The following is a 288,358-nucleotide window of genomic DNA, read 5'->3' on the forward strand; positions in this document are numbered from 1 at the left end:
GGACTATCGATAATGATATTTCTTCTGGCGTATCCTGTAGGGCCAGGTGCTTCTCGAAGAATATTTTGGCTGTCACGCCTACCAGGCAAGTGTTCTCCAATTTCAACAGGTTTCCATTGAATACCATCCGCTGAAACTAGTATTCCTTCAGATTCGCCTTCTCTGGTGTTTGTTGTTGCATTACCTTCGCCGCCATCGTTATCTGTTGTTCTTTCATTTCTGGGACGTTTTGCTGATTTTTTCTGTCCACGACCAGGAGGATGGTCACGAGGCAACATAACTGCATGAGCCCGATCCCCAGTTGATGTGCTTGGAATATCTGTAAAAAAGTTGATGAATATTTAGAATTTTTGTTTTGTAAGGGTCCGTGCACACTGGCTGGATTAGAGGCGGAATATCCGACCGGATATTCTCACCACAATCCGGCCCATACCTGCCCGCTCAGGTACAGAGCGGAGTTTCATACCTGAAGCTGCGCTCCGAACCCCGGGCTGGAGCCGCTGTCTGGGACGGAGCCGTGCTCGCGCGTAAGCAAGCGCTGCTCTGTCCCTGACAGCGGCTCCAGCCCGGGGTTCGGAGCGGAGCTTCAGGCATGAGCGGGCAGGTACGGCCTGTATTGCGGCAAGAATATCCAGATGGCTATTCAACCAGAATTCTGCAAGTGTGCACAGGCCCTAACTCAGTGTGTGGAAGAACAAATAAATACACATAACTACTTACCTTCTGGATTTGTTCCTTCTGAGTCTTCAGATTCACTTGATATGTTCTGAGGAATGAAATCTTCATCACTGTCAGAATCAAATACATGTTCCTGCAATTCGGATTCCGATTCATCCTCCGGTATGGATTGCAAAGTAGCCAGAATATCCTGAGGCTTTATCAAACGTCTTCTCTCCATATTCCTCACAAATTCCATAATTCTATATAGTTCCCTGCTGAAAAATAGAAATGAAATGAAAACTAAAAGAAATAATAACTGTTCTGCCACCTTCAAAAGTAGGTGGGCTGAATCAGTTGACAGACAGCTAAACTATTTCATAACAATTCATACCTGTATGAGTCTTCAGAGCTCGAATGTCTGCGTCTGTTCTCTTTGTCTCTTCAGCTGAACTGAAAGTAAAGTTACTATCCAGAATACTGTCTCCTGCTAGGACCTTAGAAAAACACCACCCTTCATTAGCATAAGATAAGAGCCTAGAGTAAACAAGCTATTTTGTTCAGCATTACACAGTAATACAAGAAGGTAAAACACAAGGAAAATGTGAAAAGTTGACATGTAAATTGAACTACATCTATATGAACATCAGGGTAAATAAGACAGAGTGAAAAAATTATGCACAAAACTTTATAGCAACATTTAGTGACAAAAGGACCTCAAAATATAGTAGGGAGTCAAAATGACTCCCTTCAGTAGTTCTTGGTAAATTTTGAAAAAAACGCGCAAATTTTTCACCAAAATTATTTATTCTCACAAAATCTTTTTTCACATCATATTTGAGCAAAAGTCACCGAGTTTCAAGCCGGAATTCTGAAAAATGTAGTCACAGAAGAGAAATAAAAAACGAAAGGAGTCAAAATGACTCCATCAGTAGTTCTAGTGTTAAGACAGTAATGTGGTGTATAACCTCATCATTGTAAGCCAAAATTAGTAGTGGAACAATCAGAGGAAAAAGTATAATAGAAACACGTCACCACTTCTGTATTTATCACCCACTCCTGGTTTTGGCTTACAAATGCTGATATAAAATATTGGCCAAATACTGAACGTGCAAACGTGATCTAATAAGAGATTCAGTTGATAGTGGGAGAGTGAGATAATGGAGGTGTCAGCAGCAGTGCCAGATTCAGTGTCATTGATCACTGATATGATGTATCTTGCATCGGTCCGGCTGGATTTGAATTACAATTATACATTTTTTTTCTTATTTTTTATGCCATTAAAAGCAAAAGCAAGACAGCACAATAGAATTTGCAGAAAAATATCTGAATGAAGGAAAAGGAAAAAATTGTTATTAAAAAAAAAAAAATTCACTGTAATCCAGAAATGTAAATGTGACTGTCTGGGGCTGCTTCCCCAGTAGTTGTTGTTCATCAGCCAGGCCAGCATTGCACCCATGCAGGATGGGGGCCCGCTGATGCCAGCACCTATTTCAGCTTGATGGGCATCTGAGGTCTGTCTATGTGTGAATGTCTGCATACTGTACGTGTGCATATCTGTATATGTATGCATATCTGCGTACTGTATATGTGCAGGGCTGCGTATATGTGCAGGCCTGCATACTGTATGTGTTCAAGTCTGTATATATGTGTATATCTGCGTATTGTATGTGTGCATATCAACATCTGTGTGCATACGTTTGCATGTGTGACGCTGAGTCACTTTTCACTGCCAGGCCGTGAGACGGGATAGTCAAGGAGTCTGAAGTCAAAGCAAGGAGGGTACGTCATAAACAGAGGGAAGAGGCAAAGGTGTAGTCAGGTAACTTTCCGTAGATCAGAATACCAGGAGGAAAGCAGATCAGAGCAGAAGGGGTTAAACAGACAGATGGTCAGAACAAGGTCCAAGGTCAGGCAACAGAAGATCAATAAACAGAACTCAAGGCACAGAGAACAAACCTCACACTAGCTGAATGTACGTCTGGCAGAGATCTAGGGGAAACAGCTCAGTTAAGTAGCCAGGCATTCAATTGGAATAATGAACACCTGAAGATAGCCAGTGCCTCCCAGTCTCAGATTGGACAGCCGAGCTGTCAATCACCACACTGACAGCTATTGCACACCCCTGTACCAGATTAGATGGTCGAGCTGTCAGTCACAGTACTGACAGCTCCAGCACACCCCTGTACAAGATTGGATGGCTGAGCTGTCAGTAACTGCATCCCAGACACAGTGAGGGGTGGATACGTGACAGCATGTCCCTGTATCTGGAATTAGATTAGCTTGATGTCCTATGCATGCAATTACCAGGTTCCATCTGCACCCCCAATGACGAAGTTGTGGGTTGCTGAAGGGTTTCCTTTTGTTTGTAGGATTTCACTCTGACTCTGACATTGTGTAGGTACTATTAGGATTTGGCTGTTTTCACACTCTCTACTCTCATCACACTCTCCTTATGCAAATTGTATAGAGACAATCACATGCCAATTGCTTTCTATTCTGTTTTTCTCATTGTTTCAATTGAGAAAAGCAGAATAGAAAGAGGTTGGCCGGCGATTTTAAGTAGTCAAATAGCATGTCACTGCTCAGCTGATGTAACAAGTGCAGAGAGTATGAAAACAGCCAAATCCTAACTAGTATCCTAAAAGAAAATCAGAATATATTTTTTGAGGGTGAAAATAAGGTTTTGAAAAGTTTTAATTTTTTTAAAGGTGGCTTGCAAGAGGGTCTCACTATATAACTTTTGTATAGGGCACATTTTGGTCAATACAACATGCTGCTAGATGAAGTAGATACAACTGTGAACATAACATGCAATTTCTATGTATAATAATAATAATCTTTATTCATATAGAGACAACATATTCCACAGCGCTTTACAATTCAGAGAGTCGTATACAACAGTCACAAGTAACATACTGAAAGATAATACAATAATTAATGCAAAAATACTGAGGACCCTGCTCGTAAGAGATTACAATTTACAATGAGGTAGGGGTGACACATCTTACAGGTGCTTATTTACAATGATGGTCCAGACATCTTGAGGAAATGGGGGATAGAAAAAGGCGGCATGAGCTAGTCACCGGCTAATATTTCTAGTGTTTTTTTGGGTGCAGTGGATTTTGATGGAGAATTATATTCAGAGAAAGCGTGAATGGGCTATAGATAAAAAGGACTTCAATTAGGCAACATGATAAGCCGCCCTAAACAAATGTGTTTTTAGGGAGTGCCTAAAACTGTGTAAGTTGTGGTTAGTCCTAATTTCTTGGAGTAGAGCATTCCAGAGAATTGATGCAACTTGGGAGAAGTTTTGGAGCTGGGAGTGGGAGGTTCGGATTAATGCGGATGTTAGTCGAAAGGTGCTCACGGAGCATAGGAAGTGGTAGGCTGATAAACAGAAATGAGGGAGGAGATGTAGGGGGTTGCCGCACTGTGGAGAGCTTTGTGGGTGAGAACAAGCTATTTAAATTGGATCCTATAATGTATGGGCAGCCAGTGAAATGACTGGCACAGAGCGGAGGCGTATGTTATGTAACAATGCATTAAGCTTGTTTATGTTCCCGTATCTATGTAGTAAGCTCAGTTCTCGCATTGTATATTTGTAATAAGCTTGGTTCTGGTACTATATCTATACAGTAAGCTTGGCTTTTACTCTATCTATGTAGTAAACTTGGTTCTGGAACCATATGTATGCAGAAAACTTAGTTCAATTCTGGAATTTACAGTACAGACCAAAAGTTTGGACACACCTTCTCATTTAAAGATTTTTCTGTATTTTCATGACTATAAAAATTGTACATTCACACTGAAGGCATCAAAACTATGAATTAACACTTGTGGAATTATATACTTAACAAACAAGTATGAAACAACTGAAAATATGTCTTATATTCTAGATTCTTCAAAGTAGCCACCTTTTGCTTTGATGACTGCTTTGCACACTCTTGGCATTCTCTAGATGAGCTTCATGAGGTAGTCACCAGAAATGGTTTTCACTTCACAGGTGTGCCCTGTCAGGTTTAATAAGTGGGATTTCTTGCCTTATAAATGGGGTTGGGACCATCAGTTGTGTTGTGCAGAAGTCTGGTGGATACACAGCTGATAGTCCTACTGAATAGACTGTTAGAATTTGTATTATGGCAAGAAAAAAGCAGCTAAGTAAAGAAAAACGAGTGGCCATCATTACTTTAAGAAATGAAGGTCAGTCAGTCTGAAAAATTGGGAAAACTTTGAAAGTGTCCCCAAGTGCAGTTGCAAAAAACATCAAGCGCTACAAAGAAACTGGCTCACATGAGGACCGCCCCAGGAAAGGAAGACCAAGAGTCACCTCTGCTTCTGAGGATAAGTTTATCCGAGTCACCAGCCTCAGAAATTGCAGGTCAACAGCAGCTCAGATTAGAGAACAGGTCAATGTCACACAGAGTTCTAGCAGCAGACACATCTCTACAACAACTGTTAAGAGGAGACTTTGTGCAGCAGGCCTTCATGGTAAAATAGCTGCTAGGAAACGACTGCTAAGGACAGGCAACAAGCAGAAGAGACTTGTTTGGGCTAAAGAACACAAGGAATGGACATTAGACCAGTGGAAATCCGTGCTTTGGTCTGATGAGTCCAAATTTGAGATCTTTGGTTCCAACCACCGTGTCTTTGTGTGACGCAGAAAAGGTGAACGGATGGACTCTACATGCCTGGTTCCCACCGTGAAGCATGGAGGAGGAGGTGTGATGGTGTGGGGGTGCTTTGCTGGTGACACTGTTGGGGATTTATTCCAAATTGAAGGCATACTGAACCAGTATTGCTACCACAGCATCTTGCAGCGGCATGCTATTCCATCCGGTTTGCGTTTAGTTGGACCATCATTTAATTTTCAACAGGACAATGACCCCAAACACACCTCCAGGCTGTGTAAGGGCTATTTGACCAAGAAGGAGAGTGATGGGGTGCTACGCCAGATGACCTGGCCTCCACAGTCACCAGACCTGAACCCAATCGAGATGGTTTGGGTTGAGCTGGACCGCAGAGTGAAGGCAAAAGGGCCAACAAGTGCTAAGCATCTCTGGGAACTCCTTCAAGATTGTTGGAATACCATTTCCGGTGACTACCTCTTGAAGCTCATCAAGAGAATGCCAAGAGTGTGCAAAGCAGTCATCAAAGCAAAAGGTGGCTACTTTGAAGAACCTAGAATATAAGACATATTTTCAGTTATTTCACACTTTTTTGTTACTGTAAGTATATAATTCCACATGTGTTAATTCATAGTTTTGATGCCTTCAGTGTGAATGTACAATTTTCATAGTCATGAAAATACAGAAAAATCTTTAAATGAGAAGGTGTGTCCAAACTTTTGGTCTGTACTGTATGTAGTAGAATCATAGAATGTTAGCGATGGAAGGGACCTCCAGGGTCATCGTGTCCAACTTCCTGCTCAATACAGGATTGAGTAAACCATCTCAGACAGATGTCTGTCCAGCTTCTGTTTAAAGACTTCCATTGAAGGAGAACTCACCGCCTCTCGTGGCAGCCTGTTCCACTCATTCATCACCCTTACTGTAAAAAAGTTTTTTCTAATATCTATCTGTGTCTTCTCCCTTTCAGTTTCATCTTATTGCTTCTAGTCTTTCTTTGTGCAAATAACAATAAAGCTGATCCCTCTACAATGTGACATCCCTTCAGATATTTATTTGACAGCTATTAAGTCTCCTCCCAGTCTTCTCTTTTGCAAGCTAAACAATCCCAAATACTTTAACTGTTCCTCATAGTACATTGTTTGTAGACAGGTCACCATCCTGGTAGCTCTTCTCTGAACTTGCTCCAGTTTTTCTATGTCTTTTTTAAAATGTGGTGCCCAGAACTGGACACATTATTTCAAATGAGGTCTGACCAAAGAGGAGTAGAGGGGGATAATTACTTCACATGATCTAAACTCTATGCTTCTGTTAATGCAACCCAGAATTGTGTTTGCCTTTTTTGCTGCTGCATCACACTGTTGACTCATGTTCAGTCTGTGATCTATTAGTATACCTGAGTCTTTTTCACATGTGCTGTTGTTTAGCCCTATTTCTCCCATTCTGTATATGATTTTTTCATTTTTTTTGCCCAGATGTAGAACTTTGCATTTCTCCCAGTTAAAAAACATTCTGTTAGTTGCTGCCCACAGTTCAAGTTTGTTTAGATCTTTTTGAATCTCTCTCTCTCTTCTCTAGTATTAGGTATCCCTCCTAGCAAATGTAATCAGTCTACCCTCAATTCCTTCATCTAAATCATTGATAAAGATGTTGATTAACACAGGGCCAGAGGAAGGCAAAAAAAAAACCCATGTGGCAAACACTAAGCTCCACATTGGGGAAAAAAAATCCTTCCTGACTCCATACGACAATCAGACTAGTTCCCTGGATCAATGCCCTATCAAGGAATCTTGTATATATAACCTGTGATGCTATACTTTTTACGAAAGGCATCCATGCCCTTCTTAAATTTTAATAGTGAATCACTCATTACAACATCATGCGGCAGAGAGTTCCATAGTCTCACTGCTCTTACAGTAAAGAATCCGCGTCTGTGATTATTATTAAACCTTCTTTCCTCCAGACGTAGAAGATGCCCCCTTGTCCCCATCTCAGGCCTCAGAGTAAAAAGATCAGTAGAAAGGTCTTTGTACTGTCGTCTTAAATACTTGTGCATAGTAATAAGATCACCCCTAAGCCTTCGTTTTTCCAAACTAAATAACCCCAAGTGTAATAACCTGTCTTAGTATTGCAGACCCCCCAGTACTCTAATAACCTAGGTCGTTCTTCTCTGTACCCGCTCTAGTTCAGCTATGTCTTTCTTATACACCGGAGACCAGAACTGTACACAGTATTCTAAGTGTGGTCGCACTAGTGACTTGTATAGAGGTAAAATTATGTTCTCCTCATGAGCATCTATGCCTCTTTTAATGCAACCCATTATTTTATTTGCCTTTGCAGTAGCTGCCTGACACTAGCCACCAAACGTGACCTTGTCGTCCACCAATACACCCAGGTCTTTTTCTTTGACCAGTGATTTACAATTAAGCATATAATTATACATTTTATTTCCTCTGCCCAAGTGCATTACCTTACATTTATCCCCATTAAAGCTCATTTGCCATTTATCAGCCCAAGCTTCTTGTTTACATAGATCCTCCTGTAATATAAAATTGTCCTCCGCTGTATTGATTACCCTGCTGAGTTTAGTGTCATCTGCAAATATTGAAATACTACTCTGTATGTCCCCTACAAGGTCATTAATAAATATGTTAAAAAGAAGCGGGCCCAATACTGACCCTTGTGGTACCCCACTGTTAACTGAGACCCAGTCTGAGTGTGTTCCATTAATAACCACCCTTTGTTTCCTATCACTGAGCCAGTTCTTAACCCACTTACATATATTTTCCCATATCTCCATTATTCTCATTTTATCTATCAACCTTTTGTGTGGAACCGCATCAAAATCTTTTGAAAAGTCCATATACACAACATCCACTGCTTTTCCTTGGTCCAGTCCGGAAGTTACCTCTTCATAAAAGCTGATCAGATTAGTTTGACAGGAACGGTCCCTCGTAAACCCATGTTGATATTGGGTCATGAGGTTATTCTTCTTCAGATACTCTAGGACAGCATCTCTTAGGAAACCCTCCAGGATTTTATACACAGTAGAGGTTAAGCTTACTGGCCTATAATTTCCAACTTCGGTTTTTGACCCCTTTTTGAATATTGGCACCACATTTGCTATACGCCAGTCCTGAGATACAGACCCTATTATTATGAACTTTTTAAAGATTAAAAATAATGGTCTATCAATGACGTTACTTAATTCCTGCAGTACTCGCGGGTGTATCCTATCCGGGCCTGGGGATTTGTCAACTTTAGGGATTTTTAGACGCCGCCATCACTAAACATGTTTTCTGTCATGCGATTTTGTTGTGTAAATACTGTTGAAAGAAAATCATTTAGCATATTGGCTTTTTCCTCATCCTCATCCACCATTTCACCCAGACTATTTTTAAGGGGGCCAACACTATCATTTTTTAGTTTTTTACTTTTTATGTAGTTAAAGAATATTTTGGGATTATTTTTACTTTCTCTGGCAATGAGTCTCTCTGTCTCAATCTTTGCTGCCTTGATTTGGTTTTTACAGAATTTATTACATTTTCTGTATTTATTTAATGCCTCATCACTACCTACTTGCTTTAGTTCTCTAAATGATTTCTTTTTGTCACTTATTGCGCCCTTTACAGCTCTAGTTACCCATAGTGGTTTCCTCCTGTTTCTAGCATGTTTATTCCCATAGGGTATATATTGTGCACATGTCTTATTCAGGATGCTAATAAATGTCTCCCATTTGCTTTGTGTAGTTTTATGTCTCAGGATATCTTCCCAGTTTATTGCACTAAGATCATCTCTCAACCAATGGAAATTTGCCTTCCTGAAGTTTAGCGTCCTTGTAACCCCTCTACTATACATCTTATTAAAGAATCCATGAAAACATATTATTTTGTGATCACTATTACCCAAGTGACCCTCAACTCGTATATTTGATATGCGGTCTGGCCTGTTGGTTAATATTAGGGCTAGCAGTACCCGCCTTCTTGTTGGGTCCTGAGCCAGTTGTGAAAGGTAATTGTCTCTCTTAGTTGTCAAAAACCTATTACCTTTGCTTGAACTACAGGTTTCTGTTCCCCAATGTGTTTCAGTGTAGTTAAAGTCCCCCATAATAATAACTTCTCCTTGAGTCGCTGCTTCATCTATTTTCTTTATGAGGATATTCTCCGCTGCTTCCATTATTTTTGGAGACTTATAACAAACCTCTATCAGTAATTTATTATTTTTTCCCCCTCCCCTTATCTCCACCCACAGGGACTCTACATTTTCATTAGATTCACATATATTCTCACACAAGATGGGTTTTAAGGATGATTTTACATATAAACACACACACCCCCCTCGCTTGTTTGTGCAGTCATTTCTGAACAGACTATAGCCCTGCAAATTAACTGCCCAGTCATGACTCTCATCCAGCCATGTCTCAGATATCCCCACCATGTCATAATTATTTTCCAACAAAATTAATTTTAATTTCTCAATTTTGCTGGTGAGGCTTCTGGCATTAGTGTACATGCATTTTATGTATTTCTCTGTACCTCTATTCCTTCTTACTATATTGACTGTTCTAACCCCACCCCCAATTTCTTTATTTGTGCCCAGGTCACTATCTGCACTATCTTTCCCACCTATAAAATGAATACCCTCCCCCCAATCCCTAGTTTAAACACTCCCCCAACCTTTTAGCCATTTTCTCCCCCAGCACAGCTGCACCCTCCCCATTGAGGTTCAGCCCGTCCCTAGCGTAGAACCTGTAGCCAACTGAGAAGCCGGCCCAGTTCTTCAGGAACCCAAACCCCTCTTTCTTACATCAATTCCTGAACCTCTTATTTATCTCCCTAATCTCCCATTGCCTCTCTCTTGCATGGCACGTGGTACAGGCATTATTTCAGAGAATACCACCTTCATGTTCTCCAAGAATTTTCAAAGATTATGGAGAGTGGTTCAGTAATTTCCTCTGCTATTTCCTTCAGTGGCCCTTGAGCAGGATTGGTTCTATTACTGTATCTATGTAGTGAGCACAGTTTTGTTTCCATAATGATGTAGTAAGCTTGGTTCCTGGTTCTGTTTCTGTATCTGTGTAGTAAGTTTATTTTTTGTTCCCATGTCTATGTAGTAAACTCAATTCTGCTTCCTTATATATGCAACAATCTCATTTCTGTTCCTGAATGTATGCAGTAATCTTAGTTCCAGTGTCGTATTTGTGTAGTCACTTGGTTTAGTTCCTATATCTATGTAGTACGCTGAGTTCTGTTTTTATATCTTTGTAGTTTGCTTGGCTTTATTCCTGTGTCTATGTAGCTAGTGAGCTTGGTTCTACTCCCATATCGTTGTAGTTCTGTACCTTAGCTATGTAAAAGCCACTGTGCTCTTTAAATCTATTATATTACCTCTGCTGCTTTAATGCTGCCGCCAGAGATAAGCAGGCTAAAGATGGGCTGTCGTAACTCAAGGGCCACTGCTTTGTGACTGCCCCACAAGCTAAAAATTGCAAGTCAGCCCTTGACAATGCCCTTTTGCTGGTGCACGCTTTTTGTTTGTGTACCTACTTAGCATTTCTTATTTTATCATTTTTTGAAAGGAGGTTGAATTTTAATGTAAAAAATGTAAAAAAAAATGTAGACATTGATTTGTGCATGTCTATTTTTGCACACCTGTTTTAATAATCCAAATTGACGACTGTACACATCGCACCTAAACTGACGCCTGCTACCACATTTTTATACTGTATGAGGTCATACCTATATAACATTTCTTTATAATGTTCTTTTCGGCAAGGTTTGAATAATTGGGATTGAAAAGATCATAAAACTTAAATTTTAATGTTGTACAAAATGTAATTTAAAAGAAAAAGTGGCAATCGATGTAATATAAAAGAAAAAAACATAACTGGACAATAGCACCAGTAAATGAAAGCCATAATTGTCTTCTATTGCTTGCAGGAAGAGTATTGATGGGGGGGGGATGTTATGAAATATATCTGGCACATCAGTCCTCTGTATTACAAGACAATGATGTTACCTCTGTAAGTGACATTGATAGTTTGAGTCAGCGTTCTGCACAGAACTGTTTATCTGATCAGAAATGACTAGGAGGGATAATTTGGGACTGTTTCTATAATTTAAAATAAATATGAAGAAGTTTTTTATTGTGTTATTGAATGGGCTGTTGGTTACTACTGAGTTACCATCCATTTCTATGGTGAGATCACTTAGACATTACTAAAGCTAGGTTTGTATTAAAAAATTAAAAGGGGTTAGATACTGTCCTAGAAAACCTCAGAGTGTTAATTATGTCTTTTCAGGGCTACTTGAGTGCTTGGGATTTGCAGCACATTTATTAGCAGCAATGTGATTTTTTGTTTTTGCTAAACCTTGCAAAATATTTGATCATCTGTAGGCAAAGGTACAGCCAAGCTTTCACTCTCTTTGGTCAAAACTTTAGTTCTGCTCACTGAGTGAAATAAGTGTTCGGGAAATTTTCCAAAGACATTCAGCCTCAATAGACAGTTCTTCACAGGACACTCCAGTAGAGTCAAAGATCCTTTCTGTAGCCAGTTCTACTATGACGTTACACATTTACTGCTTGCACTCTGTACCACATACAGTATGTGTCTCCCTGTCGCCACTGAACACTGCTCTATGCACAGCACCTATGTCTGTTTTAAAGAATACATATTATTACAAAATTAGTTGCTATCATTCCTAAGACATATGTCATATATTCCAACGTAGTGAAGCATCTGTCGTATATTAAGATATAGTGAAGAATTTTTCTTCCCCTTGCTCAGTTCAGTAAATGATAATTTTCTGTCTGGAACTGTGCCACCCTCTTGTAGTGGTGCTGGAGAACTGTGTTACGTAGTGTTATCAATCAGATATTCCACATACACATTAGTCAAAATGGCCCAATGAGTGACTGACTATTTGTTGGTTGGACGAAAGGTTGTTCATCTGCAAAAAAATAAAACATAGCATACTATATCTTCTGTGTTGGACTTTGTATCCAATGGTGCAATGAGTGCTTATCATTGGCCAAAATATTCCAACATGCCCAATCTGTGTTTTGAGCGATAATGAAATTCAGACACTCAAGTATCGTTAAAATGAACTGTAGTTGATTTCACCAATATAGTCGACAATCACTCATTATGACTAAGTTTTATCTGATGTGTATGGGGGCCATAACCCATGGCTGAACTGTATCTTGATCTGTTTCTTCCTATTTTCTTCCTTTAGTTAATTCTTAATCCTGTTTAAAATTAGAACAATATGGCTGCTTTTGACCAGAAACATGGTCACACCTGCCCATGGATTGTTTCTGGTATTGGAGCTCATTTCCATTTAAAGGGCTTTTTTTGTCTCCTCTCTTCAGGAACACACTACAGCCCAGCCTGCCAACTTCTAGGTTGGTGGGTAGGCAGATGCTCTTGCTTGAGTGACAAATCAGGCCAACAGCATTGACACACCACTGGCTTGGACATTCACGCTCCCAATTCTTCTATATAAGGCCGCCTCTCCTGCAGCATGGGAAGCCTTGTGATTATGACCACTGGATATATTAAGCTTGGTTACTACAATCCCCCTTGCAAAGCCTCCAAACGAATGATTAACTGGAAAGAGGTGACCAGGATAAGGAGCTAAAATGCATTCTGCAGAATAAGTGCTCTTGAGATTTAAGCCAGCCAGATTTGGAAAGAGTTTCTACCTTCTGCGCATGTCAAGCCATAAAAATGAGATTTCATCTGTGTTCTGTCACCTAGGCATCAAGCTGTAAACAATGAAGAATAAAAGGAGAAATATCGGGAGAGTGGGAGAAAATTTATACAGCAAGCCAATCAAGAACCTGCATTATTTTTAGTATGCCTAACTAGACAGACCATTCAAAGAAGATTGGAATAACCCTTTACATGAAAGGAGCTGAGCTGCAATACCATAAACAACCCCTAGACAGTCATGGTGCTGTAAATCATGTAATTGTATATGAAGACCACCATATGTATAGGTGGATGCCTCCAAATACCGACCTGCCTTGCCTTATGGAGCAGGAACAAGGTAGGATGAAATGATGCCCATGTGGGTGAAAATAAAGCTTTTATCTCATCTTCACCATACATATTGCTTTTTTTCCCTTTTTTAGCTTGTAAAAAGTGATGAGCGAATCTTTTGAAATTCGAAATCTCTATCTTTGCCAAAATTGTGCCAAAAAATTTGATTCAATAAATTCAAGACAATCTCAATACTGGAAAGCTTGTAATTGCTCTGAAAAATACAAGTGTGGAGTGGAGCAAGAGATAACCCCGCTGACCATAAGAGCTTCCACTCTATAGGAGAGTGAGAGCGAAAGGATCTTGCTGATCACAAGAGCTTACACTCAACAGGGAAGAGAAACTGAGGACCCCGCTGGCCATAAATGCTCACAGTCTACAGAAGAGAGAGACCAGTTATTCTATAGATGGAAAACAACTCTGCAATGCAAACTGCTCCACTGGGAACCCATTGATCTGTGATGGTCCAGGTAATGACCATACCTGTACAAGTGTAAAGGACATATTAATATTCATGCTATACTCTGTGCATAACATACATTCTTTCCTTCTTTTCTCATGCAACTTTCCCACACTAACCTTTTCTCACAAGAACATTCTGTGAGACACTCTGCTCCTGTTATGTAACTGGTCTGAGCCGGGATGTGTATAACCTTGTAAATTTCCACCATGAACCGAACTAACGATAATATGACCATATGTGTATTTCCGTAATAATTGTACTAACTTTGGCTCAAGCCTATAGTATATCTGTAGGTGATTGGCTATTGATATACTCAAAACAATATAAAATGCTAAGTAGAAATAAACGAGATTAGAGATTCTCTGAATCCTCCCATACAGAGCATTGCCTCCGTCTGGTTTTCTGTTGGATTGCACAATCAACATAATAATTTGACACTCACTTGGTCAACCATGAAGGGACATTGGTGCCCTCCCTCAACACAAGGTGTGATAATCTGGTGTGATAATCTGTAAACTGTTTTAGCTGCAGAACATTATGGGGAATGCTGTGTAACAATGCAAAATTATGTTAGCCTGCTGCAGCGATATATTTTTGCAAACTGCAAATCGAATTTCAAAATGTAAAATTCAGTGAAACTGCAATATTTCAGCAAATTCAACTCGAACGTGATCATAGCGGATCGATCCGTTCATCTCTCGTTGTTAATGATTCACACTTTCTCAAATTTTTTATTGCCATATTTCATACAGTGGCACCTTACCAGTATTTTCCTAACTTGAGAAAGTGTCTCTAAAATGCCCCATTAGAATAAAGAAGTTAAACAGCTAATAGAACTCCTTTATAATAAAATAATATAATAATGCCTATGACAGAATGCGCAATACATCTAGTAGAAAATAAGTTTTCTTCATACAAAGAATCATTGCATTTGAGACATTTTCCTGATGTTACATAACTTAGTTTAGCTGTTTTTTTTTGTATTTCTAGCTTTTGCTGTCATTGAAATCTGATCTACACCTTCTTATGTTACTTTGCTAAGTGTGTTAATGTATTTCAAAGTTTTTACATCAATCTTCGCTTCAAAAATAGAATTATTAAGTCTTGAAATCAAATCCTATAATAATCCTGCTTGTCTTACTGAGTGATTTCTTAACTAATTCAATGCTAGTATTACAGACCAGTATTTTATTTCTGAGTAATTCAAGGTTATAGATTCATTAATTATCCTTATAATTAAGCACAGAGCTGGAAATCTGGCAAGAATTCTGACATTTTGCCTCCACTTCAGTTTTTATTTCCCAAATTCATGTTCACAATTTGTCACCTTATCCCGGCTTGATGCAAATGAATGACAATTAATTTTTTCATTATGCACCTACAGCAGACTTCCAATCTTTTACTTTGCTGACAGTCGTTCCATTGACGATCTCAACTTTTAATCACAATGTCATCGGTTATGTTGGGAGAGGTGAGTGATAATTGTCACTTGCCAAGACGCCTAGCCAATAACCTAATTGGGAAGGACGTTTGTGTCTCCTCTCTGCAGACAATAGTGATAAATGAACTTTATAAGATTTTGTCTACTGTATCATTTCCGAGTATCGTGTAATATTGTATGCAAGATATCACTCAGGACTGAGGATAATATTTCTTCTTGGACAAAAAGTCTGTTTTCATATGCCATGAAACCAGACTGAAACTCAATAGCAAGATAAAAAATAGTGGCATATATTCTTCTTGAATATCCCTGTGGGGACGGCAGTATATAAAATGTGCTGCTATTATAACAGAAACTTCCAACCTTATTAAATATTTTGGGCAAAATGAACAGAAATAATAAATATCTTTCCCACCTACATGTCAGCTGGCGGTTTCTGATACTGAAACAGTTTCTGCTTAGTTATACTAAAATGTACACTATAAGATAAAAAATATATATATGACTCCAAAGCCATGGAGCACCAGCTCTGCAATCCAAAGGGCTCCAGGAAAAGTTACATCTAACCAGAGTAATATAATACCTGCTATTATACGTGATTGTTCTGCAAGGAACAGAAGATCCAGATAAGGACAGCAATTATATGAATATATTTCTACCGTTACCCTATCTTACAAAGAACTTTAGTACAAATATTTTAGAAAATGAGTCTCTTGTCAAGATATTGGAGATATATTTAATGAGTAGAAATATTGGTTTCCTTTACATTCAGGCTCATAGAGGAGGTTCTGATGTAATTCAGCTGCTAACTGCTGCTTGAGATGGTGCTGGGTCTTTCTTCTATGACAGGAAGAGAAAAAGCTGCTTCATTCACTGTCTGGACACTGAGCTCCTCATATGTTTGCTTCACACATGGTAAAATACTGTGTGGAAAAAAAAGATAACCCCCAAAAATAGTGATATTGTATATTGCTTTCCAAGGTTAATATAGATGGTCAGAGAGACTATATATACTATGTATGGAGGAGACAGAATGTGGATTGCTATGCATGTCATTGTCAGTATTTAAAGGGGTTGTCCAGGAATATTTTATTTTTTTTACTATGGGCTTTAAAACTAACAGACAGGTAGATGCCAAGAGAGGCAACTACTGGGCTGCTTTACCCGGCGCCGGCACAGAACAATCAACGACCATTGCTGCCGGAGATTTATCTACACCACGTCAACAGAGCAGCTCTCCTTTTAACCAGGCTGCTCTGTTGATGGGGCATGACTGCTGATGTCATGCTGATTGACAGCTGGCTCCTTGCAATAGGGCACCAGCTGTCAATTGTAGTCATCAAATAGGTATTCTATAAGATGAGTACAATCCCACAGGAGAGCATCCCACACCTGCTGGAAGGTATAATTACCTTAGCCTTGCTCTTCTAGGGTTGTGCCTATGTATCTCTGCACAAACCACCAAGGTTACTAGTATATACTTCTATATACCTGTCTGATCGGTATAATACTACACAAGGGAGCACCACCAACCCTCTCTTATCTTATTTGCCCTTCAGAGGTTATTTACAAGCATTTTTGTTTATTGAGTGATATAAGTCTCTTACTAAAATCAGGTGATTGCTACATATACACTGATGTAATTACATAGTTACATAGTTTATAAGGCCGAAAAAAGACAAGCGTCCATCCAGTTCAGCCTATTTCTTGTGCACTGCAGCTATTCCGCAGCGTTGATCCAGGGGAAAGCAACAAAAAACCATGCGGTATAGGCCAATTTACATCATTGAGGAAAAATTCACTTCCCGACACCAATCTGGCAGTCAGATTAAATCCCTGGATTAATTAACTAAGCATAAGATGTAATTTTATTGTTCTCAAGAAAGGCGTCCAGGCCTCTCTTGAACTCTTTAAGTGAGTTGGACATCACCACTTCCTCTCCCAGAGAGTTCCAGAGTCTCACGGCTCTGACCGTAAAGAATCCCCTTCTATGCTGGTGCAGGAACCTCCTTTCCTCCAGACGCATAGTGTGCCCCCTCGTCTTTGTCACCATCCTTGGTATAAACAGGTCATGGGAGAGATCTCTGTACTGCCCCCTGATGTATTTATACATGTTTATGAGGTCTCCCCTAAGCCTTCTCTTTTCCAACGTAAATAGGCCTAATTTTGACAACCTCTCTGGGTATTCTAGTCCCTCCATTCCCTTTATTACCTTAGTCGCCCTCCTTTGTACCCTCTCTAGCTCCAATATGTCTTTCCTGAGCACCGGAGCCCAGAACTGTGCACAATATTCTAAGTGCGGCCTTACCAGCGCTTTATACAGAGGAAGAACAATGTTCTAATCATATGCCCCTATTCCTCTTCTGATGCATGCCATGACTCTATTTGCCTTCGCAGCTGCTGCCTGACACTGGGCACTACAATTTAATTTGCTATTAACCAAGACGCCCAGGTCCTTCTCCATGTCAGATTTCCCCAACGATTTCCCATTTAATATGTATGGGTGACTGCTGTTTTTCTTTCCCATGTGCATGACCTTACATTTATCGGCATTGAACCCCATTTGCCATTTTTTGGCCCAACTCCCCAATTTATCTAAATCCTCCTGTAGCTGTGCCCTATCCTCATCTGTATTAACTACTTTCCAAAGATTAGTATCATCTGCAAATATTTCTATTTTACTATGCAACCCTTCCACTAGATCATTAATAAATATATTAAATAATATAGGGCCCAAGACAGACCCTTGAGGCACCCCGCTAATAACCCTGACACACCCTGAGCTTACTCCATTGATAACCACCCTCTGCTTTCTATCACTCAGCCAGCTATTTACCCACTTGCACACATTATTCCCCAGACCAAGCATTCTCATTTTATATACCAACCTTTTGTGTGGCACGGTATCAAACGCTTTGGAGAAGTCAAGGTATACAACATCCACCCACTCTCCCCGGTCCAGCTGTGAGCTCACCTCCTCGAAGAATGCGATCAGGTTTGTTTGGCAGGAGCGATCCCTCATGAATCCATGTTGATATGGAGTTAGACAGTTATTATCATTAAGATATTCTACAATAGCATCTCTAAGAAATCCTTCAAACAATTTACCCACAACAGACGTTAAGCTGACTGGTCTATAGTTCCCAGGGTCACTTTTAGACCCCGTTTTGAATATTCGTACCACATTTGCTTGGCGCCAGTCTAGTGGGACAGTCCCTGTCCATAAAGAGTGCTTGAATATAAGATACAGCGGCCTGTCTGTCACATTACTTAATTCTTTTAGTACCAGGGGGTGTATGTCATCTGGGCCTGGTGACTTGTCTATTTTGATATTATTTAGGCGTTTCTGAACTTCCTCCTGGGTTAGGTGGGTGATATTTAGCGGAGGGTTTACTTTATCACTCTGCATTTCCTCCGATAAATTGTTTTCCTTTGTGAAAACAGTGGAGAAGAAGCTATTGAGTAGGTTTGCTTTACCCTCATCGCCCTCTATGATTTTACCCAGGTTATTTTTCAATGGGCCAACTCCATCAGTTTTAATCCTTTTACTGTTTATATAGTTAAAAAACAGTTTGGGATTCGTTTTACTTTCCTTGGCAATTAGTTTCTCTGTCTCCTCTTTTGCTATTCTTATTTGTTTCTTACAGATTTTGTTTTTTTCCCTATAAGATATTAGCGCTTCCTCGCTGCCTTCTTGTTTAAGTTTACCGAAAGCCCTTTTTTTGTTTTTCATTGCCCTCTTGACTTCCTTATTTAGCCACATTGGCTTCCTCCTATTCCTAGCCCTTTTATTCCCATAAGGTATGTACCTTCTACAGTGACTATGTAGGACTGTTTTGAAAATTTCCCATTTTCTATCCGTGCTCCTATTACTAAAGATACTATCCCAGTCTATAAGGTGAAGGGCATCTCTTAGCTGATCAAACTTTGCCCTCCTGAAGTTCAGTGTTTTTGTGACTCCCTTGCTGGGCACCCTACTGAAGCACATGTGGAATTGTATAATGTTGTGGTCACTATTTCCCAGGAGCCCCCCGACCTGCACCTCAGTTATTCTGTCTGGCCTGTTAGTTAATATTAAGTCTAAAAGGGCCATCCCTCTAGTTGGTTCCTGCACAAGTTGTGACAAATAATTGTCTTTGATAATTGACAGAAACCTGTTTCCTTTCTGAGATCTACAGCTTTCGGTTTCCCAGTCTATATCGAGGTAGTTGAAGTCCCCCATAATAATCACCTCGTTATTTTTTGCTACTTCGTCTATTTGTCTCATTAATAGACTTTCCGTGGCTTCTGCTATATTTGGTGGTTTATAACAGACTCCTATGATAATTTTATTATTGTTTTTTGCCCCATGTATCTCCACCCATAAGGACTCGACCTCCTCATTTCCCTCCCATACATCCTCCCGTATTTTAGGCTTTAGACACGTCTTTACATATAGACAGACTCCACCCCCTTTCCGACTTCTTCGATCCCTTCTAAACAGACTGTAATCCTGTAAGTTAACTGCCCAGTCATAGCTTTCATCTAACCATGTCTCGGTTATTCCCACTATGTCATAGTTACCTGTAGATATTTCTGCTTCCAGTTCATCCATCTTGTTTGTCAGGCTCCTGGCATTTGCTAGCATGCAGTTTACACGATTTTGTTTTGTTCCAATCTTCTCCCTGTGGATTGTATTAGAAATTTTCTTACCTCCCTTCCAAGTATCTTGTCTTGGACCTTCTTTGTCGCACTTCATATCTTTCATTAGTATGTTCTCTGGTTGCATGAAAAAGTGCACAAAGGGGTGGGCTACTACTTTGACAAAGGTTAATAATGTCAAACAAAACAAAATAAAAAACTTGTCTACTGCACACTCAGGGTAATAGTAGCAACATAGCCACCAGAAAACCAAATTTATTAAAAAAGAAAGACTGAAATATCACACGGTCATAAGTATTCAGACCCTTTGCTCAGACACTCATAGTTAAGTCCTTGAGATGGTTCTACTCCTTCATTGGAGTCAAGCTGTGTTTAATTAAACTGATAGGACTTGATTTGGAAAGGCACACACCTGTCTATATAAGACCTCACAGTGCATGTCAGACCAAATGAGAATCATGAGCTCAATGGAACTGCCCAAGGAGCTCAGAGACAGAATTGTGGCAAGGCACAGATCTGGCCAAGGTTATAAAAGAATTTCTGCATTACTCAAGGTTCCTAAGAGCACAGTGGCCTCCATAATTCTTAAATGGAAGAAGTTTGGGACCCCCAGAAGTCTTCCTATATCTGGCCGTCCAGACAAACTGAGCAATCAAGAGAGAAGAGCCTTGGTGAGAGAGGTAAAGAAGAACCGTAAGATCACTGTGGCTGAGCTACAGAAATGCAGTAGGAAGATGGGAGAAAGTTCCACAAAGTCAACTATCACTGCAGCCCTCCACCAATCGGGCCTTTATGGCAGAGTGGCCCAACGGAAGCCTCTCCTCAGTGCAAGACATATGAAAGCCCACATTGAGTTTGCTCAAAAACACATGAAGGACTCCCAGACTATGAGAAATAAGATTCTCTGGTCTGATGAGACAAAGATAGAACTTTTTGGTGATAATTCTAAGCAGTATGTGTGGAGAAAACCAGGCATTGATCATCACCTGCCCAATACAATTCCAACAGTGAAACATGGTGGTGGCAGCATCATGCTGTGGGGGTGTTTTTTAGCTGCAGGGACAGGGCGACTGGTTGCATTTGAAGGAAACCTGAATGCTGCCAAGTACAGAGATATCCAGGATGAAAACCTCTTCCAGAGTCCTCTGGACCTCAGACTTGGCCGAAGGTTCACCTTCTAACAAGACAATGACCCTAAGCACACAGCTAAATTAACAATGGAGTGGCTTCAGAACAACTCTGTGACCATTCTTGACTGGCCCAGCCAGACCCCTGACCTAAACCCAACTGAGCATCTCTGGAGAGACCTGAAAATGGCTGTCCACCAACGTTCACCATCCAACCTGACGGAACTGGAGAGGATCTGCAAGGAAGAATGGCAGATAATCCTCAAATCCAGGTGTGAAAAACTTGTTGCATCATTCTCAAGAAGACTCATGGCTGTACTAGCTCAAAAGGGTGCTTCTACTCAATACTGAGCAAAGGGTCTGAATACTTATGACCATGTGATATTTCAGTTTTTCTTTTTTAATAAATTTGCAAATATTTCTACAATTCTGTTTTTTTCAGTCAAGATGGGGTGCAGAGTGTACATTAATGAGAAAAAAATGAACTTTTTAGAATTTACCAAATGGCTGCAATGAAACAAAGAGTGAAAAATTTAAAGGGGTCAGAATACTTTCCATACTCACTGTATATAGACCATAGAGAGACCATATGTGACCATATATAGATCATATATAGAGACCATATGTTGACTATATAAAGATCATATATAGAGATCATATGTAGACCAGATATAGATCATATATAAATACCATATGTAGACCATATAGAGACCATATGTGACGCCCAGCTGTGCTTGGTATCACAGATCCTAGAAGAGTGCAGTGATGGATTCCTCCACAAGAGGCCCCCATAAACATTCACACATCTCCACCTTCCTTCTCAGACCACCAGAGGGAGCCCGTTAGGGATATAACTAGGGAAGGTGGGGCCAGACAGTTCAGTCTGGAGTCGACAGAGAGCCAAGTCTGTTGAGAGAGTTCCCACAGTAGAGAAGCCTGAGAGAGGTCAGTCTGCAGTGGAGCACGGTCCAGACTCAGTTGTAGCTCAGAATAGTGAGCTTTAGGTGTGCCGGCGCCGTAAGATCGGTGAAGCGCGGCAAGCTGCCTTTAGTGTGTATAGCCTAGTGAGGGCCCGAGTAGGCCGAAGGCGAGTGGAGAGTTAGTACATAGGGGGCAGAGGAGCTTAACAGGCTCGCCCCAAAGCAGTTACCGGACACCGGGTACGAGCTTACCAGGATCTCTATGACTCAGTAAGGCATAACCGGAATTCCCTGGAGAACTACAAATCCCAGGATCGCTAAAGTGCTGATACGTAACAGAGCCAGGAGACACATAGGCCCCGCAAGCTGAGGTGCGTGTATTCCAAGAAAAGGCCCTACCACAAGGTCAGCCAGCACAGGACAGAGACAAAGTTAGGCCTAGCTCCAGGCAGGTCAGAGACTTACTACGCAGAGGCAAGAAACAGGAGGCCCTACATCCGCTCATTGGGGAGGATCCTGATATGCACCCTTCACCCTACAGTGCTCCGGGATGTGCCTGAATTTCCATCAGTAAAAGGTACTGAAGTGACTATCGTGTCTGTCCCTGTTCTTGCTCTGACCCGGCTGGGTCTCACCTGTCCTGCATCCCCCTCTCCGTACGCTGCCCTTTGGCCCAGCTCCACCTGTGTGGAGCTATACCATCGAGCTGCCTTATCATCGGCCTCAGTGTACTGCGCAGCGCTGGTGATTTTCACCAGAAGCCACAGGTGGCGTCATGAACTTTCATAAACTTAACAAACAATCCCCTTTTTAAAGAGTGACCTCAGGGTACGGGCCCGGGAGCCGACCACCGCAACATCCCCAAGGCCAGGCAAAGGCCCGGGTACCGAGTCATCCCCATCCCCTGGGCTGGTCATCCTTTCCTGGCGTCACGAACAGGATCGCGTGCCCGCTGCAACGACGGAGTGTTATGCCCGTTGCCACCGGGTACTGTGCGCCTTTATTGAAGTGAACTGTATATTTGACTGTGGTGAAGATTGCCGCCATTGTTGGGACGCCGAGCGAGAAGAAGGACGTAACCGCGGGAAACTGTGGGGCGTACCTGTAAAAGCACGCGAAGCCCCGGACAGGCCCCATGCCTCGACGTCAAACAAGTAAGCGCCAGGTCCTGGAAGGAGCGTCGCTGAACGCTCTGACGTAGGACGCAAGCGACGCAATGTCCTGAAGACGACCGTCACCTGCGGAGCTGCGGCCTACAGGAAGAAAAATCAGAAGGTAGGCCACGGTTAGCTAGGGGGGCGCCAGAATGTCCGACGAACAGCACAACGACGGAATACCGGTTAACGGCCCCGATGTTCAACCCGCGCCCGACGCCGAGCAGGCCGAGGCGGCCGCTCCACCAGCAGCACCTGTAACTCCTGTCATTCCCATAACTTTACCGTACATTCCAGGAGTGTGGCTCCCCCAGTACAACGGCAAACCAGATACCCTGTCTGGATTCAAATGGAAGATAAGCGGTATCTTGGACATGTACTCTATGACAGGCAAGCAGAGGGCCGCTGTTGTATTAGGACAACTGACTGGTGCTGCGGAACGGGAAGTGGAAACATGGTCGGCCGCAGACCAGGAGTCAGTGTCCGCAATCTTTCAAAAGCTACAGACTGTCTTTGAGGATCCTACCGAGGCGGACCTCCGGATGAGGTCCTAAAACTGTTCTCAACAGCCGGAGGACAATGTTCGGAACTATGCCTGGCGTCTACAAGGGGCCCTGCGGGCTCTGAAACAAGTTGGTCTGACCAGCTTCTAAAATGAGAACAAAATGCTGAAGGAACAGTTTGTCCGGACTGTACGTTGGTGGTCCTTGGATCATCCAGATGCCACCTTTGATAATCTTAAGGACATGGCTATAAAAGGACTGCAGCCCCTGGAAACAAATGCCATCCAATATTACCAGGGTGGGGCTACCCCAGTACCTGCTACACCCCCCTTTTCCCCAGTGGCTGCTGAAGCTAAGGTTCCAGCAACGTCCCCTAGAGAACTGAACAGTCTGCGCTCTGAGGTGCGTCAGTTGAGCAAAACCCTGACCACTGTGCTGAGTGCTGTGCAGCTGCGGACGGAGCCCGAGGAAGGAGGGAAAATCCTGTTAGCCGATAGCCCTGAGGATGTCCCCTGGATGCGAAGGAGGAGGCCAACACCACCCTCTACGAGGATCTGTGACCAGCGCCATCCACAGAAGGACCCTACCTGCTACCGCTGCTGCAAGACTAGACACACCGCCCAGAATTGTCCTTTAAATGAGAAAACCCTGGGTCCGAGTGCCGACACCCAGGAGTAAACTCCCCAGGCCCATCAGACTGGTACAACAGGTTCAACGGAGGAAGACCTTTCCTGTCCATTGTGTTGGACGGGATCCCGACGCATGCTCTGCTGGACACAGGATCTCAGGTAACCATCATGCCTGACGTCCTCTACAAAAGGTTCTGGTTCATGGACGACCTACGCCCTCCAGCTCCAAATCTTTCTGTTTATGCCTCAAACGGACTCCCCCTTAACCTAATCGGGGTAAAGAATGTGACTGTAAAGGTGGGGAGACTGGAGCTGAAGGACCAGGGGCTAATTGTAGTAGAGACTAATCCTGATGACACCAATTCGTATTTGGTACTTGGCACTAATATTGTTGGTAACTGTTTGGGAGAAGTTGTGTTCTTGCTCCAACAGATAGCTGACACTGCCAGACTAAGACAGAGGAGGGCGCAGCAGAAGGAGATCCGAGTCCTGATGTACCAACAGCAAGTAAGTTCAACTGAAGGTGAAATCGGTAATGTGCGGGTGACGGACCCCATACCCATTGTCATCCCCCCAATGAGTGAAATGCTTATCTGGTGTAGAGCTGCTTTAGGTCTTAGAGGACAGAGCTACCAGTCGGTAGTAGAACCCCTTTGCTCTGAGCACAGACCCACGCTCTTAACCGCCAGAGGAGTGGTAGATGTATGCAATGGGAGGGTGCCCGTCCGTCTTCTCAATTGTGGGGAAGATGAGGTCAGATTGCCACGTTATGCCACTGTTGCCAAATTACATGCTGTAAATAACAACTGCATTCACAAGGCGGAGTCCTTAACCTCACCAGATGAAGTGGAGGATAATGACCCTGCAACCCAGGTGGAGGATTGGTGTCAACAGCTCCATGTTGGGACAGACACCACTCCTGCCCATCAGAAACAGGGTGTACACCAGGTGGTTCAAGAATACGCGCAGGTGTTCAGTAAACATCCACTTGACTTCGGGAGGATTAAGGGGGTTCAACACCATATCCCCACAGGCGACCATCCCCAAATCAAAGAACCTCACAGGCCTATACCACCAGCACACTACCAGAAGGCTAAGGAAATGCTCCATGACATGAGAAAGGCGGGGGTAATAAGGGATAGTTGTAGTCCCTGGGCAGCTCCCCTAGTGCTAGTTAGGAAAAAGGACGGGAGCATGAGAATGTGTGTAGATTACCGACAAGTAAATTGCATTACACATAAAGATGCATACCCTTTACCACACATAGAGGAGTCCCTAGCTGCCTTAAAGTCTGCAAATTACTTTCCCACCCTTGACCTCACTAGTGGGTACTGGCAAGTAGCTGTGGCTGAGGAGGATCGGGAGTAGATGGCCTTCACTACCCCGATGGGACTCTGCGAGTTCAACAGTATGCCGTTTGGACTCTGCAATGCCCCTGGAACGTTCCAGAGATTGATGGAGTGCTGTCTGGGACACCGCAACTTCGAGACTGTGTTACTTTACCTGGACGACGTGATAGTGTACTCCAAAACGTATGAGGACCACTTGAAACACCTGGCAGAGGTATTTGAGTTACTGTCCCGGTATGGGATGAAGTTGAAACCCTCAAAGTGCCACCTGCTCAAGAGAAAGGTACAGTACCTGGGGCACATTGTCACTCCGGAAGGGGTAGCACCAGACCCGGAGAAGGTTACTGACATCCAGAAGTGGCCAGAGCCGAAGAACCTCAAGGAGGTGCGTCAGTTCCTGGGACTAGTAGGATACTACCGAAGGTTTGTAAAAGACTACACCAAGAAAGCAGCTCCTCTGCAAGACCTCCTGGTAGGGCAGTCCCCCAAAGGCAGAAATCCCCCATTCCACTGGGGTAAGGAGCAAGCCGAGTTGTTTCAGGAGATGAAGGAGATCCTGATAGGCGATGAGATCTTAGCCTACCCTGACTACAGCCAACCGTTCCTGCTGTATACAGATGCCAGCAACGAAGGACTGGGAGCTGTCTTAAGTCAGAAGCAGAATGGCCAAGAGAAAGTGATTGCATACGCAAGCAGGAAGCTCCGCCCGACCGAGAGGAACCCAGAGAACTATAGCAGCTTTAAGTTAGAGTTCTTGGCCTTGGTCTGGGCCATCACTGAAAGGTTTAAGTGCTACCTAGCCTCCAGCAAGTTCACTGCCTTCACTGATAACAAACCCTTGACCAATCTTGAAACAGCTAAGCTAGGGGCACTGGAACAACGATGGATGGCTCGACTGTCAAACTACCAATTTACAATTAAATACCTGGCGGGCCGCAAGAACGCCAACGCCGATGCCCTGTCCAGGATGCCTCACCAGTCAGACACAGAAGAAGAAGTGGATGATCTGGAAGAGATTGAGCTATCTGCCTTTCACCGGAATGGGATGATCCACGAGCAACGAGCCTCCAGGAGGCAGCGTGGAATGACGTTATACCCCCTGCCTCACCACAGCTGGAAAGAGACCCAGGACAGTGACCCGATTGTCAGCCGCATCAAGGAGCTGATAACCCAAGAGGGTGCCTCACTGAAGAAGGAAGCATATCTCCAAGCAAAGCAGCTGTGGAACGAGAGAACCTGGCTGTTTATCTACCGTGAGAAGCTGTGCCGGAGGTACGTCAATCCAAAAACCCATGAGATGGTATGGCAGATAGTGGTCCCGAAGACAGACATCCAAATGTTGTTGGAGGCCTACCACGATCAGGTGGGGCACTTTGGCTGGAAAAAGCTAGAGACCCTGCTGAAGTGTCGATTCTACTGGGTAGGAATGCGCAGCTCCATTGAGAGGTGGTGCCGGGACTGTGGACCCTGTGGCCTTAGAAGAAAAGACTACAGCAGCCAGAAAGCACCCCTGCAACCCATCAAGACGACTCGACCCCTGGAGATCGTGGCCCTGGACCATGTCGAGCTGTCCCCCAGCAGGTCAAGGTACTCTTATGCTCTGACCATGGTAGATCACTACTCACGTTTCCTGGTGGTCGCCCCCATCATAGACCTGACGGCAGAGACAGCAGCAAAGACGTTCCAGGCGTGTTTCTGCAGACCTCATGGATACCCTGAGCTGGTGCTGACGGACCAAGGCCCGGCCTTTGAGGCTGAGTTGTTCAAGGAGTTCTGCCATCTATACGGGTGTAAGAAGATAAGAACTACACCGTACCACCCACAAACCAATGGTCTCTGTGAGAAGATGAATAACATCATCATCGACCTGCTAAAGACCATACCACTTGAGGAGAGAAACCAGGGGCCAGACCTACTGCCTGATTTAGTAGATCTGTATAATCATATACCAGTAAGTTCCACCAATTGCACTCCGGCATATCTCATGCGGGCAAGGCCAGGAAAGCTGCCCATGGATCTGGAGCTTGGTGTTGTTGAGCCTGAAGCTGATATGACCACTGAGGACTGGGACACGACCAGACAAGAGCAGTACAGGAGGGTACAAGCCTGTGTCGAGGACTGTCTCACTCGGGTGAGAGAAAAGCAGGAGGCGCACTACAACAAAAACGCGCCCGCAGAACCCTTCACACCTGGTGAAGTGGTATTGAAAAGGAAAAGACGAAATCACAAACTTGATGACCAGTGGGAAAAAGAACCCCACACTGTGTTAAAGTCAAGATTTGATAACAAAAAGACCTGCATAATCAGTCGAGATGGAGGAAGAATGTCTGCAACAGTGTTCAGGGACCACCTAAAGTTGTGTCCAAACTTACTGAAACCCCAAGAAGAAGTGCCTCTCACTGTACCGGAGGAGCCTAAAGAAACAGTGATCCACACTGACTTAGGAGATTTCCCGGCAGATTGGCCTCAAATAGGAGGAGCAGTAGTTATCCCTGTAATTACCTTCTACCCACAGCAAGAAGAACCTATAAGTGCTGCAGAAGCGCCTGCTCAAGCAGAATCCCCGGAAGAAGGGTCCCTGGTAGGAACTGAGCAAGAAGGCCCAGCCAATGGTATGCTTGCTAGTCCAGTAGAGAGGTCAATACAGTCATGTAGCTCCTCCACACCTAGTACTGACACATTGGGAGGTAGTGTACCTACTAGTACTTCACGCATACCGGTACTACACAGATCAACACGTAGCACGCTAGGTAAAACCCCTGTCAGGTACACTCAGTAAAATAGTCAAATTTCTGAAAATGTAGATAGTTGCCCTTCGAGTATTAAATTGTAATATATTGTATTATATTGTGTACTTTCTTACATGTATGTCTTTATTATTTTGTGTTTTGCTTTATTATTGAACAGTTCAAGTGATACGGACACTTTACCTTATTAATTCCTTTATTGCTTACATAAAGAACTTTGTGGCTGAGGACTATGTGCAGCCCAAAAACTGCTTTTTGTATATAATTGCACTCCCTGGAGTGCCCCTTTTAGGTGACCTCAGAAGAAAAACCTGTCTGGAGTGGCTCTCTTGGAGGTCCAACTCGGGATCTTCATGCCCTGCAGCCACCCCAGGGCCTACGTTGAGGGTTTGGGACAGGTCCCTCAAACCACCAAGTACTCTACCCTGTGAGATGGACATCCTGTCTGGGAACCTCACCACAAGAGACTTGAATTCTGAGGACGCTTTGTATTTGGTTATATTGTTATGCAATGTTTAAGCTTGGTGTCTCCCATAAAGGGAAGATTGTTCATGTTTCCTATTGTTGATTTAAAATGTACTTTAGCCCGGGAGTGCTGAGCTTTGCTAGGGGGGAATGTGACGCCCAGCTGCGCTTGGTATCACAGATCCTAGAAGAGTGCAGTGATGGATTCCTCCACAAGAGGCCCCCATAAATATTCACACATCTCCACCTTCCACCTCAGACCACCAGAGGGAGCCCGTTAGGGATATAAGTAGGGAAGGTGGGGCCAGGCAGTACAGTCTGGAGTCGACAAAGAGCCAAGTCTGTTGAGAGAGTTCCTGCAGTAGAGAAGCCTGAGAGAGGTCAGTCTGCAGTGGAGCACGGTCCAGACTCAGTTGTAGCTCAGAATAGTGAGCTTTAGGTGTGCCGGCGCCATAAGATCGGTGAAGCACGGCAAGCTGCCTTTAGAGTGTATAGCCTAGTGAGGGCCCGAGTAGGCCGAAGGCGAGTGGAGAGTTAGTACATAGGGGGCAGAGGAGCTTAACCGACTCACCCCAAAGCAGTTACCGGACACCGGGTCCGAGCATACCGGGATCTCTATGACCCAGTAAGCCATAACCGGAATCCTTGGAGAACTACAAGTCCCAGGATCGCTAAAGTGCTGATAAGTAACAGAGCCAGGAGACACATAGGCCCCGCAAGCTGAGGTGCGTGTATTACAAGAAAAGGCCCTACCACAAGTTCAGCCAGAGCAGGACAGAGACAAAGTTAGGCCTAGCTCCAGGCAGGTCAGAAACTTACTACGCAGAGGCAAGAAACAGGAGGCCCTACACCCGCTCATTGGGGAGGATCCTGATATGCACCCTTCACCCTACAGTGCTCCGGGATGTGCCTGAATTTCCATCAGTAAAAGGTACTGAAGTGACTATCGTGTCTGTCCCTGTTCTTGCTCTGACCCGGCTGGGTCTCACCTGTCCTGCATCCCCCTCTCCGTACGCTGCTCTTTGGCCCAGCTCCACCTGTGGGGAGCTATACCATCGAGCTGCCTTATCATCGGCCTCAGTGTACTGCGCAGCGCTGGTGATTCTCACCAGAAGCCACAGATGGCGTCACGAACTTTCATAAACTTAACAAACAATCCCCTTTTTAAAGAGTGACCTCAGGGTACGGGCCCGGGAGCCGACCACCGCAACATCCCCAGGGCCAGGCAATGGCCCGGGTACCGAGTCATCCCCATCCCCTGGGCTGGTCACATATATAGAGGCCATATGTAGACCATATATAAAGGCCATATGTAGACCATAGATAGACCATATATAGTGCCCATATGTAGACCATATATAGAAGCTATATGTAGACCATATGTAGGTTGAAATGTTGATGTCTTGTATGTGCATGAAGGAATATAGTTTACATATAGTTTACTGCGCTATCTTTATATTGCTTGGACAAGTTAATAATGTGTCTAGAGATGTAAAAAATATAAAAACCAAAAAACAATATTCACCTTCTGCTGCTCCTCTACTCTACTACCAATGTCCACCCAAGGGTCTCCTGGCCTCCCCTTCCACTTTTTGGCTACAGTGGTCATGTTCAATCTGACCTTGAAGAAACTGTCAGCTGTTCCTTCCAGCTAATACTCCCCACCAGAAGAGTGGAGACAAACTGGTGACGTCGGCAGCAATGCAGAAGGGCTGCGGCGGTCTGATAAGTATTGTTTTATTTTACTTTTACAAATCCTGGGCTTACTGTTTAAAGGTAGTGATCAACCTATGTAATCCTAATTCTAAACTCACCAGTGGTACTTCTAAAGAAAATGACTTGATTTATGCAACTTTGTTACTGTACCAGTATGTAAAGCATGATCCATTGTGGGAAGGGATAACAACATGTGATTTTGGATTAGGATATTTATGTACAGAACTGTGCATTCCCGAGCTTGTTGCATCTTGGAGACAGGCCTTGGCTTTGACACCTCGTCATTATGAATCTATGCAGAACTTAAGCATAAACACATAATAATTCTCATGCATATTTCAACCTTTGAACACACTCCAGCAAGAAGCAATTCTTCATTGTCAAAGAACCCAGATCTTTTTAGAAAGTCCAGACAATCCTTCCAAGTGAAATAATAGTTAGCAAAATATCTTCACTTTTTTTAGTCAATGTTTTATTTTATGGGAAAAAAGAGAAATAGAGAAAAGCCAAGATGGAGAGAATTCCAATTATATCACTTCTTCATTTCTGAATTAATTACACATTTTATTCTCAGAAAAGATGTTTTCTGTCGGAATTCTTTGCTATTTAATTTGGAATGTGAGGATTGGCAAAAGTTCTGAAAATGCTGTGTTTTTTTTCCGTTCCTCTTCTTGTTTCTGTGTCGGGACTCAGATAATTAATATTCAATTTGCTGGATCTAATGTGTCAGGAAGCGTCCGTTTCCTCTTCAGCAAAAAGAGAAGCCCGGCCTATGACTAATTGCATCTTTTGTTATCAGACCTGATTAGCAGGTTCATTGTCATGTACAAAGGATGTTTGTTTTTGGAGGAGGTTTTTATGTTAAAGTGCTCCGAAACTTTCGTCATAAGTATCAGGATGGGAGTATTGTAAAATATTCTGTAAATAGTTACTGTCTGTTATAAAAAAAAAAAAAAAGAAACATTGTAAAAAGTCAAGGTAAAATCAATTAATGCCTGATGAAGTAGGGCTAGAGAGCCATTTTATCAAGGATATGAAACTGGCTACAGTGATATTTTTAGAGTGGCCATATGGAATTTCAGAGCCACAATGGAGCCAAATCACATGGGATCCTCACCACACACCCTGACCATTGTTGCTCCAGACTTTTACTATAAGGGTTCGTGCAGATGACCATATTTTCGGTCTGTGTACAATCCTACATAACATCGGATCACAATCGGACCAATGTTATTCTGTGCGGTCGTGCACATGTCAGATTTTTTACTACGAACGAGTCTGTTGGAGGAAAAAAATCACAGCATGCCTGATTTGCATCCGAAAATCGGATCGCACTCGGACATGCAAGTCAATGAGTCCGTGCAAACCATCGGACTGCACTCGGATGACATGGAGAATATTGAAAGCATTTTTTTTTCCATTTGCTCCTCATTCAAGAATATCAGATGACAGGCTGAACATACTCTGATCAAAGTTTGATCAGAGTGTGTCGAGCATAATCTCTTGAACGAGAGAAAATACGGTCTTGTGACCCTACCATAAGGATGCAATTAGGCATCCAATAGCAGACATTAAAAAACTGTTGATTGCCTACATGTAAGCCAATCAGCGGTTGCTTAATAGCCTGTTTAGACATGCCGACTCTTCCCCCATGAGCACAAAATGATCGTTAATACGATTGTGCTCTTCTCACAGAATTTCATGTTAACACAGTGTAAGGTGCGTAGGGTGGTAGTCATGGGCGAAGGGCTGTTGTGTTCCCAATCCCTGGCACCCTACAAATAAAAGATAATGTACCATCTGCATATCACTGTATTCCGTTTTTGCTTGGGTTGACATGCCACACAAAATTGCAGCTCATATGCTCCAGTTTTCAACAATTTTGGAAAGTTATGTAAAAAAAACAAATTGGAGCCTGCAACATATGAACCCAGTATAAGCAATGCTCTATAAGCTCAACAGCTTGGATTTCCGACTAGCAAATTATTAGGGAGATTTGTGCTGCTGATTATGTATTTTGCTGGCAGAAGATTACCTAGGCTGGATATAATATTATCCGCTTCTCATCTAAGATGTGAGACTGACCAGTTGTAAGTCAATTCATAATCATACCAAATTATAATTGATCCATCAAATGGATAATAATGGATCATCACATATACAGCATCTCCATGATGAATCCTGAAAAAACAAAAATCACGGAGACAGTGTGAACAGAGCTCATCACAGTGTTGACTGTAAAAATGTTATGCAAAGGAATGGAATATTCTGACTTTATACTGTATGATATATTTTGGAAAAATGAAATGCATAATGATCTAAGAAAGCTTTACATTTGCCCACCCGCTTGAATTCACGTATTCATACATCAAATCCAGGAAGTACGTTGAAGCCATTAAACATTTCTATGTTCAATACAGCTTTGGGGCTATTCACATATTTACAGTATATGACAATATCATGGCCCCCTTCTCTTCTCTCAAGTTAATACATTTGGTCTATAAAACAGACCAGAACAACTAAGATTTTCTCTATTCCTTATAAACTTGATTTATTTTACTATTGTCTTTTCATACAAGAAAGTACAGTATCTTGTCAGATACTACATAGTTTTTAAGGTTGAAGGAAGACTAAGTCCATCTAGTTCAACCCATAGCCTAACATGTTGATCCAGAGGAAGGCAAAAAATCCCTGTGTGGCAAACACTAAGATCCACATTTGGGAAAAAATTCCTTCCTGACTCCATACGACAATCAGACTAGTTCCCTGGATCAATGCCCTGTCAAGGAATCTAGTATATATAACCTGTAATATTATACTTTTCAAGAAAGGCATCCATGCCCTTCTTAAATTTTAGTAGTGAATCACTCATTACAACATCATGCGGCAGAGAGTTCCATAGTCTCACTGCTCTTACAGTAAAGAATCCCCATCTGTGATTATGATAAAACCTTCTTTCCTCCAGACGTAGAAGATGCCCCCTTGTCCCCGTCTCAGGCCTCAGAGTAAAAAGATCAGTAGACAGGTCTTTGTACTGTCCCCTCATATACTTGTACATAGTAATAAGATCACCCCTAAGCCTTCTTTTTTCCACAGTAAATAACCCCAAGTGTAATAACCTGTCTTGGTATTGCAGACCCCCCAGTCCTCTAATAACCTTGGTCGCTCTTCTCTGCACCCGCTCTAGTTCAGCTCTGTCTTTCTTATACACCGGAGACCAGAACTGTACACAGTATTCTAAGTGTGGTCGCACTAATGACTTGTATAGAGGTAAAATTATGTTCTACTCATGAGCATCTATGCCTCTTTTAATGCATCCCATTATTTTATTTGCCTTTGCAGCAGCTACCTGACACTGGCCACTAAACGTGAGCTTGTCATCCACCAATACACCCAGGTCTTTTTCAGTTACAGTTTTGCCCAGTGTTTTACAATTAAGCATCTAATTATACTACAGAGCAAAAGACTGGTATTGAGGGTTATTATTAGGTTTATTATCAATAATTACACCTAAATCTTTTTCCACTGTAGAGATGAACATTTGTGATCCATTCAAAATAGAAATTATATACCTACTCCTGTCCACCCAGACTGCCATGTCTGCTCGTCCCTTTGTCTGTATTCAGACAGTACATCCTGTGCTGTCTATCTTTACTACTCATCTCCATTTTTTTGGCACATCCAAACATGTCCATACGCTTAAATGTAACTGACAAATAAAGTTACACTCTGTAATGCTTTAGCATGTAAACATGAAATATATGAAAGTTGAAAAGCATTATTTTTCTAGAAAATAGGAATAAACAAAGATACTTAGCACATAATTTGGCCAAATCATACGTGCCCAACATCCAACAAGGTGACCTTTTTTGCTCAGAACCTATCTAATGTGATTCCTCTCCTGGGCTGATTACCTAAATTTATATGGGCAAGTAGGATCCTGCTGTAAATAAACCCGCCACGGACTGATGGGTAGAATGCTTGGTCAGTCTTTTGATATTGTATACATAGGCTCTCTGACCAAGCACTCCACCCATCAGCCCATGATGATTTTATTTACAGTAAGGCCCTACCTACCCATATTAATGTAAACTACCAGCCCAGGAGAGGAATCACATTAGGATAGGTTCCCAGCAAAAGAAGATCGCCTTGTCATTGGCTCCAGGGTATGCATGAATTGGCTAAATTATATGCAAAGTTTCTTTTTCTTTTTCCTATTTTCTAGAGCAGTAATGCAATTCAAATCTCATATATTTCATGTTTACATGCTATACTGTTACAGAGTGCAACTTTATTTGTTAGTTATATATGCAGATGGCTACTCTTAGTATGCACTTCTGTTTGAAAGTGACGGTCAATCTTTTGATATTTGCATATGCTTGAATGTGTCGCCAAAGAATATCTTCACTTTAAAAGTATACTATATGGTACTGGTGCTTTATAACCTATTTCTATATCCTCTGGATGCTGAAACAGTTTGGTAATTTCCAAAGTTTTTATTTGAACTCTTCTAATACCATGATGTATTTTATAAGTCAATTTCTCACTATATGTGTTTGTTTTTCCTCTACCTTCAGTCTCTCACTATCTTACAGGCATGACCTGCACACCCCAGAGCAAAATTAAAGCCAATGAAAACATTATGGACATGAGAATTTATGGCGGGACCATTGAATGCTCCGTGCCTGAAAGGAAGCCAGCCAAGATTTATTCTACATTATTAAGTGTTTGTGCCTTGTGCAAGATAAGCAACAAAGAGGGATTTATCAAAGGCTGACACCAGCTCTTCAGAGAGGAAAAACAGACTGCAGGATTTATCATATCACAGCACATGCACATGCGTGGAATGGAACACAAGTACATTGTAAAAGATACAGGTTCTGGACTGTCTACAGATTGCAGCATGTAAAGGGATTAGGCACCTGTTTAGAAATAAACTGGAAGCTTTTCTATGAAGATTGTATTGGAAGATGACAATAAAATGCTTGCCAGGTGGACCAGCTTACTGAGGAGGAAGGACATTTGATGTTCTTCAAACTCAGTTTTTTTCACTTCCACGAATATAAATATACAGCTAAAGAAAAAAATCTTGCTAGCATCGAAGACAAGCCAAACTAAGCTCTATAAAACTTTTGAGTCACATCTAACGCTATGTCTATTCAACATTAGCATTGATTCATTTTTTTATATATTTACAGTTCGGTCCCAAAAAATATGGACATTGACACAAGTTTTCACAATTTAGCTGTTTACCAAAACACATTCAGAATACAGTTATATAGTCAATATGGACTTAAAGTGCAGACTCTCAGCTTTAATTTGAAGGTATTCACATCCTAATTGGAGTAAAGCTTTAGGAATAACAGCTCTAATATGTAGCTGCTTCTTTTTAAAGGGATCAAAAGTAGTTGGACAATTATATCTAAAGCTCTTTAATTGACTGCATTGGCTTTTACCTTGTTAATCCATCATCAATTAGACAGGTAAAGGGTCTGGAGCTGTTCTAGGTGTGGAATTTGCATTTGGAAGCTGTTGCTGTGAACCCACAATATGCGGTTAAATGAGCTCTCAATGGAAAAGAATTAGACCATCATTAGGCTGAAGAAAAGAAAAAATTTATCATAGCGATAGTTGCAATGTTAGGAGTGGCCAAATCAACAGTTTGGTACATTCTGCAAAAAAAGAGCGCACTTGTGAGCTTAGGAACGCAAAAAGACCTGGATGTCCACAGAAGACAATAGTGGTGGATGATCATGGAATCCTTTCCACGGTAATGAAAAATCCCTTCACAACATCTACCCAAGTGAAGAACACTCCCTAGGAAGTAGGTGTTTCAGCATTTAAGTCTACCATAAAGAGAAGTCTTCATGAGAGCAAATACAGATGGTTCACCACAAGGTGCAAAGCATTAATCAGCCTTGAAAGGCCAGATTAGACTTTGACAAAAAAACATCTAATGAAGCCACCCAGTTCTGGAAAAATATTTTTTGGACAAAACTAAGATCAATTTGTACCAGAATGATGGGAGGAAGAAAGTATGGAAAAGTCTTGGAATGACTCATGATCAAAAGCAGACCACATCCTCTATAAAACATGGTGGGGGCAGTGTGATGGCATGGTCATGCATGGCTTCCAATGGCACCAGGTCACTAGTGTTTATTGATGATGTGACTCACGATAGAAGCAGCCGGATGAATTCTGAAGTGTAATGTGCTATACTTTCTGTTATGGCAAAAATGGAATCTGGCACGTTTAGGCAGGCTGCGCTGTGGGAATGAAGAGCCTTGGGATTCCAAAATGTTTTTTTTGTAATACCAACGCATTTCTGCACCAGACCTGTGGCTTTCTCAAAGTATGAAAACTGTTTTGGAATCCCAAGGCTCTTCATTCCTGCAGCGCAGCCCGCCTAAATGTGCCAGCTTCCATTTTTGCCATATACCTCTGGAAGAACCCTTTCCTCCAGCCACGGGGCAGCAGCAGCAGAATTTCATGCATTTATAGGTGTTGTGCCTGTACACAACACCTTTAGGTGAGTGCTACCATCGATTATACCTATCCCTTGCCAGACGGTATTGCCCTATTTTGTGTGCGCTTCTGTCCCTCTCCAGAGCTTCTCATACTTTCTGTTTAGATGCAGCAAGGTTGATTGGACAGTGTTTCACAGTACAAATGGACAATGATATACTTCAAAAGCAGCCCAGGAGTTTTTTTAAGACAGAGAAGTGGAATATTCTGCAATGGCCCAGTCAATCACCAGATATCAACACCTTCGAGCAGCATTTCACATACTTAAGATAAAACTTAAAGGAAAGGTGCCATCAATTTTTTTTTTCTTTTTGTGAAAATAACATTATAATATTAATTTAAGCTTTGTAATGCAGTGTTTGCATAGATTGCAAACACTGCAACATGCAAAATATCTATAAAAAAAAAGATTACCTATACTTGCAGCTAGGGGGAGAATCTTCCTGTATAGACCTCAAGCAGCTACAGTAATGCTTACTTGCATTACGTTAGCTGCAAAATTGGGGCAGTGTCCTTGTGACATCAATGTTTCCCTCCCCTTTTAGGTGTTATACTACACCGAAAAGTGGGGGAGGCAGAATAAAGACTAGAGACAATGCACCGCCATTTTCTTGGTGACTGCACTGTGATCTAATCTCAACCAGCTGCTAAACAGGAAGTGGATCTCAGTATATTTACAGAAGAGCAAGCAGAAGGAAGACAACGGACTGTGGAGCAACGTGGACCTGAGGAGCAGAGCTGCACGCAGTGGAGAAGAGAGCAGCTGCGAGGCCAGGACCGAGGAGACTAAGGCTATGTGCCCATGATGCAGAAATGAAGCAGAATTTTTCCTGACCATTTCTGCATCTCCTTGCCAGAAAAACACATGCGGATTCTATGTGCGGTTTTGGTGCGTTTTTGTTGCGTTTTTGATGCGTTTTTCATGCATTTTTTCATGCGTTTTGTAAGCATTTTTGAAGCATTTTTGAAGCCAAATAAAGTTAGTAAAAAAAGAGCTAATTTGATATCATTTCCTAGTCAAACCCCTTTTCATCATTTTGGAAGTATTCTTCAGGATGCCACGTCTCTTTGCTTTTGCTTGTCTTTGTATACTTCACTTGCCCGGTCCCATATCTCTGGGTACTTTTTCACCTAAAATGTAAGGAAGGATAGATAGATACACACACATATATATATATATAAATATATATATATATATATATATATATACACATACACACACAAGGCCAACCCCTCCCCCCAATATCCAATTGAGGCTCTTTCACACATCAGAATCTCCGGTACAAGTGGTGATGACTTTTTCCACACATACCAGAGACACACACAGACCCATTTCAATGTATGCTTGGTCACGCATACGCTGTATAATAATCTCACATTTCAATGTATTTAAAAATAAAAAAAATTGGGTGGGCTCACGCGTATTTTTAATAGCCAGCAGAGGGAAAACAGACGGATGAGGGCTGATGTTATAGTCTGGGAAGTAGCCAAGGATCATGGCCCCTCTCTAGGCTATTAATATCAGGCCACAGCAGTTAGCTTAGCCTTTACTGCCCATTCTGCAGGGGGACCCCCAAAGAAAAAAAATATAGGGTCCCCCTATAAATTGGTGCCAGCAAAGGCTAGGCGGACAGCTGCGACCTGATATTAATAGCCTAGAAAGGGGCCATGGTTATAGGCCCCCTCCCAGGCTATAATATCAGCCCTCAGCCGCCCCAGATTTGGCGCATCATATTTGTGTGCCAAATATGGCACTTAGCCTCGCTCTTCCACGCTGCCCTGGTGCGGTGGCAGGGGGTAATAGTGCTGGGGTTCATGTCAGCGCCAGCTGCCATGAAGCCCAGGTTAGTAATGAGGGGCGTCTATAAGACACCCCCATTACTAACCTACAAAGAGTTAAAAAACACACTAGACCCAGAAAAAAAAATTGTTTATTTGAAATAAACGACACAATTTTATTTAATTATTAATTTAAAAAAAAAAAAAATTACCTGTCCACGTTCCTGCGCTGATCCCCCATGAACAGCTGTCACATCTGGAGATGTGACAGCTGTCATGGCTGCTGTATGCTCACACTGCCGGGAACACATCCGTGAGTCCCTGACTGAGGTCACTGGAGTGCATTCAGTCAGCGCAGCTCCGGTGACCTCCTTTACGGCCCTGCTGTACCGTGGGAATTTCTCACGGTCAGCGGGGCCGTAAAGGAGCTCACTGGAGCAGCGCTAGCTGAACTCCGGTGAACTCGCTTATGCAATGACGGGGCTGCTTTACGGCCCCCTCATTGTAGCGGTGGCGGTTTAGAGCGGTCACATTTTATGTGGCTGCTCTAAACTGGAGATCTTTGTGGGACACTCGTGGACTACTATGGAGGGGTAAGGATAGGTTGTGGTTTATTATTTTATATTTTATTACAGGAGATCGATGGCTTCGGGGAATTAGGTGTCTAGGTGAGTATAGGTGTATTTTTTTATTTTTTACTTTATTTTAGGTGGCGATCGGCGGGCACAGGTAATGTATAAACTAAATTTATTTTAGGCAACCACTGGCCACCAATGAAATGTATTTTTAAAATTTGTGGACCAAAATAAAAAAATGGGGACTGTAAATTTAAAAAAAATAAAAAATAAATAAGTAAAATCAAAAAATATGGCGGCATAAAAAAAAATGTAAAAAAAGATATAGGGGCAAAATATAAACCTATGAGGGCCAAAAACTAACATATGGGGGCAGTTTAGAGGACACATTAGGGCAATTTTAACAGTAGGATCAGGCTGATGGGAACTACTGCTCCCATCGAGCTGATCCTGCTGCCACTAGTGGACGGGGGACAGACATAGGCCGATGGGAGTAGCAGTGTCACATCGGCCTATGTCTGCCTGCACGGAGACACTGTACAGAGCACCCGCAGACACCGGCAGACACCCGCAGACACCCGCAGACACCCGCAGACACACGCAGACACCGGCAGACACACGCAGACACACACAGACACACGCAGACAGGATGGGAGAATATGAGAGCAGAGCTGGGGGAGCTTGTGTGTGTGTGTAAAAAGCTTCCAATTACATGTCCTCAGTGTGGAAGCTCTGGGCCACAATGAAATGGCACCTAGACACACATACATCTGTGAATTGAGCAGCCCACAGAGGCGTGCCCTGTTCACAGCTAATGTGGCTACAATGTTACAGATAGGGTCGGCATCCAACCGCTGAAGCCTATGTCCAGGGCTGCCGTATTTGAAGGAGTGTGAGTGTAGTGTAGTAACTCTTACACTCCTGAAAAGCAAGATGGCAGCCCCCAGTAGCTGCAAAACAAATTAATAAAAAATAAACTATAAATACTGGGCACTTGAAAATATGTTATAACATTAAGGAATTTAACATTTTAATTTATTTTACATAATGTAAAAATGCGGCACCTTCCCTTTAAGGCAGAAAGACCCACAAACAAGCAACAACTGATGTCAGTTGCACTAACAGCCTGGCAAAGCATCACAAAGAAGGAAGCCCAACGTTTGGTGACATCCATGGCTTACAGACTTAAGACCGTCATTGCCTGCAAAGGATTCTCTACAATGTACACTGTGTGCAGAATTATTAGGCAAGTTGTATTTTAGAGGATTATTTTTATTATTGATGAACAACTATGTTCTCAATCAACCCAAAAGACTCATAACTATCCAAGCTTAATTTTTTTGGAAGTTGGAGTATGTTTTTTTTTAGATTTGGCTATCTTAGGAGGATATCTGTTTGTGCAGGTAACTATTTCTGTGCCGAATTATTAGGCAACTTAATAAAAACCAAATATAATCCCATCTCACTTATTTATTTTCACCAGGTAATCCAAAATCAGTGCACAAAATTTAGAAATAAACATTTCTGACATGCAAAAACCAAAACCAAAAAAATTACTGATCAATATAGCCACCTTTCTTTATGATGACACTCAACTGCCTTCCATCCATAGAGTCTGTCAGTTGCTTGATCTGTTTTCGATCAACATTGCGTGCAGCAGCCACCACAGCCTCCCAGACACTGTTCCGAGAGGTGTACTGTTTTCCCTCCCTGTAGATCTCACATTTTATGATGGACCACAAGTTCTCTATGGGGTTCAGATCAGGTGAACAAGGGGGCCATGTCATTATTTTTTCTTCTTTTAGACCTTTACTGGCCAGCCATGAGGTGGAGTAGTTGGATGCATGTGATGGAGCATTGTCCTGCATGAAAATCATGTTTTTCTTGAACTATACTGACTTTTTCCTGTACCACTGCTTGAAGAAGTTGTCTTCCAGAAACTGGCAGTAGGTCTGGGAGTTGAGCTTCACTCCATCCTCAACCCGAAAAGGTCCCACAAGTTCATCTTTGATGATACCAGCCCATACCAGTACCCCACCTCCACCTTGCTGGCGTCTGAGTCGGAGTGGAGCTCTCTGGCCTTTACTGATCCAGCCTCTGGCCCATCCATCTGGCCCATCAAGAGTCACTCTCATTTCATCAGTCCATAAAACCTTTGAAAAATCAGTCTTAAGATATTTCTTGGCCCATTCTTGACGTTTTATCTTATGTTTCTTGTTCAAAGGTGGTCGTTTTTCAGCCTTCCTTACCTTGGCCATGTCCCTGAGTAGCGCACACCTTGTGCTTTTTGATACTCCAGTAACGTTGCAGCTATGAAATATGGTAAAACTGGTGGCGAATGGCATCTTGGCAGCTTCACGCTTGATTTTCCTCAATCCATTGGCAGTTATTTTGGGCCTTTTTTGGCCAACACTCTTCTTGCGACCCTGTTGGCTATTTGCCATGAAACACTTGATTGTTTGGTGATCACGCTTCAAAAGTTTGGAAATTTCAAGACTGCTGCATCCCTCTGCAAGACATCTCAGAATTTTGGACTTTTCAGAGCCAGTTAAATCTCTCTTCTGACCCATTTTGCCAAAGGAAAGGAATTGGCCTAATAATTAAGCGCACCTTATATAGGGTGTTGATGTCATTAGACAACACGCCTCCTCATTACAGAGATGCACATCACCAGATTTACTTAATTGGGAGTTGGCTCTCAAGCCTATGCAGCTTGGAGTAGGACAACATGTATAAAAAGTATCATGTGATCAAAATACTCATTTGCCTAATAATTCTGCACACAGTGTATTAAAAATGAACATTTTTTAATGGTAAAGTTAATTTGTCAAATTACTTTTGAGCCCCTGAAATTAATATTTTTGTACAACCCCATTAATTAAACCTGAAAGTCTACACTTGAATTGCATCTCAGTTGTTTCATTTTAAGAAAAAATTGTGGTATGCAGAGCCCAAATCACCAAGATTTGGTCACTGTCCAGATATTTCTGGACCAAACTGTAGCTATTGGACATTCTCATCTTGATGAGAACCTGTCACTTGCCATATATATGTTACTTTTTACCTGGTCTATATGCCACTATTCCTAAGTTATGATCCCTTTTTTATTTTTTGTGCTCCTGATATAAATGTGGTCATCATAGTCAAGGAGGAATGAGCCACAGAAAAGAGTTGAAAAGGACCTATCACTTGCTCAAATAATTGAGTTTAATACCTTTTTAAAATCTCTGCGCTCCCTTGATTCGAATGCTCTTTTCATTTTTGCACTGCATCACTTTATTGTGGAGGTATTCACATTTGTTGTTTTTGCATTCAGTATTAGATTTTGGTTTTCAGACTAAGTGGGTGTTTTTCCTAAATTTAAGTTTAATAGAGGTCTCAAGGTCATTTAAATTAGTAGATCATATGTGTTCTGTTATATGTTCTGTTATGTGTTCTGTATATCATATGTGTTCTGCTGAAATAGCTCAGTTGGGAGAGTGTTAGACTGAAGATCTAAAGGTCCCTGGTTCAATCCTGGGTTTCGGTTAAAGTTTTCGGTAAACCGCGCGCCGGTAGGCGCGCGCATTTTGAAGCTTTTTTTTAAGCTTTTTTCACTGTTTTCAGAACATTAACAATAAGAACATGAAAGAGTCCAGGAGCCATTTGGTGAGCTGCATATCCTGCTACATGTTCACAGACTTGCCAGTGGAAAAGCCAAACTTCACATGCCAGAAATGCAAGCTTGTGTCCCTGTTGGAGGAAAAGTTGCGAAATCTAGAAGAGAGGTTAACTACCTTGGAAATCATTAAGGAAGGTGAAGAGTTCTTAGACAGAGCAGAATTATCTCTTCATGATTCAGAAAGAGAAGAAATTCGAACTGCACCTGACGAAACAGAGGAATGGAAGCATGTGACCCACAGAAGCAGGAGGATCGAGAGGCAGTCAGCACCCATACTGCTCAGGAACCAGTGCCAGGCTCTCACGCAGGAGAACCATGAAGAAATACAGCAAAATAAGACTTTGCCACCAATGAATAACCTTGTAAGCCCTCAGAATCCTCCTGGATGGAGAAAGAAGAATGTTGTGAAGAAAAAACGGAGAGTGGTGGTCATGGGGGATTCCCTGTTAAGAGGAACAGAGGCCGCTATCTGCAGACCAGACATAACCTCAAGAGAAATGTGCTGTCTTCCAGGAGCAAAAATTAAAGACGTGTCTGACAGGATATCAAGACTCTTCAGACCTACAGATCACTACCCATTCCTGCTAATACATGTGGGGACAAATGACACCGCAAGAAAGGACCTGGAAACCATCTGCAGTGACTTTGAAGACTTAGGCAAGAAAGTGAAAGAATTGGAAGCGCAGGTGGTCTTCTCATCCATCCTCCCAGTGGATGACCATGGAACAATGAGGTGGAATAAGATTCTACAGGTGAACAACTGGCTACGTCGATGGTGCCGTCAACAAGGATTTGGATTTCTGGATCACGGAATGAATTACCTATATGATGGACTACTTGCTAGAGATGGGGTGCACCTTACGAAGACTGGAAAACATGTATTTGGAAGTCGCCTTGCTACACTCATCAGAAGAGCTTTAAACTAGAACAATGTGGGAAGGGAAGCAAAAGGCCAGAAAAAGCCATACAGCTGACAAATACTATTGAGATCTCTGCTACTGGAAGTGGAAAGGAAGAACAAAGACAAAACAATTTAAATAATAAAAATATGGGAGGAAGAGAAACCAATCACAAACTAAAATGTTTTTATACAAATGCACAAAGCATGGGCAACAAACAAGGAGAATTGGAACTACTAATGCAGGAAAAGGAATATGATGTCATTGGAATCACTGAAACTTGGTGGGACGATACACATGATTGGAATAAAAGGCTAAAAGGATACAACTTATTTGCAAGAAACAGACTTGATAAACGAGGAGGAGGTGTTGCATTGTATGTTAGAAAAGCGTATATCTGCACAGAGGTTGAAGCTTCAGAGACTGGGAGTTCTGTGGAAACTGTTTGGGTAAGAATACAAGGAGAGAACAACGGAAAGGACACCATTGTAGGCATTTACTACAGGCCACCTGGGCAAGCTGAAGATATGGATGAACTCTTTATGTATCAAATGACCAAGTTCTCCAAAAAATATGACGTAGTGGTCATGGGAGATTTCAACTATCCAGACATTTGTTGGGAATCTCTCTCAAGTAAAACTGACAGGTCAAGCAAATTCTTATCCTCTCTTGCTGACAACTTTATCTTCCAAAAGGTAGGGGAGAAAACAAGGGGATCTGCTACTTTGGATCTAATCCTTATAAACAGGGAGGAAATGGTTGAGGAGGTAAAGGTAGCTGGGACCCTAGGAAGCAGCGATCATGCTATTATAGAATTTTGGATAACTAGAGGAGGAAGACATGTGAAGACTCAGACTTCAAGGTTAGATTTTAGAAAGGCTGATTTTAAGAGACTCAGAAAGAGAATAGGAGGGATCCAATGGCTGGATGGCCTTAAGGACAAAAATGTCCAGGAAAGATGGGAAATTTTTAAAAATGAGATTCTCAAAGCACAATCGTTAACAATCCCGAAAAGTAGGAAGAATGGGAAGCATTTAAGGAAACCAGGATGGATGAACACAGAACTTAAACACATGCTAAAAAGAAAGAAAGAAATGTTTATTAAATGGAAAGAGGGAGGCATATCTAAAGAAGATTATAATGCAGTCTGCAGATCCTGCAGGGCACGTATCAGGTTAGCTAAAGCTGACAATGAATTAAGGCTTGCAAGAGATGTCAAAAGCAATAAAAAAGGATTTTGGGGGTATGTCAAAAGTAAAAGAAAAGTCAAAGATGCTATAGGATTTTTACAGGATGAAAATGGAGAAATGGTAAGAGAGGATGTTGAGAAGGCCGAACTTTTTATTTCCTATTTTGCATCTGTTTTCTCTCAGAAAGAAAATGTAACATCAACTGATCTTCACTGTCCTTTTAAAGGAATAGAGGAATCCAAGTTATCTGTAAACAGAAAGATTGTGAGGGAATATTTAGCTAACATAAATGAGTTCAAGTCTCCAGGTCCAGATGAATTACACCCCAGAGTACTGAAGGAGATCGTAGAAGAAATTTTAGAACCACTCTCCATAATCTTTGAAAATTCTTGGAGAACAGGAGAAGTCCCAGAAGACTGGAGAAGAGCAAATGTTGTTCCTATCTTCAAAAAGGGGAAGGTGGACCCAGGGAACTATAGGCCGGTGAGTCTGACTTCTATACCAGGAAAGATCTTTGAACAAATTATTAAACAACATGTATGTAAGTACATGGATAAGAATGAAGTGATTAACCAGAGTCAGCATGGGTTTGTAACTAACAAGTCATGTCAGACTAACTTAATTTCCTTCTATGACAGAATCACTGACTGGGTGGATCAGGGAAATGCTGTAGATATAGTATATCTTGACTTCAGCAAAGCATTTGACAAAGTATCTCACACCATCCTTATTGAAAAAATGACCAAGTATGCAATGGACCAGGCAACTGTTAGGTGGATTCATAACTGGCTTAGTGATCGGACTCAAAGGGTGGTTGTAAATGGCTTCACATCCAGCTGGATGAATGTCTCAAGTGGGGTACCACAGGGCTCCGTCCTGGGACCTGTATTGTTCAACATCTTTATCAATGATTTAGATGAAGGAATTGAGGGTAAACTGATTAAATTTGCTGATGACACAAAGTTAGGAGGGATAGCTAATACTAGAGAAGAGAGAGAGAGGATTCAAAAAGACCTAAATAAACTGGAGCAGTGGGCAGCAACCAACAGAATGGTTTTTAACAGGGAAAAATGCAAAGTACTACATCTGGGCAATAAAAATGAAAAAAGCATATACAGAATGGGAGGAATAGAGCTAAGCAACAGTACATGTGAAAAAGACTTAGGTATACTAATAGATCATAGACTGAACATGAGTCAACAGTGTGATGCAGCAGCAAAAAAGGCAAATACAATTCTGGGATGTATTAACAGAAGCATACAGTCTAGATCACGTGAAGTCATTATCGGTCTTTACTCCTCTTTGGTCAGACCTCATCTGGAATACTGTGTACAGTTTTGGGCACCACATTTTAAAAAAGACATAGACAAACTGGAGCAAGTTCAGAGAAGAGTGACCAGAATGGTGACTGGTCTGCAAACCATGTCCTATGAGGAACGGTTGCAGGATTTGGGAATGTTTAGCTTGCAAAAAAGAAGACTGAGAGGAGACTTAATAGCTGTCTACAAATATGTCAAGGGCTGTCACATTGTAGAAGGATCATCTTTATTCTCATTTGCACAAGGAAAGACTAGAAGCAATGGGATGAAACTAAATGGGAGGAGACACAGATTAGATATTAGAAAAAACTTTTTGACAGTTAGGGTGATTAATGAGTGGAACAGGCTGCCACGAGAGGTGGTGAGTTCCCCTTCAATGGACGTCTTCAAACAGAGGCTGGACAGACATCTGTCTGAGATGATCTAGTGAATCCTGCTTTGAGCAGGGGGTTGGACCAGATGACCCAGGAGGTCCCTTCCAACTCTACCATTCTATGATTCTATGATATAAACCTTAAAATTACCAATTTTATTAGATATGTATTAAAATAAAAATGGACACAACACACAAAAAAAAATGTATCTCTCTAATGGAATGGATACATTTCTTTACACAAGGCATCACCAAATATATCCTGTTATACCCTACAGTGTTATCCTATTAAAATAAACTTCCTAGCCGCGGAGGTTGGCACCCTACAATAAAGCGATAAATGGCGCCCCCACTCACCGGTGGCTGTACCAAGGTGACCCTATTTCACCCCACACTATTAATTACCCTATTGAGTAAGGCATTATTAAAGGTCATATACGAGGGATATACAGGGTAGATACCCAAGGGATACAAAGGATAAAGGAAGGTGAATCTATAGTGATAGATACTGGTAGTATATAACCACCTGACAATCATACCTCTATGCATTGTAGAGGATCAGATACACTATTTCTCAGCTCCTATAATTGATTAACAATATGTTGTCAGCATTTATAATTAATAACTCTTGTTGCTGATCACCGGTTACTTATGTTTTGCCTTTCATGCCTCAACGTGTTTCCCTGTATCACGGTTCATCAGGAGTTCCGGATAGTAGGTGGAAAATTCATAAGACTTCCTGCAGTGGGCGTTTCTCCAGAGCATACTTTGGGATGTGCACTTTCACCCCTTCCTCCCAGATGCTGCCAATCACAACTGAGGCTGCTAAACTGCTAACACATCATGATTAGCACCATCAAGGAGGGAGGGTTAAAAGTGCACACCTACGAAGAAAGCTCTGGAGAAACGTCCACTTGGCCTACAAATAGAAATCCAATATACTGTGTGCCAAAAGCAACAAAAATGAATATCTCTGCAGTGGAGTGCTGCAGCACAAAACGGAAAAGACCGGCAGAATCTCGGGAGCTCAGGGAATTTTTCCAAGGTTTTGATCTCATATTTTTGAAGCAAGTAACAGGTCATCTTTATCGATCACACTGTCATGGCCTATATACAGAGCAGAAAACAGGGGACCATATCTTAGAAAAATAGAGTTAGCAAAAGAAGCTAGACTCTAGAAAACTGTGGTATTTAGACCAGGTTAAAAAATATACATGTTTATGGCAATTAACAGGTCTACTTAATTGATAAATGTACAAAGGATATTCCATAAATGACTGACACATACAAGGCCCACTTCTCACCAAGCAGTGCTCAAGGTTTTCTATAGACATCAAAGAAGAAGGGTGCATACTGCATGTTAATTTCCCCATATTGGGGAAAAATTCTGTCCCGACTCAAGAATGGCAATCAGAGTAAAGATGTGGGTGAGTCTGCAGAAATCTATACTCATAGCCAGGAATGAGCAGACCCATGGAAGTTTGGTGTCTGTTACATGATCAGAACTTTATTACAAAGTTCGGTTTGGAAACAGAACTGTACCTGAACTTGAACCAGAACCCGAAACCCATTGAAAACAATGGGGAACTGAACTTTTCAGTTGCAAAATTCTCTCTCTCTCTGCAACGAACTTCCCCCGGAACTCCAAACATTGCAACGGACTCCGGGTAGAAGTCCATGTTCGGCGTTTAGCACCAAACACTAACTGTCCAGTACGAACACCAAACTTTTAAGTTCGGGTTCACTCATCTTTACTCATAACCTGTGATATATTTTTCAAGAACTTGTTTTGTGAATTGAAAATTACATTATGTGGCAGAGAGTTCCATAATCTCACTGCTCTTACCGAAAAGAATCACTGTCTGTGATGATGGTGAAATATTCTTTCCTCACTTTTACTTTCTTAAATATTTAAGTTCCAAGTTTCTTAAGCGTTTGGATTGACTGACAGCGCTGTAGTTGTTCAATGCTAAAATTATGTATCAAAAATTGTCCAATAATTGTGCACTCAATGTAGTTGTAGCATTTTAATGGTAGATTTTAGAATCCTCTTGGTACATCAGCTGTAACCACATTACAATAAATCATTCACCCATATCTTTTATTCATAGTGCATATGTATTTGCCTTAAGATGATGAAACTGTTCACGAGATGTTTTCTACAAACCAACATTCGAGCTCTCTGCTTGACTATAAGGCAGGTACAGTTTTACCAAGTAAGATGTAAATAATAAGTGTCAAAATTTGGAGGAAACCGCGCATATTATTTATTGTACAAGTCGCCTTATCTCTCTCCTTCTTTATCTTGTCGAGACTTCTGGCACAAAGTCCTGGCTGCTCGGCACTCCAAGCTCAGCACAGATCCAGCTTTCCACAGCATGTGTTACAGATATAATTGCATTGGGCTGGACTCTGGCCCAGACTCTCCACACACTCATCCCCTGTTCTGCAGAGAGGCGAAGGTGAAAGAACCAGCCTTGAAAGCCTGCAAATTGCCGAGATGTAAATTAGCCGCTATGCAAATGCGAATAATATGCAAATAAGCCATGCATAAAAATGATTGCTCTAACGAGAAGTACACCCCGTTTATTCATTAGGATAATTTCTGTTATACATTGTTTCACAGTATTTTTCATTGTCTTCAGTAATATGAATATTTAACTTCATTATGCGAAGCTTGATTTCCATTTTTTGGGCTGCTGTGTGATGATACAAACAATTAGTGTTAAATGATAATGTTAAAAGGTGTGTGGAGTTTATAAAAGCTCCATTTCTCTCCTCTCACCCGTTTTTACCAGCTGCCATATTTCTCTCCGACTTCTCCAGTTGCTGTAATTACTACAATAATTTATAAGGTGCTGAGCTACTGTGCAGGATAGGGTGCAAGACGGCCTTAAATATTCATACAGTAATGGATTGATCAGTCTGCTCATAAACTTCCATTGGAGGATTAAAGTACTTAACTATTCACTGTGCTTGAAGTAGATGACCCCACTTGAAATCCTGGCGTCGGCTTCTTGCCATGTTGATAAATATTTAGGGGATTAGTGACATAGTGAAACAGTGGTTCTGGTTTACATTTTTTATGGCGGAAATGCATTTTTTGTGTTACAGTAACCGTGAAATTTGTCTTTGTGCAAGAACAATTCTGTTTTATTAGAGCGCACGGATTCATGAAGAGGAATGTGTCATCTGTATTTTGTTCTTTTTCCATATTTGTATTGATTTCACATGAAACTCACAACTGATGGCCCTAGAAGATGAGGCTAGATTTCATGAGTTGCCAACAAAGAGAATTGTACTTACAGAATTTCCAGTTTTCCTTGGACATCAACCTTCAACTTTTTGTATTTCACAATTATTTTTTTAAGGCTTTCGAGCTGGATGCTATCTGGCTAGTTTGAACATATATACTGTACATTGACTGATGATGGTTGAGGGGTCTACAAGGAAAAATGAGGCCTGCAGTTTGAACCAAGATCATGCCTCCCTTGCAGTGCTCCGGAGTGCTCAGACATTGTCTGCATTAATCCCTTAAACCAATAAATAATAATAATAATAATAATAAACCACTACTAGCAAGTAAAAGGAATTATATGATCTTTCCTCAAAGTTGTGATGCTTATTGAGAGAGTCCTCTATAATTTGACACCACTTATGGAGAATAAGGTTGACACCAAACTAAGCTGGTTATAGGAACACTCTTTGACAGGTAAATCCCTATAAATAAAGCACGGACCTAGTCAGACCTTATAATATCACTAAGAATATCTTAAATGTATGACTGCAGATTTATGAATCCCCCAGCGCATGCACTGTGCCAGACAATTCTTTAAGTCAAATTTCAAAGCCTATAAATGGTTTGCATGTTGACCTTTATGGTAGTTACTTACCTCCAGTAAAAAACTGATTTTATTATTATGGAGAAGGAATAAGTTGTATACACTTTTCCCAGAGAGCATTGTAGGGAATATATAGCCCCTCTCCCCCCCCCATATATTCTAGATCGCTGCCCATCGTTCGGCTGACCGATATCTTGAGTCTCCCACACATGAGTGCTTGCTCTATTGCTCTTTTGAGCTCTCCTGCGTTCTCTATGAAAGAGCCATTGCCAGACTCCTCTGGTGGTGGCTTATTTCCTGGAGAACAAAAGAATCGGCAGTCCTAAATCGGACATGCCAGATCATTATCCTCCCAAACAATCATCTGTCAAAGGGCTCCAATACAGAGACTACCAGCCGAACACGTTGAGATTGACAGGTTTGGTCATCTTTAGTTTTATGTACTGGGGGCATTAAAACTCTTTACACCAACTGGCAGTCTCTACAAGAAGAAATATTGAGCCTGTAGACTAACAAATACTAATAAGTATGGTCAATGTGGTATCGCAATTCAAAAAAACACACCAACAATGTTTTTATTAGGTGATAATAAAATGACAATATATAATTTACTTGTACAACCAGTCTGCTTCAAAAAATTACTATTTTATCTAGTTCATGGATAGACCCAATACTGAGTAAATCATGGAGCCCTAATTTATAGTTAGTTGCAGTTTTTACTAAATATTTTACTAAATTATATAAGTTGGTCTGAAGGACAATATCTGTTTTTTTACAAACTTTTTTACGATGTTTTGTTCTTATGTGAGGACACCATGGCATAGATATCCGATATCAGTTATTTTCTATGGACATCCATCTATGTATTTTTTTCAAGAGGTTCCCAACAACAAGTATGATCGGCTTCTCAGGAGTGGGTCCAATATATGAAAAAGAGGCTGTCAAAATAAACACAAACCCTTTAAGGATCACATGATTTTTATAGATTTTTACCTTAAATTATGACAAACAAATTTTAATGTTGTAACTTTTTATTTTAAAGTTTTAAAGTTATTTTTATAATTCATCTTAAGTCAGAATTTTTTCTCAAAAGAAAAAGTGAAATGATAAATTCATCCTGTCTTATCTTTTTTAAGTTTCCCATGATGATGAATTAAACTAATATCAGATTTGTAGTACGTGCCATCTTTTATCTTGCTGGTGACACTGTGTTCTCAGTGATGCGACTTTTGGTAAGTTGTGTATTTCTGTTGTCTGAGATACAGCACAAATCTGATTCTTCTTTGAATAAAGTTCAGATAAAACTGCATCGTATCTCGGGGTAGCAGAATGATGAAATCTATCTAAACAGATATCCTTCAACACACAGGACAAATAGTAAATCCGTCAAGAAGTTATATACAAAGAAAGAACCTGAAAACTACAAAGAAAATGGGAAACCATGTCGTAATAAAAATATTTCTGTTTATTCCTATGCATACAAAACGGCAGAATTAAAAATGAGCCACATGATCACTAACAAACTTTCCTTCCTCGGCATCACTGAAACCTGGCTCACCCCCTCTTACATGGCCTGTCCTGCTGCACTTTCGTACGGCGTATTCCACCTCTCCCATACCCCCCACCCCACCAGCAAGCACGGTGGAGGAATAGGTTTCCTTCTCTCAGATAATTGCTCCTTCACCCATATCCCACTGCCGCCCTCAATTACTCTCCCCTCTTTTGAAGTGCACTCCATGCGCATCTACTCCCCCTCCAACCTCCAACTGGCTGTCATTTACCACCCCCCAGGATCAACCACCACTTTCTTTGACCACTTCACCACTTGGCTACTTCATTTCCTCTCCGTTGACATCCCCACTATCCTCATGGGTGACTTTAACATCCCCATTGACACTTCCCTCTCAGCTGCCTCTAAGCTTCTATCCCTCACTTCCTCCTTCGGTCTTACTCAGTGGTCTTCCACACCCACCCACAAAGACGACCACACGCTGGACCTCATCTTCACCAGCCTCTGTTCCCTATCTATCCTCTCTAACTCACCTCTCCCTCTCTATGACCACAACCTACTTACATTCTCTTCCCTCTCCTCTCCAGGTCAACAATCCCCACTCCACAAACTTGCACACCCTCGCAGAAATCTCAGACACCTTGACCTACACTCACTTTCTGAATCCCTTCTCCCTCTTACAGACATTAGTTCCTTACATGATACAGATGTTGCTGCCACTTTATACAACACCACAACAGCTGCAGCTCTAGATTCGGTCGCCCCCCTCACACATACCAAAGCTCGCACAATCAACAGACAACCCTGGCACACCAGCCTAACTAAAGAACTGCGACGGGCCTCCAGGGTTGCGAAGTGTAGATGGAAAAAGTCCCACTCCAATGAATACTTCATTGCATTCAAGCAATCCCTCACTACCTTCAAGTCCACACTCACAGCAGCAAAACAAACATACTTTGCATCCCTCATATCCTCCCTGTCTCACAACCCCAAACAACTATTCAACACCTTCAATTCTCTCCTCCGTCCCCCAGTGCCTCCTCCCTCTCCTCTTATTTCAGCCGAAGACTTTGCCTCATTCTTCAAGCAGAAGATTGACACCATCAGACAAAGCTTTTGCCTAAAGCCCCCACAGCCCCTCCCCACACCTACTCAACCCTCTTCCTCCAACACCACTTTCTCCACCATTTCTGAAGATCAACTTTCCTCTTTACTCTCCAAATCACACCTCACCACCTGTAAACTTGACCCAATTCCGTCCCACCTCATCCCAAACCTTACCACTATCTTCATCCCAGCCCTAGCCCACCTCTTCAACCTGTCACTAACAACTGGTGTCTTCCCCTTATGCTTCAAACATGCCTCAATCACACCCATCCTCAAAAAGCCCTCCCTTGACACATCCTCTCTGACTAGCTATCGCCCCATATCACTTCTCCCCTATGCCTCAAAACTACTGGAACAACACGTCCATTCTGAACTGTCCTTCCACCTCTCCTCCTGCTCCCTCTTCGACCGCCTACAATCTTGTTTCCGACCGCACCATTCTACTGAAACTGCCCTGACTAAAGTCACCAAAGACCTACTAAGCGCCAAATCCAAGCGACACTACTCTGTCCTCCTCCTCCTAGACCTCTCATCTGCCTTCGACACAGTGGACCATTCCCTCTTACTACAAACTCTCTCATCTCTCGGCATCACAGACTTGGCCCTATCCTGGATCTCCTCATACCTAACAGACAGGACATTCAGTGTCTCCTACTCACGCACCACCTCCTCATCTTGCCCCCTATCTGTTGGTGTCCCCCAAGGTTCAGTCCTAGGACCTCTCCTCTTCTCCATCTACACCTTAGGCCTGGGGCAGCTCATAGAGTCCCATGGCTTTCATTATCACCTCTATGCTGATGACACACAGATCTACCTCTCTGGACCCGATATCTCCTCCCTACTAACCAAAATCCCACAATATCTGTCCGCCATTTCATCCTTCTTCTCTGATAGATTTCTAAAACTTAACATGGACTAAACAGAATTCATCATCTTTCCGCCATCCCATTCACCCCCCCCAGCTGACCTATCTATCAAAGTCAATGGCTGTCCATTCTCCCCAGTCCCCCAAGCTCGCTGCCTTGGAGTAACCCTGGACTCTGATCTCTCCTTCAAACCACATATCCAAGCCCTTTCCACTTCCTGCCGACTCCAACTCTAAAATATCTCCCGGATCCGCACATTCCTCAACCATGAATCTTCAAAAACACTAGTGCATGCCCTCATCATCTCCCGCCTCGACTACTGCAACCTCCTGCTCTGTGGCCTCCCTTCTACCACTCTTGCACCCCTCCAATCTGTCCTAAACTCTGCTGCACGACTAATCCACCTGTCCCCCCACTATTCCTCGGCCTCTCCTCTCTGTAAATCTCTTCACTGGCTCCCCATTGCTCAGAGACTCCAGTTCAAAACCCTAACCATGGCATACAGAGCCATTCACAACCTGTCTCCTCCATATATCTCTGACCTAGTCTCCTGTTACATACCCGCACGCAACCTCCGATCCTCACAAGATCTCCTTCTCTACTCCCCTCTTATCTCCTCCTCCCATAATCACATACAAGAGTTCTCCTGTGCTTCCCCCCTACTCTGGAACTCTCTACCCCAACACATCAGATTCTCGTCGACCGTGGAAATCTTCAAAAGGAGCCTGAAGACCCACCTCTTCCGACAAGCCTACAACCTGAAGTAACCACCGCTGCATGACCAGCTCTACCCTCACCTAATGTATCCTCACCCATCCCTAATAGATTGTGAGCCCTCGCGGGCAGGGTCCTCGCTCCTCCTGTACCAGTCGCTGTCACATTGTGTTCAAGATTATTGTACTTGTTTTTGCTATGTATACCCCTTTTCACATGTAAAGCGCCATGGAATAAATGGCGCTATAACAATAAATAATAATAATAATGATAGACAAAAACATCATTGGAGGGGACAACATGATAATGACAGCAAAGGGGAATACGTGATGGTTTTGTATAAAACTGAATCCATGCAGGACAATGTACAATGAGTAAAAGATACAAAATATTAGATAAAAAAATATAAAATAATCAATAAAGTGCAATTATAACAACAAACGGCCATATTTGACGAATATAATGAAGTAATAAGGGTAATCAAGTATACGACCTGAACAGGAGTCAAATTACTATGGTAAAAATACCCCAAATTATACCATAGATAGATGTCTAAAATGTATCAGATAAAAGTGCACATGCAAATATTTAGAAAAATCATAACAAAAGAGAACATCATGTGTATAAATAAAAGTCTATCATAAAAAAATTATAAATATGCTAGTGCTAAAAATAAAAGTAATCCTATTTGGTAATAGAGTTTGGATACCCATCTCAGATCTCCCCTCCAGAATGGCATCAACCCTGATGCGTGAAGAAACAGCACCACACTTATCCATAGGCAATGTCTCGTGTTATAGTTGAAAATGAGTAAACACCTTTGGCATTCCTGACAGCCTGCAAACATTTCTTGTAGCCATCTATAAGCTTCTTGCACTTCTCAGCTGGAATTTTCTCCCACTCTTCCTTTGCAGTTTGTTCAAGCTCTTGAACGTTTGCAGAGTTCTTTTTCTCAATGGCCGATTTCAGCTCACCCTAAAGATTTTCAATGGGATTGAGGTCAGGACTCATTGCTGGCCATTTTAAAACAGTCCATTTTTTCTTTTTCAACCATTCCCGTGTACTTTTGGATATGTGCTTTAGATCATTGTCTTCTGGAGGATCCATGATCTTTGACTCAAACCAAGTTTTCTTACACTGGGTAGGACATTTTGCTCTAAAATCTCTTGATAATTCTCTAATTTCATGATTTCTGTGATATGGTCAAGGCCTCCAGTACCAGATGCAGCAAAGCAACCCCACAGCATTATGAATCCTCCACCATGCTTAACTGTTAGTAAGGTGTTCTTTTTCTTATAAGCTTCATTGCGCCGTCTGTAAACAAACTGTTGCTTTGCATTGCCAAAAAGTTTTATTTTTGTTTTACCTGTCCACAGAACATTTTCCCAGAAGGATTGTGGTTTGTCAAGGTACTCTTTGTCAAAGATCAGTTGTTCCTTTTTATGTGTTTTCTTCAGCAATGGGTTCTTCCTTGGCCTTTGCCGATAAAGCTCTGCTTGGTTTAGTGTGCGGCGTATGGTACTTGTTGAAATCCTGACACCAGACTGTTCCAGGTTAGCCTTCAGGTCTTTGGATGTTTGACGTGTTGTTTTTTCCACCATTCACACCAACCTTTGAAGTCCTCTTTTTTCCTCTTTCCCCACGTCCAGGGAGATTCTTGACGGTTCAATGCTTGGCAAACTTCTTAATAACATTGCACACTGTTGAAACTGGGATACCAAGGTCTTTGGAGACGGCCTTATACACTTTGGAAGTCTTGAGTTTGCTAATAATAGTAGTTCTGATGTCCTCAGACAGCTCCTGCGTCTTTATCATGTGACAAAGGAACAGAGCCTACCATGTGGCTTTTTAAAACACTGAATTCATCATTCATTTGCTAATTCATGTCACATGGGCACCAACAATTAATCACAGGTGAATCTCTTTTGGTGTTTCCACACTAAATTAATGTTATTTTCCCTCCCATTGTTTTTTTTTTTAAATTATTGCTCATCATTTGATCTTTTGTATTTAACACTAGTGCTCTATACAAAAAAAACTGTTTCACTTGATTACTTTTTTTTCAGGAGATATTCCACATTCTGTACTTAAACTTCATGGGTGCCAATAACAATGAGCAGGTCTGTACCATAGACCATGGAGAGTGGTGCTTTATCCAGGATGGTTCTTACACAAATTTGGGGTGTCGTGTGTCTACAAAGCACTTATCATCCAGATCCTTCATTATTCTTTTTTTTTTCAGAATTAAAAAGGACATTGGCAAACACAATGGAATTATGTTCAATAGTAAATAACTTAAGGGCCAGATGACAGAGAGCAGAAGAAACATTTTCAGGGCAATGACTATTTCAGTAGATATAGAAGTAAGGGTTTGAATCCTATATCTTTGATACCCTTTTCCACTTATCCCTATTGGAAACCTAGATCCAGCCTTCTACCCTGTACTAATTATATCATGATGGCCAATAGCTGATAGCAAGGATACTCCAGTCACCTCCCACCTCCAAATACTTACTGATAGGGAATTTAGATTGTGAGCCCCAATGTGGACTGTATGGTTTTGGGTCTCATAGCGCACCTTGATGAAACCTTTATTATTTTTTTTATATTTGTTTATGTGGTTGATAAGAAAATATTTTATTACAAATCATATCAAATAAAAAAGCTATAGTAACTACTTAAAGTGGTTGTCCATGCTGGACAGCCCCTACCTAATCAATTCAGAACCACAAAATAAAAAAAAAATGTACGCTCATCTCCTACAGCCTCTCCTTTGTCTCATGGGTCTGCTGCAGCTAATCAGAGCGTGAATATTCCATGAAACGATCATCCACTCTGAAGAAATAGGGAAGGCTGCAGCTAATCACCGGACTCTGGTTAGCTGCAGTAGACACGTATGTGACACAACAGTGTCACACACCTGGAATAGTGGTGCCAACATTGCAAGAATGGTGCCATTATAGGAGATGACTATCTATTGTTTCTATTTTAATTTGGATCCTGAGTTAATTAATCAGAGAATGTGCAGTACTAGACAGCCCCTATAAGTAATTGATCAATAATTTGAACAAAATAGAGCGGTGGCATCACGAGTTATCCCCCAAAAAAGACCAAATATAACAGTAGAGGAATAAGAAATATATTTGGATATCTGGAAAAAATTCTACAATTTTCCCGGGGCTAGAACAATATTTTTGGAGGTCTTTGGGCAAAATATTATACAGTAGTTAAAAATGAGCAAATTAATTCTAAGCAAACAAAGTTAGTTTAGAAATTCCCAAAACTCTAACAGAAGTTTTGTTGGGATCTAGAAGGCCAGAAAGGCATTAAAAAATGACACGATGTTCTCCGCTCCAGTTCAGTCTTCAGGGGTCTGTTCCAGTGCGGTCTGCCATGTCCTGGCATCTTGGAACCTTATTATTACTATTATTTATTATTATAGCGCCATTTATTCCATGGCGCTTTACATGTGAAAAAGGGGTATACATTGCAAAAACAATTACAATAATCTTGAACAAAATGTGACAGCGACTGGTACAGGAGAGGAGAGGACCCTGCCCGCGAGGGCCCACAAGCTACAAGGGATGGGTGAGGATACAGTAGGTGAGGGTAGGGCTGGTCGTGCAGCGGTATGGTGGAGCGGTGGTTACTGCAGGTTGTAGGCATGTCGGAAGAGGTGGTTCTTCAGGCTCCTTTTGAAGGTTTCCACGGTCGACGAGAGTTCCAGAGTAGGGGGGAAGCTCAGGAGAAATCTTGTATGCGATTGTGGGAGGAGGAGATAAGAGGTGAGTAGAGAAGGAGATCTTGTGAGGATCGGAGGTTGCGTGCGGGTATGTAACGGGAGACTAGGTCAGAGATATATGGAGGAGAAAGGTTGTGAATGGCTTTGTATGCCATGGTTAGGGTTTTGAACTGGAGTCTCTGAGCAATGGGGAGCCAGTGAAGAGATTGACAGAGAGGAGAGGCCGGGGAATAGCGGGGGGACAGGTGAATTAGTCAGGCAGCAGAGTTTAGGATGGATTGGAGGGGTGCGAGAGTGTTGGAAGGGAGGCCACAGAGCAGGAGGTTGCAGTAGTCAAGGCAGGCACTAGTGTTTTTTCAGATTCATGGTTGAGGAATGTGCGGATCCGGGAGATATTTTTGAGTTGGAGTCGGCAGGAAGTGGAAAGGGCTTGGTTATGTGGTTTGAAGGAGAGTTCAGCCTTATGTTCTTGTCTATGCTTCAAAACATTATGTCACCAGAAGGGCCGTGGAAGACAGGACAAAAGCCTCAAGCGACATCAGGACATCGATGGACGACATCATATTTTGAGGCCCAGTCAATCACAAAGAGTGCACGACTGGACAGGTTGCCAGGGTGAGTTGAGTATAAGGCACATTCAATTCACGGTGAATAAATTTGATACAAGTCAAATTTCCTGACAAAATTCAAGAAGATCGGCCAAATCAAAATTCAACAGCTTCGCTCATCACTAGCCATGGACCCTTCTTTTTTAGAAAACCAGGAAAGAAGACTAACATGGAAGGTCCATCTTGCCGCCAAATATTAAGTTTAGATACAGTGACACATTTTCAACATGATAGCACTACCATACATTGTGAAAATAATTCTATCATAATGTACAAAATAACGACCATAGTAGATAAGAAGAAATACGGTACTCTCTAATCTGTATAAAAAGATGCGTGTTTCAAAGTGAAGCAGCTGTCGCCCAGTTTTTATCTCTGGAAACGCACCCACCCTCTCCCTTGAATATACACTTTTTATAATAAAGGAAGAATTTTTTGGCCTTGTGCACACTATCAGTATTTGGTCAGTATTTTCCATCAGCATTTGTAAGCCAAAACTGGGAGTAGAACAGAGTAAAAGTATAATAGAAACATGTCACCACTTCTGCATCACTCAATTACTCAATCTAGCACTCAACCTCTTGTATAGGCTACAAAGTAAGCATAATTCACACCCCAACAAAGTCCACACAACCCAGATACACAACCACTGCCACCACTCATCAATCACATGGGGTGACGAGTCCCCAAACCATACACTACTATCCGACAGTTGAAAGGCCACACACTCTCTGAAAGGCTTTGGATTCTTTAGAGCAGACAAGGATCAAACTAATAAAGTTTGAAGCTTCAATATAAAAATACAAGAAAAAATATAAAAAGAGAAAAAAAAAAAGGACACACAAATAAGCAAAACAGTTCTAAAATAATAATGGAGAAACAACAGATATACCTAAACATTTTCATGTAAAGTTAGTCTTCTGTTTCTTCTGTAGAAGAAAGGTATTATGGATCACATAGATATGAAGCTGATCCCCCACATTCAAACAGTTTTCCATTGTTTAATCTTTTATATGCCAGGATGGCCTAGATTGTAATATTGAAATCACAAGTCTGTAACTGGACCATGGGCTAGTTACAGACTTGTGAAACGGGAAACGGAACATACGTTTGCCCGCCAAGGCCCGAGGCAGCTGGACAGCAACGTGGTCAATTGTGGGGTATGACGGGCCAGAGAAAGGACACACGAAGGGGGTCCTGAAAAGCATTCCAAAGGTACCTGGGAGTTGGCCGAGCCTCTCACCTGGTGAGCACAGTATGACGTGGGCAGCCATTACCTGCAGAAGTGGCTTGGAGTGTAAAACTGTGAGTAAAGACCCTGGACTGCATCACTGGACTCTGAGTCATTACTGTTGCTCCCGCGCACTATCACCCCCACCATCTGCACTCACTGCCCTGAGGTTATACTCCTCCCGTGGGGAGTTATACTACCCTCTGCTGCGCACACAACATCAGCCTCAGCGGTCTGCCCTGCAGCGGCGGTTCTCAGTGACCGCAATCCACAGGTGGCGTAGACGGACATTTAAACATTAAAAACCAAGTAAACAGATCCGCCACTGGTTTGACCACCCTGAGCCACGGGACCGGGTCACCGCCACGGAGACTACAACCCCTAGCATTACACAGAGACCCGGCTCCCGGTATTCCCCCCACACACACGGCACAGGGGGCGGGTCAACTTTGGCGTAGTCGGCAGGATTCGAAACCAACCTGTTATCATCGGGTATTGTGTGCCTAGAGACTGTTTCACTGTATTGAATGTGGCGCCCGCCCCAGCAGAACGGACGCCATTATGTGCGCGCCAAAAGACGACAAGTAGCCACCTCCCATCGTGGGCCAGGTCCCAGAATGGCGCCAAAGACGGAGCCCACCCCCAACAGTCATGAGTGCGGCTGAAGAGATGTCCATCAACGTGGGGGGCTGCCCCTGAGAGTGATTGCCAGCAGGTTGCCCCGGGACCACCCCCATCAGGGGCGGAAGGGAAAGAAAACCGAAGGGCAGGGTGTGGTTTGGATCAGTCTTGGCAGACCACACCCGGAGATGGCGAGGAGCGCCAGCCCCAGTACCCTTACCAGTGGCCTGCTGCAGGCCGAAGCAGCTCCATGCAGCCTCGCAGAGCTGATGGCCCAGCTCCCTGGAGAGGACCCTGAATTCCTCCGGGCTGGGCTGGAGGATTTGGACCGGAGGATGGTCCAGGCACGGTGGGAGGCCATCGCGGGGTGGAAAGAAGAAAGGGACCGGCGGGTCGCGACCCGGCAGCAAGTGGCGCTGCCAGCACCCAACAGAGTGCCTGCCCCTGAGGACAGAGAAAGACCACCGGAGGCTGAGAGCAGCGCTGCAATGCGAGCAGGTAAGGGGGATGCCCCTCCTACAAGCCCTGACGCCACTAGCCTGCCCCTGGACCCCGTCGCGGAGCCGATCACCCCGGGAGTCACTGCACCTCCTCCGCTCCCGCCGCCTACACCTTGGCAACAAGCCCCGACCGCAGCCACCGGACCACGCCCCACGCTGTGCCCCTTGATCCTGGGTGCGGCTGGAAACGGCCCGCTCTAAGCCTGGTCACAAGGCCTGATGCCCCCAGGCGCCTTCCACCAACTAGCGCCCCCGGTCCCAACATTACCACCCCTGGGCACGGACTTGTACAGCCAAATTGCCGGTCCTGATGGAGAGCCGGTCCCCCTACTACGCGGATGGGTTCGCCCTTGCCACCGGAGGGACCCGTCCGCGGAGGCCAAAGCCCATCTTCCTCCACTCCTGCCCGCTCCGCAGCCAATCACCATCCTCCAGCTCCCGGATGAAGAGGTCCAAATTGAGTGGGATCAGACCGGGGAGGATCTGATTGGGTTCATTCGGGACCCGACGACAAACACAGACATCTTCGTCGAGCGGAGGGATGTGTAGAGTCGCCTGCCCGAGGGTCACCTGAAACGGGATCTGTTCCCGGGGGATCAGGTGTCGTACACCCGACACCGAGGCCTGCGGGGGTGGTATGCCCTCAACGTTCAGCGGATAGAAGAACAGCGCTGCCCTGAACCCTGCTACATGGAGGACCCGGACGGGTCTGAAGAATTTGATAGGCAGGAATGTCCACAAGGGGGACACCTCTACTAGAGAGAAGCAGCACGAACTGTATATAGTTACCCGTCAGGGCAGAAGAAAAATAATTTCAAGTTATGCCCGTTTGGGGATTATAAAAAGTTCACCCGGTTCGGGATTGTTGTCCATTTATTTGTTAAAGTTACCCGAAAAGGGTCCGTGAACTATCCGGCTGAGGACTGTGAGCAGCCAATCCTTTCTATCCGGCTGAGGACTGGGAGCAGCCAACCCTTGTAAATAGTTGCACTTCTTAAAGTGCCCACTATTGGTTTTATAAACTCCTACCTCAATAGATACCTGAAGGTGTTTGAAAGTTTGCACTTAGTAAAATTGCACCTTGTTGGGTGACATGGACACCTGGTCGGTGCAAGGACTGTGGCCTGTTAAAGAGACTTCGCCGATGAAATGTTGCCAATAATGTTTCATATTTTCTACTTAAAAGAATGTTTTATATGTGTATATTGAAAGTTATATCAAGGAAAGAGTAACCGTAAATGAAAGGAATGTTGTATACTGTATGTTGGTAAAAAGAGAAAAGTTTTATGACAAGTAACGTTAAAAAAAAAACAAAAAAAACTTTAATTCTGCATGTCTTGAAATCAATTGTCTTTTGCTCTGTTCCAGCCCGCGGACGTGCTGTGATTTACCAGGGGGGAATGTAGCGCCCCGAGGGTTCGGTCGCTACAGAGGTATTGCATCTCACCCAGAGGTGTGATATCTCACTTCCAGGTAAGGATGGAGTGTGGCTCAGGACCCTAACACCCACATGCACTACACCACATTTCCGGGGGGCAGGGGGAAAATGCTCCCAAGAGTGAGCACAACTGCCCCTGTCCCTGGCTGGAGTCGGGGGAGTGAACACCTAGAAAGGGGGAACCCGGTAGTGTGTGGGTGGGCAGAGTAGATCCAGGGTGCACTGGAAGGAGGAGTATATAAGGTGGGCACCATTTTGAAGTCAGAGAAAAAAAGAGGAAGAAGACTGGGAGCAGGGGCTCTGTACGAGCTCTGCTCCGCGGGCAGGCCAAGTCACAAGGCCTGGGCCTGGAGGAGAAGAAAGGAGAGGAGAGGAACGGAGGAGGCTCCAGGAGTGGAGTGAAGGGACCCCAGGGGTGCGGACCGGCCAGTCGCCACCGTACGCCCGCCGCTACCAGAGTAGGGGGGGCCAGGCCAAGAAAGGGAACCGGATCCCTCATCTGGTGGAGGAGAGCAACTACCCTCAGCTAGTAACCGGAGGCCGTGGCATTGCACGTGTTACGGCCCCTCACTACACCTGTAAGGAAGGCACCATATAGGGCCCAGGGAAACGGAACATACGTTTGCCCGCCAAGGCCCGAGGCAGCTGGACAGAAACGTGGTCAATTGTGGGGTACGACGGGCCAGAGAAAGGACACACGAAGGGGGTCCTGAAAATCATTCCAAACGTACCTGGGAGTTGACCGAGCCTCTCAACTGGTGAGCACAGTACGACGTGGGCAGCCATTACCTGCAGAAGTGGCTTGGAGTGTAAAACTGAGTAAAGACCCTGGACTGCATCACTGGACTCTGAGTCATTACTGTTGCTCCCGCGCACCATAACCCCCACCATCTGCACTCACTGCCCTGAGGTTATACTCCTCCCGTGGGGATTTATACTACCCTCTGCTGCGCACACAACATCAGCCTCAGCGGTCTGCCCCGCAGCGGCGGTTCTCAGTGACCGCAATCCACAGGTGGCGTAGTCGGACATTTAAACATTAAAAACCAAGTAAACAGATCCGCCACTGGTTTGACCACCCTGAGCCACGGGACCGGGTCGCCGCCACGGAGACTACAACCCCTAGCATTACACAGAGACCCGGCTCCGGGTATTCCCCCCACACACATGGCCCAGGGGGCGCGTCACTTATACTAGTCAAATTGCTTAAAACTGGTGTGAAAATGCCAAAAGTCTCAACATTTTTGAACATCTTCATGTTACATAAAAAAAAGAAAATTTTTCAAAGTATATTATGTCCATATTCTGGCGTAAAACCTTGGGAGAATTGTCCCCAATGTATATTCTTTCTATACAGAAGGAGAAAGCGCTTCTTACATTTACCAGATATGGAAAGAAGTCGATGTACATGTACTGTATACAGTGTATGCCTGATAGGGAAGTAATGTATTCTGATGCCATAAATATATAGGTAATGTAGATTCTGTACTTGACCAACATGATATGAGTAGGATACACTTGCAGATTGATTGCAGATAATTACACTTTATGTATAATTAGATGTGGAATGAACTTTATGTATTTCAATAATGCGTTTTACATATTAATAGATGTGGAATGAACTCTCTCTATCACACATGGAGGAGACACCATATGTAAGGAAATAAACAGGTATGACAGTTGCCATTAAACTATTTCATATGGAATGCTTATATGTGGCCGATATATTGTAGAATATTCCATGGCTGTTCCATTTATCTTAAAGAGTGTTAAATAAATCGATTCACATGCTACAGAAATAGCCACATTCACATGTATCGATCAGATTTTCTGTACAAAATATCCATAGCACAAAGAGACGTAGCTTGGGTCTGAGAACAGGTGGGGGCATCATTTTTTTTTTCTTCATAAATAAATAATAAACATGAAAATAAGAAACGTAAAATATACACTGCTCAAAAAAATAAAGGGAACACATAAACAACAGAATATAACTCCAAGTAAATCAAACTTCTGTGAAATCAAACTGTCCACTTAGGAATCAACACTGATTGACAATCAATTTCACATGCTGTTGTGCAAATGGAATAGACAATAGATGGAAATTATTGGCAATTATCAAAACACCCTCAATAAAGGAGAGGTTCTGCAGGTGGGGACCACAGACCACATCTCAGTACCAATGCTTTCTGGCTGATGTTTTGATCACTTTTGAATGTTGGTTGTGCTTTCACACTCGTGGTAGCATGAGACGGACTCTACAACCCACAGAAGTTGCTCAGGTAGTGCAGCTCATCCAGGATGGCACATCAATGCGAGATGTGGCAAGAAGGTTTGCTGTGTCTGTCAGCGTAGTGTCCAGAGGATGGAGGCACTGCCAGGAGACAGGCCAGTACACCAGGAGACGTGGAGGGGGCCATAGGAGGGCAACAACCCAGCAGCAGGACCGCTACCTCCGCCTTTGTGCAAGGAGGAACAGGAGGAGCATTGCCAGAGCCCTGCAAAATGACCTCCAGCAGGCCACAAATGTGCATGTGTCTGCACAAGCGGTTAGAAACCGACTCCATGAGGGTGGTATGAGGGCCCGATGTCCACAGATGGGGGTTGTGTTTACAGCCCAACACCGTGCAGGACGCTTGGCATTTGCCACAGAACACCAGGATTGGCAAAGTCGCCACTGGTGCCCTGTGCTCTTCACAGATGAAAGCAGGTTCACACTGAGCACATGTGACAGACGTGACAGAGTCTGAAGACGCCATGGAGAGCGAACTGCTGCCTGCAACATCCTTTAGCATGACCGGTTTGGCAGTGGTCAGTAATGGTGTGGGGTGGAATTTCTTTGGAGGGCCGCACAGCCCTCCATGTGTTCGCCAGAGGTAGCCTGACTGCCATTAGGTACCGAGATGAGATCCTCAGACCCTTTGTGAGACCATATGCTGGTGCGGTTGGCCCTGGGTTTTTCCTAATGCAGGACAATGCCAAACCTCATGTGGCTGGAGTGTGTCAGCAGTTCCTGCAAGATGAAGGCATTGAAGCTATGGACTGGCCCGCCCGTTCCCCAGACCTGAATCTGATTGAGCACATCTAGGACATCATGTCTCGCTCCATACTCCACCGACTGTCCAGGAGTTGACGGATGCTTCAGTCCAGGTCTGGGAGGAGATCCCACTAGAGACCATCTGCAACCTCATCAGGAGCATGCCCAGGCATTGTAGGGAGGTCATACAGGCACATGGACGCCACACACAATACTGAGCCTCATTTTCACTTGTTTTAAGGACATTACATCAAAGTTGGATCAGCCTGTAGTGTGTTTTTCCACTTTAATTTTGGGGGTGACTCCAAATCCAGGCCTCCATTGATTAATAAATTTGATTTCCATTGATGATTTTTGTGTGATTTTGTTGTCAGCACATTCAACTTTGTACAGAACTAAGTATTCAATGAGAATATTTCATTCATTCAGATCTAGGATGCGTTATTTGAGTGTTGCCTTTATTTTTTTGAGCAATGTATTTTAGTAGAGAGATCTTCTCCTTGTTCCTCCTGGACTGATCTTTCAGTCTCATTTCATGGATAAAATATATGTTCAGTGAATACAGAATTCCCATTACAGATAGGAGATGGCAGTTAGTGCTTATAAAGTTCTATGAAGAATTGTAACTGACGTTTCAAGAGAGCTTGCAGCAGAATGTCTGTGTCTGTATGTGCCTCTAGCTCCTCCTACCCCCTTCATAATTTTAAAAGCACCAACTGTCATCTCCTATCTCAGTAATGGGAAGATCTGTATTCACTTAAAATGCACCTGTCAGCAGGATTGTGCTCAGTAAACTACATACACTGTCAGGTGGGTGACATTACACTGAATAATATGATACCTTGGTTGATGAAATCCGTCCTGTGGTTCTTGTGTAATCTTTACTTTCAGTTTGGAGATAATGAAATACTCGTGCTCCGAGGCGACCTGTGGGGGGCTCTCTATCTGGTGCTCTACTGACATATTCATCTTTATGCTCTTATGACAGCTCACTGATCATTCACTGACCTGCCTCCTATTTTACATAATGCATTTAGTAGTGCAGGGCTAGGTAAAATCGGAGGCAGGTCAGTGAAGGCACAGCGAGCTGCCATAAGAGCATACAGATGAATATGTAATTAGAGCACCAGATAGAGCGCCCCCCACAGGCCACTCCGGAGCATGAGCATATCATTATCTCCAAACTGAAAGTAAAGGTTACACAAGAACCATAGGATGTATTTTATCAACCAAGGTATCATATTAATCAGTGTAATGTCACCCAGCTGACAGTGTATGTAGTTTACTGAGCAGAATCCCGCTGACAGGTGCGCTTTAAGACAGATTTTACCCATGAATTGAGAGTGAAAGATCAATCTAGGAGGAGAAAGAAGCCAATTTTTCTGATAAAATATCTAAAAAAATTATTCTGATGTGTACTATCGATCCATGAAACAAAAATTACAACAATGGTTACTTTTTAAGATAAGTGATTCTACTGCCCAGATAATGCATGTTTACAACGGCAGAATTGCTGTAAGTACTACTTCATCTGGATGTACTACCCTAACTTGTGGTCTACCATTATTCATTACATTGATGCCAGCACCTCTACCAGTTTGTATGGGACTTAGCCGATAAACAAATGTATTTGCACAGACCATATATTGTAGATGCAGTAAAAATGTCCTATTGGTGCCCTACACAAGAATACTACCTCCTCAGTAATGACCTACCATAAACAGTCTTTGCAATGGCCTACACTTCCCTTAGTGGGATCAAAAATAGGGGTTCTTAGATTTCACTTTTTCACTCCTCTACAGGGATTTTGCCTTCCCTACTGGAGCCTGTGGGTTTCATCTATTTAGTAGCTGCTGACCCGTAAAGTGAGTTGAGGGAAAAACATAAGCATGCTGGTCAGAACCAGAGAGATGGTAATAAGGACAAAATCTTAGCCATAATCTTAGACTATGGATGCCTAGTTAAAGGCAGTGAGAGCAGGAAATTACAACAGATAAAGAGAGAAGTCAGAGAGTCCAAGGGTCAATCCAAGAGGTCATCCAAGTTTTAGCAAGAATACTGACTAAAAAAACAGCTGAATGAGAAACACTTTTTATATATCCAAATAAAGCACAGAAAGGAAGTATATATAACAAACTTACTAACTGCTAAAGACAAGAGGGAAGTGAGGATAGAAAATAGGGCACTATGAGCACCTAACTGGCCACCGATCCCACCTCCTGATTGGTTCCTTGACTGGCTCCTGTGATTTTACAGTCATTAGAGCTGCCCCCTCTGTGCCTCCACGCAGTAAAAGTGCCCTACATGTCTCCACATAGTAATAGTGTCTCCATTGAACCTCCACACAATAATATTGCCATTTTGATTCTCCAGACTGTAATAATGCCCTCCTGTGTCTTCACACAGTAATAATGACCTATCTCCCCACACATAATAGTAATGTCTCACTTTGTGCTCCCATGTGATAGTAACATCCACTGTTGTGTCCCCATAGTCCTCTTGGGGTCTAAGGGGTAATGTTTCACTTCATGTAGAGTGACATGCCTGACATGCCAGGGTAAGGAGGCTTATTGGCTATGCAATGCTCCTCTGGGACAATTTCCATAGTCCTCTCCCACCTTTCTCTGCTAGCTACACAACAAGCACCATATGCCAAAACTATATGTGTGAATATTCGCTTTTTATTACATCTGAATTATTCATTTATATTGAATGAAAAACAGGAATTAGACAAATCTGGGCTGGGCCACACAAGGGGCTACATGACAGTCACAAGGTCTGCCTTCATAGAATCTACACATTTGAGAGAACCTGTGAGACAAATAAGTCTCTAAGGCCACGTTCACACTATCAGTATTTGGTCAGTATTTTCCATCAGTATTTGTAAGCCAAAACCAGGAGGGGAACAATCAGAGGAAAAGTATAATAGAAATACGTCACCACTTCAGTATTTGTCACCCACTCCTGATTTTGGCTTACAAATACTGATGTAAAATACTGACCAAATACTGAATGTGTGAAAGTGGCCTAACTCTTACTATTAGGGGGCAGACAGACAGCCGTATTTCCTGTGTGAGGACCGCATCACAATCCTCGGACTGTCAGCTCTCCTGACCTGGGTGTGACAGCTGCATAGAAATACATCACGCTGTCATGTGTCATGTTCAGGTCAGGAGAGGTGCCGGGCCAGTCTGTGCATTGCGATCCTCGCACCAGAAATACGGCCGTTTGTCTGCGCCGTTACCTTAAATATGCTCTGTATAGAGGTGGGAAATTTGTTTTGCATGATCTTATGACAAGAATTTTTAAATTGGTGAGTCTTCCATTACTAATGTAAAAGTCATTACTGCTGCGTCCTTCTGTGGATCGAAAGAACAATGAAGACTGATCAAAACATATCAGCAAAGCTATTATAGGCCGAGATACAACACTTTGCTACCGAGCTCCAGTGTGTTGAGTGGTTGACCATGGCACCCAAACATACGGCAAACATTTGGCACCTTCTCTTAACGTTGGCAATGCACCACTGTTCCTTTACTAAGTGACAGCCTGTTTTATCAACATTTGTTGTCATAGCCAGATTTACCGCTGGTGTCAAGCCAGAATTCTGCAAAAGTTGCGCCAAAATTTTATGCCAAAAAGAACAGATGTTTGCACCCTGCTAGACATTATATAGACGTGTCGAGAAAAGAGGGCACCACTTTGTTGAGCTAAAATGTGCTAAATGTGTTACTGGCATGCACCAGTTTTTAGTTGTAAAATCCTGTTTTAATCTAAAGTACGTCACCAATAGGTACTGTGAACCAAATCTATTAAGCAGCTTGCACCATGGTGGAAGAAAACTTAATGCATCTACTGACAGCCTTATGTGTGCTTATGTCTAAGGCTGGGGTCACACGAGAGTATTTTCTCTCCTCCGAGAGAATCGGATCAATTATGGTAATGACACTCTAATCAAGCTCTGATCCGAGTTTGAGCCGAGTGTCGACTTAATGTGATCCGATTCTCTCGGAGGAAAGAATCATAGCACATCTTCTCCATTCTGTGAGGCCGCGGAAATCGAACTTCACTCGGATGTCATCCATAGACTTGAATGGGTGCATGCCATCTGATTTATGCTGCAAATCACAGAATGCCATTTTTTTCTCATGCTGAATCGGTGTGAAAAAAAATGATGATCAGCAATATCCTATAAAATAACATTGGTCCTAGTGCTATTCGAAAAACATCAGCTAACACTCGTTCAATGTATACGATTGTATGAGCAAGCCCTAAATGGTGGACATCAATGCTAAACCTCATAGGTTGGGTAAGCTAAAAATAATCTTGTAGCTCTTACGGCTCATTCAAATGAGTGTGTTATCGGTCCATGCGTTGTCAGACTGCATATAGAGAGCACGCGGACCCATTCTAGCCGGCGTACCAGTGCATATGGTCAATTTTCCGCCAGACTGATGGTTTACATGGAAAAAAAAATTCAGCATGCACAACTGTGGTCCGTTTTGTGCACCAGAATAATGAATGCAATGTGAAGGCAACTGCGGTCCCCGTCTGCAGAGTGGACAAGCACACAGAGCTGAACATGGAGTCAGTCACATCCCCAATTTGCAGACATGAATGACTTGTTTTCCGATATGGTTGTCTGAACTTGGCCATATTACTAGTGATGAGCGAACATCCTCGCCACTGCTCGGTACTCGCGCAAGCATCTCAATGCTCGGGATGCTCGGCGCTCTGTGAGTATTTTCTGGTTGCTCGGGCGGGAGCTTGGGTCCCCTCCCTGCATGTTTGACGTTCTTTAGAGAGCCAATGAACATGCAGGGATTGTCTGCCACACACTGTAATGCCGTAGCCATGTTGGCTATGGCATTACAGTGATTAGCTCGCCGCACAGCATCATCAGGTGTATATAAGACCAGGCGCCACCATGCTCGTCACAGTCTACCTGGAATCAGGCAGAGTAGGAAGAGGTGCTGCTGAGTCAGGGAGAGATTTGCTTGTTTAGAGTAAGTATAGGTATTCCACAACATATATCTATAATATCCATCTGAACTAACAGTCCTTCTGAGGACTAATCAAGCTGCATATAATCAGTGGTGATAGCAGGAATTAGGCAGGCAGGCAGTGTATGTGGCAGACTGCAGTGTATAACACAGCACAAGAAACTCCATTCCAGTTCTGTCTGCTGCTGCTGCTGCTGTTACAGATATTTCTACAAATAGCTTCAGGTATCAAGGGCCAGGGATAATTATTTTTTTTATCTTAATCCTGATTATTTGGTTAAAAAGCAATCCAGAGAACACCGTTTTTCTGCTCCATTTGCTTGTTGCCACAGCAGAAAACAGCCAGATTCTTTCCATATTACAGCCATAAAAATCCAGAAATTTGTAGTGGAAAATATTGGCCTCCATTTAAATGTTGTTGCAGTTTGTCAGTGAAGTTATTGACACCAGGTCGCTGTGAAAAATAGTAACCTACAGGCCAGCTATTTAAAACTGTGGTTTTCCATCACACGCATCACATACAAGTTCGCTCCATATTCAGCCATTTCTGGCCTCCATGTAAATTTTGCTGCAATGTGTTAGTGAAGTTATTGAAACCAGGTCGCTGTAAAAAATAGTAACCTACAGGCCAGCTATTTAAAATTGTGGTTTTCCATCACACGTATCACAAATCACTGCAGTTCAAATCTAGCCATTTGTACTGAACGTGGAAAATATTGTCCTCCATTTAAAATGGGCAAGGCATGTGGCAAGGCACGGGGAAGTGGACGTGATGGTGATGATGGTGCATGCAGAGGACGAGGCCGAGGCCGTGGGCAAGCTGAAATTGTGCTAAAACAAACATCCACATCTTCTCACTCGACCTTCCTGTCCAAATTAATAGGGGACCGCAGAACACCACTATTGAACACAGAGCAGTGTGAAAAGGTTATCAGTTGGATAGCAGATAAAGCTTCCAGTCACTTAGCTACCACCACGACCACCCTGTCTTCCACAGGGTCAAGTCTCAGTAGCTGTGAGTCTGGACTGCATATTCCTCGCCCTGATCCTCCTTCCTCCCACTATGCCAAGTGCCCGGAGACAACTGATCCCATACTTGGACACTCCGAAGAGCTGTTCACTTTTCCATTTATAGATTCGGGCCTCTCGTCCGGTCCACCTGAAGCTGGGCAAGAGGAGATCGCATGTAGCGATGCCCAAATATTTGAGCAGCCACGGTCACACGAAGGCTATGGTGGGAAACTGTCACAAGAGGGTCCAGCAACAGTGTCTTCAGGTAACACTAATGCTTGTCCTGCTGTTGTGCATGCACGCCAATTCCCTGTTCATGGTGCATGCCAAGATGCCTCCCGCCCTGCACCTGTCATTGAACACTCTCAGCTAGCACCATGAGCAAGCACGTCCATGTCCTTGTCCCAGTGGAGTGTTCAGTTGTCCCTACCCCAGTCCTTGGAACGCAAGTGCAAATAAGCAGCTAACACCCCACAGGCCACACTACTAAATTCACACATTTTGCGAATGCGTGAGCTAGAAATGTTGCCTTTTAGGCTTGTGGAGACAGAAGCTTTCCGCAACCTGATGGCGGCAGCCGTCCCTCAGTATTCGGTCCCCAGCCGCCACTATTTCTCCCGGTGTGCCGTCCCCGCATTACATAAGCACGTGTCCCACAACATTAGCCGTGCTCTCAACAATGCAGTTACTGGGAAAGTCCACCTAACCACGGACACGTGGACAAGTGCTTGTGGGCAGGGACGGTACATCTCGCTCACGGCACACTTGGTTAACATAGTGGAAACCAGGATCCAGTCAGACCTTGGGACGGAACACGTCCTCCCGACGCCAAGGATTGCGGGCCCTAGGTCAATCAGGATTGCCCCCTACTCTTCCTCTTCAGCATCCATCATCGAAATTGCCACATCAGTCGCAAGCTGGAAGCACTGTAGCACTGCCTCAGCCAAGCGGCAACAGGCTGTGCTGAAGTTAATATGCTTAGGTGACAAACCACACAACGCTGAAGAGTTATGGACAGCTCTGAAAGAGCAGGCAGATCAGTTGCTGAACCCCCAACCAGGCATGGTCGTGTGTGACAATGGCCGGAACCTGGTGGCGGCTCTGAGGTGAGGCGAGCTCACACACGTACCATGCCTGGCCCATGTGCTTAACTTTGTGGTTGAGTGGTTTCTTAAAACCTAACCGGATCTGTCAGATCTGCTTGTCAAATTATGCCGCCTGTGTGTCCATTTTAGAAAGTCAGCTACAGCTTCCGGCTCACCGACAGGTATGTGATGTCCCCACACATTGGAACTCTACATTGCAGATGTTTGGAAGGATTTGTGAGCAGAAGAAGGCAGTTGTTGACTACCTGCAACAAGGCCATCGGTATTCAGGTCAGACTCCACACATAAATCCTCAGGAGTGGACATGGATGTCAGACATCTGTACCATCCTCCAAAACTTTGAGGACTCCACCAAGATGGTGAGCGGTGCCATAATTAGTATCACCATCCCACTTCTCTGTCTTCTGAAACGCTCTCTGCTCTAAATTAAAGAGGATGTATTGTAGGCGGAGCACAATGAGATGGTGCAAGGAACCATACAGGGTGATTACACACAGCCCAGCCTAATCTCATCCCAACGTGGATTGGGTGACAATGAGGAAGAGGAGGAGGAGGAGGAAAAACAGGAGCTAGTTTCCTGCGCTATAGATGGTACTACCTGCACAACTGCCATACAGCCTGTTCAGCGTGGATGGCCTGAGGACAGGGAGGAGGAGGAAGAGGAGAGGGATGAGAAGGAGAGCATGGTCAGTTGTCCTCTTGGTGAGAACACAGAAGTAGTGTTGAGCCACCCCCGTAGTGTTCGGGTTCGGTTCGGTTCGTCGAACACCGGGATGTTCAAGGAACTGTTCGTCGAACTGTTCGTCAAACACCTTAGAACACCGTCGAACACCGTTAAAACCAATGGCAGGCAAACAAAAACACATAGAAACACATAGAGAACACCTTCAAAGGTGTCCAAAAGCTGACAAACTGCTCAGAAGACGCATTCTTTAAAAAAGCCGGCCGGCAATTCAGCAGCGGCATACACCGGTAACCGAAAATTTAGACAAGAAGGAATAGAGCATCACACATAGATTAGATAGATAGAAACATGTCAGTCACATTTATAAGAAGTACAGTGACAGTGTTGGTTACTGTACTTGTCATTTAGTGTAAAGGATTTGTTAAAAAAAATATTAGTGTTTTCATGCACCGTCTCTTTAAAAATGCCGGCCGGCAATTCAGCAGCGGTACCCGACAATTTAGAACAGAAAGAATAGAGCTTCACACATAGATTAGATAGATAGAAACATGTCAGTCAAATATATAATAAGCACAGTGACAGTGTTGGTTACTGTACTTGTCATTTAGTGTAAAGGATTTATTTAAAAAAATAATAGTGTTTTCATGCACCGTCTCTTTACAGAAGCCTGGTAAAAATAACCTTGGCACTCAAGAATATGTTCCAGTAAATGAAAATTTATTGCAGTCCATCACAAATAATGACAAAACGTTTCGGTCACTTAGGACCTTCTTCAGTTGACTGCAGAGAACGCAAAACATTGTAAGTAAATAATATCAAAAAAACTTTTTAACAAAATCATATAAATCCAACATAATGTCAATAAACATCTATGTATCAATAATTGATGGGGATTCAGGAGCAAGGGAAGAGGAAAAGGACCTGAGGGATTCTTACATGTGAATAAAGCTATCTCTATCCATCCGTGGTTGTAAGGGGAAAAAAAAGTATGGAGACAGTTACCTACCAGTAAATAGACTGTGGTAGGATTAATGGACAAAAGCAAATATCTTAAGAGGGTCCATAAAGGACTGCCTGGGAGTGAAAAAAAATAGTGGAGTGAATTTATAGGTGAAGCCAAAACAGTTAACTCGTAAAGGTAGAAGGCACAAATACCTGGTTCAAGTGGGATAGACACTGATCTGATGGCACCGCGGTATCCACCGCTGGTTATGCTGACCATCTGACTATGGGGGAATCTCTTAAATAGGGGAGGGAATAGCAGGACACACCAATCACTGTTGTGGTTTAAAGGACGCGGTTTTCGCGAAACCGGAAGTGACGTCCTTACTCTACCGGAAGTGACGTTTCAAGATCACGTGTGCGGTCCACGGGAGGTGCGCTTGCGTTCCAAAGTGCAGGAAATGTCTGCGCTGGATCAATAACTGTGAGTAACGGTACAAGAAGGTGCTTAATGGTTCGGGGATCCCAGTGGAGGACAAGGGAAAAGACTCTAGGGATAGACAACATCTGTAAATAAAAAAGAAACAGTCAGGAGGAGGTACAGCATATAGGAGCATCACAATTAATATTATCCATATTTTTATTATTCGATATGATGCTATTTAAATTCTATATATAATATATAAAAAATATATATAAAAAGGTTGGTGTAACATGAGTTTCCCTATATAGGATAGGAAAATATTAAACAAAAGACAGAAGGTCATAATCCCTATTAAGTCCTTTGGGTGCAAGAGCATCCATCTCGTGGATCCAAAAGGCCTCCCTCTGTTTTAGGAGGCGAATACGGTCACCCCCGCGTCGTGGTGGTGGGACTTGTTCCAACACCTGGTACCTTAATTGAGAGATATTGTGTCCCATGGTGACAAAGTGGTGGGGAATGGGCAGAAGCAGATTCTTGCACCTTATCGTGGATTTATGTTTTGATATTCTATCCCGTATGGAAAGGTACCCCTCTTGGGATTCTGGAGAAAACGTTGTGTGGGTCTCAATTTACTGGTGCCAATCGAGACCCACACAACATTTTCTCCAGAATCCCAAGAGGGGTACCTTTCCATGCCTACAATGTAGACAATGTAACAATGTCCTTAAAGGCAATATAATATACCATCCACAGACAGGCAAGAAATACAATATCAAAGGCTATTATACCTGTGAAAGCACTTTTGTAATATACCTTATCAAATGCCCCTGTGGTCTGGTATATATAGGAGAGACTACACAGCCCATACGGGATAGAATATCAAAACATAAATTATATATAGAATTTAAATATCATCATATCGAATAATAAAAATATGGATAATATTAATTGTGATGCTCCTATATGCTGTACCTCCTCCTGACTGTTTCTTTTTTATTTACAGATGTTGTCTATCCCTTGTCCTCCACTGGGATCCCCGAACCATTAAGCACCTTCTTGTACCGTTAGTCACAGTTATTGATCCAGCGCAGACATTTCCTGCACTTTGGAACGCAAGCGCACCTCCCGTGGACCACACACGTGATCTTGAAACGTCACTTCCGGTAGAGTAAGGACGTCACTTCCGGTTTCGCGAAAACCGCGTCCTTTAAACCACAACAGTGATTGGTGTGTCCTGCTATTCCCTCCCCTATTTAAGAGATTCCCCCATAGTCAGATGGTCAGCATAACCAGCGGTGGATACCGCGGTGCCATCAGATCAGTGTCTATCCCACTTGAACCAGGTATTTGTGCCTTCTACCTTTACGAGTTAACTGTTTTGGCTTCACCTATAAATTCACTCCACTATTTTTTTTCACTCCCAGGCAGTCCTTTATGGACCCTCTTAAGATATTTGCTTTTGTCCATTAATCCTACCACAGTCTATTTACTGGTAGGTAACTGTCTCCATACTTTTTTTTCCCCTTACAACCACGGATGGATAGAGATAGCTTTATTCACATGTAAGAATCCCTCAGGTCCTTTTCCTCTTCCCTTGCTCCTGAATCCCCATCAATTATTGATACATAGATGTTTATTGACATTATGTTGGATTTATATGATTTTGTGAAAAAGTTTTTTTGATATTATTTACTTACAATGTTTTGCGTTCTCTGCAGTCAACTGAAGAAGGTCCTAAGTGACCGAAACGTTTTGTCATTATTTGTGATGGACTGCAATAAATTTTCATTTACTGGAACATATTCTTGAGTGCCAAGGTTATTTTTACCAGATTGAGGGCACGGTCCCTTCTTGAGCACCACATAACGGGAGTGCAGCGATTATATTATATCTTTAGAGAAGCCGGCCGGCAATTCAGCAGCGGTACCCGACAATTTAGAACAGAAAGATAGAGAATCACACATAGATTAGATAGATAGAAACATGTCAGTCACATATATAAGAAGTACAGTGACAGTGTTGGTTACTGTATTTGTCATTTAGTGTTAAAATAAAGGATTTATTTAAAAAAAAATTGGCGTGGGGTTCCCCATAATTTTAGTCTCTAGCGGAGGTTAAGCAGACGGCTGGGGCAGATGTTTGAAGCCTGGGAAGGGGGTAATACCCATGGAGCTTCCCAGGCTACTAATATCAGCCCCCAGCTGAATATCTAGCCTTTACTAGCTGTTAAAATGGGGGACCCCCCCAAAAATGACGTGGGGTCCCCTCTATTTTAATAGCTAGCAAAGGCTAGGCAGACAGCTGGGGGCTGATATTAATAGCCCAGGAAGGTGCCATGAATATTGTTCCCCTCCCAGGCTAGAAACACCAGCCGTCAGCCGTCCCAGAAATGGCGCATCCGTAGAATGCGCCAATTCTGGCACTTAGCCTCGCTCTTCCCACTGCCCTGTAGCGGTGGCAGTCGGGTAATAGGGCTGGGGTTGATGTCAGCTTATAATGCCAGCTGACATCAAGCCCAGGTTAGTAATGGAGAGGCGTCTATAAGACACCCCCTTTACTAACCCCATAGTCAAGCTTAAAAAAACAAACACCCACCCAGAATAAAGTCCTTTAATTGAAGTAAAGACACAATTCTTTATTGTTCTAAATTAAACCATACTTACCATCACACCCATTCCAGCTGAAGCCAACGATCTCCTGCAATAAAAGAAAAATAATAAAGCAACATCATCCTTACCTTTCGATGGTTCCCAGGACAGCTCCAGCTCTGCTACAATCGAGATGACAGGCTGGACCGCAGCAGAAAGCTGCCATCCAGCCTGTCATCCCGCACACACTGAGAAGCGCAGGCATGCTTGCGCTCCTCATTGTCAGGCTGTGATGGCATAAAGATGAGCCGAGGTCATGTCTAATGAACTCAGCTCACCTCATGCACGTCACTGACAGCGTGGGAAAATTCTCCTGCACTCAGCGCTTCAGCGTGAGAATTTTCCCACGCTGTCAGTGACGTGCATGAGGTGAGCTCATGTCCAATGAACTCAGCTCACCTCATGTACGTCACTGACAGCGTGGGAGAATTCTCACGCTGAAGCGCTGAGTGCAGGAGAATTTTCCCACGCTGTCAGTGACGTGCATGAGGTGAGCCGAGTTCATTGGACATGAACTCGGCTCATCTGGATGCCGTCACAGCGAGACACTGAGGAGCGCAAGCATGCCTGCACTTCTCAGTGTCTGCGGCATGGCAAGCGGGATGGCAGCGTTCTGCTGCGATCCAGCCTGTCATGTCAATTAGCAGAGCTGAAGCTGTCGTGGGAACCATGGAAAGGTAAGGATGCTTTATGTTGCTTTATTATTTTATTTTTATTTTGCAGGAGATTGTTGGCTTCAGCTGGAATGGGCGTGATGGTAAGTATGGTTTAATTTAGAACAATAAAGAATTGTGTCTTTATTTCAATTAAAGGACTTTATTCTGGGTGTTTGTGGGGTTTTTTTAACTTTGACTATGGGGTTAGTAATGGGGGTGTCTTATAGACGCCTCTCCATTACTAACCTGTGCTTGATGTCAGCTGGCATTATAAGCTGACATCAACCCCAGCCCTATTACCCCACTGCCACCGCTACAGGGCAGTGGGAAGAGCGAGGCTAAGTGCCAGAATTGGCGCATCCTATGGATGTGCCATTTCTGGGACGGCTGACGGCTGGTGTTTCTAGCCTGGGAGGGGGCCAATATTCATGGCACCCTTCCTGGGCTATTAATATCAGCCCCCAGCTGTCTGCCTAGCCTTTGCTAGCTATTAAAATAGGGGGGACCCCACGTCATTTTTTGGGGGGGTCCCCCATTTTAATAGCTAGTAAAGGCTAGGTATTCAGCTGGGGGCTGATATTAGTAGCCTGGGAAGCTCCGTGGGTATTACCCCCTTCCCAGGCTTCAAACATCTGCCCCAGCCGTCTGCTTAACCTCCGCTAGAGCCTAAAATTATGGGGAACCCCATGCCAATTTTTTTTTAAATAAATCCTTTATTTTAACACTAAATGACAAGTACAGTAATCGACACTGTCATTGTACTTCATATATATGTGACTGACATGTTTCTATCTATCTAATCTATGTGTGATTCTCTATTCCTTCTCTTCTAAATTGTCGGGTACCACTGCTGAAATGCCGGCAGGCTTTTTTAAAGAGACCGTGCATGAAAACACTATTATTTTTTCTAATAAATCCTTTACACTAAATGACAAGTACAGTAAGCAACACTGTCACTGTACTTCATATATATGTGACTGACATGTTTCTATCTATCTAATCTATGTGTGATGCTCTATTCTTTCTGTTCTAAATTGTCGTGTCCCAGTGAATGCTGCTGCTGAATTGCCGGCTTTTCATGTTTCACTGTGAGCACTGTTCCCATCGATTTGGGCAATCACTGTAATGCCACAACCACCATGGTTGTGTCATTACAGTGAGTGGCAGACAGTCCCTGCATGATTGGAGCTCTAAATAGCGCCAGACATGCAGGACATGCTTTTGGTGCACGAACAGTTATCGAACATAACCTCGAACATCCAAATTTTTTGCAAATCGTTCGGGTTCGTCGAACAACTCGAACACCACCCAAAACAGCTCGAATTTGATATTGGCGAACAGTTCTAGTCGAACACCGCTCATCTCTACACTGAATTCTAGCCTCTTTGCAGTCTGGCATACAAGGCTGAGTTTATGTTACACTGCCTTTCCTGTGACCCTCGCGTTGTCCAAATTTTGGGTGACAGTCATTACTGGTTGCTGACACTTCTAGACCCACGTTACAGGGAGAACTTTATGTCTCTTATTCCTTTGTAGAACATGCCTAATAAAATGGGGCAGTATGAGAAGGCCCTTGTTGAGGAATTATTGAAAAAAATCGCATGTGAAAACGCTGGCGGCAGAGGTCACAGTTCGTTGAACAACCAAGGACTACAGGTGAGAGAGCCACAAATGCAATCCAGCAGAGGCAGGGGAACACTGTCCAAGTTCTGGGACAGTTTTCTCAGACTCTCCCATCGCACAGGCCCTGAGGCGCGGGGTACTCTCACAAGGAGTGCAAAATTTCGGAAGATGGTGAGGGATTACCTTTCCGACCATACCAACGTCCTCCGTGATTCCTCTGTGCCTTATAATTATTGGGTATCCAAGCTGGACACGTGGCATGAACTGGCTCTCTACGCCTTGGAGGTCCTGGCCTGCCCTGCCGCTAGTGTTTTGTCAGAGTGGGTTTTTAGTGCTGCCAGTTGAATTATAACCGATAGGCGCATTCGCCTGTCAACTGAAAATGCTGACAGGCTGAATCTTATAAAAATGAACAAGGGCTGGATTGGGCCAGACTTCTCAACACCACCGAATGATAGCAGCATAACATAAACTCAAATACAGTGTCTTTTTTTGGGGAGGTCTAACTCTATTCCCATGCACCTCTGTCCTCACACCCAGACATGAGTATAAGCTTCCTAATTTTGTCTATTTGCTCTTGTCCTCCTCCTTCTCCGCATCTTCATCCTCCCCCACCATATCACCACCATATGTACCATAACAACATATCTACATCTTTTGCAAGGGGCATTGGAGTTCCTCCAAATTTTTGGCAGCCGTTGCTTCACTCTATACGCAAAGACTATTGGAGACCCACTTCCTAATAATGGGAACATTGTTTTTAGGAGGCTCTCTGACCTCTACATCTCTTGCAAGAGGCATTGGAGTGCCTCCAAATTTTTGGCAGCCATTGCAGTCACTGCATACGCATAAACAGTATAGGAGACCCACTCGTTAATAATGGAAACAACAAAGCATAGCCGACTGCTGGACCTTTAAGAATAGTAAGGGCCGCCTGATGGCCCTATAAAAATAGGCTTTGTGACTTTCAGAGTCCCTCCATCATAAATTAAACAGGATGTGTCTGATTATGTGTCATACACCACAAGGCCAAATAAGGTTGTAAAATTCTAAAATTACATTTCCTGGTTGAAAGCAATGCAAAAGTACAAAAACGCATCAAAAACGCTACGTGTGAACATAGCCCAAGATGTGGAGGAGCATTTTTGTTTTTGGTTATTTATTTTGCCTTATATACAAGTCATTACCCTGGAAAGGATGTTCTTAAACATATTTCCCAGGAAAATCCATTTTGGTTTTGTTTTTGTATGTTTTATTGTGAGTCAGTAAATGTAACGTAATACCTCTGACAACGTTGTTCACAGCAGTGACCGGGGAGTCAGAAATGCTTCATGTGGTCTTCCCCATACTGATCCCATGTCATTTGAGCACTGTTCCCGTGGATTTGGGCAATTTTTAGGCCCTCTGCAGACCGCTGGTGGGAGCCACCGGAGCATTCCAATTTGCTAGACCCGAGCAACGAGTACCTGAGCATTTTAGTGCTCGCTCATCACTACATATTACACATCTGCAATTAAAAGGACATATGTATTTTTTGTGTGGAAGAGAGATGAGACACTGGAGTAATTTTCTCCTGTGGTCCCAATGAACCCTAGTCTGATACAGCAAGTGTGTGCATTTGCAGAGAGTGGACTAGCTCTGAAAGTACTGTACGCTTTATGCATTGCTCACACATCTCTGCTCCTTTCTCCGCTGCCTGTGGACTGCTAAAGATGAGGGATATCTCTAGTGAACAGACACATTAGCAATTCATTTTATCAGCTGTCGGAGGTAGAAGCACTTTCCATACACCCTCCCACATGTTTCAAGTTTCCTCTTAGATCCACATATATCCAGATATTAAATTATAGATAAAAGAACTTGTGTGGGTGCGGAGAGATGGAAGAAGTGATACGACAGCCATACAGGCACATACTGACGCCATAATGAGCTTTCTCTAGCAGCCAGGCTCACCTCGTGCTCCATGTTCACATAAACATCACTAAAATCTCATTTCTTAGTTGGTCGGGAGTTGAATCCAGCCTTCCATTCTCCTTGTTCTGTTATTAACATGTAAAAGACTTTAAGCTTTGTCTGTCTTATTATATCTGGTGTAAGGATGTTCCTGTCGCAATTACTTTAACTCCTTTAGCGCTAGGAAAATCCCACCTCAATTCATCTCGTACTTAAAGTAATTATGTTATATTGCTGTAAGCACAGGTGGGAATAATTAGATTCCTAAGCTTACATATTGTGATGCGTATAGTGTTTCCTGAATGTGTCACCGTTCTTTTGGGTATTGTAAGAATTCTATAAAATCAAGAGTATTTGCCTCCAAAATCCAAAAACACAATTAATAGAAAAAGAAACAAAGAGAATAAAAGAAAGAGAACTCACAATATGCGAGAATGATCTGATGGTGATTTTCACATAGAGGAAGAAGGTTCAGGCAGGGTAGTAGGTGGATATTCCCTGGTAAAATGTTTATAAAAATTAGTGGAGTTCACAATATGGGAATAAAGAACCCACAACAAAGCTTTTACAGTGGATTTCATCTAAGAAGTACCATATAGCTTATAACATATGTGGCACCCCAGGGGTCTGGTTGCCACAGTAATAGAAATATTATGTCTGAGAGCAAGTGGGAGGTTTCTCTGGTCAGGAGCCCTAAGCATGCAACACGGCCCACGCAGACCTGGGAGGGGAGGAATCTGCCCTTATAAACTGGGTCTGGGGTGGGATTAGTGAGTGAAGTCCCAGACAGAGACGCAGTCAGGTCTGGAGGACAGCAGACACAGGGAAAGTGACAACAGGAGCTCTGCAGGAGCAGGAGCGAGTGCCAGAGGCTGGAAGCTAGAAAGCTCGCCTTGGCTGAAGACACTAAACCCAGACACGGAGTCCGAGGCTGTGGTGACATCCAGGTCCAGCAGCAGAATCCAACCAGCAGGGGATTCCATGTCCTCTGGCCTTAGAAGCCCGGAGGCACGGTCACAAGCAAGGGACCAGCACCGCCATCGTGAAGCGGAGGCTAACGGAAGGCCCCATGTCACCGGCCATACGGGTGAGCACCACACGGTATACTCAGGGACGTGGGCTACTTCTACTCGCATAGAGCAAGGTAGCCAGGAAAGAGTGCAGATAGTCGGGGAGGCTTACAACTCCACCTGGCCAGGGGAGATCCTACTTGCTTACAGACTGACCAGGCCCCTACTGCTAACCAGTACTCCCGGGAGGGTCTGCGTTATACCATCAGTAAAGACCCTGAACTGCACCACACGTCTCTGTGTTTCATCGCCGCACCAGCACCATTACTACTGGGACGCTCACACCATCACTCCCATCTTCCACACTAGCTGCCCTGAGGCAATACTTCTCTCGTGGGGAGTTATCCCGTACTCGGGTGCGCAAACAACATCAGCCTCAGCGGTCTGCAGCGCAGCGGCGGTCCCCACTGACCGTAATCCACGGGTGGCGTAGTCGGACATTGTTATTACCTAAGACTGCCACTGGTTTGACCGCCCTGGGCACGGACCGGGTCACCGCCACACTGAGACTACAACCCCCAGCGATCCAGCTCCGGGTATCCCCTGCACAACACAGGCCCAGGGGGCGCGTCACATACATAGTGGCTCACATTTATCAAACAAATGGCATCATTTTCAGCAAGTATTTAGTGTACTAATCACTCCAACTCTGCTACTCCATATTTATCACGTCTCACACTAGTGATAAATGTGGTGCACATAATGCCAACGCAACTTTTTAAGCACAGTAGTACACTTGACAATATGAGATAAGAGCCTAAAACCAAAGTGTCAAATGTCGCACATCAATGCTAACCTTTTTTGGCTCAAATTGCAACTTTTTAAATATGTTAATTATTGCACTTTTTAATAATAGAAAAGTGCTGGAGGCAAATGTGTGAAATATCACATATTATTGAGAATGTAGAATTTTGCAAAAGTTTTGACTTTTATGTATGTTAATAATGGATGCAGCATTAATGTGTTTGTTCCATGGCGGTTTTTTAAATCCTTCCCAACATTGTACATATTGGTACATCCAATGTCACATTATACAATGTGGGCTGAGGAGCTGAGCCCGCATCATACCAGGCAGACATTATCTACCTCTAACAGCAGAGAGCAGAGCTGAACTCCGCTCACTGCTGTTAACGCTTTAAATTCTGTTGTCAATCTCTAACTGTAGCATTTAAAGCATGCAGTCCAGGGACATACTGTTCCACGTGCCCATCACCCCCCCCATGTGATTGCGAGTTGCCTATGTGTTGTCATAACCGCCGAGGCCTGCTGACAGGAATCATGTGGCTGGGATTTGTGGGAGACCATGATTTTATTTATGAACTGCGATACCCAATAGAGTACTATCAATCAGACAATCACAAGTTCAAGGCCCTTAAGAATACTAAAAAAATAACATAAAGAAAATGTTTAATTTTTTTTAAATATAGAAAAAAAATACACAGTAAAATTTCAAATCACCCTGTTTTTCCTCATTAAAAATAAAAAAGTAAAAATAATAAATAAAAAAAAATATTTAGATTCACTGCATTCATAAAAGTCTGATCTAAAAAAAATGTAAATTTAATTAACCCATCTAATAAAAGCTGGAAAAAAAAAGCAAATTACAGAATTGCATTTTTTTCTTACCCCAGTTCTGCAAATGTGATAAGAAGCGAAAATGTAGAATTTGCTGCAGAACAGTATCAATAAAAATGTCAACTCACTATGCAAAAAAGAAAGCTGTCACATGGCTCAATAGTAATAAAAATGAAAACGTTACAGTTCTTGGAAAATGGACACAGTAACTTTTTTTATTTACAAATTTACGCTTTTTTTTTTCACAATTTAAATTTAAAATAAAACGATAGATGTTTGGTATCATACTGATAGTTCAATTCTACCACACTATGAACACCATAAAGCAAAACTCGAGTAACAATGCAAAATTGCATTTGTTTAGCAGCTTCACAGTACATGGAATTTTCCTTTTTTCAAATACATTATATGGTAAAAGGAATGGCGTCATTCAAAACTACAACTCTTCCCATAAAAAATCAAACTTTTACTCGGCTATGTCAATGGAAATATAAAAACGTTATGGCTCTTGGAAGAAAGGTAGGAAAATATGAAAGTGCTTAAGATATCTATGACCTGTCTAAAATATATTTTTTGCAACTTTTATGTAGAAATGTAATCTAATATTTCCTACTTCTGACAAAAGTTTAACCACACCCCCTCACTCATAATTTTGAAGTTTTGATATACGAATTAAAATGTGGTGTATTAAGAGGCATAAATCATGGTTAAATTTGGAATTGGCAATCACGCCAAGTAAGTGTTGCAACATTTATCCTTTCTAATATATTTTAATACAATACATTTTCAGCTGCTTTTGAAGACAAACTATATCTTTAGATATGAAAAGTATGTAAAGTGTGCTGTTGTCCAATGATTAGTTATGACAACAGATGATTAAATTGATTTGATGGAAATAGGAATTCTAGTTGAATTGTATGAAATTCGCAGGTCATGGCATATTTAAATAATTTGCCTATTAATTAGCGCAAATTACCAAAACACTATTTGCCACCTTTTTACAGGAGATCGCACTGGTCACAGAAGGCTGACGTGATGTCAGGCGTGACATTGCATGTTTCTAAATGATGCTTTGCAGCTCTCCCATCACATAGTATAGCACAGCTAATCAGAAAGGGCTGTATAAAAGCCTGGGCAGGGAATTCAGCAGCCATTTTATGGTCATTTTAAGAAATGTCCTTTCTTTTTTTTTACTTTCATCTAGCCATATGTTATTCAATAAAATATATGTTTTTTTTCTTTAGGTTCATTGGCTTTTTTTGCAGGAAGTGTTCTGATTCTCTTTTGGTCCGATGGGCTTTTCTGTGAATATATCTGATGATTTAAGTATTTTCCTCTTAGTATAGGTGTTTATGTTCTGCACCATTACAGCCTTTAAGAGCTGTGGCATAATGTCAAATGAACCCCTTTAGCTGGACATCTAGCTTGTAGCCTAATGTCATGGAAATGCCTTTTAATTGTTTGTATAGACACTGTGCTTTAGGATTGGTATATGGGGTCCAATTTCATTTAGAACACAGAATGGATCAATCTTGGAACCCTTGATATGGCTATTTTTCTAGCGTCCCAAGAGCCATTTTCTACATGACAACTCCAGGCCACTTGTTTCTTGTATTACTGTGGGCAGCCTGCATGGCCTAAACAGTCTACCATGGCCTTCAGCATCTCCAGACTTGTCTCCTGTAGAGCACATCTGGGTCATCATTGGTCGGCAATCACAAAGGCAGCTAACAGCAGCAGATTCTTGATAATTTTTGTGCACAAGTGAACTCAGCATGGCAGAACATTCCTCAGATGACCATTTATAGTTTCATTGATAGCATTCCAAGTGGTGTGTGTGTGTATTCCTATGCGTGGTGCTCATACTCAAATAAATGAATAAATCCAGATAAAGATGTTTTGAAAAGTTTTTTTCCTGTTTTCATCATCCTTTTCATCAATGCTTTTGTTTTCAGAAAAAGTGCACTTTCAAATATATGCTAGATTTGGTACCGCAATTCAAGTTTGCCACTATTTCTTTAAACAAGTTAACTTGTTTTTCTAGTCTCAGACCTTTGGAAAATGCACTATGTGATAGTATATCTTACTGTTGGTGGTCCTATGTAAATTCCTAAGTGTCATATTATGGTATATTTGCTCTATAATAATTTGTATTATAGATTATTGATATGATATTTTCCCATTCCTACTAGGCTTTATCTCTTTCTGGTCAATATTAAAAGTTTACTAACCCAGAGCGGCTCCAAACAGCCCCTACCAGCGTACAATGACGTAAAATTAGATGTAGCAAGTGTCTGTTGTCAGGAGACTTGACAAGAGGGATGATAAGTTGTTCCAAGAATGCTCCGAATGAAACATCTTTTTATGTGACTACTGTAATTGTCTGCAATTCTTGGCTGTCCTATTTCATCACTTTATACAACAGCAATGTATCGCTACCTACAGGAATCCAGATCTTCTGTATAAAAATTGCCAACAATGGATTAAATATAATTGGTAACCACACAAATCACATCCCAATTTTTAACTACATGTCTCCAAATCAATACCTTGTTCTTAGCTTTGTCCTCTTATTTTCTCTAATAGTAGGGTATATACAGACAAGTGGAATTTTAGTATTAGTTTAGCAAACTCATAGTATCAAAGGATAATTCCATATCTTCTTGTTACCAAAATAACATTGAGAAATATTGTGGTTGAAAGGGATCAGGTTGAAGATTCCTGAAAGTGAATTGCTACAGGCCATGATCCCCATTGATTTCAGCAGACACTAAAGTGAAAATATCTAGGTACTGTCCCAAAAGGACCTTTCTCCTCTGTGATATCACTATGGAACCTGAAGAACCATCACGCTTGCGTATTTCTGCACAGTATGTACATGCCTTGTTGCACTCAAGAGCATGCAATGGATTGACATTTACCCTTACTCTAAGGATAAAGAGCTGAGAGGATAGCTAAACGAACATGCTTATTTAATCACACAGCCTTGTACTTTGAGAGAGGAGACCAAGAAGCAGATCGTAGAGTCTTGATATGCTAAGTATGACTCTCTTCCCTTTTGCTTTTTAAATGTAATCTGTCAGTAGGATCTATGTGGCACCCCAGAGGGTCTGGTGGCCACAGTGGTAGTAATACCATGTCTGGGAGCAAAACAGGAGTTTCCTGGTCAGGGAACACACTACATGCAACACCTCCTGCCCCAGACCAGAAAAGGGGAGGATCTTGCCCTATATAACTGGATCTGGAGGTGGGGTTAGCCAGTCTAGTTAGAGACAGGTCTAGTGTCAGGAGTCTGATAGGACTAAGGAGCAAGGAGCTGAGGACTGGAGCTGGCAGAGCTCGTCCTGGCCGCAGTACTTTCAGAGAACCAGACACCGGAGTCCGAGGCTGTGGGACCCTTCAAGCCCAGCAGCAGAAACCGCACAGCAGGAGATTGTAGGTCTCCTGGCCAACAGAAGCCTGGAGGCTCAGCCACATGAAAGGACCAATACCGCCACAGAGGAGCGAGGAATACACGGGATCCGAGTCGCCAGCCATACGGGTGAGCAGCACGTCACACTCAGGGACGTGGGCTACAACACGACTATAAGCGGGATAGCCAAAAGAGTACAGTCAGAACGGCAGGCCTACAACTCCACCTGGCCAGGGGAATTCTAGAATTGCTCCCAGACTGACCAGGCCCTCATCCCTAGCAAGTACTCCCGTTGGGTCCTATATAATTACCACCAGTAAAGACCCCTGCACCGCACTGCAAAGACTCCGTGTCATTATTACTGATCCAGGCACTATCACCACCATCATCCATACACGCTGCCCTGAAGCTTCACTCTTCCTGTGGGGAGTTACACTACCTTGCTGCGCATATCACCAGCTTCAGTGGACTGCTCTGCAGCGGCGGTTCCCCATAACCGCATTCCACAGGTGGCGTAGTTGGACTATACAAACAAATACACATAGACTACCCTGGTTTGACTGCACTGGGTCACAGACCGGGTCGCCGCCACAGTGACTACAACCCCCAGCATTTACAAGGCCCGGCTCCGGGTATCCCCACGGCCCAGGGGGCGCGTCAACTTTGGCGTAGTCGGCAGTATTGCGTGCCCGCTACCACCGGGTACTGCGCGCCTTCACAGACTGTGTGGCATACCGTGGTGAAGATTTCCCGCCATTGTCCGCCATTTTCGGGTCGCCGAGCGGGAAGAAGAGGAGCGGAATCACTGGAAACACGCGAAGTCCAAAACCCCGCCCCGCGCGGGAAGGAGCCCCAGCGAGAGCTGACGTCAGACGCGTGCGATGCCAGGTCCTCGACGGAGATCATCGCCTGCGGAACTGCGGCCTGCAGAGGAAAAGAGAAAGAAGGTAGGCCACGGTTCACTAGGAGGGAGGAAGATGCCAGATATGGAGGGAACTTCCACCGCCAGCGCGGCCGCTGCCGCAGTGATGCCATTCACAATGCCCTATATCCCGGGAGCGGCGTGGCTGCCCCAGTACTCAGGAGAGTCGCACACCCTGAGTGACTTCAAGGAGAGACTCAGCAGTTTATTTAAGGTATATCCCCTGTCCGAGGAGCAGAAAGTGAGCATTCTTATAGGCCAGTTAATCGATGTCTTCCTCCCCAAATCCATAAAGGATTCCATCCAGTCCAACTTTCCCTTTGCCTGGCCCTCACAGGGTATCAAATACTTAGGAATTCGTATTCATAGAGACTAGTGTTGAGCCACCCCCGTAGTGTTCGAGTTCGGTTCGGTTCGTCGAAGACCCGTATGTTTTCCGAACTGTTCGTCGAACTGTTCGTCGAATACCTTCGAACACCATTAAAACCAATGGCAGGCAAACAAAAACACATAGAAGCACATAGAAAACACCTTCAAAGGTGTCCAAAAGCTGAGAAACTGCTCAGAAGACACAACTAACACATGGAAAAGTGACAAGTACATATAGTCATGCGAAAAGAAAAGAGGTGGAGGAGTAAAAGGAGGGGGAGACACAGATATAGGCATGTCATGCCCTTCTAAAATCAAGAAAGGCTGGAGTAAAAATCTAAAATCAGCCTACCAACACCCAGACGTCGTGACAAGAAAATTAAAAAAAGAAATATCTTTAGGTAGAATGGCGGTTCCATTCAGAACACTTTCCTTACAAGACGTAGTGGTATCCCCGTTGTGAGTTGTGCCAAAAACGGAACCCAATACATTCGGACTAATCTACCATTTGTCATATCCAAGGGGCAGGTGAGTAAACGACAACATCGACGCGGAACCAAGTACAGTAGTATATACTGTACATCCTTTGACAAGGCAATCAGGCGGATCAAGAACTTGGGAAGGGTCACCTTAATGGCCAAAACAGACATTGATGCGGCGTTCCGGTTACTTACTACCTGTGCCTCCGAATATTGTCCACCTATTGGGCTGCTTCTGGGAAGGAGCATACTATATAGATCGCTGTTTGCCCATGGGGTGCTCCAGATCCTGCTCACTATTTGAGGCGTTTAGTTGCTTCCTCGAATGGGATGTAATGGACTTTTCTAAGGGGGCACAAATTATCCATTACCTCGACAACTTCTTATGCCTGGACCCAAAAGATTTGCCACAGTGTGAATACACGCGGTAGTCCACCTGTGAGAAGGAGAGAGCCGGAGGGAGAGCGGACACCACAGAGCCGAGTGGTTAGATGGAGAACGGAAGAAGGAAAGAGGGCGAGGGAGGTAAGGGAGTACAGTGGAAGGCCGACCTGAGCTCCCCCACATTCCTGCTGGGTGGGGAACAGCCCTGGGAAGAAAAGCTGCTTGCGCATCCCTTTGAGGTTACGGGCGCGAGCGGGCAGAGGGACTACGCTGGAGTGCGAAGCCGACACGGCCAGTCCGTTCCTGCCCATGCGACCTCCGGGTCGCCGGGGTTGTGCCAGAGCCGCGGTGGACCCTGACGGCCAGCCCCCTCTCCCAATACTGGTGCCTGTCCGCTGGTAGGTCGAGCCCCCCCGCGGTGGGGGGGGGGAGTAACATCTGCAGAAGAAAGATCATCTTCCAGCCAAACTAAGATGTCTGCTTCTTTTCGTGGACAATGTTATACGATCCCTCTCTTACTGACACGTCCATCGCTACAAATTCCAGATGAGGCACAAAAACAGCAGGTGCTTCAATGGATATCAAGTGCTCCTTCAAGTTGGCTCTCCTCCACCTCAACTTCAACATCACAAATACTCCAGTCCTCAGAGGTGTCACCCCAATCGCACTTGCTTCCTCACAGCTCCCAAGTCTCCAGCTGCCCGTCTGAGTATGGGGTAACACAGATGGTTGAGTCTGCAGAGCTGTTTACTCATACTATAGCCTGGGAATCAGAGGTCTGCTCCAGAGCTTCTGTGAATCCAGACGAGGAAATGCCCAGAATGTTTATGAGTGGGATCCAGGCCCAGATGAAAAAGGTTCTGAGCATAATGTAGACACTCATTCCCAAACTGTAACTCCTGTTGGTGGAGACAATCAGGAAGACGATGATGAGACTCAGATACCTGATTGGAGCGACAACTTGACTTTTCGGTCAGGGCAGGAAGAGGTTGGCTCTGAGGACAACGGGTGTGAGAACACACAAGGTGATGATGACGAGGTTGGAGATTCCACTTACTGTGAACCCACAGTCAGCCAGTCGATGAGGTAAGCAGAGGAGGTGGAGGAGGATGCTATTGACGACGAGGTTTGGTTGCGCCTTCCTGGATAGAGACGGAGTACTGGAAGCACGTCAACAACTGCATCCTCAACCACAACTCTGCCTCTGACCACAAGTCGTGGTGGCTCTTCAGGTCGCATGAGCTCTAAGCCTTGCATAGCCTGGGCATTTTTTGAGATCGATAAGGATGACCCAACTCATGTTATCTGTAACATTTGTCACCAAAAGTTAAGTAGAGGCCAAAAAATCCATAGTTTGAGTACTTCATGCATGAAGCGTCACATGGATATGAAGCATAAGTTACAGTGGGAAGCTCACTGTGCTACAATGCGGCCTAGCGGGCCGGGCCAACCACCGTCTGCCCCATCTTGTGCATCCGCAGCCTCTTCATCCTCTGTGACTGGGGGGACAGCAGTCACACAAGTTTTTGGATGCAGACCTGCCACCTCTTTACCCGCAACAGCCAGTGTGATTGGCAGGTTGTCAGTTCATTTGGAAGTGGAAACACCTGCTGGTGTTGAGCGCTCTCCGACATCGAGAGCACCACCTTTTGATCAAAGCAACATAACATGTCCGCCTGCATCTTCCTCACAGACCCGCAGTTTGCCGGGGATACCCTACTCAACCCTGTCTAAACACAACAGCCAGCCCTCGGTCCCTCAGATGTGGACAAGTAAAAGACCATTTCCTCCTAGCCATGATGATGTACAATACAAAGTTATATTGTGGTACCGTGTTAGCCAGAAAAATCAATGTAAATACTTTTATGCCAAAAATGACAGAAGTATTCTTGTGGTGATACCTTTATTGGCTAACAAGAAAAAAATATATATATATATGCAAGCTTTCAGAGCACAGAGGCTCCTTCTTCAGGCAAGATTACAAATGAATTCATAAGACAAAAGGCACAGCATTTGAGAGATGTTACAAGACATTTGTTCATGAGGTGTAAGTTGTGATGCCTCCTACTGATAAGTTAGGGAGAGCTAATTAGTTTTTTTTTTGTTGCAAAATGAGAGGCCTTGGTAATGTTGAATTATCTGGAGGTGTGAATTGTGTCCATGTAGTGACTCATAAAGCCAGGTGTTATATTTAGTCCTGTTGTCAGTGAATTGAACATCCTTATAAATTTGAATTCCCAAATTTTTCTTTCTCTGTTGCCCTTGAAGTGACCTTTTAGTATTAAAACTTTTAGATCTTTCATACAGTGTCCCCGGCCAGAGAAATCATTTCCCACAGGTGTATCCAGTTCATTCTTAATTGTGTGTCTGTGGAAATTCATTCTGGTTTGCAGCCTTTGCATAGTTTCTCCAATATAAACTCCTTCTGGGCACTTTGTACATTGTATCATGTACACCACATTGGAGGATGTACATGAAAAGACATCCATGATTTTGTAGTCCTGATATGTGTTAGGTATGCAGACTGTATTTGATGGTAATATGTGGGTACAAGTTTTGCATTTTTTGTTTTTACATGGGAATGTCCCCGTCACTGATGGTGATGAGAGGACACTTCTGACAAGGAGATTCCTTAAGTTAGGGGGCAATTTGTAGGAGAGAAGAGGTAGTTCTGGGAATATTTCTTTCAGTTTGTGGTCTCTGTGGAATATGGGTTCGAGATCAGCACCAATTTTCCTTAGGATGTTCATGTGGGGGTTGTATGTGACCACAAGAGGTACCCTGTTGTTGTCCTCCCTTTGTCTGTAATTCAGATCCTAGCCATGAGAAAGCTAAGAGGTTGAATTTCACCATCTGCAAGCTCTTGGCTACAGAAATGCTGCCTTTCCGCCTGGTGGACACAGAGGATTTTCGAGACCTTATGTTCGTCGCAGTGCCCCAGTACCTGATGCCCAGTCAGCACTCCTTCTCAAAGAAAGCTGTGCCTGCACTACACCAGCATGTCACACACAACATAACCGCTTCTTTGAGAAATTCTGTGCGTGACAGGGTGCATTTCACCACAGACACTTGGAAGAGTAGGCATGGACAGGGGCGTTACATGTCGCTGACTGGGCACTGGGTAACTATGGTGACAGCAGGACAAGGGGCTGCTGTCCAAGTCTTGCCGTCCCCACGAGTTGTGCGTCAATCCTCTTTATCTCGAAGTTCCTCCACTGCTTCTACCTCCTCAACCTCCTCTCGGTCCTCCACCTGCACCCAAAGCCTGGGGGAGAGGGATTACCCAGGGCTCATGGTAGCAGCCAAACTGTTGAGGAAGGTGCAGGAGCCGAGGAAGAAGCGGAGGACGAACTGGCGAAGGGCATGTAAGACTCATCAGATGAGGGAGACCTTGATCACATTTCTGTTGTGCGAGGTTGGGGGGAGAGGGCAGAAGAAGGAAGCATGATTCCTACCTCGCTACCAACACAACAAGGACTTGATGTACACAACATCCTCCTGGATGCGCAAGACACATGAGTTCCTTCTTGCTGCACTACCTGCAACATGACCCTCGGATTGTCAGAATTCGAAGTAATCCCGACTACTGGGTTGCCACACTCTTAGATCCCCGGTACAAAAGTAAATTTGTCGAAATAATTCCTGCCATAGAAAGGGATTCACGCATTCAGGAGTATCTTCAGAGGCTGTTGCAGAATCTTACATGTGCTTTTCCACAAAACACCAGTGGTGCACGTAGTGAATCTCACAGTTCTAGCTTGCAAACCGTGGGACTGTCGAGTCTTCATCACTCAAACCGTAACAGTAACACAGTATCTGCTGGTAACAGCAATTTTGTGGAATCGTTTCACCACTTTTTTAGGCCATCCTTTGCAAGGCCACAGGAGACAAGAAGTCTGACACATAGTCAACGCCTAGAGACGATGGTACAGGAGTATCTCCAAGTGAACATCGAAGCTATGACTGTGTCACTGGACCCTTGCTCATTTTGGGCTTCCAAACTTGAAAAATGGCCAGAGCTCACCACTCACACCTTGGAGATCTTGTCATGCCCCGCAGCCAGCGTACTCTCTGAACGTGTGTTCAGCGCTGCTGGTGGTGTGCTGACAGATAAGCGCACGCGGCTGTCCACTGACAATGTTGATAGACTCACGTTCATAAAGATGAACAAATCATGGATCCGCAAGGACTTTTCTACCCCTGTGTCATCCTGGGGAGAGTAAAAGCTTGAGGATTTGTTAAAATCACCTCACCAACCGTTTTAAGCAACTCTGGGGCAATTGATGCCACTTAAGTGGTGTCTGTGCCACAATTTTTGGAAAAAATGGAGACTCTTTTTGGAGTCCCCTTGCTGTGTTTTACGTGACGTTGGCATCGTCAATTCCAGGTGGGTTGGGTCGCTCCCCCCCCCTTTTAACTGTAAGAAACTACATACACTATGGCTTGGGGTAACACAGATGGTTGAGTCTGAAGAGCTGTTTACTCAGAGGTCTGCTCCAAAGCTTCAGTGTCTGCTAGTCAGCGTAGAATTTTTAACTGCATCTAGCCTAGGCAATACTTTGGGTGTAATAGCCCAGCTGCGAAGCAAGCTGCACTGCCTGTGTATCTAATAAGAATTTTTAAATGCATCTAGCCTAAGCAGACTGTGGGGACCCCCAACCAAACCCAGACGCTCAGCCCCCCTACCGCCCCCCTTTCCTTGACAGTACAATAATGTAACTCTTACAACTGGATGGGTGAGGATCGGTCACAGCTTTATTAACTCTTTATACTCATTCAATTAGAAAGGCATTTTATTTCTAAAATAATTCAGCTTGTTGCAGCATGCCCTGGGTCTCCACACCAGCAAGTTGGCCAACAAGTGTAACTCTCCAACATGTCCTTTCTATTTCCAGGCCACGGAGGATCCAGCGTACTCGTATGCAGGACTCTGACCCCCATCCATCACTCTTAACGCTTGTTCCACTCCGTCCTGGAGTCCTGACAGGAATATGTCCAGTCCAATATCCATTAAGTGAACACCGTCGTGCCGTATGAGGCCTGCTTTATATCCCTCCAGTTGTCGGTGTTGTATCACTACACCGCCTCTGTCTCTTCTAAATTTTGCCATCCGAATATTTATTACCCGCCTTGTCAGTTCGATGGCCGTGATGCCTCGTGCACCTTACCATACCGCTATCGGCACAATCTCTGACCTTACTATAGTTAGTTTTGTGAAAAATTCTCTGAAGCGCTCAGTGTCTAGTTTCATTATTGCCATTAGTTATGCGCTCTTGTGATGACCTAGGTCGTTTCCCTGGGCCTGTATAACTAAGATGACTGGACCTCTTGCCTCTCTCCCTACCTTGATTACCTCCATTAGTACCTGTGGCCATTGCAGGCCTCTAATACCTCTCCAGTTGAAATATGTGTTATGAAACTCTAAATTCCTCCCACCTGGGCGGACTTTCGCCCTTTTTTCTGCCCAATATATATGCGAGTGGCCTATCACCCACACTGTTGGCTTAGCGTCACCTGTAAAAGAAACAAACCACATTAGGATAACAAGTCCGGTCTTATGTATCTCGCCAAACACGTGGATCGCCATCTCCCTATCCTCTGAACTTCCGTTTTTGACAGACCTACTCTTGCTGCTTCCGTGGCCGTGCCTATGCGGAATGAGTGTGTCCCGTAATCTTTGGGGTGGTAATTTTGGATTGAGAGACTAATTCGCTAATGCATAGCGCCCCGAAGAAGGCGATCGCAAATGCAGTAGACAGTAGTGTTGCTTCAAATTGTGAGTGTCATGTTAATGGTGTTAGGGATATGATATGAGAAATCAGTTTTAGTGACACGGGATGGGACGTCTACACTCCTGACTTGGCTGACCCCTTTTCCACCCTTTTATGGATTGTCTGATGATGAATCTCTTTGTCACATCTCCCCAATTCAGTAATTGGAAGTGAAATGCTACTCCGGTCAGACACTGCTGCGCTGACGCCCCTGATATGCCCCTCATCATTAGCTGGTGGAGAAATTCTATGGTGACTTGTAATCTGACTTGTTCACATTGGTCAACCCGTCTGCCTGCTACTAGTCGTGTCCACTTTTCCCATGCCTTACCGTATGCTTGCCACGACGACCGGGCAACTGACGCTCTGATTAATGGCATCAACTATTCGCCACTAGATCCCATAGGGAGGGTGGGAACTGTTGCCCAATGGGTGGGCGTTGGGGAGGAGCTCTGTGAAAATCTGCCAATTGAATTGTGATAAAGCGTTAGCAGCAGCTTTAGACCCCACAGCATCGTGGCTAGCGTTGACCCATGCATTGTGTTTTAGGCACAGGAATGCTAGCCGGCGTAGATGGGAGAGACGATGATGCCATCTTATTAATGCAGTGCGCTAGGCTGGTGTTTTTTGTTATGAAGCGTATATTTTTGTTAGCCAGGAGCACGCCCCATATTTCTATTGCTACCACTATTGGGAAGAAAAAAAATTTTCCTGGCTAGATGCAACTAAAAATTATTATTAATTTCAAAGCTGGTGGAGCTTGGTATAGATGGCCTAATACAATGAGTACCACACACTGTTACAATGCCCAAAATTTTTTTCCAGGCAAAATGCAGCTAAAAATTATTAGTTATTTGAAAGCTGGTGGAGCTTAGTATAGATGGCCTAATAGAATGAGTACCACACACAGTTAATATGCCCAAAATTAGTTTACAGGCAAGATGCAGCTAAAAATTATTTTGAATTTGCAACCTGGTGGAGGTTAGTATAGATGGACTAATAGAACAAGTCCCACACACTGCTACAAGCCCAAGCCCAAATATTTTTTCAGAGCTATATGCAGATAAAAATTATTTTGAATTTGCAACCTGGTGGAGGTTAGTATAGATGGACTAATAGAACAAGTCCCACACACTGCTAGAAGCCGAAATAGTTTTTCAGAGCTAGATGCAGAAAAAAATTATATTGAATTTGCAAAATGATGGAGGTTAGTATAGATGGACTAATATAACAAGTCCCACACACTGCTAGAAGCCGAAATAGTTTTTCAGAGCTAGATGCAGAAAAAAATTAGATTGAATTTTCAACCTGCTGGAGGTTAGTAAAGATGGACTAATAGAACAAGTCCCACACTCTGCTACAAGCCTAAATATTTTTTCAGAGCTAGATGCAGAAAAAAATTAGATTGAATTTGCAACCTGGTTCAGGTTAGTATAGATGGACTAATAGAACAAGTCCCACACACTGCTACAAGCCGAAGCCAAAATATTTTTTCAGAGCTAGATGCAGATAAAAATTATTTTGAATTTGCAACCTGCTGGAGGTTAGTATAGATGGACTAATAGAACAAGTCCCAAACACTGCTAGAAGCCGAAATAGTTTTTCAGAGCTAGATGCAGAAAAAAATTATATTGAATTTGCAACCTGATGGAGGTTAGTATAGATGGACTAATAGAACAAGTCCCACACACTGCTAGAAGCCGAAATACTTTTTCAGAGCTAGATGCAGAAAAAAATTATATTGAATTTGCAACCTGATGGAGGTTAGTATAGATGGACTAATAGAACAAGTCCCACACACTGCTAGAAGCCGAAATACTTTTTCAGAGCTAGATGCAGAAAAAAATTATATTGAATTTGCAACCTGATGGAGGTTAGTATAGATGGACTAATAGAATGATACTATGCCCAAAAGGTTTTTCTTCACTAGGTGCAGGTGGTGTAGCTTGCAACACAGATAGGCTTCTCCACTGACTAACACACACTGCAAGAGGACAAAAAGATTTAGCTTTGCTAGATTTAGCCAAATGCTGTGAAAAAAACTTGAACAGCACTGGCACAGACCTGCCTTGCAAAAAGTGATAGGAACTGATGTAACCTAGCCCTGAAAAGGACTGCAATTACAATTAGTCTTTACTAATCTATTTGCAAAAAGTGATAGGAACTGATGTAACCTAGCCCTGAAAAGGACTGCAATTACAATTAGTCTTTACCTATCTATTTAAGAGCACAGACCTGCCTGATAAAAGTCATTGGAAATGATGTAACCTAGTCCTTAAAAGGACTGCAATCACCACTATTCCCTACTCCCAAGCTATCTGTATATTTGTGCGAAAATTGGTTTGAAATTAACAAAGTATAGCGCACACAGCAACAGCGGTGCCGTCTAACACGCAGCTGCAGCAGTGAGAAAATGGTGGCGACGGGGAAAATGGCTGGGTCTTATAGGGAAAGGACATGCGACATATAATGCCAATGACACATGCACTTGCTTGTGTGAAAAAAAGCAGTTCGCTCAGTGTGTGCGCTGCTGATAGGCTGACAGATTACACCTCCCCACTGTAAATGCGGGAAAGAGAAAAAAAAATGGAGATCTTCATTATTTCTGCAGAGATCCATCCCTTGCCCCTCCCCCCGACCCGCTGTACACTCAAACTGCGTATTAACATTAATTTTCAGCATTACTGAGAAAAAATCCAGTTATGATTTTGGTGCACGAACAGTTATCGAACATAACCTCGAACAGCCGAATTTTTTTCAAATCGTTCGTGTTCGCCGAACGGCTCAAACAGCGCCCAAAACAGCTCGAATTTGAAATTGGCGAACAGTTCGAGTCGAACACCGCTCATCTCTAATAGAGACCTCTCCCGTCTATGTTATCTTAATTTTGGGCCCTTTATTGAACAACTCCATACAGACCACGGTTGGCAAGTTAGAACTGTAAGATTTACTACGTGAACCACTGGTGTTTTGTGGAAAAGCACATGTACATTGTGTTCCAAATTATTATGCAAAAAGTGTTTAGGAGTGATAAGGGAAGAATTTGTTTGTTTGTCAGTTAAACTCATTGATGGTGATGTGTGTCAGGGCTCTTTATATCACTGTAAGCAATTGCAGACACCAGTGCTAATTAGTTTGGCAGGTGTGTCCAATGAAAGGCAAGACTACTTAAGAAGGCTGTCCCACATTATTAAGCAGCCTACATTTTCTGCCAAAATGGGAAAGAAAAAGGATGTGTCGTCTGCTGAGAAGCAACAAATTGTGGAGTGTTTAGGTCAAGGCATGACTACAATCAACATTGCCAAGACACTTCATCCTGTTCATCGCACAATCAAGAAGTACGTAGCTGATTCACAGTACACACGTGTGCGTGCTGACACTGGAAAATTGAGGACTCTTTCCTACAGGCAATTATGTCAGGTTAAAAGAGTAGCGGCAAAAAAGCTTTGTCATAGCAGCAGACAAGTTTTTGAAGCTGCTGGTGCCTCCAACGTCCCCCGAACAACAAGATGTAGGGTCCTTCAGAGGTTTGCAGCTGTGTGTAAGCCATCCTGTCGACCTCCTCTATCCACTGTACACAAGCAGAAATGGCTCCAGTGTGCCAAACAATACATGAAGATTTACTTCAAAACTGTTTTGTTCACAGATGAGTGCCGTGCAACGCTCGATGGTCTTGATGGATGGAGTGGAGGATGGCTGGTTGATGGACACCCCATGCAAACATGGCTAAGGCGCCAACAAGGAGGAGGTGAAGTAATGTTTTGGGCTGGAATCATGGGGAGAGAGATTGTCGGCCCCTTTAGGATCCCTGAAGGGGTAAAGATGAACTCCATAATGTATGTGGAGTTTCTCAAACAGCACTTCCTGCCATGGTTCAAGAAGAAGAACCGTGTATTCCGCAGCAAGATCATTTTCATGCATGATAATGCACCGTCTCATGCTGCACATAACACATCTGCATCACTGGCTGATATGAGCATAAAAGGGGACAAACTTATGGTGTGACACCCATGCTTCCCTGACCTCAACCCCATTGAGAACCTCTGGAGCATCATCAAAAGGAGTGTCTATGATGGCAGGAGGCAGTTCACATCTAAGCAACAGCTCTGGGAGGGTATTCTGTCCTCATGCAAAACAATTGAAGCAGAAACCATGCAAAACCTGACAAATTTAATGGACGAGAGAGCTCAGAAGCTCCTTTCGAACAAGGGTCCTATGTGCAAATGTAACATCACCTAAAATAAAGTTTTGAGTTGAAAACTGTTTGATTTCAGTTTGTAATAACCTGCTAATCCTTATAATTTCAAAAATGACCATTTTTTTGTTCTTTATTAAAATGAAAAGGTTGATCGAAGAGTGTGGGGGATCTAAGAGTGTGGCAACCCAGTAGTCAGGATTATTTCGAATTCTGACAATCTGAGGGTCATGTTGCAGGTAGTGCAGCAAGAAGGCACTCATGTGTCTTGCACATCTAGGAGCCCCAAAATTATTTTCCGGGCTAGATGCAGCTAAAAATTATTATTAATTTGAAAGCTGGTGGAGCTTAGTATAGATGGCCTAATAGAATCAGTACTGCAAACTGCTACAAGGCCCAAATTATTTTCCAGCCAAGATACAGATAAACATGATTAGTCATTTTAAATCTGGTGGAGTTTAGTATAGATGGCCTAATAGAATCAGTACTGCACACTGCTACAAGGCCCAAATTATTTTCCAGCCAAGATACAGATAAACATGATTAGTCATTTTAAATCTGGTGGAGTTTAGTATAGATGGCCTAATAGAATCAGTACTGCACACTGCTGCAAGGCCCAAATTATTTTCCAGCCAAGATACAGATAAACATGATTAGTAATTTGAAAGCTTAAAACGGTTGGTGAGGTGATTTTAACAAATCATCAAGCTTTTACTCTCCCCTGGATGACACAGGGGTAGAAAAGTCGTTTCGGATCCATGATTTGTTCATCTTTATGAACGTGAGTCTGTCTACATTATCAGTGGAGAGCCGCGTGCGCTTATCTGTCAGCACACCACCTGCTGTGCTGAACACACGTTCAGACAGAATGCTGGCTGCGGGGCATGACAAGATCTCCAAGGCGTAAGTGGCGAGCTCCGGCCATTTATCCAGATTGGAAGCCCAAAAAGAGCAAGGGTCCAGTGACACAGTCATGGCTTCAATGTTTACTTGGAGATACTCCTGTACCATCGTCTCTAGGCGTTGACTATGTGTCAGACTTCTTGTCTCCTGTGGCCTTGCAAAGGATGGGCTAAAAAAGTGGTGAAATGATTCCGCAAAATTGATGTTACAAGCTGATACTGTGTTTCTGTTACGTTTTGAGTGCTGAACACTCGACGGTCCTACGGTTGGCAAGTTGGAACTGTGAGATTCACTACGTGCACCACTAGTGTTTTGGGGAAAAGCATATGTAAGATTCTGCAACAGTCTCTGCTGATACTCCTGCATGCGTGCATCTCTTTCTATGGCAGGAATAATTTCTGCAAATTTACTTTTGTACCGGGGATCTAAGAGTGTGGCAACCCAGTAGTCAGGATTATTTCTAATTCTCATAATTCGAGAGTCATGTTGCAGGTAGTGCAGCAAGAAGTCACTCATTTGTCTTGCGCATCCAGGAGCACCAAGTCCCTGTTGTGTTGGTGGCGAGGTAAGAATCATGCTTCCTTTCTCTGTCCTCTCCCCCCAACCTCGCACAACAGAAATGTGATCAAGGTCTCCCTCATCTGATAAGTCTTCCATCAGTTCGTCCTCCACTTCTTCCTGGGCTCCTGCACCTACCTCACTAGTTTGGCTGCTACCATGCGCCCTGGTAAAACCATCTCCCCCACCCTCACATGCCTGCCACCTTGTTGATGCCGACCGTCTGGACCTTGCAGATGTTAGCCCTTCCGCATACAACTCCTCTTCCTCTACTTCCTCCACCTCCTCTTGTGCCACCACCTGACTCCGAATTCTGTTTAACATGTGCTCCAGCATGTAAATCACCGGAATAGTCATGCTGATAATGGCATTGTCAGCACTAAACATCTTCATCGCCATTTCAAAACTGTGCAGAAGGGTGCATAGGTCCCTGATCTGAGACCACTCCTCCAGCGTGATTTGCCCCACCTCTGGATCTCGTTGGCCCAGGCTATACGTCACAACGTATTGCACCAGGGCTTGTCGGTGCTGCCACAGTCGCTGCAACATGTGCAGAGTTGAATTCTACCGGGTAGGCACATCGCATTTTAGCCGGTGAAGTGGCAGGCCACACGACTTCTGTAGAGATGTAAGTCGCTGAGCTGCGGGATGCGAACGGCGGAAGTGAGCACACAGCGACCGTGCCCTCTGCAGAAGGCCATCTAGTCCGGGATAGTGGGCTAAAAATTGCTGGACAACCAGGTTCAACACGTGAGCCATACAAGGCACGTGTGTGACATTGCCCCGGCGAAGGGCCGCACCCAGGTTTGCAGCATTGTCGCACACTGCCTTCCCTGGTTTCAGGTCCAGTGGAGACAACCATTCATGAAACTGGTTCTCCAGAGCTGACCACAACTCCTCAGCTGTGTGACTCATATTTCCCAGATATTTCAAAGTAAAAACCGCCTGATGACGTTGAGCCCTGCTGCCAGCATAGTAAGGAGGTGTGCAGGATCCCTTCTGCGCAGTTAGAAAGCTTGTGTCATGACCAGACAGGCTTTGGGTGCAGGTGGAGGACCGAGAGGAGGTTGAGGAGGCAGAAGCAGTGGAGGAACTTCGAGATAAAGAGGATTGACGCACAACTCGTGGGGACGGCAAGACTTGGACAGCAGCCCCTTGTCCTGCTGTCACCATAGTTACCCAGTGCCCAGTCAGCGACATGTAACGCCCCTGTCCATGCCTACTCGTCCAAATGTCTGTGGTGAAATACACCCAGTCACACACAGAGTTTCTCAAAGAAGCAGTGATGTTGTTTGTGACATGTTGGTGGAGCGCAGGCACACCTTTCATTGTGAAGTAGCGCCGACTGGGCATCTGGTACTGGGGCACTGCGACGGACATAAGGTCTCGAAAATCCTCTGTGTCCACCAGGCGGAAAGGCAGCATTTCTGTAGCCAAGAGCTTGCAGATGGTGAAATTCAACCTCTTAGCTTTCTCATGGCTAGGAGGAAATCGTCTTTTACTTGTCCACATCTGAGGGACCGAGGGCTGGCTGTTGTGCTTAGACGGGGTTGAGAAGGGTGTCCCCGGCAAACTGCCGGTCTGTGAGGAAGATGCAGGCGGACATGTTATGTTGCCTTGATCCAAAGGTGGTGCTATCGATGTCGGACAGCGCTGAACACCAGCTGGTGTTTCCACCTCCAAAGAAAATGATGACCTGCCAATCACGCTGGCTGTTGCAGGTAAAGAGGTGGCAGGTCTGCATCGCAAAACAGGTGTGACTGCTGTCCCCCCAGTCACAGAGGATGAAGAGGCCACGGATGCACAAGATGTGGCAGACGGTGGTTGGCCTGGCCAGCTAGGCCGCATTGTAGCGCAGTGAGCATCCCACTGCAACTTATGCTTCATATTCATGTGCCGGATCATGCATGAAGTACTCAAACTATGTATTTTATGGCCTCTACTTAGCTTTTGCTGACAAATGTTGCAGATAACACGAGTTGGGTCATCTTTATTGATCTGAAAAAATGCCCAGGCTGTGCAAGGCTTAGCACCCATGCGACCTGAAGAGCCACCATGACTTGTGGTCAGAGGCAGAGTTGTGGTTGAGGATGCAGTTGTTGACGTGCTTCCAGTACTACGTCTCTGTCCAGGAAGGCGCAACCTGACCTCGTCGTCACTACCATCCTTTTCCACCTCCTCTGCTGACCTCATTGACTGGCTGACTGTGGGTTGACAGTAAGTGGGATCTCCAACCTCGTCATCATCACCCTGTGTGTTATCACACCCGTTATCCTCAGAGCCAACCTCTTCCTGCCCTGACAAAAAACTAAAGTTGTCGCTTCAATCAGGTATTTGAGTCTCATCATCGTCTTCCTCATTGTCTCCACCAACAGGAGTTACAGTTTGGGAACGAGGGTCTACATTATGCTCAGAACCTTCTGCGTCTGGTCCTGGATCCGACTCATAAAGATTCTGGGCATCAGTGCAGATCATTTCCTCGTCTGGATTCACAGAAGCTCTGGAGCCGACCTCTGATTCCCAGGCTATAGTATGAGTAAACAGCTCTGCAGACTCAACCATCTGTTCTACCCCATACTCAGACGGGCAGCTGGAGACTTTGGAACTCTGAGGAAGCAAGTGCGATTGGGGTGACACCTCTGAGGACTGGAGTATTTGTGATGTTGAAGTTGAGGTGGAGGAAAGCCCACTTAAAGGAGCACTTGATATCGGTTGAAGCACCTGCTGTTTTTGTGCCTCATCTGGAATTTGTAGCGATTGACGTGGCCATAAGAAAGGGATCTTATCACATTGTCCGCTAAAAGAAGTAGACGTCTTAGTTTGGCTGGAAGATGGTCTTTCTTCTGCAGATGTTACTGTTGCTTTAACACCTACCCCACGGACACAACCTTTTTTTCCCTTCCCAACACGCCTATTCCCCTTTCCACCAGCAGCAGGCCTTTTTCCACTCATTTTGGTGGTTAACTAATTCACAACTATGGAGTTGTTTGCACAAAAAACAATGGATGGGAACCGAGCAGAGCTGAGTAGCCAAACTGTGGTATTAGCCCAAAAGTATTGGCTGGGTTAGATGCAGATAAAAATTATATTGAATTTGCAACCTGGTGGAGGTTAGCATAGATGGACTAATAGAACAAGTCCCACACACTGCTACAAGCCCAAATATTTTTTCAGAGCTATATGCAGAAAAAAATTATATTGAATTTGCAACCTGGTGGAGGTTAGTATAGATGGACTAATAGAGCAAGTCCCACACACTGCTACAAGCCGAAATATTTTTTCAGAGCTAGATGCAGAAAAAAATTATATTGAATTTGCAACCTGGTGGAGGTTAGTATAGATGGACTAATAGAACAAGTCCCACACACTGCTACAAGCCGAAATATTTTTTCAGAGCTAGATGCAGAAAAAAATATATTGAATTTGCAACCTGGTGGAGGTTAGTATAGATGGACGAATAGAACAAGTCCCACACACTGCTACAAGCCAAAATATTTTTCAGAGCTAGATGCAGAAAAAAATTATATTGAATTTGCAACCTGGTGGAGGTTAGTATAGATGGACTAATATAAAAAGTCCCACACACTGCTACAAGCCAAAATATTTTTTCCGAGCTAGATGCAGAAAAAAATTATATTGAATTTGCAACCTGGTGGAGGTTAGTATAGATGGACTAATAGAACAAGTCCCACACACTGCTACAAGCCGAAATATTTTTTCAGAGCTAGATGCAGAAATAAATTATATTGAATTTGCAACCTGGTTCAGGTTAGTATAGATGGGCTAATAGAACAAGTTCCACACACTGCTACAAGCCAAAATATTTTTTCAGAGCTAGATGCAGAAAAAAATTATATTGAATTTGCAACCTGGTGGAGGTTAGTATAGATGGACTAATAGAATGATGCTATGCCCAAAAGGTTTTACTTCACTAGGTGCAGTATAAAAATGTGTATTCTATACACAGGTGGCGTAGCTTGCAACACAGATAGGCTACTCCACTGACTAGCACACACTGCAAGAGGCCAAAAAGGATTTGCTTTGCTATATTTAGACAAATGCTGTGAAAAAAACTTGCACAGCACTGGCACAGACCTGCCTGGCAAAAAGTGATAGGAACTGATGTAACCTAGCCCTCAAAAATTACTGCAATTACAATTAGTCTTTACTGCCAACCTATCTATTTAAGAGCACAGACCTGCCTGATAAAAGTCATAGGAAATGATGTAACCTAGTCCTTAAAAGGACTGCAATCACAACTATTCCCTACTCCCAAGCTGTCTGTAGATTTGTGCGAAAATTGGCTTGAAATTAACAAAGTATAGCGCACACTGCAACAGCAGTGCCATCTAACACGCAGCTGCAGCAGTGAGAAAATGGTGGCGATGGGGAAAATGGCTGGGTCTTATAGGGCAAGGACATGTGACATACACTGCCAATGACACATGCCCTTGCTTGTGTGAAAAAAAGCAGTTCGCTCCGTGTGTGCGCTGCTGATCGGCTGACAGATTGCACCACCCCACTGTAAATGTGGGAAAGAGAAAAAAAAATGGAGTTATTCATTATTTCTGCAGAGATCCATCCCCTGCCCCTCCCCCTCCCCCCGCCCCGCTGTACACTCAAACTGCGTATTAACATTAATTTTCAGCATTACTGAGAAAAAATCCAGTTATGATTTTGGTGCACGAACAGTTATCGAACATAACCTCGAACAGCCAAATTTTTTTCAAATTGTTCGTGTTCGCCGAACGGCTCGAACACTGCCCAAAACAGCTCGAATTTGAGATTTGCGAACAGTTCGAGTCGAACACCGCTCATCTCTACTGTTGACTGAGCAATTTATTGAGGGTCTACTGTCCAGTGCCCACCGAACCCAGCTGCGCATAATGGCTCTGCAAAACCCTGACTTGGACTTTGCTCGGTTTAAGGACAGGGCCATCCTGGTGCTACGAGAACCAGCACCAGGTGGCGCTACAGATCACTGGCACCCAGCTATCACCTACCACCAGGAGGTGGCACCCTTTACCCCAGAGTCTGTAGGAGCTGATGCACAGACTCTGGACAATGCCCCGTCAACAGACCTGCACCATCAGGTCCAAGAGCTAACTATAAGTGTAGCAGCACTAACCAAAACTGTGCAGTCCTTGCAGGCGTCCCCCAAAGGAAAGATCCAGCTGGCTTCCAGTACAGAGGACGTCCCGTGGCACCGACAGAAGAGGATTCCACCATCCAGAGGGAGGAACAGCGACCGCTACGACCAGGACGGACAACCCATCTGCCGCCGCTGTTGCCAGCCAAGACATTATGCAAGGTACTGTCATTTAAACGGCCAAAACCTGGGGCAGAGGGCCAACCCCCAGGCATAAGACCACCAGGCCCACCAAGCTGGCGAGACAAATATGTGGGAGAACGACCGGTCCTACCTGTCGTGCTGGACGGCTTTCCAATGAGCTTCGTTGCTGGACACTGCATCCCAGGTGACCACCATCCCCTACATTCTTTTCAAATGGTACTGGACTGACTCTGAAATTACCCGCCGTCCAGATGAATATTTGAGCATTTTTGCCAGCAATGGTCAACCCGTGCCTCAGGTGGAGTTCAAAGAAGTGACCATAAGGGTTGGCAAAGTCGAACTGCCAGCACAAGGACTGATTATTGTTGAGATTGATCACCAAGAAAGTCATCCTATGATAGCTTTAGGCACTAATGTCATTGAAAATTGTCTTGCAGAGATAATTGTCTTATTGCAGCAGGTTGCGGAAACCGCCAGTTCCAGCCAGCAGCGGGTTCTACAGAGGGAGATATGAGCCCTGATGAAAAGACAGCAGTTAGAACTGTCTGGTGGTGAAATTGGTAGTGTTAGGAAGAGTGACCCATTTCCAATCGCCATGCCCCCAAAAAGTGAAATGATGATATGGTGCCGGGCAGCTATTGGTCTAAGGGGTAGAGTTTACCAGGCCTTGGTAGAGCCCGTCTACTCTGACAGTAGGCCCACCATTTTGACAGCCCGGGGGATGGTTGATGTCCGCCATGGGAGGGTACCCGTCCGCATCCTAAACATTGGGGAGAGAGAAGTCCATTTGCCCCGGTATGCCACCCTAGCCAAACTGTTCACTGTCAACCAGAATTCTATAAAGAAAGTGAAACCCTTGACTCCATCCCAACAAGCGGAGGATAACGGCTCCAAAGGGACAAATGGAGGACTGGTGTCAGAAACTGCATGTGGGCACTGACTCCACCCCTCAATACCAAAAACAAGGAGTGTACCGGGTGGTACAGGAATACGAAAGGGTCTTCAGTAAACATCCACTTGACTTCGGGCAGGTAAAAGGGGTTCAACACCATATCCCCATGGGAGACCATCCACCCATTAAAGAAAGGTACCGGCCTGTACCCTCTGCACACTACCAAAATGCCAAAGGGATGCTGCGAGAAATGAAGGAGGCTGGAGTAATAAGAGACAGTGGTAGCCCCTGGGCAGCTCCATTAGTTCTTGTGAAGAAAAAGGATGGCACTATGAGAATGTGTGTAGACTACAGGAAAATCAACCGCATAACACACAAAGATCCATACCTGCTACCCAGGATAGAGGAGTCACTAGCTGCGTTAAAATCTGCTAACTATTTCTCTACTTTGGATCTTACTAGTGGGTATTGGCAGGTTCCTGTAGCAGAGGCGGATAAGGAGAAGACTGCATTCACCACCCCGATGGGCCTCAGCGAGTTCAACTGCATGCCGTTCGGGCTCTGCAACGCCCCAGGAACCTTCCAGCGGGGGATGGAGTGCTGTCTGGGACATAAAAATTTCGAGACGGTCCAGCTGTACCTGGATGACGTCATTGTTTACTCCCAGACGTATGAGGACCATCTGAAGCACCTGGCGGAAGTGTTTGACACCCTGGCTGGCTTTGGCCTAAAGGTGAAGCCCTCAAAATGTCATCTGCTGAAGCCCAAGGTACAGTACCTGGGGCATGTGGTGAGCGCTGACGCTGTAGCTCCAGACCCCGATAAAATCACAGTAATCAAGGACTGGCCAAGACTCGACCGTAAAGGAAGTGCGGCAGTTCCTCGGGTTGGTAGGCTACTATCGAAGATTTATTCCAGGCTTCACCAAGATGGCGGCACCCATGCAGGACCTCCTGATAGGCCAGTCCAGGAAGGCCAAAAACCAGAAGCCGCCATTCAAATGGGACAAGCTGGAAGATGAGTCCTTCCACCCGCTGAAAATGGCCCTCATGGGGGACGAGATCCTGGCTTACCCTGATTATGGCCAGCCCTTCATCCTCCACACGGACGCGAGCAACGTGGGACTGGGAGCGGTGCTGTCCCAGATCCAGCAGGGCAGAGAACGGGTAATTGCTTATGCCAGCAGGAAGCTCCGGCCCACAGAAAGGAACGCTGAAAATTACAGCTCCTTCAAGCTAGAGTTCCTCGCAGTGGTATGGGCAGTGACAGAGCGCTTTAAACATTACCTCGTCTCTTCCAAGTTCACCGTATTCACAGACAACAACCCGCTGACACACCTGGACACTGCGAAACTTGGTTCCCTGGAGCAGAGATGGATGGCCCGACTCTCCAATTATGAGTTCACCATCAAGTACCAGGCTGGGCGCAAGAATGCCAATGCAGATGCACTATCCAGGATACCTAACTTGCCAGATGGGGGAGCAGACCTAGAAGAACTGGAAGAGATAGAAATCCCCGCTCTCCACCGTCATGGGATAACTCAGTGCTCCCACTGTGTGAAAGACAGGTACTCTGCCACCAAAGAGGCCACGTTCAATCCCTTGCCCCACCACGGCTGGGCAGAAACACAAGACAGTGACCCGCCGTTCACCTAGTCAAAGAGTTGCTGACACGAGCCATCTCATACCCTGACCCAGATGTTCCAGAGGAGACCAAACAACTGTGGAAAGAGAAGAGTAAGCTGTTCATCTATGAAGGGAAGCTGTGTCGAAGAACTGTCAACTCCCGGACGCACGAGCTGGTCTGGCAGGTGGTAGTCCCGAGGCGGGACGTGTCTATAGTCTTGGAAGCGTACCACGATGGAGCAGGACACTTCGGATGGAAAAAGCTGGAAGTCCTGCTGCGTGAACGGTTCTATTGGGTTGGCATGAGAGAAGCAATCGAGAGGTGGTGTCGAGACTGCGGACCGTGCAACCTGAGAAGGAAAGACTGTGCCAGCCAGAAGGCTCCCCTGCAGCCCATCATCACCAAGCAGCCACTCGAACTGGTAGCCCTGGACCATGTGAAGCTGTCCCCAAGCAGGTCAGGCTACGTCTATGCTCTCACCATCGTAGACCACTACTCCCGGTTCCTGGTAGTAGTGTTGAGCCACCCCCGTAGTGTTCGAGTTCGGTTCGGTTCGTCGAACACCCGTATTTTCGCCGAACTGTTCGTCGAACACTTTCGAACACCGTTAAAACCAATGGCAGGCAAACAAAAACACATAGAAACACATAGAAAACACTTCACAGGTGTCCAAAAGCTGACAAACTGCTCAGAAGACACAACTAACACATGGAAAAGTGACAAGTACATATAGTCATGCGAAAAGAAAAGAGGTGGAGGAGTAAAAGGAGGGGGAGACACAGATATAGGCATGTCATGCCTTTCTAAAACCAAAAAAGTGCGAAGCCAACACGGCCAGTCCGTTCCTGCCCGTGCGATCTCCGTGTCGCCGGGTTTGTGCCAGAGCCGCGGTGGACCCTGATGGCCAGCCCCCCTCTCCCAATACTGGTGCCTGTCCGCTGGTGGGTCGAGCGATCCCCCCTGCGGTGGAGGCAGGTCTAATCTTTTTAATTTAAATTGTCTCTATAATTTGAATGAGCACACTTTAAATCCTTTTACAAGGATCTATTGGAGGGCAAGTCTCATGCAAGCAGCCGCGGTAACAGGAAGTGGAAGAGGAGGAGCCTACCTGCTGTGTGCTGCTGTGTGTGAGCTCCTGGGATGGGAGGATTTTCACCTGGGACTTTCTGCCTGCCCCCTTCCCAGGAAAGGAGACTTGCGTGGGGACTGGCCTCTGGGGCTGGGCCCCCGGCTCCCACCTCCTGGTCCAAGCTGGCGGGAAGTGGGAGGATTTCCAGCTCGGCAAGGTCCGGAAGAGCTGGCCAGGCATCTGGCAAAGGACCTGGGATGAGGACTCAGCTGAGGAGGACCCCTGGGGCCATGACCGTGGCAGCTCCTTCCCCTGGAGGTGGGTCAAGTACGAGCGGAGGTGCTGCGGAGGGGCCCCCTGGTTGGGGCACCAAGATACCTAAGGAGGCAACCAACAGCTATGTCTCCCGCATACACACACACCTCTGCGAGTATGAGGACGCCTCTAAAAAGCTAAAATCCCTCTGGGGGCAGTTGAGGGTAGCCCAGGAGAGGTCCAAAAGGGCCTCTAGCAGCAAGAAGCCTGGGCTATCTGCCACGGTCCGGAAGATCAAGCGGTCCATTCAAGACCTGGAGGACCGGTTCAGAGCCATGACCAGTGGGGCTCTGGAGGGGTCATGGAGCCCTGGCCAGGCGGTGGAGGAGGATGACATGGAAGAAGAAGAGATCGCACCTTACCCACCGTCTGGTGGCCTGGTAAGTGATCTCCAGGCATCGCATAGCGGGATTGCCCCCGAGCAGATGGCTCTCCCATCTGATTCTAGCCCTTCAGAGGGCAGCGGGAGCGAGGGGGAGGATGAGGAGGAAGGGAGTAGTAGTAGTGAGGGGGGCTGCCTCATCATGCAGCAGATCCAGCAGATCGAGTCCCCGGTTCGCTTTGGTCAACTTGCTTTCGGGGATGAGATCTGCTAGGATGAGGCACCCGGGAGGGGGAAGAAGAGAAAGGCAAAGAAGAAGCAGAAAAAAACATCGGTCACGCACAAGTTTGTGTATGTCCCCCTTCCTGGGGCCCCCCTGTCCCGTTGTGTGGCACCCGCTACCCACCCCGGCTCGGGCCCTGTTGTGCGTCTGCAGCAAGGAAGCGGGGAGAGCATAGGCCATGGCACGCAGAGCGCTGCCTCTGTTGGTAGTAATGGAGGTGGTGTGGCGGATGTGTCTGATATGGTGCATGGCACGGAGGGCGGCCTGACGGTGGTTAACACCAGTGGTGGTGCTCGGGCTGAATCCCCTGTGAAAGGGAGGACTGGCATGGCGCCTGGTGCGCCTGCTGGTGTACAGGGGACGGCGTGTACATCTGCCACTGCCCCCTGTGCTACTGGTGGTGCACCTGCAGCCGGGGCCGCATCTTCGGCGGCGTGTGCTGGGGTGTCTGGGTCCCTCACGCACGGATCCGAAAAAAAGTCTGGATCGCATTTGGGGACCCAGGCACCTGCTAGGAGTAAGGGTGCGGGGCCTGCGGCTCTGGTGCGGCCGGCTCATAAGATAAAGGTGGCGGGGCCTGCTCTCCTGGCGGGATCCGCAGCGAGGTCGGAGTCCCCAGCGCAGGGGCCCAGTAATGGGTCGGTGCGGGGGGTTCCACCGCCGGTGGATGCTGAGGGGGAGTGGCCTAGCCTGGTGCCGGCCGTAGGAGCTGCTGGGTCCAGGCTCTTTGTGGCCAAGGGTGTGACGCTGGGGGGTGCTGTGCCCCAGGAAACTGGTGCCACTGGTCCAGGGGCCCCTGTGAGTAGACCCGGTTCCGGGTCGGCTTCAGGGGCTCCGGCACGGCCGGTTTTGGGGGGTGTAGCCACCCCGGAGTCCCCAGGGGCGTGGCTCCACCCGAAAAGGGGCGGAGCTTAGCGCAAACAACGCTGGTTGCTGGGAGCAGTGGTGCCACAGTTGCTGCAGAGGTAAATGGTGTGGGTGCCTGCCTATCAGGGTCCCCTGTGTCTGGGAGCTTACCTGGGGCAGGGGCTCCATCTGTGCGGGCATCCAAGGGTGATTCGGCGGTGGCTGGGGGTGGTGCTGCTCCTGGCCTCCTTCCTGTGAAAGGAGGCACAGTGCATGCTGGGAGTCTGGAGGCAGCACATCTTAAACCGTGCAGTGTGGTCCTTAAAGGGCCCGTGGCGCTTGGCTCCCAGAACCCCCCAGCAGGGAAGTTGCCACCAGTAGGTGGCGGTGGGGGGAAAAATAAAGAATCCCATGGAAAGAATAATAGTGACCCCAGTGTGCATGTGAGTGGGGCGCATGTTGGTGTGGATGAGGATGGCATGGGTGTATCTACGGTTGTGGATAAGAATGTTGGTAAGTCTGTGCCGGGGGGGAGAGTGGAGTGGCTGGTGGTAGTGGGGGGCATGGGGAGGGGGCTGGTCCATCTGCCCCCCCGGCTGCGAGTCCCCGGTCCTATGCGGGGGTAACAGCCGGGGCCTCGGGGGTTTCTCGGGGGGCTTCCTCACCTCTGGACCTCGGGGATGGTGACTTGCGACGCCGTTTCCTGGAGGCCCTCAAAAAGGGAGAACGGATGATCGAGGTAGAGGGAAGAGAGGTGGACCTGGCCTTTTGGCTAGATAGGCATGGCCTGGCCGCCTTCCAAGATAAAAGGGAGGGGGAGACAGTATGGTCCCTTCCGACAGCCGGGCAGGGGGTGGCCAGGAGGAATGTAGTCCGTCTTTGGTGGAGGGGCAGTGAAGCATGCCCGCCAAGAGCGAAGGTCGTGGAGCTCCTCCTGAAGATGGATTTCAGGGCGATTGACATTTTTGCCCTGATCCATCCTTTTGGTACCCCCATCTTCGACATCAGTTTTGTTCGGCCAGAGGGCCTAGAGCTTTTCTGGTCGAATTTTGAGCTGGTGAAGGGGGAACCCAGCTGGCGAGACTTTGCCATACAGGCGGTGTCTCGCCAAAATGGTGTTAAGAGATGACCGTTCTGACCAACAACGAGTCACTGTCTGGAGTGGATATAATGACATGGCTGTCCCTTTATGGGGAGGTCACGGACGTCCCAAAAAAGAACAGGGACGAGTTTGGCATTTGGTCAGGGGGCTGGACCTTCATGGTGAAGTTGAAGGTCTCAGGCGGTACTGTCACCCACATCCCCTCCTCAGCATTCCTGGGGAGGGACAGAATCCTGGTCTTCTACCAGGGGCAACCGAAGGTCTGCCTCAGGTGCGGTGATCCCCGCCACTTCAGTGCGGGCTGCAAGGTGCAGAAATGTGCCTTGTGTGGTGGGATAGGTCATCTGGCCGCGGCCTGTGGTGACATTAGGTGCCACCTGTGTGGTGATCTAGGTCACCCGTATAGCCGCTGCCCCCGCTCCTTTTCCAACACCATCTCTGGTCAGGTGGGGGAGAGCGGTGGGGGGGTCCCCAGTGGTGCATCCTCTGCTGGAACTGAAAGTGGGGGCGGGAGAGGAGCTGAGGGGCCAGTGAGGGAAGGTGAGGACAGGACATCTGCCCACCAGTGCCAACAGGTGAGGCGCCGTGGGGGTAGGGGGCAGGATAAGCCTCAGGCAACAGGGGAGATGACTGTCACCTCCCCGGAAGCGACAGCCGGAGCCCCTGAGACCCTGGGGGAGGAAGCGGTGAGAGAGGAGATCAGGAGGATGGAGAGGGAGGAGGTGGCTGCTCCCGATGACTCCTCCCAGTATGAAAGTCTGGATGAGGAGGTGGTGGAGCAGCCTAAAAACTCGGGTGACAGTAAGAGTCGGAGGAGGAAGAAAAAAAAGGGGCAAAAAAATCTAAAGCCCCCCCCGGCTGCTAAGGAGCCCACGGAAGGGCTCACCGGCTCCTCTCTGATCCCCTTCTCCAAGCGGTTCCAAACCCTTGACGACTCTGCTGTGTCGGAGGTCGGGGGTGAGGGACTGGTTGTAACATCTGGGACGCCTTCAGGGAGTGGCGGGGTCCGTCCTCCGTAGGACTCGCATTCCTCTGGGGGGGGGACTGTCCCGGGGTCCAGAGGTGAGGAATCCGTTACTGGGAAGGGGGTGTCATCGGGTGATATGGACACCTCCGTGTCGCTGAAGCGGAGGGGAGGCTCGGGCTCCTCTTCGGACGACGAGGTTAATAAGAAAACTGGGGGTGCAGTTAAAAAGAAGGCCATCTAACTCAATCACCCATGATGGCAGAACCTACCCCGTTGACTCTGGCGTCGATTAATGTCGCCAGCATTAAGTCAGATGCGGCCAGATTTACGGCCTTTGATTTTTTCACCCGAGTTGAAGCTGACATTTTATTCTTGCAGGAGACCAGACTAACGGACATGGGGGCCATTTATAAAGCAAAAAGAGAGTGGAGGAGTGGGCCCTCATACTGGTCTCTTGGGGCCGAGCCGTATAGCGGGGTAGCGGTCCTTTTTAAGGCCGCTTCGGTGGAATGCAGACGGGTGATTGAGGTAGAAATGGGGAGGTGCTTGGTTCTTGACGTCTTCATGAGGGGACAAGAGCTTCGGCTCATTAATATCTATGGCCCGCAGTCCAAGTGGGACCGTAAATGTCTCTTCCTGAAGGTCAAGCCCTATCTTTTTACAAGCCGGCGGGTGGTCTTCGGTGGGGATTTTAACACTATAACTAGATCCCGTGATAGGGGAGGCCCTGGAGACCGGCTGGCTTATGATAGCATAGCCTTGAATAGTATAGTGAGTGAAGCTCGCCTGGTGGATGTCCACATTCGGCACACCCCAGGTCACGGGGGTTTCATCTTTCATAGGGGTAGCAGTAGGTCTAGGATAGATAGGTTTTTTTTAAAGGAGGAAGCCGTCTCTTCTGCAGTGTCCGCTGTTGAGGTGGAATTCTCCGACCACTGTTTTATTTTATTTTCTTTGAATGTTACAGAGACCCCCCCGGATGGGGAGAGGCCTATGGAAGCTGAATTCGTCCCTGTTGGAAGAAGCTGAGGTGAGACAATCCTTTGAGGAGTTTCTTCAGAGCCAGGCACCTCTCTTGGGTCTCTGTAGCAGTAAGTCTGAGTGGTGGGATATCTTCAAAAAAAGGGTCGCAAGGTTCTTCCGTCAGCTCTCGAGCCTCAGAGGCCTGAACAAGTACAGCCTGTATCGGGATCTGGGGAGGAAACTCGAGCAGCTCGTCTCGACTGGAGGGGACCGTGAGGAAATCTCCAGGGTGAAGGCCTTGCTCAAGAGAGGTGTCAGTATGATAGGCACACGTCCTTGGTTTTTAAGAGGGATTTCGGGAAATACCACTCGCCTGACCCCTACAGGAAGTGCAGGATGTCAGTGAATTGCAAAGTGGTAATGGGACTGACCGACAGTACAGGATCCCTGAACAGATCCAAATCAGGGATCCTGGAGGTGGTCAGATCCTTCTACTCACACCTCTTGGGGAGGGGGGATCCTGATCGGGATGAGATGTCGGCTTTCCTGGCTGAAGCCATCCCTGAGCCAGGGGATGACCCCTCTCTTCATGTTCTGACAGAGGTGATCAGGGAAGAGGAAGTGAGACGGGCCGTTGATGGGCTCCGGCCCAAGAAATCGCCTAGTCCGGATGGCTTAACATCCGAGTTTTTCAGGACTTTTAGGGACTCTTTGGTGCCCCTCATGACTGAGGTCTTTAATGAATGTCTCTCCTCGGACATTCTGCCTGGTTCAATGAGGAAGTCTGCCCTGATTATTCTGTCAAAGGGTAAAGACTCGTCCCGTATTGAGAATTGGCGTCCCATAGCGCTTCTCAATACGGACTGAAAGGTTTTGGCAAAGGTGCTTTTTAACCGGTTGGTGAAGTTTGCGCCTCGGCTCCTTTCGGGGGCCCAGCACTGCTCTGTTCCAGGCCGCAGTACTTTTAGTGCTGTGCTCGGTGTCCGAGACGCAGTGGAGCAGGGTAGGGCAGGTCACTGGAAGGGGTACTTGCTGTCTTTAGATCAGGCGAAGGCCTTTGACTGGGTTAACCATGAGTACCTCTGGTCAGTCCTTCTGAGGTACGGTCTGCCAGGGAGGTTTGTTGATTGGTTAAGAGTGTTATACAATGGGGCAGAGACTTTTCCGCTTGTGAACGGATGGGTTGGACACCCTTTTGAGGTGAAGTCTGGTGTCCGCCGGGGCTGTCCTCTGAGCCCACTGTTATACGTGTTCGCGATCGACCCCCTTCTAAGGAGGGTGGAGCGTGGACCGTTGGTGGGAGTCGGGATGGGCCGGGCGGAGTCAGAGGCCACCTTGAGGGTAGTGGCGTACGCCGACGATGTTTCCCTTTTTGTATCCTCGAGAGAGGAGGCGGATTGGGTCATGTCTGAGGTTGAGCGCTACTCGGTGGCATCCGGGTCCATGATCAACCGGGATAAGTGTGAGAGTCTCTGGCTGGGAGGGGGAGATCCAAGTTTTGATCTCCCGGACACCCTTCCAGGGCCTCAGGCCACAGCAAAATTCTAGGCATCAGTTTAGGCCCGGGGGATTATCCCCAGCAAAATTGGGAGGGCAGACTGAAGATTGCCGCCCAGAAGGTGGATCAGTGGAAGGGTTGGTCCTTGACCCTGAGGGAAAGGGTTAGCCTGGCCAAGGGGTATTTGCTCCCTTTACTAATATACCTGGGCAGCGTTTGCATCTTGCCAGAGTGTCTTTGGGCACTGGTCTACAGCCTGTTCTTCCAGCTATTGTGGGGGAATAGGCTGAACCTAATCAAGAGGGAGGTCACGTACCGCACGAGGAGACTAGGAGGGTTGGGTATGGTCAACCCGGTGGTGTTTTTAGTAAACACCTTTCTTAAGGCTAACATCGCCAACCTCTGGTTAGGGAGGGCTCCTCCATGGGTATTCTCCTGTAGGGAGTGGTTTCGGCCTTTCTTCCAGGAATGGGAGACGGGAGGGCAGGTGAAGGACCTGCGAACGCCTCATGGGCATCTTCCGGCTTACGCTACCTCGGTTCTGAAGGTGATCCGCAGGTGGGATCTGGGAGTGTGGGAGATCAGGACCTTGTCGAGAAAACTACTTGACAATAGGGTTCTGTTGACCCGCTTCCAGAAGCCCCTGGCGCTCAAGGATTGCCCAAGCTGGGATCTGGAGATGGGGCTCGGGCTTTTGAACTCAAAACGGATCCAAGTGAAGTTTTGGGACTTGGCTTGGCGCTGCTTCCATGGGAGACTGTATGTGAGGGACAACCTGAAGTACAGGAACTCTGATGACCGGGATTGTCCCCGCGAGGAGTGTGGCGGCATGCTTGAAAGCATGGAGCACTTCCTGCTTCAGTGTCCCTTTAATGCAGAGGTCTACAGCAGGGTGGGTGTTTCCATTGGCAGGCCTCGGCTGGCAAGCCTTTCCTATGCGGAGTGGGCCTATGGGGCATTCAGGTCCCTTGGTGGCCGAGATCGGGACACGGTTTTCTTAGTTAGCTTAGTGACTAGGTTTTACACGTGGAGTGCACGGTGTTTGGTGTCCACACAGCAGAAAGCCCTCCCCCGGGAAGAGGTGATTAGGAACATCCTGGGTGACCTGGCAAAAGTGCGCTCGCTGGAGTTTGAGAGACTGGGTGCAGGGAGGGCTTCCCTTCTATGGAGGGGGTTCTCTTTTAATGTGCCCTAGGGAGAGTTAGGGTACGTGTGTCTGTGATAGGGTTAGTCTAGTCCCTTTCTATATTTTATATTTATTTGTAGGGTCAGATAGTTGTGTAGGGTCTGGAAGGGACAGACAGGGACAGTCTTCAGGGATAGGTAGTTAGCTTTAGGTTTGTAGTGAGGGTCAGAGAGGGACAGGTAGGGAAAGATTGGTAGGGCGGTAGGGAGAGGTTTTCTTCTTCTTTATTAGGGAGGGACAGGGTGTTGTGTGTTAGATTAGGGTGAGAGCCTCGGTAGTCTCCAGTTTCCTGGTGGTGGGCTGCTCCCCTCACATTGTAGCTTTTGTTTTACGGTACTGGAAACCCGAATATAGGGCTTGCAAGCACTGAACTTGGGTCTGACTTTTGGTTTCATGAATATGGTCAGGTTTTTTTTTTTTTTTTGTGCTATTGTTATGTTGTGTTATTGCTATGGTTATGATGTGTAGTGTATGTATATGTATAGTTATGTTGTGTATTTTATGTATGTGTAATTTGCGCGGGGGGGTTTAGTGTAGGTTGGGTGGGGGGTTTCACGGGGGAGGGGTTTGGGGAAAATGGACGTCCTATGGGATGCGGGAAAAAGAACCAGTTATGTGTGTATCTAATGGCCACAAACTTTCGTGGGACCTTGCTGTGATAAGGCCACAGACTTTCGTGGGACCTTGGGTGTTTAAAAAATGGTGGTGGGAAAAAAAAAAGGGGGGGGTTTTCTGTGTTGTAGTGTTATAGAGTACGTTTTTGGCCAGGTGGCCTATCTATTATTTTTGGCGATGGGCCAGTTTTTTAGTTTTTCCTTTTTGTAAGGGGGTTAGGCATGAATGTGCAGGTATGAATGTTGTGTATGTTAGGGGTCAGGTGCGCTTTAGGGCGCTCCCTGGAGGTATGGAGGGTCTTCCCTTGCTGGAGGGTCTCCTAGGGAGTCTCCTGGTGGACGTGGACTTCTTGTGTCGTATGTTTCTGTTGGACTCTATATAATTTCAGATTTTAGGTTATGTCTTGTTGGGTTTTTGTTTGTTGTATAATGTTTGTATTTGTGGTTTGGTTTTTGTGTTTTGTATATGTGTTTTTGTATTTTTATAATAAAAAAGAGTTCCAGCTCCAGTAGCGTCCACTAAAGCTGCTGCAGTTAAAAAGCTTTTATAAGGATCGAGCTTGGCGGTCCACTGCAAGGCGTCCTACCGCCAGTCCCAGCCCCTGTGCCTTGGGGTGCCTCCCCGATGCTCTTCACTGAGTGTCCCGGGAGCCTGAACCATTTCCTTTGAAAAAATTAAGTGTCCAAACTACAGGTGGTGTAGCTTGCTTAACAGCTGGGTTAATCCGCTGACTAGCAGACACTGCTACTAGGCCCAAAGTATTGCTTGGGCTAGATGCAGTTAAAAATTTGTAATTAGATACTCTCATTGGATGCTGAGAAAGCATTCCATAGAGTTTCCTGGCACGTCATATATTATTCTCTTAAAAAGCTTGGGGTAGGGGACCCTTTTATAGCCAAAATCATGGCCCTGTATCGCAATCCATCAGCTAGGCTGAAGATAAATGGAACATTATCATCACCTTTCATAATCACTAATGGGACAAGGCAGGGATGTCCTCTGTCCCCTCTCTCATACATCCTAGTGATGGAGCACCTGCTCTCATCAATTCACGATAACCCCAATATTAGGGGGATTGAGGTGGGAGGCACCGAGTACAAGTGCTCTGCATTTGCTGATGATGTCCTAGTATATATCACTCAACCACATATATCCATCACTGCTGTTATGGCTGAAATAGATCACTTTGGTACATGGTCAAATTTTAAAATCAATACAGCGAAGTCTGAGGCCCTCGATGTCTCCCTCCCCAAATCCATACAGGATTCCATCCAGTCCAACTTTCCCTTTGCCTGGCCCTCACAGGGTATCAAATACTTAGGAATTCGCATTCATAGAGACCTCTCCCGTCTATTTTATCTTAATTTTGGGCCCTTTATTGAACAACTCCATAGAGATCTTACTTCTTGGACAGTGAAGGATTTTTCCTCGTTCTGCAGAATAAATATACTAAAAATGAACGTCCTACCTAAACTCTTATACCTCTTCCAAACCATTCCCGTGGTAATTCCCTCAAATTTTAGGAAAAGACTACGCAGTAGCTTTTGCAGATTTATCTGGGCAAGTGAGTGCCCACGCATTCGGGGGGACGTTCTGATCAGACACAAACAAAAGGGGGGCCTTAGCCTTCCGGATTGTAGAAGGTATTACATGGCAGCAGTACACGCTAGAATCCTGGACTTCTTCCATCATTCGGAGGGGAAATTGTGGGTCAAAATAGCTCAATCCATTTGTCCTAAAGCTCTTACCACTCTCCCATGGTGCGCCCATTTAATTGTCCCCTCTCTTGGCCTAATGTCATATAGTACTTATGCCACTGTTTGGCTTTGAGATCCCAAAAAAAAAGCTTATCCTCAATCGACCCCCAGGGCCCCTTGCTCCCGAATTCAGATAATACAGATTTCCCACCAGGACTATCTGCAAATAGATTTCTCGGTTCAAATAAATCCCATCCGATATTATTTTCTCATGTCATCGCCAATACTTCGCTGCTCCCCCTCAATGACTTGTTACAGGGAAGAGCCACTTCCCCGAAGGCTAATTTTGAATATAGCCAGTTACAACACTTCTATTCAACTGTGAAGAAGCACACACATCTTCATGGGGATCTCACAAACTTTGAAAAATTGAGCCTATCATTGTCACCCCCTACACACTCCATCTCCCTACTGTATAATCTCCTCATTGCCCAGGTAACTGACAATAGGCCAGGATTCTGTGGTGCATGGGAAAGGGAACTGGGGAAGTCCTTCTCTGACTCACAATGGGATAAATGTTTCTTCCTAACACATAAAACCTCAATAGGGTCCAAAGCTCAGGAAACCTCCTTCAAAATTATCTCTAGATGGTACCGGGTACAAGCAGTCCTTCATAGATGGTATCCAGTGGTCTCAGATAGATGTTGGAGATGTGGGGAGGGGGAAGGGACAATGTCACACATATGGTGGGCATGCCCTATAATAAATGCATTTTGGGCAAAGGTGGTTCCCATGATTGAGAAAATAACTGCTTTGACTATCCCTAATACACCAGAAGCCCTCCTTTTATCAATGTTACCAATAAGTAAACGTAGTTATAAAAGGTCATCAATAGGCTACCTAATACAGGGGACTAAGAATGTCATTCCACGACACTGGAAAAGCAGAGACCCACCCACTGTGGAGGAATGGTTTGCGGAGATCTCCCTCCTTAATAGGATGGAGCATCTGATTGCCATCTCACCGGCTGATGTTGATAGATACTGTGTGATTTGGAGGGATGGGATTGATTTGCAAAACTCTGACGCCTACCATCTAGCCCCCAACTAAAGTTATCCGTGATGTCGGCACAACAATGATCATAATTGCACTCTATTGATTGTTGGTCTGCCGTGGTCCGCTCCCTCTCTCTCTATCTTTCATAAGGAAAAATATATGCTTGATCTGGATATTGATGGAAAACCCTCCCTGTACCCCCCAATGTACTGTCGTTATGCATACATTTATAGTTATACTACCCCTTTTACTATGTATATTGCATTTTCTTGTACTTTTTCAACACAAAAATTAAAAAAAACTTGAATTTGAAAAAAAAAATTGTAATTAGATCTACAGGCGGTGACTACTCCGCTGACTAGCAGACACTGAAGCTTTGGAGCAGACCTCTGATTCCCAGGCTATAGTATGAGTAAACAGCTCTTCAGACTCAACATCTGTGTTACCCCAAGCCATAGTGTATGTAGTTTCTTACAGTTAAAAGGTGGGGGGGAGACCCAACCCACCTGTAATTGACGATGCCAACGTCACGTAAAACACAGCAACGGGACTCCAAAAAGAGTCTCCATTTTTTTCCAAAAATTTGGGGCACAGACACCACTTAAGTGGCATCAATTGCCCCAGAGTTGCTTAAAACGGTTGGTGAGGTGATTTTAACAAATCCTCAAGCTTTTACTCTCCCCAGGATGACACAGGGGTAGAAAAGTCCTTGCGGATCCATGATTTGTTCATCTTTATGAACGTGAGTCTATCTACATTGTCAGTGGACAGCCGCGTGCGCTTTTCTGTCAGCACACCACCAGCAGCGCTGAACACACGTTCAGAGAGAGCAAAAATTATTATTAATTTGAAAGCTGATGGAGCTTAGTATAGATGGCCTCATAGAATGAGTACCACACACTGCTACTATGCCCAAAATTATTCTCCAGACAAGATGCAGCTAAAAATTATTAGTAATTTGAAAGCTGGTGGAGCTTAGTATAGATGGCCTAATACAATGATGACCACACACTGCTACAGGCCCAAAATTATTTTCCAGGCAAGATGCAGCTAAAAATTATTAGTAATTTTAAATCTGGTGGAGCTTAGTATAGATGGCCTAATAGAATGAGTACCACACACTGCTAGAGGCCCAAAATTATTTTCTGGGCTAGATGCAGTTAAAAATTATTATTAATTTGAAAGCTTAAAACGGTTGGTGAGGTGATTTTAACAAATCCTCAAGCTTTTACTCTCCCCAGGATGACACAGGGGTAGAAAAGTCCTTGCGGATCCATGATTTGTTCATCTTTATGAACGTGAGTCTGTCTACATTGTCAGTGGACAGCCGCATGCGCTTATCTGTCAGCACACCACCAGCAGCGCTGAACACACGTTTAGAGAGAACGCTGGCTGCGGGGCATGACAAGATCTCCAAGGCGTGAGTGGCGAGCTCCGGCCATTTATCCAGATTGGAAGCCCAAAAAGAGCAAGGGTCCAGTGACACTGTCATGGCTTCGATGTTCACTTGGAGATACTCCTGTACCATCCTCTCTAGGTGTTGACTATGTGTCTGACTTCTTGTCTCATGTGGCCTTGCAAAGGATGGTCAAAAAAGTGGTGAAAGGATTCCGCAAAATAGCTGTTACCAGCAGATACTTTGTTTCTGTTACGGTTTGAGTGCTGAAGACTCGACAGTCCCACGGTTGGCAAGTTAGAACTGTGAGATTCACTACGTGCACCACTGGTGTTTTGTGAAAAAGCACATGTAAGATTCTGCAACAGTCTCTGCTGATACTCCTGCATGAGTGAATCCCTTTCTATGACAGGAATTATTTCGGCAAATTTACTTTTGTACCGGGGATCTAAGAGTGTGGCTACCCAGTAGTCAGGATTATTTCGAATTCTGACAATTCGAGGGTCATGTTGCAGGTAGTGCAGCAAGAAGGCACTCATGTGTCTTGCGCATTTAGGAGCACCAAGTCCCTGTTGTGTTGGTGGCGAGGTAAGAATCATGCTTCCTTGCTCTGCTCTCTCCCCCCAACCTTGCACAACAGAAATGTGATCAAGGTCTCCCTCATCTGATGAGACTTCCATGCCCATCGCCAGTTCGTCCTCCACTTCTTCCTGGGCTCCTGCACCTTCCTCACTAGTTTGGCTGCTACCATGCGCCCTGGTTAATCCCTCTCCCCCACCCTCCCATGCCTGCCGCCTTGGTGCTGCCGACCGTCTGGACCTTGCAGATGTTAGCCCTTCCGCATACAACTCCTCCTCCTCTACTTCCTCCACCTCCTCTTGTCCCACCACCTGACTCCGAATTCTGTTTAACATGTGCTCCAGCATATAAATCACTGGAATAGTCATGCTGATAATGGCATCGTCAGCACTAAACATCTTCATCGCCATTTCAAAACTGTGCAGAAGGGTGCATAGGTCCCTGATCTGAGACCACTCCTCCAGCATGATTTGCCCCACCTCTGGATCTCGTTGGCCCAGGCTATACGTCACAATGTATTGCACCAGGGCTTGTCGGTGCTGCCACAGTCGCTGCAACATGTGTATAGTTGAATTCCACCGTGTTGGTGTGGCACCCCAGGGGTCTGGTTTCCACAGTAATAGCAGTATTACGTCTGTGAGCAGGTGGGAGGTCTCCTGGGCAGGAATCCTAAGCATGCCACACCTCCTGCCCAGTCCTGGGAGGGGAAGAACTTCCCCTATATAAACTGGGGCTGAAGCAGGGTTAGAGAGAGGAGTTCCAGACAGAGACGGAGTCTGGTCTGGACACGCAGAAACAGGGACAGATAGACCTCAGGAGCTCTGTAGGAGCCAAGGAGAAGCGCCAGGGGCTGGAGCTGTGCAGAGCTCGCCCTGGGAGAAGGTACTAAAACCGGACACAGGAGTCCGAGGCTGTGGGGACTAAGATATACCCAGCAGCAGAATCCATCCGGCAGGGGATTCCAGGTCCTCTGGCCATAAAAGCCCGGAGGCTCAGTCACAACGAAGGGACCAGCACCGCCATCCCAGAGCGGAGGCTAACAGGAGGCCCCAGGTCACCAGCCATACGGGTGAGCACCACACGGTATACCCAGGGACGTGGGCTACTTGTAACCGCCGAAAGCAGGGTAGCCAGGAAGGGTACAGACTAACGGGAAGGCCTACAACTCCACCTGGCCAGGGGAACTTCGGCTTACTCGCAGACTAACCAGGCCCCAACTACTAGCCAGTACTCTCGGGGGAATTTGCCTTGTACCATCAGTAAAGGCCCTGAACTGTACCCTCGCGTTTCCGTGCTTCCTTGTCGCACCGTTAGTGCTGGGACATCCACACCATCACTCCCAACATCATCCACATCCGCTGCCCTGAGGCCATACCTCTCCCGTTGGGGGTTATATCAACATTGCTGCACACCTATACCACCGGCCTCAGCGGTCTGCCCTGCAGCGGCGGTTTCATAACCGCATTCAACGGGTGGCGTAGTCGGACACTAATACCATCATACCAATAACCGCCACTAAGTTTGACCACCCTGGGCGCGGACCGGGTCACCGCCACACGAAGACTACTACCCCCATCGGATCCGGCTCCGGGTATCCCCCGCGCACACGCGCGCCGCACTACAGCACTGGCCCAGGGGGTGAGTCATTGGCACATCGCATTTTAGCCGGTGAAGTGGCAGGCCCAACGACTTCTGTAGAGATGTAAGTCGCTGAGCTGCGGGATGCGAACGGCGGAAGTGAGCACACAGCGACCGTGCCCTCTGCAGAAGGCCATCTAGTCCGGGATAGTGGGCTAAAAATTGCTGGACAACCAGGTTCAACACGTGAGCCATACAAGGCACGTGTGTGACATTGCCCCAGGGAAGGGCCACACCCAGGTTTGCAGCATTATCGCACATGGCCTTCCCTGGTTGCAGGTCCAGTGGAGACAACCATTCATGAAACTGGTTCTCCAGAGCTGACCACAACTCCTCAACTGTGTGACTCACATTTCCCAGACATTTCAAAGTAAAAACCGCCTGATGATGTTGAGCCCTGCTGCCAGCATAGTAAGGAGGTGTGCAGGATCCCTTCTGCGCAGTTACAAAGTGGGTGGCATGACCAGACAGGCTTTGGGTGCAGGTGGAGGACTGAGAGGTGGTTGAGGAGGCAGAAGCAGTGGAGGAACTTTGAGATAAAGAGGATTGACACACAACTCGTGGGGACGGCACGACTTGGACAGCAGCCCCTTGTCCTGCTGTCACCATAGTTACCCAGTGCCCAGTCAACGACATGTAACACCCCTGTCCATGCCTACTCGTGCAAGTGTCTGTGGTGAAATGCACCCTGTCACACACAGAGTTTCTCAAAGAAGCGGTGATGTTGTGTGCGACATGCTGGTGAAGCGCAGGCACACCTTTCTTTGAGTAGTAGTGCCGACTGGGCATCTGGTACTGGGGCACTGCGATGGACATAAGCTCTCGAAAATCCTCTGTGTCCACCAGGCGGAAAGGCAGCATTTCTGTAGCCAAGAGCTTGCAGATGGTGAAATTCAACCTCTTAGCTTTCTCATGGCTAGTAGGAAATGGTCTTTTACTTGTCCACATCGGAGGGACCGAGGGCTGGCTGTTGTGCTTAGACGGGGTTGAGTAGGGTGTCCCCGGCAAACTGACGGTCTGTGAGGAAGATGCAGGCGGAAAAGTTAAGTTGCCTTGATCCAAAGGTGGTGCTCTCGATGTCAGAGAGCGCTCAACACCAGCTGGTGTTTCCACTTCCAAATGAAATGATGACCTGCCAATCACACTGGCTGTTGCGGGTAAAGAGGTGGCAGGTCTGCGTCTAAAAACAGGTGTGACTGCTGTCCCCCCAGTCACAGAGGATGAAGAGGCCGCGGATGCACAAGATGGGGCAGACTGTGGTTGGCCTGGCCCACTAGGCCGCATTGTAGCACAGTGAGATTCCCACTGCAACTTATGCTTCATATCCATGTGACGGTTCATGCATGAAGTACTCAAACTATGGATCTTTTGGCCTCTACTTAGCTTTTGGTGACAAATGCTACAGATAACATGAGTTGGGTCATCCTTATCGATCTAAAAAAATGCCCAGGCTATGCAAGGCTTAGAACCCATGCGACCTGAAGAGCCACCACGAGTTGTGGTCAGAGGCAGAGTTGTGGTTGAGGATGCAGTTGTTGACGTGCTTCCAGTACTACGTCTCTGTCCAGGAAGGCGCAACCTAACCTCGTCGTCACTAGCATCCTCCTCCACCTCCTCCGCTGACCTCATCGACTGGCTGACTGTGGGTTCACAGTAAGTGGGATCTGCAACCTTGTCATCATCACCCTGTGTGTTCTCACACCCGACGTCCTCAGATTCAACCTCTTCCTGCCCTGACAAAAAACTAAAGTTGTCGCTCCAATCAGGTATTTGAGTCTCATCATCGTCTTCCTCATTGTCTCCACCAACAGAAGTTACAGTTTGGGAACGAGGGTCTACATTATGCTCAGAACCTTCTTCATCTGGTCCTGGATCCGACTCATAAAGATTCTGGGCATCAGTGCAGATCATTTCCTCGTCTGGATTCACAGAAGCTCTGGAGCCGACCTCTGATTCCCAGGCTATAGTATGAGTAAACAGCTCTGCAGACTCAACCATCTGTTCTACCCCATACTCAGACGGGCAGCTGGAGACTCGGGAGCTTTGAGGAAGCAAGTGCGATTGGGGTGACACCTCTGAGGACTGGAGTATTTGTGATGTTGAAGTTGAGGTGGAGGAGAGCCCACTTAAAGGAGCACTTGGTATCCATTGAAGCACCTGCTGTTTTTGTGCCTCATCTGGAATTTGTAGCAATGGGCGTGGCCATAAGAAAGGGATCGTATCACATTGTCCACTAAAAGAAGTAGACATCTTAGTTTGGCTGTAAGATGGTCTTTCTTCTGCAGATGTTACTGTTGCTTTAACACCTACCCCACGGACACAACCTTTTTTTCCCTTCCTAACACGCCTATTCCCCTTTCCACCAGCAGCAGGCCTTTTGCCACTCATTTTGGTGGTTAACTAATTGACAGCTCTGGAGTTGTTTGCACAAAAAACGATGGATGGAAACCGAGCAGAGCTGAGTGGCCAAATTGTGGTACTAGCCCAAAAGGATTGGCTGGGTTAGAAGCAGTAAAACAATTTTATTAGATACACAGGTGGTGGAGCTTGGTATAGATGGCCTAATAGAATGAGTACCACACACTGCTAATATGTCCAAAATTATTTTACAGGCAAGATGCAGCTAAAAATTATTAGTAATTTGAAAGCTGGTGGAGCTTAGTATAGATGGCCTAATAGAATGAGTACCACACACTGCTAATATGCCCAAAATTATTTTACAGGCAAGATGCAGCTAAAAATTATTAGTAATTTGAAAGCTGGTGGAGCTTAGTATAGATGGCCTAATAGAATGAGTACCACACACTGCTAATATTCCCAAAATTATTTTACAGGCAAGATGCAGCTAAAAATTATTAGTAATTTGAAAGCTGGTGAAGCTTAGTATAGATGGCCTAATAGAATGAGTACCACACACTGCTAATATGCCCAAAATTATTTTACAGGCAAGATGCAGCTAAAAAATATTAGTAATTTGAAAGCTGGAGGAGCTTAGTATAGATGGCCTAATAGAATGAGTACCACACACTGCTATTATGCCCAAAATTATTTTACAGGCAAAATGCAGCTAAAAATTATTAGTAATTTGAAAGCTGGTGGAGCTTAGTATAGATGGCCTAATAGAATGAGTACCACACACTGCTAATATGCCCAAAATTATTTTACAGGCAAGATGCAGCTAAAAATTATTAGTAATTTGAAAGCTGGTGGAGCTTAGTATAGATGGCCTAATACAATGAGTACCACACACTGCTAATATGCCCAAAATTATTTTACAGGCAAGATGCAGCTAAAAATTATTAGTAATTTCAAAACTGGTGGAGCTTGGTATAGATGGCCTAATACAATGAGTACCAAATAAAATAGTACGTTGATACAGGGATTTATTCTGACTGCTGGTTTCAGAGTCGGGAGGGAATTTTTCCTCAGGTGAAGATTGGCTAAATCATTTGGGGTTTTTGTCCTCCTCTGGATCAACTTTAGCAATTACAGAACTAACAGGTCGAATTTGATGGAAGCAAGTCTTTATTCGGCCTTACAAACTATGTTACTATGTTATGTTACCACACCCTGCTAATATGCCCAAAATTATTTTCCGGGCTAGATGCAGCTAAAAATTATTATTAATTTCAAAGCTGGTGGAGCTTGGTATAGATGGCCTAATACAATGAGTACCACACACTGCTACTATGCCCAAATGGTTTTACTTGGCTAGGTGCAGAAAAAATTTGTATTACATACACAGGTGGTGTAGCTTGCAACACAGATACGCTACTCCACTGACTAACACACACTGCAAGAGGCACAAAAGGATTTGATTAGCTAGATTTAGCCAAATGCTGTGAAAAACACTTGCACAGCACTAAAACAGACCTGCCTGGAAAAAAGTGACAGGAACTGATGTAACCTAGCCCTCAAAAGGGCTGGAATTACAATTAGTCACTACTCCCAACCTATCTGTCTATTTAAGAGCACAGACCTGCCTGCTAAAAGTGCTAGGAACTGCTGTAACCAAGCCCTCAAAAGGGCTGCAATTACAAACTAGTCCCTACTCCCTAAACCTTTCTGTCTATTTAAGACAAAATTTGCTTGCAATTCAGTTACACAATATAGCGCTAACAGCAGCAGCAGTGCCGTCTAACACTCAGCTGCAGCAGTGAGAAAATGGTGGCGACCGGGAAAATGGCTGGGTCTTATAGGGCAAGGACATGTGACATACACAGCCAATGACACATGCCCTTGCTTGTGTGAAAAAAAGCACTTCGCTCCGTGTGTGTGCTGCTGATAGGCTGACAGACTGCACCTCCCCACTGTAAATGTGGTAAAGAGAAAAAAAAATGGAGATCTTCATTATTTCTGCAGAGATCCATCCCATGCCCCTCCCCCCACCCCGCTGTACACTCAAACTGTGTATTAACATTGATTATCAGCATTACTGTGAAAAAATCCAGTTATGATTTTGGTGCACGAACAGTTATCGAACATAACCTCGAACAGCCAAATTTTTTTCAAATCGTTTGGGTTCGTCGAACGTCTCGAACACCGCCCAACACAGCTCGAATTTGAAATTGGCAAACAGTTCGATTCGAACACCACTCATCTCTACCTGGTAGTAGTGCCAGTCAAGGACCAAATGGCTCAGACAGCGGCCAGAGCTTTCCAACAGCACTTCAGCCGCCCGCATGGTTACCCAGAAAGCGTGCTAACTGACCAAGGTCCGGCCTTCGAAGCGGAGGTATTCCAGGAATTCTGCAACCTGTACGGCTGCAAGAAGATCTGGACAACGCCTTATCACCCCCAGACCAACAGGATGTGTGAAAAGATGAACCAGGTGGTGATAGACCTACTGAAGACGTTGCCCCTGGAGGAACGCAGCCTGTGGCCAGAAAAGTTGCCAGACCTGGTGGACCTCTACAATCATATCCCAGTGAATTCCACCAACTGCTCACCAGCTTACCTAATGCGAGCAAGACCTGGTAAGCTGCCAATCGATCTGGATATGGGAGTCCTGACACCAGAGGACGAATCACCGGATGCAGATTGGGACCCTGAGTGGCAACAGCAATACCGTAAGGTACAGGAAAGTGTTGAAAGAAGTCTGTCCCAAGCAAGAGAAAGAGAGGAGAAGACTTACAATCAACATGCACCTGCTGTTCCCCTGTCACCTGGAGAGCAAGTCCTAAAAAGGAAGAGGCGACTCCACAAGTTGGATGACCAGTGGGAAAAAGAGCCGTACACCATTCTACCATCAAACCATGATAACACCAAAGTGTGCCTCATAAGTAAGGACGGAGGTGAGACAACAGCAACAGTTTCCAGAGACCACCTGAAGAAATGTTCCGAGCAGCTACAGCATGCTGAAGAAGGCCAGGATATCCCTCAACCCACAGAGGAAGGGGAAGAAATGGTCAGCATGGTACTCTGAGAATTTCCCCGGCCATGGACAAAAGTGAATAACGCCATTGTTGTGCCTGTACTTACATTTCTCCAACCAGCCCCTCAAGCACCTACAGAAGTCTCAGTAGAGTTGGAAGAACCATTGGCCCCGGAGACAGAAGATTCCTCATCAACAGACCAGGAGAATCTACCCTCTGCTAGTAGCGAGCCTGTCGTACCCACGGTAAGCCAAAGGATCCGTATGAAGCTGCGCAACCTACCAGTGACACCTCAAAATACCAGTATTGCAGATCACACAGTGCCCACCACACCAGAGGTAGGAAAAGGGGACCAGAGTGGAACACAGACAGACAATGTGTTACGCAGGTCCACCAGAATCACCAGAGGTCAAATGCCTGCTCGTTGGAAAATTTAAATGTAACTATAACTGTAATGCTGAATTGTTTTATGTGTGTATTAACCATGTTTTCCCAGTTACCCGACAGGGTTAAAAAGACTTTCAGGTTATGGACAATGGATAACCAAAAACTTTGCCTGTAAATAGTTGCACCTGTAAAGTGCCCCCTTTGTGTCAGACCACAGAACAAAAACCCGTGGAGGTGGCTGAAGACATGGTCCAACATCCGGATCATCAATGCCCTGTAGCCACCCCAGGGCCTACGTTGAGGGTTTGGGACGGGTCCGTCAGATTGCACCTTGTTTCAGTGAAATGGACACCTGGTTGCGGATGATACCGTGACCTTTAAAGACTCTAATGGTTGTAAATATGTTAATGCATTGTTACCTGTTGTATTTTTGTAAAATATGTTCAGTCCCACAGTACTGAATTTACTAGTGGGGAATGTGGCACCCCAGAAGGTCTGGTTGCCACAGTGGTAGTAATACCATGTCTGGGAGCAAAACAGGAGTTTCCTGGTCAGGGAACACACTACATGCAAAACCTCCTGCCCCAGACCAGAAAAGGGGAGGATCTTGCCCTATATAACTGGATCTGGAGGCGGGGTTAGCGAGTCTAGTTAGAGACAGGTCTAGTGTCAGGAGTCTGATAGGACGAAGGAGCAAGGAGCTGAGGACTGGAGCTGGCAGAGCTCGTCCTGGCCGCAGTACTTTCAGAGAACAGGACACCGGAGTCCGAGGCTGTGGGACCCTTCAAGCCCAGCAGCAGAAACCGCACGGCAGGAGATTGTAGGTCTCCTGGCCAACAGAAGCCTGGAGGCTCATCCACATGAAAGGACCAGTACCGCCACAGAGGAGCGAGGAATACACGGGATCCGAGTCGCCAGCCATACGGGTGAGCAGCACGTCACACTCAGGGACGTGAGCTACAACACGACTATAAGCGGGATAGCCAAAAGAGTACAGTCAGAACGGCAGGCCTACAACTCCACCTGGCCAGGGGAATTCTAGGATTGCTCCCAGACTGACCAGGCCCTCATCCCTAGCAAGTACTCCTGTTGGGTCCTATATAATTACCACCAGTAAAGACCCCAGGACCGCACTGCAAAGACTCCGTGTCATTATTACTGATCCAGGCACTATCACCACCATCATCCATACACACTGCCCTGAAGCTTCACTCTTCCTGTGGGGAGTTACACTACCTTGCTGCGCATATCACCAGCTTCAGTGGACTGCTCCGCAGTGGCGGTTCCCAATAACCGCATTCCACAGGTGGCGTAGTCGGACTATACAAACAAATACACATAGACTACCCTGGTTTGACTGCCCTGGGTCACAGACCGGGTCGCCGCCACGGTGACTACAACCCCCAGCATTTACAAGGCCCGGCTCCGGGTATCCCCGTGGCCCAGGGGGCACATCATCTACCTTCCTAAGCCATCTTTATGGGCATATAGGTCACAGGAAGCTGAACAAAATGATACCTTGATATCTGCAATCCAATGTTTTAATCCCAAGAAATGCAAGTTTTTCTTAATATGTACAGTGGGTACGGAAAGTAATCAGACACCTTTAAATTTTTCACTCTTTTTTTCATTGCAGCCATTTGGTATATTCTTAAAAGTTCTTTTTTTTCTCATTAAAGTACACTCTGCATCCCATCTTGACTGGAAAAAAACAGAAATGTAGAAATTTTTGCAAATTTATTTTAAAAGAAAAACTGAAATATCACATGGTCATAAGTATTCAGACCCTTTGCTCAGTATTGAGTAGAAGGACCTTTTTGAGCTAGTACAGCCATGACACTTCTTGGGAATGATGCAACAAGTTTTTCACACCTGGATTTGGGCATCCTCTGCCATTCTTCCTTGCAGATCCTTTTCAGTTCCGTCAGGTTCGATGGTGAACATTAGTGGACGGCCATTTTCAGGTCTCTCCAGAGATGCTCAATTGGGTTTACGTCAGGGCTCTGGCTGGGCCAGTCAAGAATGGTCACAGAGTTGTTCTGAAGACACTCATTTGTTATTTTAGCTGTGTGCTTAAGGTCATTGTCTTTTTGGAAGGTGAACCTTTGGTCAAGTCTGAGGTCCAGAGCACTCTGGAAGAAGCTTTCATCCAGGATATCTCTGTACTTCGCCGCATTCATGTTTCCTTCAATTGCAACCTGTCGTCCTGTCCCTGCAGCTGAAAAACACGCCCATAGCATGATGCTGCCACCACCATGTTTCACTGTTGAGATTGTATTGGGCAGGTGATGAGCAGTGCCTGGTTTTCTCCACATATACCGTTTGGAATTATCACCAAAAAGTCCTATCTTCGTCTCATCAGACCAAAGAATCTTATTTCTCATAGTCTGGGAGTCCTTCATGTATTTTTGAGCAAACTCTGCAGTCTTTCATATGTCTTGCACTGAGGAGAGGCTTCCGCTGGGCCACTCTGCCATAAAGGCCCGACTGGTGGAGGTCTGCAATGATAGTTGACTTTGTGGAACTTTCTCCCATCTCCCTACTGCATCTCTGGAGCTCAGCCACAGTGATCTTGGGGTTCTTCTTTACCTCTCTCCCCAAGGCTCTTCTCCCACGATTGCTCAGTTTGGCTGGATGGCCAGGTCTAGGAAGACTTCTGGTGGTCCCAAACTTCTTCCATTTAAGGATTATGGAGGCCACTGTGCTCTTAGGAACCTAGAGTAATGCAGACATTTTTTTGTAACCTTGGCCGGCCAGATCTGTGCCTTGCCACAATTCTGTCTCTGAGCTCCTTGGGTAGTTCCTTTGAGCTCATGATTCTCATTTGGTCTGACATGCACTGTTAGCTGTGAGATCTTATATAGACAGTTGTGTGCCTTTCCAAATCAAGTCCTATCAGTTTAATTAAACAAAGCTGGACTCCAATGAAGGAGTAGAACCATCACAAGGAGGATCACAAGGAAATGGACAGCATGTGACTTAAATATGAGTGTCTGAGCAAAGGATCTTAATACTTATGACAATGTGATATTTCAGTTTTTCTTTTTTAATAAATTTGCAAAAATTTCTACATTTCTGTTTTTTTCAGTCAAGATGGGGTGCAGAGTGTACTTTAATGAGGAAAAAAATTAACTTTTTAGAAATTACCAAATGGCTGCAATGAAACAAAGAGTGAAAAATTTAAAGGGGTCTGAATACTTTCCGTACCCACTGTAAATCAGCTGTTAAGATCTATGGGCCCGGACATAGATCTCCTGTAGAATCTGCCTTCAGAGCTTTAGAGCAGACTGTCAGTCATTACTTGTCTCACAATAGTAACACCCTCTTTCATTTGCAAGAAGCTCAGGAGATATCAAGGTATCTTTTGATTCAGCTACCTATGACCTGCTTGCCCATATAGATGGTTTAGGAGAGTTAATCCTACTGATTCCCTTTAAAGCAGCAATATCAGTATAAAAATATAAAATGTCACACATTTTCAAACAAAAGTGATATCGACCAAAATTTGCAATTTCATAGTGCCTGAATTCTAGCACACATTGCATAATAAATTCACCTCATTATATTCTAATATATTTCTTTTGTAATATATCTTTGAATCTCATAATATGAAGGGCAAATGTTTCCATATGACCTTGGTTGGCTTTGGCATTGGTTGCTACCTATACTTTACCATCCTATCACGGACTGTGAATGGGCCAGAGACATACAGGCGAGCTTTCGTGAGCTATGAGCTGTTTACTCAATTTCCCAACAAGCGATGAATCAAGTGTGAGCCTGCAGTCAGCAAGAGGCAGATACAATGTGTTCCCCACTCTGGAAGGCAGCTTCATGCCATGAATATTTTATTAAGGCTCTGACTTGGCTCCTGTGAGCTGTAACATCGCTGCTTTTTTCTGCTCAACACAAAAAATCAATAAACCATTACAACGGAGTGGTGTGGGCAGAAAGATACAGAGGTGACTCACGATCAACATGGCCAGGTGGACAATGCAGGAATGCAGCTCACAATCAGTCCATGTGCAGTGGCCGAGCTCAAAGCCTGGAGGAAGTAATGAGGATGGAGTAGTACTGAAGATTGCCTGTGCTATTCGTTGTCCTAAACATTCCAGAGATTTAAGCCCATTATTTTATTGCCAGATCTATGTAAAATTAGGAAATTTATACTAGAAGACCGTTCTTAAATCTACTACATAAAGTACAATAAGATGTAGCAAACTGGTAGTAATAAGCATGTACTTTTACAGGGAAATCGAGAAAGATAGCTGTTGGCCAAAAAAGCGTTAGCGTGACCACTATCTAAAGTGTGTGGGCTGCTTAAGGGGCCACACGAGTGTCTCCATTCATCTCCCAGTCTCCTTTCTTAAATTACATGTCTGCGTGATTAGTAGAGGTGACCAAATTGATTTTCAGGACCCTGGTCCAGTGACCAGATCAGTATTATTTGGCCGCCGGATGGGAGCCCTGTGAACTGCCTCCTTCCTATTGGCATCCGCAGCTCCTCTTTTGGTTAGCCATCCTGGCACAACAACATTATTGCATTGTGACACATACTCGACATCACACCAAGCTAGCTAATGAAAAAACAAGCTGCGAATGCTGGCAGGTATGAGGCAGTTTACAGAGCTTGTCCAGCAGCCATAGCATACTGACCTAACTGGATCAGGGTTCTGCAAATTTATTCACTCATCTCTAGTGATTTCAACATGCACTATGGAAGAAGATATTCATAGGCATTATTGTGTGTATATGTATATATATATATATATATATATATGTATATATATATATATATATATATATATATGTATATGTATAAATATATATATATATATATATATGTTATGCATTTCAAAAGCCTTCTTGCATAGGGGTTGATGTAATCACACTCCTCCAATAATATGTTTTTCCTCTTAATATATTGCAGTCATCATATTATATAGCACTGTATAATTGTGTACTCACAATTACTCATTTTGCCATTCTACCCAGTTAATTCCTCTCTTTTCCATTAGGTCTATGATATCACGTGAATAAAAACTGACTAGCTGAATCCTTCTAAGCTCTATGAAGAAACAGGAGGTCAATTGTCCCTGTATGAGTCATGAGTCACTGCAAAAGTTCCTAGCAGAGGGAGGAGGTGGCAGCTGGGTCAGAAGTTGAAGAGGGGGATAACACATGCAGGGAAAAGAGACTTCCTGATTCTATATAGAGCAGAGAAAAGAGAAGAATTAGCTGGGTAGAAGGGCAAAATGAGCAATAGTAAGTGCACAGTGCTATATAATATGATGATGGCTGGCAGTATATTAAGAGGATGTAAACTTTGATGTGAGTGCTTATTTAAGAATGGAGAACAAGTAACAAATATAGACCTTGATGAAAGCTTTGCATGCCATTACAGAATGTCTCTTGGCCTGTCCCAGGGAAACACAACCCCAAACTTTGAACTCTTGACTTTTAGCAAGTCCTTTCTTCATCATATACCTGAAAAATACCCAAACATTGCTTTCACTGACTGTACAACACTCATAAGTAGTGTGAATTGTGCATTAAAATTAGCACTAAAAAATAGAGTGTTTGAAACATAGTGACAAGTGGAGGAATGTGCAAAGCGCTAAAGGATTGCAAACCAGATGAGATAAGTGGTTGTCTCACAGGGAATGTGCAGAAGAGGTTAACCACTTCGCGCCAGAGCCTGTTTTTGCCTTCGTGACCAGGCCAATTTTTTCAATTCTGACTAGAGATGAGCGGTGTTCGACTAGAACTGTTCGCCAATCTCAAATTCGAGCTGTTTTGGGCGGTGTTCGAGTTGTTTGACGAACCCGAACGATTTGCAAAAAATTCGGCTGTTCGAGGTTATGTTCGATAACTGTTCGTGCACCAAAAGCGTGTCCTGCATGTCTGGCGCTATTTAGAGCACCAATCATGCAGGGATTGTCTGCCACTCACTGTAATGCCACAGCCATGGTGGTTGTGGCATTACAGTGATTGCCCAAATCGATGGGAACAGTGCCAACAGTGAAAGATGAAAAGCCGGCAATTCATCAGCGGCATACACCGGTACCCGACAATTTAGAACCGAAAGAATAGAGCTTCACACATAGATTACATAGATAGAAACATGTCAGTCACACATATAAGAAGCACAGTGACAGTGTTGCTTACTGTACTTGTCATGTAGTGTAAAGGATTTATCAAAACAAATAATAGTGTTTTCATGCACCGTCTCTTTAAAAAACCCAGCCGGCAATTCAGCATCTGTACCCGACAATTTAGAATAGAAGGAATAGAGCATCACACATAGATTAGATAGATAGAAACATGTCAGTCACATATATATGAAGTACAGTGATAGTGTTGCTTACTGTACTTGTCATTTAGTGTAAAGGATTTATTAAAAAAAATAATAGTGTTTTCATGCACCGTCTCTTTAAAAAAGCCGGCCGGCAATTCAGCATCTGTACCCAACAATTTAGAATAGAAGGAATAGAGAATCACACATAGATTAGGTAGATAGAAACATGTCAGTCACATATATATGAAGTACAGTGACAGTGTTGCTTACTGTACTTGTCATTTAGTATAAAGGATTTATTAAAAAAAATAATAGTGTTTTCATGCACTGTCTCTTTAAAAAAGCCGGCCGGCAATTCAGCATCTGTACCCGACAATTTAGAATAGAAGTAATAGAGAATCATACATAGATTAGATAGATAGAAACATGTCAGTCACATATATATGAAGTACAGTGACAGTGTTGATTACTGTACTTGTCATTTAGTGTTAAAATAAAGGATTTATTTAAAAAAAAATTGGCGTGGGGATCCCCATAATTTTAGGCTCTAGCGGAGGTTAACCAGACGGCTGGGGCAGATGTTTGAAGCCTGGGAAGGGGGTAATACCCACGGAGTTTCCCAGGCTACTAATATCAGCCCCCAGCGGAATACCTAGCCTTTACTAGCTATTAAAATGGGGGACCCCCCAAAAAAATGATGTGGGGTCCCCCCTATTTTAATAGCTAGCAAAGGCTAGGCAGACAGCTGGGGGCTGATATTAATAGCCCAGGAAGGGTTCCATGAATATTGGCCCCCTCCCAGGCTAGAAACACCAGCCGTCAGCCGCCCCAGAAATGGCGCATCCTTAGGATGCGCCAATTCTGGCACTTAGCCTCGCTCTTCCACGCTGCCCTGTAGCGGTGGCAGTGGGGTAATAGGGTTGGGGTTGATGTCAGCTTATAATGCCAGCTGACATCAAGCCCAGGTTAGTAATGGAGAGGCGTCTATAAGACACCCCCATTACTAACCCCATAGTCAAAGTTAAAAGAAAACACAAACACCCAGAATAAAGTCCTTTAATTGAAATAAAGACACATTCCTTTATTGTTCTAAATTAAACCATACTTACCATCATGCCCATTCCAGCTGAAGCCAACGATCTCCTGCAATAAAAGAAAAATAATAAAGCAACCTCATCCTTACCTTTCCATGGTTCCCACGACAGTTTCAGCTCTGCTACATCGAGATAACAGGCTGGACCGCAGCAGAACGCTGCCATCCAGCCTGTCATCCCGCAGACACTGAGAAGCGCAGGCATGCTTGCGCTACTCAGTGTCTGGCTGTGACGGCATCCAGATGAGCCGAGTTCATGTCCAATGAACTCGGCTCACCTCATGCACGTCACTGACAGCGTGGGAAAATTCTCACGCTGAAGCGCTGAGTGCAGGAGAATTTTCCCACGCTGTCAGTGACGTACATGAGGTGAGCCGAGTTCATTGTCGGCTCATCTGGATGCCGTCACAGTCAGACACTGAGGAGCGCAAGCATGCCTGCGCTTCTCAGTGTCTGCGGCATGGCAAGCTGGATGGCAGCGTTCTGCTGCGGTCCAGCCTGTCATCTCGATGTAGCAGAGCTGAAGCTGTCGTGGGAGCCATGGAAAGGTAAGGATGAGGTTGCTTTATTATTTTTCTTTTATTGCAGGAGATCGTTGGCTTCAGCTGGAATGGGCGTGATGGTAAGTATGGTTTAATTTAGAACAATAAAGAATTGTGTCTTTATTTCAATTAAAGGACTTTATTCTGGGTGTTTGTGTTTTTTTTTTAACTTTGACTATGGGGTTAGTAATGGGGGTGTCTTATAGACGCCTCTCCATTACTAACCTGGGCTTGATGTCAGCTGGCATTATAAGCTGACATCAACCCCAACCCTATTACCCTCTGCCACCGCACCAGGGCAGCGTGGAAGAGCGAGGCTAAGTGCCAGAATTGGCGCATCCTATGGATGCGCCATTTCTGGGGAGGCTGACGGCTGGTGTTTCTAGCCTGGGAGGGGGCCAATATTCATGGCTCCCTTCCTGGGCTATTAATATCAGCCCCCAGCTGTCTGCCTAGCCTTTGCTAGCTATTAAATTAGGGGGGACCCCACGTCATTTTTTTGGGGGGGGTCCTCCATTTTAATAGCTAGTAAAGGCTAGGTATTCAGCTGGGGGCTGATATTAGTAGCCTGGGAAGCTCCGTGGGTATTACCCCCTTCCCAGGCTTCAAACATCTGCCCCAGCTGTCTGCTTAACCTCCGCTAGAGACTAAAATTACGGGGAACCCCACGCCAATTTTTTTTAATAATAAATCCTTTATTTTAATACTAAATGACAAGTACAGTAACCAACACTATCACTGTACTTATTATATATGTGACTGACATGTTTCTATCTATCTAATCTATGTGTGAAGCTCTATTCTGTCTGTTATAAATTGTCGGGTACAGATGCTGAATTGCCGGCCGGCTTTTTTAAAGAGACGGTGCATGAAAACACTATTATTTTTTTTGATAAATCCTTTACACTAAATGACAATTACAGTAAGCAACACTGTCACTGTACTTCGTATATATGTGGCTGACATGTTTCTATCTATCTAATCTATGTGTGATTCTCTATTCCTTCTATTCTAAATTGTCGGGTACAGATGCTGAATTGCCAGCCGGCTTTTTTAAAGAGACGTTGCATGAAAACACTATTATTTTTTTTAATAAATCCTTTGCAGTAAATGACAAGTACAGTAAGCAACACTGTCACAGTACTTCATATATATGTGACTGACATGTTTCTATCTATCTAATCTATGTGTGAAGCTCAATTCTGTCTGTTATAAATTGTCGGGTACCGCTGCTGAATTGCCGGCCGGCTGTTTTAAAGAGACGGTGCACGAAAACACTATTATATTTTTTAATAAATCCTTTACACTAAATGACAAGTACAGTAAGCAACACTGTCACTGTACTTCATATATATGTGACTGACATGTTTCTATCTATCTAATCTATGTGTGATGCTCTATTCCTTCATGTCTAAATTGTCGGGTACCGGTGTATGCCGCTGCTGAATTGCCGGCCGGCTTTTTTAAAGAAAGCGTCTTCTGAGCAGTTTGTCAGCTTTTGGACACCTTTGAAGGTGTTTTCTATGTGTTCCTATGTGTTTTTGTTTGCCTGCCATTGGTTTTAACGGTGTTCGACGGTGTTCTAAGGTGTTCGACGAACAGTTCGACGAACAGTTCCTCGAACATCCCGGTGTTCGACGAACCGAACCGAACCCGAACACTACGGGGGTGGCTCAACACTAATTCTGACCACTGTCATTTTATGAGGTAATTACTCTGGAACGCTTCAACGGATCCCCCTGATTCTGAGATTGTTTTTTTGTGACATATAGTACTTCATGATAGTGGTAAAATTTCTTCGATATCACTTGCGTTTATTTGTGAAAAAATCGGAAATTTGGCGAAAATTTTTAAAATTTCGCAATTTTCAAACTTTGAATTTTCATGTCCTTTAATCAGAGAGATATGTCACACAAAATAGTTAATAAATAACATTTCCCACATGTCTTCCTCACAAAAGCACAATTTTGGAACCAACATTTTTTTTTGTTAGGAAGCTATAAGGGTTAAAAGTTGACCAGCGATTTCTCATTTTTACAACAAAATTTACAAAAACATTTTTTTAGGGACCACATCTTATTTGAAGTGACTTTGAGGAGCCTTTATAACAGAAAATACCCAAAAGTGATACCATTCTAAAAACTGCACCCCTCAAGGTGCTCAAAACCACATTCAAGAAGTTTATTAACCCTTCAGGTGCTTCACAGGAATTTTTGGAATGTGGAAGAAAACAATGAACATTTAACTTTTTTTCACAAAACTGCTACTTTAACCTCAAATTTTTAATTTTCACAAGGGCAGCCAGAAAAAATGGACCCCAAAATGTGTTGTGCAATTTCTCCTGAGCACGATGATACCCCATACGTGGTGCAAAACCACTGTTTGGGCGCACGGCATGGCTAGGAATGTAAGGAGCGCCATTTAACTTTTGGAATGGAAATTTGACTGGAATCGATAGCGGACGCCATGTTGCATTTGGAGAGCCCCTGAGGTGCCTAAACAGAGGAAACCCCCAACAAGTTACCCCATTTTGGAAACTAGACCCCTCAAGGAACATATCTAGATGTGTGGTGAGCACCTTGAACCCCCAGGGGCTTCACAGAATTTTATAATGTTGAAGTGTGAAAATAAAAAAACACATTTTTAACACAAAGCTGCTAATTTAGCCTCAAATTTTTAATTTTCACAAGGGCAGCCAGAAAAAATGGACCCCAAAATGTGTTGTGCAATTTCTCCGGAGCACGCTGATACCCCATATGTGGTGCAAAACCACTGTTTGGGCGCACGGCATGGCTCGGAAGGTAAGGAGCGCCATTTGACTTTTGGAATGGAAATTTGACTGGAATCGATAGCGGACGCCATGTTGCATTTGGAGAGCCCCTGAGGTGCCTAAACAGAGGAAATCCCCAACAAGTGACCCCATTTTGGAAACTAGACCCCTCAAGGAACTTATCTAGATGTGTGGTGAGCACCTTGAACCCCAGGGGCTTCACAGAATTTTATAATGTTGAAGTGTGAAAATAAAAAAACACATTTTTAACACAAAACTGCTACTTTAGCCTCAAATTTTTAATTTTCACAAGGGCAGCCAGAAAAAAAGGACCCCAAAATGTGTTGTGCAATTTCTCCTGAGCATGCTGATACCCCATATGTGGTGCAAAACCACTGTTTGGGCGCACGGCATGGCTTGGAAGGTAAGGAGCGCCATTTGACTTTTGGAATGGAAATTTGACTGGAATCGATAGCGGACGCCATGTTGCATTTGGAGAGCCCCTGAGGTGCCTAAACAGAGGAAACCCCCAACAAGTGACCCCATTTTGGAAACTAGACCCCTCAAGGAACTTATCTAGATGTGTGGTGAGCACCTTGAACCCCCAGGGGCTTCACAGAATTTTATAATGTTGAAGTGTGAAAATAAAAAAACACATTTTTAACACAAAACTGCTATTTTAGCCTCAAATTTTTAATTTTCACAAGGGCAGCCAGAAAAAATAGACCCCAAAATGTGTTGTGCCATTTCTCCTGAGCATGCTGATACTCCATATGTGGTGCAAAACCACTGTTTGGGCGCACGGCATGGCTCGGAAGGTAAGGAGCGCCATTTGACTTTTGGAATGGAAATTTGACTGGAATCGATAGCGGACGCCATGTTGCATTTGGAGAGCCCCTGAGGTGCCTAAACAGAGTAAACCCCCAACAAGTGACTCCATTTTGGAAACTAGACCCCTCAAGGAACGTATCTAGATGTGTGGTGAGCACCTTGAACCCCCAGGGGCTTCACAGAATTTTATAATGTTGAAGTGTGAAAATAAAAAAACACATTTTTAACACAAAACTGCTAATTTAGCCTCAAATTTTTAATTTTCACAAGGGCAGCCAGAAAAAATGGACCCCAAAATGTGTTGTGCAATTTCTCCTGAGCACGCTGATACCCCATATGTGGTGCAAAACCACTGTTTGGGCGCACGGCATGGCTCGGAAGGTAAGGAGTGCCATTTGATTTTTGGAATGGAAATTTGACTGGAATGGATAGCGGACGCCATGTTGCATTTGGAGAGCCCCTGAAGTGCCTAAACAGAGGAAACCCCCAACAAGTGACCGAATTTTACAATCTACTCCTCTGTATAAATTAATCTAGTGGTGGGAAAATAAGTAGATAGGTAAATGGTCACTAAACCCATAGATGAATTCCCGCAGAGGTGTCATTTCCATAATGGGGTCACTTCAGGGGGGATTATGCTGTTCTGGCACTTTCCAGAGTACTAGAGCTAAAGAATCCCCCTGAAGTGACCCCATTTTGGAAATGACACCCCTCTGGGAATTCATCTATGGGTTTAGTGACCATTTTAACTCAATGGATGATTTCCAGAAACAAGCACGCAATGGAAGGTTTAGATTCTGGAGAACCCCCCCTGGAAATTAAGTGAGCTCTACTCGAATGTGTCATTCACTAAATGAACCAAATATTTGAATGACAAATTGGGATACATTTTTACAGTTTAAAAACGTGGTTCTGTGTGGAAGATTTTAAAGCAGTCAGTGACGCATAAGGCTGGCAATGATGGGCATTGTGGGCAATAGTAGCGGGTATCACGCCTCATTCCTCTCTTAGTACATACACAACATCTTTTCTGGGGGTTCCTTCTTGTTTCCGTTGCTGGAATAAGTGCAATAAAATGTCGCTCAGTGAGTCTTTTCACATCCTCAGATTCTAATGGATGAGCGGGGCTAACACTTTGAAAGACAAGATTTTCAATTACCTTTTCTTGATAATCAAGAAAAGGATCTGAATTTCCTGCTTTTTTGTACAACACAAAAGAATTGTATGTGGCCACCTGAAACAAATAAATAACCAACTTTTTATACCAGGTATAGGACTTTCTTGATACCTGGTATGCAAGGTCCACACCCCCCATGTGTTTGTTGTAGTCAATGACTGACACAGGTTTTTGCTTCGGAGTGGTGGATCCTAGTTCTACAGTGGCCCTTGTGGCATCTGTGTGGATCGAGCTGAGGACAAAAATATCCCTCTTATCCCTATATTTCAGGGCAAGCAGCTCTCCGTTGCGTACAGCCCCTGACTGCCCCTTTTGAAACTTTTGGTTGACCAATGGTTGTGGAAACCCCTGATGGTTTTTACGGATGGTCCCACAAGCCCCGATGTTGTGTTCAACCAGACTTTTAAATAGGGGTATGCTGGTGTAATAATTGTCCACATATAGATTGTAGCCTTTTTGAAAAATTGGACTTATCAGCTCCCAAACAATTTTTCCAGATGTCCGCAGATAAGTAGGGCATCCTGGTGGGTTTAGTTGGCTATCTTTCCCCTCATATATGCGAAAAGCGGATGTGTATCCGGTTGAACTTTTGCACATTTTATAGACCTTTATTCCAAACCTTGCCCTTTTAGATGGGATAAATTGCTTGAGGTGCAGTCTTCCTTTGAATTTTACAAGGGACTCATCTATAGAAATATTTTGTGTTGGGGTGTAGAGGCTTAAGAATTTTTCTGACAAATTTTCAATGATGGGTCTAATTTTATATAACATGTCATGTTCTGGGGCATTTCTGGGCAGGCATTGACTATTGTCATTAAAATGCCAAAACCGCATGAGCATTTCATAACGGGTCCTAGGCAGAATGACTGAAAACATAGGGGTGGCTTGAACAGGGTGGTTGGACCAGTAGGATCGAATGCTCGGTTTTTTAACAAGCCCCATGGCAAATGTAAGTCCTAAAATTTTTTTTATTTCCGGGACATTAGTTGGTGTCCATAAATTTGCCCTAGCATAGTAAGATCGGGGATTCTGGCTTATGAATTGGGATGCATATAAATTTGTTTGCACGACAATATGCTCTAGCAAGCTGTCTGTAAAAAACAAATTAAAAAAATGAATTGGTCCAAAATCTTCCACCTCCACATTTATACCAGGAATGGCGTTGAAATCAGGACTGAATGGAGCAGCCGAATCCAAAGCCTCCCATCTGGGAAATGCTAGATCATGTGGCAACGCCCCTTGTACACTGGCGTGCGCCAATTCACTAGTAGCAGGGACAGCACTTGTACTGGGCAGTGTTCCCTGATTTGGAGACGTTTCTCCAGTAGCGCTATTTGCCCCTATTGCTGTACTGGTCCTGGGGCTTGAGGATGGAACAGAATCACTGCTCATTTCTGAGCTCTCAGTGTCGCCGCTACTAAAGCCCTCAAAATCCATATCTCCATCTGTGATTGCACTGTCATCAGTGTCAGAAATAGCAGGGCATACACCTCTTCTGCGGTATAAGTCTGACGGGCCATTTTATTTTTATATTTTTTGACTGGACTGAACGGACCGGACTGAACGGACCGGACTGAAAGGACGGGACCGGACTGGACTGACCGGACTGGACTGACCGGACTGGACTGACCGGACTGGACTGACCGATCTGACAGGACTGACTGATCTGACAGGACTGACTGACTGACTGACTGATCTGACAGGACTGACTGACTGATCTGACAGGACTGACTGGACTGATCTGACATGACTGACTGACTGACAGGACTGACTGATCTGACAGGCCTGACAGATCTGACAGGACTGACTGAATGGACTGATCTGACAGGACTGACTGACTGGACTGATCTGACAGGACTGACTGACTGACAGGACTGACTGATCTGACAGGACTGACTGACTGATCTGACAGGACTGACTGATTGACAGATCTCACAGGACTGACTGACTGACAGATCTGACAGGACTGACTGATCTGACAGGACTGATTGACTGACAGATCTGACAGGACTGACTGACTGACAGATCTGACAGGACTGACTGATCTGACAGGACTGACTGACTGACTGATCTGACAGGACTGACTGACTGACAGATCTGACAGGACTGACTGACTGACTGATCTGACAGGACTGACTGATCTGACAGGACTGACTGACTGACTGATCTGACAGGACTGACTGACTGACAGATCTGACAGGACTGACTGATCTGACAGGACTGACTGACTGACTGATCTGACAGGACTGACTGACTGATCTGACAGGACTGACTGGACTGATCTGACATGACTGACTGACTGACAGGACTGACTGATCTGACAGGCCTGACAGATCTGACAGGACTGACTGACTGGACTGATCTGACAGGACTGACTGACTGGACTGATCTGACAGGACTGACTGACTGACAGGACTGACTGATCTGACAGGACTGACTGACTGACTGATCTGACAGGACTGACTGATTGACAGATCTCACAGGACTGACTGACTGACAGATCTGACAGGACTGACTGATCTGACAGGACTGACTGACTGATCTGACAGGACTGACTGACTGACAGATCTGACAGGACTGACTGACTGACAGATCTGACAGGACTGACTGATCTGACAGGACTGACTGACTGACTGATCTGACAGGACTGACTGACTGACAGATCTGACAGGACTGACTGACTGATCTGACAGGACTGACTGACTGACTGATCTGACAGGACAGACTGACTGACAGATCTGACAGGACTGACTGATCTGACAGGACTGACTGACTGACTGACTGATCTGACAGGACTGACTGATCTGACAGGACTGACAGATCTGACAGGACTGACTAACCCTAACTCTTACTTTCTTTTTTATTTTTTTCACTTTTACTGTGGCAAAGCTGACAGCTCTTGTCACAGTGTTTCTCCTCTGCTCTCTCACTGAGATCGGAGGAAAAACAGTGTATTTATCAGCCAGATCACTATGGATCGCGGCATCTAGAAGATAGGAACAGGTTAACATCATGGGGACCTGATCCAATCAGGTCCCCATGATGCCATATGTCAGAGCTATCGCTCTGAACCGGTACAGCAGGGTCCTGAGCGCTGCGGGACCACCCACCATTTTTAAACGTCGGTGCTGCACAGAGCCCAGGCAGCGCCGACGTTTATGTACAGTGGACGGTCGGGAACCGGTTAATACGAAATCCATTGTACCGTACTGTATAATCCCTGGTTTTGTGATGTAATCACACAAATTTATGAGTTAAGAAAGGAGATGGATAAAGACTGTGATTTAGCCTCTTAAGACTATGTTTATTTGGTGAGTTTCTGATGTTGCAGATTAGGTAAATTAGGTTACTTGTGTTTTTTTCATTGCGTTTTTGAGTACTGTTTTTACATGCTTTTTTATTAAGTTTTTGACTCTTTTTTTGTCTCTTTTTGGTGTGTCATGCATTAAATAAGGCTGCTTTATTTTTGATACTTCTTGGTATTTGGCTTTGACAAAATTGTATCGATCATCTGCGTTTCTGCAGTGGAAAGGCACTACTGTATGTGCATTTCTTTAACCCCTTTACCCCCGAGGGTGGTTTGCACGTTAATGACCAGGCCAATTTTTACAATTCTTTCCACTGTCAATTTATGAGGTAATTACTTTGGAACGCTTCAACGGATCCCCCTGATTCTGAGAATGTTTTTTCATGACATATTGTACTTCATGATTGGGGTAAAATTTCTTCGATATCACTTGCGTTTATTTGTGAAAAAAATGGAAATTTGGTGAAAATTTTGAAAATTTTGCAATTTTCAAAATTTGAATTTTTATGCCCTTAAATCAGAGAGATATGTCACAAAAAAGGGTTAATAAATAACATTTCCCACATGTCTACTTTACATCAGCACAATTTTGGAACCAAAATTTTTTTTGTTAGGGAGCTATAAGGGTTAAAAGTTGACCATCGATTTCTCATTTTTCCAACAAAATTTACAAAACCATTTTTTTAGGGACCACATCACATTTGAAGTCACTTTGAGAGGTCTTTATGACAGAAAATACCCAAAAGTGACACCATTCTAAAAACTGCACCCCTCAAGGTGCTCAAAACCACATTCAAGAACTTTATTAACCCTTCAGGTGCTTCACAGGAATTTTTGGAATGTGGAAGAAAAAAATGAACATTTAACTTTTTTCACAAAAATGTTACTTTAGACCCAATTTTTTTTATTTTCACAGGGGTAACAAGAAAAAATGGACCCCAAAATTTGTTGTGCATTTTCCCCTGGGCACGCAGATACCCCATATGTGAGGAAAAAACACTGTTTGGGTGCACGGCAGGGCTCGGAAGGGAAGGAGTGCCATTTGACTTTTTGATTGTAAAATTTGCTTGAATAATTAGCGGACGCCATGTTGCGTTTGGAGAGCCCCTGATGTGCCTAAACAGTGGAAACCCCCCACAAGTGACCCCATTTTGGAAACTAGACCCCCCAAGGCACCTATCTAGATGCATAGTGTGAACTTGAAACCCCTAGGTGCTTCACAAATTGATTCGTAAAAATGAAAAAGTATTGTTTTTCCACTTTTTCATTTTTACGAATCAATTTGTGAAGCACCTGAGGGTTCCAAGTGCTCACTATGCATCTAGATTGGTGCCTTGGGGGGTCTAGTTTCCAAAATGGGGTCACTTGTGGGGGAGCTCCATTGTTTAGGCACATCAGGGGCTCTCCAAACGCGACATGGTGTCCGCTAACAAATTGAATGGAAAATCGGCTCAAATTGTTAGCGGACACCATGTTGCGTTTGGAGAGCCCCTGATGTGCCTAAACAGTGGAAACCCCCCACAAGTGACCCCATTTTGGAAACTAGACCCCCCAAGGCACCTATCTAGATGCATAGTGAGAACTTGGATCCCCTGATGTGCCTAAACAGTGGAGCTCCCCCACAAGTGACCCCATTTTGGAAACTATACCCCTCAAGGATTTTATTAAGGGGTATAGTGAACATTTTGAACCCAGAGGTACGACACAGAATTTGATAACATTAGGTCATCATATTGAATAAGTTGTCATTAGTCTTGAGCGCAAGTGCTCGCTATTTGAGTTTGCATCGGGTACTCAGGTATGCACCATGTATCACGGGTGCTCAAGTGAAATGCTCGAGTCCCCACCCGCATGTTTAACGGTTATTAGACACCCCCAAAAAAACATGTGGGGATCGCTCGTGCATGGCAGGAAATCCCCGCGAGTTTTTTTTGGCCGCGAAGAATATGGGGCGGAGACTCGAGCACCCGCGATACTCAGTGCATACCAGAGCACCCGATGCAAACTCAAGTAGCGAGCACTTGCGCTCAAAACTAGTCGCCATATAGTCGTCATTTTTTTTTTTTTTTTACTTTTGAAAAAAAAACACGACCCTAACATTAGCACAACCCCAACCCCAGCCCTAGCGTTTATTTTTTACGCCGTTCCTCGTGCGGTATAAGTGATGAGATTACTTTATTCTTCGGGTCGGTGCGATTACAGCGATACCAGAATCATATCGGGTTTTTATGATTGACAGCTGTCACACACTAAAAGACACATATTTTGTAAAATCTAGTTTTTGCATCGCCATATTTTGGCCGACAGAGTCATGTGATGGCTTGTTTTTTGCGGGATGAGTTGACGTTTTTATTGGTGCCATTTTCAGGCACGTGACATTTTTTGATCGCTTTCTATTCCTATTTTTGGTAGGCAGAATAAACAAAAACCAACAATTCAGGAATTGTGTTTTTTTCCATTTTTTTATTCTACTCCGGGTGTGGTAAAATTGATAAGGTAGCTTTATTCTTCGGGTCAGTACGTTTACAGCGGTACCACATTTATATAGTTTTTTATGTTTTGGCGCTTTTACACAATAAAAGCTATTTTATAGAAAAAATTATTCTTTTTCATCGCTTTATTCTGAGAGCTGTAACTTTTTGATTTTTCGGATGATGGAGCTGTGTGGCAGCTTGTTTTTTGTGGGACAAGATGACGCTTTCAGCGGTACCATTTTTGTTTATATTCGTTTTTTTGATCGCGTGTTATTCAATTTTTTGTTTGGCGGTATGATGATAAAGCATTGTTTTTTGCTTTTTTTTTATTTTATTTTATTTTTTTTACCGTATTCACTGAAGGGGTTAACTAGTGGAACAGTTTTATAGGCCAGGTCGTTACGGACGCGGCGATACCAAATATGTGTACTTTTATTGTTTGTTTGTTTTTTTTTCATAATAATATTTATTGATGAGTACATTATATTTTTATTTTTAGTGGATTATTTTTATTTTTTTTTAATAGTTTTACAATTATTTTTTTTTCACTTTTTGGGAGTTTTTTTTACTTTTTTACTTTGTCCCACTATGGGACTTTCATTTTTTTTATTCTGATCGCCTGCACTGCATAGGGATGGAGCACCATCCCTGTGCCATGCAGGCAGTCAGCGCTGGACAGGGAGAAGATAGTTTGGAGATGCACTGCGCATGTCCAAACAATCTTCCTGCTGTCTGGTGACCCGGATATTGTCATGACGACATCGGGTCGTCATGGCAACACCCGGGAAGCCGCGGCACACAGCGCTGGAGGCCGGAAGAGGAGGTGAGTATCTGCGATCACCTCCCCTTGCCTCCGCAATGCTGCGATCGACTTTGATCGTAGCATTGCGGGGGTTAATGTGCTGGGAGCGGTGAGGGACCACTCCCTGCACATAGTACCGGGTGTCAGCTGTGACAATCAGCTGACACCCGGCGGCGATCGTGCCCGCACAGCCTGTGTGCGCGCGCGATCGCGATGACGTACTAATACGGGTCAGGCTCTTAAAGCCCAGGGCACTGACGCGTATTAGTACGTCATGGGCTTTAAAGGGGTTAACTGGGGGATTTTCCTCATCAAATACAAATTTATGGGGAAAATCTGCGCTTAAATCTCAGCAAGAGAAATTGACACGCACCGCAGGTCTGTTTATGCTGCATAAAAAAAGCATAGTGGTAATGAGATGTCTATAATTCCCATTTAATTTCCGGGAACTGTAAGATGCTGTATTTTTGATTCGGCAAAAATACGCATCGTCAAAAGCTCATCATAGGAAAACAGCCTAAGGGGCTCAAACACTGTAGATCGTGGCCACCGTATTATTCATTCCACCAGAAGCTACAATATCTATATCAACTCACCCATAAATATACAGTGCATTGTGAAAGTATTTGGCCCCTTTGAACTTTTCTACCTTTTGCCACATTTCTGGCTTCAAACATAAAGATATAAAATTCTAATTTTTTTGGGAAGAATCAACAACAAGTGGGACACAATCGTGAAGTGGAACGAAATTTATTGCATATTTTAATCTTTTTAAAAAAAAATAAAAAATGAAAAATGGGTGTGCAATATTATTCAGCCCCTTTACTTTCAGTGCAGCAAACTCACTCCAGAAGTTCAGTGAGGATCTCTGAATGATCCAATGTTGTCCTAAATGACTGGTAATGATAAATAGAATCCACCTGTGTGTAATCAAGTCTCCGTATAAATGCACCTGCTCTGTGATAGTCTCAGCGTTCTGTTTCAAGTGCAGAGAGCATCATGAAGACCAAGGAACACACCAGGCAGGTCTGAGATACTGTTGTGGCGAAGTTTAAAGCCAGATTTGGATACAAAAAGATTTCCCAAGTTTTAAACATCTCAAGGAGCACTGTGCAAGTGATCATATTGAAATGGAAGGAGTATCAGACCACTGCAAATCTACCAAGACCCGGCAATCCCTCTAAACTTTCATCTCGAACAAGGAGAAGACTGATCAGAGATGCAGCCAAAAGACCCATGATCACTCTGGATGAACTGTAGAGATCTACAGCTGAGGTGGGAGAGTCTGTCCATAGGACAACAATCAGTCGTACACAGCACAAATCTGGCCTTTATGAAAGAGTGGCAAGATGAAAGCCATTTCTCAAAGATATTCATAAAAAGCCTTGTTTGAAGTTTGCCACAAGCCACCTGGTAGACACACAAAACATGTGGAATAAGGTGCTCTGGTCAGATGAAACTAAAATCGGACATTTTGGCCACAATGCAAAGCGATATGTTTGGCGTAAAAGCAACACAGCTCATCACCCTCAAAACACCATCCCCACTGTCAAACATGGTGATGGTAGCATCATGGTTTTGGCCTGTTTTTCTTCAGCAGGGACAGGGAAGATGGTTAAAATTGATGGGAAGATGGACGGAGCCAAATATAGGACCATTGTGGAAGAAAGCCTGTTGGAGTCTGCAAAAGACCTGAGACTGGGATGGAGATTTATATTCCAACAAGACAATGATCCCAAACATAAAGCAAAATCTACAATGGAATGGTTCAAAAATAAATGTATCCAGGTGTTAGAATGGCTAAGTCAAAGTCCAGACCTAAATCCAATCGAGAATCTGTGGAAAGAGCTAAAAACTGCTGTTCACAAACGCTCTCCATCCAACCTCAATGAGCTCGAGCTGTTTTGCAAGGAAGAATGGGCAAGAATTTCAGCCTCTCGATGTGTAAAACTGATAGAGACATACCCCAAGCGACTTACAGCTGCAATCGCAGGAAAAGGTGGCGCTACAAAGCATTAACTCAAGGGGGCCGAATAATATTGCACGCCCCACTTTTCAGTTTTTAATTTGTTAAAAAAGTTTAAAATATCCAATAAATTTCGTTCCACTTCACGATTGTGTCCCACTTGTTGTTGATTCTTCCCCAAAAAATTAGAATTTTATATCTTTATGTTTGAAGCCAGAAATGTGGCAAAAGGTAGAAAAGTTCAAGGGCGCCTAATACTTTCACAATGCACTGTATATGTATATCATTAATATAACTAATTGTAAAAACAACAATGATCTGGCATTGATCACCATTCACATCCTGCACAATCAAGCAGTAATCCTATTCAGGTAGAATAGACTTAATTGCAGCAAAGAAATGCTCTGCTGGTACTCACCATGAAAAAAGTCCATTTGTATATACAGTATAAGGAAGATTGTGGCACTAACCACTCTACGTTAAAATATCACTTCGTTGCGGTTTCAATAAAACAGAGTATGTGGAGACAATTGTGGCTAACAGTCGTTTCACATGACAGTCATGCTTCTTCTGAGCTCAGAGGCTCAGAAGAAGAGTGACTCTCACACTAAACGGCTGTTAGCCACATTATCCCCCATCCTCTGGAATTCTGTGCCCTAACATGTCTGATTATCCACCACATTCGGAACTTTCAAATGGAACTTAAAAACCCATCTCTCCAAGAAAACTTACGGCTTGCAATGACCCCGCTACCACCTCACCACCACCGAAGCTGCTGTACCCCCCCCAACCTACTGTCTCCTTCCCCATTACCAAGTAGACTCTAAGCCTGCAAGGGCAGTGCCCTCTCCTTTCTGTACATGTCTGTCATTGTTAGTTTGTTCTCTGTAATTTATATACTGTATGTATTTTGTACGTTACCCCTCGTCATGTACTGCACCATGGGATTGATGGTGCATTAAAAAATGAAATAATAATAATAATTCTCTGATTATAGAAACCGCAATAAAGTGATATTTTAGCACAGAGTGGCGAGTGCCGCAATTTTCCTTATACTGTATCATTAAATAGAAATATGTAACTTTTTTCCACAGTGTTTCTTCCATATTTGTTTCCAATTAAATGAATAAAACCTTTCCTAATTATTTTTTGCTCTGCAATATCAGGAACATTTCTTGAGTTAAACAGTCCCCAAGTAGATAAGGCAGTAGAGCTGCTCCAAGATCAATTTTTATCAGAAGTCCACAGCGATAGACCTCTGTGACTCATCCAAGGTATGAAGTTTTGTGGTTTGGAAATTGAAATGGATACTGTGCATAAGATAACTGAGCGCATGCAGTCTGGCTGGTTAATTCAGAGGCTGAACGTCTGATCTCTAAACCAGAAAGCTAGAGAGGCTGATTAAAACGACTCATTAACATGCATTCATTACACTGTTCACAATTCTGTTGCTAATGAGGCTTTTTTTGTGCGTGGAGCAGTACAGCCCTTGGCCCTTCTCTGCATGCGTGTTTTGTGCCGTCAGGAAAGTTTTCCTTTACAGTTCAGGCGTAGAGGCAGTTTCACCATCTGCCGCTTGCACATCATTAAGCAATAGTATCCTTGCAGGCAGCTGCTGGCCAACAGGGAAGTAGAAGGAAAATGTCTTCTTAAACCAAAAAGGGACGTAAAGGTGAAATGTCAGATCCCAAAAGCCATTTCTTTAAGATTTCAGGTAGAATAGCTTAACAGGTGTTGAGAGGTGACAGCAATTATACTGCTGTGAAATACTACAGGGGATGGAAACAACACAGCATGTGATTAGTGAAGAGTTTTCTTGCTAGTTTAGAGCAGAGGTCCCCAACCGCCGGTCCGCGGACCAGGACCGGGCCGTTGGGGTTTTTCAGCCGGTCCGCGGGGAGAGGGGGCCCCTCCAGCCTCCAGCAGGGCCGCCATCAGGGCATGACTGCCCTGACTCCAGTATGGGGCCCGGCCGGTAGGAGCCCCCTCGGAGCCCCCCTCTTGTGCGTCTCTCTCCTTATGGGGCCCCCGGCCGCATGCTAAGCTCCGGGTCCGGGACATCTTAGCGCTGCGCTGCTGCGGCAGAACCTTCATGATTCCCCTGACTTCCGGTCATGTGACGGCGCCGTCACATGGCCGGAAGTCAGGAGAACCTGGTGTCAGCGATTTGGACGAGCGCCAGGATTCTGCAGGGATCGCATGGGGGTAAGTATAACAAGTTTTATTTTTTTTTAAATACAATTAACTAGGAGTGGGGGGAATGGGAGATGCACATGGGGGGAGGGGAGAGATGAGAGATGCACATGGGGGAGGGGAGAGATGAGAGATCCACATGGGGGGGAGGGGAGAGATGAGAGATGCACATGGGGGAGGGGAGAGATGAGAGATCCACATGGGGGGGAGGGGAGAGATGAGAGATGCACATGGGGGAGGGGAGAGATGAGAGATCCACATGGGGGGGAGGGGAGAGATGAGAGATGAACATGGGAGGGAGGGGAGAGATGAGAGATGCACATGGGGGGAGGGGAGAGATGAGAGATGCACATGGGAGGGAGGGGAGAGATGAGAGATGCACGGGGGGGTGAGAGATGCACGGGGGGGTGAGAGATGCACGGGGGGGATGAGAGATGCACGGGGGGTGGATGAGAGATGCACGGGGGGGTGAGAGATGCACGGGGGGGATGAGAGATGCACGGGGGGTGGATGAGAGATGCACGGGGGGGTGAGAGATGCACGGGGGGGTGAGAGATGCACGGGGGGATGAGAGATGCACGGAGGGGATGAGAGATGCACGGAGGGGATGAGAGATGCACGGGGGGTGGATGAGAGATGCACGGAGGGGGATGAGAGATGCACGGAGGGGGATGAGAGATGCACGGAGCGGGATGAGAGATGCACGGGGGTGAGCTGCACATGGGGGGGTTATGTTTACATAACTTTGTTGCCTTATGAAGGGCGGGGGGGGGCCCCAAAAATTTCTTGCACAGGGGCCCACTACAGTCTGTGTCCGCCCCTGGGATGAAGTAAATGCAGCTGAACTGCAGCTGTCAGGACAGCTGCCCTGTCCTGCTGCAGGGCGTGATGGGGCCTCAGTGATGCGGCTCCTGGCACAGCACATTATGTGGGGCTCCTGGCATAGCTCCTGGCGGGGACCTGGTCTACACTATATGATAAGTATGCACTAAACTCCAAATCCCTCCATTACCCCGCCCCCATATGACCAAAGCCCCGCCCACCCCACCCCCTCCTTGCTGGGCCATGGAAAAATGATCTTGCTTCAAGCCGGTCCCTGGTGCAAAAAAGGTTGGGGACCACTGGTTTAGAGGATGTGAATGAATGAGGGTAGGCAGAGGGCATCAGCCTCTCATCTATTTTTATAATAAAGTTGGTATGATTAATATGAAGCCAGTGTGAGGGCTTCAAGAATTCCATACATTTATTGTAAAGAGGGCACTGAAGTAACTATAACATAGCCATAGCCATTTAATCTAAAATTCAGCCGCTTTTGAATTCGCTTGGGTTGTGATCTTGGCAATACCTTAATCAGTGCCCACTTAGAGCCATTTACTGAGTGCCAGGTTTCCTTAGTTTAGAGCAGTGTTCCCCAACTCCATTCCTCAAAATCCACCAACAGATCGTGTTTTCAAGATATCCTTAGTATTGCACACATGATGGAATTACCAATACAAATCCTGAAAACATGATCTGTTGGCGGCTCTTGAGGACTGGAGTTGGGGAACACTGGTTTAGAACATCAGTGGATTTTGAAACTCTCAGATTGTTCTCGCCAATGTCATTTTCTGCCTTGGATAAATGAGATGTTATATAAATTAGCTCTCCTCCTGAGGGCCATCTATTGAGGGTAGTTATACTATAGATAGGGTTTTCCGCTTCTTTAGAATTTTTCACGGAGAGTAATGAATGGGATTCTTATAGGAGAAAGAAATAAGCAATACTACCATTAGGTTCCCTCCATCACTCTAGGACTTCTTCTCAGATGGTGTCCATCAGGACTAGAAGTGATAACATCTCAATCTGATGCTGCAGGCATTCACTGGCTTCAGTGGTCAGGTACCTGAAGATTGGCATATCATGGTTTTTTAATCTAGTGAAGACCAGGGGTGCCATCTGCACTGGATTCACAAGGTTGGTGGGTAAGTCTCATTTTATTAGTTTGAAGATTGTCACTGGACACTGGTACATTTTGCTTAAAGGCTGTATAACCTCCTTAATGCCAATAACTCAATCAGCTAAGTGGTAGTTGGAAAAGCATTACCTCTGGTGTAATGTTCATAAGTCAGTTGATCAGTAGTACCAATCAGCAGTCTCAGTGGACATGGCAGCAGGTTTAGGGGTTCCATCACTTCTTCAATGTGGCATGAGTTGTAGGGTATTCTTAAGTAAGAACTGATTATTTCTTTCTTTTATAAGGACCCCTACACTCTGTTAACTTTTCAAAAAAAATGTGAAACCCCATAAGGCCTGCCATAAGACTGTAGGATTACAAAATACCTGTATTTGGCTTCATAAGATATCATAAAACATGATGATACATTTAACAAATTATAGAATAGAGTATGAAAATATTTTTTAAGTAGAAATACATGGCGTCATTTGCCTGGGAGAAGAAAAAAAATTATATGTTGATTACAAACTTAAGAATAAGCACAGACACCAAGAACACAGGCAACTATCACCAGGGTCTTGGAGTTTTCTCTGCTTATTTCAACTTGATTTTCCAACTAAAGATTGAGGAGCATTTGGATATGACTTTTACATATTGCATGGTCAAGTCCCATTAGCACGTCTTGATCTTCGAAAACTCTGTTTTGCCATTTACTAAAGAACAGTTTTAAAAATGAATGCCAAGAATCAGAAACATGTTCCTAGAGAAAGAAAACCAAAAAACTGTCATATGTCATTTGCATTTTATTAATTATTGTAGTAATTCAAGTGATTTATTGTCTACAAATTTAGGACTTCATCGGCTGCAAAAGTCAGAGTGTTGGCAGGAAAAAGCCGAGGAAAATGTGCAAGGAAAAATAAGCAGCGTGTGTATGAGATTTCAGAAATTTCATTCACTTTGCTGGTACTGTATAACACTGTTTTTTTCAAGCAGCCAAAACTAGAGGAAAAAAACATGGTAAAAATGCAATGTGGTTTTAATTACAACTTTTTACTGTTATTCTTCTGCAGCTTGCATGTATTATGATACATTGCAAGCTGCTCTACTTCAATCTCAATTGTTGGCTCTCTGTTGGCTTAGTTTTTGTGCCCTTTCTTTCCTTTCATGAATGCACATCTAAGCTCAGATCAAATTAGATGTGCTTTAAAAATAAAAGGCCTAGTAACACAGCTAACAGCACTAGTGAGAACAGACTAAAATGTTTATCCCTTCCCAACATAGGACATAATAGTTTATTATGCATCATGTTCTATTGTATGAACCAGTCTCAGGGGCTGACCATGCACTATACCCGGCAAATCCTGGCTGTGTTACATATCCAGTATGAGTCTGCAACACCTTGATCAAATTGTTGCTATTAAATCACTTAAATGCTACTGTCAATCACTGCTAAGTCTTCAAGTGAGCATCATTTTCTATATATATTAGAACATGGTAGGTCTGAAATAGTGCTAAAAAATAAAGTATAAAAAAGAAGAAAATTTGTTTTTAAAAAAATCTAAAAATTTGAATCACCTCTATTTTTCCCCATTATCTTGTATCACTGCATCCGTAAAAGTCTAACCCAAATATGAACTTAAAGAAGTTCTCCACTACTTTAGTACTGATGATGACCTCTCCTTAGGATAGGTTATCAATATCTTGGGGCAAAAATGAAAAATCTTTTGCCAGAAAGGATTAAATTGCAACTAATTGCAAAAATGTTATATTTCCCTCGATCCACTGAAAAACATTCAGTTGTCTATGGCCTTTAAGAATCCATTATTGCTGGTTTACTTTCAGTTGCCTCCTCTCTCTTATCTCGTGACCAAGCGGAGTCAGTGTGTATAGTAATTGTATACCAGACTATCTCTACTACCTCTGCTGCCTCTATGTGAAGCAGATTATCTAACTCTTTTTGTGTTAACTTGATTGATTTGTGACCTTTTCTATCACATTATCAGAAAAATATTAAGAAAAATAAACTTTATTTCATGGCAAAGAATCTGTTTATCTGAGCATCTCAGAGTTTTAATGTATCTAATCCAGCAACCAGGTCAAGCCTCTGTGCAAAAATAAAGGAAAAAATCTGGAATTAAGGCTGGAATTTTATCTCCATGACAATCATTGGTTGTAGAAAGACCCAGCTCACTCATTCTCTGATATAAAGAATGCTTTCTTGTAGGCAGTGAGAAGTGAAATAATAACCTTGCAGGTTTAGTTAGCCGCTATAATAAGGTCAATGTTTTGAGTATTACAAGAATATTTTTGTTCTCGCTTATTACCATCGAGGATAATTTCACTAGTATCTTCAAACCAAAGTAATTTGGTTATTACACCTTCCAAGGACCTTTCAAAGAGTCTTTTCTTTTATCGCACAAAATACAATATATAACAGGAATCTTGAAAAAAATTAACTGAAGGTTCATATAAAGTTCTATGGCTTTAAACTTAAAACATGTTTCATGTATTTAAGCTTGTGGGAAAAAGTAAGGATTAACCCCAAAAGTAATAAGGGTCATTGGTTTCCAATATCTAAAGAAATACTAAGGCCCCGATTCATCAAAGCAATTTCACTAGAATTCTTTACATTGCTTTGAAAAGTCACAAAATTTTTGGGCAGCACTGAATAGCGCAAAAATCTTTTGACATTTTCGCATTTTCACACAAGTTTCACCAGTAGTACCAAAATGGGTGGAACTGGGCCATGACAGGGGTGTGGCGGAGGCATGGCACTGCAACTCATCTAATTTAAGATAAGTTGAGTCGTTCCCTACATCAGAAATCTTACTCCAGTCATAGACTGGAGTAAGATTTATGGCATGGTGCTATAAAGGAGTGGAAAAGCTATTGGCATCCCTTCTGGAAAGCATTGGAATTCAATAATGCACTTACATTTGTATTGACCTGTTTTACATGAACTTTTACACACTGTGCTCGGCAGCAGTCTAGATAGTACAGGACAGGGTTAACAGTTAGTGCCAGCCCAGGTGGGGAGGAGTTACATGGACACATAGGAATCTAGCTTCTACAGTGGTAGCCAAAAGTATTGGCACCCCTGCAATTCTGTCAGATAATACTCAGTTTCTTCCTGAAAATGATTGCAATCACAAATTCTTTGGCATTATTATCTTCATTTAATTTGTCTTCAATGAAAAAAGGATTGTCCTAAAAGCCAAATAGGATATAACTCCACACCAAACCTAAAAAAGGGGGTGGACAAAAGTATTGGCACTGTTTGAAAAATCATGTGATGCTTCTCTAATTCGTGTAATTAACAGCACCTGTAACTTACCTGTGGCACCTAACAGGTGTTGGCAATAACTAAATCACACTAGCCGCCAGTTAACATGGATTAAAGTTGACTCAACCTCTGTCCTGTGTCCTTGTGTGTACCACATTGAGCATGGAGAAAAGAAAGAAGACCAAAGAACTGTCTGAGGACTTGAGAAACCAAATTGTGTGGAAGCATGAGCAATCTCAAGGCTACAAGTCCATCTCCAAAGACCTGAATGTTCCTGTGTCTTCCGTGCGCACTGTCATCAAGAAGTTTAAAGCCCATGGCACTGTGGCTAACCTCCCTAGATGTGGACGGAAAAGAAAAATTGACGAGAGATTTCAATGCAAGATTGTGCGGATGGAGGATAAAGAACCTCGAATAACATCCAAACAAGTTAAAGCTGCCCTGCAGTCCGAGGGTACAACAGTGTCAACCCGTACTATCCGTCGGCGTCTGAATGAAAAGGGACTGTATGGTAGGATACCCAGGAAGACCCCACTTCTTACCCCGAGACATAAAAAAGCCAGGCTGGAGTTTGCCAAAACTTACCTGAGAAAGCCTAAAACGTTTTGGAAGAATGTTCTCTGGTCAGATGAGACAAAAGTAGAGCTTTTAGGGAAAAAGCATCAACATAAAGTGTGCAGGAAAAAAAAAAGAAGCATTCAAAGAAAAGACCACGGTCCCTACAGTCAAACATGTTCCCTGATTTTTTGGGGTTGCTTTGCTGCCTCTGGCACTGGACTGCTTGACCGTGTGCATGGCATTATGAAGTCTGAAGACTACCAACAAATTTTGCAGCATAATGTATGAGAAAGCTGGGTCTCCCTCAGAGGTCATGGGTCTTCCAGCAGGACAATGACCCAAAACACACTTCCAAAAGCACTATAAAATGGTTTGAGAGAAAGCACTGGAGACTTCTAAGGTGGCCAGCAATGAGTCCAGACCTAAATCCCATAGAACACCTGTGGAGAGATCTCAAAATGGCAGTTTGGAGAAGGCACCCTTCAAATATCAGGGACCTGGAGCAGTTTGCCAAAGAAGAATGTCTACAATTCCAGCAGAGCATTGTAAGAAACTCATTGATGGTTACCGGAAGCGGTTGTTCGCAGTTATTTTGGCTAAAGGTTGTGCAACCAAGTATTAGGCTGAGGGTGCCAATACTTTTGTCTGGCCCATTTTTGGAGTTTTGTGTGAAATGATCAATGATTTGATTTTTGCTTCATTCTCTTTTGTGTTTTTTCCTTGCAAGCAAATTAAATGAAGATAATAATACCAAAGAAATTGTTATTGCAATCATTTTCAGGAAGAAACTGAGTATTATCTGACAGAGTTGCAGGGGTGCCAATACTTTTGGCCACCACTGTAGTTGTTAGGAAGTTGATGAATAGCTATTGAAGAGATAAGAAACATTATTGTTTAGGAGGAGAAGGCTACAGGAGAGAAATTGTGTTAAGAGATAGAAGTTTTTAAAAGTATAGCAATTTTCCAGATCAAAGTGTTCTACAACAACTGATTTCTTATATGGCCAGAGTGCAGAAATTGGAGGAGTATCCAGAAAGTTAATTTCACAATCAATGAGTACCAGCCATAGCAATAAACCAAGTGGAGAGAATCAGAATTACCCTAAGCAGCTAGAGGGATTGGGCTACAGAAAGGCAGCGAGTAAACCAGTTCTGTTTTTTTGAGAAATCCTATTCTGACCATTCTGACTATTCCTACCATTCTGACTGGTAGGAATGCCGACATGCTCACCTGCAATGGCCACTCTATTGTTCCTTCGGTTCCTGTCCCTGTGGTGGCTTCATGCTCCCAGGGCCTTAGCATATTGCAAAGGTATCCTGGCACTGCGTTTAGGGTGTGCTCGGGCTCCCAGCTTCTTAGATGGGAAGCGCATGCACTCCAGAAATGTCCCCAGCCTATAGCTGTGTAGGCATAAGGTATTTAAGGCACACTCCCCTGAAGGGAGGTACCTAAGCAACTTTAGTTTCTAGTTAGTGTTTGTACCCACTAGTCTGTTGTCAGGTCCCTGTTCCTGAACCCATCCTGTCTGAACCAGAACCTGTTCCTGAACCTGTACTGTCTGAACCTGTTTCTGAACCCGTCCAGTCTGAACTGTGGCACCCTGCTACTACAGGTACCACAGGACCCAAAAGGGTGCATGGACAGACTCCTCCACAAGAGGCCCTCATTACATTACAAACACCTCCACCCTTCCACCTCATACCACCAGAAGGAGCCCTGTTAGGGATATATATAATGGAGGGTGGAGTCAGTCAGTGAGAGAATCTCAGTCTGAGAGAGAGTGTGCTGGCACTTAGACCGGTAAAGAAGCAGCACGTGAGCTGCTGTGTGTGTTGAGGGCCCCGAGTGTGGCCGAGGCAAGAAGAGAGGAGAGAGGAGTTGAGGGGGCAGAGGAGCATCACAGGCTCACCCAAAGACACAAGCCAGACACCGGATGCGCGCCTACAGGGTTCTCTACACCCAGTAGGGACAACCGGCATACCAGGAGGCTTCCAGACCCCTGGTCATCCTGAAGCTACCAGCAATAACAGGACTAGGAACCACGAAGGCCCCAGTGTCCAGGGATAGTGGTTGCCAAGGAAAAGTCCTACTACCAAGCGGCCAGGTGAGAAAGCAACACAACATAGAAGCTAGGCCAAGTTCCAGGCTGGCTAGAAGCTTAGAGAGAGGAAGACACGGATCAGGAGGCCTTATACCCGCTCACTGGGGAAAGTCCTGAAGTCCACCCTTCCTAGCAAGTACCCTGGATCATACCTGCCATTACACCAGTAAAGGTACTGAAGCGAATCCCCCTGTGTGCGTGTCTGTCATTCCCCCTGACCCAACCGGGCCATCTCTCACCTGCATCCCTTCTATCAACCCTGCCCCGGGGACCCGCTCCACCTGTGAGGAGCAGAAACATCCCAGCTGCCATCCCATCACCCTCCGGAGGTCTGAGGCAGCGCTGGTAACCATTACTAGTAACCACAGGTGGCGTCACGAGACAAACTGTTAACAAAACCCCTTTTAAATAGTGACCCAGAGGATGGGCCCAGGAGCCGACTGTTGTGATATCCTACAAAGAAGGTAAAGGCCAGGGTACCGAGTCTCCCCCATATATCCCCCTTGGCGAGTCACACTCTTTCCTGGCGTCACGAACAGGATTTCGTGCTGGTTGCCACCGGGTACTATGTGCCGTAATTGAACTATGTTTAGACTGTGGTGAGCATCGCCACCATTACCGCATCGTCGCGCGGGAATAAGAGGGACGTAACCGCGGGAACCAGAGAGGCGTGACTGCTGGTAGCGCGCAAAGCCCAGGCCCCGCCTCGCGCCTCGACGCCGAACCAGGAAGTGTCAGGTCCTGGAAGGAGACCGTAGTCAAGCGCACGCTCTGACGTCAGCCGCGAGGGAAACGCAAGGTCCTGGAAAGAGACCGTCGTCTGCGGAGCTGCGGCCTACCCGATCAAAAGTTTGGCCGACGACCAGCAAAACGCCGGAGCACCGGTTGACGCTCCTGATGCTCGACTCGTGCCCGGCGCTGCTCAGGCCGGAGTAGCCTCCCCACCAGCAGGGGTCGCGATTCCAGTCATGCCCATGGCCCTGCCGTACATCCCCGGAGCAAAATGGCTTCCCCAGTATGATGGCAAACCAGACTCCCTGTCTGGATTCAAGAGAAAGATATGCGGTGTATTGGACATGTATTCAATGACTGGTAAACAGAGAGCCGCTGTTGTGCTGGGACAATTGACTGGTGCCGCCGAGCGGGAAGTTGAAACCTGGCAAGCCGCATACCAGGAATCAGTATCTATCATATTTAAGAGACTTCAAACTGTCTTTGAAAACCGCACTGAGACAGATCTCCGGATGAGGCTCTACCACTGTACCCAGAAACCTGAGGACAGTATTCGGGGCTATGCCTGGTGTCTACAAGAGGTCCTGCGGGCCCTGAAACAGGTTAGTCCAGCCAGCATACATGATGAGGACAAAATTCTGACAGAACAATTCATCCGGGGGTTGAGGTCCCAGGAGGAGAGCAGAACCGTACGGTGGTGGGCCTTAGATCATCCAAATGCCACCTTTGACGCCCTGAAGGACATGGCTATTAAGGGTCTGCAGCCCCTGGAAGCATCAGATACTGCTATCCAGCATTACCAGGGTGGGGCCACCCCAGTGCCCGCAGCACCCACTGCTCCTTCATTAACGGCTGAGACAAAGGTGCAAACAGTGCCCCCTAGCGAGCTGGACAGCCTGCACTCTGAAGTGCGTCAGCTAAGTAAAACCCTAACCACTGTTCTGAGCGCCCTGCAGCTACAGGCGGAGCCCAAGCCAGAGGGAAGGATCCTACTCGCCGACAGTCCTGAGGATGTCCCCTGCATGAGGAGAAGAAGGTGGAGAACGCCACCCCGTGGGAGGACCAACGACCAACGTCGCCCATCAAGAGAATTCGTCTGCTACCGCTGCCACAAGGCAGGCCATACCACCCGGACCTGTCCTTTACAGGGGCAAACCCTGGGGCCGAGGGCCGACACCCAGGAGTAGACCAACCAGGCCCATCAAGCTGGTACCACCGGTTTGTAGGAGGAAGGCCTTTCCTGTCCATCGTGCTGGACAGAATAGCAACACCTGCACTACTGGACACCGGGTCACAGGTAACTACCTGATGTCCTCTACAAAAGGTACTGGTCCATAGATGAACTCCATCCGCCAGCCCCAAATCTCTCTGTGTATGCATCCAATGGCCTTCCTCTTAACCTAGTAGGGGTTAAGGACGTGACAGTGAAGGTGGGGAGAGCGGAACTAAAGGACCAAGGGCTGATTGTAGTGGAGTCTAACCCTGGTGATACAGACTTGTATATGATACTTGGTACAAATGTAGTTGGTAACTGTTTGGGAGAAGTGTTGTTCTTACTCCAAAAGATGGCTGACACTGCCAAACCGGAACAGAGGAAGGTGCTCCAGAAGGAAATTCGAGCCCTCCTGTACCAGCAGCAGGTAAAACTAACAGGTGGTGAGATTGGTAATGTACGGGTGACAGACCCGATACCCATTGTGATTCCCCCAATGAGTGAAATGCTGATTTGGTGTAGGGCAGCAATAGGTCTCAAGGGACAGAACTGCCAGGCGGTAGTGGAGCCCACTAGCTCAGAACACAGACCTACACTCCTAACTGCTAGAGGGGTAGTTGATGTACGCAATGGAAGGGTACCTGTATGTCTCCTAAATTGTGGGGAGGAGGAAGTTAAATTGCCACGATACGCCACTGTTGCCAGACTGTATACTGTGAATAATGATGCCATACACACAGTGGAATCCTTGACCCCACCGGATACAGTGGAGGACAATGACTCCGAAGCTCAGCTGGAGGAATGGTGTCAACAGCTCCATGTTGGGACTGACGCCACTCCTGTCCATCAAAAACATGGTGTCTACAGAGTGGTTCAGGAATATGAACAAGTGTTTAGTAAACACCCACTTGATTTTGGAAGGGTTAAAGGGGTACAGCACCACAAACCCACCGGTAACCATCCACCCATTAAGGAGCGTTACAGACCCATGCCACCAGCACATTACCAAAAAGCCAAGGAAATGTTGCATGACATGAAAAAGGCAGGGGTAGTAAGGGATAGCTGTAGCCCCTGGGCAGCTCCCCTGGTCCTGGTCAGAAAGAAGGACGGTAGCATGAGGATGTGTGTAGATTATAGACAAATTAATCGAATAACACATAAAGATACATACCCTTTGCCCGCATAGAGGAATCCCTGGCTGCACTAAAATCTGCCAATTACTGCTCCACATTGGATCTCACTAGTGGGTACTGGCAAGTCTCTGTTGCTGAGGAAGACCGGGAGAAGACAGCCTTCACCACACCGATGGGATTATGCGAGTTCAACAGTATGCCGTTTGGGCTCTGCAACGCCCCCGGGACGTTCCAGAGACTGCTTAGGACACCGGAACTTTGAGACAGTGCTGCTGTACCTGGATGACGTTATCGTGTACTCGAGGACGTATGAAGACCATCTGAAGCACCTGGAGGAGGTATTTTAAGCATTGTCCCAGTATGGGATGAAGCTAAAACCTTCCAAGTGCCACCTGCTCAAACAGAAGGTACAGTACCTGGGACACGTAGTCAGCTCAGAGGGAGTAGCACCAGACCCGGAGAAGGTCACTGCCATCTAGAAATGGCCTGAACCGAGAAACATCAAGGAAGTACGTCAGTTTCTGGGACTGGTCGGGTACTACAGGAGATTCATAAAGGATTACACCAAAAAGGCAGCACCTTTATGAGATCTCCTGGTAGGACAGTCCAAGAGAGGTAAAAATCCCCCATTCCAGTGGGGTAAGGAACAGGCTGAATCCTTTGCAGTAATGAAGGAAGTCCTAACTGGTGAAGAAATCCTGGCTTACCCTGACTACAACCAGCCTTTCCTGTTGTACACCGACGCCAGCAACGAAGGACTGGGAGCTGTGTTGTCCCAGAAGCAAAACGGCAGAGAAAAGGTAATTGCGTATGCCAGTAGGAAGCTTCGCCCTACTGAGAGGAACCCGGAGAATTACAGTTCCTTCAAGCTGGAGTTCCTGGCCTTGGTCTGGGCTATCACTGAAATATTCAAGCATTACCTAGCCTCAACTAAATTCACAGCCTTTACCGACAATAATCCCTTGACACACCTGGAGACAGCCAGGTTGGGAGCCATGGAACAGTGTTGGGTAGCCAGACTGTCGAATTATCAGTTCACAATCAAGTACCGGGCAGGTCACAAGAATACCAATGCTGATGCCTTGTCAAGAATGCCCCACCAGTCGGACACCGAGGATGAAGTGGATGATCTCGAAGAAATTGAACTACCTGCTGTCCACAGAAATGGAATGGTCCACGAGCAACGCACCTCCAGAAGACGTCATGGAAAGACGCTAAACCCTTTACCTCATCACAGTTGGAAGGAGACCCAGGACAGTGACCCGGTTGTCAGCCTCATCAAAGGACTGATAACCCAAGAAGGTTCTCACCTGGGGAAGGATGCTCCTCCACAAGCCAAACACCTGTGGAATGAGAGAAGCCGGCTGTTCATCTACAGAGAAAAGCTGTGCAGAAGGTATGTCAACCCCAGAACCCATGAAATGGTGTGGCAGATTGTTGTACCCAGGACGGATATCCAGATGGTGCTAGAGGCCTACCACGACCAAGCAGGTCACTTTGGCTGGAAGAAGCTGGAAACTGTAACATACCTGGCGGCGTCCTTGCATAGTGGTCCATCTCCCATTGTGCAAGAGCGCGCACTTGATTTCCAGTCCAGACTGCCACTCTGGCTTCTTTCCATACTGTTTGCTTTGCTCTGCTCTGGCTGCTTAGGGCGACGCCCACCGAACTTCCTGTTTCTTATAGCTGCTGCAGACACACCCCTAATGCGTCCTCAGCCTATTGCTGTCTGTCACCTGGTATTTAAACCAGCTCCTCCTTGGAATCCATGCCTGAGCATCTTGTTCTGTCAGTTGGCTTCTAGTCACTGATGTGCCAGGTCCTGTCTATGTTTCCTGCCTTGCGGTATCAGTTCCCATGTCTGAACTGTGTCCTGTCTGTGCACTGTAGCCAGCTGTCTCTCTGCCTTTCCTGGAGGCTGTAATTCCAGGCATGTGTGAACACGCTCCTTGCCTGTTCCTTCTGCCCTCTAGGGGCCGCATACCTAGATCTGTTGTCTGTGTCTTTTCCCAGTGTCTGTTCCTGCCCTAACTATCTTCCAGCCTGTTTCCTGTTTCTCTCTACGCCCATATCGTCTCTTTTTCTGCAGAGTCTGAACTCGCACCTACTCCTGCTCGTTGTCACTGTACTTCCGTTTGTGAGTTTGTGGTCCACTCGCTACTTCACTGCAAGTATCTTGTGTGTATCTGGTTCTGCCTTTCCCTTCCAGTCAGTTCCGTGTGAACAGAGCCCTGTCCCCTCTGCTCTGCCTTGCTCGCTGCTCCGGCGGTTTCTGCCCGCTCTGCCTTGTTCACCGCTCCGGCGGTTCTTGCCTGCTCTGCCTTGCTCACCGCTCCGGCGGTTCTTGCCTGCTCTGCCTTGGTCACCGCTCCGGCGGTTCTTGCCTGCTCTGCCCCTTTGCTCACTGCTCCGACGGTTCTTGCCTGCTCTGCCCCTTTGCTCACTGCTCTGGCAGTCTCGCTCTACTCTGACCCTTTGCTCACTGCTCTGGCAGTCTCGCTCTGCTCTGACCCTTTGCTCACTGCTTCGGCAGTCTCGCTCTGCTCTGACCCTTTGCTCACTGCTCCGGCAGTCTCGCTCTGCTCTGACCCTTTGCTCACTGCTCCGGCAGTCTTGTCCTGCTACACTCTTGCTCACCGCTCCAGGCGGCCTCGTCCTGCTCTACTCTCACTCACTGCTCCAGGCGGTCTCGTCTTGCTCTGCTCTTGCTCGCCGCTCCGGACGGCCTATCCACTCTGTGCTCCAACCTGTCGTACCTGCCAGTACCTCCCTGCCTGCATACCAGTCGTGCTAGCCTGCATCCACCCGTCTGCATACCAGCCGTGTCTGCCTATACCCACCAGTCTGTGTGCCAGCCTAACCTGCCTGTTCCTGTATTCCCCGGTGTGGGTCAACAGCCGTGTCCGGGGTCTGACCTGGAGTAGCACCTGGTCCCTCTGCTCGGTTCCTCCTTGGTGCACTGGCGTCGTATGCCGTCGTGCGACCTTGGTCGGATCGGGTGGACTCTTAGTTATTCCCCTCCAGGCATTCACTCTCCGGTATGGTCCAGTGGAATCACTACATATACAAGCACACGCCAGTCAGTCCGGGCGTGTGCACTACAGCATGCTCAGGCCATGGTTCCCGTTGAGCCCCATGGCCTTCACTCTCTGAGACGTTTTCCAGCGAATACGTGCATCTAGAAGAATTTTTTTTTTTTTTTTTGACTACAAACTGAGTTCCAGGCGAATTATGCACCCGTCCAGATGGAGCTTTCTGCACCCGTTCCTGCGGATCCGCCACGGTACTATGGGGATCCAAGACAGAGTCATGCATTGTGGAGCAATGCATGCTACACTTCAAGTTCTACCCTCTTTATTTTCCCACCGATCGGGTTAAGGTGGGATTCATGATGTCTTACCTAGCGGGTGATGCCTTGAAATGGATCACCCCCCTATGGGAAGCACAGGATCCTATCGTCCTGGACCTGCAGGCCTTCCTGGTGGCCTTTCTAATGGTCTTCGATGACCCTAACTCGGAAGCCCCTGCTGATGCTTCACTTCCCAATATCCCGGAGCAGCCCTGATGGGTAATGTGTGTGGATAGCGCACTAGTCCTCCTGCCCGAAGAGACTACTGCCCACCCTGAATCCACACAGGATGAATACGCTCTCCAGAATACTTCTCCCAACCTCAAGAGGCAGTCCAGACGTGCTAGGCGTAGAGGCAAGCCATCACGCCAGGGTCTGTCCTCCCTAAGACCTCCTGACCCCAACCTTGAAGTCCCTGCTGAAGCTTCACTTCTCAGTATCCCGGAGCAGCCCCGACGGGTAATGTGCGTGGGTAGCGCACCAGTTCTCCTGCCCGAAGAGACTGCTGCCCACCCAGAATCCACACAGGAGGACTACCTGCACCCGGTATCTGATACTTCACCCACTTTACATGGTGAGCCTGTCCAAGGGTACTCCAAAGCAGTGATTACCTCCGAGTCTGTGCACCTCTACAACCTGGCAGAGGACCCCCTGTTGCCTCCTGAATCCTCCGGGATACCACTTGATAACAAATGGAGAGAGACTTCCCTTCACCCGGTACCCGATACTTCATCCGCTCCGTCCTGTGAGCTTGACAAAGGGTATCTGAAAGCGGTAGTTACCCCTGAGTCTCTACACCCCTCCGACCAGGCGGAGGACCTCCAGTTGTCTCCTGAACCCTTCGGGGTGCTACCTGGTAGCGAATGGACAGAGACTTTCCTATACTCTGCACCTGATACCTCGCCCGCTTCGTCCAGTGAGTCCGACCTAATGTACTCCGAAGCAGAGGTTACCCCCGTGTCTCTACACCCCTCCGACCAGGCGGAGGACCTCCAGTTGTTTCCTGAATCCTCTGGGGTACCACCAGATAACAAAGGGACAGTGACTTTTCTACAACTTGTACCTGATACCTCGCCCATTTCATCCTGTGAGCTTGACAAGATGTACCCCGAAGCAGAGGTTACCCCCGAGTCTCTGCACCCCTCCAACCCGGCGGAGGACTTCCAGTTGTCTCCTGAACCCTCTGGGGTGCTACCTGATAATAAGTGGAGAGAGACTTCCTTGTGTGCTGTTCCTGGTACTCCACCCGTTTCGTCTGTTGCTGAGGATGGCTGGATAGGAGGTAGCATCCTAGCTACCCAGATGAGACCAGTTTTGTCTCTTCCTGTGGACAGTAGAAGTAATCTCCTTGAAGAGAAGGATTGGCCCTCAAATTCCCTGCGGAAGATTCTGGCAGGCCTGAAGAAGAGGGGGCGCAAGGGGGGGTACTGTAACATACCTGGCGGCATCCTTGCATAGTGGTCCATCTCCCACTGTGCAAGAGCGCGCACTTGATTTCCCTTCCAGTCTGTTCCGTGTGAACAGAGCCCTGTCCCCTCTGCTCTGCCTTGCTCGCCGCTCCGGCGGTTTCTGCCCGCTCTGCCTTGTTCACCTCTCCGGCGGTTCTTGCCTGCTCTGCCTTGCTCACCACTCCGGCGGTTCTTGCCTGCTCTGCCATGGTCACCGCTCCGGCGGTTCTTGCCTGCTCTGCCCCTTTGCTCACTGCTTCGGCGGTTCTTGCCTGCTCTGCCCCTTTGCTCACTGCTCCGGCAGTCTCGCTGTGCTCTAACCCTTTGCTCACTGCTCCGGCAGTCTCGCTCTGCTCTGACCCTTTGCTCACTGCTCCGGCAGTCTCGCTCTGCTCTGACCCTTTGCTCACTGCTCCGGCAGTCTCGCTCTGCTCTGACCCTTTGCTCACTGCTCCGGCAGTCTTGTCCTGCTCCACTCTTGCTCACCGCTCCAGGCGGCCTCATCCTGCTCTACTCTCACTCACTGCTCCAGGCGGTCTCGTCTTGCTCTGCTCTTGCTCGCCGCTCCGGGCGGCCTCACTCTGCTGTGTTTGTCCACCGCATCTGCGGTTCTGTTCCTGAGTCCCAGTCTGTACTGGGTCCTATCCACTCTGTGCTCCAACCTGTCGTACCTGCCAGTACCTCCCTGCCTGCATACCAGTCATGCTAGCCTGCATCCACCCGTCTGCATACCAGCTGTGTCTGCCTATACCCACCAGTCTGTGTGCCAGCCTAACCTGCCTGTTCCTGTATTCCCCGGTGTGGGTCAACAGCCGTGTCCGGGGTCTGACCTGGAGTAGCACCTGGTCCCTCTGCTCGGTTCCTCCTTGGTGCACTGGCGTCGTATGCCGTCGTGCGACCTTGGTCGGATCGGGTGGATACTTAGTTACGCCCCTCCAGGCATTCACTCTCCGGTACGGTCCAGTGGAATCACTACATATACACGCTCACGCCAGTCAGTCCGGGTGTGTGCATTACAGAAACCCTGCTGAAGGACCGATTCTATTGGGTTGGAATGCGGAGTTCCATAGAAAGGTGGTGCCGGAATTGTGGGCCCTGTAGCCTCAGAAGGAAAGACTACGGGAGTCAAAAAGCACCCTTGCAGTCCATCAAAACAACCCAACCCCTGGAGATTGTCGCTCTGGATCACGTCAAACTGTCGCCCCTCAGGTCAGGCTATTCCTATGCCCTGACTATGGTGGATCACTATTCCCGGTTCCTGGTGGTGGCCCCTGTCAAGGATCTGACAGCAGAAACTGCAGCAAGATCATTCCAAACCTACTTCTGCAGGCCCCATGGATACCTGGACGAGTTTCTAACAGATCAAGGCCCTGCCTTTGAAGCTGAGCTGTTTAAAGAATTCTGTCACCTGTACGGATGCAAGAAGATCCAGACTACGCCGTATCATCCTCAAACCAATGGTATGTGCGAGAAAATGAATAACATCGTCATTGACCTGTTAAAAACCCTACCTTTGGAGGAGAGGAACCAGTGGGCAGAAAATCTACCTGACCTAGTGGACCTGTATAACCACATACCCGTGAGTTCTACTAATTGTACCCCAGCATACCTCATGAGAGCAAGACCTGTAAAATTGCCCATGGACCTGGAGCTCGGAGTGGTAGAACCTGCTGCAGATACGTCCACTGAGGATTGGGACACAAGTCGGCAAGAGCAGTACAGGAAAGTACAGGCCTGTGTCGAAGACAGTCTAAACAAGGTGAGGGAAAGACAAGAAGAGCAGTATAACAAACATGCACCAGCAGAACCCTTGGCACCCTGAGAAATAGTGCTAAAGCGGAAAAGAAGAGGTCACAAGCTCGATAACCAGTGGGAAAGAGAGCCCTACACAGTGCTGAATTCTAAATTTGACAACACCAAAACCTGCCTGATCAGCAAAGATGGAGGTAAGACAACCGCAACAGTCTCAAGAGATCACTTGAAATTGTGCCCAGGTCTACTGAAGACACCGGAGGAAGAAGCACCTCTTGTAATACCGGAGAAACCAAAGGAAGATGTACTTCATACAGTTCTAGGAGACTTCCCTGCGGACTGGCCTCAACTTGATGGAGCAGTTATTATACCAGTAATACACTTCTGTCAACCACCAGAAGAGCCTCCACCACAAGAAGAACCTGTGAGCGCCCTAGAAGACCCTGCTCAGGAACAGGAAGGGTCCCCAGTAAGAGGAGGATCACCCGTTGAAGCAGAGCCTGAAGGCTCAGTAATCAGTGCACTTGCCAGTCCGATAGAGAGATTGAGGCAGTTTTATAATTTACCCGCACGTACACCTGATAGGTTAACAGAGAGTGCATGCACAGACACCAGTGTCGCTCCACTGCTACGAAGGTCCACACGCAGCACATAAGGCCAAATCCCTGCCAGGTTTAGGGATTAAAATACAAAATGCCTAAAGTATAAATAGTTACCCAGTTGGGTATTGCCTATGTTATTTATTTGTATGAACTGCAAATAATATGTGTTCATTTAGTTACCCGTAAGGGTATAGAGATTTGTAGGCTGAGGACTGTGAACAGCCAAAAACTTTCCCTTGTAAATAGTTGCACTTATCAGAGTGCCCCCTTATTTGTTTCATAAAAAAACAACAGAACAAAAACCCGTTTGGCGTGGCCGAAGACGTGGTCCAACACCTGGATCACTCATGCCCTGTAGCCATGCCCAGGACCTACGTTGAGGGTTTTCAGGCGGGTCCCTCATGCTTCCTCTTGTTACACCTTCATCAGTGATATGGACACCTGGTGACGGGACTTACTGTAACATTGTTATTGTTATTACTCTTGTTACTTTTTGTTACCTGTTTGAAATGCTTCAGTCCAGGAGTATTGAGTTGTACTAGGGGGGAATGTGGCACCCTGCTACTACAGGTACCACATGACCCAAAAGGGTGCATGGACGGACTCCTCCACAAGAGGCCCTCATTACATTACAAACACCTCCACCCTTCCACCTCATACCACCAGAAGGAGCCCTGTTAGGGATATATATAATGGAGGGTGGAGTCAGTCAGTGAGAGAGTCTCAGTCTGAGAGAGAGTGTGCTGGCACTTAGACCAGTGAAGAAGCAGCACGTGAGCTGCTGTGTGTGTTGAGGGCCCCGAGTGTGGCCGAGGCAAGAAGAGAGGAGAGAGGAGTTGAGGGGGTAGAGGAGCATCACAGGCTCACCCCAAGACACAAGCCGGACACTGGGTCCGCGCCTACAGGGTTCTCTACACCCAGTAGGGACAACCGGCATACCAGGAGGCTTCCAGACCCCTGGTCATCCTGAAGCTACCAGCAATAACAGGACTAGGAACCACGAAGGCCCCAGCGTCCAGGGATAGTGGTTGCCAAGGAAAAGTCCTACTACCAAGTGGTCAGGTGAGAAAGCAACACAACATAGAAGCTAGGCCAAGTTCCATACTGGCTAGAAGCTTAGAGAGAGGAAGACATGGATCAGGAGGCCTTATACCCGCTCACTGGGGAGAGTCCTGAAGTGCACCCTTCCTAGCAAGTACCCTGGACCATAAATGCCGTTACACCAGTAAAGGTACTGAAGCGAATCCCCCTGTGTGCGTGTCCGTCATTCCCCCTGACCCGACCGGGCCATCTCTCACCTGCATCCCTTCTATCAACCCTGCCCCGGGGGCCCACTCCGCCTGTGGGGAGTAGAAACATCCCAGCTGCCATCTCATCACCCCCCGGAGGTCTGCAGCAGCGCTGGTAACCATTACCAGAAACCACAGGTGGCGTCACGAGACAAACTGTTAACAAAACCCCTTTAAAAGAGTGACCCAGAGGACGGGCCCGGGAGCCGACTGCCGTGATATCCTACAAAGAAGGTAAAGGCCCGGGTACCGAGTCTCCCCCATATATCCCCCTGGGCGAGTCAGAACCTGCACCTGCATCCTCTGCCAGTGTTCCAGAACCTGTCTCGTCTAAACCTTGAGTCCACCCCCTCTGAACATCCTGTTCTGTCCGAACGTAATCCTGTTCTGTCTGAACCGGCTCTAATATCCATTCTACCTTTTATCCTGAATCCTACCACGCAGTGACTCAGAGTCCGTGTCTGCGATTCTGACCCTTGGGTCAGCTTCTGCAATATCGGTGACTGCCCTGCAGTGGTACCTGGTGACTACCTGCAGCTCAAGCCTAACTCCACCATCAGGGGCTCTAGTGAAAACCAGGCAGCTGCTAAGCCCGTCCCCGAGGCGCAGTGGGTCGACAATCCACCAGAATGACAATAGTAACAGTTTGTCATTTTGTGTTCTGCAACAACTTCTGTTTAGGAGGTGTCCCATTTTTGTCCCAGTCCTTAGTTCTTTTAGGGACCCCTCCCTTAATTCTATAGGCCTTCGTTTAGACTAGCCGAGGACTAAGGCGGGTCTGTTCACTATGAACAGGCAGCCCGCTACATCGTAGGGATTCAGCTTAGTCTTACTGTAGGGACAGCTTTCCCCTATCTTTCCTTAGTTCATGTTGCAGATCATAACAGTAAGTCCAGCCCAAAAAACTAAAAGGAAAGAAATTCGGGGATCAGTATGGTTTCCGTCCAGGATTTGGCTCAACGCCTGCAGGTATGGTCTCTGGAGGTGGCCGAGCTTCAGCAACACGTGAGTAGCTGTTCTGGAGCGCATTTTGTGGAACCCAAGGTAGGACTGCCTGATGTTTTTTATGGCAAACAGCAAGATTTTTTTTCTTTTAAAAATGCTTGTTTGTTATATTTTCGTTTGAGACCAAGATCCTCTGGGAATGAATCACAGCGCATTGGTTTTATTATGTCACTTTTGCGCAATGAACCACAGGGGTGAGCCTAATGATTTTTTTCTGCTATGGGGCTATTATATGACTATCCTGATCGAATCTCATCTGCTGAATCAGAACTTAGACGTTTGAATCAGGGGTCAGATGATGTTGAAAATTATTGCACACACTTCAGGAGATGGGCTTCAGAAGTTAAGTGGAATGATCCGGCGCTGAGATGTTTATTTCTTGCTGGTCTGAGTGAAAGGGTTAAAGATTTGCTAATTGCATTCCCTGCACCTGAGACTCTGCAGGAAGCTATGCTGTTAGCTGTTCGTATAGACAGGAGACTGAGGTGCAGGCTCAATGAGGTAAAGACTCCTGTAATGTCAGGTCCTAGTCCCCAGAAAATCTGCTCTGACAGCGGGGAACCGATGGAGGTTGGAGGGATGTCACTCCGCTCTCAGGAAAGAGACCGGAGATTCGCCGAGGGATTGTGTCTTTATTGTGGTAAAGCTGACCATTTGATTAAGTATTGTGAGCGTCGATTAAGTAAAGAAAAAGAAAAGGTCAGTTACGCCCGTATAGCTTGTTTACGCTCTGCAGGAGTGTTTCTTTCTGGGAGTACTACTCTGCAGGGAGATTTGATTGAATTTCAGGTATTTGTGGATTGTGATTCAACACTTAATGTGATTGATAAAGGGCTTTTGGAAAACCTTAAATTGAAATCTAAACCTTTGTCATCACCTATTTCTGTGGTTGCAATTGATAACACTCCCTTGAAATGTATTACTCACAAGACTGCTGCATTTCCCCTCACTATCAATGGAGTTCACCCAGAAATTTTGGACTTGGTTGTTTTGGATAATTTGCCCTCTCCAGTTGTTCTAGGATTGCCTTGGTTAAGACTGCACAATCCTTTATTGGACTGGTCTACTAATGTGATTAAGTCTTGGAGTCCAAAGTGCTATGATAAATGTTGTAATGGTCGCATTGCGGCTGTGGAAAAAGGGGAATTACCGGTACCTATTCAAGATTTTTGGAGGGTTTTTTCGGAGGAGGAGTCGCAAGTGTTACCTCCTCATAGGGATTTGATTGCGCCATTGAGTTTGTTCCGGGTGCTACTCTTCCCAAAAGTCGCTTGTTTAATCTGACTTTCCCTGAAAGAAAGGCCTTGGAGGAGTACATAGAGACTAGCCTGGCTGCTGGTCACATTAGACCTTCTAAGTCGCCTGTGGCAGTTGGATTCTTCATTGTTAAAAAAAAAGAACGGAAGTTTACGTCCATGTCTGGATTTTCGTGAAATTAATAAGATTACCATATGCAATTCCTACCCATTGCCGTTAATTCCTGACTTGTTTAACCAGTTAGTGGGGGCCAAGTGGTTCTCCAAAATTGATCTCCCGGGGGGCATACAATTTGTTACGTGTGAAGGAGGGTGATGAATGGAAAACTGCTTTTAACTCTCCGGTAGGTCATTTTGAGAATCTGGTGATGCCTTTTGGTCTTACCAATGCACCTGCATTTTTTCAGAACCTTATTAATGACATCCTGAGACCATTGATTGTAAAAATGTGGTTGTGTATTTGGATGACATTTTGATTTATTCACCAGATCTAGAGTCCCATTGGCAGAGTGTATGTGAAGTTTTACAGTTATTGAGTGATAATTCACTCTTTGCTAAGTTGGAGAAATGTGAGTTCGCTGTACAGAAAATTAGTTTTTTGGGCTACATTGTCTCCAGCAAGGGCTTTGAGATGGACCCTGTGAAGGTTCAAGCTGTGTAGGAATGGCCTAGGCCTATTGGTTTGAAATCTATACAGAGATTTTTGGGTTTTGCCAATTATTACAGGAAATTCATTAAGAATTTTTCTGTAATTGTTAAACCTCTAACCGATCTCACCAGGAAAGGTGCGAATACGGCCCAGTGGACTACTGAGGCCATTGAAGCGTTTGAGTATCTCAAAGAGAGGTTCAGTTCTGCCCCTATCCTTATGTAGCCTAATGAGACCAAGCCTTTATTGGTTGAGGTCGATGCTTCATCGGTGGGGGTCGGAGCAGTTTTGTCTCAGGAGAACAAGGGTGGAGTACATCCTTGTGCCTTCTTTTCTAAAAAATTTTCGGAAACCGAATTGAATTATGATGTTGGAAATCGGGAGTTGCTGGCTATTAAACTTGCGTTTGAACATTGACGTCATTTTTTGGAAGGCGCTAGATTTCCTATTCAGGTTTTCACAGATCATAAGAATTTGATCTATCTAGATGCTGCCAAGCGCTTGAATGCCCGTCAAGCTAGGGGGGCACTTTTTTTTTCTCGGTTTCATTTTTCTATTACCTATATCCCTGGTACTAAGAATGTTAAAGCCGATGCTTTATCTCACAGCTTCTCTCCTATGGTCGGTGCCGAGGAGGAGGAGAGCATTTTACCGAAAGGAGTTGTGGTGGCGGCTTTGGACTCCGTTTTGGAGAATGGGATTCTGAAAGCTCAAGATGATGCTCCATCTAACACTCCCCATGGGAGGTTGTTCATGCCTAGAGCCTTTAGGAGATATTTGTTTGTGGAGTGTCATGAGTCTCGGTTGGCAGGTCATCCAGGAATTTCGGAGACTAAGAGACTTATCAGTCGCAGTTTTGGTGGCCTGGATAGCAGAAGGAAGTCATCAAGTAGGTGTACTGTGTGTGCTAGGTCAAAAGCTTCACATACTCCTGCTGCGGGGTTGCTTTGCCCTCTGGAGGTTCCTAGTGCGCTTTGGACGCATCTCACTATGGATTTTATTACTGATCTTCCTGTGTCCGAGGGTTTTACAGTCATCTGGGTGGTTGTGGACCGTTTTAGTAAGATGTGTCATTTGGTTGCATTCATTAAGTTGCCCTGAGCCAAGACACTCGCTAAGGCGTTTGTTAAGGAGATTGTCAAGCTCCATGGCGTTCCCACGGATATTGTTTCTGATTGAGGACCTCAGTTTGTGTCTCGCTTTTGGTGTGCTTTTTGAAACAGGTTGGGAGTCCATTTGTCATTTTCATCTGGTTATCATCCTGAGTCTAATGGACAGACTGAAAGAAAGAACCAGGATGTTGAAAAGTTTTTGCGTTGTTTTGTGGCGGACAATAAAGAGGTGTGGTCTGAGTTTCTGCCTCTCGCAGAATTTGCTCTTAACAATCATACATCCTCCTCTGCTGGGTGTTCTCCTTTTTTTTGTTGCACTGGGAGACATCCGTCTTTTGGTTCATTCTCCGGAGGAGGAGAATTTTTCCGGTAATTTGGAGAGAGTTTGGACTAATGTACGTTGTAACCTTCAAGAGGCTAACAAGAAGTCCAAGAAGTATTTTCACAGGAAACGTAAAGAGGTTTTGTTTACTGTGGGTGACATGGTTTGGTTGTCCTCGAAGAACCTGCGGTTGAGGATTCCCTCTAAAAAACTGGGTCCTAAGTTTGTGGGTCCATTTAAAGTGCTTCAGGTTGTTAACCCATCTGCTGTTAGGTTGGATGTCCCTACTTCCTGGAAGATTAATCATTTGTTTCATGTTTCCTTGTTGAAAAACGCTGACGTATCTGATAGGGACGCCACTGTCACAGTTTCTCCTGTGGTGGAAGACGGTGAATATGAAATTTCTTGTATCTTTAATTCTAGATGGCATAGAGGGAAATTACAGTATCTTGTGTCCTGGAAGGGTTTCAGTCCCGAAGACAACTCCTGGGTAAGGACGGATAATGTCTCTGCTCGTAGGCTTGTTAAAGCTTTCCACAGGAGGTTTCCAGATAGGCCTGGGCCTGGAGGATCCGGAGGATCCTCTTAAAAGAGGGGGTACTGTTAGAACTCTCCTGTTTGTTTTTTCTATCTTGTGGTTTGTGGTCACGTGACCATCTGCCTTTATATTCCACTCCGCCCTTCTGGCTGTGCTGAACTTCAGTGTTTTACTGTTTCTCTAGCCTGGTGCTTCTGTGCCTTTGTCAAGTTCGCTTGGTCCTCTGGGACCTTTAGTATATTTTTGTCAGTTTGTCTTTTTGTGTTCTGCAACAACTTCTGTTTAGGAGGTGTCCCATTTTTGTCCCAGTCCTTAGATCTTTTTGGGACCCCTCCCTTAATTCTATAGGTCTTCGTTCAGACTAGCCGAGGACTAAGGCAGGTCTGTTCACTAGGAACAGGCAGCCCGCTACATCGTAGTGATTCAGCTTAGTCTTACTGTAGGGACAGCTTTCCCCTATCTTTCCTTAGTTCATGTTGCAGATCATAACAGTATTGTGCCTGCTGCTAAATGTTGAAATCCTGTTTGGAGAATACTAGTAAAGAAGTTTGAAACTTTTTAAAATAGATTCTGGTCTCACTGATTCGTTGTGTATTTGTAAGCTCCCTGTACTATCAAATCATTTGTGGCCTGAAAAGGGATAAGCGTCAAACCACCAAAACAAATAAACACACTTGGGGGTACTGTAAATGGGTGTTTTGGGACCGTGAAACCAATCTCACCACGAATTGTCCCTTACACTGCATGGAGGCGCACACCACTTCTGATTCATGAAGAAGCATGCATATCTTCATGAATCAGGATTGTCTGACTTCACCTTGCAGTCATATGAAGAAAATCACCAGTCTTGATGAATCGGAGAGTAGGTCTCGTAAAGACTAAGAAAAAAATGATAGTATTAATAAAATGATAAAAAAATGACTGTAATCCTCTTACTATGTGCATTGATATTGTGCTATGTTGTCGGCTCATTACTTCTGATCAGAGCCAGGGAGAGAGCTCACTGTCATTGTGCATTTTGGACAGTGACAAGAATCTACTGGCATCCGTTGAAATTGACAACCGGCGCATGTTCAGTACAGCAGGGACTAGCCCAGCCCCTGAAACAAAGGTCACTGAAGGCGCTTTGTTTTAGGCAGGGGCTGAGGCGGCACTAGAGACCGCAGTCTCTGCCCCTGATGGCGCTTCACTTGAGTATCATAATAACATAGTAACATAGTTTTTAAGGTTGAAGGAAGACTAAGTCCATCTAGTTCAACCCATAGCCTAATATGTTGATCCAGAGGAAGGCAAAAAAAAAACATGTGGCAAACACTAAGCTCCACATTGAAGAAAAAAATTCCTTCCTGACTCCATACGACAATCAGACTAGTTCCCTGGATCAACGCCCTATCAAGGAATCTAGTATATATAACCTGTAATATTATACTTTTCAAGAAAGGCATCCATGCCCTTCTTAAATTTTAGTAGTGAATCACTCATTACAATATCATGCGGCAGAGAGTTCCATAGTCTCACTGCTCTTACAGTAAAGAATCCGCGTCTGTGATTATGATTAAACCTTCTTTCCTCCAGGCGTAGAAAATGCCCCCTTGTCCCCGTCTCAGGCCTCAGAGTAAAAAGATCAGTAGAAAAGTCTTTGTACTGTCCCTTTATATACAGTTATATGAAAAAGTTTGGGCACCCCTATTAATCTTTAGCTTAATGTTTTATAAAAATTGGTGTTTTTGCAACAGCTATTTCAGTTTGATATATGTAATAACTGTTGGACACAGTAATGTTTCTGCCTTGAAATGAGGTTTATTGTACTAACAGAAAATGTGCAATCTGCATTCAAACAAAATTTGACAGGTGCATAAGTATAGGCACCTCACCAAAAAAGTGACATTAATATTTAGTAGATCCTCCTTTTGCAAAAATAACAGCCTCTAGTCGCTTCCTGTAGCTTTTAATGAGTTCCTGGATCCTGGATGAAGGTATTTTTGACCATTCCTCTTTACAAAACAATTCCAGTTCAGTTAAGTTTGATGGTCGCCGAGCATGGACAGCCCTCTTCAAATGATCCCACAGATGTTCAATGATATTCAGGTCAGGGGACTGGGATGGCCATTCCAGAACATTGTAATTGTTCCTCTGCATGAATGCCTGAGTAGATTTGGAGTGGTGTTTTGGATCATTGTCTTGCTGAAAGATCCATCCCCTGCGTGACTTCAACTTTATCACTGATTCTTGAACATTATTGTCAAGAATCTGCTGATACTGAGTGGAATCCATGCGTCCCTCAACTTTAACAAGATTCCCGGTGCCGGCATTGGCCACACAGCCCCAAAGCATGATGGAACCTCCACCAAATTTTACTGTGGGTAGCAAGTGTTTTTCTTGGAATGCTGTGTTTTTTTGCCGCCATGCATAACGCCTTTTCGTATGACCAAACAACTCAATCTTGGTTTCATCAGTCCACAGAACCTTCTTCCAAAAAGAAATTGGCTTCTCCAAATGTGCTTTTGCATACCTCAGCCGACTCTGTTTGTGGCGTGCTTGCAGAAATGGCTTCTTTCGCATCACTCTCCCATACATCTTCTTCTTGTGCAAAGTGCGTTGTATAGTTGACCGATGCACAGTGACACCATCTGCAGCAAGTTGATGCTGCAGCTCTCTGGAGGTGGTCTGAGGATTGTCCTTGACTGATCTCACCATTCTTCTTCTCTGACTTTCTGATGTTTTTCTTGGCCTGCCACTTCTGGCCTTAACAAGAACTGTCCCTGTGTTCTTCCATTTCCTTACTATGTTCCTCACAGTGGAAACTGACAGGTTACATCTCTGAGACAGCTTTTTGTTTCCTTCCCCTGAACAACTATGTTGAATAATCTTTGTTTTCAGATCATTTGACAGTTGTTTGGAGGAGCCCATGATGCCACTCTTCAGAGGAGATTCAAACAGGATAACAACTTGCAAGTGGCCACTTTAAGTAGCTTTTCTCATGATTGCATACACCTGGCTATGAAGTTCAAAGCTCAATGAGGTTACAAAACCAAAAAAGTGCTTTAGTAAGTCAGTAAAAAGTAGGTAGGAGTATTTAAAACAAGAAAATGATAAGGATGCCCATACTTATGCACCTGTCAAATTTTGTTTGAATGCAGATTGCACATTTTCTGTTAGTACAATAAACCTCATTTCAAGGCAGAAACATTACTGTGTCCAACAGTTATTACATATATCAAAATGAAATAACTGTTGCAAAAACACCAATTTTAAGAAAACATTAAGCTTAAGATTAATAGGGGTGCCCAAACTTTTTCATATAACTGTACTTGTACATAGTAATAAGATCACCCCTAAGCCTTCGTTTTTCCAAACTAAATAACCCCAAGTGTAATAACCAGTCTTGGTATTGCAAACCCCCCAGTCCTCTAATAACCTTGGTCGCTCTTCTCTGCACCTGCTCTAGTTCAGCTATGTCTTTCTTGTACACCGGAGACCAGAACTGTACACAGTATTCTAAGTGTGGTCGTACTAATGACTTGTATAGAGGTAAAATTATGTTCTCCTCGTGAGCATCTATGCCTCTTTTAATGCATCCCATTATTTTATTTGCCTTTGCAGCAGCTGCCTGACACTGGCCACCAAACGTGAGCTTGCCGTCTTTTTCATTTGCAGTTTTGCCCAGGGTTTTACAATTAAGCTTATAATTATACGTTTTATTTCCTCTGTCCAAGTGCATTACCTTACATTTATCCCCATTTAAGCTCATTTGCCATTTATCAGCCCAAGCTTCTAGTTTACATAGATTCTCTTGTAATATAAAATTGTCCTCCTCTGTATTGATTACCCTGCAGAGTTTAGTGTCATCTGCAAATATTGAAATACTACTCTGTATGCCCCCTACAAGGTCATTAATAAATATGTTAAAAAGAAGCGGGCCCAATACTGACTCCTGTGGTACCCCACTGTTAACTGAGATGCAGTCTGAGTGTGTTCCATTAATAACCACCCTTTGTTTCCTATCACTGAGCCAGTTCTTAACCCACTTACATATATTTTCCCCTATCCCCATTGTTCTCATTTTATGTATCAACCTTTTGTGTGGAACCGTATCAAAAGCTTTTGAAAAGTCCATATACACAACATCCACTGCATTTCCTTGGTTCAGACCGGAACTTACCTCTTCATAAAAGCCCAGACTATTTTTAAGTTGGCCAACACTATCATTTTTTAGTTTTTTACTATTTATGTAGTTAAAGAATATTTTGGGATTATTTTTACTATCTCTGGCAATGATTCTCTCTGTCTCAATCTTTGCTGCCTTGATTTGTTTTTTACAGAATTTATTTAATCTTCTGTAATTATTTAATGCCTCATCAATACCTACTTGCTTTAGTTCTCTAAATGCTTTCTTTTTGTCACTTATTGCGCCACTTTCAGCTCTATTTAGCTATAGTGGTTATCTCCTTTTTCTAGCATGCTTATTCCCATAGGGTATACCTTGTGCACAGGTCCTATTCAGGATGCTAATAAATGTCTCCCATTTGCTTTGTGTAGTTTTGTCACGGGTGTGTCACCACGAAGATCGTCACGATTACACAGCCTGACTTCTCGCAGCTGAGTTTTTGGTGCTTGGTGTTTTTTGGCAGGGAGGGAGTTAATTCTCTCTCTCTGTGCTAGACGAGGCCCAGCCTCGCCCAGCTGCAGTTAATTCTGCAGTATTGGGACTCCTTCAAATACCTGCCGTTCTGATAGGGTAGTTGTCGGTGAAAGCTTTTCATGCAGACTATCAGAGTGATATGTGGTATTGTGGAGTTAGGAGTGAAGTGTACTCGGTGAGGTTTTTTCCCTTCCTCGCTTTATTCTTTATCCCCTTACCCATTGGTGTTCCCTCCGTTATAGTGGTGTAAGTTTTTTGCATGCGAGGTGGTTTTTGGTTTGCCCCTTGTACTGTCTCGTTCGTCTTGTACTGTGTTTGGCATATACGGTCCTGTCCCCAATTGTTGTGATCGGGGTCCTTCTAAGGACTAGATTACTGAGGTTCAGGGATTCTCAGGAGGTAGGTTTACGCTGGCGGCCTGGACTTCTGTACCATCAACAGTACCTCCAGGTAGAGGGATTAGGCAGGGCCTCAGTGTAGGGTCAGCATAGGCTCCTGACCTCCTGAACGCCGAGACAGCGTGACATTTTCACTGACCAACTAAAAGATTCTCTCCAGCCACCATGGATCCAGTAGCCAATATAGCTCGGCAGTTGCAGATTTTGTCCTTGGAGCTGGCGGACGTTAAGTCCAAGGTTTTGTATCCCCTGGAGCAAGCCGAATCAGAACCCAAAGTAGCTCTCCCAGACAGGTTCACGGGGGGGCGGGACAAGTTTTTTGTTTTCCGGGAGGCATGTAAGTTGTACTTTTGGCTGCGGCCTCGGTCATCGGGGAGTGAAGAACAAAGGGTGGGAATAGTCATCTCGCTCCTTCAAGGGGACCCCCAATCTTGGGCGTTCTCTCTTCCCCCGGGCTCTCCGGCTCTCCGGACAGTGGATGGGTTTTTCTCTGCTCTGGGTCTTGTTTATGATGACCCGGATCGGATCTCCCTTGCTGAATCTAAGTTACGTAGGATCCAGCAGGGAGATCGTCCTGCGGAGGAATTCTGTTCAGAGTTCCGTAGGTGGGCCACGGACACCCAGTGGAATGACCCGGCTCTTCGGAGCCAGTTTTGTCAAGGTTTATCTGACAAATTAAAGGATATGTTGGCACAGTATGACTCGCCCGCGTCGCTGGAAGCCGCTATGGCCCTTGCTATTCGCATTGACAGACGGCTTCGGGAGAGGTGCGGGATAACTCCACCCCCTGTCATGACTCCACCTTCTACAAGGGTCCCTTATATGGAGGTTCCCCTGGTCAGTCCAGAGGAGCCTATGCAGTTAGGAGGGACATCCTTTCGGGGGAGGGGACCGGCGGTGCGCCACAAGACAGGAAGGTGTTTCTTCGGCGGGCGGGTGTCCTTCCCGTCCTTCGCAGAGCAAAGAGTCGTCGGAAAACTATTGATCCCAGGTTGTGTGGTGGACGGCAATCTGGGAGTAGGTATTTCGTCCCTAGGTTCGTCTCAGTTTCTTGTACCGGCGGAGGTGGTGGTGGGTACGAGAACTGAGAGGTTATCTGTTCTTCTGGATAGTGGGGCCGGGGCTAATCTGGTGGACGCTTGGTTTGCTCGGGTTCAAGGTATGCGATTGAGTGTGTTGGCTAAACCCATCCCCATATTCTCGATCGACGCCAGGCCTCTCGGTCAGGGAAGTTTTTCGCAAGCGGTGCATAACATAAATCTTCAGGTGGGGGCGATACATAAAGAACTGTTGTCTTGTTACGTGTTGGAGGGTCTTCCCACTCCTATTGTGTTGGGCCTTCCTTGGTTAACTAAGCATAACCCGATTATTAATTGGCAATCTAGAGAGATAAGCCAATGGAGTGAATTCTGTAAAAAAAACTGCTTGAATACGGTCATCGGTACGGTCGCTCCTAGGGTCTTACCCCCATTTCTGGCTGACTTTGAGGATGTGTTCTCGGAAAGAGGGTGTCAGGAGCTACCTCCTCATCGCGTGTATGACTGTTCGGTAAAACTGCTTCCTGGGGTCAAGTTACCTAAATCTAGGTTGTATAATTTGTCTGGTCTGGAGAGGCAGGCCATGAAGGATTATATTTCAGAGAGTCTGGCTAAGGGGCATATTAGACCTTCATCTTCCCCGGTGGCCGCGGGGTTCTTCTTTGTGAAGAAGAAAGATGGTGGCCTACGCCCTTGCCTGAATTTCCGTGAACTTAATCGGATTACGGTCCGAGATCCGTATCCGCTCCCACTTATCCCCGATCTCTTCAATCAGATCGTGGGCGCCAAATGGTTCTCTAAATTGGATCTCAGGGGGGCGTACAATCTGATTAGGATGAAGGAGGGGGATGAGTGGAAGACGGCTTTTAACACTCCAGAGGGACATTATGAGAACCTTGTCATGCCATTTGGTCTGACTAATGCCCCGGCGGTGTTCCAACACTTTGTTAATGACATTTTTCGCTGCCTGGTGGGTCAGTTTGTTGTTATTTATCTGGATGACATCTTAATTTACTCGCCTGATCTTGTGTCTCATCAGGAGCATGTTAGGCAGGTGTTACAGATCTTGCGGGATAATAAACTATACGCCAAGTGGGAAAAGTGTGTGTTCGCCGTTCAGGAACTCCAGTTTCTAGGCTTCCTGGTGTCAGCGTCTGGTTTTTGTATGGACCCTGGGAAAGTGCGGGCAGTTCTTGAGTGGGATGTGCCAGAGAATCTTAAGGCACTACAAAGTTTTCTGGGGTTTGCTAATTATTACCGGAAATTCATTCGTAATTTCTCGTCCATGGTTAAACCTCTCACAGACATGACAAAAAAAGGGACGGATTTTTCTAGGTGGTCTGACAAGGCTTGTCAAGCTTTCTCCTCCTTGAAAAAATGTTTTGCCTCGGCACCCATACTCATTCAACCTGATGCGTCACAAGCATTCATTGTAGAGGTAGACGCTTCTGAGGTAGCGGTAGGGGCAGTATTATCACAAGGTTCGTCTCCTGGTAAATGGCGTCCGTGCGCTTTTTTCTCTAAAAAATTGTCGTCCGCTGAGAGGAATTATGATGTCGGCAATAGGGAACTCTTGGCCATTAAGTTAGCTTTTGAGGAGTGGCGCCATTTTTTGGAGGGGGCTATCCATCCTGTCACCGTCATCACCGATCACAAGAACCTTCTATATCTGGAGTCCGCAAAATGTCTGAATCCCAGACAAGCTAGGTTGTCATTGTTTTTTACCAGGTTTAATTTTGTCGTCACATATCGTCCTGGATCAAAAAATGTAAAGGCGGATGCCTTATCTCGTAGTTTCCCTGGGGCTGGGAATACGGATGACCCGGTTCCTATCCTTCAGGAGGGGGTGGTGGTGTCGGCAGTATTCTCTGAGCTTGAGGAGGAAGTATTGGAGGCTCAGGGGGACGCCCCTGTTGGACCTCCTGGGAGACTGTTTGTTCCAGATCAGTTGCGACAAAAGGTGATCGAGGCACACCATAACTCAGCTTTGGCAGGACACCCAGGGAGTAAAGCAACTGTGGATCTCCTTTTGCGTCAGTTTTGGTGGCCTAATTTACATAGGGAGGTGGGAACTTTTGTTGCGTCCTGTGGGGTTTGTGCGCGCTCTAAGACCCCACGCACCCGTCCGTCTGGGGCTCTCTTACCTTTGAAGATCCCGGAGCGTCCTTGGACTCATCTGTCTATGGACTTTATTACGGATCTCCCGCCATCTTCGGGTAAAACGGTCATACTCGTTGTAGTGGACAGGTTCAGCAAGATGGCACATTTTATCGCTCTTCCTGCTCTTCCTAATGCTAAAACTCTTGCGCAGGTGTTCATTGGGGAGATTGTAAGGCTTCACGGTTAACCCTCTGATGTGGTGTCTGATCGGGGGTCTCAGTTTGTGTCCAAATTCTGGAGGGCATTTTGTACTGGGCGGGTGATGCATTTATCGTTTTCTTCGGCTTTTCATCCTCAGACCAATGGTCAGACGGAATGTCTGAACCAGAGTTTGGAAACATATCTCCAGTGTTTTGTGTCAGAGAACCAGGAGGACTGGGCTTCTTTCTTACCTCTGGCGGAGTTTTCTCTTAATAATAGGCGGAGTGAGTCCACTGATAAGTCCCCGTTTTTTGGGGCATATGGTTTTCACCCCCAGTTTTGTACTTTCAGTAGGGGGGGCTCTTCGGGGGTTCCTGAGGAGGAACGATTTTCGTCATCACTCGCTTCGATATGGAAAGGGTTGCTGTATAATCTAAGTTCTATGGGGAACCGATACAAACGTATGGCTCATAGGAAGAGAGTGTCTGGTCCGGACCTAAGTGTGAACGATCGTGTATGGTTGTCTACCAAGAATATAAAACTTAAGGTTCCCTCCTGGAAACTGGGTCCCAGGTTCATCGGGCCGTATAGGATCTGCTCTATAATTAATCCGGTGGCATTTCGTCTTGACCTCCCCTCTACTTCTAAAATTCACAACGTGTTCCACAGATCTTTGCTTAAAAGGTATGTGGCGCCGGTGATACCGTCACCTTTACCTCCTCCTCCTGTGGTGGTCAATGGTAACTTGGAGTTTCAGGTATCGAAAGTCATCAATTCACGTTTTAATCGCCGGTCCCTTCAGTACCTGGTTCATTGGAAGGGGTATGGTCCTGAGGAGAGGATGTGGGTTCCTGCGTCGGATATTAACGCAGACCGATTAATTCGGGCCTTCCACACGACTCACCTGGTTAAACCTGGCCCTGAGGGTCCGGAGGCCCCTCGTAGAAGGGGGGGTACTGTCACGGGTGTGTCGCCACGAAGATTGTCGCGATTACACAGCCTGACTTCTCGCAGCTGAGTTTTTGGTGCTTGGTGTTTTTCGGCAGGGAGGGAGTTAATTCTCTCTCTCTGTGCTAGACGAGGCCCAGCCTCGCCCAGCTGCAGTTAATTCTGCAGTATTGGGACTCCTTCAAATACCTGCCGTTCTGATAGGGTAGTTGTCGGTGAAAGCTTTTCATGCAGACTATCAGAGTGATACGTGGTATTGTGGAGTTAGGAGCGAAGTGTACTCGGTGAGGTTTTTTCCCTTCCTCGCTTTATTCTTTATCCCCTTACCCGTTGGTGTTCCCTCCGTTGTAGTGGTGTAAGTTTTTTGTATGCGAGGTGGTTTTTGGTTTGCCCCTTGTACTGTCTCGTTCGTCTTGTACTGTGTTTGGCATATACGGTCCTGTCCCCAATTGTTGTGATCGGGGTCCTTCTAAGAACTAGATTACTGAGGTTCAGGGATTCTCAGGAGGTAGGTTTACGCTGGCGGCCTGGACCTCTGTACCATCAACAGTACCTCCAGGTAGAGGGATTAGGCAGGGCCTCAGTGTAGGGTCAGCATAGGCTCCTGACCTCCTGAATGCCGAGACAGCGTGACAAGTTTTATGTCTCAGGATATATTCCCAGTTTATTGTACTAAGATCATCTCTCAACCGTTGGAAATTTGCCTTCCTGAAGTTTAGTGTCGTTGTAGCCCCTCTACTACACATCTTATTAAAGGATACATGAAAACTTATTATTTTGTGATCACTATTACCCAAGTGACCCCCAACTCGTATATTTGATATGCAGTCTGGCCTGTTGGTTAATATTAGGTCTAGCAGTGCCCCCCTTCTTGTTGGGTCCTGAATCAGTTGTGAAAGGTAATTGTCTCTCATAGTTGTCAAAAACCTATTACCTTTGCTTGAACTACAGGTTTCTGTTCCCCATTGTATTTCAGGGTAGTTGAAGTCCCCCATAAAAATGACTTCTCCTTGAGTCGCAGCTTCATCTATTTGCTTTATGAGGATATTCTCAGCTGCTTCCATTATTTTTGGAGACTTATAACAAACCCCTATCAGTAATTTATTATTTTTTCCCCCTCCCCTTATCTCCACCCACAGGGACTCTACATTTTCATTAGATTCACATATATTCTCATGCAAGATGGGTTTTAAGGATGATTTTACATATAAGCTCACACTCCCCCCTCGCTTGTTTGTACGGTCATTTCTGAACAAACTATAGCCCTGTAAATTAACTGCCCAGTCATGGCTCTCGTCCAGCCATGTCTCAGATATCCCCACCATGTCATAATTATTTTCCAGCAAAATTAATTCTAATTCCTCCATTTTGTTGGTGAGGCTTCTGGCATTAGTGTACATTCATTTTATATATCTCTCTGTACCTCTATTGCTTCTTACTATATTGACCGTTCTAACCCCACCCCCAATTTTTTTTTTTGTGCTCAGGTCACTATCTGCACTATCTTCCCCACCTATAAAATGAATACCCTCCCCCCAATCCCTAGTTTAAACACCCCTCCAACCTTCTAGCCATTTTCTCCCCCAGCACAGCTGCACCCTCCCCATTGAGGTGCAGCCCATCCCTAGCATAGAACCTGTAGCCAACTGAGAAGTCGGCCCAGTTCTCCAGGAACCCAAACCCCTCCTTTCTACACCAATTCCTGAGCCACTTATTTATCTCCCTAATCTCCCGTTGCTTCTCTGGTGTGGCACTTGGTACAGGCAGTATTTCAGAGAATACCTCCTTGGAGATCCTTGCTTTAAGATTGCAGCCTAATTCCCTGAAATCATTTTTAAGGACCTTCCACCTACCTCTAACTTTGTCATTTGTGCCAATGTTTACCATGACCGCTGGGTCCTCACCAGCCCCTCCCAGTAATCTGTCAACCCGATCAGCGATGTGCCGGACTCGAGCACCAGGTAGGCAGCACACTGTTCAACGATCCCTGTCTTTGTGACAGATTGCCCTATTTGTTCCACTAATAATTGAGTCCTCCACTACCAGCACCTGCCTGGCCTGCCCTGCTCTCCTATTTCCCCCCCTACTGGAGCTGACACTCCTCCAACTTTCAGAGGATATGCCTTGCTGCAGCAGTGCTACCCCTGTACCGACACCCCCCTCATCTGCCAACTTTGCAAACTTATTGGGGTGTGCCAGATCAGGACTAGCCTCCCTGGCACTCTTTCCTCTACCCCCCCTTCTAACTGTCACCAAGCTAGCTGCCTCACTGTCCTGCAGCTCCCTACTACCACCCTCCCCCACATCTACCCCAGTGAGCAGCTGCTCTGTGAGAAGCAAGACTCCTTTCCATATTGTCAATGGATCTCAGTGTTGCCAGCTGCTCATTTAGATCCAGTACCTGGGCTTCCAAACGCACAATGTGCACACATCTCGCACAGCAGTATGCACCCACGACCAGCTGTTCAAGGATTGCATACATGTGACAAGATGTACACTGGATAGCATTGTCAATAATGGAGCTCATTTTCTAATTGGGATTGCACTAGACAGAAATGTTAAGTAAAAAGAAATGTAAAGAATTAATAAAATACTGACAGCAATTCAGTCCAAATTCCTCCCTTCCAAACTCCCTGAATACAAAGTCACACACTTCCGTTTGCACTTACGCTCCAGTCACACTCAGCTCGTTCGCCCTCTCTAAGGAAGAAGATTTAAAGAGTTTTTTTTTTCCCCTTTAGCAGCAATCCAACCTATGGCTCAATGCACTTTCAAAGGACTAGATGCCCCAACCAGCTGCCCCTTATAAACCCTTAATTATGACCCCTCGCCCTTAATTAACCCCTTGTGAGTATAGCTACACCTCAGGATTTAAGTGCAATGTAGTTAACCCTTAAATACACAGGTAGTAAAATAAGAGACTGTAAAACTGTAGAGAGAAAATAGGTTTTAAAAAGCCCAATAAAACTAAACAGGTAGAAAAGCACTCAACAGTTCACAATTCAGCAACTCACAGCAATTCACACAGATATTTTCTGCAGGATTCACAATTACCTATTCACTGAAAAACAAGTCACACACTTACTTCCGTTTGCACTTACACTCCGGTCACACTCAGCCCGTTTACACTCGCTAAGGAAGAAGATTTAAAGAGTTTTTTTTCCCTCCTTTAGCAGCAATCCAACCTACAGCTCAATGCACTTCCAAAGGACATGCTATGAGATTCTCAAAGGAAGCGTCATCAAAAAGGAAGTAGTAAAAGAAATAAAGCAATTAGATAGTGTATTAAGGGAACTATAGGGAATTTATAATTAAAGTGTATTAGAAAATAGGTTCAATTAAATAGATAGGGGTTTGAAATGAAAATGAAGACGTCCATGATTTTTTTGACCGGAAGAAACTTATACAGATTAAGTAAAAAAAGGGGGAAATCCGGTACTACTGGGAAACCTCCTAATGAGACACAAGACATACACTGCAGCCACTGGAAATCGTGGTGCTTAGCGTAAAAAAGTAGTAAGACTTCAAATGTAGAAAACACAAGTGGCACTCACCATCCACAAAATCTTCCTTTATTGCAACAGCATTAAATCGTGAACAGGAGGAAGCAGGGTGTGTCTTGGATGACGGCCGTTTTGCGTGACACTACGCTGGGACCCGTAGAATCATAGTGTCATGCTCCCCACTTCCTGCCATTCATGTTTTAATGCTGTTACAATTAAGGAAGATTGTGTGGATGGAGAGTGCCACTTGTGTTTTCTACATTTGAAAACATACACAGATTACTTTCACTATACTTATCATCATTTTACAGTTTATATTGAATGCACTTAATATCTTCATATCAGAATTATGGGCTGTAGACATGTATAATTTATTATCACAATGATTTATTATGGCTTTACAATGGGTCCGTAAAAAATATTGTCTGTCCGTGATTTTTTGATAAGCTATCCAGAAGAAAAAAAAGTCAAGTTGGCAGCACTGCTTTACAGCAGTGAAACCTATTGCAGTTTCGAATGATCTATCGGCTCAGTTGTAATGTTCACCACTATTTGTTATCGACAGTCATATAGATCAATATAACAGCATGTTGTCAATCTGTATGAAAATCTAGGAATAACCTGCCAAAACTAACTTTAAACCCCACTGTGAGCTGAAATGTCAGCAATACCTGCTGCTGGATATTACAAAGACATCCATCGGCGAACACCATAGTGTGACCCAAACACCAATGGTTACTCATGGTGGCCATTTTTATTATCCATACCTCTAATTTGACCATATCTCACCTTTAATATCAAACTTTTTCCAAGAGATTTAATATTTCTACATGACTGAATATTCTCTTTGCCTTCTTTCCTTTCTATGGACCACTCTGTATATCACAAAAATGAAGTATTCAAATCAATAGTAAATATATATTTTATTAGAGAAGGTTTAGCGGGGTCAGGAAAGTAGATTCATTTTCATCTTATCAGAACCAAAGTCAATACAACCCATGTAACAAACTGAATACATTAATAGTGTTGACAATTTGGTGTGAAAATCAATAGACACTTTACCAGTGTATGCCGCTTCTAACACTTTCCATTTTCTTATGTATTTACTTCTATCATGTCGGACTGGTATTGATGTATGTCAGTAATTCATGCCGCACACATTTATTGTTCATAACTAAGTGCACGGGGGTATACTGCTAGATGGGATTACTGGGCTAACAATGCAAATATACATATTTAGCATAGGTTCAATCTGAACAGATCAAGCCAAGCCAAATAAATAATATAATGGCGACCAGGAATGAAGCAAGCTGCTGCATATCGTACATCACAGGATTCAGAAATATTTTGTCTCCGCTTTATGTCATAATAACAACACAGAACTTAATATTATAATATGTAAATTATCACAGCTATTTTTTGTTTTTTTCTTTTCTCTTTTTTTCTAATCTTCGCCTTCCGAGAGCCATAAGTGTATTCCATTGACCTAATCATATTAGGGATTGTTTTTTTTTTCCAGGATGAGTTATGTTTTTAATACTGTAAATTGTGTTAAAACTAGAAAAAAAAAACTTATGTCATGGATAGTGTTGAGCGATACCTTCCGATATCAGGAAATATCGTATCGGATTGGATCGGGCCGATACCCAAAAAGTATCGGATATCGCCGATTCCGATACCGGAAACCAATGCAAGTCAATGGGACACAAATATCGGAATGAAAATAAACCCTTTCTTTCCTTGTAGGTTAATTCTACATGAAGTAAAACAACTAAGAATAATGTAGAATGACATGAAAAGCCGGCAATTCATCAGCGGCATACACCGGTACCCGACAATTTACAACAGAAAGAATAGAGCATCACACATAGATTAGATAGATAGAAACATGTCAGTCACATATATATGAAGTACAGTGACAGTGCTGCTTACTGTACTTGTCATTTAGTGTAAAGGATTTATTAAAAAAAATATTAGTGTTTTCGTGCACCGTCTCTTTAAAAAAGCCGGCCGGCAATTCAGCAGCGGTACCCGACAATTTATAACAGACAGAATATAGCTTCACACATAGATTAGATAGATAGAAACATGTCAGCCACATATATAAGAAGTACAGTGACAGTGTTGCTTACTGTACTTGTCATTTAGTGTAAAGGATTTATTTAAAAAAATAATAGTGTTTTCATGCACCGTCTCTTTAAGAAAGCCGGCCGGCAATTCAGCATCTGTACCCGACAATTTAGAATAGAAAGAATAGAGAATCACACATAGATTAGATAGATAGAAACATGTCAGTCACATATATATGAAGTACAGTGATAGTGTTGATTACTGTACTTGTCATTTAGTGTTAAAATAAAGGATTTATTTAAAAAAAAATTGGCGTGGGGTTCCCCTTAATTTTAGGCTCTAGCGGAGGTTAAGCAGACAGCTGGGGCAAATGTTTGAAGCCTGGGAAGGGGGTAATACCCACGGAGCTTCCCAGGCTACTAATATCAGCCCCCAGCTGAATACCTAGCCTTTACTAGCTATTAAAATGGGGGAACCCCCCAAAAAAAATAACGTGGGGTCCCCCCTAATTTAATAGCTAGCACAGGCTAGGCAGACAGCTGGGGGCTGATATTAATAGCCCAGGAAGGGTGCCATGAATATTGGCCCCCTCCCAGGCTAGAAACACCAGCCGTCAGCCGCCCCAGAAATGGCGCATCCATAGGATGCGCCAATTCTGGCACTTAGCCTCGCTCTTCCACGCTGCCCTGGTGCGGTGGCAGGGGGTAATAGGGCTGGGGTTGATGTCAGCTTATAATGCCAGCTGACATCAAGCCCAGGTTACTAATGGAGAGGCGTCTATAAGACACCCCCATTACTAACCCCATAGTCAAAGTTAAAAGAAAACACAACACCCAGAATAAAGTCCTTTAATTGAAATAAAGACACAATCCTTTATTGTTCTAAATTAAACCATACTTACCATCACGCCCATTCCAGCTGAAGCCAACGATCTCCTGCAATAAAAGTAAAATAATAAAGCAACCTCATCCTTACCTTTCCATGGTTCCCACGACAGCTTCAGCTCTGCTACATCGAGATGACAGGCTGGACCGCAGCAGAACGCCGCCATCCAGCCTGTCATCCCGCAGACACTGAGAAGAGCAGGCTTGCTTGCGCTCTGCAGTGTCTGGCTGTGACGGCATAAAGATGAGACGAGTTCATGTCCAATGAACTCAGCTCACCTCATGCACGTCACTGACAGCGTGGGAAAATTCTCATGCTGAAGTGCTGAGTGCAGGAGAATTTTCCCACGCTGTCAGTGACGTACATGAGGTGAGCTGAGTTCATTGGACATGACCTCGGCTCATCTGGATGCCGTCACAGCCAGACACTGAGGAGTGGAAGTATGCCTGCGCTTCTCAGTGTCTGCGGGATGACAGGATGGATGGCAGCGTTCTGCTGCGGTCCAGCCTGTCATCTCAATGTAGCAGAGCTGAAGCTGTCGTGGGAGCCATGGAAAGGTAAGGATGATGTTGCTTTATTATTTTAATTTTATTGCAGGAGATCGTTGGCTTCAGCTGGAATGGGCGTGATGGTAAGTATGGTTTAATTTAGAACAATAAAGAATTGTGTCTTTATTTCAATTAAAGGACTTTTTTCTGGGTGTTGTGTTTTTTTAAATACTTTACTAGAAATTCATGGTGGTCATGTCTAATATTGGCGTGACCCCATGAATTTCGGGCTTAGGGCCAGCTGATAATGCCAAGCTGGCCTTAACCCCTTTATTACCCAGTGAGCCACCGCACCAGGGCCCTGGATGAGTTGGGTACAGCGCCAGAAGATGGCGCTTCTATGAACGCGCCATTTTCTGGGGCGGCTGCGGACTGTAATTTGCAGCGGGGGTGGCCCAGAAAGCTTGGGTCTCCCTGCGCTGCGGATTCCAGCCCCCAGCTGCCTAGTTGTATCTGGCTGGGCACAAAAATAGGGCGAAGCCCCACGCATTTTTTTTTTAAATTATTTCATGAAATTCATGGAATAATTAAGAAAAAAAGGGCTTCCCTATATTGTTGTGTCCAACCAGGTACAAATAGGCAGCTGGTGGTTGGGGGCAGCCCGTTCCTGCCTGCTGTACCTGGCTGGACACAAATATAGTGCGAAGCCCCACGTCAATTTTTTTTAAATCATTTCAGGAAATTCATGAAATAATTAAAAAAAATTGATGTGGGGCTTCGCCCTATATTTGTGTCCAGTCAGGTACAGCAGGCAGGAACGGGCTGCCCCCAACCACCAGCTGCCTATTTGTACCTAGCCGGACACAACAATATAGGGAAGCCCTTTTTTTCTTAATTATTCCATGAATTTCATGAATTTAAAAAAAAAAACGTGGAGCTTCGCCCTATTTTTGTGTCCAGCCAGGTACAACTAGGCAGCTGGGGGCTGGAATCTGCAGCGCAGGGAGGCCCAAGCTTTCTGGGCCCCACCCGCTGCAAATTGCAGTCCGCAGCCGCCCCGGAAAATGGCGCGTTCATAGAAGCGCCATCTTCTGGCGCTGTACCCAACTCATCCAGGGCCCTGGTGCGGTGGCTCACTGGGTAATAAAGGGGTTAAGGCCAGCTTGGCATTATCAGCTGGCCCTAAGCCCGAAATTCATGGGGTCACGCCAATATTAGACATGACCACCATGAATTTCTAGTAAAGTATTTAAAAAAAACACAAACACCCAGAAAAAAGTCCTTTAATTGAAATAAACACACAATTCTTTATTGTTCTAAATTAAACCATACTTACCATCACGCCCATTCCAGCTGAAGCCAACGATCTCCTGCAATAAAAGAAAAATAATAAACCAACCTCATCCTTACCTTTCCATGGCTCCCACGACGGCTCCAGCTCTGCTACATCGAGATGACAGGCTGGACCGCAGCAGAACGCTGCCATCCATCCTGTCATCCCGCAGACACTGAGAAGCGCAGGCATACTTCCACTCCTCAGTGTCTGGCTGTGACGGCATCCAAATGAGCCGACAATGAACTCGGCTCACCTCATGTACGTCACTGACAGCGTGGGAGAATTCTCCTGCACTCAGCGCTTCAGCGTGAGAATTTTCCCACGCTGTCAGTGACGTGCATGAGGTGAGGTCATGTCCAATGAACTCGGCGCACCTCATGCACGTCACTGACAGCGTGGGAAAATTCTCACGCTGAAGCGCTGAGTGCAGGAGAATTTTCCCACGCTGTCAGTGACGTGCATGAGGTGAGCTGAGTTCATTGGACATGACCTCCGCTCATCTGGATGCCGTCACAGCGAGACACTGAGGAGCGCAAGCATGCCTGCGCTTCTCAGTGTCTGCGGGATGACAGGCTGGATGGCAGCGTTCTGCTGCGGTCCAGCCTGTCATCTCGATGTAGCAGAGCTGAAGCTGTCCTGGGAACCATGGAAAGGTAAGGATGAGGTTGCTTTATTATTTTACTTTTATTGCAGGAGATCGTTGGCTTCAGCTGGAATGGGCGTGACTGTAAGTATGGTTTAATTTAGAACAATAAAGAATTGTGTCTTTATTTCAATTAAAGGACTTTTTTCTGGGTGTTTGTGTTTTTTTTAAATACTTTACTAGAAATTCATGGTGGTCATGTCTAATATTGGCGTGACCCCATGAATTTCGGGCTTAGGGCCAGCTGATAATGCCAAGCTGGCCTTAACCCCTTTATTACCCAGTGAGCCACCGCACCAGGGCCCTGGATGAGTTGGGTACAGCGCCAGAAGATGGCGCTTCTATGAACGCGCCATTTTCCGGGGCGGCTGCGGACTGCAATTTGCAGCGGGTGGGGCCCGGAAAGCTTGGGCCTCCCTGCGCTGCGGATTCCAGCCCCCAGCTGCCTTGTTGTACCCGGCTGGACACAAAAATAGGGCGAAGCCCCACGTATTTTTTTTTTTTAATTATTTCATGAAATTCATGGAATAATTAAGAAAAAAAGGGCTTCCCTATATTGTTGTGTCCGGCTAGGTACAAATAGGCAGCTGGTGGTTGGGGGCAGCCCGTTCCTGCCTGCTGTACCTGACTGGACACAAATATAGGGCGAAGCCCCACATAATTTTTTTTTAATTATTTCATGAATTTCCTGAAATAATTTAAAAAAAATTGACGTGGGGCTTTGCACTATATTTGGGTCCAGCCAGGTACAGCAGGCAGGAACGGGCTGCCCCCAACCACCAGCTGCCTATTTATACCTGGTTGGACACAACAATATAGGGAAGCCCTTTTTTTCTTAATTATTCCATGAATTTCATGAAATAATTAAAAAAAAAAAAAACGTGGAGCTTCTCCCTATTTTTGTGTCCAGCCAGGTACAACTAGGCAGCTGGGGGATGGAATCTGCAGCGCAGGGAGGCCCAAGCTTTCTGCCCCCCGCTGAAAATTGCAGTCCGCAGCCGCCCCGGAAAATGGCGCGTTCATAGAAGCTGGATGCTGTACCTGGCTGGCATACAAAAATATGGCGAAGCCCACGTCAAAAGTTTTGGGAAAAATTAATTAAAAAATAAATAATAATTTAGGGACTGCATCTTTATTAACTCCTCAAATGTCATTTAGTGTTAAAATAATGGATTTATTTAAAAAAATAATGGCGTGGGATCCCCCATAATATTAGTCTCTAGCGGAGGTTAAGCAGACGGCTGGGGCAGATGTTTGAAGCCTGGGAAGGGGGTAAAACCCACGGAGCTTCCCAGGCTACTAATATCAGCCCCCAGCTGAATACCTAGCCTTTACTAGCTATTAAAATGGGGGACCCCCCCCAAAAAAATGACGTGGGGTCCCCCCTATTTTAATAGCTAGCAAAGGCTAGGCAGACAGCTGGGGGCTGATATTAATAGCCCAGGAAGGGTGCCATGAATATTGGCCCCCTCCCAGGCTAGAAACACCAGTCGTCAGCCGCCCCAGAAATGGCGCATCCATAGGATGCGCCAACTCTGGCACTTAGCCTCGCTCTTCCACGCTGCCCTGGTGCGGTGGCAGGGGGTAATAGTGGTGGGGTTCATGTCAGCGCCAGCTGCCATGAAGCCCAGGTTAGTAATGATGGGCGTCTATAAGACACCCCCATTACTAACCTACAAAGTGTTAAAAAGAAAAAACACACACTACACCCAGAAAAAAATAATTTATTTGAAATAAAACACACAATTTTATTTAATTCTTAGTTTACTAAAAATAATAGTTACCTGTCCACGTTCCTGCGCTGATCTCCCATGCACAGCTGTCACATCTGGAGATGGTGACAGCTGTGCATGGCTGCTGTAAGCTCACGCTGCCGGGAACACGTCCGCTCCCGGCAGCGGGAGCCACTGACTGAGGTCACCGGAGTGCATTCAGTCAGCGCAGCTCCGGAGACCTCCTTTACGGCACTGCTGTACCGTGGGAATTTCTCACTATACAGCAGGGCCGTAAAGCAGCTAACCGGAGCAGCGCTGCCTGAACTCCGGTGAACCCGCTTATGCTGTCATTCTAGCGGCGGCAGCGGTTCAGAGCGGTCACATTCTATGTGGCTGCTCTGAACTGGAGATCTTCGTGGGACACTCGTGGACTACTACGGAGGGGTAAGGATAAGGTTGTGGTTTATTATTTTATATTTTATTACAGGAGATCGATGGCTTCGGGGAATTAGGTGTCTTGGTGAGTATAGGTGTAGTTTTTTATTTTTTACTTTATTTTAGGTGGCGATCGGCGGGGACAGGTAATGTATGAACTAATTTCTTTTAGGTAACCACTGGCCACCAATGACGTGTATTTAACATTTATTGGGGACACAGTAGGGCAATTTAAATAGCAGGATCAGTCTGATGGGAACTACTGCTCCCATTGAGCTGATCCTGCTGGCAGGAGTGGACGGGGGACAGACATAGGCCGATGGGAGTAGTAGTGTCACATCGGCCTATGTCTGCCTGCACGCACACACCCGCACACATCGCACAGACACCCCGCACACACACCCCGCACACATCGCACAGACACCGCGCACACCCGCACAAACATCGCGCACACACCCCGCACACACACTAATCATGACGGGTCTGGGAGGTGAGGCTGACCTGTGCGGCCGTGGGAAAGTTCATGTGAGTTCATGCAGTCAAGCATGAACTCACATGAACCCTCTGAGGGCACCGCGGCGACTTCAAATGAACAGCTGATCGGCATCACCTGATACCTCAGCTGTTCATTTGAAATAACCGGCGGGAAAGCACAGAACGGGAAAGCCGGCGGTGAAGTCTTTTCACTGCCGGCTTCCCCGCCCGGGTCCTTCACTCCCCGCTCCTTGGAGCTGCGCTCCCCGCCCGGTCCTAACTTACGATCGGGATGGGAGGTGGCGAGGGGAGCGGAGGATCGGGGTGGGAGGCTGCGGGGAAGCAGTATGGGGCTGTGTGATTGTTTAAAAGCCGGCGGCTTTATACCGCCCGCCGGCTTTTAAACAATCAGGAGAATTCTCCCCCGCTGGGATGGCATTCTGATGACAGGCTGGATCGCGCTGCCATCCAACTTGTCATCCTTCACAGACACTACAGAGCGCAGGCATTATGGGAACTTCCGATTCCGGTATCCGATATTGTAAAAGTATCGGAATTAAGTATCGGAATTCCGATACCGCGAATATCGGCCGATACCCGATATTACAGTATCGGAATGCTCAACACTAGTCATGGAGTTGTTTTTTTGTGTTTTGTTTTTAGGACATTTTCTATGTAGTTAAAATGACGTAGTAACTTTATTCCGCAGGTCAGTACAATTACAGCAATGCAAAATTGATATCTGTTTTTACGTTTTGCTACTCTTGCAAATCAGAGAACTACAAAAAATTCCTGCTTGTGTCGCTTTATTCTGAGACACAATTTTTTGATTTAACCATCGATTGAACTGTGCAAAGACTTGATTTGTTGACAAACATGCTGTAGTTTTTGATTATTTTTTTACATTTTTGTGGGTATGCATTGTGATTGAAAAACAGCAATTCTGGCATTCTTTACAGGGCAAGCCAGTATAGTATTATTGCTTTTCATACCTTTTTATTCTAATTTTTATTGGGAAACATGGTGACCAAGAACAGCAATTCTGGCATTTTTTGCAGGGTAATAATAGTGATTATTGCTTTTTTCATTACTTTTTATTCTCATTTTTATTGGTATAAAAAGGTGACCAAAAACAGCAATTCTTGCATTCTTTGCAGGGTGAGCAAGTATACTAATTAATGTTTTTTCGTTTCTTTTTATTCTCATTTTTTTTCTGAAACAAGGTAACCAAACACATCAATTCTAGCATTTTATATGATGTTTTCACTTTGCATAACATGATATTTTAATATAGTTTGGACTTACACACTTGGGTTAACCAAATATGCTCAAGTTTTTTAATCATTTACATTTTTTACGCATTCTAACAATTTTTTTGTTTCTTATATAGTGCGCTTTAGGATATAAAGAATAGCCTATTGATTTGTACCAAAGTGAAATAAAAGAGGAATTACATAAAATTCTAAGAAAATATTTTCCAGAATTGTTAAAAGGTGTTTTCTAGGCTAAAGAAATTTATGTCCTACCATTAGGATAGGTTATCATTCTCAGATTGGTTGGGGTCTGACACCTTGTACCCTCACCAATCAGCTGTGTTGAGCTGAATAGAGATGAGGGAACCCGAACTTAAAAGTTTGCGGTGCATACCAGACACTTAGTGTCCGGTGCTAAATGCTGAACACAGACTTCTCCTGGGAGTCTGTTGCAATGTTCAGAGTTCCGGGGGAAGTCCGTTGAAGAGAGAGAGAGAGAATTTTCCAGCTCAAACATTCGGGCCACCATTGTTTTAATGGGGATCGGGTTCTTGTTCAAATTCAGGTACAGTTAAGGTAGCCGATATCAACTTTGGAATAAAGTTTGGGTCGGACACCAGAACCCAAACTTCCATGGGTTCACTGATCCCTAGAGCTGAACAGTACCTCTAGTTTCTCTGTGTAGTGGCCGTTCCTGGGTACTGCAGCTCAGGTCTTATCAACGTTGCGAGATGCCTCTGTATGGAATAACTAAGCAGAAACAACTGAGGCCATGAGGCCAAAAGAACAATTTTTGCATCTCCCTCAGAGGAATATGTGCCTATATCTGATGTATGCCACGAACATTCTTTGTGCATATGGCTAATTTATACTGCTAATACAGTGTGAATGCAGCCTTACCCAAACTGACATGTAGGAGAGCTGACAGGATTTCTATCACATCAGATATATTCTTTACAAAGTATAGTCATTAATGTATGGACTGATAAGATAACTGTTTTGGTTGGTTGCCATAGGGAACAGTACTGTTCTCATGTACACAGATCCTACATTATATTGTCAAGTAATACAATTAAAGGGTCAACCCGCCCATATGATAAAGGAAAACAGGGCTCACAATTAATAGAAAGCTAACGAAACATATGAGAGACCAACTGATGACTCTTTAATTGATAATCTTCAGGTTTGACTATGGAAATGGCCAACCATTAGGTGGGAAATTAAGCACTTGCGCAAGAATGTATATCAATTTGAAAACCAAGACACTACTAGCAAGAAGAAATCTTTTGCCCACAAGTATCTTATTTTTCTTCCAGCATCTTCTATTAACTTGGGCCCAGTAAATTCTACTATACTGTATGTAGATATGAAGAGATGTGGCTGCCATCATCTTGATGGTTGTAGCGTGCTTCGCTGTCAGGGAGTTTCCTACAGTACCAGTAGCTGGTTTTGTTATTTTACATAAGTGCTTTTAGAAGTAGAAAACCTCTTTGAAGACTCCTCAAGGTTAAAGTTACACATCTGGGGCTGCCGATTTACAATAGCAGGTGCCATGAACAAATAACTATTGTGTTGAAACTAATATTTGAAGCATTGTGATGTGCTGATGTAAAGGAACGGAAATCATTGGCTTCATGGCGCCCAATGAGAAGATCAGAATTAACATTCATGTTGAGTAATAATAGGAAAGCCAGGAAGCCATAGATAAAGAAATGGTCGAATATACAGATTAACAGAAAATCTGTCATTCCAATTATGTAAAATTAACATAAAAATAGTTACAGGTCATGTGGCACATGCAATCTAATTGGGGTGCATGAGGCACAAAGATATAATGACTTACTTCTAGAGGTCACCGAGAACATTACTTGGACAAAGGCCAAGCTAAATAAAATTGGTGCAGATGAGCTACTTTGAACATAATGGTTTAATGGGGAAAGGCACCCAAAAGATACATTAGACTTAATTGCCTTGACTAATAGTGGCAGTTTTCCTGCCACCTTTAATGTTAATATACTTGAATGCAGTCTAAACTATGGCTGCAGGGAGAGCCTCCATGCTTCAGTGCAAACCTCAGTTGATGCGGTTAATTAACATGTAAAGTGTTGCACAAACTTAGCAGATTTAATCGCTTCTACTCCTTGGCGGGGAATAAGTTACCTGAGATATTTTAACATTTTAGGCCTCGGCAAAAAACTGGACTACAACTATTCTGGTATTTTTTATGGAAAGAAAGAAAAAAAGAAAGAAAGATAATATATAGACAGAAACAAGAATAAGTAGCCATCTATGTGCCTGAGGATACATGCAAACATTGATTATATAAATTATATAGAATATTTTTTTCCTTTTTTGCAATTTTTAAAATGTAAAAGATGAAAATATTTTTGCCTAAAATACAAAGGAAATGTGTCATCTTTTACTTTAGGCCTTTTAGAAATCATTTCATCTTTAACTTGCTTAACTGTTCACAATAACAGTAATTTTGACCAGGGGTGCCCAAACTTTTTCATGCCACTGTACCTTACAAATCCAACTCTGCTGTATTGCTGATCTTTGCTTCATCTGCTCCAAGTGAGATCCCTGAAAAACCCATCTCTATTGTACTGTTGGGCGCTGCGTCATCTGTTTCAAGTGACTTTCCTGTCAATCCCAACTCTGCTGTACCACAGACATATGCTTCATCTGCTCTTAGTAAGTCTTCTGACAAACCCAACTCTGCTCTTCCACTGGCCTCTGCTTCATGTGTTACAAGTGAGTTTCCTGACAATCCAACTCTGCTGTACTTTGATTTGTCTGTTATAAGCAAGTTTCCTGGAAAGCCCGGCTCTGCTGTTCAACTGGACTCTTTTGCTTCAAGTTTTCAAGTTTTGTCTTTTAACCTTTTAACAACCCAAGCTCTGCGGTTTCACATGTTATCCAGCATATAGTACTCCATCGTTCTATGGAATATAGAAAGATAGATATGAGAGGGAAGAAGAGATATGACATTGAGAGTTAGATGCAAACCAAAGAGCGCAGCAGCACACAGTGTGCACCAAGATATTATAAAAAATGAAATATATGAATTTTAAACAGCATTACTGCCATATGGACTGTGAGGGGGTGGTTGAGGATTCCCACTCCCCAATAAAGCTGTTTTATTATATGTGTATTATAGTGATCATAAAATGTGTTGTTTATCATATGGCCATTAGATGGCAGTAATAGGTTAGATGGCAGCTAATATGTTTGTGTTTGTGATGTCCAGTTAGTGCAGGACAGAGTTAACCAGTTTGGGCCAGCCTCAGGAGTTGTGAGTTAGAGAATGAGGGATCTCTGGAAGTTGGGATGGCCATCTTAGAGTTCAGTTAGTAAGTGAGTCTGAGGGAAGACAGACATGTGAGGAGCACGGGGTGATGAAACAGGGACCCTCAGACATGACTACCATCCTGCCCCTCGTTACAATGCTATACTCATGAAACGGAGGAAGTAAAATCAAATTGGACACTTCGTGTGTGCCCTTCGTGTGTACCCTACAGCCACGACAAGATGTTCCTTTCTTTAATGGAATCTTAACTTTTATTATCAAACATACCTTTACCGGGCAAAAAGCATACAAATTTAAAGGGCAGGTAGGATCCAATGATCCTCCCATCAGTCTGAGGCCAAATGCAGACATCTATGTATGGATTGTGATTTATGAACCGGCCATTGGTCTCCTCCTCACCTGAATTCAACAGTCTCATAGGCATGTAAAAGGCTGTTGAGTTTGGATCGGGAGACCTGCAGCCATTACTATCCCTCTACAGCCCAATCAAAAATGTAAAGAAATAAGAATTAATTATTCAGATTTTTCAAGAAAAAAAACATTACTATGATTTGTAATAGAACAAACATTTAGTATTGGACTTATTAAGTGGCCCTCTTTAATATAATCGCGGGCCAAATTTAGTTTAAACATATGATCTTTACTTTACTTCATATTCAGTGGCATAAAAACATTTACTGAAGTGATCATTTAGAGAGGCACAGTACACTTGATGGTTACAATTCCTTTGAAACTGATGACTGACCATTTTTGTCAGGTGATTGTCGACCTGTTTCGATGGCCTCATTCCCTGATTGTTGGCACGTCTAAATAGGCCTGTAATATTAATGGGGGTACTTTGTATTTTGGCAGCAATTTAACTTTGAACTCTGGAAAAAAACAAACACAACACCCTGTAGCAATAGTGTTGGAGCTAATCACTATACTGCTGAGCTATTAGTTCATTTAGGCATATCAGCACACTGGGATATACATGTATTACTTTGTGGAAGATGAGTGAATTGTTGGAAAACCTCTGGTAATATGGTCCTTTATAACAGTATTACAAAGACATTCATTTTCTGCTCAGGTTTTAACCCCTTTATGACCTTGTGATTTTCCATTTTTGCGCTTTCGCTTTTTTCCTACCCTTATTCCAAAAACTGTAACTTTTTTATTTTTCCTTCCTCACAGCCATATGAGGACTTCTTTATGCTGGACAGGTTTTACTTTTGAATGACAGCATCCATTTGATCATGTGATGCATTGGAAAGCAGGGAAAAAATGCAATTCAAAAATTGTTTGGGTTTTTTTTATTTACCACTCCACCCGTAGCTATTAAAGGCACATGATGACTGATTAAATCAATCATAATGTGTGGGGAAAGACGTGGGCTCAGTGTGCGAGCCCAGATCAAAGGCAAGGACATAACCTTTGACATAAACATACGTCAAAAGCCATGAAGGGTTTAATGATGTTTTCTACAGAATTTTAAAATGAACAACTGAATTTTATTTTTGGGGGCGCAACGGGACTCATCTTCCTTCTCTGTTCTTATACTTCTGTTATTCAAAAAATTATTGAAAGCACAGAGGCAACCTATTCATTTTTTCTAGCCTATTAACATATTTGCTCAAGAAACAATACAAATATTATGCTTGAAGGAAGGCACAGTACACTTGTTGTTTACAATACTCATATGAGGTACAAATATTTATGGTTTCAATGCACAAAAAGTAGTGATGTTGTGAAATGTTACAGAATTTAAATCTAACAGATTTGAGCATCACTCTCATCCAGCCCAGTCCATTGCCCCTTAGGTACAATATCTAAGCCTCCAATACAGCATCTCACTTGTCCCAGGTCTTGTCTGGACCTAGCTGCAACCTTTGCCATGGTTTGGGCTCTGTACAACTTACTTTTTACTGGCTCCTTTTAGGCTGATATGTTCTCCATATTTCGAGCAGACTCCTCAAGAGCTAATCCTCCCAAGGCTAATAACTCTCTCAACTTATCAATCAATGTTGCCCTGCATGGGGCACAGCAAGCCACCCTTTTCTATGGCCAGACTCTGGTACCCATAAACAATTAAGCAGTCACCGTTTGTTCATCTCTTGCTTCTTGGAAACACTTTAATTCCTTGACTAGCTTAATATACAATACAAAATTATATTGTGGTATCATGTTAGCCAGAAAAATAGATGTAAATACTTTTATGCCCAAAAATGACAAAAGTATTCTCGGAGTGATACCTATATTGGCTAACCAGAAAAATTATATTTGCAAGCTTTAAGAGCGCAGGGGCTCCTTCTTCAGTCAGGATTACAAAAGATTTGATACCTACATATTACCAACAAATACAGTCCACATACCAAACACAAATCAGGACTATAAGATCATGGATTTCTTTTCATGTACATCCTCCAATGTGGTGTACATTATATATTGTACAGGTTGCCCTGCAGATGTCTATATTGGGGAAACCATGCAAAAACTACAAACAAGGATGAATTTACACAGACACAGAATCAGGAATGGACTGGACACGCCTATGGGAAAACATTTCTCTGGACTTGGACACTGTATGACAGATCAAAAAGTCTTAACACTAAAAGGTCATTTTAAGGACGACAGAGACAGAAAAAATTGGGAATTCAAACTGATATGAATGTTCAATTCTTTGACAATAGGACTCAATTTAACACCTGGATTGATGACTCACTACATGGATACAATTCACACCTCCACCAGATGGTCTCCGGATAATTAAATATTCCCACAGCCTCTCCATTTGTAAGGGTATGTGCACACGATCAGTAATCGCTGCGGATTGGACGCAGTGCACTTGGGCTGCATGCAAACCGCAGCGGGCAGATGTTATAGCATAGTAGATGGGATTTGTAGAAATCTGTGCAATCCAAAGCCAAGAACTGTCAGAACTTCCACACCGCAACCGCTATTAAAGATTATATATATTTTTCCTCTACCTTCTTTTAACTCTTCCACTCTACCCAATTTCCTGCATGTTACGTTTTAAAATAAAAAAAAATAAAAAACAAAGAACTGTGGAAACATTTTATAAATTACTCCTTAGTTTCGTAGTTCTCAGGTTGAAAGAAGACATAACTCCATCAAGTCCAACCTATAACCTGACACTTTTGTACTGTAAAGGATGACAAAGGGTTCATCCACTCTAGAAATACATGAAAAGATGAGAAAATAAATAGATTGAAATAATGAATCTGTTTTCATTGCAGATATAAAACAACCAATGACAATTAACTGACTAATATGTTGTCCATACAGAATTTAATCATATATACCCTTCCATTATACTCTCATTGGCAACCAGTTTAATATTTAAATTGTCTAAATTAATATGGATCAAAGCAATAGAGCTTCACTTACTATGAGTGTCACCTATGCTAAAATGTACTTCAGGGTTGTTATTTGAAAAGTTATTTTGGGCTACACATAAGGCCTGGCTCACATATTGCAGACAATGTTATGTTTGGTTTTTCAATACATCAGGAGACAGAGTGAAAAAAATATATAGGGCCCCACATATGCCTCAATTGGTAACTACATTTATTTATTATTAAGAAACCAGTAGTACAAGTGAGTATGGGAAACTGTAATATATCTTATTTGAGAAATATTCTTCTTCTCCATTTATCAATCACTTTTTTTCTGCACTGATAATTGCATCCAAAAACTACTCAAATCTGTCTACAAATCTGTCTACAGTGAGAAATCAAGTTGCACATGCTGCTTCTACAATTCTTTGTACAGAAGAGGAGGAAGTGGAAGGACAAAAAATGCAGAAAGGCACAGTAGAAACTGCTAAAGCTCATATTGCAGAGGGAAAAACAGTTAAAAACACCCAATACAATACATTTTATGGTCAGAAATAATGTTATTCCTTATGTATACATGTATACATACATAACAATTTATTCTGAAGTCACATGAAAGTGCAGTTATGCTTTAATTACTTACACAACCAATTTTTTTTATTTTTGCGCTTTTATTTTTTCTTTCTCTTTTTTTCAATAACCATAACTTTTTTTTATTTTTCCGTTGAGGGCCTATTTTTTGTGGATTGATTTGTAGTTTTTAATATGACCAGTCACTTTACCATATAATTTACTGAAAAACAAACATAAAAAAAATCCAATAATGTGATATGGTAAAAAAATGCAATTCCTCTATTGGCTTTTGCTTTTTTGCTTTTATCCTGTTCATTGTGTAAAAATGACTTGACAATCTGACTTTCCAGGTCAGTACAATTCCAAATGTGAATAGTAATTTACTTTCAATGGAGCTATATGGGGGCTTGTTTTTTGCACTCAGAGCTGTCGTTTTTTACCTCCATTTTGTGGTATCTCCATTTTGTGGTACCTCCATTTTATGTATATATTTTTTTGCAATTTTGACGGAGTGGGGGGGTGGCTGTGACCTTAAAATGTCAGGTTTAGCGCCATGAAGTTATAGTATATTATGGTGGGGGAAGAGGTTAAAGGGAATCTATTAGCAAGTTTTTGTTACCCCATCTGAAAGCAGCATAATGTAGGCAAAGAAACCCTGAACCCAACGATGTATCACTTAGATTACTAGGTGCACTCATTCTGACACAATCAGACCTTTTAGATTTAGCAATGCAGCAGAGCTGAGAAAGCTGCCCCAGCCCACACCACAGCCAACACTGGCCACACCACAGCTAACCCCGCCCACACCAGGCTCTGTCTGTACATTTCTATAGTCAGTGATCTGCTTATCACAGATGGGGGTGGAGTTGGACGATTTGCCCACATGCCTCATAGTCACAGCAATGTTAATCGCCAGGTGATTAATCCTTCAGTCTAAGTAAAGAACACCACACAGCCTGACATGTGATACATCGTTGAGTTCAGTGTTTTAATCCCTATCTCATGCTGTCCTCAGATTACATAGCAAAAATCTTCTTACAGATTCCCTTTAAGGACACTCTTTTAAAATATGGCAATTCAATGGAGCCCTAGGGATACTTTCAGCATACTATATACCATGGGTGTACCCAGGATCAAAAGTAGGGGGGGACAAGCCATGGTCACAGATACCGAAGAGAAATATATATATAGTACGATGCAAAGATTTCACTTCTTACATTACATGAGTGATATCTATTGTAAATTCCACAATAGCTCAGAAACCGGCGAATCGCTCCACACAGTATACTGGCCACCATAAAATGCCCCATACAGGATACCGGTCCCCATATAACGCTCCATACAGAGTACTGGCCCCCATATAACGCTCCATACAGAATACTGGCTCCCATATAACACTCCATACAGGATACTGGCCCCCATATAACGCTCCATACAGAATACTGGCCCCCCATATAACGCTCCATGCAGGATACTGGCCCCCATATAACGCTCCATACAGAATACTGGCCCCCATATAACGCTCCATACAGAATACTGGCTCCCATATAACGCGCCATACAGGATACTGGCCCCCATATAACGCTCCATACAGAATACTGGCCCCCATATAACGCTCCATACAGAATACTGGCCCCCATATAACGCTCCCTACAGGATACGGGCCCCCATATAATGCTCCATACAGAATACTGGCCCCCATAAAATGCTCCATACAGAATACTGGCCCCCATATAATGCTCCATACGGAATACTGGCCCCCATATAACACTCCATACAGGATACTGGCCCCCATATAACGTTCCATATGGAATACTGGCCCCCATATAGCAATCCATACAGGATACTGGCCCCCATATAATGCTCCATGCAGGATACTGGCCCCCATATAATGCTCCATGCAGGATATTGGCCCCCAGATAATGCTCCATGCAGGATACTGGCCCCCATATAACGCTCCATACAGAATACTGGCCCCCATATAACTCTCCATACAGAATACTGGCCCCCATATAACGCTCCATGCAGGCTGTTCCCCACACATAATGCCTCATGCAGGCTGTCCTCCCCCACATAATGCCCCACGCAGGCTGTTCCCCCCACATAATGCCCCATGCAGGCTGTTCCCCCCCATATAATGCCCCATGTAGGATGTCACCCCACCTTATAATGCCCCATGCAGGATGACACACACCACCCCTTCCTTATAATGCCCCATTCAGGATGTCACCCACCCACCCTCCCTTATAATGCCCCATGCAGGATGTCACACACCCCCCCTTCCTTATAATGCCCCATGCAGGATGTCACTCACCCACCCTCCCTTATAATGCCCCATGCAGGATGTCACACACCCCCCTCCCTTATAATGCCCCATGCAGGATGTCACCCCCCCCCCTCCCTTATAATGCCCCATGCAGGATGTCACACATCCCCCCTCCCTTATAATGTCCCATGCATGATGTCACACCCCCCTCCCTTATAATGCCCTATGCAGGATGTCACCCCCCCTCCCTTATAATGCCCCATGCAGGATGTCACCCCCCTTATAATGCCCCATGCAGGATGTCACCCTCCCTTATAATGCCCCATGCAGGATGTCACACACCCCCCTCCCTTATAATGCCCCATGCAGGATGTCACACCCCCCCTCCCTTTTAATGCCCCATGCAGGATGTAACCCCCCTTATTATGCCCCATGTAGTATGTCACACCCCCCCTTATAATGCCCCATGCAGGATGTCACCCCCCCTTATAATGCCCCATGCAGGATGTCACATCCCCTCCTTATAATGCCCTATGCAGGATGTCACATCCCCCCTTATAATGCCCCATGCAGGATGTCACCCCCCCTTATAATGCCCCATGCAGGATGTCACCGCCCCCTTTTAATGCCCCATTCAGGATGTCACACACACCCCACCTCACCCCCCTCCCTTATACTGCCACAGGCCTCCATACAATAAAAAAAAATCAAATACTCACCTCACATCTCACCTGCTGCCGCTGCTCCGGACTCCAGCGTCGCCGGCCTCATCCCACTCTGCGCTGTGACTGCTCAGGAGAGAGCGCAGTGTAAAGACATCACCGCGCCCGCTAACCTGAGACATCACAGTGCAGCAGCCGCGGAGGATGCAGGAGCTGCTGTGGAGGCACGGGGAGTGGTAAGTATTGTGACGGGTGCCGGGGCCCTGAGCAAGCGGGGGGGGAGCGGGCGCTGATGGTGAGGGGCTCCCCCGCCTGCTCAGGGCCCCGGCATTTGCCCGGGTGCGCCGGGTGCTGACGCCGGCCTTGGTGTGCGGCTTGCGTGCCTGCTTCTAGGGGGGGGCAGCTGCCCCCCCTGCCCCACAGTGGGTACGCCCATGCTGTATACCCTAGAATTTTGGAACCTAGTGCAAAAACGAAGTCACTAGTATCATAAATGCGACCTGGTAGGAGGGGGGGTCACATTACAAATTTCGCATCAGAGCCCAGGAGCTTTACCTTACCTGTTTATAATCATAATATAACTTTCCAACTTAACCTTCCGACTGCGGAGGCCATACCACTAAATTATAGGAAAACGATGCTGATTTTTCCAAACAGAAACCCCTTTCAGGCAGTTAAGGATTAAAAAGGTGTTAAGCCAAAAGTGACTTATCCCCCCCCCCCCGCCTCACAAACCAGCAGAGCATCACCTTGGAGAGACTTACAGAGAAACAGCGGAGAGGGAAAAGGTTAGCATATCGATTGGTGCTGTTATTCCTTTGTATGGAGAATGGATTCATAGATTCAGGTCATGTCTCACCAGAGGCATTGTGGGGAAGTAATAAGCCTTACACAGAAATCCTCTATGTCCAGCATTCTGAATTGATAAGTCAGCTCTTGTTCACTTTCCTTAATTATGACTCATTTATTACGGCTGCACAGCTTGATTCTGTGATGGTGTAGATAAGTGCTCCATCATTGTACCAGCATTGTGCGAAGGACACCACCAGGCTTGCGGCTTTATCAATATCAACTTTTCCTTATTGCTTATTTGCTTTATCTTTAGAAGAATCTTGGATTGCAAGGTATAAGCTTGAAGCATAAGATTGCCGCCACCGTACGAGTACCGTTATGCCTTTGTAAGAACCATAAAATCTGCATAAAATAAAATTGTATTAGTTCAGTACTGCCCTCCTGATTCTGCAAGTTCTAAGGCACAAGACATTCAGTGATGTATGGAAAACTATTGAGGTGTGAAGGCTGAGAGAGACGGCGAGACATAGACAGAGAAGGAGGGCAGACTGATTACGGATAGATAAAAACAAACAGAAGTGAAGAAAGAGTGAGAAAAACACAATATGTGAAATAGGATGGCAACAACATAACCTCCATACCTGAATAGGATCGAGATGAACTAGTAGGCAATCTTGAAATCTATAAAGGCAATTATTTCAAGTTTTCTCAATATACAGCATCTGAAACAACGGATACTGGAAGCCTGTGCTATCATTTCTTCTGCGGTGTTGCTATCAGTGTGTAAAGAGTGGGAGAAGAGGGTTGCATTGACAATCCAACACAATGGGCAGCACTTTGAACACATTTTATAAGTGGTCATAAACTTGTAAAAAACTCATGAAAGAATAAAGTTACATTAAAACCAAGCACACCATTGTTTTTCTTATGAAATTCTCAATGAGTTTGATGTGTCACATGACCCTCTTCCCATTGAAAAAAATAAAGTTGGATCCAAAATGGCCACTTCAAAATGCCCACCATGGTTACCACCCATCTGGAAAAATTTCCCCCTCCCATATACTAATGTGCCACAAACAGGAAGTTGATATCACCAACCATTCCCATTTAATTTAGGTGTATCCATATAAATGACCCACCCTGTACATCATATTTATGAAACTCGTTTCCATTTGACACTTTTTCCAACATTTTCAAATATTTTGGGTAAAGCCAGAGTGCAGTGAGCATAGCCAGGCACGACTTTATATTGTTCACTAGGGGCATCATTTTCCCAGCATGACTGGAGAATGCAGCTTATGTTAGTAATAGTTTTCACACTGTTAAACAATAAATGGTATACTAGACAGAAGCCCGTCTAAAATGTGAGTTAGCAGGGTAATAATACGTTACAATAGTATGATCATTCTGTGCACGTAGAATATCATTGTTATCAAAATTTCCTGATTGCGCAATGTGCTGCCGAGAATGATGATTTTCAAGCTGGCTTAAAAATCATCAAAAATGAACAGTTTTCAATGGGGGCGTGCACTTCTTCCTCCTGTATGATGCTCACCAATCATAAGCAGGTATCAAGACTCAAAAGTAAAGAACATGCCCCCACCATAGCTAAAGTTTCTCAGTCTTTGAGATGTAATGATACAACCCTGATCTCCTGGTCTAACCTCTTGCATAATCCAGGGTGGGGAGAGGAGCAGCAGAGCTGAATTTAGATGTGTCACATTACAAACCCTTCTATTGGCTCTCCTGATTACTGAGTGAGAACAGCAGATATAACTGTGATACTGACACTGAGCAATCATCTCTGGACAGATAATGTGGGGAGGTGCAATACAGCAGAGCTGACAGTGAGAGGAGAGCATGAGAGCTGATAGAAGGGTTTGTTATGTTACACAGCTAATCTTAGCTGAGATGCCCCTTCCCCAGGAACCTTATCTGAAAGGTCAGGGCTGTATGACATATATGACATGCATCTCACACACTAAGAAATCTGCTTTATCTATGATTTTTTTCTATTATGCTTCGCTTATATAGCATCATTACATTCAGCAGCACTTTACATACATTATCATTCCCTATCAGTATGTCTTTGGAGTGTGGGAGGAAACCAGAGTACCCGGAGGAAACCCACGCAAACACGGGGAGAACATTCAAACTCCTTGCAGATGTTGTCTGTGGCGCCCCTGCGGTCCAGCGCCACAGTGGTATTGCCTCCCTAACCGGTTGGTGGTATCATGTCAGGAGGAAAATGGAGCTCCCTACATCAGGTATCCACTCATCCACACACACACCTCATCCTTTACCAGAAGGGGAAGCACAAGCACCTAGTTTTAGGTGAGTCAGGGCTTTTCCTGGCTGGGGGGAGGAGTCAGAGAATGCCACAGGGAGAGTGTGAGGAGGGGAAGGGAGAAGTGGCTGGAGGAGACAAGAGCTCTGGGGGGTCAGGGTTTGTTTAGGAAGACTGACCCAGGCTCATGCTGAGAAGAGGACTCTCCTGGGCTATTCAGGGGATTGCAATCCCCAGCAGCCAAGTCTGGAAACCAGAGGGATACAAACTTTTCTGGTCACACGTGTAGGCTCAACAGCACAGCAGGATAGAGAGCCAGGAGCTGTAAGACACAGTACAGCACCCTGTTAGGCTCGCTCTGCTTGCTGGAAGAACTACAAGGAGGAAGAAGCACAAAGAGGGACAGATCAGCTCACAGGCATCTGAAAACCTAAATATAAAGAGCAGAAGGAAGGCATACTGATCCCACATGGTAGAGTGGACTCCATCTGCTTCCAGTCTGGATGGACCCTGGACCCAGTGACCAGTACCCCTCCTGAAATCAACTTTAAACCCTCAACAGTAAAGGTAAAGACTGAATTAATTTGACTCCTTGCTTCTTTATCCAGCACAGCTCATCACAACCCCCATTATCACCCCAGGGGCCCGCTCCGGCTGAGGGGAGTGATCTACCTTGCTGCACTACCATCTATCCCCTGGGAACCCCATATGCAGCGCTGGCCATGCATGGCCAGATACTTCAGCTGGTGTCACGGATCATCCATAAACTATAATTCCCTATAAATAATTCCCCCTTTTCACTTGCCCGGTCAGGGCCACGCGACTGGGCAATCGCCACCATGATACCCGTGTCGGACAGTCTGCCCAGTTACCGAGTACCCTTGTAAGAGTGTGAACTGTGATAGCAGCAGGAGAGCATTAGGACCCTGTGGATTTTGCCTGACTGAGCTCAGAGCAGGTGCAGATCGGAAGACCCTGTGTGTTCTGAGGGTGTCTGCTGTGTAAGATGCTGGACTGGGAGTCTGAGGAGAACTGTGAGAACTAAACTTCAACAAGATTCTCTCTCTACAAGCTTTCCTGTGGGGGTTGTTAACCCCTGGCCCTGGTGAAGCTGCATCCCTGCTTAAGAACGAGTGCTGAGCTGGGGAAAGCTGTGTGGCTCTTTGGAGTTTTGTGGAAGTCCATGCTGAGTGACTAGAGACTTTGTGCTGAACGAGCCAAGTGTCGAGTGAGAGGGAAAGAGACTGAGGATATTATCTCTGTGATGGAGCACGTGGTCGGTGGTCTGGAAAACAGTGAGTGACTGCGAGAGGAGAGACGGGGTCCGGTGCCATACACATTGAGAGGATATTGACAAGCCTGGTGAAAAGTTCATCCAAGACCTTAACCTGAGGCTACAGGACTAAAGTCCCCAGTGTGTGAGCTCGGCATCGGCTGACAAGACAAGGAACCTTTGCTGTTTTTGTAAGCGTTGCTTTTTATTTGGTGCCAAAGTTTTCCGGGACTAGCTGCAGCCACCGCGATTCACAGGCCTGTGATAGACCACATCTGAGGTTAACAGTACCGTAACTGTAAGATACCCAGGTATCCCTATACTAAGGGTAAAGAGCATTTGGCATAGTTTCATGCATTGTTATTGTTAATAGTGGTAGGATTGTACTCAGTGTGCCATCTCAGGGGTCCCTATAGAACAGCCACACTAGATTGACACAGTGTTTTAGGTAAAATTGTTCCAGATCTTTAGTATAATTCACATAAACTGGAAAACTTGAGATCGGCACATTGATTTCAGCTTTTGCTGATTGTGTGTAGTTAGTAGAGACAGTGTCCCACGTAGAACCTGAGACTAGTGTTGAGCCACCCCCGTAGTGTTCGAGTTCGGTTCGGTTCGTCGAACACCCGTGTGTTCGCCGAACTGTTCGTCGAACTGTTCGTCGAACACCTTCGAACACCGTTAAAACCAATGGCAGGCAAACAAAAACAAATAGAAACACATTGAAAACACCTTCAAAGGTGTCCAAAAGCTGACAAACTGCTCAGAAGACACAACTAACACATGGAAAAGTGACAAGTACATATAGTCATGCGAAAAGAAAAGAAGTGGAGGAGTAAAAGGAGGGGGAGACACAGATATAGGCATGTCATGCCCTTCTAAAATCCAAAAAGTGAGAAGCCGACACGTTCAGTCCGCTCCTGCCCGTGCCACCTCCACGTCGCCGGGTTTGTGCCAGAGCCGCGGTGAACCCTGACGGCCAGCCCCCCTCTCCCAATACTGGTGCCTGTCCGCTCGTGGGTCGAGCGAGCCCCCCTGTGGTGGAGGCAGCTCTAAGCTTTTTAATTTAAATTGTCTCTCTAATTTGAATGAATACACTTTAAATCCATTTACAAGGATCTATTGGAGGGCAAGTCTCATGCCAGCAGCCGCGTAATTCCAGCTCCAGTAGCGTCCACTAAAGCTGCTGCAGTTAAAAAGCTTTTATAAGGATCGAGCTCGGCTGTACACCGCAAGGCATCCTACTGCCAGTCCCAGCCCCTATGCCTTGGGGTGCCTCCTGATGCTCTTCACTGAGTATCCCGTGGTCCCGAAGCATTTCCTTTGAAAAAATTAAGTGTCCAAACTACAGGTGGTGTAGCTTGCTTAACAGCCGGGATAATCCGCTGACTAGCAGACACTGCTACTAGGCACAAAGTATTTCCTGGGCTAGATGCAGTTAAAAATTTGTAATTAGATACTCTCGTTGGATGCTGAGAAAGCATTCCATAGAGTCTCCTGGCACGCCATATATGATTCTCTTAAAAAGCTTGGGGTAGGGGTCTAGGGGACCCTTTTATAGCCAAAATCACGGCCCTGTATCGCAATACGTCACCTAGGCTGAAGATAAATGGAACTGTAGCACCCTGAGGGCTCGGTTGCTACAGAGGTATTGCACCTCACCCAGAGGTGTGATATCTCACTCTCAGGTAAGGATGTAGTGTGGATCAGGACCCGACACCTGCATGCATTACACCACATTGCCGTGGGGCAGGGCGACCAATATGCCCCTGAGATGGGCACGACAGTCCCTGTCCCTGGCTGGAGTGGGGGGAGGGAACACTGAGGAAGGGGAAACCTGTAGTGCAGGAGCAGGGAGGAAGCAGTTCCTGGGTGCATTGAGAAGGGAGTATAAAAGGTGGGCACCATCTTAGTTCAGAGGCCCAGGCCTGGAAGAGGGAGAAGGAAGGAAGAGGAGCGGAGAAGGCTCCAGGAACGAGGAATGAAGGGATCCCAGGGGTGCGGACGGGCGAGTCGCCACCGCACGCCCGAATCCACCTGCGTGGATGTGTCAGGCCAAAGGGGGAGACCGGTCCCCGAAACTAGTGGAGGCAGGAAACGACCCTCAGCTAGAAACAGGAGGCTGTGACATTTTATGTGGCGCAGCCCCTCGCTACACCCGCTAGGAAGGCACCACATAGGGTCAGGGAAACTGGCGCCAAGTTTACCAAGAGGAGGCCTGAGGCAGCCGGACAGAAGGGTTGGTAAGAAAGGCCAGACAAAGGACACAAAAAGGGGGTCCTGTGAAGCGCTCCAAAGTTATCTGGGAGTTGTCTGAGCCCCTCACCTGGTGAGCACAGTACGACGTGGGCAGCCGTTACCTGCAGACGTGGTCTGGATAATAAGAACTGTGAGTAAAGGCCCTGGACTGCATCACTGACTCCGTGTCGTTACTGCTGCTGCCCTGCACCATCACCCCCATCCTCCGCATACACTGCCCTGAGGCTATACTCCTCCCGTGGGGAGTTATGCTACGCTCTGCTGCACCCACAACACCAGCCTCAGCGGTCTGCCCTGGAGCGGCGGTTCACTCTGACCGCAATCCACGGGTGGCGTAGTCGGACATTTAAACATCAAAACCACATAAATAGTTCCGCCACTGGTTTGACCGCCCTGAGCCACGGAACCGGGTTGCCGCCACAGAGACTACAACCACCAGCATCCACCAAAAAGGGTCCGGCTCCGGGTGTCCCAAGGCCCAGGGGGCGCGTCAGAACATTTTCATCACCTTTCACAATCACCAATGGGACAAGGCAGGGATGTTCTCTGTCCCCTCTCTTATACATCCTAGTGACGGAGCACCTGCTCTCATCAATTCGCCATAACCCCAATATTAGGTGGATTGAGGTGGGAGGCACCGAGTACAAGTGCTCTCTATTTGCTGATGATGTCCTAGTATATATCACTCAATCACATATATCCATCCATGCTGTTATGGCTGAAATAGATCACTTTGTTACATGGTCAAATTTTAAAATCAATGCAGCGAAGTCTGAGGCCCTCGATGTCTCCCTCCCCAAATCCATATAGGATTCCATCCAGTCCAACTTTCCCTTTGCCTGGCCCTCACAGGGTATCAAATACTTAGGAATTCCTATTCATAGAGACCTCTCCCATCTATGTTATCTTAATTTTGGGCCCTTTATTGAACAACTCCATACAGACCACGGTTGGCAAGTTAGAACTGTAAGATTCACTAAGTGAACCACTGGTGTTTTGTGGAAAAGCACATGTACACTGTGTTCCAAATTATTATGCAAAAAGTGTTTAGGAGTGATAAGGGAAGAATTTGTTTGTTTGTCAGTTAAACTCATTGATGGTGATGTGTGTCAGGGCTCTTTATATCACTGTAAGCAATTGCAGACACCTGTGCTAATTAGTTTGGCAGGTGTGTCCAATGAAAGGCAAGACTACTTAAGAAGGCTGTCTCACATTATTAAGCAGCCGACATTTTCTGCCAAAATGGGAAAGAAAAAGGATGTGTCGGCTGCTGAGAAGCAACAAATTGTGGAGTGTTTAGGTCAAGGCATGACTACAATCAACATTGTGCGATGATCAGGATGAAGTGTCTTGGCAATCAAGAAGTATGTAGCTGATTCACAGTACACACGTGTGCGTGCTGATAAGGGCAAATTGAGGACTCTTTCCTACAGGCAATTACGTCAGGTTGAAAGAGCAGCGGCAAAAAAGCCTTGTCATAGCAGCAGACAAGTTTTTGAAGCTGCTGGTGCCTCCAACGTCCCCCGAACAACAAGATGCAGGGTCCTTCAGAGGTTTGCAGCTGTGCATACGCCATCCTGTCGACCTCCTCTATCCACTTCACACAAGCAGAAATGGCTCCAGTGGGCCAAACATTACATGAAGACTGATTTCAAAACTGTTTTGTTCACGGATGAGTGCCGTGCAGCGCTCGATGGTCCAGATGGATGGAGTGGAGGATGGCTGGTTGATGGACACCCCACGCAAACACGGCTACAGCGCCAACAAGGAGGAGGTGGAGTAATGTTTTGGGCTGGAATCATGGGGAGAGAGATTGTCGGCCCCTTTAGGATCCCTGAAGGCGCTAAAGATGAACTCCATAATGTATGTGGATTTTCTCAAACAGCACTTCCTGCCATGGTTCAAGAAGAAGAACCGTGTATTTCACAGCAAGATCATTTTTTGCATGATAATGCACCATCTCATGCTGCACATAAAACATATGCATCTCTGGCTGATATGGGCATAAAAGGGGACAAACTTATGGTGTGACCCCCATGCTCCCCTGACCTCTACCCCATTCAGAACCTTTGGAGCATCATTAAAAGGAGTGTCTATGATGGCGGGAGGCAGTTCACATCTAAGCAACAGCTCTGGGAGGGTATTCTGTCCTCATGCAAAACAATTGAAGCAGAAACCATGCAAAACCTGACAAATTCAATGGACGAGAGAGTTCAGAAGCTCCTTTCAAACAAGGGGTCCTATGTGAAAATGTAACATCACCTAGAATAAAGTTTTGAGTTGAAAACTGTTTGATTTCAGTTTCTAACAACCTGCTAATGCTTATAATTTCAAAAATGACCATTTTTTTGGTCTTTATTAAAATGAAAAGGTTGATCGAAAAGTTTGGGGGATCTAAGAGTGTGGCAACCCAGTAGTCATGATTACTTCAAATTCTGACAATATGAGGGTCATGCTGCAGGTAGTGCAGCAAGAAGGCACTTATGTGTCTTGCGCATCTCGGAGTCCCAAAATTATTTTCCGGGCTAGATGCAGCTAAAAATTATTATTAATTTTAAATCTGGTGAAGCTTTAGTATAGATGGCCTAATAGGATCAGTGCTGCACACTGCTACAAAGCCCAAATTATTTTCCAGTCAAGATACAGATAAACATGATTAGTAATTTTAAATCTGGTGGAGCTTATTATAGATGGCCTAATAGAATCAGTGCTGCACACTGCTACAAAGCCCAAATTATTTTCCAGCCAAGATACAGATAAACATGATTAGTAATTTGAAAGCTTAAAACGGTTGGTAGGGTGATTTTAACCAATCATCAAGCTTTTACTCTCCCCAGGATGACACAGGGGTAGAAAAGTCATTTCGGATCCATGATTTGTTCATCTTTATGAACGTGAGTCTGTCTACATTATCAGTGGAGAGCCGCGTGCGCTTATCTGTCAGCACACCACCAGCAGCGCTGAACACACGTTCAGACAGAACGCTGGCTGCGGGGCATGACAAGATCTCCAAGGCGTAAGTGGCTAGCTCCGGCCATTTATCCAGGTTGGAAGCCCAAAAAGAGCAAGGGTCCAGTGACACAGTCATGGCTTCAATGTTTACTTGGAGATACTCCTGTAACATCGTCTCTAGGCGTTGACTATGTGTCAGACTTCTTGTCTCCTGTGGCCTTGCAAAGGATGGGCTAAAAAAGTGGTGAAATGATGCCGCAAAATTGATGTTACCAGCAGATACTGTGGTTCTGTTACGGTTTGAGTGCTGAACACTTGACGGTCCCACGGTTGGCAAGTTGGAACTGTGAGATTCACTACGTGCACCACTGGTATTTTGTGGAAAAGCACATGTAAGATTCTGCAACAGTCTCTGCTGATACTCCTGCATGCGTGCATCCCTTTCTATGGCAGGAATAATTTCTGCAAATTTACTTTTGCACCGGGGATCTAACAGTGTGGCAACCCAGTAGTCAGGATTATTTCTAATTCTCACAATTCGAGGGTCATGTTGCAGGTAGTGCAGCAAGAAGGCACTCATGTGTGTTGCGCATCCAGGAGCACCAAGTCCCTGTTGTGTTGGTGGCGAGGTAACAATCATGCTTCCTTCCTCTGTCCTCTCCCCCCAACCTCGCACAACAGAAATGTGATCAAGGTCTCCCTCATCTGATGAGTTTTCCATCAGTTCGTCCTCCACTTCTTCCTGGGCTCCTGCACCTTCCTCACTAGTTTGGCTGCTACCATTCGCCCTGGTAAAACCATCTCCCCCACCCTCACATGCCTGCCGCCTTGGTGCTGCCGACCGTCTGGACCTTGCAGATGTTAGCCCTTCCGCATACAACTCCTCCTCCTCTACTTCCTCCACCTCCTCTTGTGCCACCACCTGACTCCGAATTCTGTTTAACATGTGCTCCAGCATGTAAATCACCGGAATAGTCATGCTGATAATGGCATCGTCAGCACTAAACATCTTCGTCGCCATTTCAAAACTGTGCAGAAGGGTGCATAGGTCCCTGATCTGAGACCACTCCTCCAGCGTGATTTGCCCCACCTCTGGATCTCGTTGGCCCAGGCTATACGTCAGAACGTATTGCACCAGGGCTTGTCAGTGCTGCCACAGTCGCTGCAACATGTGCAGAGTTGAATTCCACCGGGTAGGCACATCGCATTTTAGCCGGTGAAGTGGCAGGCCCAACGACTTCTGCAGAGATGTAAGTCGCTGAGCTGCGGGATGCGAACGGCGGAAGTGAGCACACAGCGACCGTGCCCTCTGCAGAAGGCCATCTAGTCTGGGATAGTGGGCTAAAAATTGCTGGACAACCAGGTTCAACACGTGAGCCATACAAGGCACGTGTGTGACATTGCCCCGGCGAAGGGCCTCACCCAGGTTTGCAGCATTGTCGCACACGGCCTTCCCTTGTTTCAGGTCCAGTGGAGACAACCATTCATGAAATTGGTTCTCCAGAGCTGACCACAACTCCTCAGCTGTGTGACTCATATTTCCCCGACATTTCAATGTAAAAACCGCCTGATGACGTTGAGCCCTACTGCCAGCATAGTAAGGAGGTGTGCAGGATCCCTTCTGCGCAGTTAGAAAGCTTGTGGCATGACCAGACAGGCTTTGGGTGCAGGTGGAAGACCGAGAGGAGGTTGAGGAGGCAGAAGCAGTGGAGGAACTTTGACATAAAGAGGATTGACGCACAACTCGTGGGGACGGCAAGACTTGGACAGCAGCCCCTTGTCCTGCTGTCACCATAGTTACCCAGTGCCCAGTCAGCGAAATGTAACGCCCCTGTCCATGCCTACTCGTCCAAGTGTCTGTGGTGAAATGTACCCTGTCACACACAGAGTTTCTCAAAGAAGCGGTGATGTTGTGTGCGACATGCTGGTGGAGCGCAGGCACACCTTTCTTTGAGAAGTAGTGCCGACTGGGCATCTGGTACTGGGGCACTGCGACGGACATAAGGTCTCGAAAATCCTCTGTGTCCACCAGGCGGAAAGGCAGCATTTCTGTAGCCAAGAGCTTGCAGATGGTGAAATTCAACCTCTTAGCTTTCTCATGGCTAGGAGGAAATGGTCTTTTACTTGTCCACATCTGAGGGACCGAGGGCTGGCTATTGTGCTTAGACGGGGTTGATAAGGGTGTCCCCGGCAAACTGCCAGTCTGTGAGGAAGATGCAGGCGGACATGTTAGGTTGCCTTGATCCAAAGGTGGTGCTATCGATGTCGGACAGCGCTCAACACCAGCTGGTGTTACCACCTCCAAAGAAAATGATGACCTGCCAATCACGCTGGCTGTTGCGGGTAAAGAGGTGGCAGGTCTGCGCCCCAAAACAGGTGTGACTGCTGTCCCCCCAGTCACAGAGGATGAAGAGGCCGCGGATGCACAAGATATGGCAGACGGTGGGTGGCCCGGCCGGCTAGGCCGCATTGTAGCACACTGAGCTTCCCACTGCAACTTATGCTTCATGTCCATGTGCCGGTTCATGCATGAAGTACTCAAACTATGTATTTTTTGGCCTCTACTTAGCTTTTGCTGACAAATGTTACAGATAACACGAGTTGGGTCATCTTTATCGATCTGAAAAACTGCCCAGGTTATGCAAGGCTTAGCACCCATGCGACCTGAAGAGCCACCACGACTTGTGGTGAGAGGCAGAGTTGTGTTTGAGGATGCAGTTGTTGACGTGCTTCCAGTACTACGTCTCTGTCCAGGAAGGCGCAACCTGACCTCGTCGTCACTAGCATCTTCCTCCACCTCCTCTGCTGACCTCATCTCTTGGCTGACTGTGGGTTGACAGTAAGTGGGATCTCCAACCTCATCATCATCACCCTGTGCGTTATCACACCCGTCGTCCTCAGAGCCAACCTGTTCCTGCCCTGACAAAAAACTAAAGTTGTCGCTCCAATCAGGTATTTGAGTCTTATCATCGTCTTCCTCATTGTCTCCACCAACAGGAGTTACAGTTTGGGAATGAGGGTCTACATTATGGTCAGAACCTTCTGCGTCTGGTCCTGGATCCGACTCATAAAGATTCTGGGCATCAGTGCAGATCATTTCCTCGTCTGGATTCACAGAAGCGCTGGAGTCGACCTCTGATTCCCAGGCTATAGTATGAGTAAACAGCTCTGCAGACTCAACCATCTGTTCTACCTCATACTCAGACGGGCAGCTGGAGATTTGGGAGCTGTGAGGAAGCAAGTGCGATTGGGGTGACACCTTTGAGGACTGGAGTATTTGTGATGTTGAAGTTGATGTGGAGAAGAGCCCACTTAAAGGAGCACTTGATATCCGTTGAAGCACCTGCTATTTTTGTGCCTCATCTGGAATTTGTAGCGATTGGTGTGGCCGTAAGAAAGGGATCTTATCACATTGTCCGCTAAAAGAAGTAGACATTTTAGTTTGGCTGGAAGATGGTCTTTCTTCTGCAGATGTTACTGTTGCTTTAACACCTACCCCACGGACACAACCTTTTTTCCCCTTCCAAACACGCCTATTCCCCTTTCCACCAGCAGCTGGCCTTTTTCCACTCATTTTGGTGGTTAACTAATTCACAACTCTGGAGTTGTTTGCACAAAAAAACAATGGATGGGAACCGAGCAGAGCTGAGTGGCCAAACTGTGGTATTAGGCCAAAACTATTGGCTGGGTTAGATGCAGAAAAAAATTATATTCAATTTGCAACCTGATGGAGGTCAGTATAGATGGACTAATAGAACAAGTCCCACACACAGCTAGAAGCCCAAATATTTTTTCAGAGGTAGATGCAGAAAATTTTTTTATTAAGTTTGCAACCTGATGGAGGTCTGTATAGATGGATTAATAGAACAAGTCCCACACACAGCTACAAGCCCAATATTTTTTCAGAGGTAGATGCAGAAAAAAAATATATTCAGTTTGCAACCTGATGGAGGTCAGTATAGATGGACTAATAGAGAAAGTCCCACACACTGCTAGAAGGCCAAATATTTTTTCAGAGCTAGATGCAGACAAAAAATTATTTTCAATTTGCAACCTGATGGAGGTCAGTATAGGTGGACTAATAGAACAAGTCCCACACACTGCTAGAAGGCCAAATATTTTTTCAGAGCTAGATGCAGAAAAAAATTATATTCAGTTTGCAACCTGATGGAGGTCTGTATAGATGGATTAATAGAACAAGTCCCACACACAGCTAGAAGCCCAAATATTTTTTCAGAGGTAGATGCAGATAAAAATTATTTTTAATTTGCAACCTGATGGAGGTCAGTATAGATGGACTAATAGAGAAAGTCCCACACACTGCTAGAAGGCCAAATATTTTTTCAGAGCTAGAAGCAGATAAAAATAATTTTTAATTTGCAACCTGATGGAGGTCAGTATAGATGGACTAATAGAACAAGTCCCACACACAGCTAGAAGCCCAAATATTTTTTCAGAGGTACTGTAGATGCAGATAAAAATTATTTTTAATTTGCAACCTGATGGAGGTCAGTATAGATGGACTAATAGAGAAAGTCCCACACACTGCTAGAAGGCCAAATATTTTTTCAGAGCTAGATGCAGATAAAAATTATATTCAATTTGCAACCTGATGGAGGTCAGTATAGATGGACTAATAGAGAAAGTCCCACACACTGCTAGAAGGCCAAATATTTTTTCAGAGCTAGATGCAGATAAAAATTATATTCATTTTGCAACCTGATGGAGGTCAGTATAGATGGACTAATAGAACAAGTCCCACACACAGCTAGAAGCCCAAATATTTTTTCAGAGGTACTGTAGATGCATATAAAAATTATTTTTAATTTGCAACCTGATGGAGGTCAGTATAGATGGACTAATACAACAAGTCCCACACACAGCTACAAGCCCAATATTTTTTCAGAGGTAGATGCAGAAAAAAAATATATTCAGTTTGCAACCTGATGGAGGTCAGTATAGATGGACTAATAGAGAAAGTCCCACACACTGCTAGAAGGCCAAATATTTTTTCAGAGCTAGATGCAGACAAAAAATTATTTTGAATTTGCAACCTGATGGAGGTCAGTATAGGTGGACTAATAGAACAAGTCCCACACACTGCTAGAAGGCCAAATATTTTTTCAGAGCTAGATGCAGAAAAAAATTATATTCAGTTTGCAACCTGATGGAGGTCTGTATAGATGGATTAATAGAACAAGTCCCACACACAGCTAGAAGCCCAAATATTTTTCAGAGGTAGATGCAGATAAAAATTAATTTAAATTTGCAACCTGATGGAGGTCAGTATAGATGGACTAATAGAGAAAGTCCCACACACTGCTAGAAGGCCAAATATTTTTTCAGAGCTAGATGCAGATAAAAATTATTTTTAATTTGCAACCTGATGGAGGTCAGTATAGATGGACTAATAGAACAAGTCCCACACACAGCTAGAAGCCCAAATATTTTTTCAGAGGTACTGTAGATGCAGATAAAAATTATTTTTAATTTGCAACCTGATGGAGGTCAGTATAGATGGACTAATAGAGAAAGTCCCACACACTGCTAGAAGGCCAAATATTTTTTCAGAGCTAGATGCAGATAAAAATTATATTCAATTTGCAACCTGATGGAGGTCAGTATAGATGGACTAATAGAGAAAGTCCCACACACTGCTAGAAGGCCAAATATTTTTTCAGAGCTAGATGCAGATAAAAATTATATTCAATTTGCAACCTGATGGAGGTCAGTATAGATGGACTAATAGAACAAGTCCCACACACAGCTAGAAGCCCAAATATTTTTTCAGAGGTACTGTAGATGCAGATAAAAATTATTTTTAATTTGCAACCTGATGGAGGTCAGTATAGATGGACTAATACAACAAGTCCCACACACAGCTAGAAGCCCAATATTTTTTCAGAGGTAGATGCAGAAAAAAATATATTCAGTTTGCAACCTGATGGAGGTCAGTATAGATGGAGTAATAGAACAAGTCCCACACACAGCTAGAAGCCCAAATATTTTTTCAGAGGTAGATGCAGATAAAAATTATTTTTAATTTGCAACCTGATGGAGGTCAGTATAGATGGACTAATAGAGAAAGTCCCACACACTGCTAGAAGGCCAAATATTTTTTCAGAGCTAGATGCAGAAAAAAATTATATTCAGTTTGCAACCTGATGGAGGTCAGTATAGATGGACTAATAGAGAAAGCCCCACACACTGCTAGAAGGCCACATATTTTTTCAGAGGTAGATGCAGAAAAAATATATTCAGTTTGCAACCTGATGGAAGTCTGTATAGATGGATTAATAGAACAAGTCCCACACACAGCTAGAAGCCCAATATTTTTTCAGAGGTAGATGCAGAAAAAAATATATTCAGTTTGCAACCTGATGGAGGTCAGTATAGATGGACTAATACAACAAGTCCCACACACAGCTAGAAGCCCAATATTTTTTCAGAGGTAGATGCAGAAAAAAATATATTCAGTTTGCAACCTGATGGAGGTCTGTATAGATGGATTAATAGAACAAGTCCCACACACAGCTAGAAGCCCAATATTTTTTCAGAGGTAGATGCAGAAAAAAATATATTCAGTTTGCAACCTGATCGAGGTCAGTATAGATGGACTAATACAACAAGTCCCACACACAGCTAGAAGCCCAATATTTTTTCAGAGCTAGATGCAGAAAAAAATTATATTCAATTTGCAACCTGATGGAGGTCAGTATAGATGGACTAATAGAATGATGCTATGCCCAAAAGATTTTACTTCACTAGGTGCAGTAAAAAAATTGGTATTCTATACACAGGTGGTATATCTTGCAACACAGATAGGCTACTCCACTGACTAACACACTCTGCAATAGGCCAAAAAGGATTAGCTTTGCTAGATTCAGCCAAATGCTGTGAAAAAAAACTTGCACAGCACTGGCACAGACCTGCCTGGCAAAAACTGATAGGAACTGATGTAACCTAGTCCTGAAAAGGACTCCAATTACAATTAGTCTTTACTCCCACAATCTATCTATTTAAGAGCACAGACCTGCCTGATAAAAGTCATAGGAAATGCTGTAACCTAGTCCTTAAAAGGACTGCAATCACAACTATTCCCTACTCCCAAGCTATCTGTAGATTTGGGCGAAAATTGGCTTGAAATTAACAAGGTATAGCGCACAGCAACAGCGGTGCCGTCTAACACGCAGCTGCAGCAGTGAGAAAATGGTGGCGACGGGGAAAATGGCTTGGTCTTATAGGGCAAGGACATGTGACATACACTGCCAATGACACATGCCCTTGCTTGTGTGAAAAAAAGCACTTCGCTCCGTGTGTACGCTGCTGATAGGCTGACAGATTGCACCTCCCCACTGTAAATGCGGGAAAGAGAAAAAAAAAATGGAGATCTTCATTGTTCCTGCAGAGATCCATCCCCTGCCCCTCCCCCCACCCCGCTGTACACTCAAACTGCGTATTAACATTAATTTTCATCATTACTGAGAAAAAATCCAGTTATGATTTTGGTGCACGAACAGTTATCGAACATAACCTCGAACAGCCGAATTTTTCTCAAATTGTTCGTGTTCGCCGAACGGCTCGAACACCGCCCAAAACAGCTCGAATTTGAGATTGGCGAACAGTTCGAGTAGAACAACGCTCATCTCTACCTGAGACTGATTCATGCAATACTGAATTTTAGTCTAATACCTGTTTTAGTATAGAAAGTGTAGTTTATTTCTGTCTCTGTCTCAGTTTGTGACTCACTGGATTGCTCTCGGACCTCCGGTCATACATTTTTGGTGTAGTCGGAGGGATCCAGTGCTTGTCATGGACAGAGGCGAGGGAAGAAATGACTCTGCCACACCAGCAGCACCTTCACTGGTTGCGGAACCCCTGGCAGACGCAACCAGTGGGAGGATATGTGCCGGTAGGAGCTTTACTCCAGCACATGCCGAAATATGACGGGTGTAACATTGCATTGCAGGTTTGGCCTGACAGGGTCCGGAGTGTTCTACGGATGTGTAATGTGGCCCCCAGCGTTACGAGCAGGGCTGGCATTAAATGCACTAGAGGGCGACGCTAGGCGGATGGTGATGGTACGTCCAGAGTCAGAGAGGTGCACATTAGAGAAAATCTTGGAGCTGTAAGTGGGGAGTTCGGGAGGCTGGGCTTGCGTGGCCTGGCTCCGATCATTGTTTTTCAATCGGCCCCAAAGGGAATGTGAGACCTTGATGCAGTACTCGAATACATTACAGGAAACATTGAATGAGGTGCAACAACTAGACCCAGGGGCCATGGGGGCATTCCGAAAGGTAGACTGCTTGCTCCGGGATCAATTCATAACAGGGTTAGCCAATAAACTCCTTTGAGACAAACTGATGGAGATGACCGGGGCTACCCCGGAATTATCCTTCTGGCAGGTTTATCGGGCCGCGGTGGAAAGAGAGGAGGAGTCTACTCTACTCTGGTGGTCGAAGGGGCAGTGGACAGTGCACAGCTGGAGGGAGGTCTGGCGCCAGTTTCAGGAGGGGAAGGACTGGTAAACGTTGTATAGGCTCTGTGTGCCGAACAGAAGGAGCTAAAACTGGAAGTGTCTAAACTCAGAGCTGGGCCGGTCCCTACTCACACGGAAGGGCCACCCCCGCGTACTCTGGAATGGTGGTTCCGCAGTCTGCAAGGTCAAGAGACCTTTTCGCGACATGCGGAGGACTTCGGTTGTTCCCAGACAATTGAGCATGAGATTCCCACCGGGGATACACCTCCTATTAGGGAACGTTATCGTCAAATTGCCCCGACGCTCTATCAATAGGTGAAGCGCATGGTGGCCAGTATGCTGGACAACCAAGTGATGCGAGAGAGCCAGAGCCCCTGGGCGGCCCCTGTGGTCTTGGTGCGGAAGAAGGATGGGACCCTTCGGTTTTGTGTGGAGTGGACTATCACAAATTGAATGCTCACACGGTGCGGGAAGCATATCCATTACCTCGCATAGAAGAGTCTCTGCCTGCATTGGATCTGGCCAAATATTTCTCGACGTTGGATTTAGTAAGTGGCTATTGGCAGGTACCAATGGCCGAAAAAGATCAGGCCTAGACGGCGTTTGTCCTACCAATGTGGTTCTATGAATTCAACTGGATGCCCATCGGGCTCACTAACGCCCCAGGAACTTTCCAATGCCTGATGGAACATTGCTTAGGTGATCTGAATTTTGAATCAGTCCTGATATATCTAGATGACATTGTGGTGTTCGGAACCTCATTTGAAGACCATCTTGAGAAGTTACGTCAAGTTCTCCGGCGGCTCAGTTGTTACAGCCTAAAAATAAAACCAAAGAAGTGCCAACTGTTACAGAGTCAGATTGAGTATTTAGGCCACGTGGTGACTCCGGACGGGGTGCTGCCCGCGACCAGTAAGGTCATAGTCATGCAGGATTGGCCATGGGCTGGGGGCGGTACTAGCACAAGTTAAGGATGGTCAGGAGCGAGTAATCGCCTATGGCAGCAGGTCTTTAAGCAGGTCTTTAAGAGACACTGAACGCAACTCCGCTAACTACAGCTCGTTTCGCCTAGAGCTACTGGCCCTGGTGTGGGCGATGACAGAGAACGCTTTGCCGAGTATTTAACAGGAGCTGAGGTGCTAGTCATGACTGATAACCCTCTGGCTCACCTAGAAAATTCAAAACTGGGAGCGTTGGAACAGCGGTGGGTCGCTCGCCTTGCTAAGTTTAACTATCGAATTAAGTTTCGCTCTGGGTGGGAACACGGAAATGTGGATGCACTCTCAAGGGTGCCCCTTGGGTCCTTTAGGGAAAATGTTGATGACCAGCTTGAGGACACTGAAACCCCTGACTTGGGGCAGGTACCTATCTTCCGAAGAGTGGTACATTCAAGTGGGGTGGCGTCAGGGATGCCATATGTTCTGGGAAAAACACCCTCGGATTGGGCGAAAGACTAGGACGATTCTCCAGATATTGCACTAGTGCGCAATTGGGTACAAAAAGGTTAACGGTACCATAACTGTAAGATACCCGGGTATCCCTATACTAGGTGTATAAGAGCAATTGGTATAGTTTCATGCATTGTTATTGTTAATAGTGGTAGGATTGTACTCAGTGTGCCATCTCAGGGGTCCCTATAGAACAGCCACACTAGATTGACACAGTGTTTTAGGTAAAATTGTTCCAGATATTTAGTATAATTCACATAAACTGGAAACCTTGAGATTGGCACATTGATTTCAGCTTTTGTTGATTGTGTGTAGTTAGAAGTGAGTCTCGCATGCACTGACGTAATTGGCTCCCGGCGAAGCAGTGCGGGTATAAATGGAGGGTATGTACGGCATCATAACACACTCCCCTTGAGAAAGCACTTCTGGTGTGTGTGAAACGCGAATCGGGGTGGCTTGTGGTGGTTTCCCAATATGGGAAAGTCTGATTGAGATATTAATCATGCTCAAATTTTTGATCTAGATTGATACGGGCTCATTACCAGCAGCAGTGCTGGCAGCTATTACCCAATACGAACATGACTTTAAATATTTTGATGCAATGAATGCATACTGACTGTTTTTCTACCACTGCCCTTAATTACTTGGATAATCCTCTTTGCACAAAACTCTGTTTGTGTGTCTTTGTGTACGTGTGGCACTTCATGGTTTTAACTGATTATGAATAAAATTGATTCTTTTTTAATATTATAGCCTTTCGTCAGATACTTTGTAACCAGATGTAGGTATATATATACAGTACAGACCAAAAGTTTGGACACACCTTCTCAATTAAAGATTTTTCTGTATTTTCATGACTTTGAAAATTGTACATTCACACTGAAGACATCAAAACTATGAATTAACACATGTGGAATCATATACTGTACTTAACAAAAAAGTGTGAAACAAGTGAAAATATGTCTTATATTCTAGGTTCTTCAAAGTAGCCACCTTTTGCTTTGATGACTGTGACTCACCCCCTGGGCCAGTGCTGTAGTGCGGCGCGCGGGCGCGCGGGGGATACCCGGAGCCGGATCCGAAGGGGGTAGTAGTCTTCGTGTGGCGGTGACCCGGTCCGTGCCCAGGGTGGTCAAACTAAGTGGCAGTTATTGGTATGATGGTATTAGTGTCGACTACGCCACCCATTGATTTGCGGTCGCAAGGCCGCCACTGCAAAACAGTCCGCTGAGGCCGATGGTATATATGTGCAGCTATGGTGGTATAACCCCCAACGGGAGAGGTATAGCCTCAGGGCAGCTGGTGCGGGTGAAGGGAGTGATAGTAGGAGCGTCCCGGTACCTATGGTGCTGGTGGTGCGATGGAACACAGAGACTGATTGCAGTTTTCAATGCTTTACTCACAGTTGTTATTAACGTCAGTCCTGCAGGTGATGACGACCCGAGCCATGCTGCGTCCACCAGGTACGGGGCTCGACCAACCCCCAGGCAATTCCAGAGTGTGACCTTGAACTCCTTTCCCCGTTCCTTTCTCTGGCCGTCCCCACTAGGGACCCACCCATGTCCAGCTTCCTCGGGCCTTCTGGTGGCGAAACCTTTCTCCGGTCTCCCTGACCCTATGTGGCATGCCTTCGTGGTGAGTGTAGTGAGTGGTCGCGCCAAGACGTGGCCACGTCCTCCGGTTCCTGGCTGAGGATAAGTGGCCTCCACCAGTTTGGGATCCGGTACCCTGATCTGCCAACCCTTCACCCGCTGACTCCTAGCGTGTTCAGGTTCCTTCTTGCTTCATGTCTCTGGGCCTTTTCTTATGTTTCATTCTTTCCTTGCTTCTTGTTCCTTTCTTCTTCACTCTTGCTCCCTCCAGGGGCAGCACCCAGACAGGGCTGCTGCTCCCTGTCACTCCTCTTCTCACTCTTCTTCTGTCTGACTGAACTGAACTCACTCCTAAGATGGTGCCCACCTTTTATACTCCCTCTGACACCCGAGCCCAGGTGATTAGCAACCAATGGGCTCCTTCCTATGCCCAGAAACCCGCCCCTATCTGCTCCTACACCACTGGGTTTTCCTCCCCCTCCCCACTCCAGCCAGGAACAGAAGCTGTCGTACCTGCACATCTTTCTAGTGGGAGTACCGTCGGTCTGTTCCTCGGAAATGGGGTGTGTGTGGTGCATGCAGCTAACTGAGTTCTAGTCCACACTCCATCCTTACCCGGGAGTGGAATACCACACCTCTGGTTCGAGGTGCAATACCCCTGTAGCAGCCGAGCCCTCGGGGTGCTACATTCCCCCCTGGTAAATCACAGCACGTCCTCGGGCTGAAACAGAGCAAAACAATTACAAACTTACAAAAATTTTAAAGTGTACACTCATAAATAAGACATTAACTTTCATATAAAACATTTTCAACATTCTTGACTCCTTGGGATCTGGCCGCTGTCAGTCCTCAGCCAGGTAGAGGGAAAGGATGACCGCTCTCAGTCCTCGGTCAGGTCAGGGATTAGGGCAAAACAGGCAACAGTTCTCTTTCTGTCCCAACGGGGACCACACTCTTTGTGGAAACAGTCTCACAACAGTCCTTATACCCGATCGGGTAACTATTTACATCTCCTCTTTTACCGTTTACGATTTACGGTGTCCTCCACACGCTCCTTCCTCTTCCTCAGGTTCAGACCCGTCCGGGCCCTCTTTCTTCTCCTCCTGGTACGATAACTCCTCCTCCTCCTTGACCCGGTGGACATGAAGGGCGTACCACCCCTTCACTCCCTTATGCCTGGTATAGGTGACGGTATCTCCAGGCACCAGGTCCCGTCCACTGTGCCCCTCCAGTAGGTGGGACTCTACGTCGCTCCTGTTTACAAACACCTGGCTCATGGTCTTCGGGTCTTAGATGATGCCCCAGCCACATGCCATGTGAAACTTAACAACAGTCCCGGTGACTCGGGGACCGTGAGCTGTACGGGGGGTCCTGGCGGGCCCTTGTCTTCTGCTCCACGTTTTTAATGTGGAGCCACTCCTCCTTCACTTTCCTCTCTCTCCGCTCCCGCTCAGCCGTTGCCCGTTGTTGGCGGCAGGTCCCATAGCGCCGGGCGGCGCCCGCCCGGGTCTCCTGAGTGAACCCCATCAGGTCTTCTCCAGTGGGGTTCCCCTCGAATTGAGCATCTTCCAGCGGGGGTGAAGAGAGGTCCACGGGCCCCGGCTGGGGTGCAGCGCCCGCGGGCACTCGGCCTTTCAACCAGGCCGGTGACTTTCTGATCGTGCCCGATGTTGGGGAGCACGGTCCTGGGCGAGGCTCCGCTGCAGAGCTTGCTGCTGGAGGGCTAACTGCTGGTGATGGAGGCACGGCGGGCGGTACGGCACCCAGAGCTTCGGGTTCCGCGGCGGGAGGTAGGGGCAGGTCCGCGGCCTCAGGGCCCGGAGTAACGGCGTTCCCCTTACTTGTCGTTGCGGCCTCCCCCGCGGCGTCGTCCTCGGCCTCCGATCCACTTCTGCTGCCTCTCGGGATGGACGCGGTGCTGGATGGTGGCTGCGGTGGTGAAGCTCTCCTCCGTATCCGACATCCTCCTCCCCCCTAGTGGACCGCGGCCTACCTCGCGATGATCCTCTTCCATAGGCCTCGGCTCCGCAGTGGATCGTCAGGGTTGAGGACCTTCCGTCGCGCTCCTGTGACGTCGGCGTCTGCTGAGCTCCTTCCAGGACCTTACGCAACGTCCGGACGTGAGGCGGGGCTTCAGTTCTCGCGGGCTTTCGGAGTCCACGCCCCTCTTCTTCCCGCGCGGCGTCCTCAAGATGGCGTCCAATGGCGGGAAAACTCCACGGATGGCGGGAAGAAGCCAGAAGATGGCGTCGGATGGCGGGAATCGGCTCCAGATGGCGGGAAACGACTCCGGACGGCGGAAAACTTCACCACAGGTAAGTATAAAAGTCTCTTTTTCCAGGCACGCAGTACCCGGTGGTTGCGGGCACGTAATCCTGCCGACTACGCCAAAGTTGACTCACCCCCTGGGCCAGTGCTGTAGTGCGGCGCGCGGGCGCGCGGGGGATACCCGGAGCCGGATCCGAAGGGGGTAGTAGTCTTCATGTGGCGGTGACCCGGTCCGTGCCCAGGGTGGTCAAACTAAGTGGCAGTTATTGGTATGATGGTATTAGTGTCGACTACGCCACCCGTTGATTTGCGGTCGCAAGGCCGCCACTGCAAAACAGTCCGCTGAGGCCGATGGTATATATGTGCAGCTATGGTGGTATAACCCCCAACGGGAGAGGTGTAGCCTCAGGGCAGCTGGTGCGGGTGAAGGGAGTGATAGTAGGAGCGTCCCGGTACCTATGGTGCTGGTGGTGCGATGGAACACAGAGACTGATTGCAGTTTTCAATGCTTTACTCACAGTTGTTATTAACGTCAGTCCTGCAGGTGATGACGACCCGAGCCATGCTGCGTCCACCAGGTACGGGGCTCGACCAACCCCCAGGCAATTCCAGAGTGTGACCTTGAACTCCTTTCCCCGTTCCTTTCTCTGGCCGTCCCCACTAGGGACCCACCCATGTCCAGCTTCCTCGGGCCTTCTGGTGGCGAAACCTTTCTCCGGTCTCCCTGACCCTATGTGGCATGCCTTCGTGGTGAGTGTAGTGAGTGGTCGCGCCAAGACGTGGCCACGTCCTCCGGTTCCTGGCTGAGGATAAGTGGCCTCCACCAGTTTGGGATCCGGTACCCTGATCTGCCAACCCTTCACCCGCTGACTCCTAGCGTGTTCAGGTTCCTTCTTGCTTCATGTCTCTGGGCCTTTTCTTATGTTTCATTCTTTCCTTGCTTCTTGTTCCTTTCTTCTTCACTCTTGCTCCCTCCAGGGGCAGCACCCAGACAGGGCTGCTGCTCCCTGTCACTCCTCTTCTCACTCTTCTTCTGTCTGACTGAACTGAACTCACTCCTAAGATGGTGCCCACCTTTTATACTCCCTCTGACACCCGAGCCCAGGTGATTAGCAACCAATGGGCTCCTTCCTATGCCCAGAAACCCGCCCCTATCTGCTCCTACACCACTGGGTTTTCCTCCCCCTCCCCACTCCAGCCAGGAACAGAAGCTGTCGTACCTGCACATCTTTCTAGTGGGAGTACCGTCGGTCTGTTCCTCGGAAATGGGGTGTGTGTGGTGCATGCAGCTAACTGAGTTCTAGTCCACACTCCATCCTTACCCGGGAGTGGAATACCACACCTCTGGTTCGAGGTGCAATACCCCTGTAGCAGCTGAGCCCTCGGGGTGCTACAACTGCTTTGCACACTCTTGGCATTCTCTTGATGAGCTTCAAGAGGTAGTCACCGGAAATGGTCTTCCAACAATCTTGAAGGAGTTCCAAGAGATGCTTAGCACTTGTTGGCCCTTTTGCCTTCACTCTGCGGTCCAGCTCACCCCAAACCATCTCGATTTGGGTTCAGGTCTGCTGACTGTGGAGGCCAGGTCATCTGGTGTAGCACCCCATCACTCTCCTTCTTGGTCAAATAGCCCTTACACAGCCTGGAGGTGTGTTTGGGGTCATTGTCCTGTTGAAAAATAAATGATGGTTGAACTAAACGCAAACCGGATGGAATAGCATGCCGCTGCAAGATGCTGTGGTAGCCATGCTGGTTCAGAATGCCTTCAATTTTGAATAAATCCCCAACAGTGTCACCAGCAAAGCACCCCCACACCATCACACCCCCTCCTCCATGCTTCACGGTGGGAACCAGGCATGTAGAGTCCATCCGTTCACCTTTTCTGCATCGCACAAAGACACGGTGGTTGGAACCAAAGATCTCAAATTTGCACTCATCAGAACAAAGCACAGATTTCCACTGGTCTAATGTCCATTCCTTGTGTTCTTTAGCCCAAACAAGTCTCTTCTGCTTGTTGCCTGTCCTTAGCAGTGGTTTCCTAGCAGCTATTTTACCATGAAGGCCTGCTGCACAAAGTCTCCTCTTAACAGTTATTGAAGAGATGTGTCTGCTGCTAGAACTCTGTGTGGCATTGACCTGGTCTCTAATCTGAGCTGCTGTTAACCTGCGATTTCTGAGGCTGGTGACTCAGATAAGCATCCTCAGAAGCAGAGGTGACTCTTGGTCTTCCTTTCCTGGGGCAGTCCTCATGTGAGCCAGTTTCTTTGTAGCGCTTGATGGTTTTTGCAACTGCACTTGAAGACACATCCAAAGTTTGCCCAATTTTTCGCACTGACTGACCTTCATTTCTTAAAGTAATGATGGCCACTCGTTTTTCTTTACTTAGCTGCTTTTTTCTTGCCATAATACAATTTCTAACAGTCTATTCAGTAGGACTATCAGCTGTGTATCCACCAGACTTCTGCACAACACAACTGATGGTCCCAACCCCATTTATAAGGCAAGAAATCCCACTTATTAAACCTGACAGGGCACACCTGTGAAGTGAAAACCATTTCCGGTGACTACCTCTTGAAGCTCATCAAGAGAATGCCAAGAGTGTGCAAAGCAGTCATCAAAGCAAAAGGTGGCTACTTTGAAGAACCTAGAATATAAGACATATTTTCAGTTGTTTCACACTTTTTTGTTAAGCATATAATTCCACATGTGTTAATTCATAGTTTTGATGCCTTCAGTGTGAATGTACAATTTTCAAAGTCATCTAAATACAGAAAAATCTTTAAATTAGAGGGTGTGTCCAAACTTTTGGTCTGTACTGTATATATATAGCAATCCGCTGCTAATTAATTTATGGGGAGACTGACTTTATCATGACTCCAGCCAGATTGGACAATATACAGTACAGACCAAAAGTTTGGACACACCTTCTCATTTAAAGATTTTTCTGTATTTTCATGACTATGAAAATTGTACATTCACACTGAAGGCATCAAAACTATGAATTAACACATGTGGAATTATATACCTAACAAAAAAGTGTGAAACAACTGAAAATATGTCTTATATTCTAGGTTCTTCAAAGTAGCCACCTTTTGCTTTGATGACTGCTTTGCACACTCTTGGCATTCTCTTGATGAGCTTCAAGAGGTAGTCACCAGAAATGGTCTTCCAACAATCTTGAAGGAGTTCCCAGAGATGCTTAGCACTTGTTGGCCCTTTTGCCTTCACTCTGTGGTCCAGCTCACCCCAAACCATCTCGATTGGGTTCAGGTCTGGTGACTGTGGAGGCCAGGTCATCTGGCTTAGCACCCCATCACTCTCCTTCTTGGTGAAATAGCCCTTACACAGCCTGGAGGTGTGTTTGGGGTCATTGTCCTGTTGAAAAATAAATGATGGTCCAACTAAACGCAAACCGGATGGAATAGCATGCCGCTGCAAGATGCTGTGGTAGCCATGCTGGTTCAGTATGCCTTCAATTTTGAATAAATCCCCAACAGTGTTACCAGAAAAGCACCCCCACACCATCACACCTCCTCCTCCATGCTTCACGGTGGGAACCAGGCATGTAGAGTCCATCCGTTCACCTTTTCTGCGTTGCACAAAGACACGGTGGTTGGAACCAAATATCTCAAATTTGGACTCATCAGACCAAAGCACAGATTTCCACTGGTCTAATGTCCATTCCTTGTGTTCTTTTGCCCAAACAAGTCTCTTCTACTTGTTGCCTGTTCTTAGCAGTGGTTTCCTAGCAGCTATTTTACCATGAAGGCCTGCTGCACAAAGTCTCCTCTTAACAGTTTTTGAAGAGATGTGTCTGCTGCTAGAACTCTGTGTGGCATTGACCTGGTCTCTAATCTGAGCTGCTGTTAACCTGCGATTTCTGAGGCTGGTGACTCGGATAAACTTATTCTCAGAAGCAGAGGTGACTCTTGGTCTTCCTTTCCTGGGGCAGTCCTCATGTGAGCCAGTTTCTTTGTAGCGTTTGATGGTTTTTCCAACTGCACTTGGGGACACTTTCAAAGTTTACCCAATTTTTCAGACTGACTGACCTTCATTTCTTAAAGTAATGATGGCCACTCGTTTTTCTTTACTTAGCTGCTTTTTTCTTGCCATAATACAAATTGTAACAGTCTATTCAGTAGGACTATCAGCTGTGTATCCACCAGACTTCTGCAAAACACAACTGATGGTCCCAACCCCATTTATAAGGCAAGAAATCCCACTTATTAAACCTGACAGGGCACACCTGTGAAGTGAAAACCATTTCCGGTGACTACCTCTTGATGCTCATCAAGAGACTGCCAAGAGTGTGCAAAGCAGTCATCAAAGCAAAAGGTGGCTACTTTGAAGAACCTAGAATATAAGACATATTTTCAGTTGTTTCACACTTTTTTGTTAAGTATATAATTCCACATGTGTTAATTCATAGTTTTGATGCCTTCAGTGTGAATGTACAATTTTCATAGTCAAGAAAATACAGAAAAATCTTTAAATGAGAAGGTGTGCCCAAACTTTTGGTCTATACTGTATGTATTTTGAACATTTTTATGATTATACTTGTTTCTGTGTTATTCACAGCATCTGGTTCAAAACATATGGATTTCCGGGCCCGTGATCAATCGTGGCTAACCAGACTTAATGAGGTGTTCAAAGAGGACCCAAATTTGTTTTTAGATTGCAGAGACACCCAAGAGCAGATTAGCCGATTAAAAGAACTTCTGCATATAAGTACACGAATATAGTGGTACAGGGCATTTTTAGAAAGGTACCTGACCAAAGGGTTAATACCACGTAGCTTACGTGTCCAAATTTTTCCCTCATTTATGGTGGAAGATGAAACTTTAAAATCTGAGTGGGAAAAAACTGCTGGTGAATGCTCCAAGGGGTTTTTGAAAATATTGATACAACTTGATGATAAAATATTGAAGGATCTGGAGAAAGAGGTTGAAGAAATTCAATATAATCTCAAAGAAGATCTATCAGATAAATCATTGGAACAATTAAATAATGATTTGTAACTGAGTTTACAGAAATGGGAAAATGAGATCTGTAATATTAAGTCCGAGAAACTCCATAGAGATGCCATGGACGCACAGAATAACACCATTTACAGATGGAGACAAAAGAGAAACAAAAATGGGCCTATGGTTAGATCTTGATCTGGCTCTGTGTCATCCTATACCTCCATTAATGAGCCACAACCAACTAAAGTGACCAGCGCTCTGAGAGTGATCAGAGTTTAGGAGTCATGAGAGAACCTAGGAGGAATAGGCCTAGATTCAATTAAAAAAGGAAGATTTCTCCTCCTTACCAGTATACTAAGAAAACCAGGGGTAACAACCTAGAGGTAATTAATTTATCCTCACACCAACTGTCTGGTGCACAATGTGAGATTCTGAAGTTTGGTCTTTCCTTTTCTCCAGTTAATGGCTTCAATTATTTTTCAGCTGTAAAGGACCTCCACCTCTTCTGCCGCAAAATTGGTTCCCACTAAATTACATCATCAACCTGGACCCAGTTTGGATCTTGACAGTGAGGTCGAAAGAGAAGCTTTGAAGGTGTTGGAGGATTTGCTCAAAGAGCAAGAATTTACCCCGGTGGGTGAATTCCCACCCTCAATTATGCCTAGATCTACGACTTTCCCTCCTTTGTCGGCCTGCCCACAGGTGGACATTTTTGCCAAATTGGTGATGGAAGACTTTAGGAAGTTACCGCAGGGTATAAGAAGAGATAATTTGAGCCCCTCCCATAGGAGAGCCCTCAAAGAACTAAAAGCATTAGATGATGTTGTGATTAAGGCGGCTGACAAGGGAGGGAACGTTGTGATCTGGCCTATCAGTAAATACGAGAGGGAAGCTTTTAAGCAGCTTAGATCTAAAGATAATTATTCTTTCTTATCCAGTAATTCTCTACGGAACTACATCGTTTACTATACAGGGCCTTTGAAGAAGGCATTATACCCAAAAAGGTATTGGATGGCCTCACTGTCAGGTTCCCTAAGGCTCCTACTTTATATTTGCTGCCAAAAATTCATAAGGATCCAGAAAACCCCCCTGGGCGTCCGGTTATGCGATCCCACATGTAAATTCATTGATTATTATTTAAAAACAATAGTGGAGACGTCGCCCTCCTATGTCAGAGACTCTTCGGACATCCTGGGGAGAACTGATGGCATTACATTGGAGACTGATATGTGGTTGGTGACTGCGAACGTTGAGTCCCTATATACCTGCATTGGACATGAGGATGGCATACGTGCAGTACGCTACTTTTTGGAGATGAGCGGTCTGGTTGGATCCCTAGCTAATCTGATCTTGGAGTTACTGGAATTTATTTTGAAACATAATTTTTTACTTTCAAGGATTGGTTTTACTTACAAAAGCGTGGCACTGCCATGGGTGCAGCATGTGCCCTGTCGTATGCAAACCTCTTCCTCGGGTTTTGGGAGAGGGAGGTTTTCCGCTCCGACGGGGCATGTGCCGCTGACCATGTGCAGTGCTGGTTACGCTATATCGATGATCTGTTGATGATATGGCAGGGTTTCGGAGGATGATCTGAACAAATTCATACATGGGTTAAATATTAACCAATACAACATCAAACTTACCTATAAATGTAGTAAGAAGGAGATTAATTTTCTGGACATTGCCATATTTGTCGAAGATGGGGGATCCATCCTGACTGACATTTTCCGTAAGGAAACATCAGTCAACTCGGTACTGCATTCCTCCTCAGCACATATGCACTCTACCATAAAGGCCATTCCGACAGGCCAATTTTTGCGGGCTAAGCGCACTTGTTCAACAGAGGACGTATTTGAACAACAAGCTAGAGACTTAAGAAATACATTTTTAGAGAGAGGGTACAGCCATAAAATGATTAAAAACGGATATTCTAGAGCCAGGGCGGTTCCGCGGGAAAAACTCCTTATTCCATCTAAAAAGATTAAACATGGTAATCATAAAACAAGATTCATATCTACGTTTAATTGCCAATGGCAATCTATGTATCAGATTTTAAGTAAACATTGGTCAGTACTAATGACGGACCCGGTCTTGAGTAAGGAAATTTCTAAAATGCCTTTAGTTACAGCAAGGCATTGTAGAAATCTCAAATATCATTTGGTGAAGAGCCACTATGTGGCTAAATCAAAGAATTTTTGGGGGGAGAAAAAACAAAGATGGGGGTGCTTCCCTTGCGGAAACTGCCTGGCATGTAACAATAATAATATTATCAGATCTACCTCTTTTTCCTCGACAGATGGGACTCGACGTTTTGCGGTCACCAACTACATATCATGCAGTACGTCATATGTTGTTTATTATGCCGTATACCCATGCTCCAAGATATATGATGGGCTCACATCCAGGGAGCTGTGCATTAGGACAAGGGAGCATGTGAGGGACATTATTGCGGCAGAGGAGGTGGGTGATCTTTCAGTTTTGAAAACTATACCTAAACACTTTAAGGTCTATCACAACTCTGACCCACAAGGTTTCCAGGTGACGGGTATAGATAAGGTTTACTGTGGCATTACAGGTGGTGATGACAACAAGATTTTGGCACAATTAGAGTCACGGTGGATTTTTGACCTGCGAATTATGTCCCCAAATGCGCTTAATGAAAAAAATCAGCTTTGCTCCATTCTTATACAGTACAGACCAAAAGTTTGGACACACCTTCTCATTTAAAGATTTTTCTGTATTTTTATGACTTTGAAAATTGTACATTCACACTGAAGGCATCAAAACTATGAATTAACACATGTGGAATTATATACTTAACAAAAAAGTGTGAAACAACTGAAAATATGTCTTATATTCTAGGTTCTTCAAAGTAGCCAACTTTTGCTTTGATGACTGCTTTGCACACTCTTGGCATTCTCTTGAAGAGTCCAAACTTTTGATCTGTACTGTAGATGCCTCTTGCATTTTTTAATTTTATTTTTATTTTCTTGTGTGTTTTTAATTTATGTTTGTTCAATTTCTAGCAAAGGACTCCTGCATAATTATCTCTGATACCATTTATCGGGGGCATTCATCGGCCTTTTGGAGAAGATGTGTTGGAAATGACATACAGATATGGACACTGTTTTGGCGTTATTTGAGATCGATCTACTGATGAACATAATCAATTAGACAAAGAATATTAACTAGATGAAGAACACCATCTGGATAGTATTTGTTTTGTTTAATATGCAAATTTGTGATTGACATGAAATTGATTTTATTATATGAATTATAGTATGGGGTTGTATAGTTGGTGAATTATTGCACCCTTAGGAGCTAAGATGGGCGATTCCCAGTATGATTATGCCCCTTCTTTTATGGCCTCCCCTGAGACTACATTAACTTGTTGTATGTCGATATTATCTGACTTTTGTCATTAGTGTGGCATGTCTTTGGATTGGTCAGTGCACACCAGTTCTGAGACGTGCCACAATTTTTGACTGAATATAATTTACCTTCCTTTTGTCCTGTTCCGGGCCCATTGGGATGGTCCAGTATGTTGGTTTGTGGTGACCATGGATGCAGATGATGGCATTCAGGGTTTCCCTTTTGGTGAGTTGGAGGATGTGACCGCCTCCATTGCACTCCACAAAGATGGCGGCTTTTCCCCTGGAATATTTATATAAGACTCCTGAAGTGATAGGTCTGGGTATACTATATTCTTTTTTGCTGCAATAACAAGGCGCCGATCTTGCGCATGCACACCTCACCCCGGTCATTGCATTGGTGAAGGGTTCTTATTACTGCAGTCACGTGTCAATGACGTCACGAGGAGATTGTCCTCGCAGACACGCGGCTGTGGTGAATGCCGGAACTAATTGCACTTTTGACCCGGAAGTTAGTATCGCATGCGCTGACATAATTGTCTCCCGGCGAAGCGGTGCGGGTATAAATGAAGGGTATGTACGGCATTATAACACACTCCCCTTGAGAAAGCACTTCTGGTGTGTGCAAAACGTGCGTCGGGGTAGCTTGTGGTGGTTTCCCAATATGGGTAAGTCTGATTGAGATACTAATCATGCTCAAATTTTTGGTCTAAATTGATACGGGCTCATTACCAGCAGCAGTACTGGCAGCTATTACCCAATATGGGCATGATTTTAAATATTTTGATGCAATGAATGTATACTGACTGTTTTTCTACCACTGCCCTTAATTATTTGGATAATCCTCTTTGCACAAAACTCTGTTTGTTTGTGTGCCTTTGTGTACATGTGGCACTTCATGGTTTTAACTGATTATGAATAAAATGTATTAATTTTTAATATTATAGCCTTTCGTCAGTGGATTTTTCCGGATACTTTGCACCCAGATGTAGGTATATATATATATATATATATATATATATATATATATATATATATAGTAAACCACTGCTAATTAAGCCAGATTGGACAATATGTGTATTTTGAACATTTTTATGATAATACTGAATTTTAGTCTAATCCCTGTTTTAGTAAACAAAGTGTTGTTTATTTCTGTCTTTGTCTCAGTTTGTGACTCACTGGATCTCTCTCGGACCTCTGGTCATTACACCCTGGACAACACGACCGCAGCATTGTCCTTGGTGGGATTTTATCCCAGGACCCTTGCATTGCAAAGCAACAGCGCTAACCACTCAGCCACTGTGCTGCCCTACAAATGAGTGGTAATGATGATACAGAGAGAAGAAGTACAAAACCCTGTTGAAGGAAAAAGAAGGGAAAGAAGCGCGCTGTGTGAAGGACCGGATGGACCAATATGGGTTAGAAACAGCCAAGAGGCCACTCAGCTGCTGGAGTTGAGCACCCCTGCACATCCCCGGTGACTGCCAAAGGGTGGGGAGATGGTGAATCTCACAACGTGGTGCAGGCCGGAGGGCTTGCCACGTGCTGTATGCTGCGGCCCGCTGGCTATGCCCGCCGCTTCCGGGTTCCTGGTCGCGGACCACGTGACTCGGGACCAGATGCGCGTCACTGCAGGTCCTGTGAGTCGGGAAGAGGCGACTCCCTTGCCGCAGGTCCACAATTGATGAGTGGGGAAGGAATTGCAGGGATGGTTGGCAATTGATCAACAAAGCTGCTCCTGCCGCTAACCCTCAAAGAGAGAATAGAAAGCTGTATATGGAAAGAACCCAAAGCGGTCTGTGGAGCGCTAGAGTGATCACTGGAAAAACAAGTTTGGGGCTAAAAACATTTAATTAGCCCTTTCCACAACGCGTTTCGATAGTAAACTATCTTCATAAGGTGGTACAAGGGTGTGGACACAGGATAAAACATATATAGGCAAAGCTTCACAATGATTGGTTGGTATACTAATTAGTTTTGCAATGATTGGTTCAAACGCTGATTAGTTGAACCTGGGTTCACAAGGAACCCTTCATGTGCTGGTGTGCATGTGCCTCCACCAGTCGCACATGGACAACCTTCACATGAGTTCAAAGATCAAGAACACATTGGATAAGACGTGGAATATAGCAATACATATTGATGAACAATATTAAAAATACATTATTAGTATAAAATACACACAAGAATTATTGTGTTATGACATATTACAAATGTAAGAATGATGATGAATAAAGGGGGGGTGATGGTGGATAAAGATCAATCTGAAAGGGGAAGGACAAAATCACTAAGAGCTGATCACATTTTCAAGGGCTAAATTCAGACATTCAGGGGCTAATGTGCCCAGCTTGAAAATCCAAAAACTCTCCTTATTAATCAGACTCGCCAATCGATCTGAGACGGTATCAGGTACATGGTCAATTATAGTAAGCCTCATATCTCCTGGATCTTTTTGATGGACAACACTGAAGTGTTTCGATACACTATGTAATTGACAACCTATCCGGATATTATGTCTATGTTTATTTAGACGTGCATGCATAGTTTGTATCGTTCGGCCCACGTACTCGAGGTCACATGTACACTCCAGTAGGTAGATCACATGTGTTGATTGACAATTCACGTCATGTTTGATAGAGAATTTCTTTCCTGTAGTGTGTGATGAAAAAATCTTTTGAGCGCCATTTTGAATGGCTTTACAACATAAACACTTTGGCGTATTGCACAGAAGACAACCCGGATGGATACTATCCTGTGGTGGCTGTGTTTTGGACTTAAAAGATGTATGACTTGGTGCTATTAAACTTCGTAGATTTTTATTCTTCCTATAAATGATGCTTGGTTTATTAGGTATAAAAGGCCCTAAAATCGGGTCACCCCTCAAAATAAACCAAAATTTATTCAGGATATTATGAATGGTGACCCTAGATTGACTGAATGTAGTAACCATACTCCATCTAGTCAACTCTGAGGCTGTTTTATTTTTATTTTTAACAGTGGATGATTCAATCCTATCAATGCACATGTCCTGGGTAAGAGCCCTAGTTTTAGAAAAGGCATCCTTCAATCATTTTTTAGGGTAACCCTTCTGTATAAACCGTTTTCTCAATATTTTAGATTCCACCAAAAATTCGGAGTCTCTGGTGCAGTTTTTTCGAACCCTCCAATATTGTCCATAGGGAACATTGGTGATCCACTGTAGGAGATGTCCACTATCAAACCTCAGAAAACTAAGGTTGATGTGAACAATCTTCCCATCGTGTCAAACTGCACCATCAGGTCCAGAAATTATAGGGCAGTTTCAGAAAGAGTTGCTCTGAAGGATAAACCCCACGAATTAGAATTGAGTTCATCAACAAACTTCAATGCACTCTCATTAGTGCCCTTTCATAAGAAGATGACATTTCATAATAATCATGATCATTCAAGATTCTTCTTCCCTCCCCAAATACCAGCCTCTGTTCATCAATACTAAACCACCCTCTTTATCTGCACTCTTAATGATAAGATTTTGATTGTCCCTAAGTGAAGTGACGGCTCGTCTCTCACCGAGACTTAAATTATCCCTAATTTTTAAATGCTCAAAAGACCGAATATCCGTTAGAACGAGTTGTTGAAATGTTTCAATTTGAGAACCTTTATGATGCAACGGATAAAATCTACTCGGATATCCATGTACATCTACATGCACTGGTTCAACCTCTGAATTAATTGCGGGGGAAGGGGTTTTGTAAGGCTGAAGTCATGACTTTTTTTCTCCTCTTTTCTAATAAAAAATGTCGTTGTATAGTTAGTTTTTTAAAAAAATCATTAAGATCAAGATATAGGGAAAACACATTAGTTGGAGAATTAGGGCAAAAAGACAAACCCCGTTCAAGTAATCGGACCTCATCCTTAGTTAGGTTGTGGTCTGACTAATTGAAAATTCCTAAATTCTCACTCGTGTTCTTGTAATCTTGTCGGCTTTTGTCCTTTTCTGAGATGCATCTGGTGAAAATAGTATCGGGTCTGCAGAGAGTTCGTCCACTTCCTCTTTTTCTCTTTGGGTGGTGTTCGGGGGCAACCCGAAAAAACTGTGTAATTTTAGAGTCCCTTAGATTGGGGTTCTGATTTGTTATAACATTTTTCTCATTCAAAGGAATAGAGAATTGAACCTTATTTATCGATTCCTGTACTGATGGAGTTAAATTTATTGTCGATAAAACATTTTTAAGGGAAAGTGAGGGAACCAATGAGTGGATGATATTGGTTGTAGTAGGTTCCTTAATGGGAGAACTACGATCCCCATCCAAAACAACCATTTCAGTGGAGGAGTCCCCATTGAATGGATGGTGATCATTGGTCGAACTTCTTCCCTAACAGAACTGATTCATTTATATTGGTTGTAGTGAGTATTGTTGAAGATTCAGTACATTTAATCTGTGAAGGTGTATAATTATGTACTGTCAATAAGGATAAATTCATGGGATCAGTATAGTCCTCCATTTGTGTAGATGTGACTGTGGGTGAACAATTTACTCCAAAGTCTAATGGAAATGGACTGGGTCAATTGACTGGACTATTGTAACCATATCCAAAGATGTAGGATTTATATCTAAACTGGACTGTGCTATTTGTGTCATATTTGGATTTATTCTGTCAATTTAATCCTTACTAGTGTTCTCTGACGTGTTTTTATCTTTCGCAGATCTTACAACATCCAATTTTACAGGGGCAGTTGACAACGTTTTTCTATGTTGTTCATAAAAAAAATTTTGTTTAGTAGATTTAAGAAATTTAAGGGACAAATTTTTTCCTTTGTCTTGTGAATCAACTGTAGTGAATGAAGGATTTGGAGTCGTGGTGGAATTCAGATTAGATCTATTAATCATGTTAACTGGTCCCTGTTGTGATAGAATGGAGGGATCAGTCGTTTCCTCAACCACACATGTATCCTTCCTATCAAGTAATAATTTTGCTGCTTTTTTTCTTATGATCTCCTCTTCGAATTTGATAAGTTTAAATTTTAAATTTACATAATTTTCCCTAAATTCTACAGAGGGGACAAATGAGTCGAGATTCCTTCTAAGAGATTTTAGTTCTTTTAAACCTTGTTGTGCTAAAAAATTCCTTTTGGTGATAAGGAGATTCATCATACCAAAGGAATAATTAAGGGAATAATCATCCCATTCTTTAGTGAATGCTAAATCTTGTGGGAAGGAATATTTTTGTGGTAATCTAAGGCCCTTAGGTACAAGTTTTTCAGCTATGTAACGTCTTAGGAACATGATATCAACATTATTTATGATCTCAATCTTACTCTTATTTTCATAATCTGAGAAAAGTCTTAACATTTGTTGCTTATCTACTTTATTTAAAGGTTGAGAGTTGATATTAGTATTCAATGATGAGCTATTATTTGGAAGACCCAAAATTTCTGATATAAGAAGTTCCCTATGACATTCCCGATTTGTATTAAAAAATTCCATATTGATCTGGACTACAAGGAATGAAATATAAATTCAGACCATAAACATTAATGGAAATGGAATAAGATTAGGTTATCAGTGATTACGACGTCCTGTGAGGCCCAATATTCTGTGCAATGGTGATGCAACAATCAATGAAGTGAATTTGGGATATCAAGGGGAACTAGTTCTATATGGCCCAATAATCCATATAGTGATGGTGCAACAATTAAGAATGGAAATCAGAGATAACTCCAAGGGTTAGGCAAAAAGGTTGATAGACCATCACAAATTATTATGATACATAAAACTGGATTTGGAAAGGATGTAGTAACAATTCAATAATGACAATTTGCAAAGTTCAATTTTGAATAGCAAAAGTTCCAGATGATTAGTAAAGGAACAAATTTCATATATTGATGGCAATTGACAAAAATCAAGCGTTCCAGATAATTGATAGAAGACAATTTCATATATTGATGACAATTTTCATCTGCTGAGGTATAAATACGGAGTTCATCAGAGTGGGAAAATGGAGATAATGAGTGATTGCAGGAACGTCACACAGCAGCTGCTTTGAGGGAATGATCCCACGCTGGTCAGCGTCAATATGAAGGAAAAAGAAGGGAGAGAAGCGCACTGTGTGAAGGACCGGATGGACCAATATGGATTAGAAATGGCCAAGAGGCCACTCACCTGCCAGAGTTGTGCACTCCTGCACAACCCCGGTGACTGCCAAAGGGTGGGGAGATGGTGAATCTCACCGCGTGGTGCGGGCCGGTGGGCTTGCCACGTGCTGTATGCTGCGGATCGCTGGCTGTGCCCGCCGCTTCCGGTTTCCTGGTCGCAGACCACCTGACCGGCCACGGACCACGTGACTCGGGACCGGATGAGCTTCACCACAGGTCCTGTGAGTCTGGAAGAGGTGGCTCCCTTGCTACAGGTCCTCGATTGACGAGTGGGGAACGAATTTCAGTCACCCCTCAAATCGAGTCACCCCTCAAAATAAACCAATTTTTATTCAGGATATTATGAATAAATTGACTAAATGTAGTAACCATACTCCATGTAGTCAACTCTGAGGCTGTTTTATTTTTATTTTTACCAGTGGATGATTCAATCCTATCAATGCACATGTCCTGGGTAAGAGTTTTAGAAAAAGCATCCTTCAATCATTTTTTGGGGTAACCCTTCTGTATAAACTGTTTTCTCAATATTTTAGAGTCTCTGGTGCAGTTTTTTCGAACCTTCCAATATTGCCCATAGGGAACATTGGTGATCCACTTTGGGAGATGTCCACTATCAAATCTCACATAACTATTTACATCCACTGGTTTGAAAAAGGTTGATGTGAACAACTTCCCATCGTGTCAAACTGCACCATCAGGTCCAGAAATTGTAGGGCAGTTTCAGAAAGAGTTGCTCTGAAGGATAAACCCCACGAATTAGAATTGAGTTCATCAACAAACTTCAATGCACTCTCACTAGTGCCCTTCCATAAGAAGAATAAATCTCCTATATAGCGGCGGTAAAACACCACATGGTTAGCCGCCATGGGGGACTGTGCGATGAAGACGGACTCAAAAACCCCCATAAACAAATTGGCGTAACGGGGGGCAAATCTCGTCCCCATCGCACAGCCCCTTATCTGACGGTAGACCACCCCTTCAAACGTGAATACATTATTGTTCAGTATGAACATAATAGATGCTTTAAGAAAATTCTTTTGCTCTGCTGGGATGTTGATATCAGTCGACAGAAAATGTTCGACTGCTCTCAACCCCAATTCATGGGATATATTACTGTAAAGAGCACCAACATCAAGAGTCAAGATGAGACAATTGTTCATGGGGGGAGACCTCTTAAGAGTTTGATTAATTGAGAAGAATCTCTCAGATATGAATCAAGTTTGAGGACATATTTTTGAAGAAAGAGATCAATATAATGGGAGAGGTTACTGGTGATAGAACCAATTCCCAAGATGATTGGACAGCCGGGGGGGGGTTTGTAGGGCTTTTGTGTGTCTTGGGGAGGAAATAGAAGAAAGGGACCCTGAATTGTGTTATGTCTAAAAACTTCTTCTCTTTTTTGTTTAAGAAACCATTGGCATGTGCGGTTTTAATAAGTTCCTTATATTTTAGGAATATTGAAACCGAAGGGTCATGGGATAACATTTCATAATAATCATGATCATTCAAGATTCTTCTTCCCTCCCCAAGATACCAGCCTCTGTCCATGAATACTACACTACCCCCTTTATCTGCACTCTTAATGATAAGATTTTGATTGTCCCTAAGTGAAGTGACGGCTCATATTTTGACGGGTGACCCAATTTTAGGGCCTTTTATACCTAATAAACCAAGCATCATTTATAGGATGAGTAAAAATCTACGTAGTTTAATAGCACCAAGTAATACATCTTTGAAGTCCAAAACACAGCCACCACAGGATTGTATCCGTCCGGGTTGTCTTCCGTGCAATACACCAAAGTGTTTATGTTGTAAAGCCATTCAAAATGGCGCTCAAAAGATTTTTTCATCACACACTACAGGAAAGAAATTCTCTATCAAACATGACGTGAATTGTCAATCAACACATGTGATCTACCTACTGGAGTGTACATGTGACCTCCAGTATGTGGGCCGAACCATACAATCTATGCATGCACGTCTAAATAAACATAGACATAATATCCGGATAGGTTATCAATTACATAGTGTAGCGAAACACTTCAGTATTGTCCATCAAAAAGATCCAGGATATTTGAGGCTTACTATCATTGACCATGTACCTGATACCATCTCAGATCGATTGGCGAGTCTGATTAATAAGAAGAGTTTTTGGATTTTCAGGCTGGGCACATTAGCCCCTGAAGGTCTGAATTTGGCCCTTGAAAATGTGATCAGCTCTTAGTGATTTTGTCCTTCCCCTTTCAGATTGATCTTCATCCGCCATTCCCCCCCCTTTTTTCATCATCATTGTTAAATTTGTAATATGTCATAACACAATAATTCTTGTGTGTATTTTATACTAATAATGTATTTTTTATTATTGTTCATCGATATGTATTGCTATATTCCACGTCTTATCCAATGTGTTCTTAATCTTTGAATTCATGTGAAGGTTGTCCATGTGCGACTGGTGGAGGCACATGCACACCGGCACATGAAGGGTTCCTTGTGAATCCAGGTTCAACTAATCAGCGTTTGAACCAATCATTGCAAAACTAATTAGTATACCAACCAATCATTGTGAAGCTTTGCCTATATATGTTTTATCCTGTGTCCATACCCTTGTACCACCTGATGAAAATAGTTTACTATCGAAACGCGTTGTGGAAAGGGCTTATTAAATGTTTTTAGCCCCAAACTTGTTTTTCCAGTGATCACTCTACTGCTCCACAGACCGTTTTGGATTCTTTCCATGTACCTGGTTCTTTCCCTGGTGAAGACTCTTTGATAACACCCACTTGGACTTAACAAAAAGTTAACTCATTAGGTGCCAAATACTTTGGTTACATCTCCGCAATGTAGAGGTGAAATGAAAAAAAATTGAAAGGTCTTCTATAATATTAATAGGAATACTTCGCATTTTGGCAGCAGGTTAACTTTGAATTCTGGATAAAACAGACTCATCACCCTGTAGCAGTAGTGTTGGAGCTGATCAATAGAATCCTGAACTACTAGTCCATGCAAGTATGTCCACACCGGGATATGCATGTATTACTTTGTGGAAGAGGAGGAGCGAATTGAAATAAAACGAATGGTGTCATGGTCATTGATGCCAGTATTACATATTATATTCATGGCTGTTTTCTTTTTCTCTTTTTCTGGTTTTAGTGTTGTAGTCTACAAAATTTTAAAATTTATACCTGAACTTTATTTATTTTTTGGGGGAAATGAGATTTTTCTTCCTTCATTCTACTTCTGTTACTTCAACGAATCATTAAATGCACAGAGGCAACCCATCCATTCTTTCTAGCCTACCAGCTTATGTGCTCAAGAAATAGCATAAATATCACTCTTGAAAGAAACCTGTAAGAGTTTGCAGAAAACATTCTGCTGAAAACCTACTTGAAAATCGGAATAAAACCATGGTCCATTGGCTGAACAGAATAACTTGCAGCAGATAAGAAAAGAATATAATGTTCCAGGAGCTATTGGATCTGTCTTTGAACATTAGGGTAGTGTTAAGGGGACGGTTGCAAACAACTTTATTAAATAATGGAAAGCAACCAAACCCAGGGTCCACGATGCAGTCTGGAGGACTGCGGCCGAACACCTTCCGGGTGAGAAGGTAAAACAACCAACTTAAATAACAATCCCTTCCGTGTTACTGCACACTGGAACGGGAATAGGGATTCGCACTATCTCCGTTAACTGCACGAGAGATGTGCGATAAATAATGTATCTGTAGCCCTGTTTACAGCACAGGGACTACACAGCAGGCGCTAGGATGCGTGTGTGATACACGCTGGCGTATACGTGCTCCCAGCCGGCGTGCTACCGGACTGAGGAGTATCTCTCCACGTGGCTTACAGGCGGTTCCCGGGAATAAGGCATCTGCAGAATGCTCGGGGTGTATGGCGACCCCTTTGTCGGAGCCAGACTGTCAGACGAAGCTACCTGCCTCCCTCCATATAAGGCTGCCTATCCCCCGCTAAACCTGCCTGACAGAAGCTAAAGCACACGTGGAGCCCAAACTACCAAGCGTCCACACAACAACACCATCACAGCTCAATGATCAGAGTGCGCCGCCATGTTTGTGGGCGGGCTATTTAAAGATTAAGCCCTGCCCACCGTCGCACTATTGGTGACGTCACCCGCGACCAATCAGGCGGTGCCAGGTCACCGGATCAGCTTACTCCCAAACCACCAATCACGGTCCGCCATGTCACGGGCATGCTCAGTGCAGTGAATGCTGGACTTAGGTTGTAGCAGCCCTGTTTCCCTCCGCAACCTACTACGCTTCATGTTGCTAGGAACAAAGAACCAAGAGACAACTTGTACATCTCGTGCACCAGCTAGGTGTTGGGACTGACGATGATGCTGAACAGCATCAGCCCTGGCTGGACTGGAATGGGAGACCACAGAATCAACTGATGGTTCTGAACCCATTTTGAATCCAGCAAACACCCGACGCCTAACATTATCCCCCCTTCTAACATCCCCTTCCACTTGACGCTCATTTTCCTCAACAAGCAGGGGAGCATGAATGTGGTCCACCGGTTCCCAGGGATGATCCTCAGATTCATGGCCCCTCCAGTGTACTGGGTAACCTTTTTTTCCACAAACCATCTTAGACCCCATAATAGCCTGCACCTCGAGATTATCACCCCTGGTGTCTGTAGCAGGTTGGGGTTCAGCGAGTTTTGTCAGGTGAACGGGTTTAAGGAGCCACACATGGAAAGTGTCGTGACTCCTCAGGTGTCGTGGTAACTGTAAACGATACATTACAGGGTTTACTTGGGCCAAAATTTTGAAAGGACCAATAAAGCGGGGGGCAGACTTAGCAGATTCCCCGTTTACTTTAGTATTGCGAGCCGTGAGCCACACTCTGTCGCCCGGATAGAATACGGGAGCAGGACAACGAAGAGTGTCAGCCGACTCTCTCATTCGATTCTTGGAGGCCAATATAGCATCCTGGGTATGGTCCCAAACCTCCCGCGCCCCCAGAGCCAAATCTCTGACCCCAGGTTCCATAGAGGGAACTGGCATAGGAACCGAAACACGCGGATGTTGGCCATTATTCTGAAGAAGCGGAGTCAGATGTGTGGAGTCCGCCATGGGTAAAGGGTGGAAAAGACCAGCCGGACTTTTACGGGATGATTTATCTCTCACACAGGAGACACACGCAAGAACATATTCCTTAACGTCCTAGCGCCACCAATAGGACCGTTGAAGGAACTTTGTGGTACGTTTGACCCCAAAATGAGCTTCGATCTTAGGGGCATGTGCCCAGGAGAGCACCTCATTTTGTAGATTAGGGGGAACAAACGTCCTCCCCGAAGGAACCTGGTTTAAGGACACTGGGGCCACCCTTCGCATACTTCCTAAAGGAACGGTGAGCCTGGGCTCGTCATCGTCCTCAGCCGTATCCATGGACCGGGACAAAAGGTCTACCCGAGGGTTCTTTTTGACATAATCTGACAAGACCTGGGTCTCGGGGACAGACACAGGATCTGTGCCGGGGGCCACATCGGTAGAAGGGTCAGAGACTACCCTCCGGGTGACTGTAACCATACACTGAGACACACAATTCTCACTCCAGGAAGAAATTCTCCCCGTATTCCAGTCAATGTGTGGAGTGTGACAACGTAACCATGGAAGACCCAATAACACCTCATCTAATCCACCGGGAATAATAAGAAAAGAGATAACCTCCCGGTGACCCTGAGGAAATGACATGGTGAGGGGAATCGACTTGTGGGTGATTTGCGTGTCCAGTAGTGAACCGTTGACTACCCTAATGTCGATTGGTCTTGGCAGTAACTCCATAGGGATGGCTTGCTTCTGGGCAAACGTAGATGACAAAAAATTGCCATCGGCACCAGAATCCACCCACGCCTTGGCAGTAACCGTGGTTGTTCCGAAGAACAATGTCACCTTATTCAATAATTTGGAGGAATGAGCCCCGGAATCTAACACACCTCCTCCAACGGCGGTTAGACACACTCGTTTTCCCGACTGCTTGGAACCCTTATTAATGGGGTACTCCAAGAGATGTGCAGGTTGGGAACGAGAGGGGCTAGACTTAGTCTTGGATATATCCATAGCCTCAGGCTCCGGGTCGGGTGTCGCGGGTTTTGAAATGGGTCTAGAGAAGGATGGTGCCAACCAACACTGAGGTCTTGGGACCTCCAGCTCTAACTTGTGTTCTGCATGACACAAATCTATTCGGTTAGCGAGAGAGATTAACTCCTCCAGGTAGGTTGGAATCTCTCTGGTAGATAGAGCATTTTTAATATGCCCAGCCAGACCCTTCCAGAACACCGGGATTAAAGACTGCTCAGACCAATCCAGTTCAGCCGCTAAGGTTCTGAACTGGATGGCATAGTGGCTGGCGGTGGCCGAACCCTGGACCAACGCAAGAAGCTTAAGAGCCATATCATGCATGACCTGAGGACCTAGGAAAACACTCTTTAGCACACTTATAAAGAGACCCGCATTAGCCGGGTCATTCCGCTCCCACAGAGGGGTAGCCCACTCTGCAGGATTTGCTGTCACCAGAAAATTTTTCCGGGTGAGCAAAACGGGGTATTGGGGCAATTGAAGCTGCTGCAGCATTCACCGCAGCCGTGTTAATTAGATTGGCCACCTGAGAAGCTGCCTGGGTAGCTACTGCAGTGATATCAGCGACTGGGGCAGCTTGTTCCAGAGTCCTAAGTCTGGCCTCAAGTTGCGGCATATAGCGCTGCAGTTGCTGGTTGTCAGTCATGTTCGGCAAGACACTGGCGCTCTGATATTGTTAAGGGGACGGTTGCAAACAACTTTATTAAATAATGGAAAGCAACCAAACCCGGGGTCCACGATGCAGCCTGGAGGACTGCTGCCGAACACCTTCCGGGTGTGAAGGTAAAACAACCAACTTAAATAACAATCCCTTCCGTGTTACTGCACACTGGAACGGGAATAGGGATTTGCACTATCTCCATTAACTGCACGAGAGATGTGCGATAAATAATGTATCTGTAGCCCTGTTTACAGCACAGGGACTACACAGCAGGCGCTAGGATGCGTGTGTGATACACGCCGGCGTATACATGCTCCCAGCCGGCGTGCTACCGGACTGAGGAGTATCTCTCCACGTGGCTTACAGGCGGTGCTGGGAATACGGCGTCTGCAAACTGCTCGGGGTGTATGGCGACCCCTTTGTCGGAGCCAGACTGTCAGACGAAGCTACCTGCCTCCCTCCATATAAGGCTGCCTATCCCCCGCTAAACCTGCCTGATAAAAGCTAAAATACATGTGGAGCCCAAACTACCAAGCGTCCACACAACAACACCATCACAGCTCAATGATCAGAGTGCGCCGCCATGTTTGTGGGCGGGCTTTTTAAAGATTAAGCCCTGCCCACAGTCGCACTATTGGTGACGTCACCCGCAACCAATCAGGAGGTGCCAGGTCACCGGATCAGCTTACTCCCAAACCACCAATCACGGTCCGCCATGTCACGGGCATGCTCAGTGCAGTGAATCCTGGACTTACAGTTATATGAAAAAGTTTGGGCACCCCTATTAATCTTAAGCTTATTGTTTTAAAAAAATTGGTGTTTTTGCAACAGCTATTTCAGTTTGATATATGTAATAACTGTTGGACACAGTAATGTTTCTGCCTTGAAATGAGGTTTATTGTACTAACAGAAAATGTGCAATCTGCATTCAAACAAAATTTGACAGGTGCATAAGTATGGACACCTCACCAGAAAAGTGACATTAATATTTAGTAGAGCCTTCTTTTGCAAAAATAACAGCCTCTAGTCGCTTCCTGTAGCTTTTAATGAGTTCCTGGATCCTGGATGAAGGTATTTTTGACCATTCCTCTTTACAAAACAATTCCAGTACAGTTAAGTTTGATGGTCGGCGAGCATGGACAGCCCTCTTCAAATGATCCCACAGATGTTCAATGATATTCAGGTCTGGGGACTGGGATGGCCATTCCAGAACATTGTAATTGTTCCTCTGCATGAATGCCTGAGTAGATTTGGAGCAGTGTTTTGGATCATTGTCTTGCTGAAAGATCCATCCCCTGTGTAACTTCAACTTTATCACTGATTCTTGAACATTATTGTCAAGAATCTGCTGATACTGAGTGGAATCCATGCGTCCCTCAACTTTAACAAGATTCCCGGTGCCGGCATTGGACACACAGCCCCAAAGCATGATGGAACCTCCACCAAATTTTACTGTGGGTAGCAAGTGTTTTTCTTGGAATGCTGTGTTTTTTTGCTGCCATGCATAACGCCTATTTGTATGACCAAACAACTCAATCTTGGTTTCATCAGTCCACAGGACGTTCTTCCAAAAAGAAATTGGCTTCTCCAAATGAGCTTTTGCATACCTCAGCCGACTCTGTTTGTGGCGTGCTTGCAGAAATGGCTTCTTTCGCATCACTCTCCCATACAGCTTCTCCTTGTGCAAAGTGCGTTGTATAGTTGACCGATGCACAGTGACACCATCTGCAGCAAGTTGATGCTGCAGCTCTCTGGAGGTGGTCTGAGGATTGTCGTTGACAGATCTCACCATTCTTCTTCTCTGCCTTTCTGATGTTTTTCTTGGCCTGCTACTTCTGGCCTTAACAAGAACTGTCCCTGTGTTCTTCCATTTCCTTACTATGTTCCTCACAGTGGAAACTGACAGGTTAAATCTCTGAGACAGCTTTTTGTATTCTTCCCCTGAACAACTATGTTGAATAATCTTTGTTTTCAGATCATTTGACAGTTGTTTTGAGGAGCCCATGATGCCACTCTTCAGAGGAGATTCAAACAGGAGAACAACTTGCAAGTGGCCACTTTAAGTACCTTTTCTCATGATTGCATACACCTGGATATGAAGTTCAAAGCTCAATGAGGTTACAAAACCAAAAAAAGTGCTTTAGTAAGTCCGTAAAAAGTAGGTAGGAGTATTTAAAACAAGAAAATGATAAGGGTGCCCATACTTATGCACCTGTCAAATTTTGTTTGAATGCAGATTGCACATTTTCTGTTAGTACAATAAACCTCATTTCAAGGCAGAAACATTACTGTGTCCAACAGTTATTACATATATCAAATTGAAATAGCAGTTGCAAAAACACCAATTTTTATAAAACATTAAGCTTAAGATTAATAGGGGTGCCCAAACTTTTTCATATAACTGTAGGTTGTAGCAGCCTTGTTTCCCTCCGCAACCTACGCTTCATGTTCCTAGGAACAAAGACCTGAGTGACAACTTGTACATCTCGTGCACCAGCTAGGTGTTGGGACTGATGGTGATGCTGAGCAGCATCATCCCCAGCTGGACTGGAATGGGAGACCACAGAATCCACTGATGGTTCTGAACCCATTTTGAATCCAGCAAACACCCAACGCCTAACAGGTAGCTTTGCTGTAGTCTAGCATGCTTGGTTCCTGAAGCCCTGTGCATCATCTGTGATGTTTAGAGCTCTATTTTATCTTGCCTTTTCCCAGCACAACATTTGTTGTATTATCTTTATTTGTGCTGTAGATAATAATATAGTATTTGACAATAATATTGGAAAGGAGTCACATCTCCTCTGGGACCCTCTTCTGGAATATCCTCTCCTGTCATAAGACAGTATTAATTCTATGGCTTGCTGGTGATGGGAAAGACGTGGGAACTAGAAGCTGTGAGTGGAGCAGGCTCCATCCACCCACTGAGACGATGGTTTCCAGAGCTGGTTTTCGACGTAGAGTGGCCCTAGGCAAAAGGTTAAAGTGGGTCCCCAAATGCGAACATATTACATCATCACAAACAAACACTTACAGTGCCCTGAAAAAGTATTCATACCCCATGAACTTTTACACATTTTTTCACCTTACACCCACAAACGTAAATTGGATTTTATGTGATATACCAACACAAAATAGCAAGTATTTGTGAAGTGTAAAAGAAATGATACATGATTTTCTAAATATTTTCAAAATATACATAGATACATTTATACACAGAGCATACATACAGAGATATATGTAAAACAGAGAACATACATGCAAACACATGTCTACACAGAATACATACTGTATACACAGATCACATATATAGGGACACATGCATACATAGAGCACAAATGCACAAAGTACATACATACAGAGACATACATACACAGAAAATATACATACAGTGGGCAAGGAAAGTATTAAGACCCCTTTAAATTTTTCACTCTTTGTTTCATTGCAGCCATTTGGGAAATTCTAAAAAGTTCATTTTTTTTCTCATTGAAGTACACTCTGCACCACATCTTGACTAAAAAAAACAGAAATGTAGACATTTTTGCAAATTTATTAAAAAAGAAAAACTGAGATCTCACATGGTCATAAGTATTCAGACCCTTTTCTCAGTATTGAGTAGAAGAACCCTTTTGAGCTAGTACAGCCATTAGTCTTCTTGGGAATGATGCAACAAGTTTTTCACACCTGGATTTGGGGATCCTCTGCCATTCTTCATTGCAGATCCTCTCCAGTTCCGTCATGTTGGATGGTGAACGTTGGTGGACAGCCATTTTCAGGTCTCTCCAGAGATGCTCAATTGGGTTTAGGTCAGGGCTCTGGCTGGTCACAGAGTTGTTCTGAAACCACTCCTTTGTTATTTTTGCTGTGTGCTTAGGGTCATTGTCTTGTTGGAAGGTGAACCTTCGGCCAAGACTGAGGTCCAGAGTGCTCTGGAAAAGGTTTTCATGCAGGATGCAGTGGGTATGGAAAGTATTCAGACCCCTTTAAATTTTTCACAGTTTTTTCATTGCAGCCATTTGGTAAATTCTAAAAAGTTCATTTTTTTATCATTAAAGTACACTCTGCACCCCATCTTGACTGAAGAAAAACAGAAATTTTTGCAAATTTATTAAAAAAGAAAAACTGAAATATCACATGGTCATAAGTATTCAGACCCTTTGCTCAGACACTCATATTTAAGTCACATGCTGTCCATTTCCTTGTGATCCTCCTTGAGATATTTCTACTCCTTCATTGGAGTCCAGCTGTGTTTAATTAAACTGATAGGACTTGATTTGGAAAGGCACACACCTGTCTATATAAGACCTCACAGCTCACAGTGCATGTCAGACCAAATGAGAATCATGAGCTCAAAAGGAACTGCCCAAGGAGCTCAGAGACAGAATTGTGGCAAGGCACAGATCTGGCCAAGGTTTTAAAAGAATTTCTGCATTACTCAAGTTTCCTAAGAGCACAGTGGCCTCCATAATTCTTAAATGGAAGAAGTTTGATACCACCAGAAGTCTTCCTAGACCTGGCCGTCCAGTCAAACTGAGCAATCGTGGGAGAAGAGCCTTGGTGAGAGAGGTAAAAAAGTACCCCAAGATCACTGTGCAGTAGGGAGATGGAAGAAAGTTCCACAAAGTCAACTATCACTGCAGCCCTCCACCAGTCGGGACTTTATGGCAGAGTGGCCCGACGGAAGCCTCTCCTCAGTGCAAGACATATGAAAGCCCGCATAGAGTTTGCTCAAAAACACATGAAGGACTCCCAGACTATGAGAAATAAGATTCTTTGGTATGATGAGACGAAGATAGGACTTTTTGGTGATAATTCTAAGCGGTATATGTGGAGAAAACCAGGCACTGCTCATCACCTGCCCAATACAATTCCAACAGTGAAACATCCCCATAGCATGGCATCATGCTATGGGGGTGTTTTTCAGATGCAGGGGCAGGACAACTGGTTGCAATTGAAGGAAACATGAAACATAGTAATTCAAAGAGGGTTGTCCAGGTAGTGGACAACACCTTGAATTCTCTCATAAACATTGTTTCCTGCCTTGAAGTGCTGATATGCACAATAACAACTGTATTTTATAACAATTACAGCGTAAATTAAGCAACTCTGTAAAAATCAACATCCCATAAATATATGAACACAATACAATATTCAAATATTGCAATCAGTCCTCAGGGGATACTGGCTTCCCTGCCACTTCTTTGCAATTGTACAGGAAGGAGAAGAAGTTGAGTTGTGGCCATCACTTGTTGTAAATGGTTGATCCTGTGTGATCTCTTTGTGAGATACTTTTGTTTGATGTTCCTGTCTATGATGATAATCACATAGATGCTGAAAAGTGATATCTGCAGAACAGGAAGTATTTATCTAATATTAAAAATGCTAGAGTAAAAACTGCAAGATTTTAGGATTTTTTAAATAATCTAGAAAACTTTAAAGACATTTGAAAAAAAAAATTGTTTAAAGTGAAAAAAACTTGATTCAAACAATATATCACTTTCTGATGACACATTCCCTTTAACCCCTTTACCCCCGAGGGTGGTTTGCACGTGAATGACCAGGCCAGTTTTTACAATTCTGACCACTGTCACTTTATGAGGTAATTACTCTGGAACGCTTCAACAGATCCCCCTGATTTTGAGACTGTTTTTTCATGACATATTGTACTTCATGATTGTGGTAAAATTTCTTCGATATCATTTGCGTTTTTTGTGAAAAAAATGGAAATTTGGCAAAAATTGTGAAAATTTTGCAATTTTCAAAATTTGAATATTTATGCCCTTAAATCAGAGAGATATGTCACACAAAAGAGTTAATAAATAACATTTCCCACATGTCTACTTTACATCAGCTCAATTTTGGAACCAACATTTTTTTTTGTTAGGGAGCTATAAGGGTTAAAAGTTGACCAGCGATTTCTCATTTTTCCAACAAAATTTACAAAACCATTTTTTTAGGGACCACATCACATTTGAAGTCACTTTGAGAGGTCTTTATCACAGAAAATACCCAAAAGTGACACCATTCTAAAAACTGCACCCCTCAAGGTGCTCAAAACCACATTCAAGAACTTTATTAACCCTTCAGGTGCTTCACAGGAATTTTTGGAATGTGGAAGAAAAAAATGAACATTTAACTTTTTTCACAAAAATGTTACTTTAGACCCAATTTTTTTTATTTTCACAGGGGTAACAAGAAAAAATGGACCACAAAATTTGTTGTGCAATTTCCCCTGGGCACGCATATACCCCATATGTGGGGAAAAACCACTGTTTGGGCGCACGGCAGGGCTCGGAAGGGAAGGAGCGCCATTTGACTTTTTGATTGTAAAATTTGCTTGAATAATTAGCGGACACCATGTTGCGTTTGGAGAGCTCCTGTGTGCCTAAACATTGGAGCTCCCCCACAAGTGACCCCATTTTGGAAACTAGACCACACAAGGCACCTATCTAGATGCATAGTGTGCACTTGGAACCCCTAGGTGCTTCACAAATTGATTCGGAAAAATGAAAAAGTATTTTTTTTTCCACTTTTTTATATTTACGAATCAATTTGTGAAGCACCTGGGGGTTCCAAGTGCTGACTATGTATCTAGATAGGTGCCTTGGGGGGTCTAGTTTCCAAAATGGGGTCACTTGTGGGGGAGCTCCAATGTTTAGGCACACAGGGGCTCTCCAAACACAACATGGTGTCCGCTAACAAATTGAATTGAAAATCGGCTCAAATTGTTAGCGGACACCGTGTTGCGTTTGGAGACTAGTGCAAACTCAAGTAGTGAGCACTTGCGCTCAACACTAGTCGCCATATCGTCATCTTTTTTTCTTACTTTTGAAAAAAATCCCAACCCCATCACAACCCTAACCCCAAACCTAACCCCAACCCCAGCCCTAACCCTAGCCCAACCCTAACCCTAGCACAAACCTAACCCGAGAGTTTATTTTTTACGCCGTTCCTCGTGCGGAATAAGTGATTAGACGACCTTATTCTTCGGGTCGGTGCGACTACAGCGATACCAGAATCATATGGGGTTTTTATGATTGACAGTTGTCACACACTAAAAGACGCATTTTTTGTAAATTCTAGTTTTTGCATCGCCATATTTTGAGAGCTATAATTTTTCCAGATTTTGGCAGACAGTCATGTGACGGCTTGCTTTTGGCGGGATGAGCTGACGTTGTTATTGGTGCCATTTTCAGGCACGTGACATTTTTTGATCGCTTTCTATTCTGATTTTTGGGAGGCAGAATAAACAAAAACCAACAATTCAGGAATTGTTTTTTTGGGGTTTTTTTTATGCCGTTCCGCGTGTGGTAAAATTGATAAGGCAGCTTTATTCTTTGGGTCAGTACGTTTACAGCGGTACGACATTTATATAGTTTTTCTATGTTTTGCACTTTTACATAATAAAAGCAATTTTATAGAAAAAATTATTTTTTAGCATCGCTTTATTCTGAGAGCTATATTTTTTTATTTTTCGGCTGATGGAGCTGTATGGTGGCTTGTTTTTTGCGGGACGAGATGACATTTCCAGCAGTACCATTTTTATTTATGTTCGTCTTTTTGATCGCATGTTATTCCATTTTTTGTTTGGCGATATGGTGATAAAGCATTGTTTTTTGCTTCGTTTTTTATTTTTTATTTTTACCGTGTTGACTGAAGGGGTTAACTAGTGGGACAGTTTTATAGGTCAGGTTGTTCCGGATGTGGTGATACCAAATATGTGTACTTTTATGGTTTTGGTTTTTTTTATAATAATATTTATTGATGGGTACATTATATTTTTATTTTTGGTGGATTATTTTTTTTATTTTTTTTAAAATATTTTTACAATTTTTTTTTTATTTTTTTTTTCACTTTATGACACTTTTTACATTTTTTTACTTTGTCCCACTATGGGACTTTCACTTTTTTTTCTCTGATCGCCTGCATGGCACAGGAATGCAGCACCATCCCTGTGCCATGCAGGCTGTCAGCGCTGGACAGGGAGAAGATAGTTTGGAGATGCACTGCGCATGTCCCAAAAATCTTCCTGCTGTCTGGTGACCCGGATGTTGTCATGACGACATCGGGTCGTCATGGCAACATCCTGGAAGCTGCGGCAGACAGCGCTGGAGGCCGGAAGAGGAGGTGAGTATCGGCGATCACCTCCCCTTGCCACCGCATTGCTGCGATCGACTGCGATCGCAGCATTGCGGGGGTTAATGTGCCAGGAGCGGTGCGGGACCGCTCCCTGCACATAGTACCGGGTATCAGCTGTGTCAATCAGCTGACACCCGGCGGCGATCGTGCCCGCACAGCCTGTGTGCGGGCAAAATCGCCAGGGCGTACTAATACGTATCAGGTCTATAAGTCCCAGGGCACAGATACATATTAATACGCCCTAGGTCGTAAAGGGGTTAATTGTCCAACACTTTTGGCAGTGTTCAGACAGTAAGGAAAATTTAAACTACCACAAATCCACAAGATTGGCAAATGCTACTTGTGAATTCATCAAGGATTTGACTTTGGATTACATGCAAAGTATTGTTTAGAGTGAAATGCACAGTGAAGGTGCACACAAGAATGAGCATTCTGCAGAACTGAAAATCCACAGTATGCGCGAATTAATTTTTTTTTTCTGCAATGTGCTTAGAGGGCTTTTAACCCCTTTACAACCCAAGTTGGTTTGCACGTTAATTACCAGGCCAATTTTCACAATTCTGACCAGGGTCACTTTATGAGGTAATTACTCTGGAACGCTTCAGCGGATCCCCCTGATTCTGAGATTATTTTTTCGTGACATGTTGTACTTCATGATTGTGATAAAATTTCTTCGATATCACTTGCGTTCATTTATGAAAAAAACGGAAATTTGGCAAAAATTTAGAAAATTTTGCAATTTTCAAAATTTTAATTTTTATGCCCTTAAATCAGAGAGATATGTCACACAAAGTAGTTAATAAATAACATTTCCCACGTGTCTACTTTACATCAGCACAGTTTTGAAACCAACATTTTTTTTCATTAGGGAGCTATAAGGGTTAAAAGTTGACCAGCTATTTCTCATTTTTCCCACAAAATTTACAAAACCATTTTTTTAGGGACCACATCACATTTGAAGTCACTTTGAGGGGTCTATATGACAGAAAATACCCAAAAGTGACACCATTCTAAAAGCTATAATTAATATACCGGTAGGTGAATTGATACGTACAAAACGAAATACAAGCAATCCACGGCAATATGAGATTGAGGCAAAAAAAAGTTCTAGATAGATTGTCAGCAAGACAATATCCCAATTGGACATTAAAAAGAGCACATAGCATAGTCAAACAAAAGGACAGGGGTGATATGATTGGAATCAAGTCCAGGTACAACACTGGTGGTGGATGTGAGCCCAGACATATCACCTTTGTTTCCCAGTATAGTCCCCAATTTTCCACGATTAAAGTTATTAATAAATACCTTCCCATGCTTTCTGTGGATCCTAAATTGAAAGAAGTACTTTCAACACCAGTCAGATTTACAGCCCGCAAGGCACCCACTTTGGGTGATCTCTTATCCCCTAGTCTTTTTTTAAAAGAAGATCATTCCAATTCTAATACGTGGTTACATACAACTGGTTTTTACAAATGTGGTCATTCTATTTGTGCATGTTGCACCCATAGAACGAACACAGCCACATTTACATCTTTTTCTACTAACATGAAATATAATATAAAAAATTTCATTAATTGTAACATCACTTATGTTATATATATCACTAGCTATTGAACCCGTTCTACGCCCGGGTGGCGAGCATTTTTATTGGTATATGGTCTCCCATGCTGGTATGTGCTGCCCCCCTACTTGCATTTGTGCTGCCCCCATCCTGTCCCCACTATCCAATCCTGGTATGCGTGGTACCCTCACCCCCAATCCTGGTATGCGTGGCACCCCTCACCCCCAATCCTGGTATGCGTGGCACCGCTCACCCCCAATCCTGGTATGCGTGGCACCCCTCATCCCCAATCCTGGTTTACGTGGCACCCCTCATCCCTATCCTGGTATGCGTGGCACCCCTCATCCCTATCCTGGTATGTGTGGCACCCCTCATCACTATCCTGGTGTGTATGGTATCCCTCATCCTGGTATGCATGGTACCCCATCCCTCATCCCGGTATGCATGGCACTCCATCCCTCATCCCCAATCCCTGTATGCGTGGCACCCCTCATCCCCAATCCCGGCATGCGTGGCACCCCTCATCCCCAATCCCGGCATGCGTGGCACCCCTCATCCCCAATCCCTGCATGCGTGGCACCCCTCATCCCCAATCCCGGCATGTGTGGCACCCCTCATCCCCAATCCTTGTATGTATGGCACCCCTCATCCCCAATCCTTGTATGTGTGGCACCCCTCATCCCCAATCCCGGTATGCGTGGCACCCCTCATCCCCAATCCCGGTATGTGTGCCACCCCTCATCCCCAATCCCTGTATGCGTGGCACCCCTCATCCCCAATCCCGGTATGCGTGGCACCCTTCATCCCCAATCCCGGTATGCGTGGCACCCCTCAACCCCCAATCCCGGTATGCGTGGCACCCCTCATACCCAATCCCGGTATGCGTGGTACCCCTCATCCCCAATCCCGGTATGCGTGGCACCCCTCATCCCCAATCCCGGTGTGCGTGGCACCCCTCACCCTCAATCCTGGTATGCATGGTCCCCTCACCCCCCAATCCTGGTATGGGTGTTACCCCTCACCCCCCAATCCTGGTATGCGTGTTACCTCTCACCCCCCAATCCTGGTATGCGTGTTACCCCTCACCCCCCAATCCTGGTATGCGTGGCACCCCTCACCCCCCAATCCTGGTATGCGTGGCACCCCTCACCCCCCAATCCTGGTATGCGTGGTACCCCTCACCCCCCAATCCTGGTATGTGTGGCACCCCTCACCCCCCAATCCTGGTATGTGTGGCACCCCTCACCCCCCAATCCTGGTATGTGTGGCACCCCTCACCGCCCAATCCTGGTATGCGTGGTACCCCTCACCCCCCAATCCTGGTATGTGTGGTACCCCTCACCCCCCAATCCTGGTATGCGTGGTACCCCTCACCCCCAATCCTGATATATGCATGGTCCCCTCACCCCACAATCCTGATATGTGTGGCCCCCTCATCCCTTTTACACTGTGCACACATAAAAAAAACCAGTTATACTCACCTTTCTTCTCTGTACTCCAGCGTTGCTGCATCCTCTTCTGCCAGAGGCCGGGGGAGGAGTGCGGCGCTGGAGCACCGCGCTGTCCGGCGCCATTTTGCTGAAGACACACTGTAATTGTGTCTTCAGTAAAATGGCGCCCGATAGTGCAATGCGCACGCGCCTGTCCGACGCTTTCACTCCGCCCCCAGTCTCCAGCGAAGAGAGGCGCCGCGGCAACGCTCCTCCCGGTCAGGTAAGTATGTAAGTATGGCGCCAGAGATCGCGGTATGCGTTCAGTGTCTACCAATCCCGCGATCTCCGGCGCCATACACCTCCTCTTACCTGTAACGGCTGGATGCCTGCTTCTGTCTGGAGCCAGACTGCGCGTCACGCATGCGCAGTCTATCGAGGCTTCAGACAGAGACACGCATGCCGCCTTATATTATAGATTTCATGCAATGTGTGCTGTCTTCAATATGTGGGATGCACGTGTACTTCTTTGAAAAAACGCATCAGACGACATCTATCCGATGCGCATAAAAAATTGATTATCAGATGTTCTGCGGCATCAAGACATTTTTCGCTATGCCATAATGGGGACACCTCAACATTTATAGCAACAGGTATAGAGAAAGTTTTGAAACCTCATAGAGGGGGAGATTATAGGAGAAAGCTCCTTAATAGGGAAAGTTGGTGGATCTATACACTTAATACACGTGCACCAGCGGGTCTGAATATTAGACATGATCTGATGTATCATTATGAATGAATATTTGCAGATTATTGTTGCATATATGTATTTTCTCGTGGTTATACGATTTTAACATGGTATGTGTGTTTAAATTTTTGATTAGTTTACCTTGAACAGGTGTATAACAGGACATGACATATAAATACCATTTCCTTGTTGTTTCTTGCCATGCAATGATTAAGAACTTATAGTTCGAAATGCGTTTGCTGTTCCTTCTCCAAGGTGGACTTTTTTATGTATTTTTTCATGACTCAATAAACTATGGATTTTAGAAGATTGTTCAGCTGGATCTTCCTGGTTCCTCATTCTAAAAACTGCACCCCTCAACGTGCTCAAAACCACATTCAAGAACTTTATTAACCCTGCAGGTGCTTCAAAGGAATTTTTGGAATGTGGAAGAAAAAAATTAACATTTAACTTTTTTCACAAAAATGTTACTTTAGACCCAATTTTTTTTAGATTTGTTGTTCAATTTCCCCTGAGCACGCAGCTACCCCATAAATAGGGAAAAAAACACTGTTTGGGCGCAGGGCAGGGTTCGGAAGGGAAAGAGCGCCATTTGACTTTTTGAATGTAAAATTTGCTTGAATAATTAGCGGATGCCATGTTGCGTTTGGGGGGCCCCTGATGTGCCTAAACAGTGGAAACCCTCCAAAAGTGACACCATCTTGGAAACTAGACCCCTCAGGGAACTTATCTAGATGTGTGGTGAGCATCTTGAACCCACAGGTGCTTCACAGAAGTTTATAACATTGAGATGTAAATATAAAATTTCACATTTTTCCCACAAAAATGTTTTTCAGCCCCCAATTTTGCATTTTCATAAAGGTAACAGGAAAAATTGCACCATGCAGTTTGTTGTGCAATTTCTCCTGAGTAAGCAGATACGCCATATGGTGAGCACCCTGAACCCCCAAGTGCTTTACAGAAGTTTATAACATGGAGCCGTGAAAATAAACTTTTTGCAACAAAAATGATATTTTAGCCCCAATTTTTTTATTTTCACAAGGGTAAGAGGAGAAAATGGACCCCAAAAACTTTTGTGCAATTTCTCCTGAGTACACCAATACCTACATGTGGGGAAAATACAGTGTTTGGGCGCACGGCAGAGTTCAGAAGGGAAGGAGCACTGTGTGACTTTTTGAACGCAAAATTGGCGGGAATCGAGAGCAGACGCCATGTTGTGTTTGGAGAGCCCCTGATGTGCCTAAATAGTGGAAACCCCACATAAGTGACCCCATTTTGGAAATTACACCCCTCAAGGATTTTATCAAGGGGTATAGTGAACATTTTGAACCCAGAGGTACGACACAGAATTTGATAACATTAGGTCATCATATTGAATAAGTTGTCATTAGTCTTGAGCGTAAGTGCTTCCTACTTGAGTTTGCATCGGGTACTCAGGTATGCACCATGTATCGCGGGTGCTCGAGTGACATGCTCGAATATCCGCCCATATGTTTCACTGTTATTAGACACCCAAAAAAAACATGCGGGGATCGCTCGTGCATGGCAGTCAATCCCCGCAAGGTTTTCTTGGCTGCGAAGCATATGGGGAGGAGACTCGAGCATGTCACTTGAGCACCCGTGATACTCAGTGTATACCCGACGGCTTGTTTTTTGCGGGATGAGTTGACGTTTTCATTGGTGCCATTTTCAGGCATGTGACATTTTTTGATCTCTTTCTATTCCGAGGCAGAATAAACAAAAAACAACAATTCAGGAATTGTTTTTTTTTGTTGTTTTTTTTATGCTGTTCCACGTGTGGTAAAATTGATAAGGTAGCTTTATTCTTCGGGTCAGTACATTACAGCAGTAGCACATTTATATAGTTTTTCTATGTATTGAAGTTTTACACTATAAAATTTTATAGAAAAAAATATTTTTTTGCATCGCTTTATTCTGAGAGCTACACCTTTTTTATTTTTTGGCTGATGGAGCTGTATGGCAGCTTGTTTTTTGCGGGACAAGATGACGTTTTCAGCGGTACTATTTTTATTTATATTCGTCATTTTGATCGTGTGTTATTCCATTTTTTGCTTGGTGGTATGATGATAAAGCATTGTTTTTTGCTTCGTATTTTATTTATTTTTTTACCGTGTTCACTAAAAGGGTTAACTATTGGGAAAGTTTTATAGGTCAGGTCGTTCCGGATGCGGCGATACCAAATATGTGCACTTTTATTGTTGTTTTTTTTCATAATAATATTTATTGATCGGTACATTATATTTTTATTTTTGGTGGATTTTTTTTTTTATTTTCTTTTTATTTTTACAATTTTTTTTTTCATTTTTAAACACTTTTTTTACTTTTATTCTTTGTCGCACTATGTGACTTTCACTTTTTTTATTCTGATCGCCTGTATAGCATAGGGATGGAGCACCATCCCTGTGCTATACAGGCTATCAGCGCTGTAGATGCAGAAGATACTTTGGTCATGCACTGCGCATGACCAAAGTATCTTCCTGCTGTCTGGTGACCCGGATGTTGTCATGACGACATCGGGTGATCATGGCAATGACGCGCCCCTGGGCCTGTGTCGCGCTGCGTTGCGCACGCGGGAGCCTACCCGGAGCCGGATCAGTGGAGGGTTGTAGTCTCGTGGCGGTGACCCGGTCCGTGCCCAGGGAGTCAAACTAGACGGCAGTCTATTAGTAGTAAATAGTTGATGACTACGCCACCCGTTGAGTGCAGCCAGGAAGCTGCTGCTGCAGGGTAGACCGCTGAGGCCGGTGGTAGGATTGTGCAGCGTGATAGTATAACCCCCAACGGGAGGGGTATGGCCTCAGGGCAGCCGACGTGGATGATGAGGGTAGCAGGAACCACTCAGAGACGGTACGGTGTAGTTCAGGGTCTTTACTGGTAACAACGACAGACCCTCCCGGAGTACTTGCTAGCAAACGGGGCCTGGTCAGTCTTTGAGCAGATGGGCTCTCCCCTGGCCAGGCGTAGTTGTAGGCCTCCCAAACTGACTGTACTCTTCTGGCTACCTTGCTAGAAGCTGATGTAAGTAGCCCACGTCCCTGAGTGTACCGTGTGGTGCTCACCCGTATGGCCGGTGACTCGGGGCCTTCTAATGGCTTCCGCTCCACGATGGCGGTGCTGGTCCCACGCGTGTGACCGTGCCTTCGGGCTTCTGGGCCAGAGGACCTGAAATCCCCTGCCTGACGGATTCTGCTGCTGGGTAGGAGTTAGTCCCCACAGCCTCGGACTCCGGGTCCGGTAAAGAATCTTCTTAGTCAGGGCGAGCTCTGCAGCTGCCAGCCCCTGACTCCTTGTAACTCTGCTGTTTCCTATGCTGCTTCTTGTCTCCACTCTCCTTGTCTGACTCACCCTGCCTCAGCCCCGGGTTTATACAGGGGAAGTTCTTCCCCTCCCAAGACTGGGCAGGAGGTGTGGCATGCACAGGATCCCTGACCAAAGGACCTCCCACCTGCTCTCAGACATAACATTACATTACTGTGGAAAACCAGACCCCTGGGGTGCCACATTCCCCCCTAGTGAAATTTAGTACTCCGGGACTAAACACATTTAGAAAAACATAACAAGGCAAAAACATTAATAATACAATAAGAAAACATATAAAGATGGTTACGGCGTGTCCGCAACCGGGTGCAGTCTCTGAAGAAAGCAAGGTGTCCATTTCACCAACACAGGGAGACGTAACCAGGTAGGGGTCTGTCCTACCCCGAGTCCTTAACAGTCTCTAGTCCATCCTGGGTTACGCTCCAACTATGTACAAGGATTCCCGGTAAATCCACCAAGGATCCCTAAAAATAACTAGAAACACAAAATTATACACAAGCAACAAGACACAGAAAAACATAAATAAAACAATTTATACACTTCAAATTCTCCAGCGTGCGGGTAACTGGCCTCTAGTGGCCCGAGTGGACCTACGGAGCTGACTGTCTGGCCCTGAACTACAGGGTGTAGGAACTGTCAAGGGTAAACTGGGCAGCTGTCTACCGGCTCTTTGTCTCACTAGGGGTACGGCAGGCTCACTATAAGCAGAGGGTTGATTCTCCTGTTCTGCTCGTGTGGAGTCTTCTGCCTCCTGGACCGGCTGTTCTTCCAGCTCTACCCGTTGCTCCGTAGGTTCTTGGGATGATGGTTGGAGGAAGGTGAGTACGGGTACCACAACTGCACCATTGACTTGAGTCCAAGACTGAGGGAAGTCCCCGAGCATGGTACTAACCATATCTTCCCTTTCTTCCACGGGTCGATGGTCTTCTTGTTCCTCTTCAGGGTTCCTCAGTTGTTCGGGACACTTCTTCAGGTGGTCCCGGGATACAATGGCTGTGGTTTCCCCTCCGTCTTTACTGATGGTACAGACCTTCGGGTTCTCGTGGCTTGAGGGCAGTACGGTGTACGGGTCCTTCTCCCACTGGTCGTCCAACTTGTGGAGCCGTCTCTTCCTCTTCAAGACCTGCTCTCCGGGTACCAGGGGAACAGCGGGAGCATACTGGTTGTAAGTTTTCTCTTGTCTTTCCCTAGCCTGACAGAGACTTCGCTCCACGCTCTCCTGTACTCTCCGGTACTGCTGCTGCCTCTCTGTGTCCCAGTCTGTTTCTGGTGAAGTGTCCTCGGGGGTCAGGACTCCCATTTCCAGGTCAACAGGTAACTTACCAGGTCTTGCCCTCATTAGGTAAGCCGGGGTACAGTTGGTGGAACCTACCGGGATGTGGTTGTATAGGTCCACCAGATCGGGCAACTTTTCAGGCCACAGACTGCGTTCTTCCAGGGGCAACGTTTTTAGAAGATCCATTACCACCTGGTTCATTTTTTCACAAAGTCCATTAGTCTGCGGATGGTAGGGTGTCGTCCTTATCTTCCGGCAGCCATACAGATTGCAGAATTCCTGAAAGACCTCCGCTTCAAAGGCAGGTCCCTGGTCCGTCAGCACTTGGTCCGGGTACCCGTGTGGACGGCAGAAGTGCTGCTGGAAGGCTCTAGCTGCTGTTTGAGCCGTTAAGTCCTTGACGGGGACGACAACCAAGAACCGGGAGTAATGATCCACGATGGTTAACGCGTAGACGTAGCCACTTCTGCTTGGGGTCAGTTTTACATGATCCAAGGCTACCAGTTCCAACGGTTGCCGGGTGACGATGGACTGCAGGGGAGTCTTCTGGCTGGCTCGGTCCTTCCTTCTCAAGTTGCACGGGCCACAATCTCTGCACCACTTCTCGATGGTTCCCCTCATGCCTACCCAGTGGAACCGCTCGCGCAGCAGGAACTCCAGCTTTTTCCACCCAAAGTGTCCAGCTCCATCGTGGTATGCCTCCATCACCATGGCTGCGTCTCTTCGTGGCACCACTACTTGCCAGAGTAATTCATGCGTCCGGGAGTTAACCATTCTGCGGCACAACTTCCCTTTGTAAAGGAACAGTCGACTCTTCTCTGCCCATAGTTGTTTGGCTTCCTCCGGAGCGTCTGGTTCAAGGCGAGCCTCCGGCCGAGTCAGCATCTCCTTCACCAGTCGGACGGCAGGGTCGCTGTCTTGCGTTTCCGCCCAGTTGTAGTGGGGTAAGGGGTTCAACGTAGCAGCCTGCTTACTCCTTACCCGGTGGGAATACTGAATAGTCCCATGACGGTGGAACGCAGGGAGTTCAACTTCTTCCAGTTCCTCCGGATCTTCTCCTCCGTCCGGCAGGTTGGGCATCCTGGACAGGGCGTCCGCGTTGGTATTGGAGCGTCCTGCCCGGTATTTAATTGTGAACTCGTAGTTGGACAGACGGGCCATCCACCTCTGCTCCAGGGCACCGAGTCTTGCCGTGTCCAGGTGTGTCAGCGGGTTGTTATCCGTGTACACGGTGAACCAGGAAGAAGCGAGGTAATGCTTAAAGCGCTCAGTGATTGCCCATACTACGGCCAGGAACTCTAACTTAAATGAGCTGTAATTCTCGGGGTTCCTTTCGGTGGGTCGCAGTTTTCGGCTGGCGTAGGCGATTACTCGTTCCTTCCCCTGCTGGATCTGGGACAGTACGGCTCCTAGCCCGATGTTACTGGCGTCGGTGTAGAGGATAAAGGGCTGGCTATAATCCGGGTACGCCAGGATTTCGTCCCCCGTGAGGGCCATCTTCAGCTGGCGGAAGGACTCTTCTTCCAGCTCTTCCCATTTGAAGGGCGGCTTCTGGTTCTTGGCCTTCCGGGACTGGCCTATCAGGAGGTCCTGCATAGGTGCTGCCTTTTTGGTGAAACCGGGAATAAACCTTCGGTAGTAGCCTACCAACCCGAGGAACTGCCGCACTTCTTTTACGCTGGAGGGGCTTGGCCATTCCTTAATTGCGGTGATTTTATCAGGGTCGGGAGCCACTCCGTCAGCGCTCACTACGTGTCCCAGGTACTGCACCTTTGGTTTCAGGAGGTGACACTTGGAGGGTTTCACCTTTAGGCCGTAACTCGCCAGAGCCTCGAACACTTCCGCCAGGTGTTTCAGGTGGTCCTTATACGTCTTGGAATATACGATGACATCGTCCAGGTACAACAGGACCGTCTCGAAGTTTCTGTGGCCCAGACAACACTCCATTAGGCGTTGGAAGGTTCCTGGTGCGTTGCAGAGTCCGAACGGCATGCAGGTGAACTCGCTAAGTCCCATCGGGGTGGTGAATGCGGTCTTCTCCCGGTCTGCCTCTGCTACAGGAACCTGCCAGTACCCGCTAGTGAGATCCAAGGTAGAGAAGAAGTTAGCAGATCTTAAGGCAGCCAATGACTCCTCTATCCTTGGTAAGGGGTACGCATCCTTGTGTGTGATACGGTTGATTTTCCGGTAATCTACACACATCCTCATGGTGTTGTCTTTCTTTTTGACTAAAACTAATGGGGCTGCCCAGGGGCTACAACTATCCCGGATTACCCCAGCCTCCTTCATGTCTCTAAGCATCCCCTTGGCGTGTTGGTAATGTGCAGGGGGTACGGGTCGATACCTCTCTTTTATGGGAGGATGATCTCCCGTGGGGATGCGATGTTCTACCCCCTTGACTCGCCCGAAGTCTAACGGGTGTTTACTAAACACTCTCTCATACTCTTGAACCACCCGATAGACTCCTTGTTTCTGATGTGAGGGAGTGGAGTCAGTACCCAGATGTAGTTGCTGACACCAGTCCTCCATGTCTTTCTTAGAGCCGTTACCTTCCTCCGGGTGAGATGGAGGCAAGGGTTCCACAGATTGTATAGAATTTTGATTAGTGATATATAATTTGGCTAGCGTGGCATACCGGGGCAGGTACACTTCCCTCTCCCCGATATTTATTATGCGAACGGCCACCCTCCCATGGCGTACATTGACGACCCCCCGTGCTGTCAAAATGGTGGGCCTACTGTCTGAGTAAACTGGTTCTACCATTGCCTGGTAATCTCTACCTCTCAGACCAATAGCTGCCCGGCACCAAATCATCATTTCACTTTTTGGGGGCATGGCAATAGGAAAAGGGTCACACATTCTTACGCTACCAATCTCACCGCCGGAGAGTTCCACTTGTTGCCGTTGCATCAGTGCCCGGATCTCTTTCTGGAGCACCCGCTGCTCGCCGGAGCTGGCATTCTTGGCAACCTGCTGTAAAAGGAAAATCACCTCTGCAAGACAATTTTCAATTACATTAGTTCCTAGAGTTATTTTTGGGTGACTCTCATGTTTATCAATATCTACAATGATCAGTCCCTGTGCGGCCAGTTCGACTCTACCAATTTTGATGGTCACCTCTTTAAATCCGATCTGTGGCACGGGCTGACCATTGCTGGCGATGATACTCAAGTCGTCGTCGGGGTAGCGGGTAATATCCGAGTCATTCCAGTACTGCTTGAAGAGCACGTACGGGATGGTGGTGACCTGTGACCCGGTGTCCAGTAGGGCACTCATGGGAATGCCATCCAGTACCACAGGCAAGACTGGACGTCCTCCCACATATCTGTCGCGCCAGTTCGATGGGCCTGGTGATCTTTTTCCTGGGGGTTGGCCCTCTACCCCAGGTTGTGCCCGTTTAAAGAACAGTACCTTGCCATATGTCCGGGTTGATTGCAGCGGCGGCAGATGGGTCGTCCGTCCTCACTGTATCGGTCACTGGGTCTTCCTCTGGCCGGTGGGGTCCTCCTTGGTCGACGCCACGGGATGTCCTCCGGTCCGGATGCCAGCTGGATCTTCCCTGGGGTGGAAACCTGTAAAGACTGCACAGTTCGGGTTAGCGCAGCAACGCTCTTAGCTAGCTCTTGGACCTGATGGTGTAGGTCTGGAGCCGGGTCATTGTCCAGAGCCTGCGCATCAGCTCCCACAGGCCCTGCTGACAAGGGCGCCGCCTCCTGGTAGTAAGTGGTAGTGGGGCGTCTGTGGGTCACAACGCCACCTGGTGCCGGTTCTCGGAGCACCCGGATGGCTCTGTCCTTGAACTGTGCAAAGTCCAGATGGGGATCCTGTAAGGCCATTGCCCGCAACTGGGTTCGGTGGGCATTGCAATATAAACCCTCTATAAATTGTTCAGTCAACAGCCTGTCCTCGTTTCCCACCCCATCAGGGTCGGTCTGCTTAATGGCCCTCAGGGCCTCTTGTAGGTTTAGTGCATAGTCCCTTATACTCTCATGCGCTCGCTGCTTGCACCCGTAGAATCTAAGCTTAATCTCGGCTGAGGTGCGGGTATCAAAGGTGTCCTTCAGCCGGGTTAGTATCCCTGCGACAGTCTTCCTCCCAGGTGGCCAGGATTTTACTTCCCTTTTGGCTGCCCCAGTTAGTTGGGCCACCAGGATGCTCACTTTTTGCTCTTCTGTGAGGGGGTACACCTGGAAGAGGCTATCCAGCTTTTCTCTAAAGTCATGCAGGGTATGTGACTCCCCTGAGTACTGGGGTAGCCAAGCTGCTCCCGGGATATAGGGCATGGTGAAGGGCATAACTGCAGCAGCGGTAGCGCTGGCGGGGGTTGAGGCAGTGAAGCTCTCCTCCGTATCCGACATCTTCCTCCCCCCTAGTGGACCGTGGCCTACCTTGCGATGATCCTCTTCCGTAGGCCGCGGCTCCGCAGTGGATCGTCAGGGTTGAGGACCTTCCGTCGCACTCCTGTGACGTCGGCGTCTGCTGGGCTCCTTCCAGGACCTTACGCAACGTCCGGACGTGAGGCGGGGCTTCAGTTCTCGCGCGCTTTCGGAGTCCACGCCCCTCTTCTTCCCGCGCGGCGTCCTCAAGATGGCGTCCAATGGCGGGAAAACTTCGCGGATGGCGGGAAGAAGGTAGAAGATGGCGCCAGATGGCGGGAAACCTTCACCACTGGTAAGTTTGAACAGTCTTTGCTTTTCAGGCACGCAGTACCCGGTGGTTGCGGGCACGAAATCCTGCCGACTACGCCAAAGTTGACGCGCCCCTGGGCCTGTGTCGCGCTGCGTTGCGCACGCGGGAGCCTACCCGGAGCCGGATCAGTGGAGGGTTGTAGTCTCGTGGCGGTGACCCGGTCCGTGCCCAGGGAGTCAAACTAGACGGCAGTCTATTAGTAGTAAATAGTTGATGACTACGCCACCCGTTGAGTGCAGCCAGGAAGCTGCTGCTGCAGGGCAGACCGCTGAGGCTGGGGGTAGGATTGTGCAGCGTGATAGTATAACCCCCAACGGGAGGGGTATGGCCTCAGGGCAGCCGACGTGGATGATGGGGGTAGCAGGAACCACTCAGAGACGGTACGGTGTAGTTCAGGGTCTTTACTGGTAACAACGACAGACCCTCCCGGAGTACTTGCTAGCAAATGGGGCCTGGTCAGTCTTTGAGCAGATGGGATCTCCCCTGGCCAGGCGTAGTTGTAGGCCTCCCAAACTGACTGTACTCTTCTGGCTACCTTGCTAGAAGCTGATGTAAGTAGCCCACGTCCCTGAGTGTACCGTGTGGTGCTCACCCGTATGGCCGGTGACTCGGGGCCTTCTAATGGCTTCCGCTCCACGATGGCGGTGCTGGTCCCACGCGTGTGACCGTGCCTTCGGGCTTCTGGGCCAGAGGACCTGAAATCCCCTGCCTGACGGATTCTGCTGCTGGGTAGGAGTTAGTCCCCACAGCCTCGGACTCCGGGTCCGGTAAAGAATCTTCTTAGTCAGGGCGAGCTCTGCAGCTGCCAGCCCCTGACTCCTTGTAACTCTGCTGTTTCCTATGCTGCTTCTTGTCTCCACTCTCCTTGTCTGACTCACCCTGCCTCAGCCCCGGGTTTATACAGGGGAAGTTCTTCCCCTCCCAAGACTGGGCAGGAGGTGTGGCATGCACAGGATCCCTGACCAAAGGACCTCCCACCTGCTCTCAGACATAACATTACATTACTGTGGAAAACCAGACCCCTGGGGTGCCACAGCAACATCCAAGAATCCGCAGCAGACAGCGTTGGACGCCGGCAGGAGAGGTGAGTATCCTGATCACCTCCCCTTGCCGCCGCAATGCTGCGATCGACTTTGAGTGCAGCATTGCGGGGGTTAATGTGCCGGGAGCAGTGCAGGACTGCTCCCCGCACATAGCACCGGGTGTCAGCTGTGACAATCAGCTGACACCCAGCAGCGATTGTGCCCGCACAGCCTGTGTGCGGGCGCGATCGCTATGACGTACTAATACGTATCAGGCTGTTAAGTCCCAGGGCGCAGATACATATTAGTACGTCTTGGGCTTTAAAGGGGTTAAAACTCCATTCACTTGCACTATACTGTATATCTTCAATGTGTGACTGTCCTCTAAAACATAACCTCCAACATACCAAACTGAATACTTTAAGAGTAATCCACACTAGAGATGAGAAGATGTTTTGAAATATGAATTCGCTGAGTTTGCAAAAATTGCACCCAAAATGTAGATTTCAATACTGGAAAGCTTGTAATTGCTTAGAAAATACACATGATGGAGAGGAGTGAGAGGGACAGAATCTGGCTGAAAGAGAGAGAAAGATTACCCTGATGATCATAAGAGCTTACACTCTACAGGGAAGAGAGAGGACCCCGCTGACCATAAGAGCTTACACTCTACAGGAGAGAGACAGAGGACCCTGTTGACCATAAGAGTTTATACTCTACAGGAGAGAGACAGAGGACCCCGGTGACCATAAGAGCTTACACTCTACAGGAGAAAGACAGAGTACCCTGTTGACCATAAGAGTTTATACTCTACAGGCAAGAGAGAGAGAATCCCGCTGACCGTAAGAGCTTTCACTTTACAGGAGGGAAAGATGACCCCGCTGATCATAAGAGCTTACACTCGACAGGAGGGAAAGATGACCCTGCTGACCATAAAAGCTTACACTCAACAGGAGGGAAAGATGACCCTGCTGACCATAAGAGCTTACACTCTACAGGAGGGAAAGATGATCTCGCTGATCATAAGAGCTTATACTCTACTGAAGTGAGAACGAGAGAACTAGAGATGAGCGTTGTTCTACTCGAACTGTTCGCCAATCTCAAATTCGAGCTGTTTTGGGCGGTGTTCGAGCCGGTCGGCGAACACGAACAATTTGAGAAAAATTCGGCTGTTCGAGGTTATGTTCGATAACTGTTCGTGCATCAAAATCATAACTGGATTTTTTCTCAGTAATGATGAAATTAATGTTAATACGCAGTTTGAGTGTACAGCGGGGCGGGGGGAGGGGCAGGGGATGGATCTCTGCAGGAACAATGAAGATCTCCATTTTTTTTCTCTTTCCCGCATTTGCAGTGGGGAGGTGCAATCTGTCAGCCTATCAGCAGCGCACACACGGAGCGAAGTGCTTTTTTTCACACAAGCAAGGGCATGTGTGATTGGCAGTGTATGTCACATGTCCTTGCCCTATAAGACCAAGCCATTTTCCCCGTCGCCACCATTTTCTCACTGCTGCAGCTGCGTGTTAGACGGCACCGCTGTTGCTGTGTGCGCTATACCTTGTTAATTTCAAGCCAATTTTCGCACAAATATACAGATAGCTTGGGAGTAGGGAATAGTTGTGATTGCAGTCCTTTTAAGGACTAGGTTACAGCATTTCCTACGACTTTTATCAAGCAGGTCTGTGCTCTTAAATAGATAGATTATGGGAGTAAAGACTAATTGTAATTGGAGTCCTTTTCAGGACTAGGTTACATCAGTTCCTATCAGTTTTTGCCAGACAGGTCTGTGCCAGTGCTGTGCAAGTTTTTTTCACAGCATTTGGCTGAATCTAGCAAAGCTAATCCTTTTTGGCCTATTGCAGAGTGTGTTAGTCAGTGGAGTAGCCTATCTGTGTTGCAAGATATACCACCTGTGTATAGAATACCAATTTTTTTACTGCACCTAGTGAAGTAAAATCTTTTGGGCATAGCATCATTCTATTAGTCCATCTATACTGACCTCCATCAGGTTGCAAACTGAATATAATTTTTTTCTGCATCTAGCTCTGAAAAAATATTTGGGCTTCTAGCAGTGTGTGGGACTTGGTCTATTAGTCCATCTATACTGACCTCCATCAGGTTGCAAATTAAAAATAATTTTTTTCTTCATTTAGCTCTGAAAAAATATTTGGGCTTCTAGCAGTGTGTGGGACTTGTTCTATTAGTCCTTCTATACTGACCTCCAGCAGGTTGCAAATTGAATATAATTTTTTTCTGCATCTAGCTCTGAAAAAATATTTGGGCTTCTAGCGGTGTGTGGGACTTGGTCTATTAGTCCATCTATACTGACCTCCATCAGGTTGCAAATTAAAAATAATTTTTTTCTTCATTTATCTCTGAAAAAATATTTGGGCTTCTAGCAGCGTGTGGGACTTGTTCTATTAGTCCATCTATACTGACCTCCATCAGGTTGCAAATTAAAAATAATTTTTTTCTGCATCTAGCTCTGAAAAAATATTTGGGCTTCTAGCAGTGTGTGGGACTTGGTCTATTAGTCCATCTATACTGACCTCCATCAGGTTGCAAATTAAAAATAATTTTTTTCTGCATCTAGCTCTGAAAAAATATTTGGGCTTCTAGCAGTGTGTGGGACTTGGTCTATTAGTCCATCTATACTGACCTCCATCAGGTTGCAAATTGAATAAAAAAAATTTCTGCATCTAGCTCTGAAAAAATATTTGGGCTTCTAGCGGTGTGTGGGACTTGGTCTATTAGTCCATCTATACTGACCTCCATCAGGTTGCAAATTAAAAAAAATTTTTTTCTGCATCTAGCTCTGAAAAAATATTTGGGCTTCTAGCAGTGTGTGGGACTTGGTCTATTAGTCCATCTATACTGACCTCCATCAGGTTGCAAATTAAAAATAATTTTTTTCTTCATTTAGCTCTGAAAAAATATTTGGGCTTCTAGCAGTGTGTGGGACTTGTTCTATTAGTCCTTCTATACTGACCTCCAGCAGGTTGCAAATTGAATATAATTTTTTTCTGCATCTAGCTCTGAAAAAATATTTGGGCTTCTAGCGGTGTGTGGAACTTGGTCTATTAGTCCATCTATACTGACCTCCATCAGGTTGCAAATTAAAAATAATTTTTTTCTGCATCTAGCTCTGAAAAAATATTTGGGCTTCTAGCAGTGTGTGGGACTTGGTCTATTAGTCCATCTATACTGACCTCCATCAGGTTGCAAATTGAATAAAAAAATTTTCTGCATCTAGCTCTGAAAAAATATTTGGGCTTCTAGCGGTGTGTGGGACTTGGTCTATTAGTCCATCTATACTGACCTCCATCAGGTTGCAAATTAAAAATAATTTTTTTCTGCATCTATCCCAGCCAATAGTTTTGGCCTAATACCACAGTTTGGCCACTCAGCTCTGCTCGGTTACCATCCATTGTTTTTTTGTGCAAACAACTCCAGAGTTGTGAATTAGTTAACCACCAAAATGAGTGGAAAAAGGCCTGCTGCTGGTGGAAAGGGGAATAGGCGTGTTGGGAAGGGGAAAAAAGGTTGTGTCCGTGGGGTAGGTGCAGAAGAAAGACCATCTTCCAGCCAAACTAAAATGTCTACTTCTTTTAGCGGACAATGTGATAAGATCCCTTTCTTACGGCCACCCCAATCGCTACAAATTCCAGATGAGGCACAAAAACAGCAGGTGCTTCAACGGATATCAAGTGCTCCTTTAAGTGGGCTCTCCTCCACATCAACTTCAACATCACAAATACTCCAGTCCTCAACGGTGTCACCCAAATCGCACTTGCTTCCTCACAGCTCCCAAATCTCCAGCTGCCCGTCTGAGTATGAGGTAGAACAGATGGTTGAGTCTGCAGAGCTGTTTACTGATACTATAGCCTGGGAATCAGAGGTCGACTCCAGCGCTTCTGTGAATCCAGACGAGGAAATGATCTGCACTGATGCCCAGAATCTTTATGAGTCGGATCCAGGACCAGACGCAGAAGGTTCTGACCATAATGTAGACCCTCATTCCCAAACTGTAACTCCTGTTGGTGGAGACAATGAGGAAGACGATGATAAGACTCAAATACCTGATTGGAGCGACAACTTTAGTTTTTTGTCAGGGCAGGAACAGGTTGGCTCTGAGGACGACGGGTGTGATAACGCACAGGGTGATGATGATGAGGTCGGAGATCCCACTTACTGTCAACCCACAGTCAGCCAAGAGATGAGGTCAGCAGAGGAGGTGGAGGAAGATGCTAGTGACGACGAGGTCAGGTTGCGCCTTCCTGGACAGAGACGTAGTACTGGAAGCACGTCAACAACTGCATCCTCAAACACAACTCTGCCTCTCACCACAAGTCGTTGTGGCTCTTCAGGTCGCATGGGTGCTAAGCCTTGCATAGCCTGGGCATTTTTTCAGATCGATAAAGATGACCCAACTCGTGTTATCTGTAACATTTGTCAGCAAAAGCTAAGTAGAGGCCAAAAAATACATAGTTTGAGTACTTCATGCATGAACCGGCACATGGACATGAAGCATAAGTTGCAGTGGGAAGCTCAGTGTGCTACAATGCGGCCTAGCCGGCCGGGCCACCCACCGTCTGCCATATCTTGTGCATCCGCGGCCTCTTCATCCTCTGTGACTGGGGGGACAGCAGTCACACCTGTTTTGGGGCGCAGACCTGCCACCTCTTTACCCGCAACAGCCAGCGTGATTGGCAGGTCATCATTTTCTTTGGAGGTGGTAACACCAGCTGGTGTTGAGCGCTGTCCGACATCGATAGCACCACCTTTGGATCAAGGCAACCTAACATGTCCGCCTGCATCTTCCTCACAGACTGGCAGTTTGCCGGGGACACCCTTATCAACCCCGTCTAAGCACAATAGCCAGCCCTCGGTCCCTCAGATGTGGACAAGTAAAAGACCATTTCCTCCTAGCCATGTGAAAGCTAAGAGGTTGAATTTCACCATCTGCAAGCTCTTGGCTACAGAAATGCTGCCTTTCCGCCTGGTGGACACAGAGGATTTTCGAGACCTTGTGTCCGTCGCAGTGCCCCAGTACCAGATGCCCAGTCGGCACTACTTCTCAAAGAAAGGTGTGCCTGCGCTCCACCAGCATGTCGCACACAACATCACCGCTTCTTTGAGAAACTCTGTGTGTGACAGGGTGCATTTCACCACAGACACTTGGACGAGTAGGCATGGACAGGGGCGTTACATGTCGCTGACTGGGCACTGGGTAACTATGGTGACAGCAGGACAAGGGGCTGCTGTCCAAGTCTTGCCGTCCCCACGAGTTGTGCGTCAATCCTCTTTATGTCAAAGTTCCTCCACTGCTTCTGCCTCCTCAACCTCCTCTCGGTCTTCCACCTGCACCCAAAGCCTGTCTGGTCATGCCACAAGCTTTCTAACTGCGCAGAAGGGATCCTGCACACCTCCTTACTATGCTGGCAGTAGGGCTCAACGTCATCAGGCGGTTTTTACATTGAAATGTCTGGGAAATGTGAGTCACACAGCTGAGGAGTTGTGGTCAGCTCTGGAGAACCAATTTCATGAATGGTTGTCTCCACTGGACCTGAAACCAGGGAAGGCCGTGTGCGACAATGCTGCAAACCTGGGTGCAGCCCTTCGCCGGGGCAATGTCACACACGTGCCTTGTATGGCTCACGTGTTGAACCTGGTTGTCCAGCAATTTTTAGCCCACTATCCCAGACTAGATGGCCTTCTGCAGAGGGCACGGTCGCTGTGTGCTCACTTCCGCCATTCGCATCCCGCAGCTCAGCGACTTACATCTCTACAGAAGTCGTTGGGCCTGCCACTTCACCGGCTAAAATGCGATGTGCCTACCCGGTGGAATTCAACTCTGCACATGTTGCAGCAACTGTGGCAGCACCGACAAGCCCTGGTGCAATACGTTCTGACGTATAGCCTGGGCCAACGAGATTCAGAGGTGGGGCAAATCACGCTGGAGGAGTGGTCTCAGATCAGGGACCTATGCACCCTTCTGCACAGTTTTGAAATGGCGACGAAGATGTTTAGTGCTGACGATGCCATTATCAGCATGACTATTCCGGTGATTTACATGCTGGAGCACATGTTAAACAGAATTCGGAGTCAGGTGGTGGCACAAGAGGAGGTGGAGGAAGTAGAGGAGGAGGAGTTGTATGCGGAAGGGCTAACATCTGCAAGGTCCAGACGGTCGGCAGCACCAAGGCGGCAGGCATGTGAGGGTGGGGGAGATGATTTTACCAGGGCGCATGGTAGCAGCCAAACTAGTGAGGAAGGTGCAGGAGCCCAGGAAGAAGTGGAGGACGAACTGATGGAAGACTCATCAGATGAGGGAGACCTTGATCACATTTCTGTTGTGCGAGGTTGGGGGGAGAGGACAGAGGAAGGAAGCATGATTGTTACCTCGCCACCAACACAACAGGGACTTGGTGCTCCTGGATGCGCAACACACATGAGTGCCTTCTTGCTGCACTACCTGCAACATGACCCTCGAATTGTGAGAATTAGAAATAATCCTGACTACTGGGTTGCCACACTGTTAGATCCCCGGTACAAAAGTAAATTTGCAGAAATTATTCCTGCCATAGAAAGGGATGCACGCATGCAGGAGTATCAGCAGAGACTGTTGCAGAATCTTACATGTGCTTTTCCACAAAATACCAGTGGTGCACGTAGTGAATCTCACAGTTCCAACTTGCCAACCGTGGGACCGTCAAGTGTTCAGCACTCAAACCGTAACAGAACCACAGTATCTGCTGGTAACATCAATTTTGCGGAATCATTTCACCACTTTTTTAGCCCATCCTTTGCAAGGCCACAGGAGACAAGAAGTCTGACACATAGTCAACGCCTAGAGACGATGGTACAGGAGTATCTCCAAGTAAACATTGAAGCCACGACTGTGTCACTGGACCCTTGCTCTTTTTGGGCTTCCAATCTGGATAAATGGCCGGAGCTAGCCACTTACGCCTTGGAGATCTTGTCATGCCCCGCAGCCAGCGTTCTGTCTGAACGTGTGTTCAGCGCTGCTGGTGGTGTGCTGACAGATAAGCGCACGCGGCTCTCCACTGATAATGTAGACAGACTCACGTTCATAAAGATGAACAAATCATGGATCCAAAACGACTTTTCTACCCCTGTGTCATCCTGGGGAGAGTAAAAGCTTGATGATTGGTTAAAATCACCCTACCAACCGTTTTAAGCTTTCAAATTACTAATCATGTTTATCTGTATCTTGACTGGAAAATAATTTGGGCTTTGTAGCAGTGTGCAGCACTGATCCTATTAGGCCATCTATAATAAGCTTCACCAGATTTAAAATTAAAAATAATTTTTAGCTGCATCTAGCCCGGAAAATAATTTTGGGGCTCCGAGATGCGCAAGACACATAAGTGCCTTCTTGCTGCACTACCTGCAGCATGACCCTCATATTGTCAGAATTCGAAGTAATCATGACTACTGGGTTGCCACACTCTTAGATCCCCCAAACTTTTCGATCAACCTTTTCATTTTAATAAAGACCAAAAAAATGGTCATTTTTGAAATTATAAGCATTAGCAGGTTGTTAGAAACTGAAATCAAACAGTTTTCAACTCAAAACTTTATTCTAGGTGATGTTACATTTTCACATAGGACCCCTTGTTCGAAAGGAGCTTCTGAACTCTCTCGTCCATTGAATTTGTCAGGTTTTGGATGGTTTCTGCTTCAATTGTTTTGCATGAGGACAGAATACCCTCCCAGAGCTGTTGCTTAGATGTGAACTGCCTCCCGCCATCATAGACACTCCTTTTAATGATGCTCCAAAGGTTCTGAATGGGGTAGAGGTCAGGGGAGCATGGGGGTCACACCATAAGTTTGTCCCCTTTTATGCCCATATCAGCCAGAGATGCAGATGTTTTATGTGCAGCATGAGATGGTGCATTATCATGCAGAAAAATGATCTTGCTGTGAAATACACGGTTCTTCTTCTTGAACCATGGCAGGAAGTGCTGTTTGAGAAAATCCACATACATTATGGAGTTCATCTTTAGCGCCTTCAGGGATCCTAAAGGGGCCGACAATCTCTCTCCCCATGATTCCAGCCCAAAACATTACTCCACCTCCTCCTTGTTGGCGCTGTAGCCGTGTTTGCGTGGGGTGTCCATCAACCAGCCATCCTCCACTCCATTCATCTGGACCATCGAGCGCTGCACGGCACTCATCCGTGAACAAAACAGTTTTGAAATCAGTCTTCATGTAATGTTTGGCCCACTGGAGCCGTTTCTGCTTGTGTGAAGTGGATAGAGGAGGTCGACAGGATGGCGTATGCACAGCTGCAAACCTCTGAAGGACTCTGCATCTTGTTGTTCGGGGGACGTTGAAGGCACAAGCAGCTTCAAAAACTTGTCTGCTGCTATGACAAGGCTTTTTTGCCGCTGCTCTTTCAACCTGACGTAATTGCCTGTAGGAAAGAGTCCTCAATTTGCCCTTATCAGCACGCACACGTGTGTACTGTGAATCAGCTACATACTTCTTGATTGCCAAGACACTTCATCCTGATCATCGCACAATGTTGATTGTAGTCGTGCCTTGACCTAAACACTCCACAATTTGTTGCTTCTCAGCAGCCGACACATCCTTTTTCTTTCCCATTTTGGCAGAAAATGTAGGCTGCTTAATAATGTGAGAGAGCCTTCTTAAGTAGTCTTGCCTTTCATTGGACACACCTGCCAAACTAATTAGCACAGGTGTCTGCAATTGCTTACAGTGATATAAAGAGCCCTGACACACATCACCATCAATGAGTTTAACTGACAAACAAACAAATTCTTCCCTTATCACTCCTAAACACTTTTTGCATAATAATTTGGAACGCGGTGTACATGTGCTTTTCCACAAAACACCAGTGGTTCACGTAGTGAATCTTACAGTTCTAACTTGCCAACCGTGGTCTGTATGGAATTGTTCAATAAAGGGCCCAAAATTAAGATAACATAGATGGGAGAGGTCTCTATGAATAGGAATTCCTAAGTATTTGATACCCTGTGAGGGCCAGGCAAAGGGAAAGTTGGACTGGATGGAATCCTATATGGATTTAGGGAGGGAGACATCGAGGGCCTCAGACTTCGCTGCATTGATTTTAAAATTTTACCATGTAACAAAGTGATCTATTTCAGCCATAACAGCAGGGATGGATATATGTGATTGAGTGATATATACTAGGACATCATCAGCAAATAGAGAGCACTTGTACTCGGTGCCTCCCACCTCAATCCACCTAATATTGGGGTTATGGCGAATTGATGAGAGCAGGTGCTCCGTCACTAGGATGTATAAGAGAGGGGACAGAGGACATCCCTGCCTTGTCCCATTGGTGATTGTGAAAGGTGATGAAAATGTTCTGACGCACCCCCTGGGCCTTGGGACACCCGGAGCCGGACCCTTTTTGGTGGATGCTGGTGGTTGTAGTCTTCGTGGCGGCGATCCGGTTCCGTGGCTCAGGGCGGTCAAACCAGTGGCGGAACTATTTATGTGGTTTTGATGTTTAAATGTCCGACTACGCCACCCGTGGATTGCGGTCAGAGTGAACCGCCGCTACAGGGCAGACCGCTAAGGCTGGTGTTGTGGGTGCAGCAGAGCGTAGCATAACTCCCCACGGGAGGAGTATAGCCTCAGGGCAGTGTATGCGGAGGATGGGGGTGATGGTGCAGGGCAGCAGCAGTAACGACACGGAGTCAGTGATGCAGTTCAGGGCCTTTACTCACAGTTCTTATTATCCAGACCACGTCTGCAGGTAACGGCTGCCCACGTCGTACTGTGCTCACCAGGTGAGGGGCTCAGACAACTCCCAGATAACTTTGGAGCGCTTCACAGGACCCCCTTTGTGTGTCCTTTGTCTGGCCTTTCTTACCAACACTTCTGTCCGGCTGCCTCGGGCCTCCTCTTGGTAAACTTGGCGCCAGTTTCCCTGACCCTATGTGGTGCCTTCCTAGCGGGTGGAGCAAGGGGCTGCGCCACATAAAATGTCAGAGCCTCCGGTTTCTAGCTGAGGGTCGTTTCCTGCCTCCACTAGTTCGGGGACCGGTCTCCCCCTTTGGCCTGACCCCTCCACGCAGGTGGATTCGGGCGTGCGGTGGCGACTCGCCCGTCCGCACCCCTGGGATCCCTTCATTCCTCGTTCCTGGAGCCTTCTCCGCTCCTCTTCCTTCCTTCTCCCTCTTGCAGGCCTGGGCCTCTGTTACTAGGCCCGCCTCCGGAGCAGAGCTCATGCAGAGCCCCTGCTCCCTGCCACTTCTGCTCAGACTTCTCTGCACTGAACTAAGATGGTGCCCACCTTTTATACTCCCTTCTCAATGCACCCAGGAACTGCTTCCTCCCTGCTCCTGCACTGCAGGGTTCCCCTTCCTCAGTGTTCCCTCCCCCCACTCCAGCCAGGGACAGGGACTGTCGTGCCCATCTCAGGGGCATATTGGTCGCCCTGCCCCACGGCAATGTGGTGTAATGCATGCAGGTGTCGGGTCCTGATCCACACTCCATCCTTATCTGAGAGTGAGATATCACACCTCTGGGTGAGGTGCAATACGTCTGTAGCAACCGAGCCCTCGGTGCTACAGTTCCATTTATCTTCAGCCTAGGTGACGTATTGTGATACAGGGCCGTGATTTTGGCTATAAAAGGGTCCCCTAGACCCCTACCCCAAGCTTTTTAAGAGAATCATATATGGCGTGCCAGGAGACTCTATGGAATGCTTTCTCAGCATCCAACGAGAGTATCTACTTAC

General features: G+C 45.1%; 1 non-coding gene across 1 annotated transcript; it reads left to right on the forward strand.

The window, feature by feature from the left end:
* The first annotated feature begins 42,819 nt into the window (after positions 1 to 42,819).
* On the forward strand, positions 42,820 to 42,892 carry TRNAF-GAA (transfer RNA phenylalanine (anticodon GAA)). Its single transcript has one exon. It is a non-coding gene; the product is annotated as a tRNA-Phe (tRNA).
* The last annotated feature ends 245,466 nt before the right edge of the window (positions 42,893 to 288,358 follow it).

The sequence above is a fragment of the Phyllobates terribilis genome, unplaced genomic scaffold, assembly GCF_046119375.1.
Source record: "Phyllobates terribilis strain yellow unplaced genomic scaffold, ASM4611937v1 Scaffold_3__8_contigs__length_932513732, whole genome shotgun sequence".
Lineage (NCBI taxonomy): Eukaryota > Metazoa > Chordata > Amphibia > Anura > Dendrobatidae > Phyllobates > Phyllobates terribilis.